We start from the raw sequence: 243793 nt of genomic DNA on the forward strand, positions 1-243793 counted from the left end.
TCGTTTTCCCGGTGACATTTTGCTTCGGTACGTTCTATTAAACAACCATAAACATCGAAAGCATGCAGGGACGAGGGTCTGGGTTGGAATCCTCATTTCTGTATTCTTTATTTTTTATATACATATTAAGTGATCAGGGTCACTAAAAGAAGATCATCAGCAGCATCATATCATTATAATTGTCTATTCTTTGTATCTTTTGTCAATTTTTCTCTATTTTATATATTTTAACACAACATTAATCTCAATGATTTCATTTTCCCCCTTTTTTTCTAATTTTTTGGTTCATTATTCTGACTTTTTTTGCTTAAGTATAAAAAAAATAAAAAAAATTATTTACATAATTTTGGTAGGTACCAGTTTGTGATATAATATAAAACTATATTTCACCTTTCCTCGATTTCGTTAAACTCTTATGTGTACGAGTAGGCGGGTTAATATAGATATGAATTTAACCAGATTGACAAAAGAATAAAGAAAGAAATAATTACTTGGTTCGAAACCTCGGTACATTTCTAGATTATAATTGTACACTACAAGTTTACATAATTAAAGGGGTATTAAAAGATGTCCACACTTCACTACTGTAACACAAGTTCCTAAATGCGCTACTACAAAATAAAGGAATTAAAAGGCGGAAAGAAAATATCGCAATATTTTAATATCTTGGGTATATGATTGGCCTATACTAAATCCATGTCTCGCGGATTAAAGAAGCTTTGTAACCTTGTAACCGCAAACCATATCACTCCTGTCCCCTGTCAGATGTTTCTAAAAATAATTTACATTATAAAAAGAACAAAATGATAATCATATTGGTCACACAAAGACGGGATAGAAGTCACGATTGATGAATTAATGAAATTCAGTTAATACATTTCCTTTTAATTCAGAAGTCAGACGATTTAACCAGCTGGTCACTTGATACGAACAATGACAGCCCGGTTTGTAAGACCAGCCATCATTGTTCACTATGTGTTGACCCGGAAATGCACCCACGATCATCTGATGCAAGCGTGTGTTTTTGTTCTGCCTTTGTTTGTGTGTCTATTTTGGTGACCTTAAATGACTTTGGGTCTGATGCAAGACTTTCGAACAAATAATGAGAAAATATTTGTTATACTAAAGCTTTAAAAATTAAAAAATATTTCATCAAAAATCTTAAGCTTCCAAAATCCATTTGTATATGGCAAGAATAAATAAACCATATATCCCTTCTTTGATAATAGTTACAAACTCAATTTTATAGATAAAGATTCTCTTTATATGAAATAGATTTTTAGAAATATGTAATAGAACACCTCTATCATATCATTTAAATGATTCGGCATGTGTTTCCAAGCCAGAAACATCTATCCTCTGGTGGTCTTGTTCGTGTGTTTTTTTTATTTTTTATTTTAGCATTTGTATGTTAGTGTGGAGTTTAGTGTGGCGTGTGAACTAGTTTTCATTACGATGAAGGGCAGCTGAAAAGTGTAGAATTTTCTCGCTTTTTTATTGGTGATCTTGTACTGTTTTCTGATTTTTGGTCGGGTTTTTGTCTCATTCATTTGATGTGTTTGAACTTTTGATTTTGCCATTTGATTGGGGACTGTCCTTCTTGAATTTTCCTTTGAGTTCAGTATTTTTGTGAATTTACTTTTTGAACGTTTCCCGTTTCCATTCTTTATTTATATATAAGGTCACGTTATTGACACATTAATATAAAAGACTGACTAAAGAGTTTAATCATCTTCCGTCGTCGTTCACTTGCGGTTCTTACCCATCCGGGCCGCCTTGTCACCCGATGAACTTCGCAGCACTAGTTATATCGTGTGTCATCAACGAGTAATTGACTGGTTTTCTATCGGGCCAAACTCGAGCGTTCATAACCTCTTTTTCTACCCAACAGTAATACTTTTTGTGTGTCCTTTACTTTAACCATGCTGCACAATTACTTGTCGAAAATACAGCATAGAACGAATCTCGACCATGCATATTAGACTGGGTGCTGCACAGTAGTAAATAATTTTAGAATGTCAATTTTAAGCCTCAATTCTTTATCAACGATGAGCAGTAGTTTTATTATGGTACTTTTTTTTCCAAAGTTTGGAAACTGATTTGCATCAATATACATAATTTTGTATCAATAGACAGTGACTCTGCTATATACCAGTTAATGCGTGTCTTAACTTCCCTTTTTTATTTCACTTTATATACTTGTTAGGTATGTAAGCGACTTTGTCGCTATGCCAAACAAAACATAACAGAATAAAATTGCAATTTTATAGCTGTTTTATCATCTGTAAATAAAATTTGAATCTAATATGTAAGATTTAAGTGAAATAGTATCAATATGAATATAAATTATGAAATAAAACTTTAGGATGACGTAAGATGCGTTGATGGCCAAACACTCATTCCCTTTTGAGTAAGCTGACCTTACTTTCACCTTGAAAGAAACTCCTCTCGAAATATCCATGCGCGTAGCTACGTTTACGTCAAAACGCCCGGGCGTACACTTGAATTTTGAAAATAAAACAAATAATCGACATAGAATAAGAAAAACTGGTCAAAAGCACATCACCCTTGTGCTTCTTTTTTCAATGGATTGTAATTTTGAATAAAAAGGAACTAAATTTAGTCAAATAGAGCATTTAATATATTTGTTCGAATCTTTTGTAAAAGTCTGAATCTACTATGAATTCTACGTACTTTTCTTATAGTTAAAGCAATTCACTATCTGCTCAGATTCGATATGCTGTTTGTATTTTTGTCGAGCTTGTGATTTATGTCCCAAAATCGAGACAAAGCGGCGTCAATATTTAGGTTCCGAATGTGGATAAAGTCTTTTGAATGGCTCTCCGTGAAATTTTACGAGAGTTGGACAGAAACTGTTCATGATCAAAAGAGTATTCAGAGCAATAATAATAATGCAAGTATACCTTTAATTTTCCAGCATTTTAAGGACAAAATGTGTTACTTTCTGTAATTAATAAGTAGTCGCAGTTTGGGCGTACATTTTGTACATTTCTTAATTACATTAACTACTTGTCGAACCTTCATCGAATTTTATGAAAATGCCGAAGAAGCTTTTTCTATGACTAATGTCTAAAGCTAAAATTCTGAAATCATTTGTTTTCGTTCATTTTTCTGTTCTTTTCTGATAGACCGATAGCCGGACCCTTCTTTACGCAATTAATTGTTTTACATGCTCAATTTATAAACCTTCATAGATTGTCGTGAAATATTCCAGATCAAGAAAAAAATATAAAAAGAAAATTTTGGATTTTTTTTAAATTCCTTTAAAGGAATGATAAATTGATTCACTTTTTGTGGGAAGAAATCCTAGGTGTTCCCGAACTTTTTTTATATTGCACCTCTTAGAATATTTTTTTTAGTGTTCATTAAAAGGTGCTTTTGTCGATTGAATGCTCACTCACGGCACCCTTTAAACTTATTTGAAAGTAATATTGGTTTTGACGTTTTCTCTAAAACCAATGACCATAAGCCCGGCTAGCTTCCAGTTTAACACGATGAATAAGTTAACATATTACAAAATTTAACCAAAACAAATTTACCATTCAGATTCAAAAGTATGTTGCTATCAATGATTTTTTACTGACAGGAATCATTATGGTATCTCATTCTCGATAGCTTTCGGGGGCTTAGTCCCTTTCGAAACAACTACCAGCATGTGCTTTAACATTGAGCGGGTGGCATCCCTCATATCCCTCGCCAAGGTTCGGGCGTACACATAAAAATGACCCAGCTACGCCACTGATATCATAAGGTATATGTACTTTTGACCAAAGTTTTCGGTAACTTTATGAGGTAATTGCACTATACAAGAAATTGAAGGATGAAGATTTTTCCGTTTTACTTTTAAATGACCTATGCGATTGTTTACCATTTGGTACACATATGGTCTAAATATCGCTGTGATATATTTTGTTTATCAGAACATAAGATTTTTGTAAATACTTATTATGTAAATTGGTAAATTATATGGCTGATTAAAACAATTCTCTTGTCATTAATATTTGGACAAACAGTTTATCAACTATGAGCAAATAAAGTGGTCTGATCGTTGGGTTTATTACTGATAAACATATGTTTTTGTATTCACATAACTTATTATATTCTAACAGGAAATTCGTTAAGGTATCATTAAAAGTCGAACAAAACACAATTGAAAGTTACTTAATTGAAATAAGATCGCTTTATTGACATGTGCATGTGTCACATGCTATGAAAACTAGGACGACTTCTTTGTCAAATGATAATAAGTAATTTTACAAAGTTACAACCTAATATATAGTTGTTAATTTATGTGCCATTTGGTCTCTTGTGGATAGTTGTCTCATTGGCAATCATACCACATCTTCTTTTTTTTATATTTTTTCATATTGCAAGGTATATTAACAACATTGTTGCAATGTAAAACAAAACCGAAAGTTTATAGCCGTTTTATCATCTGTAAGCTTTAAACAAAATTTGAATTAAAATGATATGTATACATATAGTATCAATATGTATATAAAAAATAAAATAAAACTTCGAGAAGGCGTAAAAGGCGTAGATATGACCAAATAATTTGTCTGATTGAATAAGCTGAACTTCCTTTCACCTTGAATAAAACTCCTCTCTTAATCATAAGGTAATACAAGTAGAACTTTTGAACCGAGTTTTCGGTAACTTTATAAGGTAATTGTAATACACAAAAAATTTGAGAATGGAAAAATGGCCTATGCGATTGTTTACAATTTGGTCCACATATGGTCTATTTATCGTTGTGATACTATACTTTGTTACATTTTTGTAATAACCTAATTATGTAAATTCGAAAATCATATGGCTAATTTAAAACAATCCTCTTGTGATACATGATTGGACATACAGTTATCAACTCTGAATGAAAAAATTGGGTGTATAATTCATAAGCAATTTTGTTTCGTGTCCAAATAACTTTTATATTTTACCAGGAAATTCGTGCACAACGCATATATTTGTTTCTTTTGCAGATTTTCACGTCGTTTAACAGAACCATCGAAATTTATATTGGCCTCTTTTTAGTTTTGCTATAAAGACTTAAAGGCATATTATCGACTTTCTCACAAACGCCAGACAAAACATATTAATTAGATTGAAATTGCAATTTTATAGACATTTTATCGCCTGTAAATAAAATTCGAATTTATTATGTATGATTAAAGTTGTATATTATCTGGGAACAGTATATCTATGTCAATATATATGTTCCTAATAGTATCAATATATATATAAACACCAAATATGAAATAAAACACCAGAATGACGTCAGATAAGTCGTTGTCCACATAATCTGTCCAATTGAAAAAGCTGACCTTACTTACTCCTTGAAAGCAACTCTTCTTCATTATAAATATCATAAGTTGGACCGAGTCTTCGACAACCGTACGAGTCAAGGTACATGTACATAAAATTGTATAATTAATGATGGGATTTTTCCCGTTTTTCTTTTAAATGGGCTATGCGATTGTATACAATTTAGTACACATATGATCAGTTTATCATTGTATTATACTTACTCTGTTTACTAGAACTTTATATTTTTGTAAATTAATTATGTAAATTGGTAAATTATATGGCTTATTTAAAACAATTCTCTCGTCGTTTATAATTGGACATACAGTTTATCAACTCTGAATGAATGATCAAATTGGTCTGAACTTTAGGTGTATAATTCATAAACATATTTTTTCATGTACATATAACTGAAATATTGTATTCTTACACTTGGTTTAAAAAGACCGTGCACAATTTTGAAGTATTCGCTCGCTTATATATAATATCTATTAAGTGCATTTTAAGAAGCATTTATACTTTACAGTTTGAAATTCATTTATTGTTTAATAAATTTGTTCTTCGTTTCGTTCGTACGTTAATTTGTTTACCAAAATCTCAATCATCACCAATCTAAGGTTTCAACGTCATTTTACAACTAGTTGTATACAGCTGCATGGTAACCACGGCCGTACATCTGAGTACAGAAAGATTTGGAAATATTTATTGTGTTCGTCAGACAAAACATAATTTATTTTTACTTATTACAAATCTTTGCACTTGAAAAGGTACACTTTCATTTCAAATTTCAAATGACATTTTGATAGTAATGCATGAACATTTCATGCTAATCATCGAATTTTGATTTGAAGAAAACATATTTAGTTTCTTTTAAGACATGGAAAAATTACCGATGCGAAAGGGTGGCGTGTCTTAACTTTAAAAGATAAGTTTTAAAGATATGAATTATATATAAAACGAAGCTAATTTATCCATTTCCAAAATTTGCATAATGTCATTTTCAGAAACCATTCGTCATAACTCGTTTTTTCCCAATTACAGATAGAAAGTGCTACGCCAAATATTTCCTATAGATCAAGAAACGTGTATTAGATACAGTGTTTTCTTCTGTAGGTTTCAACAAGAAATGACATGAAACATCTATAGACACAGTGTTTTTCTTTGTGGCTAATAAAGTTGTAATGACAGAAGCTGACAAAATTTTCAAAAGGATATCCATGTTTCATGCATAACAGCAGAGGCGTTATATATCACAGGGATTTCAAACTCATACGTCGAAGACAAACTGGCAACGCCATGCCAAATACGAAAAAAGACAAGTAACAAGTGACACCAGTCTATAAAAACAAAGATCGAACACTAAAAGCTAAGTATAACGAAAGTAAAATCACAAAAATACTGAACTCAGAGGAAAATCAATTCGGAAAGTCCATAATCACATGGCAAAATCAAATAACAAAACGCATCAAAAACGAATGGACAAGAACTGTCATATTCCTGACTTGGTACAGGCATTTTCAAATGTAGAAAATGGTGGATTGAACCTGGTTTTATAGCTAGCTAAACCTCTCACTTGTATGACAGTCGCATCAAATTCCATTATATAGTCACCGATGCGAGAACAAAACAAACAGACATAATAGGTAAAAATGTCAAAAATAGGGGTACAGCAGTCAACATTGTGTTATCATCTTAATCACTATAAAAACAACAAATGTAACGAAGAAGCACAAAAAGGCACACAAACAAATTAGCCGGTGTGTTCTCATGTGGTCCGGAATGGTAAATTATTCCATGATTTTGCTGTTGATGCAGTGGCATGCATGAAGCACATGTGAAAATATTTAATTGAATGGTTTTGGTAGGTATGTTACATAAAATAGAACTATGATGTAGGTAAATATATATATATATCTTTATAAGTCCCTTTAAAAGTTATTGATGTAGGTGTGAAATATATTTGTAAAAAAATATTGATTGAAAAAGTAGTTTAAATATATTATTAAAACACCTATTTAAAGAGTATATACATTCATTTATTTTATGAGAAAAAAAGTCATTCATGAACCTTGAAAAGAGTCACGATAAATGTATCTTATTTTGACTTCAGTTATTTTTTCTACTATTGCATTCATTTGTCCCTTTAAAGAACCGGAGTTTCCACCTTGCTTTTTTCAATTCTGATTGGCAAATCAGTTCTTATCACATTAAAACGTAAACGGACAGTAGATTAGTATATTTATTAAAATTTTACACAATTGGTGCACCTTAATAAGAGGAAACATTTAAGGTTATTACGGTTCATTCTCATTTATCCAACTTTTTAAAATTATAGGTAGTGCATGTCAAAAAAAAAATACGAATGAATCAATACTGAAAATATTCAATCAAAAAGGATTTTGGTAGATATATTTTATAAAATAGAACGATGATGTAGGTAAAAAATATCTTTATAAGTCCCTTTAAAATTATATGATGTAGGTGTCAAATATTTAAAAATAAAAAAAATATTGAAAAAGGAGTTTAAATATATATAATACTAACACCTATTAAAAGGTTTATACATTAATTTATTTGATGAGAAAAAAGTCATTCATGAACCTTCAAAAGAGTCACGATCAATTTATCTCTTTTTAACTTTAGTTAATTTTTCATGTCAACTTAATTATCTACTATTGCATTCGTTTGTCCCTTTAAAGAACCAGAGTTTATACCTAGCTTTTTTCAATTTTGATTGGCAAATCGTACCAAATTGAAACATAAAAATTTAACATAATTGATGCAGCTTTAAAAATGTTATAAACTCTTTTCCAATTTATCAAAATTTTGAATAATCTATATTTACAATTTGTCTCAATGCGAAGTATTTATTCTATAGGGGTCTTTGACCTTTACCGAAAATGAAATTACTATATAAAATGTTTAGCTATTTAATTGTATGTCCTCGTTAACCACTTAATATGATAAGCCTGAACTATACATATACTTTTTAAAAGGTCATCAACACACATTTTGTCTGTCTTTGTGAATATTTCATCCTGTATAATGAACTACAATCAGAGTTTTGCATAAAAGCTTTAAAAATCGTTTAGTTTAAGCGAATTTCTAAAACGAATTTCCTAAATATGTAAAAGGAAAGATACACAAATATACGGAAAGAATGATATACAGTATATATATATTCCAAGAGCACAAAAATTATGTAAAAAATGTGGAGTCCTAGATGATGAATTTCATTTCTTTTTGTATTGTGACATTAACATATCTTTGCGTTCTAATCTTTTTGCTTATCTAAAAGACTATGTACCATTATTTCAACATCTTGATGCATTCAATAAACTTAAACACATTCTAAACCCCATCCCTGAACTTGTGTGTCATATTGGAGTCTTTAGAACTGAGGGAGTCAGACCCGTGTCAGACAAGGTATGATGGTGTTTTTTACATACATTTATATATTGTATTGTATTATAATGTATTTCATTGTATTTCATTGTATTACATTGTATTGTATAAAATTATTGTTTGATTGTATTGCTTGACCCTTATGGGTGTAATTTTGCAATAAAGATTATATATATATTCGCAAAAATTAAAACCACTTTTATCAGCATCTTTCTTAGTGTAATTTTGGTATTGTTGCTTTTGAAAGCTTTAGTTTCAGATTTCCAAATTTTGGGCTCTCGTAAATACCATTGAAGACACATACATTTTGAAAGTGTGCACATTGTGCATAATTTTTTTAATTTTGATATCTTAATTTTGTATAATAGACGGCAAAGCATGCAAGTAGTGTTTAGTTCTATGCTTGGATGAATGGAAAATAAAAAGAGGAAGAAAATGAAGATACCGTGGTGGATATCAGAAACCATAAATCCAATACAAACAGCCAAAACCATGGGCAAAAGGATAAAAAAGAAAGTCAAATAACAGTACGTTTGTAGAAAGCCAAATATTGAGTAACACGAAACCAACCAAAACAAGTGAAAATAGTTTCTCCGGAAGCGTGAGCAGAGTGTGCTCCACATGTGGCATACATACGTAATTTTACTCATGCAAGTCAAAATTCGATAATAAGTCACCCGTAGTTTTGTCACCATAGGGAAAATAAGAACGGGATTGTGGATACAAGTGAACATATCCTTGGTTCTTTGTAAAATACAAGGTGGACTAAACATACGTTAATCTTTTGTTTTCTGGGAAGATTTGTGCTAAAGAAACAAAAGCTGGCAGATCAGGGGCGGATGCAGGAATTTTCGAAAGGGGGGTGCTAACCCAGGGCAAAGGGGGGTGCAGGGGGGGGGGGGGTGCAAACCATATGTCCCGATACAAATGCATTGATCGGCAAAAATAAAGGGGGGGTGCGCACCCCCGGAACCCCCCCCCCCTGGATCCGCCACTGCAGATAGGAAATCAGGCCTTGCGGTCATAAAACTTTCGAGTCAGTTTTTTGTACTCGTACTCGAAAATCAACCAATCAAATTTCTGAACTTCATGTTTCGAGCATGATTTTTGTGCTCCGAGCACTGAGCAAAGTTTTATGCCTTCAAGGCCAGAAAACGTACTTTTAATGCTATTCTCCATTTCTCTAATTTTTGTGCTATTTTCACATTTCCTGACCGGTGTGAGAAAAATATTTCTCCTCACTAGTGAAAAATCTGTTCTCGGCAAATGATTAGTCGAAATTTGATTATGACGTCAAAATGTTTTGTTTTCTTCTCAATTTTCCTATTGTGACGTCATGAAAAAAGGCGACCTTGCCTGATGACGTCGCGTATAAAGAGCACAATTTTCTGAAAATCTTTGAAAAAGAACAATAAAAAGCATTAGAGAAACAGATTCCGACACTATAACTCGTGTATTACGATATTTCTCAACTCTCGACAGTTAAATTTTATTATTTAAAGGGCTCGGCAAGCCTCGCGCTTTAAATAATAAAATTTAACTGTCTCGAGTGGAGAAATATCGTAATACACTTGTTGCAGTGTAAGAATCTATATCTCTCTGTAAAATAAGTATCATCCGACTTACATATAAAACACCTAGACTACACTTTCCGCTTTAGATCACCCCGGTTTTTGGTGGGGTTCGTGTTGCTCAGTACTTTGTTTTCCTATGTTGTGTTTTCTATGTGTATTGAGGCACGTCTCCGGGTGCGGGATTTTCCCGTTACGTTGAGGACCCATTGGTTGACTTCGGCTGTTTTCTCTGTTCTTTGGTAGGGGTATTGTCTTTTATCCGAAGTCCATTCTCAATTTCACTTAAATATCAGTAGAATCTAATGACACAAGACTGAAATTTAACCAAAAGAGACAAAACAGTCAAAAGTCAGGAGCATCTGGTCTTTTTTAAGTCTTGTACGTTTTTTTTTTAAATTTTAGTTCAATTATGTTTTGGAGTTTAGTGTCCAATTTCAAAGAACTAGAGTACATTTTGTTAAGGGGCCAGCTGAGGGCGGACTCCGGGTGCAGGATTTTCTCGCTGTGTTGAAGACCCATAGATGGCCTTCGACTGTTTTCTGCACTTTGGTCGGGTTGTTGTCTTTTTTCACATTTCCTATATCCATTCTCAATTTTATTTCTACAATGGTATTGAAATCTACAAGAAAGTATTATTTAAAACATCGTATTAACCGAAATTATAAATTTTCTTGTTATCTTAAACAATTCTCCTTTGGTTTATAATTTGACCTATAGTTTATAAAACATAATTGAAATATATTACATTATATTGTATAGTATACTAAGTGTTGGTCTGATCTTGGGGTGTGTAATTTGTATACAAGCTTTTTACGTATCTATGAAACAAGAATTAACTTACTTAATAAGAGTGCGATATTTTTTTAAATTTTTATTTTTTGAGGATCTCAATGAAGTTTTATGTTGCTAGGTTTCTGTTTCGTTTATTTACGCTTTAAATGTACTTTTATTCATACAACTATATTGAAGACCCTTTGGTGGTCTTGGGCTTTTCTTTCGTCGTATCTGCTCTTTGGTCGGGTCGTCTCTTTGACAAACTCCGTTTCCATTCTAAAATTGTACCATTGGATAATCTATTTATGTAGTTGCTGAGAAATTCGGATTATGATATACTAGTTATTAGTTTGTTAGATATCGCCCCCCCCCCCCCCCAAAAAAAAAAAAGAAGAAAAGAATTGTAGGTAAAGAAAATACTCATCGACAAGATAGGTACTTTATGCCTCAATTGCAAATATATAAGATCATTACAAATAAATCTTTTCTCCCTCATAACAAATAAATGATTGCTCCCTTACAACTGCAAAGAAGTAACCATGACCGTGCATTTGTATATACAAATATTTCAACATGCCTGACTATATTCATTAGACACACAGTTTAATTTATTTCAAGTTATTACAGTTGTTTGAACTTGTAGATAAACTTTCAGTTGAAATCTTTCATTTATATTTAAGCATGGAATTTCTTTCTATCATCGAATTTTAATTTGAACGAAAACAAATTAATATCTTTTAAGACCTGTGAAAATTACTTATGTGGAAAAGGAACCTATTTAACATGCAGAATATATGTTTTTCTTAATAAATTAAAAGACTTCATAGCATAAACCTAATAAACTGTCTTATAAATTGAAAATAACAGTTTATAAATTGTATGCGACCGAAACGTTTTTACTTCCATTTTCCTTCATCAAGAACTCTCAAAGCAACAACATATAGAGTCAAGAACATAATTGCTCATTAAAAAGGACTTGCGTACAAACCTTAAAGCCATATTCCTGGAGAAATTTGTAAAGGGATAATGATCCAAAACTACTCCATACACTTTGGCACACTGCATTATGTATTCTTGTGGTAGATAGGGGGGACATGTTTTTTTAAATAAAATGTTCGCTTTAAACTTTCTTATAAAATATAAGCGAAGTTTACTTTGTATCCATTGATAATTTTATGGAAAATAAACACGACATGGAGTTTCGAATATTCTTTTTTTTTATTGTGTGTGTTTTGAATAAAATCATTCTTGAATTTAGTAGATATAATATTGGTTGTAGCGAGAGTGAAACACCTTGTCCCCTTCTCTGGTGTCTAAAATCTTGATTTTTTAAAATTTTAAACAGAATTCACATATTATGCAACCACTTGGCATTTATATTAAGAGAATCGTTCTGAACTTTCATGAAATATTTAAGCAACCGACAATCAATATTAGGAGAAAGACCCAAACGTTTCGGCTATGCAAGTGTAGATTTGTCCAAAAGCGAAGTTGCCAATCGTTAACCTAATTTGTTCATAAACCAATATCTTTGGCAACGATATAAGCATCGATGACATAACACGGTAACATATAATCTGCCTGGATATGTTTTATAACTAGACTTAAGAACTTTACACTTTTAAAAGTTAGTGTACATGTAAACACTAAACCGATTGCAGGCTTATCCAACATAGTATGCTGTTATTGCGACTTACATGTTTCCTAATTATGATTTTCGTAAATTAATTCTTGTTAACAAAATTACGAAATAGAAAACAGAACATTCTTTTATTATTACAAAAAATAGAACGATGACCTCGTTCTGAACTGATAATTATGATTACTTGCAAATCCTTTTAAAAGAAATGTGTACGAGGAAATACGCTATAAACGTAAAAGATTTAGATTTGTCTTTAGAAATACTCTTTTTTAAAACCCGATGTCATGCATATCGTTGCAGCTTGTATGAGGTAGAAGACACAAGAAAACTTTAAAGAAAATCTACGATTTTGGCCATGTCAAAGACAATGACAAGCCGGGTCTTTCTTTTCTGTGTAATTCCTACGCGATCTTTTCCCCACTTTTGTTCTTATTTTGTCCTAATGCTCGGATACAAACATCAATATATAATCGTTCGTTCTTGGAAAAGACACAAAAGCATTAAATGGTACACATTCTACTGCGCTGGACACGGCTCTTGGCATTGCTTAGATGCAGGCTGCATTGAGGACACTTATCCGATTGAATCAGAAGCCTGTAATTCTGTGGTTAACTTTTGTTACTGCATACCATATTTGTTCTTCATTTATTGTTTAGTCCATAGATGAGGCCCCTCATGGGGGGGGGGGGTCCTAGTAATCACATAATCACCATTTTTTTGCCAATATAATCACATAATCATTAAATATTTGCTTATCTTTAGTAATCAAATAATCATAAACTAAAAATACAGTCCTAGGTAATCAAATAATCATGAAATATTTGGCTTAATAATCAAATAATCATTAAAAAAAACGGCCAAGTAATTACATAATCAAAAACCCCATGAGGGCCCTCATAGATTAGACCGTTAGTTTTCTCTTTTGTATCTTACGTTTATTTCGAGGCCTTTTATATAAATAGCTTGCTGAGTTGATCGGGTTTTAGTAATTGTTGAAGGTCTTACGGTGACGAATAGTTGCTAACTTCAACGATAGTTGGTCTCTGATGGAGAATAGTCTGACCACAACATCTTATCTTTATTTTGGAGTAGATGTTATCAGTACTGTAACCAAGAAAATAGGGTCTTTGGTGACTTTTACAGAAAAGAGGATAATAGACAAAAGGGCAGAATAAAGGGCCAAATAAAACAGGCAAAAAAGGTAAAAAAAAATGGCGGAGAATAAGTGGGTGCCGAAATATAAATGATCAAAAATAATTGGAAAAATAAATAGAGATCAGAGAAACGTGGACACGAAGGACTAGTATCCAGAACCTCATAAAAGAGAGAGATGATATCGGAACACTTTATATCACATGTAAATCTTAAATGACCGATTGCAGGACAACTGACAAAACAATGTCTTCGTTCAAGGTCTGTCTCATTACCAATATTCTATGTATATCACATGTAGTAAACCTTAAATGACCGATTACAGGACAAACAAGAAACTGTCTATCCTCAAGGTCATAGTCTCTATACAGGCTTACGAAAACTTAATAAAACATTGCAGTCACCCAGTACTAAATACGTACATATTTACGTGATATATTTCTCAATCTGTTATAAGTACTTAATTCCTTATTTTGATTACACTGGGTATTGCTTATGTGCTTATGATGAAATAGTTTCGTTTATTGGACCTTTAAATTTCACTTCAATCACCTCTATACGCGTCGATTTCGTCATTGAAATAAGGTTGGTGGTCCAAAACTAGAGGAGTCATGTATAAAAAATTAAACAAAAAATGTGAACAAATGTTGATGTTTCGAACATGAAAAATAATGAAATAACTGGGGAGAAAAAAGTTTGTTTTTTTGTCAATTAAATTGCGGGTTGTTTGTTTGTTGGAAAACGTTGGTTGGTTTGTCATACCGAACTCTGAGGAAAATTTAAAACGGAAAGTCTGTAAGGGAGCTACCATTTGATTTTTAGGGGGGGGGGGGGGGGGCTAGGATGAAATTTGAAAAAATAGGCAGGACAGGAGTTTTGAGTAAAAAAAAATGGCAGGATGAGACACTTGCAAAAAAAAAGTCAGGACGACAATTTAGGTAAAAAAAAGTCAGGATAAACAAAAAAAAAAGGCAGGATCGAACAGAGTGAAAAAATAAAAAGGCAGGACAGAGATTACAGCTAAAAAAAATGCAGGACAAAATTTTTCATCCTAGCCCCCCCATAAAAATCAAATGGTAGCTCCCTAATCAAATAACAAAACCAAAATCACAAACATAGGTAACAAAAACCAAAGCCAACACCTTTAACGGACATGTTTTATACAAAAACTTGATAATTCTGCAAACCCCGGCATACTTTTTGATGTATGGTGCCTGAACATGCCGGTTTCTTTCTCAGTTTAAAATTCTTTCATAATTCGACTGTTTGATACAGTTATCATCCGAATCACCATAAATTAAATAAAAACAATGTGACAATATTTACATGCGTGCGTGACAGGTATACACAAAAAGATGAACATCTGACATTGTCTCAGATTTCTCGATGTCTCGATAGAAACACGAGATGTTGAGCTGACAAAGCCTTAGACGAGTCGTTGAATTGGAACGCACAAAAGATCAATGGATTTTAATTGCCAAATCATTTTTGGCTACATACGCATCTTGAAATCTAAACTTTGATCCGATTTAGATAAGCAATTTGTAAATAGCGCATTTCATCTCGAAAAGCGGAGACACGTATGAATGTTTCCGCATTCAATAATGGTCGTCTGCAATTTTGTGATTTCTTTAACGATGGGCGGGAAAACTCACTGTTGCGAAAAAGAACAATCTTAATGTTCCTCTCAATTTAAGGATATTAAAAGATAAAATTGCATTGTTTCTGGTTAAATAGAGCAACAATCTAAAAATATTTAAAGCTTTTTTAAGTAATATCTATGATATGTTTTTAAAGAAAGCAATCCATTATATAGTATACTTAGAGATCAAGTATTTAATCCAAGAAAAGTGCTTTTCAATTTGAAATACCCGGAGACGTTTAAGTATTTCCGCGTTAAACAAGTGTTTGCCCTTTTGTGGTTTTCTTAAATGGTATAACCAAAAGATTATAGCTGCACGAGAAAATACCGTATAAATATACCGGTTGGTTTTCTAAATAGAAATACTTACAAGTTCCCTTATATTCTATTGAAATTGTGTTTTGTTTTAAAAATGCTAAATTTGCATTTTTAGTTTTTATTCATTGCCACTGGACGTTAAGCAACCGACAATCAACAAATAATTCCTTCATTTTTCTTTTAATGTTTGTTTCCAGGTGCTCTACTATCAAACATATTGTAATGTTTTGGTCAGGATATATTTTGTTCTTTAAATGTTAAAATTAATCGAATTACAAATGTAAATATACTTTTTTTTTGTTTCTAGATTGATTGAGAATTGGTACCAATTTAACAAAAATATAAAAACTTCAATCTTCAGTTCATCTGTTTTCACCTATGTTTTTATCGTCAAGTACTAGTGAAAATGTTTTATAAAAGTTTAACTCTCAATGGTTATTTTTGCATTAAGGTTCTTTCAAATTGAAACGAGGCAGGCGTTGATACACTAATTTTAAAATGAAAATATCTGGCGGCTTTCATTGGAAATGGAGTTACAAGCATTATTTTATCGAACCGTTATACGGGAATAACATCAAACACAGAATATATCAAATCGGTCCTTTTGACTCATACACGTGAACATCCCGACGGGAGTACAATAATCCCGTTTTCAGGAGTCTCCTCCCGTTCTCCCGTCAAGGAGAAAAAAATCCCGTTAATGAAATATTTCATGAGTTTCACAGTCCATCACATGTATCATGTCTTGGCATCCTTTTTTTTAATAGACCCACCACAGTGAATAAGTTTTTCTTTGCATATATTACATAATTCAATATGCATAGTTTAAGTTTAGAGGGTTTGTGGCTTTTAACAATAGAACAAACAACGGAACAAGACAACAACAATCTTTCCGGAAGTCATGACGCGGTCAATATTGTTTTGACGCTTGCATACAATCGTGTAGCCAGGCGATAAATCGGTCACCTAAATCTTTCATTCAAATTTTATGAGTCTACGCAAATACTTTAAGCAGCAATCGTATTTAAACAAGATATGTGTATAGTGTTCATAATCAACAAAATCCCTTTGAAGTGGTTTAATAAATTATAAGCATATTAACTTCAATTTAAGGCTTATCATTTTTTATTTAGAAAAAATAGACATTAGCTTCATTCAAAATAAAATGCACGTTTATATCCCAATGGATTTGATATCGAATATGGAATTAAAAAAACACAGTTAATCTGTATTTGACACGCCAAACAGATTAAGCAAACACATCTATATAAAGCAATGACGCATTATGGGGTTACATTTCAGACAAAGGTTAACCGAAAGAATCAAGTCGTTATATTTCGCTGGTCTTCGATGGCTTCATGAACAAGTAAGAAAGATCGATGACGGAGAGGGAGTGTATTATTCGGGTTATCTATATCAGATAGGACAGAAGCAATGAATATACTGAGTTTTTCGTTCAGCAGACGGTTGAAATTGCAGCCACTTCACTCCCTGAAATATGATCATACAACTGCAAAAAAAAGTAATGTTCACTTTAATCTACCAAATATGCCCTTTCTGACACCCTAACCGCTATTGTGTAAGTACCTACCAGCCGTTTACCGTCGTAGCTCTGATACAAACTATTTAACACATGTATCAGCGCCTGTTCTGTGAATTACTAAATAAATTTACAAGAACTAAATATGAGACTGCATGTTTTACATGGAGGGGATGTTTGTTGATATCTGTTAAAATACGACTAGAACAACAAGTGTATTTGTTTGTAAAGTGGTCAATAGAATTTAGGGTATCGAAGAGTCATCACCAGCGATCCGAAATTAAATGAACTAATTGCACCCTTTAAAGAAGATAATTCAATATCTAGGACATTGACCTGTTGCGACTTTTCCCATTCATAATTAAAGACCACAGACACTCGAGAATTTAAGGTTGTGGTCACATTACTTCTGAGCTGTTGGTTTCGTTTAAAACACTTTGTTCAAAGACGTTGCCCTCCCCACAACAATTGAGCCCTTTATTATTTATAATCAGTGAGTTTAAGATACCAGTCTTGATGAATGTAACAATGGTGTCTTTCAAAACAAATGTCAAATTCAAACAAAAATTTCTTATTTTCATTCCATCTCAGAACACTGACCGAGCTAATAGGTTAAATGCGTAGATGCGCACAATGTTCAGAATTTATAGAGCATGAACATGATCGTCTGATGTCACGCCATTCTAACGATTCAAAAGAAGATAGTCTATAATTAAAATTGAACACAAAAGTTAAATTTGATGCTTACATGTCATATCATAAACAACACCTGAGGTGTCGTTGATCTAATAAGGGAGCTACCATTTGATTTTTATGGGGGGCTAGGATGAAAAATTTTGTCCTGCATTTTTTTTAGCTGTAATCTCTGTCCTGCCTTTTTATTTTTCACTCTGTTCGGTTCTGCTTTTTTTTTTAGTTTATCCTGACTTTATATTACCTAAATTGTCCTGCAAGTGTCTCACCCTGCCTTTTTTTTTACTCAAAACTCCTGTCCTGCCTATTTTTTTCAAATTTCATCCTAGCCCCCCCCCCTAAAAATCAAATGGTAGCTCCCTAAATAACCCTAAACACAGAGAACCAGGGTTGTTAGTCATTCTTTGCCGAAAGAAAATGTTCAATGTTGGCCATTGCTACTTCTTTGCAGCTGTAATAGTAACCGTCCTAAAACATGTAAAATGTGGCTGTCTTGATATAGTCCTTATATTATTAAAAACTTTCATTACATAGTAGGCTGTGGTACTATGAATTAAAATAAAGATTGTAAGGCAGCAACCATTTGATTTTCTGGGGGGGGGGGGGGGGGGCTATGGTTTTTTTTTTCTGTACAAACTTTTTTTTTCGCGACAAGTCGAAAACAATTTTTTTCTTTCAATTTTAGCATTACATATAGTGGCAGCTGAGGGTGAAACAAACAATTTTTTTTTCTCAGAATCAAAAACAAATTATTTTTTTCTCCAAAAACTGGAAACAAACTTTTTTTTCCAAAAAAAACCAATAGCCCCCCCCCCCCCCCCCCCCCCCCCCAGAAAATCAAATGGTTGCTGCCTAAGTCTTGTTGAAAATGACCAAGTTTTTGAACTATGATTTAGGAGAATTTAATCCTAGTTCCTGCTCCCTGGACGAGTGGCTCAGAGTATAGAACTATATGCGCCGAGATAAAGAGAAAACTTTAAGTGTCATCGTAATGGCTCTAACCCGGGATCACTTCTAGGGACATTATTTTCATCTCATTTTGTAGTTCTTGTAACGAGGCTTGTTCTCGAAGTATAGGATGTCAGATTGTAAAGGGTTATGCGTGAGATTTGCTTATTCATGAAGAAAAATATTCATATTTCTTCTGAAGTGAAAATTCAAGATTATCAAGTTCAAAAGGTCAATTGCAATAAAAGAGTTAAATGACACCCCACGGACATGATAAATCATGGTACACTGGTATAATGACAACCTCCATGCCATATGACCTCTCTGAAAGTAGTTCATATTCTGTATATGTATATAAATTTACATACAATGTTAGAAGTCTTAAGACATCCTACGCCCATGACTTTTAAGGTCTTCTGAGCGTTTCAATTAACCTCAACTTGTCACTTATATGTTAAAATATCATAAGGTTACCACATGTCTTGAACAAACAGACCATAACTTTATCTTTAACTTATGTTTTCGGTCAAGATTTTCGTTAGTTTTTGTATCTATTCTATAAAGATATAAAAACCAGAACCAGGAGACCAATTAAACTAAAATAAAACACAGAACAAATTGTTGTTTGAGGTTGGCGACATTATGTCCAGTGACAAATGGTCAATACATGTCATGTTCAAAACGTCAAACAATATACTAGTCTACTTTATAGCATGTTTTAAGATCATGAACTAAATAAGGTATAGAGGGTATACATGTATATGAACAGCAACGCTTAGTATAACCAGTGATTTGGTAATGATATCTTTCTTAAATTGTCCGTTGGTAAACTTGGAAATAAAGGGTTTTTTTTATGTTTGTCTTGGTCATATTTCTCTTGGTGTGTGCTCTTACTTATTATACATCATGACTAGAACCGGGAACAAGATTAGGCTAATGCTTAATTCCATGTCGAAATCGTTAGTTTACAAACTTAAAGATTTTTCATCAGCACTTATAATTATATTAAAAAAAACTAAACAAAACAATTTTAGATGAGATTTAGTGCAAATAATCTTTTAGTAATACACACTTTTTTAATTAGAAATATTAGTATACTTCCCTTATTGAGGCAGCACCAGAGGAACACATTATTGTTCAAGATATATCATTAGTTTTTATTTGTTAGTTCAAACGGAAATACTTGGTAAATATATAAAAAAAAAAAGGAAATGTGTTATGATGGCCATTAGTTAGACACATATCCACCTGAGACCAACGGGCAAGGATTGAAACAACTTTAAGTCACCGCAATGTAGTTTTTGATCTCTGTAACATACTAGTACTGCATGCAGGTATATGCAATACCGCTAGCGAGTATTATTGTTCCTTCTTTTGAGAACACCAGTCTCCAGCAAACGGGGCTGATGCAGTACCGCTGTAAGGTAATATGATTCCTTCTTATGGAAACACCATATCAAGCAGAGACGTGTGATATGCAGCACCGGTCCGATATCCGATATTAATTTGCCTTCTTATGTTCTTCTGAAAACTCCAATATACAGCAGACGGACATCATGTAGTGAAGATATCAGGAAATAGGGTCAATTCTTGTAAACACGCGAAATATCCAGCAGACGGGCGTATTCAGTATATCCAGTACCGACCTCCTGACTGTGATAGTTTCTTGTCATGGGAATGCTTATATCCAGCAGACACGCCTTTATACAGTACCGATATCCGGTAATAGGGTACTTTTTATGGTAACACCAATAACGCGCATACAAAAATATATATATACTAGAACACACCCGTGATATCACGGGTCCGTGACTGAATTAAAGTATATAACTATGCGCAAGCCTTATTTTAGTATTAGTATTGTCATCTGATAAAGTCATGCCGATTATAAGATACACAGTTTTTCTCTGCTTTCAAGTCTTTCTGTTTGAACCCGTCGAACTGAAACAATAATATTAATTATTTGGAAAACAAAAGGTCCTGGAATGGAGTATTATTCAATCAACAGCATTGTCCTATATAAGTTATAAATAAAGTTGAATTCTTTGCTTCGCTGTTTTACGTCATGCCCACTAACAAATTGAAAACTGTACCTATACGCCTTATTTTTAGTCCAGATTTTTAGTATTCGTATTGTTATCCTAGAAAGCCTTACTGATTAAAATACTACAATAGGTAACAATTTGACAATTTAGTAGTGTCAACCCTGTGGTTATGACCCGTGTATATAGCATATTAATCCTGGATACAACGTTTGGTGGTGCGCCTGTCAGATGCGGAACGTACAGATAAGGTAATAGGTAACAGGTGAATATACTATTGGTATCGGTAGCGGACTCGACCCGGAACTTCTTAATTATTGGCAATATTAATTACGTGGAAAACAAAAGGGCCTGGAGTGGTGTAATTTTTAATCTACACCTTTGTACTATATTAGTTATATATAAAGTTGAATTCTGTGATTCGTCGTTTTTACGTGATGACGGCTGACAAATTGGACCTCGTAATTTTAGTATTATAGATGCAGCAGACGGTCCTTTGACGATCGAAGAAGATGTATTTTATTTAGGCCTTTAAATTTATCTTTCAAACATTTAATAAAGATATCAATTTCTTTAAATGTAATTTATGTATTTGATATGAATATACATAGTAAACAAATGACAAAGAATGAAAACACAATCAGAATTTTGAATTTAATCTTAAATGATAGCATGATGAATATATTGATACTAACTTTCATATTTCAAACATTCGTGTTTGTTGACAGTAAACATTAGAATTTGAATAAAACCGTCACATGTGAGTGGTCAGTATACTCCTCAAGATGTATATATGTAAAAAGATTTTAAATAATATTGTTTGGCATTTTAATAAAAGTGATGCATATATATAGGGGAATTAATGATTAAATGTAATACACCCGATCTACAAAAGTTTATATCGGAAAATACGTTTTACAATTATATCTGCTTTGATTAGAATCGTCCTGAATATACATGGGATAGTTGCCGGACTTAATTAAGAAACCAACAATCATTCGGTCATCCTATAGATTAAAAAATGGCAAAAATAAAATGGTCTTCGAATTTTTGAAATTTCAAATTTTGCACAGTGCTTAGTATTCACCATTCAACAATGACAAGATAAAATAACAAAAATACCGAACTCCATGGATAATTCTAAACGGAAAGTCCCTAAGCAAACAGCCAAATCAAAAGCTCAAGCACATCAAACGAATGGATAACAACTGTATATTCCTGACTTAATACAGGCATTTTCTTAAGACAGTTATTAAATAGTTTGGAATGACGTTTTTGATTAATAATTATGTGTCCAGAGGCAAATAGTTCAGAATGCCATTTCAGAACGACTTATAACGTTATGATTGATTTCAAATTAAAAACAACCCGAGAAAAGAGAATAATAGGATGCTGAAATAAAAGAATAATGGAAATGAAATTAAGAATATAGAAAATTAAATTGCCATAAAATAATACAGAAAACAAAACACCCTCCCAACACCTGCTTTTCTTATCATATGATCATATATAATGCAGCAGATTTTTACGATGGAGACAAAGAAAAACTATTTCAAATCCTCAACATATCTCTTTATTAAAGAACAAATTAATAAACTGTAAAATGTGAGTATTTCAGTAGATTGTGAATAAATATTTATCTGGCGAGACCTCACTAAAGGACTCTGATCTCTCTAGACTTGGGCCAAGGTGAAGACGGTAAATCATGAGATATAAATATATCGGTGTGTTACTGTATATCTATCTCTTATCAACAAGATACTAGCCGGGATAATTTACTATATACAAATAAACTTCAAAAACTTTAATTTAATATTTCATTGTCATGCAAGAACATATAATATTTCTGAAATGTAAATATATCAAAAAGTATGTCAGTCGTACACTTTTCGTGAACTTTTATCACGATATGACTTGGCTAGAAAGTATTTATACTAAAAAACGGTTACATTTTCTTTCCAACGAAGTTATTAATTGTTGTGTTAAAAGTCTAGTGGTAAATATTTCATGGCTGTTCATTGGCGAGAATGCTTTGGTACTACAACACGGCAACATTTGCTTTCTATTTTATTATTTAATTGTTGGTAGCTTAACCCCTAGTGCATGACAAATATGTCTTGCCTGTTCAATGGTGAGAAGGCTTTGATTCTTAAACTCGGTAACATTCGCTTTCTCACGAATTGATTGACTGTTGTTGACTTAAAGACAAGTGACAAACATTTCAAGCCTGTTCATTGGCAAAAAGGCCTTGTAACTACAGATTGGTGTTAGCCTAACGTCCATTGGCAGTATAACATACCATTTAAGGAACAAAACAATTACACGATTATTGCAATAGATAAGAAGGGATCGACTCGAAATGGAGGGGGAGGGGATTCGGACAGCTACTGGAAAAATGGGATTGGATGAGTGTATGTTTTACAATGACAGAATCCCCCCTTCTCTTAAAGCTGGCTACTTGTTCAAAACTATCAAAGGTTAGTATACATCCCGAATAGCCAAAAACAGCTACCAAGAAGGAGAGAAGTGATGGGATGAACAACTGTCTATACCCATTCAATCATTTTTTTAATGTGATGGAGCAACTAGTAAACCATTCTTTGTTTTAGTATTTGGAATCAACAGCGAGACAAAATTGTGAAAAGATCCTAAATATAGAAACATTATAATTTCGTACAAAAATAGTCTATATTTGTTTTTGACATAGCCTCAAGGTATATTGGTTATAAATATTGATAACTTGGTTATTCTTTTCTGCCAAAGGTCAAATAGAAAAAAAACCCTGACCGATTAATATAAAAAGTTGTTGAACTTTTTCCATAATTGGTGATAAAATTTTGGTATAACGTTTCATAATGAGCTGAACAACTCTAAAATTACACATACATTCACAGTTGGTAAGAGTAATACTACCAATTTCTGGCTTAATATTAGGTAATGCTACATTAAGTATATTTAGCCCCGAACGGAGTGTTATAATTAAATGCATAATAACCGGAATCAAAGGTCGAATAAAAGTCACTTGTTTTTATAATGGCCTATTTTAAATTTCATGCCTCTAACAAAGATTGCCGCGATATGGGAAGTACATGACACATCACATCTGTCCTCATTTTTTTGCTGTTTCAGCAAAATTTTGGTAAGACTTCAAACTCGACGATGACCTTCCTCCTTGCCGTGAACAAAACTTAGGCAGTAAACGCCTATAACCAGCGCTTCCTTTCGAAAAACAAGCAAACCTGAAATGTTACCCATAAACCTTATTCTTGATCGAATTAAACGTGAACAGCTATTATTAGTTATATGAACAAAAATAACCAAATTCGTGTTCCGGATGGTTTTTTTTTTGTATTCTGTTTGAGCTCGAGTCGACTTTTCAGACGAAGAAAGACAAGCACAGAGAAAATATGACTTAAGTTTGATGTCCCTTTACCTCTTTACCTTAAGATTGTATGAAGTGCTATAGTGTATGTGTGTTTTACCCAAGACTACCAACTATTTCTAAACATGCCGACGCAAAACATAGAAAAGCATAACTTTAGCCTTGCCAGTAATAAATTACCCGTACAGTCATGTAAATAAAAAGAGATCTGGGGTATACGTTAACGTGTCAAACCAATCAACAATAGAGGGTAGCATATACTAGACAGACGTCCAAATAATGTCAAGCGCCCAATTATATATCCAATGTCAAGTATGATACTCTGAAAACTCGAACTCCCAACTCGAAAATACGGTTCTTTTTCATTTAATCGGACGACAGAAATTGTTCCAGTTTACATTGAGACACGTGGCGAAAAGGTTCAAGGACAGTTAGTGGTCTGTAAAAGTAAAAAGATAAAAAGAATATTCAACAATGTGGGATTTATACTAGCTTAGCATGATCTAAACTAGTTTGGACACTGATACACTTAATCTTAAAGATATTATATACATGCGAATATCTGACTGCGAACAGTATTCCTAAATTCAATTCCCGTCTTGGTGACTTTATGCAAATAAGAGGATGATGGATGGCTTTTTAACGTCCACTGGTTAATTTGTAATCAGGACGAGACCATGTTAATGGGATTTGAATATGATCCCTGTTTTGTATATTAGGCCAACACACTGAGGTGGTTTTATGTGCTAAAGTTCACAAGGTTGTATAGTCTGTGTGAGGACATCCAACCTCACCTGGTCACATTATATTAACTCCGCGCCACCCTGTCGTTTCTCTTCTATAAATTATGTATTCTTATAGCAGGGAAACAGCAAAATATATTATTTCAAGTCTTTGATTTGATACTAACATGATACTAACATGATACTAACATGATACTAACATGACTACGGAAGCCGGTTAGTATCATGGTGGAGTTTCACTTTTAAGTCGTTATAACGACTTAGTCAGCTTGTTATTACGACATATGTCACTTGTTATAACGACTAAGCTTATCTATATCGTAAATACGACGTAGCTCACTTGTTTTAATAACTTAGCTAACTTGTTTTAATGACTTTACTAACTCGTTTAAACAACTTAGCTAAGTCGTTATAAAGAAGCTCTACAATGATACTAACCGGCTTCCGTATCATGTTAGTATCAAACCAAAGACTTGAAATAATATATTTTGATGACACTAACCAATTTTCGTAGAACCACGACTCAAATCGAGCTCACTAACATGAGCATTTTCAATACAACAAAGCAATAAATCAGTTGGGTAGGTTCAAAAGAACTATGGCAAAATAAAGTGTGCGCGAAAAAAACTTGGTTTACAATATATATTTCCGACAGGAATGAGAAATAATTGTACATACAGTATATGTTAGCTAAAATAATGAGCAATAGTATACCTTTTGTGAAAAAAATGAAAACCAACAGTTCCACTCAATTTATTATTAATTCTTTCTGCTTATTAATTATAGTTTATTAATCTATTCGTTCTTTTGCTCATTAAGATTCATTCATTTCAATTTCTTTAAAAAGCATGATTAATTGTCCTTCTATAATAACCACCACTGCATATGTCCCTTTCCCTTACTAAACAACAATTTATATAAATAATATATATTTCATATGATGGTTAAGAAAACAAGTTGGAATTCAATTTCAACTTCCATAAAATAGATATTGGAATTCACACATGTAGTTATTTTCCAATGTTTCATCCTGCAATCGTCCCTCCCGACCCTGCCCCCTCCCTAAATATCAAATGGACGCCCTCTTGTTAAATCTATTTTGAATAACACATATTGTTTAAACAGGACAACTTTTGCATGATCAGCGTTTTCCAGTACTTGTTGAAGGAATATTCAATTACATAAAGATGTCTATCAGATCTCCTTCACTTCAGTTTTAATTTGGCTTCAGGGCATCTTAAACATTCTCACACTAGATTAAAGCAAAAAGAAAAATATTGGCACGAGATCCCGCGATAAAATATAAATATTGTGTAATATGATACACAATTTTCTGGACTACTGGCCACATCCGGGTGGTTTTCAGCCATTATGGGATAATGTTACATTTGGTATGTCTGGTTCCGGACAAAATGTCAATAAACATTTTCCCTGTCTGATTTTGGACAAACGTGTATTGAATGAAGTGATAATTAGTACATAAATAATTGACGGGTTGTAATACATGTATTTTATGACATGTCAAATCAGAAATAGCATGTTAGGTGTCTACCTGTAATATTTATGTTTTATTTGACATGCTTGTTATTGATAACTTCCACCAAGGATCCAATAATAGTCATTTAGTCAAGAAACATGCACTCGTCTTGATTTTATTGCCGCATTCCTTTGAAATGTTTCATCAATACACCGAAAGACAGAAGACAGGTTGTATACGACTTAGAAGCACGTGAAACGAAAAAGAGGCTAACGATACCAAAGTGAGACTGGAAATCAATAAGAGACAAAGAGACCGATAAATTTCTGAAAATAACGAGAAATGACAAATTTAACAACAGTAGTCCACAAAAAAAATGAATGTTTATATCTTACAGTTCCCACACTCTATTATTCGAAATCTAATACATAAAATTTATACACACCCTTAGCATTTCAGAAATCGAATAAGACCTATTATTATTTCATAAAAGAGGGACGAAAGATACCAGAGGGACAGTCGAACTCAAAAATCGAAAATAAACTGACAACGCCATGGTTAAAAATGAAAAGGACAAACAGACAAACTGTAGTACACATGACACAACATAGAAAACTAAAGAATATACAACACGAACCCCACCAAAAACTAGGGGTGATCTCATGTGATCCGGAAGAGTAAGCAGATCCTGCTCCACATGTAGCCCCCGTCGTGTTGTTTATAAGATAACAAATCCGGTAAATAGCCTTATTATGCATGCTTTGGTTGTACGAAATTTATAAAGTGCTTATATAATTTTCAAGAGACAAAAAAAAAAGGAACAGCTTGCACAGTTTTCATTCTAAAATTTTAGAATTCGCGGGGATTATTTTGTCAGGTCAACAGTATTCGTTAATGAAGCATATGCTTTGATTGCAAAACTATAAACTTATCATGACATCAAATATGGTTCTGTTTATTTATGTTTGACATCAGTTATTGGTACTAATTTCCTAACCCGGAAAAGTCAGTTTTTCTGTCAGTATTATCGTAACGGATTGTTTGGAGCGGAGGCATTTATATAAACAATATTATCTGTTACAGTAGACATACGGAATAAAATGTGCGTAAATGATATACAAAAGAAAAACAGCAGGAAATACCTTTTAAATTCTTTTTAACTGGGATTGTTTATTTGGCAATATTTAAACATGGGTCCGTCTGTTGTTAACAGTTTCAACATGTGATTTGCAACAATGGTGCACCGATTGCATCTCTGACCTTTATATGACAATTTGATGACATTTTCGTGATAGAAATATTTTATTGTTTGTGTACAGTTAACATGTCAATGGTTTATAATTTAGAACGCTACGTAAGAGGATCTTGATGGGAGTACATCATCATTTGTTTCTTTTATTTTTTCGTAGACCATTTTGCTACATTCTTATTTATTTTGCCCATTGTTTGATATCCTATATTTTAGCGCCTAATTATTCTCTATTCCTTTTTTAGTGTTGTCTATTTTTCTCTATTTTTAACATCTGTCTGCTATTCTCTATTTGTAAACCCTACCAGACCCTTACTTAATGTTGTGCTTAAACGAGTGCATTTATAACTGTACTTTTACATACTATGTTCACAAACATTATAATGTATTTGAAAAGTCATTATATAGGAACAAAACTGAACAATAAAAAAAAAAACCCTTATTATGTTGGTTGCAGAATTAAGACAAAAGCTAAATATTGCATGGTTCAACTTAGATCTATGAGCCAATCGTCTGCCACGCCCATCTCTGTTTCTCTCTCTGCAGACGACAATTGCAGTCAGTGTTTAAATGGCGGACAAGACAATGATTTCCTATAGCTATAGACAGGGTCGCACTCAAGTCACCTTCGTGACTTTAAAGCATGTAAAATGTTTCAGTAATTTGTTGATGAACAAATACAATATGCTTGCAAAAAAGCATGTTTGTAAACAGGCTGTTATTCAAATAGGAGACTTTAATGGCCGTCCTCAAAATACAGATTAAATGATGCGACGAATTAACTCATCACAATGTTTAAAATTCCATTTAAACTGACAACCATTTAATGATGCAAGTCGTACCAATAATGATGTGATTTGATAAGAATGACAAATTGTTTAATGAATGGTTTGTAATTTAAAACGACTGGTGATTGATTATAACTCTTTCCGTAACAGCGTTTGACTCTAAATTTATATAAGCATGTGTGTTCTGGTACAAATTTATCCTTCGTAAAGAACAGTGAGCCAGAATCCCCTGCTATGGTTATATTTAACATGCTTTTAGAAAAGGATGTTAAATATGAGTTGTTCCCCTTTCTTGTGTGTAGAGAAGTCATGGCGTAAAGAAATGAAAATGGAGAAATTCTTTTTTAATGCCTAATTTTTAATATAATATCTATATATCACATCAATACAGACCCCAAAACAATCTTGAATCAGTCTGAAAAAAATGGATTTCATTAGACAAGTGCTAGTAGGGTGAGTTCGAATCAGGCTCATGATAGGTGCGTTCGACTCCAATCTTAAATAACTAGGATTGTCCGTTTTCCTGTCGAAATTCAAAGTTGGTGGTTTTCTCCGGACACTCCTGCTTGCTCCACCAATATTAACCGACTGCCATGGAATATAACAAGAGTGTTGAAAGTTGCATTATAGCGCCATTCAATCAATGTTACAGTGACCTATACTAGTATAATTAATCCACGACTTTTGGACTCTAGTGGATAATTGTCCCATTGATCATCATACCTCATCATATTCAAAGATGTTTAACTTGACCCCTGCATGTTTGGATTAGAAAGGTAGACAGTCACAAGATGTCATTCAAAATCTTACAAAAACGACTACTTGAGTCTCCGTTTCGTACAACAGTAACAGTTGAGCAGACCAAAAGAATAGTAACATATCTTCTACACCATATTAGTAAAAGAAAAGCAAGAAAATACTGATAAAAGCTGTATTGAAACTGGATCAAAATAAGAGAAGACAGAAGAATGAAATATAGTTGACTGATCGAAAAATTGTAAACTTAAATCAACGTATGCATATGAAAATAGTTTCCTAACCCAAATAGTCATGAGTTCAAGTATTCCCGTCGTATGGTTTCTGAGTGGTCAAGTGGGGAAAAAACAAGATCATATATAAAATAACTGATCTCAGGTTGTCTGTTTATGTTTTAAAAGCCTTAATTTACAATACGTGAAACCTAAAAATATTTCGGGGTATAAGTTGAGGTCATACAGCCAATTAACTGTTTAATATTCAGGGTCATTCCATAACACAGTAGGCAGTCCCGATCTTTCACTTGACTTACAAAACATCTAATAAATTTGACCAGTCAAATATCAAATTTCAAATAGTTTTTTCATCAGAAGGTTCAAATAATTCTCTCTAGTCATGTAGGGATATAATTAAATGTAATATTATCTATTTATAACTAGTGGCTTTGAGTCTTTGAAAGTGACAATGGTCACCTTTTGGGGTAAACAACGTAAACCACCCGTTAGTCTCTCTGGTTCAGTGTCCTTAATGGACACCCAACTGTGAATCAATCAATTCATTTCAGAAGCTTTAAACTACTTTTGCTGTTGTTAGTTATAATCATATGATAATTTGTATAATTTTACAATGTAAAATGACACAAAAACTAATAATTCATTAAATTAAAATCATGAAATATATCGCAAAACCTTTTCTTAATTATGGTCACTCCCTCCCTAGAACTAATAAAAATTTACTCTGAATTACTGCTACTGGGTCCAATCGATATGTACTAGTGGTGAATTCCCAGATAATATCATTAAAACTAAGTTTTCAGCAGACAATATCAAATGATGATGGCTTTGTCCTAATTTATGGTGTTTAAGGAGGTAGACCTAAGTTAAGGGAAATAACTCTTAAAATCATTAGTACGTTTGTGTCAACCATTTTCAAAAATATATTCTAAGCTTCTAGGTTACATAGATTATTTTCAATCTGTTTCAGGTGAATGCTTAAAATACATTGATGAACTTGACTTTTACAAACGCTTAACTGATTTAAAGTTATCTCCCTGAACCAAGGTCTACCCCCTTAAAGCAATCTTCATCGCACTTGACTATTACATGGCGGACAATATGCAAGTGTGTAGAGGAAGCCGTAGTACCCAGAGAGAGAACCATATACCTTCAGCCATCCCAGTCGACTGATGTAAAAAGGGAGATGGAGTATGATTGCCAAATGAGACAACTATCCACCAAAGTTTAAATGAAGTGGATGTAAGCATGTGTAGGCAAGCATTTAACAATGAGAAAAACTATACTGTATTTAGTCGGCTATAAAAGGCTCCGACATGCAAATTAGGAAACATACATTGAGAGAACTAACGGCTTAATTTATATTAAAAAAAAATTCTGAACAAATATCACAAAAATGTACCAACTACAACTAATGAACTGCAGGCTCCCAACGTATGGGACATACCGGTATACAATGTGGCGGGGTTAAACATATTTGAAGACACCAACCTCGCCGAACTGGGCCTTAGACGGTAAGGTTTCAACAACAACAACAACAAACCATTTTAAAAAATCAGTTGAAAGGGCTAATTAGCTCATCACATCGATACAAAGCTGAAAAACATCTGGCAAAAAACACAGACCGGACGTTGCAGAGTAGTTATGCATCTTTAAAACAAAAACAAAAACAGTACAGTCAGATCTGAGTGTACTCGCAGTTACTGACAGCCAGTTCAAAGCCAATAACAACTGACAAAAACTTTATGTATCTAGGACTAAAATGGATTTAGTGTAACTTGCATACGTCATTAACAGTCAGAAAGAACCTGACCTTGTTAAATGCCAAAATAGGTAACGACAGATTGACGTGTATAATTTAATGCTGACATTATCAATATGTAAACCAATAAAAACAATATTCAAATATCTAATAGTTTCCTGGTTCCAAATAGTATGTCCTGGGGAAAAAACGGTATTAAATACCCAAAAATATAGATAGTCTTAGAATGTTTTCAAGGTGAAGCTTCATTAAAACAGTAAAAGAAACTCAAAAATAATTTGGGCTATGTATTGAGGTCAACAAGTCACCTGTGTAATATTCAGGGTCATTCCAATACACAGTAGGCAGTCCCGATCTTTTACTTAGACTTACAAAACATCGAATAAATTTTACCAGTCAGATATCAAATTTCCAATATCGTTCCCATTAAAAGGATCAGATAATTATTTCTAGTTGTAGGGACATAATTATATGATAGATTATACAGTTACTACCAGTGGCTTTTTAATCTCTACAAGGGACAACGGTCATCTTTCAGTGTAAACAACCACCCTTAAGTCTCGCAGTTTCATTGTCCGGACAGGAAATCTAACTGAGAAGGAAAAAAATCTTTTTCTGTTGTTACTTTTAATTTTATAATGTGTTAATTGTACAAAGAAAATGACACAAAAACTAACAATGATTAAACAATTGAAATCATTAAAATCCCACAAAGCGTTTTGTTATGTATGGTACTTTCCCACAAAATACTTGAAATTTTACTCTGAATTACTTCTTCTAAGTTCTAACTACAACTGGTGAATCGACGAAATTATCAACAGTTTACTCAGCAGTCAATCATTAATGAATTTAATATTGCCTTTTACAAAACCCGGGATTGCCTTGGACTCCCTAATTAGAGGTATATATCCGAATCATTGCAAGAAACATAGATTTAACATGTTTAATGTTGTATGTTTGTTTTACAAGTAGAATAATTGAACAAAATTAAACAAAATTGAACCACTTTTTGATTTTTGTCCCTGTATATTCAGCTTTCGAAGCTTTTTTTCCTGTATATTCAGCTTTCGCAGCTTTTTTTCCTGTATATTCAGCTTTCGCAGCTTAAATATTATATGGAGAAAAAATTCGTTTATGGAGAGAACCATCGACCTTCACTAGGAAAACAATTGAAAAGATTGGAGTCAAACGCACCTTGAAACGAGTAGGTTCAGAAATGGCTGCCACAGAAAAAAATTATAATAGATAATAATTTTTCCTTTACTCTTATTTATTCAAAAGAGTAGCGATTATTAATGTTGCAATGTAGATGAAGGAATTGCGTCATATTTGCAACAGAAAAGATGGTCTTTGTATCGTTTACTCTTGTTAAAAAAAATTATTATTATGAAAATCTTCAAACTAAATCAGCACTTGCAAAACAATTATAAATTTTAATTTGAAATTTCTGAAAAAGTTCGTTTTTTTTTAGTTCATATTATTATAATCTCTAAGAATGTCAAGGATTTCCATGAGTTTGTCCATCTCGCCAGTCTGCTGGTAATGAGCTATCATATCCCTGTAATGTTCGAGTGTGTTTTGAGTCTCTTCTAAATGTTCCTTTTGTTTATTTGCTTTTATTTTCTTTGATTTGTATGCAATCTGGAGTTCTTTGATCATATCGTTTTGAACTTTATCAACTTTTTCCGACATGCTTCGAGCTGCGCGTTTAATCATGCTCATAGTATTGCGCATGCGCTGTTCTTTAGCTAGAGTCGCTCGCGTAATCATAGATGACGTAACTTCATTGAACGCCTCGTTTGCTTCGATATGTGAAAACTGCAATGATTCTTCAAAAACTACAACATCAGTTGGAATAAGTTTAGCTAGTTCTTTCTGCTCCTCCGTTGAATTCAAAATGATCGAAAATTCTTGCAACTCTGGTAAAATAGACCCATTTGTTCCGTCACATGATTCGTCGTCGTCAAGTGATTCACCGTTCACGTAGTTTACTTTCGGTTTACAACCCCCATCCTCAGGCAACGGAGAGTCAATGTCAGTGTTTTCAGCTTCGGGGCTCTTATTTTCTTTTACACAGGCAGAGCTTTGATCCTGTGTTTCTTTTAGTTCTGAATTTGGATGGTATTCGGGCGGTGATTCGACATTTTCAATGATTCCTGTCTCTTTTTGTAAATTTGGATTGCTAGTATCATTTGAAGGTTCTTTTATTGATTGTGGTAAAATATCACAGTTCGATGACGAACTTTCTTCTTCAAAGTGTTTGACTTTTGTTTCTTGTTGCGTGATTGTCCCGTTTCCGGTTGACAAGTTTAAATTTTTAACTACTTTGGAGCCAGAGATATCACTACTGACGTTGCTGTCTATGAATTTACTGGCAACTTCACTATCATTATTCGGCATCTTCAACTCATCTTGTGCGTTACTATCACATTTTGATTTTTTAGAAAATTTACAATACTTTAATAAGCGTTCTTGAAACAATGGCATCACTTGAAGCTGACTTCTTTTTAGTCCAATATTCAAAATAAAGGTATCGACTTTTTGCATTCCTAGACGCCCTGCCATTCGGAAGTTTGTTTTGGCTTCTTCCGGAAGTTTGTAAAATTCTGGCAAAATAACCAAATCCCCTTCTTCCTCTGAGCCATGGATTGGAACAGAAAACTTCATAGCCTTTGATCCATCCTCGGTCTCATATTCTTCGCATCGACCTTGCTCTGTTAACATTCGGATCATTCCGGCATTGTGAACCTGTCGGTGTTCATCCGTAATTCTATGCATTTCACTGAAAGTTTGCTTCATACTACCTGTAATGTAAGGCAAAGCCTCTGTTATCACCTGAAACTCATCATCCATACAACACGACCCGTCAATGTCAATATTTTTCAAGTCATTCTTTTCTAATAAAACTTTTGAAAATCGGTTCAGAATTATATTACCTCCCTTTGCCAGACTTTCGGAATGTTCTGGCTCCGTATCCTGTAAATCATCTTCGGTAACAACGTCTCTATGGTCACACTTTTCACATTTAAGTATTATACTTCCGGCTTGCCCTCTCTCTCCTTGATAAGGTGACAAACAATTGCGACAAAAAATTGATACCTTTTTACTCTCGGCTAACACCGTTTCTTCGTCAAGCTCAGAAATATCACATTCAGTGTCGAGATCCGCTAGAGCTTCTTCATCAACCTCTTCGTCATCGTCGTCTCTGTTAAAATTTCTTCTCAATTCTTCAATAAGATTTTCTAAATCGTCAGTAGCCATTTTGTATGTTTACAAGTATATCGATTGGACTTTAACCTTGTATTTAAAAATAAGTCTATTTACGGAAATACAAGCAATACTAAAGATTGTACGGTAGATTTAAGCAGTGTTTAAAAAAGATTGTCAGGGTTTTTTTTTACAGCGCATTAGTATATTCCTGGTTTTTTTTTAAAGTATAAAAATGTGAAAAAAAGATATATATATTTTCATCATATGAAATTAAATGTACGATTGCAAATAGGAAAACTTTTCAACAGGGACCATTTAATGTTTTTTTGATATTATTTCTTTTTAACTTTAAAAACCCTTTCAGTTTTGTTTCAATTTTTACTTATTAAAATGTCGATTGCGTCTTATTCAAGCCAACGCAATTGATTTATGTTACCCCCCCCCCCTTTTTGAATTTCTCTTTTAATTCGTTATCTCATTATCATAATGTGGAACCCTATTTACTAGTTCCAACTTCGATTTACAAATAAAAATTCAATTCTATGATATTAAACGTATTTTCATACTTAATCTAGTCAAATGACACATGTATACATATGTTCGAATAGTATTGCTAAGGAGAAAATATATTCATGAATGTAAACAAAAATGGATGCTTCATATTTCGTTCAGCATTTAGGGAAAAAAATTCCGATGTTGGCTTGCTGTGCAGATCTTAGTCGGCTTTATAAATGAACAACGAACAGTCACGGGGAAGCAAAAAACTATTCAGAAATAAAAATAAACCCGAAAATTTTACAATTTTATTAATAATGTAAAATTTAAAGTTTACATATGTTTATAATATGTAATATGTATTTTGTTTATTACATGTTGCACTTATGCTTTACTACAATAAAGAATTATGGTCAATATTACGATGTTCATTACTTTTTGTAAATACTCCCCCCCCCCAAAAAAAAAAGAAAAAGAAAGAGCTATGCCATCAAACCTATTGTTTATTTTCTCGTCCATGTGTTTCTGTGTGATAATTGTCTCTTTAGCAAACTTACAAAGGATTTGTAAACTATACAAATTATTGATCATCAGTGGCGGATCCAGCCCTCGAGATCCAGCCGTTTAAAAAGGGTGTTCCCAACCAAGGACAAAGGGGGGTTCCAACTATATGTCCCCATTCAAATGCATTGATCGGCCCAAAAAAAAGGGGGGGTTTCAACCCCCGGACCCCCCCCCCCTGGATCCGCCAATGATCATACACATTATATATACTCTTGTCTTGTCAACATAAAGTGTATAAGATTTTGCTTTCCTATCTTTATCAACTGCATTTTTCACTTTTTTTTAAATAACATTTTACTTTTTTGTGCAAAAATAGTAGACGGTAGGACACATTACGAAGGTCAAATTTTTATATTTATTTATTCGTTGGGGTTACATGTTTTTGGTAATTGTTGATGATTTTCAATTTGTCATTTTGTTTCAAAGCGTTTCTTAATGACCACCTGCTATAATTTTACCTTAAACATGTTTTCTTAATTTAACTCCTTTATAATTAAAAGCTTCTTAAATCTTAAGTGTTGAAAGGGTTGTCTGATGAAATTAGAACTATTTGTAATTCTCCCAAGAAAAGCGTCATGGAATATTTAATATTTAGGATAAGAAACCAAACAAAGCGCACGTCACTCAAATGTTTACAGGTGTGTCTCTATTTACCTGCTCACGTTAACTTGTTAACTACACAAACGATATACTACATAGGTAAATTTCATCAGCGACCAATCTGATTGGCTAAGGGATCCGTCACCCTCTAGTGAATTACTAAAGCTTTAGGATTGCAACATTCAGCTGTTTGACGATTTCGAGTTGGGCTTTGCCCCCTTTTCCTCACATTTCGTAAAAGTAGGACATCTTAAACAGTGTGGACATTAAAAACAAAACAACTGATTGAAAACAACTAAAATGAGGTGAGTGAAATTTTAGTCAAAAAATTTGGGGGCGACATAGTCGTCCATTGTTGACAATATTATGTGCCATAAATGTCTTTAATAAATTTTTATCGTGGTTTATAATTTCTTTCCATGATTATGTGATCTTTTCGTAGTTGGGTTAGCTTATTGAGGTTAAATGTCCGAAACATGGAGTTGTACGGGGGTCATAGTTGTTTACATTTGAGACTGTCTTTATATCATACGAGATTATCTTCTTTTCGACAGTTGTACTGGGAAAATTTAGGTCGAGTTTTTGACCATTGAACAAAATGAAACACTAACAATATTAAAAAACAATGAAACATTTAAAAATTGAAGTTAGACGGCAGAGAGACGAACCTAACTAATAAACTTATCAATATGTTTTCCCTTTCAAAGGAAGTTTGAGTATCTTAAACATATGTTAAATGACGTTTGACCAAAAATCACTTGTCATTTTCTACATAGTATCTATATATCTCAAACCTGTCAAATTGTCAACACGATATCTAAATTACACATATTTTGGAATTTGCAAGATTATAAAAACGTTTATCTATTTGTATTTTAATTTACATAATAAACAGCTCATTGCATATGTGTTAGTTTTAGCTGCACAGAAATTTTTGTTTTGCAAAGTTTCATACTTTTTCTAATTTCTTTTATTCATTCACTTTGATACATTACAAACCGACATAAAAAATCGCTCTTCCATAATATTTTCAAATACAAGACCATATATTTCGTTTTTTGCCAGTGTTATATTTTATAAATGCATGTAATTATATTGTAATCCATAAAAAAATAATTCCCTGACCTTGTGAAAACTTATGTTATCACAGACTAATATACATGTAACGAAATTTGCTCTCAAAAACACTAAACAATGGAAGAAACCGCTTGTATATATATATAAGAAACCACTTGTTTTACCTACAAATATACCTCTCAGAATATATGACAAAAACTTTTTTCTATTGTACATGCATCTTACAAGTACATGTAAATCTACTTGTCAATTATTGCACTGCACAACAACTTGTTGTGATTCTTAACAGTTCAAACGTAACCCACGACATTTTCTTTGATATATATATCGCAAATAATAGACAATGATAGAATTTGTAATTGAGTTTGGCATTGTAATATAATAATTGCATGATCGCCTACATCAAAGGCTTTAGCAGACGACAACTAAATGAAAGCACATATCGTTATATTCATGAATGAATCTTCCAAATAAATGCACGAGATAGGTGCCAGAAAATGCTTAGAGGACCAACGAAGACCAATATTAGTAAACAATTCATATTGATAAAAAGAAACGGTCACCTTCACGTGTATATTTTGTTACTCACAGAATGTAAACAATTTATGTATAAATCAATATTTAGTTTTTATAATTGATCTAAATTAAATCTTATTATGAAATTAAGATTAAATTTTAAATGCTTATGCTTTTTAAAATGTCGTTTGATTATTGTATTTCAATCTAGTTCATTTATTATTTTAGCATATTGATATGATTGAACAGAGGTACACACTTTTACCAGTTTTGAACTAAATATAATTGCTCAATAACCATGATAACCAAGGCAAATTACAATAATTATTTGTTTGTTGTGTTTTTTTAATTTTGAAAAAAAATCCAAAATTAACCAAACGGCTTTCAAATTGATTTCGTTTTCACAATTTAAGCGAATTGTATATCCTAAGGGCAGTTTTCATTGAAATTATTTTAGTTTACAGCTGTCAGACTGTCCAGAAAGACAATGTAACTTGAATCTCCTTGGGGTCGACGCAGACGATCATTTTAAATATTTTAAATATGTCCAAAACTTAATGCCCCCTATGACATTGAGCAGATTTGTTTCTAATCATAATTAACACATTCTAACAAAGAGAGATAATATCATACCTAGAGGAAAGATAATTACGTCATTGTCTTAATTAATTGAGCAATTACAAAAATTTGACATTTTATGATATTTCGTTTCCTCAATCTGGATTCTACATGTCATTTTTTGTAGATATTATTTTATCATTTTTGACAGAATTATTATTCTCGAGATATATTCTTTCTATTATTAAAATGCCAAAGTTAATTTCTGAAGTCATAATGATTACATAATGAGTAAAAGATAAAAGAAATCTTAATAAAAGTTACATAATAAAAAAAGATAAAGAAATTCTTTGTCTAGCACCCTATACATGTATTTGATATTGCCTAGAACATTCATGTACACTAACGAAATATTGGGTGGCACATACCAAAATAAAGTGTTTGTTTGAAACCGATGGAAACTTCAGATGGATTAAAATGCTTTTATCACAATTAATTCCCTTATAACCTTTGTTTATATAAGAATTTATGGCTAGGATAAGTTTATCCCTAAATCCTGTTTTGTTTTAAATACATACAATAAATGTACACTGAGCAATTTGGAAAACAACACGAATTGCATTATTAAAAATACCAAGTTTAAGAATATAAACATCCTCAAATTCTTCATTCATTTTCAGTTTTTAACTAGCTTAAAGCCTTTTCAATCAGCTTATTTGTTTACCTACATACGAAATTATTTACCTACATCAACCGTTTATGGTGTTGTACTGATCAAAGATAGATAACTCTTGTAACTCATCATCCACCTCCAAGATATATGATGTGTTAGTACACTCTAAATCTGTCATAGATAAACAGTTATATATGAAAATTGAAATTACCTAACGTATAAACACCTCTGTCAAATTATAAACAAAACCAGTCCCAAAAAATCCGGCAAGAATGCAAGGGTTTAATCGTATACATTCTAGTCAAATGCCCAATGTTTTTAAAATGAAACGCCCTTTTCAAGTTGATGTACCCGGAGCCCTGTAACTGCACTTTTATTACTCCTTTCTGCCCTTGTTTACCGTTTTTGATGCTCTTTTCCAAGTGCTAGTCCTTATTTTCAGACATTAATCTCAGGTGACCCATTATGCAGCCACGTATTTATTGTACAAACATGATATATTTGCCACTGGACGTTAAGCAGACACCGAAAATTGGTAATATTTATTACGCAACTGACATATTGCCTTCGTGATACTCGAGCCTATGACTTGGTTTATGCAATATTTTTTTTTAAAGAGAAATGGTCTTCGCCCATACATCTTTTTCCGTTGTGAAACGAACTCTATTGCATTAAAGCCGTTGAAGATATCTCCCGTTGAGATAGCTTAATGCGGGACTTAACACCCCAATAACAATACGTAATGTTTTTATTTTGGATTATAAAATGGGACAAATGACAGATATCTTCTTTTGTTGTTTGGAATAATCCCAAGATTATAATTTAAATGCTTGTATTTCGTAATAATTTAACATGACCTTTATGAGGTGTTAATTGAACTCACAAGATAAAACCGTATTTCTATTGTATGTATTCATTGTGTTGACAGTATATTTATCGTGTGTAAATTAGCTAACCATTGTTTTGAAGACTTCAAAAGATTTTTTTACTAAATAAACAGTTCTTATATCTTCATATCCATACGTGTTGTTCAACACCATTTCGACAAAACGTACTATAAAAATAATAAACTAGACGTTCATTTAAACAACATGTGTTTATTTAATGATGACAATTAATTAACCTGTAGAAAAGAAGGGGTTGTGGTGTCCCCCCCTAAAAATTCCAACAATATATCATGAGAAATAAGCACATATCAAAGCCAGTTAATAAAGTTTCCATCTAAATTAAAATGTGAGAATTTTATAACAGACCAAAACAAAGAATTTTTAAACATTCCATATTCAGCATTTTTTTTTACATATGTCGTACCGGAAAGGGGATTCGGTGGAACAATGGATGGTCTAAGTAGCCTCCTAACCTTGAGTCTATTTCGAAAAGGTGCGTTTGATGCCGATCTTAATACTATAAGGATTGCCAGTTTTCCTACCGAAGGTCGTTGGTTCTCTCTGGATTCCTCCAAAAATAAAAACATGACGTCACCACACAGCCAACCGTGCTGAAAGTGGCGTTAAATACCAAAAATCAATCATATTTTGGAGATAATAAAACATCTCTGCGTCCAGAAATAATTCTATTTTTCTTTAATTCTGTTTATTATATTCTATTTTTATTTATTTTTTTCAGTGTTGTTTGGATTTTTGGGAGTTGGGCTAGTTGGAGCAAACTCCGAGGCAACGACGATGATGATTGGGTGGATAGAATAAATCATTTATACACGGTGGTATTGCTTTGTGTCTTTGCTGTGTTTACAGGCGGCGGACAATATGTCGGTGACCCGATCCAATGTTGGTGTCCAGCACAATTCACGGGGGCGTATGTCTCGTATACGAAATCCTACTGTTGGATTAAAAACACGTACTATATTCCCATGAATAACGCCATCCCTACAGATCACATGGACCGTGAATCAGAAGAACTCGCCTATTACCAGTGGATACCTATCATCTTGGTCTTTATGGCATTCATGTTTAAATTTCCTTGCCTCGTTTGGAGAATGTTAAATGGATATTCTGGATTAAACGTTGAAAAAATCGTAAACATGGCCGTATCAACACAAACAAGTGATCCCAAGAAACGCGACGAATCCGTCAAGCACATCAGTATCTACATTGACCGTTGGTTGGAAACACACAGACCGTATTCGCATAATTTCATGGTCCGTGTTCAGCACAAAATGGCGCGATTTTGCTGCGTTTTCTGCAACAAGCGTGAAGGCACATTTTTAACCGGACTGTACATGTTTGTAAAGATCTTGTACTGCGTCAACATCATATGCCAGTTCTTCATCTTGAATGCCTTTATGGGTCACGATTTCTTTTCAGCTTACGGATTTGAAGTTATTAATGGTTTAGCAAATGATTGGGAAATCAAAGAATCATACAGATTCCCGCGTGTCACGCTTTGTGATTTCGATATTCGACAACTTGCAAATGTTCAACGATGGACAGTTCAGTGTGTATTGCCTATAAATCTATTCAACGAGAAAATTTTCATATTTTTATGGTTCTGGTTTGTTTGCATAGCCGTAGTTACCACTGGAAATTTCCTGTTCTGGGTTTGGCGAGTGGTTGTAAAACAAAACCGTGTCGCTTACGTCAAAAAGTTTTTGAAAGTCAATGACCAGCTTCATGGAGAAGACGAGAAAAAGTTATGCAGAAAGTTTGCCAACGATTATCTTAGAGATGATGGACTATTTGTGTTACGTATTGTAGCACGAAATACGAACTCTATACTACTGACAGATCTAGTCATGTGCCTATGGGGCATTTACAAAGACAAACCGGAAATAAGAAAAGAAAATGATTACAATGACACAAACCCATAGTGAAGTTTGTTAATTTAGCTAAACTACCGCCAAAAGTGGTCTTTCATCATGTCGCGTGACATTCCAGACTGTGCACACGTTACCATTCCTATGCAGATGACGCGTTATGCATTTTAACTTAGGTGCTAGTGTGACAAAGACTTAAATGCATTAATTTTTCATGTCTTATTTTTGTCAATGATTGCCAATTGTTACCATGGTGATGTGGACGTTATTGTTAGGTCTTTAATAGGACCGCTCACTGCCCATTTTTACAGGCATTTCATAGTGATAGTGAACCGTTTTACAAATGTACATTGTTGATTCGTGTTATATTGTTAATCGAAAAGAGTCAATATTTTTTTATAAATCTTTTGAATTTTAGATTTGAAATTCATTGGGCATTTTACATTGTATTTCGTACTGTTTTCGTGGCCAGTTGTTCATTAAAAAGTTTTGTATAGATGTTCAGTAATTTTATGTTTGAGACTACTTCATGACAACAAGAACGTTTAGTACAAGCATTGCTGACGTCATATATTTCTGTGATAAAACCTGTCGGTTGTGATCTTTTGAAGATATTTTCCCACCAACGAATTAACCAATCAAAATCGAATTACTTTGTTGTAAAATTATTGATTACATTTTTTATGAATAATTAGCATGTATATTTTTTGAGGATATTTTTTTAATAAAAGCGTAGATTTGCGGGTACATTTAGTATATAGTTATATATATAATATGTCTTCCATAGAGGCATTAACGAAATCGTTGTCTTCCATTTTGTAAAGTTTTTAAAATTTTATTTATAACCATTTGATATGTTGTAAATACATGAAAAGTACGTGTAGGTTAAGGTCACATAATTGCTTTTTGTCATTTGATGAAAACAGAGCTTAATGCTTTAATGTTACTACCAGATCTTTAAGCAGACTTCGTGTTTTTGTGAATTTGATAATGTTGTGTCCGGATTAATTTCATTTGTTAATCAATGTTCATTTCAGTAGCCACTAAGCCATTAAATGGCAACATTTATCAGAATGCATTTATTAATGTAAGCATGTTGTTTCCAATCGAGCCAAATTGAAAAAAAAGGAATAAGAAAGATCTTCCTTTTTGAATTTTTCGGTATATGCACACATCAACATTCAGTTTGCACAAAGTTATCGTCCCTTTCCGGAAGCGACTTTCAATGGACTTAACTAGTCAAATTTGTAACGAATGTATGTATAATTGTTTGCGATTGCTATGTTTTGCAGTTGTATGTGTAAATATACCTTAAGCAGATTAGTTGATTGTAAGTTTAGAATATATTATGATGCAGTATCTTAAAATTAATAAAATTTCTAAAGATCCAAAAGATATTTTTAGTGTCTGTTTTATCTGTAAAAGAGGGGGGAAAGATACCAAACTCGAAGATCGAAAATAAATTGACAACGCCATGGCTACTTACAAAGAAAAGACAAACACAAATAATACTACACAAGACACAGCATATAAAACTAAAGACTATGCAACACAAACCCCACTAAAAACTGGGAGTGTTCTCAGGTGCTCCAAAATGGTGAGCAGAATCTGATCCACATGTGGCACCCGTCGTGTTGCTCATGTTATTACAAACCCGGTACATAGTCTTAATTCGATAGGTCACATTAACATGATATGTAAGACAATTGGAGGATAAATATCAGTAGGTCTTTACAGATACTAGAATAGGGAAAGACTACCATTGGGGTAATCAATTATCTCAAGTGAGAGAAAATCTGACAATACGAATAAACAAAATAATAAAAAAACGGACAAAAAGACGACCAAGCCAACACAAAGTATACAAAGAAAATTTTAAACTAACGATTGAGCAACATGAAGCCCATTATCACCTATTGTAAACGCAATGGCTCTGGAAGGGTAAAGAATTCCATCTCTCGTGGCATCTGTCGCGATGCCCAAGCTATGTTTTTAAATCTTGTGCCAGGTTTAAAGCTTGTTATGTTCGAACTTCGAATATAGAATGAGAAAAAGCAAAAGTGCGAAAAATCCCAACGTACTTACCTAATTTTTTGTTCACATGCGAATGAAGAAAAAAAGTATGACACAGCGAGGTATTACAAAGCTTTTTATGAAGCTAAAACTTAGTTAATCGTTATTGCATACACAGACAACATTCCTTTACATATACAAATAGGATACTTATACCCTATTTGTATCATTGAAGGGTGAAATTTCACGGCAAATATAGTGTGACAAATCACTGCAAGTATACTGTTGAAGTGGACTAACTTCCTGCAAATAATGTTAAAAGGGATAACTCACTGCAAAAACGGTTAAATGGGGAATAAACAACGGCAAATAAGAGAAACGCTGAAGGGAGACTATCTTTCCTATATTTAAAGGAAGGTATATAGTTAAAAAAAAACCTCGAATACATCTTCATTTATACTCGAATGTCTTTATATTTATCCTTTACCCTCATATGCACAAACATGACAAAATAGTAAATGTAATCTTAAGTACTTTTGCGAGTTTGGCAGAGGCTTAATATTCATCGGAACATGAAAGAAAATAAAAATGAAATAAATTTTGAAACTGATTTGATTATCGATTCAGCTTTGATTGAAAACCCTATACAGAATCATTAGTATATGCACGTAAACCTTTTGAGTCTCTGCCAGGGAGACTTAAATCTAGAATTAAGAACTTATTGCAGTTTTAAAGTATTATATATGGTGTATACTCGTAATAAATTGTCCGTAAGGTTGTTTACAAATAGATAAATACTATAGGTCTATGTTTGTCCTGTTCGAGCTACTGATAAGCTTTTGAGGTCACGACCGTATACAATATATTAAATTTCTTGTCAGATCTAAGAGCGACGGATAAAAAAACTAACAACATTATATACATGTAGTACGTGCATGCATGATGCATTCGGGAAAAATATATATATTCAGGTCACGTAAACTAATATAAGCTGTTTATATCTTAGTCATTTTGTTTCTGATGGAAAGTTGTCAGGGGCCAATTAAGGAGTCTTGAAAGTGGACGTTATACCAGTAAACCGAATAAATACTACCTAGCGTAGCGAGAACAGAAACATTATGGGACTTATTTATGTTTAAAAGTTATATATGTTCCTGGGGAGTACCCTTTCCCATTGAATTCGTCACTGGTTGTCTCAAAGGGAATAATATTAATTCTTCATACATTTTAGAAATGGCAAGTATACCTTGATTTGTCGTTTTCAAGGAAATGCAAATCTACAGACATATTCTAGTTTTCATAGTTAATGTTTTTTCCCTCTATTTCATTTTTATTTTTGTACAATCCGTCTTGGACAACACTTTGTGTTGATTTGTTGTGAAAATGCCTCTTAACAGTTCGATAAATTGTATCAATGCTTCATCAAGTGCAATAATTAAACAATTATTTAATATTTATGACCGACCCTGAGACAAACTTGATAAAGAGTGAAGTCCAATTTTCTCTGTATATGTTTTCTGCCTCATATCTTGAATAACATCTACAAATTTATAATGAGGGTCGGTTAAAAAGAAAACTTTTCGACAAAAGAGATGATTTCAGCTTCCCATGCACTTGTGAACTTTCCATCTGAAATTTCTATGTAGCAAAATACCAGCAGCGCCTGCCTACGAAATGTATATATCTCCCAATGATACGATATTCCCGGGCCTGTATTTCCTTGATAGATGGTTGCTGCTCACAAGGAAGCTTTTAAATCAAGAGTTCCAAATGGTGAAGTTGAAATCATCCCTTCGTAAATTTTTACCGACACCATCACGAGTTAGTTGACTGTTATGGCCGGACTATCAGAGGATATCGGATATGTTCATTGTGTCGTAACTATACATGCCGTTCCCTTCTCACGTAGGTGACCTACTGAATTAGACTATTTACCGGGTTTGTAATAACATGAGCAACACGACGATGTGGAGAAGAATCTGCTTACCCTTCCTGCGCACGTGAGACCCCCCGTTTTTGGCGGGGTACGTGTTTGCTTAGTCTTTAGTTTTATATGTTGTGTTTTGTGTACTATTATTTGTCTGTTTTTTCATTTTCTGTTTTAACCATGACATTGTCTGTTTATTTTCTATCTATGAGTTTAACTGTCCCTCTGGTATCTTTCGCCCTTCTTTTATCCTCACTGAGAGTCAAAATCAGACGATTCTTGATAAAAAAAACCAAGCGGGATTCGAATTATAATATATATATATATATATATATATATATATAGTTGATATTTTGTTTTACATTGGCTACATACTACCACAATTTCGAGATAATATGCAGCATTAACTGGTACTATAACATTTATTTCTCCTTTTGCGACAATATATTGAAAAGTTCATCGAGACGAAAATTTGTGATATAAAACGCTTAAAGCCTATTAATATATGTTGTAAGAGCTTAACTATAGTGAAGAGACGAAAAGATTTATCAATGTGATCACGCTTAAGCCCGACAGACGCGAAATCAGATGGGGGAGGGGGCTGGCGCACATCCCTTGAAATAATGTAATTAATAGTTAATAATAAAGCCATTATATTTTATCAACATCAGGTTCTCTTATCCCTATATATCACAGAGGGCCCTCATGGGGTTTTTGATTATGTGATTACTTGACCGTTTTTTTAATGATTATTTGATTATTAAGCCAAATATTTCATGATTATTTGATTACCTAGGACTGTATTTTTAGTTTATGATTATTTGATTACTAAAGATAAGCAAATATTTAATGATTATGTAAGACAAGACAAGACAAGACAATATTTTATTTGAGTCTCACCTCTTCTAAAACATTTACATAATATTACAGTTTACATATTACAATATAAAACAAGAGCCACTCTAAAAAGAGTTATGAGAGACTATAAAAAAAAAATGGTATATACATTTACATATATATATATACATACATAAAACATAAAACAAATGAAAAGTATACAAATGTTAAGATTAACATAAAACAGTTTAAAAGTAAACAAATGTTAAGAATATAATAAACATTTTCTTTTCAGTAAAATATCATAGCAGATTTTGGCAGTGTAAAAATAAACATTTTCATCACTAAATAAAAGTACAAATTTATCATCATCTGACATACTATTAAAATCATGACAAAAAGAATTAGCATGACTAAACAACACAGCACGAAAATCTGCATATAGTGGACATTTCAAAATTACATGTTTCTCATCTTCTATGGTTTCATTACAACTAAAACATATTCGTTCATTAATAGGTAAGTTCTGATACCGGCCCGTCTCAATTTTTAGGGGCGCAACACCACAACGAAATTTTGCAAAAGCACTTCTATATTTCCCTGCAATAGTTTTACAGATGTAATTTTCTACCTTAAATTCTGTTTTAAATAATTTATAAATACGAAGTTTGGCATATTCATTCGAAACCAACTTATTATGCCATTCAGTTTTATATAAATCAATAGCTAAGCATTCTATATCCTTAATTACATTTTTAGTTAACAATATATCACAGTTACAATATGGTTCAAGATTATACTCTTTAAACTTAGTCATCACTCTGAAGCACCAATTTTTAATTGGCTTATTTCCATACTTATATGACCATTTAAATACTCTTTTGTTCAATCTATCATTGTCCATTTTACAAAATCTGGACCATAATCTAAAAACAGCTGTCCATTGCTTTACATTGCATGGAATCCAGCCCATATCACCATAGAGAGATAAGTTTGGTGTATACTTTCCTACACCCATAAAAAATCTCATCGCTCTGTTTTTAACAGCATTTATGCAAGAGAATTCTCTTGTTCCCCATATTGAAGCACCATAATCGATGACTGACCATACAAGTGTGTCAAAAAGCTTTGTATAAGTAGAGTAACAAAAACCACCATTTGATTTACATTTTGCGATCAATAACCCAAGAGCTCTACTTGCCGACTTGGCAATAGCTTTTGCCATTAAATCATAATTTAAAAATTCTGTAAGATGTAAACCAAGGTAAGTATATTGTATTACAGTTTCAATATTATCATTACCCAGCATAAATGTATAAATAGACCTTGGAAAAGAAGGTGGTCTAAAATGAATAATCTTAGATTTACTCAAATTAACACTAATATCATTTGTATGACACCACATATGTAAAACATTTAAGAGCATCTGTAAGTCTGATTCATTTTCAGCAAGTAAAACAATATCATCAGCATAGAGCAAAATACATATTTTCTCTTCCTCTATCGGAATACCAACATTTAAACTTTTAACCTCATTTACTAAATTATTAATAAAAATATTGAATAAAATGGGCGATAACACACACCCTTGTTTTAAACCACATTGAACATCAAACCATTGGGTTAGATTCCCATTAACTTTAACACATGACTGTACTTTATGATATAAAGATTTTAAAGCATTCAACATTTTACTACTAATTCCTATTGACTCAAGTTTACAAAATAATAAAAATCTGTTTACAGTATCATATGCTTTTTTGAAATCAATAAAAGCTGCAAAAGTTGACATTTTACACATTTATGTAATTATATTGGCAAAAAAATGGTGATTATGTGATTACTAGGACCCCCCCCCCCCCCCCCCCCATGAGGGGCCTCATCACAGGAATGATCCTTACATCAAATTCTGGATCCGAGCCTTCTTTTTCCACAGCCTCTTTGCACCTTTTGCAGATACAGAGAGTGATGTTTTCTTTTTCAATTTACATTTGATTCTGCCCTTTAAAATAGATCAAGACAAGTTTTTATGAAACATTTTAGTATTTATGAAACATTTATTTATTTATGAATCGTGAACATATGTACGAACTGAAATTTTTGAGTTTTGTTAACGCGCTTAACAAAACTCAAAATCAAAGGAATTAATAAAACCTTGTATTGCTGTTGTTGACCTCAAAGACATAGGGATGACTTCAATACGGAGGAAAAGCTATAGTCATCTCACTGCAATGTAAAGCTAGATTGATTTTTTTTTGTGTTCGATTGGTGCGTTGTGTGTCTTTTGTGTTTTGTGTTTGTCTTAAATCATTGCAACTGACGGAGCTTGAAAAGAAAGTTTTGTCTATTTAAAGTCCAGTGGCAAATATTTCATGCATATTAGTTAGATAACAAAATCGAATAAGTAGACAATACAAAGCGACTTGGCCTGGATGAAGAGAATTTCAATTTAAAAATCTATGTTTTACGAAAATATTTAAAACTGATTAAGGAGCACCAAGCGATTTTCCTCTAGACTTTTTCTTTTTTAGCATTTCTGAGTGGTCAGATAAAGATGTTAAAGAATAACTCGGTCTAAACTTATCTATGCCAATAAGAGGATGATCAATTCAAAAATGAATTTAAACTCGTCTTATTAAAAAGAACCATTCATGGTAAATTCATGGCTTTCAAATGTAAATTTATTCTAAATTTTATTTCCTGACTGCAGAAAATGGTTGGTCCTCGGACCTCGGATTAAATGAAACTTGGTATGTAAGTCATGAAGTACTGCAATAAAATTATAATATTTTCGTGGGACACACATATGTTGTACTCTTGATATGTTATTGACATTCCTTCGGGCGGTACAACTTCGTACTTTGTTATAACCTCTTTAATCCAGGACTTTTGTGCCCTTTGGCAAAGTCATTCTCTTCAAACAAGGTGGCAGACATGTTAAGACATTTTAATTTGGGGGTTCCAAAAGGTCAATCTTAAATTTTCGGACCATTCTGTGATTTTTTTTTCTTTCTTTCAAATACTAGTAATCAGATATACAAGTTATTTTGTTTTAATAGGTCGGCATATACAAATCTCATCTCAACTCAATATTCATAATAAACTATCAAAGTGTATTATCTTGACATATATGTACTTATTTGTTTAAAACATTTTGGAAGTTAGACAATTTGTGTGTCTTCTTTATTTTGAAAGTCTTATGGCTAGTAGGTTTTAGATGTGCTAAAAAGTACAAAAAGAACACACAACACATTTTTATGAAAATCAATACCGGTAGTTATGATTTTTAAGGCCGGGACATTAAAACTTAAGACATTGCGGAGATCTTAATTATCATATGATTAAAAATTAAAAATACTATACTGATTCTTAACTCAACATATACTTTTGCTCCATTATGTATTATTTCTATCAACATTTATAAGAAAAGATAAAAAATATAAAATGATTCTTTGAAAATTTAAAATGATTCTTTTAAAAAATACATAATAATTCTTAAAAAAATATACATAATGATTCTTTTAAACATATAAACTAATTCCTAAAATATTATAAACTGATTCCTAAAATATTATAAACTGGCGTACTTTACCAGATTAAATTATTGAACAGAAGTGATTTTGATTGAAAAACAAAAAAATGGCATCGAACTGTATCACATCTGTGCATTTTCTTCTGTGCATTTCCCCCTAGAGATAGGCATGTTTTGAAAATAAGACTTCAGGCAAAACAAGTATAAGCAGACATGACCTTAAGTCAATGTTAATGGAAATATGACAGAAGTCAACTTTAAAACCTAAGCCAAGGTAACTGTATATATTATAGGATATAAAGTACTAAATGGTGGCCCCATTGCCGGCAATGCTATTTTTAGCAATTATCTCCTTAAAAGGCGCTTTTGATAAACTAATTATTAAAAAACTGCTGTTGTCTAATTGAAGCTCGATATCTATTTGCGATTTTACCGCACTCAAATATATATGGTCCCATGGCTTTTCTTGGTGAATTTTGGGGTTTTTCACGATACCTGACGATTTCGCAGAAAAAATTCCCTAATTTTGAGCAACATAAAAAAATTATTTCCGGCCCTTCATACTATACATTTAAGGACAAATTTGTGTTTGCATCCAACTTCATTCATAATGCTTTCCAGAAGAAAAATATATAAAAGATATAACAACCAATCACAGAGAGCCATCTATTTTTATCTCTATGTCATGTTCCCTTCATAAAATGGCTGCGCCCATGTAATTTTATTTGGTACATTGTTACCATAAAGTATCCAGGATATTCAACGGTTATATGGGAAGCCGTTTTATTATTTTTTCTAACTTCAAGATATTTCATATAAATTAAAAGTATTGAAGTATCCACTCCAGCCACCTTTTCAAATGCAAAGCCTTGTCGCTGAATTAGCTGCCCTTTAATATTCACATTCACTCCCTGAACACAACATTTTGTTTTTATTTTTCGTGGTTACCTATAAAGCCGCTCTGTAACTTATCCAACAAGACGGGAGGTAACTCTTATTAAACGTCTTAGATTTAAGAAACGGTCATTATTCTACCTTTGACGGTAAGGACTATCGGAAGTTAAAATAATGAGGTAAAAATAGTATGAGAATGAATATATGCCCAAATCAGGTCTGGAACATTATGTACGGAAAACTCTTAAACAGGAAAGAAATGAATAAGGCCTATTCGTGAATGCCTAGATATTAAGAATCTTGCATTCATATATTTATTAGTGGCCAGAGATAAGTATTTATCGTTCATTTAAATTAAAAGTAAAAACGTGCAGTTTATTCATGAAGTGTCGAAATATTTGATAGATTATGAAATGATTCTGACTTTGGCGATCTTTAGTTTTGCGTTCATGTGACAAATTTGACAGATACATAATTATCAAAAATGAGGTGATAATTGACAATCTCCAGATAAATGTCAATTGGGTTATCGACCTTTGTTGACTCTCCACATGGGGTGTGAAATGACATCGCTAGTACATGTATGCACCTTGCTGTTGAATTGTGTGTACTATGACATGTAGAATAACGATAATCTTCATTATGCAGGTGTTAACAAATTATCTATCATGATAATCCAGATAACAAAGGTTCAAGTAAGTGGAAAGATCATCTTCTATATTTTGACATTGTCCATCGCTGACCCCTGCTACTCCTGTTCCCGACTCGCTTTTAGGACAACAGGGAACTAACTGGTTGAAGATTTCAAGAGGTTCAAGAAAGTGACATGACGATTCTAAACGTATTTCACACCCTCCATTCCAGTTAACAGAAATTGCATAATTGAACCTAAGAACTAAAGTCAAACAAAAGTCTAATTATTTTAGTCTTTGATAAAATGATAAATCCTCAAGACATTTGTACCAACAAAAGAAAAGACGTACAACAACAAGCACCTAGAACTACAACGCGCTTAATTATACCATTGAAAGTCTATTACCACACTGTAAATATCGTGCTTAGAATATAAAAACTTGTGATACATGTTTAGATCTAAACGTGTTTAGGGTTGTGTTTAATTTCTAAACACATTTTTCAGTAAGCACATATATTTAAACATGACATGAATTTAAACACGTTTAAAAATGAAAGTGTATAGAAATTAAACACATTTTTCTAAGCTAAACACGATTCTAAACACAATCCTAAACACATTGTACTGAGACACGTTTAGATCTAAACGTGTAAAAAAAAGTGCACAAAAGATGTGCTTAGAATTGTGTTTAGGATCTAAACACCATTTTTACAGTGCATGTTACATGTTTTACTTTAACTTATGTATGTTTTTTCGTGTCCCTTATTGTTTTAACCGATTGGTGATTAGCCATTTTTTTCTTGTTTGTAATTGTTTGATAATAATGAGTTTTTTTTTGTCTGTAATTATAAAAAAGAAGATGTGGTATGATTGCCAATGAGACAACTATCCACAAAAGACCAAAATGACACAGACATTAACAACTATAGGTCACCGTACGGCCTTCAACAATGAGCAAAGCCCATACCGCATAGTCAGCTATAATAGGCCCCGATAAGACAATGTAAAACAATTCAAACGAGAAAACTAACGGCCTTATTTATGTAAAAAAAATTGTTTGACATTTCTTCTATTCATTACAAATTTGCATAGGAAATATTGTAATGGATTAAGGACAATGAAAAGTCGTCGAATCGCACAAGACTTTAAAGTTAAAGTATATAGACTAGTGAATTTTCAATGGTGTTTCTTAACGCAGTATATCAGATATTGTGGAGTGGTAGCGGCTGACAAAATAAAGTTCGTCCTTCTATCATACAGCATAGCAAGTTGGTGGATAAATAGATACCAAAAATACATGTGACATTTTAACTCACAAATCGAAAATAAACTGACAACGTCATCCTCTCACTAAATATAAATCGCCAAGTTTCGTCAGGATGCACTGTAAAAAAAACATATATGTGTATGCATAATACTTATACACGTTTTGCTGCAATAAAATATTTGAATATTTTTATAATGTACCCGAATTATATGTCTCCTAATTAGGACAATGCCCTGCACGTATTGTATACAAGTTACATACTCTTATCTAGAAATTTAAATATCAAACATTTTAAAGACTTAGAAACAAAACACTGTCTGATATTTTGAGCGGAGTGTAAATAAAAAACAAATACCGATTGATGTTTTCGAAGTAATCTTCAATAAATTTGAAATAGATCTATGTATACTTCAAAAGGTCACAAGCAACGCGTCGGGTAGATAAACATTCACTGGGGTAAAGCTGATGACCGTAACTGCATTCACGGTCATCCCAAGATGTCGGACGAAAAATTAGGTCAATATTTTTATTGTCTGTTAAGGTGTTTCTACATTATTTTCTTTACAAAGCATACATTGGTTCGATGTAAATTTATAAAAGATTCACACGGAAGTCACAAATCTCTACCGAGGAACGTGTATAGAACGGGAAATTGGATTTGAAAAATTCGCTAAGATGACCGTAAATCATCTTTAAAATATTTTCAAGATGACCGTAACATATAATAAGGATGACCGTGATTGGTAAAATGATGACCGTAATTTCGAAAGGATGACCGTAATTTATAAAGGATGACCGTACCTTTCATAGTATAACCGTCATTTCTAAGAAATATCCGTATTTGTATTACCTTTTTTTGTATCAAATAATTAATCGTGTTGGTTGGTGTAAGACGAATTTATAAGACAACATTAGTTTAAACAATATTTATTCAGATAATTCATCATGATACGGTATTATACAAAGGAAATAATATTCAGGATTCAGAAGCAAGCCATTTGCTTTTACAAATCTGTCTCCTTTACAAAAATAATACACTTATTGAACAATACATAAATATAAATACTGGCATGCTCTGTAATAAATATATGAATATGAAAAAGGTGAAAGAAGAAGAAGAAGAAAAAATTTAATGAGAAAAAAAATAAAAAAAATAAACATGAATTATTGTAATGTATACAGTGTGAAATGCTTGGGTTCCTATTGAGTGATGAAGCATTAACATCAAGGGTTAAAACGTTTACTTTTAATAATATATTTCTGCACTAAACTAAATAAAAGACTATTTTGCTCATCTGAGAGTACCGTTGATCCAAAAAGCAAGATAACAGGAAGTGAGAATTTGTTTCTACATCACCACAACGACAATTTGGAGAGTCTACTAAGTTACGAAGGAATAGGTGAGAATTCAATGAGCTTGAATCCATTCTTAAGCGAGCATGAAGAATTTGACCAAAACGATGTCCTATATAATAATACGCTGGGATCTTACTATTTTAGGTACTAATTTGTTTTTTGAATAATGATAAAGATCCTCATTTTCTTATGTTTAAGTTAAGAGTGTTCCTGGCATAGTTTTGATGTTGCAGGGGTGAAATATTCAGAATATAAACGGGTCCGTTTGTTGACTTGTGAAATATTATTTCTCTGTCTTGTATTATGATCATGCCTACTGCCTACTGAATCAGGCAATAAGTCTCTTAAATACTCTGGTTTTTTATTATTCAAAATTTTGTGATAATGAGTTAGTCTGTGATTGCGTCGTCTTTCAGAAATTTTTTCCCATCGAGTTTCAACATATAAATTGTTTATACTGGTAAGTTTAGTACCCCCCGTGACGATACGCGCTGCGTCAAGCTGAATACTTTCAAGTTTAGCAATCAAATTCCGATTTTGAGAGTCCCAAACGACATCGGCATATTCAAGAATTGGGCGAACAAATGAGATGTAAATTTTTTCAAGTCAAAATCTATCAAGAACATTTTTCATTTTTCTCATTATATTTATTCTTTTGTAAGATTTAGAAACTATATATTCAATATGGTCGTCCCAGGATCTGTTGTTAGAAAAAAAGACATCTAGATGTTTGTGTTTACTTACTGTTTGTAGCTCTTGGGTTTTCATATTTAATGGAGGATGAAAGGGTCTATTTATTTATTTTTTAAATTATCATACTTTCAGTTTTTTGGGCATTAAAATTAACAAGCCATTTTTTTGACCAATTATAAATCTTATCTAGATCGTCATTTAAAATTTTAAATGTTTCTGTTGGAATGTCAACCATAATAAATAATGAAGTGTCATCTGCGAATAGCTTAATTTGAGCATGAATGTCTTCTCCAATATCGTTTATAAATATCAAAAAAAGGAGAGGGCCTAGAATGGACCCTTGTGGGACGCCTGCATTTACAGGTAACCATTCGGAACTTAAACCGTTAATATCCACCCGCTGGACTCTATTTGTAAGATAATTTTCAAACCACCTTAGTAAAGAACCCGGTATGCCCGCTTGTTGAAGTTTAAATAGCAGTCCCTTATGCCAGACTCGATCAAACGCTTTACTTATATCACAGAATACTACCCTTATTTCTTTACCGCTATCTAAAGCCTTCCCAAAATCATTCGAAATGTTAATTAATTGATTAACTGCTGAATCCCCTCGTGTAAAGCCCGACTGATTTTTCGTTAAAATATTATTGCGCATAAAGTGATTGTAAACATGTTTATATCACACATCGTTCCATACACTTTGATATTACACTCAACAAGGAAATAGGTCTATAGTTTTTAACGTCATTCGGTTTACTATTTTTATAAACTGGGGTAACATTTGCTCTTTTCCATTGATCTGGAAAAGTAGACGTACTTAACGATAAGTTAAATAGTTTACATAGTGGATACTTTAAAACAGAAGATGCTTCTTTTAACAATTTGGGACTTATGAGGTCTGGGCCAGAAGCTTTTGTGGGATTAACAATTTTCAATATATCTTCAACTTCAGTAACAGTAAGTTCTATATAACTAATGTCATCACTAATATTATGAAGTTCTTCAGGTAACACAGCACTTGAACATCAATATTTGACTGGGAAGAAAAAAATCGATTAAATTCATTTGCCTTTTCGATTTCACCAAATATTAAGTTGTTATTAACCATTAATTGGGTTACACTTGCGTCGTTTGTTTTTAATCCGGATATTTGTTTAACCGTTTTCCACCAGTTAGTAGTGGGCGGGTTACTGTTTATGATTTTTTTAAATTAAATTGTTGTTATAATCATCCTTCGATTTTCTTATTAAACTAGTAACTTTATTTCGTATTTTCTTAAATTTTGACCACTCCGATGGGTTATTATATTTTTTAGCCTTTCTGTGGATTCTATTTTTTTTCCTTATCTTTTTTTTTAACATCATTGGTTAGCCATGGAGGTTCATTTTTGCGAACAGTTATTATTTTATTTGGAATACATTTTTCAGCAGCTTCTATGATAGTTTTTGTTATTTCGGTTGTAAATTGTTCAACGTTATTTAAGTTAATTACGGAATCCCATTTTTTTCAGATAAAATGTTACGATATCTGTCATAATCGCCACGATCATATAGCCAAATTTTCCGCTTAAAAGTTTTTTGACGACATTTTGGAAAGTTCAAAAGACTAATTATAGGACAGTGAAAACGTATTTGGTCTAATAAAGGTGGCCCGACTCCACAGTAATTTATTATGTGAGCATCATTTGTTATAAAAGAAGTCTAACAATGATGACGACGATTCAGTAAAATAAGTAGGTTCATCTATCATTTGAGTAAGACTAAATTGGCTTAACAAAGGTGTAATTTTTTAAGACAACATTATCCTAAAGGTAGACAAAAATAAGAAGTGCTTCAAATACATGGTTTGTCATATGTAGCATCCAATTATACAAGCCAAATGGTTAAAAAGAACTAACCGAGCCCCTATTGAGACAAACTCAACAAAAAACAATGCATACAAATATGTATATTTCTTTCAATTGACGGTCATCCTTTTAAATTTAGTCATTCTTTATAAATTACGGTCATCCTTAACAATTTACGGTCATCTTTTAACCAATTACGGTCAGCCTTGTTATGAATCGCTAATCCTGTTACGGTCATCTCGATTACGATTTACGGTCATCCTCGCAAATTTTTCAAATCCAAATTACCGTTTTATACACGTTCCTCGGTAGAGATTTGTGACTTCCGTGTGCATCTTTTATATATTTGCATCGTATCAAAGTATGCTTTGTAAAGAAAATGATGTAGAAACACCTTAACAGACAATAAAAATACTGACCTAATTTTTCATCCGACATCTTGGGATGACCGTGAATGCAGTTACGGTCATCAGCTTTACCCCAGTGAACATTCAGAGTTGCGTACTTACATAAGTACATACATTCCTACCTATGACGAAGTATATACTTTAAGGAATGTTCTTACCCTTTTGCATGTAGCATGATTCTTTGTTCTTGATCTGTGTTGTATTATTTAAATTTTACATGATAATGCACCATGTTTAAAACTCATCAATCTACGAAAACTTGACTTCGATTGAACTTTTTGTTATAAACGACATACATATATGGGATACCGAGTGAACGCATACTCATAATCACAATTTTTGGTGCCGTAACCAGGTGAATATAAAACATATTCTACTTTGAAATGATAAATACAACGTGTGTTAATCTCAATACGAAAAACAACTCAAAATTTATTATTTTATTCAAACAATTATTTATTGTTTTTGGTGGACTCTTTCTCAGTTACAGCCGATTGCATTGATGGTGTAGGTAAATTGAGTATCTTTTTGTTAGCTTGCTTGTCAGCTGAACCGTTAAGGCATTATTACGTTGGTTAAACAATCGTCCTTTAAGAGTAGACTAGTCTGACAGATAACCAATCTATCTGTCTGTAGGACTAGGCTTCTTCGAAAGGAAAGAGTATATCTTACCTAGTAATGACTTCACGGTTCAGCTAACAAGCAAGCTAAATAAAGATAAAACCTTTACCTTCACCCTCAATGCAATCGGCTTTAACCAATACCAGGGCTTCAGTCCAAATACCTGACTGACTTCTTATACATTTGAATATTTAGTTTTCACTGCATGAGTGAATCAAGAGCTTGAAGACAGCAAGGTTTTGTCAGAACTGCAAAAAGATAATGTAGGAACAGGTAAATGACTTTATATCAAGAAATAAGCAGGTATTCCGGTTGCTACAACCAAACAGAATTACAAGTATTTAAACTGCAGACAACCCTAAAAATAAGACGCAGGAATGAAACTCCGATGCAACTGCGAGCCATATCTGTTCTCCGAAAGGATAAACCGTGATACTCATTTGTTACAACATCAAGGGGGAAAGCTTACGAAAATCTAACGAAGAAAAACATAAATCTAAAAAATAATTTTCAAATGAAAGTAACATCATACTGAACCAACTACGGTTTTTCAAGAAGCAATGTCGTAGTCAGGCACCAATGAAGGTGTCGTGACGCTACATCATGATTTGAAATAGGGGGAGGTTTTATAACTTCCCGGTTTTTATGTCATTTGGGTCTTTAGCGCAATTTTGTATTTTATTTTCAATGTTAGTACTAGGTGTAGGCAGTTCTATTATTTTGTACTTTTTCCTGATTTTTTATTTTTTTATATCCTTTCTTTTTTGTCGATAGTTCTATATTGTTAATAGTAAAACTAAAGTTGTGGTTGCTTTTCCGCATGGTTGACAGTTTTACTATTAGGATACTAGTTTCGGATAAATCTTTTCATATTAAAACTGACATTTTAACTATATTTTCTAGGTAAAAATGGTGATTTATAATGTATATCTAAAATAAAAAGTTTAACAAAATCCGAGACATCTTACAGGTGTACGTATTAGTAAATATTTATTGTTTTTGGTTGGTTTATTTTTAATTTTTGCGACATACGGTGATCCGTCTTCGTTTCTGTTATATATTATCTCCTTTTATCAGAAATACTAAATTAAGTACTCAAACACTGGTTACAAGAGGTACGTGTATATAATTTTCCTTTAGGAAACAAAAGATGTAATATTCAAATTTGTAATGAAAATGTTTGATATAATAAATTTAAAAGAGGTAACACAGGGGTTTCTTTCAAAATTTCAGACATGTTTTTATTTTGATATTAACTTTTTACATTAAATTCGTATTTTGTGTTTGATTTTAAGAAAGAATAATAGAGAAATAACAGTTAATCAAGATGACACCAATATATTGTTTTTAACGTGTACGATGTTCCAGGACACTTGCACTGGATGGACAACACAATACTAAGAAATAAGATGGATTATGGATTCAGCTACACTTTACAGCAATCCAGCAATGAATAAATACAAAATTAACACATTAGTGTCACATAGAAAAAAACAAGTTCGGACGTCAAAAGAAATTCCTGGATTGATAAGAAGTCAAACATACCAGCAAAGTTTTGAGTGTTTATAGAATCCCCCACTTGAACCTCTTTCTGACAGGTCAAGGGGTTTGTGTTGACAGTGGTGATAGGAATATCTGTCGCACACCTGTCTCATATGCTGCAGGTTAGGACATGTGTTACATGTAAACAAATTATGTGGACACTCTGGGTACTCCAGGCAATCATGGCCATGCACTTGATTTAGTCAACTTTTGATCGCTACATTTGAACTTTGATTGAAAACAGACAAGGGGTTCAAATGGGAAAAAAAACTGGAATTTTACACACACAAAAAAACCAGTTCGAATAGATTTTGTATATTTTAGTACATATATAGAACCAGGTTTAATTTTGATCGTTTTTTTTTTAGATTAGATTTTTTGTTATCATATAAGAGAAGTTTAAAGATGTAGGTCACGGTGATCTATAATTGTTAACTTCTATGTCATTTGGTTTCTGATGTAACGATGTTTCGATCATTGACAATCGAATCACATCTATGTACCAACATATTTTCATGCTTTGAATCATATTCAAAACAGTGTGGTTGTGGCCATTGGTTGATGACCTAAATTATCCCATTGACTGGGACAGATTATGTGAACGTTTGTCTGTAACGACGACTGCTCACTATGTACTTGTTAAAGACACTTAAACTTTTCATAGCACATCTAAAAAAAAAAAAATACGAATGATTTTAAGTCTGTTCGTTATAGTCCACCGACTCAATCACTGCATTACCAAATTCAACTTTTCATGTTATATAACTGAAATAATTTGTGAAAAAGACGTCTCTTTTGTTATATAAGCATACATAATACTTGACTTGACAGATACTTATCTTAAACAACAACACAATTAAACGCGTTTGAATACATATATACTTTATATAGTTATAATGGCAAGCACAAATAATTATGTATAACAAAAGATAATAACACAATATTGACCGCTGTACTCCTATTTTGGACAGTTTAACCTATTATGCCTGTTTGTTCACACATTGTTGTCAATATAATTAATTTTTATGCGACTTTCATAAAAATGAGAGGATTAGATAGCTAGTAAACCAGGCTCCATCTGATGAGTTAAGCCTTTTTCAACTGATTTTTATAGTTCGTTCTTATATTGTACTGTTAAACCACTGTCCCAGGTTAGGGGGGGGGGGGGGGGGTCCCGCTAACATGTTTAAATCCGCCACATTATTTATGTATGTGCCTTTCCCAAGTCAGGAGCCTGTAATTCAGTGGTTGTCGTTTGTTTATGTGTTACATATATGTTTTTCATTCATTTTTTTATGTAAATAAGGCCGTTAGTTTTCTCGTTTTAATTATTTTACATTGTCATATTGGGGCCTTTTATAGCTGACTATGTGGTATAGGCTTTGTTCATTGTTAAGGCCGTACGGTGACATATAGTTGTTAATTTCTGTGTTATTTTGGTCTTTTGTGGCCAGTTGTCTCATTGGCAATAATACCACATCTTCTTTTTTTATATTTATACACCATTTTCTACATAAGGAAATGCTGGTACCAAGCAGGGTTGGATCCAACCCAGGATAAAAAGGGGGGGTTCCAACCACATGTCCCCATTCAAATGCATTGATCGTCCAAAAAAGGGGGGTTCCAACCCCCGGATCGCCACCTGGATCCGCCACTGCCAAGTCAGGAACATGATTTTGATATGTTTTAGCTTATGATTTTGCCATTTAATAAAGATTTTTCCGTTTCGAATTTTCCTTGACGTTCGGTATTTTGTTATTTTACTTTTTATAATTAAGAATCCCGACCTCAACTAAAACAAATGATAAGAAGTGGTATTTACTTGGAGATAATCCTTGGTGTTCCTTATAAAGGAAGCTTATACGGAGAGAAGAAGAAGAAGGTATGCTTGTCAATTGGACTACTATCTTCAAGAGACTAAATGACTAAGATGTTATATAAAAAATCTTTTATGCAGGCCTCCTTTTTTATACATACTTCAAATTTGAACGATTTATGTTGACCAATAAACAAAAATTATTACTAGTATACTATAAAAATGACAAAGAAGAATTGATTTGCAATTTAACAAATTTATGATAAGTGGTTGTATAAATTCAATAACAATTACACTGCTATTAGTTAACAAACAATAAACAAATATTTATTGACATTATTTGTCATATAAATTATATGTTAGTTGTGACATTATGAACGTAAAGCATTTAGTACTAACGACTGTATTATATAAGAACATTTTTAACACTTCTCTTTAGTATATAGCCGGCAGTGGTTGTTGACATTCTTTTAGTTAGGATATGAAGTGACAGTAAAATTAAATTAGGTCAAAACCTACAAGAAGATGTAGTATGAGTGCAAACTTGCCGACTTTCCATCCGAGTTACAACTTGTAAAAGCGAACCATTGTATGTCAAAGTATTCCCTTCCACACGGTGCCTTGACTGACACCGAAAAGGAAGCTATATATATATAATAGGCCCCAAAAATGACAAATGTAAATCCATTCTAACAGAAAACCAACAGCCTAACATATATATAAAAATTATATACAAAATCGTGAAGAGTAAACCGTCGTTTTTATCCGAAATCTTTGTCTTCAAATTTCATAGAAACTAGATATTTTGCGAATTTTGTCCCCGAAGTTTAATGAAGATTGATATGAAGACCGCTAACCTGGAAATATATTACCATAGAACCAGAATGAATCCTAACTTTTATTTTTTCAAGGAAATTGAATTTTTGGCTTGTTTACATTTACCACATTTTGTTCTTGAAAATTTAAATTATTTCATTAAACATAATAATAAGAGGATTTATTTAGAATACTGATCTTGAAAAATGTGGAACCTATGACCAACGAGAGACAACTCAATTTTATTTTATACCAATATAGAAAATAATGCAGTCTAAGAACGATAACTCTACCAGAAAACCGAGGCAAACGATTTATTATTTTCCTATCAATGATGGCACATCTATGGGCGATAAAAATAACATAAGACAAGTTAATACAAGACTTAATATATTCAAATAAAAAAACCAATGGAGACCAAACCAAACAATTTAATTCAGATTATTGATGCTTTCTCCATATGTATGTTGTGTCCTTCGTGGATCTGAGATGAAAAATGAAAAATGAAAAAAATCCAAAAACTTATCATCTTCTTTTCATGGAAGAATCCATCATCTTTTACCATTATTACGGATATATGAATTAACCGTGTGGCATACTACATTTCAAGTTTATTATAAAGTTCAAGGAAAGCAAAAGGGCATTTAAACAAAATTAGAACGAATCGTTGTAATTTGTAACAGTTTTTGTTGGATTCTAGCGTCTTTATCATGTTTAATTTACACACGTTTTCATGCTACACGTTCAACACTACGGAAGCCTTTTAGAGCCATGCTAGTCTTCTTTTTACAGTTTGATATAACAAATTATTAATTTGATATAACAAATTATTAATTTGATATAACAAATTATTAATTTGATATAACAAATTATTAATTTGATATAACAAATGATCAATTTGATATAACAAATTATAAATTTGATATAACAAATTATAAATTTAATATAACAAATTATAAATTTGATATAACCGATTATAATTATTTGATATAACAATTTATTAATTTGATTTAACAAAATAGGAAATTTGATATGTCAAATTACTTATTGAAGGATTAGAGTTATCCCCTTTCTCTATTTGACATAAAGTATATACAATGTATTTATGAAACAATTAAACTGCTTAGAGATATAGACCTAAATGGTTTTTTTGCATTGCTCATGATTTGAATTCCTTCTTCTATATATACAACGTTATTTTGGTGTTCAGATTACACTTGTGTGGTCTATTTTAACAGAAATTGAAAGTCCACAATAATTCAAATCTCACGCATGTTTCTTTATTTTAAATAAAATACTCCAAACAAAAAATATATGTTGATTTTTTTTATTTAAGACAAATGCAGTGAAGAATGTGTCCATAGTATACGGATGCCCCATTCGCACTATTATTTTCTATGTTCAGTGGACCGTGCAGTTGGGGTCAAAACTTTAATAAGGCATTAAAATTTGAAAAAAATATATCAAAGGGAACATGTGTACTAAGTTTTAAGTTGATTGGATTGCAACTTCATCAAAAACTACCTTGGCCAAAATTTTAACTTGAAGCGGGACAGACGAACGTACGGTCGACGAACGAAATGACGAACAAACGGACGCACCTACAGAAAACCATATTGCCCCTAGGTGCGGCATAATAAATTAAAGATAAAACACGAAACAATATACATGATATATTTATATAACTTGATTATGACAACAGTTAAATCACCGGGTTTACAAAGTGAGACTGGAATAAGTTTTCTAAAGTTTAGCGAGGTTCTATCATGACATAAACTGGATTCTTTGGTCGGAGAATTCCTCCAGATGTGTTGTCCAGTTCTATTGGTATCTGTAAATAAAGAGCACATGTGTAAGAATGATATATATGGTAAAATTATATAAAAAAAATCAATCAAAAATGATAAGTCTTTGAAAATATTTGAAATGAGGTTCATCACGATTTAAACCTCTGTAAAGTTCATGATGCAGCGTCATCCTAGTCGCTCATTACGCACGCAATAATATTTTATCTTCATCTATTCTTAAAAAATCAGTAAAAACAGATAGTTTAGTTCAATAGTTATCAAAGGTACCAGGATTATTTATATTTAATACGCCAGGCGCGTGTTTCGTCTACATAAGACTCATCAGTGACGCTCAGATAAAAAAAAGTTGTAAAGCCAAACAAGTACAAAGTTGAATAGCATTGAGGACCCTAAATTCTCCCAAAATGTGCCAAATACGGCTAAGGTAATCTATACCTGGGATAAGAAAATCCTTAGTTTTTCGAAAAAATTTAAGTTTTGTAAACAGGAAATTTATAGAAATGAACTGTCAACAATAAATCATTTAAATGGCAAACCTTTGTATCAGGAGTCGGTTTTAACCGGAAGTGTTGTAATATTCGAGCCATCGCCATTTTTGTTTCTAGATGTGCCAGCCTCATTCCAATACAATTCCTAGGTCCATGGCCAAATGGCATGTATGAATAAGGATTTCGCTTTTCTTTGTTAACTGCTGAAAATCTAGAAAAAAAAATTTTGTTAAATTGTTTCAGGATTATAAGATTAGTGATAAAAGAAAAATCAGCTGTCACCATTAATGTAAAAGAAAGCATAGATTTGGTATGATTGCCAAAAAGAAAAATACCTAACAGAGTTCAAATGACGCACATGTAAACAATTATAAGAGATTATCGAAAGCCTTCAATAATGAGCAATATCAATACCGTATAATCAGTTACATGACAAAATGTTAAAAAAATCCGAGAAAACTGACAGCATCGGTTATTTATAACATAACACCAATTCATGAAAAAGAAACATAAAAGATATGAACCAACGAAAATCACTGAATTACAGGATTCTGATTACGGACATATGTCCATTACTAACAACAAAGCGTGCAAACTGAGTGTGCCAATGATTGTTTTCCTATTTTCTCTACCATGCCTTTAGAAATAGACTGGCGTTGAAACCATCGCTGAACAACCTACTATAGATAAATATATACATTGGTACAAACTCGTATCCAAATTACCTATGCTTATTTATGTTCGATATTTTAGATGAAAAACCAGTCTTGAACTCATTTACCGAGTTGCCTACCTTTCCGGGTTGAATGATTCTGGTTCCGGCCATAGTACAGGATCATAGTGCATAGCATATATAGGAACAGTGACTTCAACGCCATCTGGTATTCTGTAACCATTTACGGTTACCGATTTCATAGTCTTCCTGTTTGTTCTAAAATTAAACAATTTCATCAGGTCAACTCGATTATGTAATATTTTTTTGTGAATACAGAGAAAATTAGGGTATATGTCAATGAGACAGTAACCAAAAAAAAAACCATATACTAGTATAACAAAAAGATTTCTGGAGGTCAACACTATCAAAATATATGAACACTTAGTTCTCCACATTACAAAACACATACAGATTTGACATACAACATACAACAATCAATAAGCTCCTTACTCTTAATTTCACTACAAATTTTACTTGTATAATTACCATATAGATCTTGCACAACTTTTTGGAATTTTGGATCCTCAATGCTCTTCAACTTTGTACTTGTTTGGCTTTATAAATGTTTTGATATGAGCGTCACTGATGAGTCTTATGAAGACGAAACGCGTGTCTGGCGTACTAAATTATAATCCTGGTTCCTTTGAGAACTATTTACACCACTGGATCGATGTCACTGCTGGTGGACGTTTCGTCCCCGAGGGTATCACCAGTCCAGTAGTCAACACTTTAGCGATTAAGTGTTGACATGAAAATCAATAATGTGGTCATTTATAAATTTCCTGTTTACAAGACTTTAAATTTTTCGAAAAAAACTAAGGATTTTCTTATCCCAGGCAAAGATTACCTTAGTCGTATTTGGCACAACTATTTGAAATTTTGGATCCTCAATGCTCTTCAATTTGTACTTGTTTGGCTTTATAAATGTTTTGATATGAGCGTCACTGATTAGTCTTAGGAAGACGAAACGCGCGTCTGGCGTACTAAATTATAATCCTGGTTCCTTTGAGAACTACTGTATTTACATATGTATTGTATTATTGACAGTATGTTGTTTTTAGCTCTTGAAAATGCCCGCCATCTTTGTTTTAATGAGCAACCTTTCCGTATTTTATATTTTTATTTTCGTATTTTTTGCAAAACCATGATTTAAACGATACTGACTTTAAGTCTTAGAATAAAACTTGCACTAGTGCAAGTCATTGTTAGACAAGCAACGGTCAACAATAAGCTACACCTTACACATCATTTTGTGAACATAGTCAGTTTATTATTTTTTTGCTGTGAACACTTACCTAGTGCTGGGTGGATACATTCTCATAACCTCACAGAAAAACATATCAAGGTACGGTAACTTCAATATTTGTTCATAACGTGGGGAATCCTGTAACGCAAAGGATATGATTAAAGTGAGTTTCCTTTATTTTACACTCGTGTGTTGCTGGGATTTTATTAGTTTGAGGTTAAAAATAACCTCAATAATTATTTAAGAAAATCGTTTTGAAAATTAACAAATTCTAATTATCTAGGTAACTTCAGTAAAAACTTGCCAAATATACCAGGGTTGCGTTTAATATCGTAGCGGCTACATAGTGCTACTTAAATTTATGACTAGTATTGAACCTATAGCTAGCCTAGCTGCTACATATAAGATAAGATAAGATAAGATATTTTATTTTCCAATTATGGGCCCCAAAGGGCATAAACATTACAACATCAATAATTTTTTTTTCATAATACAATACAAACAATGAGATAAAAAAAAAAAAAAAGTTAAACGAGAACTTTTTAAGTTCTTAAAGAATACGTAGACAAAGAATCTATAGTATGTTTTTTTTTTTAATACTAATGCATTTTATTGCAAGTGTGGTTGATATAGATAACAAACAAGTAGCCCAAAAAGAAAAATAGATATCCACATATGTATAGTACACAAAAAGTTGGATCAATTAAATATATAATAATTAGCCAAAAAGAAAGTAGAAATTAAACATGTCCATGACTCATCCTGTGTCAGCAGCAAATAGGAAAGCATTATGGTTTCCTAAAGGCAGCTGACACCAGGGGGCGATACCTTATGGGCCATAGGCATGTAAAATGTGTGTAAATGTCTCTTTCCTACCTGTATCAAAAGCAAACAAGGAAGCATCATAGGTAACTTGAATGCAGTTGATACCAGGGGACGATGCCTCAAGGATATAAGAGAACATTTGAATAAATAATATATCTTAACAATTATTTTTTTTTTTTAATCGGCTAGTATGTTTGTGATATTCAGATGAATATAATTTTCTAAGTCCAATCAAATGTATATACACACATAGATTTCCTTTAACTAATCTTCACTAAGGAAGATGTTTGTATATAAAATTACATATTATTTTAAGTAACTCAACATTTTCTACACTAAATAACCAGATAATTTTGCTTTGACTGTTCATATGATTAAAATAAGAATTATATTGTGCAATACTAGCATATTGATAGCAGCCAGAATAGCTACTCGTTTAGTAGACTAAAATCTACGTAAAACTATGTAGCTGCTACTATGTTGAAAGGCTACACAGGACTACACATTTATACACAAGGCGTATATATAAGAGGACCCTCACGGGGATGTCCAAGTAATCACATTATCACAAAATTTGCCAATATAATCACGTAGTCATTAATTATATTTTTAAACATGATAATCAAATAATCAGATATACAGTCTTAGATTATCAATAAATCAAATACTCATCAAATGTTTGGTCTGGTATTCAAATAATCACTATAAAAACGGCTAAGTAATCGCATAATCAAAACCCACGAGGAGGCTCATATATAAGACTCATCAGTGGCGCTCGAGAAAAAAATAGTTGGATATCTAATTACCTTGCCTATTTCATGGTCGATTTCTTTGAATAATCTCTCCTGATAATCTTGATGAACCGCCATACGATATATGCTGAAAATTAATCCTGATGCAGTTGTGTCATAGCCATCAAGGAAAAAAATCAAGGAGTTCGCCAGGATTTCCGTTTCTGTTATACCTACATATAAAATATGTATCAAAGGTAGAACTCGAAATGATTTAGACGAAAAAGTGTAGATATTAAATGGATATGTGGTGTGATTGCAAATGAGAATTTTAATTTGAATATTTTTTTTAATCAAGGTGCAAAAGTTTACTTACTGAAATTTAACTTCATAGTTATTACATTTAGAGATAACAGTGTTGAATTTGAAGATTTGTGGTGCTCAATGTACGATTTGATGGTTGCAATTGAGTATACTGGTTGCCTAATGGGCCATTAAACAGATATTTGCGATCATCACATTAAACATTGATGCCCTCAAATCTTAAAACACTGTTATGCAAATTATAGTACAACTGAAAGAAAAGTTGATGTTCTTAAATTTATGGCATTATCCAATGATATAAATAGTTGATTTTCACAGAGTTAGCACCATTTAACTTTTTATATCTCTTGTGTGTGTTGCACGCGCGATAAAACATCGGTTATTCTAGCTATCACGAGCGCGTTATAACATCTGCTATTACAGCTATCAGGACAGTTGCCACAAGAGGAACATAATCTGCTTACTCTTCCAGAGCAACTGCCATCATCCCCGGCATTTGGTTACAATCATTTTGATTTTTTCTTTGTGATTTTGTCATGTTTTTTTGTTGTATTATTGATAGACCCATTTTTTTTTTAGAAAATCAGGCTACATCTTCAATGAAAACGGATAAGCATTGTAAATATTGGCTAAAATATAACAACATTGTCATTTTCGTCACGAGTATACAAAGGAACTGGTCAATTTATTAAGCAAACAATTGGAGGAATTACTCCACTATTTTATAGTCACGCTTTCGTTAGTTTGAAGTCATTTATTGTTTAGAATATTTCTGGATTGTCACCATGCTTTGAATCTATAAATACAGTTCTAACCTCGCTGCTTGTACATTTCAAGGGAACCATTCTTAATATCTGCATCCCTCTCTCCTTTATAATTATTTATCATCAGCTGTAAAAAGTCTGGCCTTGTCTGATAATAGACACATACCCGGTAAGTAAAATAAATAATTAATTAGTAAAACATCACCTTAGTACAACATAGTAATCAAATAGCTATGCTGGTGTTAATAATGGATTAATATGAACCCCAGACAACTGTTGATAAATAAGCAAACATATTTTTGAATGATGTTTATATGTACACTAAATCCCTTGGACTATATTGGATGTTTACTGATTGATATCTTAATCTCCCAGATTCAAGATTTTTTAATTAGTTGTTATTGGCTTATTTTCTTCTTGTTTGTTCTTATGATGTTTACTTTTTTTTCATGCAAGCAGAATTATACAACGGTTACAGCGCGGGGATCAGGATAAGCTAAGCCTTTTATCAATATTAACTGAGAACGAAAGTTGTTGCACGTGTGTCCGACTAGAAACAAAGGAGTCATTTTAAAAGAACATAACATCAACATGTCGACATTCGTGTCCACAATATGGTTGATATATTATCTGCAAAACCATAGCATCCAACCATCTCGACATTTTTCTGTACAATTGTTTTGCAGACATTTCACTGCATTTGTAACTATCATCGTCAGCACTTTTACTAATTTAAGACACTTTGACTGTATTGTTGCGTTCTAGTATGGTACTGATTCCAAGAGGAGATGTAATTAGCTCTCATTGTATGTAGTTAGTAAATCATGCAATGATCCACCTGAAATCAGTGGCATTGGTGAAGACAGAAAAGTGGAAGGGGGATAATGCCATATAATTTCTAAACGTCAGTAGAACAAGCAAAATAAAAACAACTTTCATAAAGTCTACTTAATAGTCTATTAGTTAGCCAATGTCCTCTTCCATTTGATTTTTTTTAATTTCAATAATTAGTTGGGCTTTTTTGGCAACAAGAGGATGGGCAATTGCCCCCATGACCCCGGCTTCGTCACCCCTACAAAGGTAGTATATCTTAAGATGCATAATTATTACCATTTTGTTATCTTTTCTTTTCTGTATTGCAGTTTTTGTAATATCCATGAAAAAATCTATCGCCTCACTTGGAAAAGGTCGAATTTCAAATCTGCTGAAAACGTGAAGTAGTTCTGGGAAGAATGCTGTGAGAAGAATTGAATGTTTTCATAAAGTAAATTATGATTTCCCGGAACTACTCGTTTAAATGAAATATTGTTATTGTATCTGTGTATATAAGTATACATGTACTGTCTAATATACTCATCAATAAATTCTTGTAATATATTTGAAATTTTATATTTGCGCCAAACTCGTGCTTCGTCTACAAAAGACTCATCAGTGACGTTCGAATCAAAACAAAGTTAAAGAGATGATTGAGGACCAAAAATTCCTATTTTTTTTCTCGAAAAAAAGGTATTCTATTCCTGAGGTAGAAAAGCCTTAGTATTTCAACAATTCAAAGTTTTATAAAGAGTTAACTTATGATTATGACCATATCAATGATAATGCATGTCGACACAAAGCTGACTACTGGGTTGGTAATACTCTCGAGGAATGAAAACTTAACCAGCAGTGGCATCGTTCCAGTGGTTGTAAATATACGCATTATAGATACCAGAATTGAAATTTTGTATTTGTATAATACATTCTTATTTCATGAAATGATATTAATTTTTTTTAATCAAAAGGAAGACAATATGATTTATTGAAACTTCCAATTAGATTTAATACACACTATACTATACGTATCAATGTGAAATCAAAAACATATAGCGTACCATCTCAAAGTAAAAGTTAAGATTGTTTGCGATATCCAGTTGAAAATCTACATCATGACACAGAACTGAAGAGGCTAAAGTCAAATCCTTACATTATAGACCCATGTAAGTAAACTGAAATAATCCTTACATGTTGACAGTATATACTTTCATCAGGGAAAATAGATTATACGTAACCCAACAACACAATAACATAAAGGCAACTATATTTGGCAACATGCAGTCTTTAAATCTAGCCTATACAAAACTCAACAAATATTAGGGTTCTGAATGATCTTTAAGCCTATACAAAATCCAACAAATATAAGGGTTCCGAATGATCTTTAAGCCTATGCAAAACTCAACAAATATAAGGGTTCCGAATGATCTTTAAGCCTATGCAAAACTCAACAAATATTAGGGTTCTGAATGATCTTTAAGCCTATACAAAATCCAACAAATATAAGGGTTCCGAATGATCTTTAAGCCTATGCAAAACCCAACAAATACAAGGGTTCTGAATGAGCTTTCAAACTTACCTTGTAGGAGAAATAGCGGACTCGAGAACTTCAAGCTTGTCATTTCTTTTGCCATTTTGATGAATTCATTATTTGGATTCTCTTGTGAGTCTACCTTAAGACCAAAGGCTGTTCCGCATATAACATCCATAGAAAATCCCTGACATATTCTGTAACAAAGATACTGAACATCGATAGAAATTGGTTTCAGTTATGTTACGAAATTATAAACATATTAATACAAAGCATACATTTAAAAATACAAAATCGGGTTAAATAAAGGCAACTGCAGTATACCGCAGTTCGAAAGTCATAAATCGATTGAGAGAAACCAAATCCGGGTTACAAACTAAAACCGAGGGAAACACATCAACTATAAGAGAAAAACAACGAAACAACAGAAACATTAAATTGCAACAAAAACCCAAACGACAATGTAACACACACACAGATATGGCGTCTATAGATGAAATCGAATTTGTGATAATTTCTGTTTACTATTTGCATTTGTTTTTTTAATTATAAAACTGCTATATTGCAGCACAATCTTAAAATTTGTTACTATTTTCACAATACAAATACACTGAATGAATCGTACTCACTGTTCCATGTTTACATGTTTGTTTCTCTGCGACTGTTTCTTCATTTGAGATATAAGCTGATCTGAACAATCTTCGATTGACGAGAACATCTGAAGACAATCAATGAGTCAACTGCATTCTGCGAGTGTGTTATAGTTAATGTTCCAACTTTATGTGAAGTTGACTTAAGATTGATTTATCTGTTCTTTTTATGCCCCACCTACGATAGTAGAGGGGCATTATGTTTTCTGGTCTGTGTGTCCGTTCGTTCGTCCGTCTGTCCGTCCGTCCGTCTGTCCCGCTTCAGGTTAAAGTTTTTGGTCAATGTAGTTTTTGATGAAGTTGAAGTCAAATCGACTTCAAACTTGGTACACATGTTCCCTATGATATGATCTTTCTAATTTAAATGCCAAATTAGAGTTTTTATCCTAATTTCACGGTCCACTGAACATGAAAAATGATAGTGCGAGTGGGGCATTCGTGTACTGAGGACACATTCTTGTTTATGTCCATTTTTGTGTTGACATGAATATCAATCATATGGTCTTTTTTATAAATTTCCTGTTTGTAAAAGTATGAATTATTCGAAATACTAAGTATTTTCTTATCCCAGGCATATATTACCTTAGTCGTATTTGGCACAAGGTTTTGGAATTTTGCGTCCTCAATCAATGCGCTTCAATTTTGAACTTGTTTGGCTTTCTATTTATGTTGATCTGAGCGTCACTGGGGAGTCTTGTGTAGATAAAACGCGCGTCTGGCGTATCAAATTATTAGATAGTTATAACCTTTGATAACTATTTGTCAATGGTATGTATCCTCTCTTATACACTATTGGCATCTACATTTTTGGTTTAGAGCGTTCCTGATGAAGTTACAACTACATGTAGATAATAAGCTTCGGACGATCCAAATTCATAAAATGTTAATCTTATATTGGAGTAAAATGAAAACATGCAATAATATTAAAATATTATAAATGTCAGATACATTCATAACTGGAATACCATTAAAAGAATAAGCTAGTTATACCTTTGTTAACTATGGTCATCGTACAGAAAAAATATGAACAGGAATAATTCAACATAAATGTTCAACATACTTATAACTTATATTTGTTGACAAGAGAAACGAAATGAATTGAATTGTACGTTTTATCATCCACTACAGGATGACAATTCCATGGTACACTTCAACCTATTGTAAAAGCAACAAACCTGTTTTAGCTTGGCTGGACTAAATGAAGGACTGAGTACATGACGCAAGAATTTCCAATGTTCTCCTTTCGCCAACGTTACTGCTGAATAGGCCATTTCTCCAGCGTAGGCTAGTTCCTGTGAATACAAATGATTAAGTACTGTCTAAAATGAGAATTCGTATTACATTCTACATCCGATACAAAAAGAAATTGTTACAGTAAATTGTCCGAAGTGGGTTCTAAATACTCACCTGATGTTCAGTAGCTGTCGCTTGTTGCTGTGGTTCATAAGTGTTTCTCGTTTGTCATTTGTTCTATTGACTAGACCGGTTTTCCTTTTGGAATGGTTTTACACTAGTTTTGAGGCCCTTTATAGATTGGTGTTCGGTGTGAGCCAAGACTTCGTGTTGAAGGTCGTACTTTGAGCTATAACAGTTTACTTTTGCCAATTGTGAATTGAGAGTTGTCTCCATCGCACTTAGATCTTTTCAGTCGGACGAAAACGAGAAACAAAAGATTACAGTACCACTTGAAACAGTCAAATCATGAATTTAACAGAAACTAGCGGCACAGTAATGAGAGTGACCCAGATGTTTAATTTAAATTCTGATGTACATGTAAATGCTTTGTTTGTGTATGAAATACTATTATACAAACAAGTTTACGCAGCTTTAATCTTTTATGAAAATGATTGCATAAGGAAAACATCCGATATTAATTTTCATCTTTTATTATTCATCTTTCGAAATCTATTTTTTCGAAATGATAACATACTGGTTAATTTACTTTATTTCGGCATTGACGAGACTATTATATTTACTCGACTTAACCGAAAATTCGATTCAACCGATCGAATCATCAGAGATATATGTATTTATGAAACGGGAATTTTACCGGGACCAAGAAATTACTTCGACTCATCAAAATTTTCGACACAACCGACTAAACGAGGTTCGACAGTATATGTGTTGTTTGTTTATAAGATATCATCTCGAATTTGTTCGACCAGAATGACACTAAAGCTAAATCGTGGATACTGATAAAACTTACTGGCCTATCAGAAAAATGTTTGAAGTCTTTGACCCATATTTCTTTGATCATATCTGGATCCGAGATGAGTATGGACGGAAAATGTCCAACGTAAGTCCTGCAAAACATAATGCAAGTTAATCATTTTTCTACTTGTAAAGGATATCAACTACTTAAATACTCATACAACCTTAAACATTGGATATATATCAACGTTGCGGTTGCCTTTTTTTAAAAGATAACTTTGTGAATAATAAATACTTTTCCAAGCGTTTTAGTAGCCAGTACTTCGGTACTGGCATGAAAATTTTTTAACGGATTTTTTTTTGTGTTATTAAAATTTGCTGTTACAAAAGGATAGAAATTATTATAAATTAAGGAATGTATCTCCCTCATGCAAAGCTCTGATTCCTTTCACGGATTTGGCTATACTTTTTGGACCTTTTGGATTATAGCTCTTCATCTTTTATATAAGCTTTGGATTTCAAATATTTTGGCCACGAGCATCACTGAAGAGACATGTATTGTCGAAATGCGCATCTGGTGCAAGAAAATTGATACCGTTAATTTTATTAATAAACTTGAACACTTCTACTTACTGCTTAGTTATGGATAACACAATTTTTTTTTTCATCTTTCAATTGTCCTTATTTTTTCATGGATTTTATGCTTTTGCGTTATTTTCTTTTAATCTTTTCTAATCTTTTTGTAAACTTTTTGTATTTAGTTTTGTAGTTTTCTTTGTTATGTGTCGTTTTTGATAGAAATAAGATGTAACATTTATTTACCCAACAACACGGCCATACTTTTTAACCAATTCTATATCTAAGCCATGAAATCCCTGTAAAAGAAACAATTTATGATTTATAATTATATTTCATATTATTTTATATTTATTTCCTTAGATCACACATAATTGACATGAGAAAGTACATACTTAAAAACAATTATGACACCATTGTAGGTACACACTAGTAAATTAATATAAGTCTTAAATTATCATTTTTATCTTAACACCTGAAATCTGAACAATGAACTTATTATTGCAGTATATTCAGTACAGTTCAGACAATTGGCTTGCACTATATTCAGTACTGTTCAGACAATTGGCTTGCGATATATTCAGTACTGTTCAGACAATTGGCTTGCGGTATATTCAGTACTGTTCAGACAATTCGCTGGGTTCAATTCAGTACTGTTCAGACAATTCGCTTGCGTTTGATTCAGTACTGTTCAGACAATTGTCTTGCGGTATATTCAGTACTGTGCAGACAATTGGCTTGCGGTATATTCAGTACTGTTCAGGCAATTGGCTTGCCGTATATTCAGTACTGTTCAGACAATTGGCTTGCGGTATATTCAGTACTGTGGAGACAATTGGCTTGCGGTATATTCAGTACTGTGCAGACAATTGGCTTGCGGTATATTCAGTACTGTTCAGACAATTGGCTTGCGGTATATTCAGTACTGTTCAGACAATTGGCTTGCGGTATATTCAGTACTGTGGAGACAATAATATTTCGGTCAAATCAATTATATCCAGTCAATTAGCTTGCGGTCAATCCAGAACTGTTCAGACATTTATGTTGCGGAAAATTCAGTTCTATTAAACAATTTACGTACGGTCAAAAAAGTCCTGTCAGACAATTTTCTTGCGGAACATTCAGTGCTTTTCAGTTAACTATATTGCAGAAAATTTTGTTTTGTCCAGAATATTCGCTTTCGGTCCATACAGTACTGTTTGCGTTTTACGCAGTTGCTTTGAACGTAAACTTACCTTCTTTATCATTTGTGGTAATATACCCAGAAATGGTATTGGACGAGGACCAGGAAAACCTCTTAGAACACTTGTTTTACATGCAGAATAACTGAAATGTAAAGATAACGGAACATAATAGTGATTTCAATGGGAACCTCAATGATTACACCGTTCACTGTTGATTATTGTCTAATCATACCGAAACCTAAAATATGAAAAAGTTATATTATGAAGAAAGATTTTTTTCCCATCAGTTTCCTTATATATGTTACAGTAAATCGTTGACTCTCTCTGCAAATTTGGTATTCCCCTTCGCACTCGAGTATAACGATCTCTGTTTTTTTTACGAGAAAAGTCGCACAGAGGCAACTGCATACGGAAAACATGTCCGCGAATTGTTGGCTTGAAGCTAACAAGTAAAAAAAATAATTTCTGCTAAATTTGAACAAATTATAGAATTTTCTTTAGATTTTTTTTTCATGTATATAAGTTTATGATAAAAACCAACCATTTAGTAATAAAACTAGAGGTTCTAAAGAGTCTGTGTCGCTCACCTTGGCCTATGTGAATATTAATCAAAGGACGCAGATGGATTCATGACAAAATTGTGTTTTGGTGATGGTGATGTGTTTGTATTGAACATTCTTGCTGATTACAATTATCTCTATCTATAATGAACTTGGCTCAGTAGTTTCAGTGGAAAATGTAAGTAAAAATTTAAAAATTTTATGAAAATTGTTAAAAATTAACCATAAAGGACAATAACTCCTCAGGGGGTCAATTGACCATTTTGGTGATGTTGACTTACTTTTAGGTCTTACTTTGCTGTACATTATTGCTGTTTACAGTTTATCTCTATCTATAATAATATTCAAGATGATAACAAAAAACGGCAAAATGTCCTTAAAATTACCAATTCATGGGCAGCAACTTAACAATGGGTTGTCCGATTCATCTGAAAATTTCAGTACAGATAGATCTTGACCTAAGATCTTGACCTGGTAAACAATTTAACCCCAATAAAGTTTGCTCTAAATGCTTTGGTTTTTGAGTTATAGGCCAGAAACTGCATTTTACCTTATGTTCTATTTTTAGCCGTGGCGGCCATCTTGCTTGTCACCGGACACATTTTTTAAATTAGATACCCCAAAGATGATTGTTGGCAAGTTTGGATTAATTTGGCAGAGTAGTTTCGGAGGAGAAGATTTACGAAAAATGGTTACAAATTTAATATAAAGGGCAATAACTCCTAAAGGGGTCAACTGATCATTTCGGTCATGTTGACTTATTTGTAAATCTTACTTCGCTGAACATCATTGCTGTTTATAGTAATCTCTATCTATAATAATATTCAAGATAATAACCCAAAACAACAAAATTTCCTAAAAATTACCAATTCAGGGGCAGCAACCCAACAACGGGTTGTCCAATTCATCTGAAAATTTCAGGGCAGATAAATCTTAACCTGATGAACAATTTACTCCTTGTCAGATTTGCTTTAAATGCTTTGGTTTCAGAAATATAAGCCTAAATCTACATTTTACCCCTATGTTCTATTTTTAGCCATTGTGGCCATCTTGGTTGGTTGGCCGGGTCACCGGACACACTTTTAAAACTAAACACCCCAATGATGATTGTGGCCAAGTTTGGATTAATTTGGTTAAATTTGACCAAGTAGTTCCAGAGGAGAAGATTTTTGTAAAAGTTAACAAACGACGCCGGACGACAACGGACGACGACGGACGCAAAGTGATGAGAAAAGCTCACTTGGCTGCGGGCCAGGTGATCTAAAAACATGTATATATCATGTGTTCTTAATTTGAAGTGCCACATGACTTTAATCTTACTGGTCAATGACATGCATAATGTTAGATGCACACTCTCGGAATTTCATGAATATTCTTTCTCCATCCAAATAACAATTTAAAAAAGTAAACCATAATAGGTCAATGTACGGCCTTCAACACGGAGCATTGGCTCACACCGAAAAACAAGCTATAAAGGGCCCCAAAATTACTAGTGTAAAACCATTCAAACGGGAAAAGTATGCATGATTGCCCTCTCGGTAATTGAAGAGTATTAACGCAACTTACATGAGCAGAAGTACTATTGTCAACACTATCATCAGCAGCCATGTATTTAAAAACGCTTCCATTTTGAAAAACTCTTCCATTTTGAAAAATATGTTTTTCTTTATCTTTTTTGTTTTGTACACAATATATATGTTGTATCTTTAATTACGGACATTACATATCAACTTTGCTAAGCTACCTTGTTTTGTTTATACACTAAATTGGCTGTGCAATTAGGTTGAAGAAGTCATTATCATCATTGTCACGTGATAAAATGTCGATCAACAAACAACCGCATTCCTGCAGCAATTGACTCCTTACAGAATATATTGTTAGTTGAGAGCATTGACCCCTAGTAAAGAATTCCACTTAAACCGCTGATATAAGGTTGTATTGTGTTGTACTTGTGTGAAAGTCAACCTTCTGATCAAGGTCCTAATCCTCGCCGCGATTCTTTCTGATATGAACAGCACAAATGAAAACGTTGTAGCGTCTTGTGTTATGAAGTCGTCGGAGATTTTGTGTCATGCATTAATACATCATGGTCCTTTTTTTACCGTTGAAATATGAAATAATACAGTTTTTTTAATTTAGAACATACATCTTCTTGTAAAGTCGTGTTTGAATGTCTTCCATGACACAAAAATAGATCCAAAAGTCATATTCCGTGTTTTGATTATGTTTTTTCAAAAAGATATGATAGATAATAAAAAGGTTGTAAATGTGACAACTTTCCATCGGAGACTAGAGCACTAAGATAAAAACATCCACAGGTCACCGTAAGGTCGTTAACCATGTGCAAACCCAATCTGTTATAGGAATCGGGGGATAAAATGTGGAAAAAATTAAAGTAGAAACTATAGCCATGTGTTAAGCTTATAAAAAGAAACACGAAACGAAAAAACAATTATAATATTTAACAAACCACACTCACTGGAATAAAGTATTCTGCCGAAGTTTATTATTATGCCATTTTACATGCCCGACACTAAAGATACTTAGATGGACTGTATCAGCACTAAGTAAAATAACTGTCCTTTCCTTGGCGAGCAATTATTGAAATACATGATATACTGTATTAATCAGATTTATCAAATTTCCAGTCTGCCTGATCAAATAGTAAGTAGCATACACATATTTCATAGAACGTTAACGGATTTAAAATTGAATGATTGGTAGATGGTTGGTATGTGATAAACAGTCACTATTGAATATTTTCTGAAAGCCCATACGATGCCTCATTGGTATTCAATGTCGTTAAACATCCAATAGAAGTATATCTGAACATCCGGAATGAAACGCACTCGTACTATGCATATTTTACAAATATAGAAGACACACGTTATAAGTAAATAACTCATTTTTTTTTATAAATTTTATATACCAAAAAAAAAAAAATCAGTTGTGCAATGACAATTCATTAGACAATATGAGCTCTTTGGTTTTTAGACCCATGCAATTGATGTGGTCCTGTTTTCATTTATTATCTTGCTGTTTGTGCAAACAATCAATTCGAAATAAGAATCTTTTACAAAAGATTTCAGTTTTCTTACTGTCAACTGCTTTTTCTTGGATATTGAAATATCATCTGCCCCGCAGAATTTTAAAATTTAGTGATTTTTTATAGCAAATTATGAGAAGACATAGGAAGATGTGGTATGAGTGTCAATGAGACAACTCTCCATCCAAATAAGAATATATAAAAGTAAACCATTATAGGTCAAGGTACGGCCTTCAACACGAAGCTTTGGTTCATACCGGACAGCGAGCTATAAATGACCCTGAAAAATTACTTATTAATGTGAAACCATTCAAAAGGGAAAACCAATTATATAAACAACCCACGTTATAGTTTCATCTTACAATAATACCGGTTTGTCATATTCCTCCTTAATTGGAAAATTCCGCTACCCTCTATCGAGGTGTGACGAATGGTTCCTACGGCTCTCCAATCATAGGACTAGTTAATCGATTTGCAGGATGATCTAAGACAAAAATAGTAGTCTCGGTGAAAGTAGAAGCATTTCACAAGGTTATTATTTATGGTTTAGCATAATGATCACACAGAACCAAATTCAGTACAATGATCGAAACATAATAGTGACTATCAATAAGAGCACCAATAGATCAGCCAGTTATTGAACCAATAAGAATGACAGAAGGCCAAGACATTGCATTATTAATTAAATATCATTATTTCAGTTATAACAGTACACTTGTCAACCATGTAGTGCTTTCCTAGATATATCAGGTCATAAATTCATGAGAATGATATGTAGTACCTACACAAAAGAAATTCATGTAAAGTCATACAACCGGACTGTTTGTGCTGACGATGCTATGGAATTAAAAGTTGTGCAAAATGGCTATGGCAAATTACTACCTGGAATAGAGAATCTGCCATATTTGGAATAATTCAACTTTTTATAAACGAGAACCGGATAACAGTTATTGAAGCGCTTCCAACCTCCTTTCAGCAACCTAAAAATAATAAATCATGTTTTTTTCGGACCAGTTTTACCTTTATAACGTTATAAAGGGACATAGGTTAAGAACGGTACAAGTAACGCAACCAAAACTCAGGCTTATTCTGTGTTTTGTGGTAATGAACATTGTGTAAAAGTTTCATAACATTTAGTTGAGGCAAACTAAAGTAAGAGAACTGAAACCAATTAAAGACGTTCATAAAACAATAGTTGCTTGTAGTGATCCTCCCCTACAATGTCCAGTTAGGCAACATGCTTAAAGAATAAACTAAAGCTTGTTTAACACTTTGGTTTATTGCAAACAATAAGAAGCTCTTAGAATGTTATCAACATCCACATATACAGCGATGATTATTACATTTTTATTCAGCAGATTACGTAATGATTACAGTATGATAAATGTAATCATACAGAAGGATTACAATCCTCTACCTTTTACAGTAAAATGAAAGTAATCTTTTTGGAAGATGACACTAATCAAACAGCTTTTACTAATAAAATTTATTTAGCTCAGTTACAATGGATGGTTACAGAATAGCAGAAAAAAATCATACTGCAAAAATTAAGGTAATTAAAGTGGTATTAATTACCGTACATGTTCTGAAATTCTAAAATATTACAGCACAATTACATTTAATGTGAACATGATAATATTAACAAAAGTATTTAAATAAAGAATCTGTGGAATAAAAGTATTCATACAGCATAACACTGCCATGGTTATAAAGTTTAGATTTCACCATTTCAGAATCTAATGCATTCTGGGTAATATTTCAGGTGCTTAATAATATTATTTTCTTGATCTTTTATGATATTATTAATTCACTATTAGAAATATCCTAATTACTATTTAATTTATAACCAGGAATGTGAAGAATGTTGGAAAATGCTTAATTCTTTTGCAAGTACTAATCATGCAAGAATATCACTAGATCTCTCAAAATGTAGACCACACTGCACACATGAATAAATGCAGTGGAAATAACATGTGACATCCGACTTTTTTAAGTGTTATTAAGTGCTTAAAAATTCCATTGAAAGTTCCTTATCTGATAACATATTGACTAAATTCAAGTGTTAACACATGAATTATACAACTTTTTCATGACCTTCATTTGTATTTTGTCACATGGAGTATCGTATTTTGCAGAACTTGAAATTGTAGACATTCAGAAAGTCACTTAATCAGCTTGGAATACCAAAATTTATTTACTATCACACTAAACTTTTCCCATTCAAAACCTGCTTCATTTCTCAATTTGTAAACAGACATGTTTTGATTTATGCCGCATTCTATAAAAATACAAAAATACTACAAAATACTAAATTCTTCGTGAAAGATTTTGGTATACAGACTTAAAATATTGATTTTAATTTTAAAAGTATTATTTTATTATTTAAAAAATATTTGGTACAAAGACTTATAAGATTTGGTATAAATACTTAAAAGATTTGGCATAACAATATAATATGGAGTTAAAAATAAAAAAGCTTGTACAGAATTTTCTAAAAAAATAATTGTACTGAAAACAAGAAAAACAAATTCAATAATATAAGAAGTTTAAAAATATGTATATAAGCAAATTCTAAAATTTTCAGATCTTGTCTAAAAGATTTTAAGGAAAAGAAGCAAGAGCAAATCAGATAAAAATGGATTTCAATAATTTGTAGAAAAATTAATTAATAAAACAGTGAAAACCATTTATGTATTAGTATAAATTGAAAACTATGAACAGTTATTAGAGAGGTAAAGTTAGGTTGAATTCAAATGTTTGAAATTATCCTTGGCAAAAATGATTCATTTAAAATTTTGCACCATACAACTGAATTAGAGTATTTATAGTGAAGTCCTAAAAATCATGGTGAAATATTGTAGTTTTTTAGTGCTTTTTTTTAATTTGTACTTATTTCAATTATCTCAAAGTTAAAAATTTTGCCAATTCAAAAATTAACAATATAAAACAATGAGTTGAATTTTGAAGATAAATGTCACTTTAACAGGCAGCTGTTTTCCAACATAAGTTTAACAATGGGGATTTGTGAGTTTCTCTCTTGAGTGTTGACTCCATTGAACATTCAGCTGTACAGTGTAAATTTTATAAAACTCTTATCAGCGAATTAAAAAATTCCTGGTTTTTGTTTTGCAACATCATAAAAGCCAAACTTGAAACAAAAGAATAATCAAGTATGTAGGCAGTTATATCAACTACCAGAAAAATGTCAACTATAAAAATGATTTTCACCGTCAATTCTTATGAGATTCAAAATGAAACAAGAGTAGCACATCCTAATATGCAATACAACAAGAAAATGAATATTCTTATCAAAAATGAATAAAATGATGATTACATTTTATGAATAAAATAGCATTATTATACAGCTAGATAAAATGAAAATTTGAATGGAATTGGTGATAAAAAATATCGGAAAAATATCCTACTTGATATATATCAATTTATATATACTGCATTATATTTTTTATGATTTGATCTTATTGAATACTGCAGATTTGCATTTTGTTCAGATTTTTACCCTAAAAATCATTAAATAAACTTATGTTAAAAACACCTCTAGTTCCTACCTTAAAAAGCATTTAAAATTATGCTCATACACATCACTTTGTTATTTTATTATGTTAATTTCAAATTCAAGGTAAAATATAACTGTGTGTAATTTTTTTTTTAAATTTTTTAAATAAAAAGAAGTACATACTAAATTTCTGAAATAAGTATAAAGGTGCATTCAAAAGTAGCAAAATCTGGCTAAAAAAGAATTGAACTAATATCATGAAAAAATTATTCTTGCTTCTTTATCAAAGTTTAATAACTCACTCGCAACCCAAAACCCCAATAAATAGAAAACTTTATATTAATTTAGACAAATTTACATAAAGACTAGAAAACAACAAAGAGAAAATTGGTAAAACAGACCACATGGAAACCAAACCACATGTTTGGAAAAGAAATTAAGTGTAGTCTTATAAATACTTATCAATAATATGTCTATTAATAATTAAAAATAAGTTTATCATTAAATTTTTTCAGTTTCTTTAAGCAATGCAAATAATCCTTAATTCAGGCTTAAAAAAAATGATACAACTGTTAGCAAAACATGGACCAAATGTTTATTGTTTTCTAAAATAATTCTTTTATATAGCAAAATTTTGGGTTAAAATCTGTTGTAATTATAAAAAAAATACCTATTCTAACACATTTCAAATATATTCAATCATTTTTTTTCCTTTTGATTTTAAAAAACATCTAACCATAACTTTGGTTAGACTGAAAATCTTGAAAGAGTAACAATTAAAACACAAAAGAATTTCATTTGTTCCTGTATATTATGGACCAGGAAATTCTTACCTCAAATATTTACAAACAAACATAACAAGCAGCAGGCATAATCTCATTCATGCATAAAATTTATTGTACTACAGTATAGTCAAAGTGAAACTTACACAAAGATCTGAATTGGAGGGTTTTATTTAAACATTTACACCCCCCTTTTTTCCAATGGCTTGTTAAATACATTGTTTTTTCCACAAATGACCAATAAGTTTCACTTTGAAATATTCTGTACCCTTATGTGAAAAAATAATTTAAATTTTAATACAATCTTTTTCAAATACTTCAGAAGGTGCATTTGTCTTTAAAAAAAACTTTAACAAATAACAAAAGTTTCATATTTTCTAACATTTTTTTTAACAGATGCTTCCATCTTTTAATAAGTGGAAAGCCTCTAAACCTTAACATAATCTCTTATTTAAAGGCTATTACAACAAAGAAGAATTTGATTATTTGCATATTTGTAAAAGTATCCATGAAAATATTGTACATTTTATACTTGTGTATACTAATATATATAAATCTACATAATAATAGTAATAAAAATATCAATTTTGTTTTACTCAAGTAATTTGCATATATGAATAAACATTAAGGCACATTTGCATACATGAATAAACACAAAGCACATGATTTCTTGCAGACACATACACATCATTAAACAGGTCTGGTTGTATTTCGAATATAGCAGAAACAAGATTATTTGTGATATAGTAGTGGGGAAATCTTATCATTTGAATGATGTAGCACTACACAGATATTTCACTTTTAGTTGGCTGACTCTATATGAGTGTGCTCCTACTTACAGGAGGCTTATACACAGAAGAATAAATCTGCACATTAAACTGATTAGAGAATACATTTTCAATGCTTCAATTAGATGAGTCCAGACCTGTTTAAAACAAAAATCTACAGTTGATTTTTCAAATCATTTATGACTATAATAAACAAAAGAATACTGTTATGTGGTAATTCAAAAAGCTAAATAATGATTAGCTATGAGTTTGTTAAAGGGCTCCTAACATCCCCAAACATTTGCTTGTACCCATGAAAATAGTGAAAAATGTTTTGCATCCCTCATAATTAAATCAAATGGATATTTCATTCCACTGGGAGGAAATATTGTGTCAAATAATAATCCCACATTTTTTTTTATAATTTTGAATGGTTTCAAAAATAAACTCTCTTTTTTGTTGTAAAATCAGGATGTGCTGTATTTTTTTTTTAATAATTTTTTTTTAAATGAGCCCTAACAAACCCATACACAAGATGAAAAAATTCACATTTTATGTGAAGGTTGAACTTTATACATTGAATTAGCACTATATATTAATTAAAGCAACACTGTTAATATATCTTTTAAATTGGTGGTAAGAAACAATATATGAATCAATCAATTAAATTTATTAAATTTTACAAAAAATATGCAAGAACAATAAATTCATTTTTGCAAAATTTTATAATTCTTCTCTAAAAATATCCAAACAGTACATAATCTATAACAATTTCATATAGTGAATATATCTAATCCTTTTATGTTTTTTAATCATTCTCATCATATTTAAAATAATGAATCTCTGATTTTGTGAAATCAATTAATATCTGCTTTAAACATCAGAAAAATAGCCAAAATTCCAAATATTCAAATAACAAAAATGAAAAAAAAAAATTAATTTTCTTTAAATAAAAAGTTCCATAACAGGAATAATTGCCAATTCAATAGTTCAGGTTATAAAAAACAATCTGTCTAAAATGGTCCCTTATAATTATGCAGAGGGATCACCTTTTTCTTTACATTGGATTTAATTAAAAAATACAAAACAAAAACTCTTAACTGGCACCAATATCACAGATGTCCTATTTAATAACCTCTCCAAAGGTCACAACTTTCAAACTATTCTTGTCTCTATGGCAACTTTTACTTCATTGGTCGGCTAGTATTTTCTACACATAAAACAATAAATCTATTTGAACAGCTGTATTCCTTCATATCGACCAGTTTGCCGTCCAACAATGAACTAGCGTATCCCATTGACCTTGGACTACTTGTGTGCCAGTGGTTACAGGTCATGTCATCTACTTTGTCGCCATTAGAAGTGGATCCATGCCATACTATTTTCTGTGGCCTGTAAAATAAGGGAAATTCTTTAATTGAAAAACTTGTTAAATGACAACTTATTGCACTTACATCATCAACAAAGGATGTTCTATATCTAATAAAACATGGAGTGTATGTGCATTACTTCAAATTTAAAACTTGCTATGTCAGTTGTATTTTGAATGACATCAGAGACTGAAAGAAAGTTATTTTAGTGTTCCTTGCTGGGAACTTTTTATTAAATCTTTTTCAAAGTAAGTCTACATATAGGTGTTATTTGTTTATAGTGAAACTTGAATCCTTAGAATAGTTATACATCATCCAAATCAAAATGAATGCCTTTCATACATGTCTAATTGGTCCCCTTAAATGGAAATAAGCTCTGAGAATAAACATTACTCTTTCATAACATGTTCTACATTCATTTTAAAATGAGCAGGCATTTTGTTTGTCAACATATAAATTCTTGCATACATGTGATGTAAGGCTATCTATAAAAATAAGGCCTAACAAAATTTAATTGACAATAAGAGCATGACATGAAAAAATTATTTTTTATTTTGTAATTTGTTAAACATGCCATTTGTTTGTATCCAGACTGTCCAGGTTAAATCGTGTTTAATTTACCACAAAGTGTCTAAATATGTATAAGGATGAAGTTTGTGCCTACATTAAACTTTTATGAAGCCCCCTGTACTTTCACAATATCTTACCATCTAGGACTTGTCATGATATCTTCTCCATCAAAGGAGTAAATATGTCTCTGTGTGTTGAAATATCCACCATGTCCATTCAAAAGTTGTTTCCAGGAGTTAAATAATATTTGATCCTGAAATTATAGCAAAAACGTGTTTAATTTACCACTTATAATAAGATTTTGGTCATTTTTACATCACATTTAGTTGTTTCAATGTAAGAGACATACTGGGAAATTAAATATAAAATCAGTAAGCCCCATCAATAAGTCAAAACCTACCTTGAAAACCAACCACCTCCCCTGTAAATACAGAATATATCAAATGCCTTCAATAGTCTATTTTCATTAATTTTGACTTTTAATTGCATAAATACATATATAATAATAAAACTTTATTTATCCTCTATGACCACACAAAATCTATTAGCTCTCTTTCAGGGGCTCAATCAAATATTGAAATTGAAATGACTTTTACAGAAATCCTGTAAAATTGTCAAAAATGGACGCAAATGAAGAAAAATGGTGTATTGTATACAAGCTGTTTCACTGTCTAATCATTAAATTCCCTTAGTCTTTCTGACCTTGTGAGGGCTTTATGGCCATTCAAGGTCGTATAAAACCCACATTGCCATAAACTTACCTTCATATTGACGATCGGTACAGACTTGTCAATATCGTAGTAAACAATAGATGTCAAGTCTTGTGTTTTTGTAGATAAGAAAGCACGATAAGTTCCCTTCTTTCCTGCATTCTTGGCCTGTTTGTAACATTTGGCATCTGCACCCCGGATTCCACCCATCCTTCCAGATAAAGGTGCGTTCAGGGCAAAAATATATAACTGAAAAAAATAATATATAATTACTCTTTTTTTTTCATAGGGTGAATTTTCCTTAATTTTTATTCACCTTGCACTCACTATTGTAATATACTTTGTTCAATATATATAACATGTATTCCTTCTTCAGCCTGTTTTCTTTTTTCTTTTTTCAAAATTTCTTTTTTTATAGGGTGATTTTTTTATTTTTTTTTATCCTTCACTCACTTCATATATTGCTTTGTGCTTAGAACATGGATGTATTCTTTCTTCATTTTCTTGAGCCCCGCTTTTTTTTCTTTTTTAACACAACATAAATGAAATTTGTTCTTGAAGGAATGAATGTCAGTCCTAGATTTATTTACTTATTCAATATGTATTTTTATGTTTGGTTGGTGAAAAATAAATTTGGGATGTTTTTTTGGTTATCAAAATGATCAATATCAAATGAAGAGGGTTGACTGACTTTTTTAAAAACTCCAATGAGCATGCATGCGCAGCTCCTCATGGTTTTTTTTTTTTATATGATTACTTGGTCGTTTTTAAAGACTACATATTTCAGGATTATATGATAATCTAGAACTGCATCTTTTATTTTTTGATGATCTTGTTTAAAATTAAAATAACGGTTATTTGATTATATTGGCAAAATGTGTGATTATGTGACTACATGGACACCCCCATGAGGGACCTCACCGGTTCAGCTTCTGCACATGTTTAGGTTTATGAGAAAGCAACCCACCAAGACAAAGATATGTACTTACTCTTGGCTGGTCACTTTGCATTTCACCTTCTGGCAGAACTATGATATTAGATGCTTCTTCTGTTGGCTGTAATACACAAATATTATATCTCATTACAATGCATTTAAAAACACAATTGAAAGTATAATTACAATGTATTTAAATACACCATTGAAAGATTATTATCGATTTTTGTTTCAGTTTGTCACAAACATGTTACACATCAACAGTTGCCAATTATTTATTTGTTTTTCAAATAAGCTTGAACCAGTCCCAATTGTCTGAAATATTGAATGTTATGCTTGAAGTAATAAACCTTAAAGAATGTTTTATCAACTAATGAAACTATGACTTTATCAATAAACAAAACATCTCAAACAATAAATATTACAGATCACAAAGTTCACAATATTTATATATTAAATTTATCAAAATTTGAACAATGTCAAGGCCTAATAAAAAGAAAGATTAACTACAAGAATCAAGACAGTATTCTAGAACTCTACATTTCTTGCCCTTTTTAGGAAATGATGCAAAGAAAAGTCAGTAAGGTCTTAAAACAAGAGAAAAGAAAGACTGTTTTAACAGGTCATCATTGATATCTTGAGACCAGAAAAAGTCATGAAGACAAAGATACTTCAGAATATATAAACTTTACTGACAGTTTGTAAGGGACGATATCAAAAGATCGATGTAGGATTAAAAACTTAAATCAAATAGTTGGTTAGGGGGGGGGTCAACATTGCTGCAAGTTTTGTTAATCTAAAATCGATTTTACATATATTCCTATTGGTCAATCAATTTTTCCAAAATTAAGTTAAGAGGGGGGGGGGGGGGGGGGGGGGGGGTGGGTCAGTGAATCAGTGAAAAAACTATGTGAATTAAGTTTTTTGTCCTTCATTGAACTTTTGATGTCGTCCCTAAGGGTGTGATTTTACAAATCATTTAAAAATCCCTTTTGTAATAAATACAGGCAACAGATGTATACCTGGGTTCAAAAGTCATGAATCGATTTAGAAACAATTGAACAACAGGAACACTTAAGTGCAACAAAAACAAACACCAACATACATAGAAACTAACTATTTGATAACATTTTAATGACTTGGTACAGGACATTTTAAGACACAATGGTGAGTTTAACCTGGTTTGAGGGTAAAACAACTTGAAATCCTTTTAATTGACCTTTTTAAATTACAATTCAATTATTGTTCAACAAACAGATAGATATTAAAACATCTAAGTGGTAATCTTTTATCCAGATTCTGGACAAAAACTTTTTTTTTAAGTGATAGGAATAAGAATTCTGCTGAAAATCAAGTTTAGGCCTCACTTGATTTTGAGATGAAGAACAGCAATAAAATACAGTGCCTTCGATTTTTGTTAAGTGTGTGAATAACTTTCAAAACTCTGTGTTTATCATGGCAGACATATTGAATTGGTGGAAGAAACCAGTCACTAAAGAGAACCATGAATCATCCAACAGGAAAACTTGCAAACCTAGTCCATTAAGGTGGTACCCACAACCTTCACGAAAATTAATTTGGATCGTTTAATTTTCATAAAATTTTGACAAATGTATAAAAATTTCAAAAAAATTGAACCAACCATTTAATCAGAAAAATTACACTGGTTATATAGTAGTTTGACAAAAACTTATTTTGATCATTGAGAAGTTTAATATTCCCTTAACAACACAATGTCATTAAAACGTTCTGCTGATTTTACAGAGTTGTCTCCCTGTAGTGTTAGGTACCACCTTAAGATCAGAGTCAAATGCAAATTGTCAAGAGCAAGATTTTTAAGGGGACCATACCTGATGAAGTACATGTATTATGAATAAGAGTCGTCCAGTCTATGCTTGGTGGAAAATAACAAATACTTATTCTTAAGCATTGAGGTTGACTCAACCAACGAAAGAACCTATAAAGGTGGGCAAGCAGCCACAAAAACACAAAATGGTGTAAGTTTTCCGCTTAATGAACAATAGAGAAAAAACAATAATTTCATGATTTATTTGCCTAACCTCCAGTAGCAAATATTTCAAGCATTTTGAAGTACAAATTCAAGAGAATAAAATGTGGCTGAATACAGTATAAAAGCTGCAAAGCAAAATTTATGATACAATGAATGGTTGAATGATTAAAAAAACCTTTTTCAGTTACATATTTAAACTAGCTATTAAAATTATTCTCAAGCAAGTGAGAATTTTTATTTAAAAAAAAATCATACTCTGTGAGTGAATTTTAATGATAAAGCTGGGCATTTTAAGCTCCAAACCAGTAAAACTAAGCAATACAGAAAAGCTGCCATGTAAAACCTAGATAATAATGAAGATAAAAATCAAACATTACAAAAGTTTTCTCAGTTCCAAAACTGTATCTGTTTTAAGATATAAGAATCACTTCTTTCAACTTATCGTCCCTTTTTACTCCTCTGAAAGTCGAATGAATTTTTTTTTTTCTTTAATATTTTAGTCTGATTTAATATTAAAAATTGTTAAAAGTATTTCATTTCTTTTCTAATTTTAAAAATTATATTAAAATTTCATTTGTAAATAATAAAAATAAAATTTCTCCACAATTAACTTAAAAAAATAAATTATAATTAAATTATCTCCATGAGTAAACAGATATTTCCTTTTCCACAAACAAATATGACTGAGGATGTTGCCAACAGCAAAATAAAACTAAAGTTGTCTCCCCTTTTTAGATTTGGCAGCTTTTCTATCAAAGATGTTGCATTAGTGAATTCAGCAGAATTTATAAAAATGTGATCTTTTATAAAAGCAAGTAAAAGTTACCAAGGGTCTCACACCAGCCTAAAAATCAAATAAAACACATTAACTTTTCTATGCTTTTAAGTCTACTACTGTATAGCATGTAATTTTCGCAGGGTGTAAATTTTCATTTATTTTCACGGATAGAACATAATCGCCAAAACAAATTCCGCCAATTTAAAAGTGCACATGCAGAGGTGTTGATAAAAGCTTTGAATCCGCCAAAATATTTCGAAAACCTTATTCAATGAAGATCGTGAAATTTTACACCTGCGAAAATAACCCCTCTATACGGTATACAGCATCACTGATTCGTTCCTTCCTTTTTCAGATTTTCCAAAAGGTAAAATTTTGGACAAATTCTGTTTGAACATTGAGTTTGACCATATTTATTGAAAAGTTTATTTAATCACAAATTAAAACTTTTTTTCCAATATGTTGGAAAATCTGAACTTTTTTTCACATTTCAGAAGGAAGTTCATTTTACAGTTTCCAGTTAAAAACATTGAAAACTTAACTTTTATACAAAGAAAACAAAATTTTCTCAAGTGAAAGAAGGCAATCCAAAGAACTTCATACAACAAGCACATATGTGTGTGCTTTTTGATTGATATTTGGTTTGTATAAATTTTAAGATTAAGGTGGTACCCAACACTTTCACTAAAATTAATTTGGCTCGTTTAATATTCATAAAATTTTGTCAAAGTATTTACTTTGACACTTTAACAAAAAATTAAAAATTAAAATTTTTTTGAACCAACTGTTTTGTCAGAAAAATTACACTGGTTATATAGCAAATTGACAAACACCAATTTTGATCATTGAGAAGCTTAACATTCTCTTTACAACACAATGTAATTAAAACGTTTAGCTGACTTTACAGAGTTATCTCCCTGTAGTGTTAGGTACAACCTTAAAATAATAATATGTATCTACTCCAATCACACTATCAAGCAAAAACTTCATTTGACTAAAATTTAACTAACAAAACTCGTCAATTCAAACTTGATATATATGGGAATCAAAACTAACACTGATTATGATTGGTGAATATTTAACTAAATTCAACCAATCAGAAAACTTGTTATATAATACTTACAGCAGGAGTAGTTATAGGAGGCAATGGCACTGTTTCACCAAGCTGGAAGACAAAAAATAAGAATTATAAGTAATTTCAAAATTTTATAAATTTCGGCTTTTAATATCAGTAGCTTGTTTGTTATTTGAAATAGTGTGCACATCTCTAAAAATCATACTACATTATTTGAATAAACTTTTTTGTGTGTTTTTATGTAATATAGATCTATTTGCTTTCTATAAAGAGTTGATTCAAGATAAGAGAGTAAATTTCCTGTAGGAATGAAAAAAAAAAGAAAAAAGGACATGCAAAAATAATTAAATTGTCAGGATTTCAACTTATTTTTTTTTAATTGGGAGAACAACTAAGAAAAGTTTTCACAAGAGATATTTGCAATAAAACTATTTTATGCATTTTCTTTATTATTTTACCTGATTTAGTAGACCTTAAACTAAAGAAAAGATTTGTCTACATGTAAAAATTTCCAAATTAAAGAAATACTCAGAATCGACTACAAGATCTTGAAAATTTACACCTTTGAAGAGTTTCCTAGAGGATGGAAGAAAGAATAAGAAAATAAGAAATGATCTAATAGTCAATAAAAATAGACAAAAGTGTTAGTATGTCCATTCGTGTATTAATCAGCCTTCAAAATGTGCAGGGTTAGGTAACATATCATTCAAGCAAAGCCAATACTATCATAATATCACAATGGCAGAATTTAGAAAAAAAACACTATTTGAATAAGTTCAAAATCTAGAAGTAGAATTATTCCTATATAAAGATTTTTTTGGCAAAAATACTCTCTCTCGGATAAATATTAACAACAATCAATTCAATTTTTAAAAATATTAGTCATTCTTTAGTTTTGACTTAACTTCTTTCAAATAGTTTTTTTTAAATTGCCTTTGTGATTTGATGATAAAATATGCTCAAATGAAAAGTTCATACAAGTTATGCAAATCAAAGCTCATTATCAAACAGGGTTTATTGACTAATATCGTCTTCTTAGTTTTCTAAATAATAAAAAAAAACAAGATACAGATCGCAATAATTGAAACAATGATTCTACTAAAACAAGTACACCAGCATAGGATTTAAATTGTGTAATTGTATTTTTATGGAAAGTTCAGAATAAAAATTTAATCAACTAGTTAAATTGGTATTATTTAATTTAAACCTGGAGACTTTGTTGAAAACAACAAAACTTTTATTAATGATATAATTTAACCAGTAACTTGGTATAACTTTATTACTCTTTAAAATGTACAAAAAATTAACATGATTAAAAATTTGGTATAATGTACATATTTGAGGAGGTGGAATATAATTTTACACATATTACTTACATTCCCATGTATACAACATATATATGTGAATACACAAAAAATGATACTTTTATTGATGGTAATGATAACAATATCAAAATGGAAGCAAAAATCAACATTTATTTTGAAGTTCCTTAGATTTTTCAGCTTAGGGATATCAATTGAACCATGTCTGAAAGATTGAAAAATATAGAAAAAATAAAAGTAAATCACTTAGAAAAGTAAAGAAAGGATTGAAAAAAAAAAAAAAAAAAAAATCCCCCCTCTATTGTTCATGTGGCAATTCAAAGTTGTAGTTTTCATCTCAGACATGACTCCTTTAAAGCAATGATAATAATAAAGGATTGGAAATGAAAAGTAAGCCAAACAATGAAAAAAATAGAAGCTAAAACGTGGCCATTGTTTTATACACAAGCAAATGCAAAACTCTTGTAGTCTAACACCGTCTGTGTGGTCACTCACCTTTATAAATTTTGTCTACAATTTCAAAGTCACGAAAAAATGAAGTTTATCAATAAAAACGTTTTTTAATATATTGAATTTGAAAACTGGATCGATCATTGACTGGTCACACATCGAAACATCTACAATATATTTTTTTCCTCTTGTTAACCCATAAATGTTCTCTATTATAACATTTTGCTAAAAAAATATTCGTAGTCCCCTGCCACCCCCCCCCCCCCCCAAACCAATCCACCCCTGTACCTACAAAACTAACCATTATTGTTGATTATTGCATCTATATGTGTTTGTAAAGTTTATTAATATGCAAGGCAGTGCTTATCAACTACTCAAATTGTCAACACAATCTAAAGTTTAATATGACTTCTAGAAAAGTTGCCTAAACTAAATTGTCTTCTAGAAAATTGCCTAGAATAAACATGTCTTACACAAACTGTCTAAAAACAAGATAGAATTTTCTGCAGGCTTCTATTCCAATTATGACACGAAGTTGCTATTTTCTTACAATTTATTAATGTTAGCATAGGCATACTGTACACCACTTATTAAAAGCTACCGCTGTAATTTTATAGAATTGAATTTGTCTATCTCACTTGAATTTAAAAAAAAAAAAAAACTATCAAATATTTCTTTTAATATGTTAGACAACAATTGTGCTTTGTTAAATTCAAGAAATATATTATATATCTACAAAGAGACCTATATATCAAATGTTTATATTTTAAATACAAGAAAGTGAGAAAAATCTGATCCAGTAATACATTGTTTCTTGATTTTTACTCTGAAGAGAGAGCTATCCAAAGGTTTCTAAAATGCATCTGAATCTAAGATATAGCAAACTAACTTATATTCTGGAATAGTTTTTAATAATAAGTCATTTCTTACAAACTGTTCAGCTATTTATTTTAGTTATCTTTAATTTTTGCATTCAAAAAATGGAAGACTCATGTTTGAAATATTCCTGAATTCTTCATATTAATTTTAAACTTGCAAAAAAATAACAACTTTAAGAGCAAAGTACACATTGAAATATTTTCGCTGTAATTTGTACTGGATCAGATTGTGTGTGAATCATGACATGTCTATGTTAGATATAACATAATGCATCTCATTAAAGAATAATTCAATAAATATACAAACAAAATGCCTACATGTATATTTTGTTATCATTTGTAATATGCTGGGCAAAAAGACTGAATACATAGAAACTTTGCACTCATCTCGACACATGACACTTACATGTACAAATACACACACGTTTTTGCATATTATCTAAAATTCCACACACTGATTTTTGCATTTTATCTAAAATTCCACACAAACATTTTTTCATATCTAAATTTTTACACACATATTTTTGCTCACACAAATCAACTTTTAAACAACAATATTACAGCATAAACCATACATGTGCTAAATTTTGACCCACCCAGTCTTTCAGGAAATATTCAGCCTTACCTCTATAACACGGAAACCTTTGTTGACACGTAGATAAACTGTCTCTTCTTCTATCAGATAACACATGGTTCCGACTGGAAGGTTTCTAGCCACTGACATCAACTCATTGTAATTCCTGTAGGTCACAGCACCCTATTTATATTAAAGATCAATTTAATCCATGTCATTAAAATGCAATAAATTTGAAACACATTGATTGCAACATATGAAAATTGCAGGAAAACTTTGTGCCATCTGCAACAACAGAAATGTACGACATTAATCAAAACTTATAAAAATGTATTACATTTGTCATTTCAGGGCCTTTTTAACTGAGTATGCCATGTGGGTTTTGCTCATTGTTGAAGGCTAAACAGTGAGATATAGTTGTTAACTTCTGTGTCATTTGGTCTGTTGTGAAGAGTTGTCTCATTGGCAACCACACCACATCTCCTTATCTTTATGTAAAGTGTACTGCATCTTTTGCGGCTTGAGGACAAGTTGTAATTTTTTGTTTATTTTTGATATCTTTCTTTTTGACTAAGTCTGCTTGGAGAAACCTATAGAAAACTAATACATGTACGTCATTTAACATTTAAATTTGTGTTTTTGATTTAATTAACCATTGATATCCACAAAAACTGGTACCCCCTAAATTGTAATGAATCTACAGTATAACTGCATCTCCTTTCACTTATATCTCTTAAAATAATTTAGAATATTTCTGGGGGGAAAAAATCCCTAAACAAGAGGCTGTCACAACGACAGCAAACCGGATTTATTTACATTTATTTGTGTCCTGGCAATATCACAAGAACCATTACTGATGAATGGTGAAAGTGAAAATCATCAATATCAAATTTGACCTCCATTTTGTCATCAGTATCAACATTTTGAAATAATAATATTTGAAAAGCTTAGATTGAATGGTTCATGAGTCAATGCAACAACGTGAATGGAAACGCCATTTTACAATCTTTCAAGAACCATAACTCCTGAACAGTAAAAGTCAAAATCGTCATTATGGAACTTGACCTCTATTTTGTCATCAGTAACAACATATTAAAATTTCAAAAGCTTTGGTGGAATGGTTCATGAGAAAATGCATGGACACGACGGGAAACACCATTTTTCAATCTTTCAAGAACCATAACTCATGAACGGTAAAAGTCAAAATCGTCATTATTGAACTTGACCTCCATTCTGTCATCAGTAACAACATATTAAAATTTGGGAAGCTTTAGTAGAACAGTTCATGAGTAAATGCACGGACACGACTGAAAACTCCATTTTTCAATCTTTCAAGAACCATAACTCCTGAACGGTAAAAGTCAAAATCGCCATTATTTAACTTGACCTCCATATAGTTGTCAGTAATAACATATTAAAATTTTAAAAGCTTTGGTTGACCGGTTAATGAGTTAATGCACGGACAACATTTGATTGCCACCTTTCAAGAACCATAACTCCTGAACGGTAAAAGTCAAAATCGCCATTATTGAACTTGACCTTCGTATAGTTGTCAGTAATAACATATTAAAATTTAAAAAGCTTTGGTTGAACGGTTCATGAGTTAATGCACGGACAACATTTGATTGCCGCCCGCCCACCCGCCCGCCGTACATCCCCAAATCAATAACCGACATTTTTGTCACAAAAATCCGGTTAAAAACTTACGCCTCCTCCACCTCCTCCTCCATTTGTACCAACACCTGAGGGTCCAGGTGGACCAGGAGGTCCTGGTGGTCCTCTGATGACTTCTCCCGTTCCAGCCTTTCCTGCGGGACCTGGTGGGCCTTGGAATCCAGGTAATCCCTATAAAATTGAAACATGCTTATATTTTAAGTGTAGATATACATAATTATGTACCTTATAGATTGTTGAGTTCAGTTTGTTGATTCTAATGACTTTCAGGTGTACAAATTCGCCACTTTAGAATCTAAAGGACTATGGGTAATTGCATTGTTCTTACACCAAAATGAAATTATGTTACTTCATTGGTTTTCTATAGAGCCTTTTTTGGAATTGTTCGTCTTTTCCTGGTCCTTTGTTTTTATCCATGACATTGTCAATTTAGCTTTAACTTACCAGTTTTGGATGCCCCCTCAGTTAATCTTCTATCTATTCTTTTTAATGTTGGACTGCTGGTGAATTTAACATGCCAATGTGTGAGCTCTCCGTTTTTGTAGGGTTCGTGTTGCTCAGTCTTTAGTTTTCTATATTGCGTTCTGTGGAATATTGTTTGTCTATTGGTCTTTTTCTTTTTAAGTCGTTGCGTTTTCTGTTTATTTTACACATATGAGTTTGAATGTCCATCTGGTAGCTTTCGCCCCTCTCTTAGTATGTATGTTTATACACAGTATTTAACTAGTAAGACAATAAAGCTTAAAATCAAATGATTAGATAACAGTCCAATTGTTACATACAGTGTACAAGCAAAATTTAAAATGCTATTCATTGCAGTAAGCAAGAATTTGATTCTTTTGAACAGGTCCTTATTTATAGTCTGATACTTACATTTCTGCCAGGTTCTCCTTGCTCTCCCCTTTGACCTGAAAAACAGTTTCCATAATAAATCAACTATTGACAGTCAACTACTCTATATTTTACAAACACTGTTGTTTATAAAAAAAAATAAATGGGGAATGTGTCCATGGAAGACACAAATGATGCCCCCGCTTACATATGACTTCATAAAGGGACATAACTCAAGAACAATAAAAGTGAAGCTACCCAAATTTGAACTTGATCTGTTTAGTGTTAAAAAGCATTGTATTTAAGCTTCATAACATTTGTTTGAGACAAACTTAAGTTAGAACACAGAAACAAATATTCACAATTTTTCCATTTGTAATAGGGCATAACTCTAGGAATGTAAAAGTGAAGCTATCAAAATTCACACTTGAATTGTGGTTTGTTGTAATAAGCATTGTATATAAGATTCCTTACATTTGGTTTGGTAGTAAACGGAAACAAAAAATTCAGCCATTTTTCATTTGTAAAGGGACATTACTCTAGAAAAGTAAAAGTTCAAACTTGATCTGTGTTTTGTGGTTTTAAGCATAGTGTTCAAGTTTCAAAACATTTGGTTGAGAAAAACTAAAGTTAGAGAATAACAAGAATGTGTCCCCAGTACACGGATGCCCCACTCACACTATCATTTTCTATGTTCAGTGGACGTGAAATTGGGGTCAAAACTCTTATTTGGCATTAAAATTAGAAAGACCATATCATAAGGAACATGTGTACTAAGTTTCAAGTTGATTGGACTTCAACTTCATCAAAATCTACCTTGACAAAAACTTTAACCTGAATCTGGATGAACGGACGCACAGACGAACGAACAGACAGACGGACCAACAGACGTACAGACCAGAAAACATAATGCCCCTCTACTATCATAGGTGGGGCATAAAAACCTCACATCTAGATGTACCGACGTACAAAGGTTGTGTATTGCCCCCTCCACTATGGCGCTGACATTAACAAAATTATCCTATATACAATTTTAGGTCAATGTCAGAACATTTTCCATTAAGGCAATATTTTCAGATAATAATACACATAATATTTTACGTTGAATAAGTTACCTACCTTGAGCCCCAATACCAGGTGTGCCAGGTATTCCAGGTAAACCTCTTTCTCCAAGATCTCCCTGAAATATAATACTATCATTTTAAATAGGTCTTTTTTTTATAACTTTTTTTTCAAGATTTCTTGTAAGAGAAAAATCAAAAGGTAGAAATGGATCTAAAGATATGAACAAATTCTTGTCCAACCTTGACCTTGAAGAAAGTTAACCTGATGATTTAACAGGATATGGAAATACAAAAATGCTTGTAGACCTTAACAACTCAATTTTCTGATTTAATTGGTAGCGATAAAGAAAACATTCAAACTGATAAAAAATATTCTGTGTCTAATTTCTCCTTTTTACTTCCTTTTCGGGTAGATAATACTTCAGCCAATGAAATGTCAGCTTTTAAGTTTTTGAAGGTGTGTATCCATTTGACAAGACCATAGGTCTTTAAAAAATAAAGTAAAATATAGTGATGTCAGATCCTTGCTAGCAAAGCTTGGACAAAGGATCTGTTTTTTTAATCCAATTGGGAATATTTTTACATCTATGTAAGTAAAGTAGTATCTTCCCTATAATATACTATGTAAATAAAGACCTTACCTTAGCTCCTTTCAGAATTTCTCCACTTCCACTAAATCCTAATCCTGGTGGTCCGGCTGGACCTACACTTCCAGAATCTCCCTTGTATCCACGGAGACCATTAAATCCTGGACGTCCACGATCACCCTTTCTTCCTCTTAGTCCTCTATATCCCTGTAACCATGGTAACATTCAGTAATTTCTTTTGTTTAATCAGTTTCATATTTTAATTTCGTTTAGATGGTTACATATTTTTTCTTATTACATCACTTAGGAATGTTGAGAATTGTCAAGTTTACATGATTACCAATTCTGGACACGTCAGAAATTAAAACTTTATATTTATTTCTAAGATTGTATGTAAAGTCTGATTTTATTAGTCAGTGACATTGAAACTTAACAGTATTAAACTGCTTCATGATGTCATAACTATAAATTCTTACACAAGTAAAATAGTCTTGAATAAAATTTTAGATTTGATAATTTTCGTTGATTTTGTTGGTACAAGTGAACCACAAATTTAAATTTTCAATAAGTTATCAAAGCCACTACATCAAATATTCACAAAAATGCCAGATTCCCTCAATCCATGAGAATTAGAACCCACGAAAATTAATGAATCCATAATAAATATAACCACTGTAATCTAAACATACAGGCAGTCCTGTCATTCCTATGTCTCCTTTTGGACCTCTAAATCCTCTCGGTCCAACTGGTCCTTGTGGGCCTTCTGGTCCCATTGGTCCTGGTTCTCCAGTATCTCCCTTCTCTCCCTATGGTTAGTATAAAAAAACATAGATTATTTATGGTTGCAAAGGTCTGCCTTATTGTTATAAAGATTAAGGTGGTACCTAACACTACAGGGAGATAACTCTGTAAAATCAGCTAAACATTTTAATCATGTATTGTTAAGGAAATATTAAGCTGCTCAATGATCAAAATTAGTGTTTGTCAAACTTCTGTATAACTTATGAAATTTTTCTGATTAAGTGTAGGGTTCAAGTTTTTTTGAAATTTTTATATTTTTGTCAAAGGGTCAAAGTTAATATTTTGTAAAAATTTTATGAAAATTAAACGAGCCAAATTAATTCTAGTCAATGTGTTTGGTACCACCTTAAATCAAACAAAATCATAATCAAACACTGCAATGGATGCATCTTAAAATGAATCAGCACCATTTATTAAATAAAAAATAATATATTATTGTAATTTATCAAAAAAGATGTTTATGGAAGGAAAAGGGTCCAAATTACACCAAATAATAAATAAAGAAATATTTTTTGTTTAAAAAAACCTAGGATCATTCTAAACGAAGACTAACAGCTAGCTAGCACTGCTGTTTGCTTTCATGATTTAAATATATCCAATCGTTTTAATCTATATGTAAAAAAAATCCTAATTGAACTGTAAACAATATCTCACATACTGGTACCCTTACCTTTTCACCTACACCACCAGTTACACCAGGAGGCAGGGTACCAATTGGGCCAGGTAATCCACGTTCTCCTTTTTCTCCATTGACACCAGGTGGTCCAGATGGTCCTTCAGGGCCAGCTTCACCATCTTTGCCATCTTTACCATCAGATCCCTAAGATAAATTCAAGGGTTGTATTACCAGTCATATAACAAACCTTCTATTATCTCATTGTATGATCGATTGATATTTGGTATTTAATGCCACTTTTAGCTTTATTGACTATTTTGTGGCCAGTTCTTATTGGTGGAGGAATTGTGATTATTTGGATCAAGAAATGATGCATGCAAAATTTAAAACACTGGTTTTTATTTTTTGCGAAAACTATCCTGTCCCAAATTTTGCAATAACAAAAATATTTGCTTTATTGGAATAAAATCAACTTTAACTCAATAAACACTAGTACTGTGAAAGAGCTTTTTAACAGTCTAAATGCATTGACCAGATAATAAATATGAATCTGGTCGCAGAAATTATTCTATTGTAATTATTTTATTATCTTACTCTTAGTCCAACCAGACCCTCTTCCCCTCGTAGTCCTTGTATTCCAGGCAGACCAGGGGATCCAGGTTCCCCTGGAATTCCTGGGACACCATCAATACCTCGTGGTCCGGCAGGTCCTGTAGCTCCATCATCTCCTTTGTCTCCCTGGAAAGTACAGAATAGAAAATATATATATATATAGAATTATTTTTTTATACTGAATTTATTAGCAAGAATTTCAAGCGAGTCTGTTTTGGGGGAATTGAAATAAAATGAAGAAGTAAGTAAAATTAATTTTACATCTAGAAAACATTGTGATAGTTATTCTGGTGTATGAATAAAGTCATGTGCATTTAAGTGCTGTCCATGACACATTATTATTCTGACTTGAAGCCGATTATTCTTTGCTCTTACAACTTAATGCTGCATACTTAGCCGAAAAGCAGCAAAAACTAATTCTAAAGTCTTTGGTTTAACCATTAAGGGAGCAACCATTTAACTTCAAGAGGGGGTTATTATACATTTATTTCCCGTGTCTGAGGGAGATATGAAGATTTGTTCACCCAAGAATATTCATATTTTACGAGGGCTTGCCCAAGGGAAATATGATTTTTGGAGGATGAGCAAATCTTCTTATCTTCCCAGGCAAAGGGAAATGAATGTTTTATTCTACTGCTTATGCTTTGTTTACTATCAGTACATTAAATATTATTTTGCATACACTTTTTTTCCTTTTCCACTTGTTTTTACAAGTTAAACTAAACACGACATGCACATTAATAGACAGTACGGATCAAAAGTCAAGTTATTGGTCTTTTTGTTTTATCGTCTGAAATAAATTTGAACATAATAATGACTTTTGCTATCGTTATTTTTAGAAGATTAAGAAGTTCAAAACGTTATGTACATTAACCGCCCTTAACGTCACAATCCCGACAATTTACAGAGGGGAATATGATCCTCATGATGTCAAATGGAATGGTCTCAACCAATCAAAATCTGATGAAATTGTTAAATTTAACATACAGCTGGTATAATATTTTTTGTCTCAGTCAAAGCGTGAATATTATTTTTAGCTTTTCAATGCTATATCAATCAATTTTTTTTTTTAAATTCAACGCAATTAGGTATGGGGAAAATCTGGATTTGGAATATCATTTTGGTCATCTGCTTGACCACAATATTTTTCTTTGATCAAATTGGGGGTCAGAATATTTTTTAGGAAAAAATCATAACCCAAACTAGTATCTCAATTGTTTGTAAAACAATTGAAAGGTCTTTCCTGTAAAAGTGATGTTTTCGTAATGTACTTTGTATGACCTTTCGTTTGATATACGACAAGCATACCTTCTGAAACTTTTCGCTTTTTACACTTAATGACCTCATCCGCCTACATTTTTGAGATCGGAAGTATGATATATGTAACACATGAATGAGCTTTCATTTGATATGCGACAACGCCATGTTCTAGAAAGTTTGATTTTTGCACTTAATAACCCCATCCAACTAGTTTTTGGAGGTCGGGAATTTGATATTTCAAATGTACACATCATGACCTTTCATTTGATATACAACAACCCTATCGTAAAAGAAAATTTATTTTTTGCACTTAATGACCCCATACAACCAATTTTTGGGGGACGTCAATTTTAAATTTGAAATGTATGCTTTATGTTCTTTCATTTGATATGCAACAAGCTTACCATCTGAGAAATTCGAAATTTTTGCACTAAATGACCCCACCCTTCCACCTGGGATGAAAAAGAGGTTTAAATTTTTCATTTTTAAGTAGATTTTATTGAGACCTTCAATTTGATATATCAGATGACCCAATTTGACAAAATGCCAAAAATGATGCAATATCAACGATATAAATAGAAGTTATGAAACTTACAAAGTCAATGCAAAACATGAAAATTTCAAAATGATTTTTTGGTGTTTTTTTCCATGGAATGTTTTTGGTATTTGGTCAAACATATAACTATGTTAACCTCTTCAATTTCTTAAACATTTTAAGTGGTAAGATGTTGTTGATTCAGAAATACATGCAGCGGCTCGCAAAATTTCAAACTGCATTATCTCTAAAACGACAATAGATATCTCAAATCTGTTAAATGGTAAATGATCTGCAGTTAAAGGACAACATTATAGAAAAAGCTTTGGGACAATTTCAAAGTTCACCAAGGTCACAATTAATCATCAAATATATGATGCAATACCAAACTTGAGAACCGTAAGTCGTTGAGACATGGGACTATCACCATTCAACTCAGGACCACTTGACCTTTCAAATATCACAAGGTCAAGGTCATAGTATAATGTGAAGGTCAAGGTGAAATTTCATCATGACCTGACATTGACCTCAAATTGACGGTCTTGAATTACTGATCATCTTTGCAGTTTATAGTAGGTTGCTAGTCACTCTCTGTGATAAATATTAGAGACCTCTGGTTAATTTCCCAATCAATCTATCATGAAGGGGAGATAAGTAATTTGGCTTTCATTAATAGTCTTTTTCAAAAATAATGAACGATTCTTTATATTGGTATGTAATCAATTTCAACATTTCAAATTTATGAAATTATATTCGTACATCAATATCTTTGATACACCAATAACAAAAACTGAAATATATTGAATTGCTACATTTTGTAATTATTCAAAATTAAATCAGAAACCTATTCTTAATTATAAAATAATGAACCTGTTAAAGAGAGACAATACTCGCATAACTTTTTTTCGAATCGGCACATAATACAAAGAAATGTCACTCTTGCATACAAACAGCACATCAATATAATTAATTAACTGTGCATTCGTGCTCCACCTTCAATGAAGATTCTAAATTATAAATATAACCAAAAGTTGTTAATCTAAAGGATAGTGAAGACTAATGAAAGCTAACCCACTGTAAACAATATTTCTTTGAAATTTTTTAAAACTTACTCAGAAAAATGCTCGAGCCACTTGACTTTCATTGCTCATAATTAACGTTTTTACACAATTTTTTAGTAAAATTATTTGCTTCTCGAAGTGTAAGGCGCAATATAAATCGTATGCTTGCATCATCTTACCCAAATACAGATTTAATTTTAAAAGTCCTGAACATCTAGACATTTGTTTGTTTATTTTTATCAATACCGGTTTGTAAGCAAATCACAAATACATGTTAACATCCGACTAAATACCTATATCCCCATATCGTCAGGTAAATATGCTACTTGGTATGGGGAAAATCTGGATTCAGAACATTATTTTGGTCATCAAATTGGGGATCAGAATATATTTTTTTAGGAAAAAACCATAACCCCTTACTTGAAGTTTAAATAAATGATAGTCCCCATAATTATGAAATAAATCCTTAGACATTCTATATATAATCTACCTTTACAGGTGGTCCTCTAACACCATCACCACCATCAATTTCTCCTGAACCACCATCTGTCTCAATAATTGTTTTACCGGGTGGCCCTGGGGGTCCGGCAGGTCCCTGGACACCAGGGGAACCAGTTGCTCCTGTTGGTCCTTGAATACTTTTGCCTGGTTCACCTGTGTCTCCCTGAAATCAGAAGAGAAAATTGTGTAAAAAAAAATGTAAACATGCAGATAACATAGTGGACAATTTTAGCAAGGAGATATATTTTTCACAATCAAGAACAAGAACAATGTAAAGTTTTAACCTTGCAAATATATCTATTGACCCTAGAAATTACAAAATTTAAAACTTTGCAAAAATAAACTACTTTACAGCATTTTATTATTAATGTTCCAAGGACATTGACACAACAAAATCCTTATGTACTACTCTTAGCATCTTTATTTGGCATATCTTTTTAATGTTGGTCGCAAACTGTAAGGTTTATAGGACAATAAAAAAAAATAAAAAAATATAAAGTATTTGATTTAATCAAATACCCAAGCGAGGATTGTGGGCAAGTTTGGTTCCATTAATTCACCTGGTAGCTTCAGAGGTAAATATTTTTGCAAAGTTACCAATATGTCAAGTGACAAGAATAGCTCACATGCCAGGTAGGCTTAAAAAAATAAATCAGGAAAATCAGCTCTGAAAATCCTTATCATAAAAAAGTCGAGATGTTGTTTGATTGCCAATGAGAATTACATCCACAAAAGTTAAAACAGAGTTACCTACCTTTGGTCCGTTCTGTCCATTCAGACCAGGGTCTCCCTGTCTGCCTGGTAGCCCTGGTTTTCCGGGGATTCCTGCTTCTCCAGGAGTGCCATGTATTCCGTCTTTACCAGAATCTCCCTACAAGTATAACTAGGTTTACAATTTGAAGCTCCAGGAGAAAATTTACTAGAATTAATTACTCAATACATTTACAAGTCAAATATATCAGCTCAAAAAATACATTATAGCTCAAAAGAAAATTGATTACATTAACAAGTTCAAGATTTGTTTTAAGACAATCATTTTTAGTTTCAAATTCCATGGAATAAAATGTTGATAGAATGTAATTAATTTACAAGATTTCAGATGGCTACAAAAAGTTTTCAATCAAAGATTTCTCAGGAAAACTGTGTTTAAATGGAATTAATCTCAAGTGTCTAAGAACACTTCTTGTTTGCCAAAAAATAATTTTAAATCTTAAATTCAAGCAGATATACCATAGAATGTTTTTTAATCATTTTTTGAATTCCATAACTCACTGTAATATTTTTAACCATTCCTATTTTTATTTATCAATTATGTAATTCATAAAGATTGTATGTGTCATTTTTTTTCTTTAAAAAGGGCGAAGATATGTTTCTCATGTGTCTAGCCAAGTCTGGTATATTGGGAGAGTTTTTTGTTTCCCATGTGTCTAGCCAAGTCTGGTATATTGGGAGAGTTTTTTGTTTCCCATGTGTCTAGCCAAGTCTGGTATATTGGGAGAGTTTTTTGTTTCCCATGTGTCTAGCCAAGTCTGGTATATTGGGAGAGTTTTTTGTTTCCCATGTGTCTAGCCAAGTCTGGTATATTGGGAGAGTTTTTTGTTTACCATGTGTCTAGCCAAGTCTGGTATATTGGGAGAGTTTTTTGTTTACCATGTGTCTAGCCAAGTCTGGTATATTGGGAGAGTTTTTTGTTTACCTTGGGTCCTGCAGGTCCTCTGATTCCAGGTTCTCCAATGGGCCCCTGTCTACCAATCTCACCAGGTATACCAGGTATACCTGCTGGACCCTGAATTCCCTGCTTTCCTGATGGTCCTTGTGGACCCTGTATACCGGGTAGACCGGGCTCACAACCACAATCTCCACCAGAGCCTTCCTACAAAACAAATCAAATTCACTGTAATTTAACATATAAGTATGACAATGCTAACTATAAAAGAAAATCCTATCTTATAACCTATATTGACAGTTGTCGAAAAATTTACTTTCCTCAATTCTAAATTTAAAACAAAGATTACCAGTACAAACCTACATGGTAAAATGGTTATTTTTCACATTGAGGAATTTTCTGGTCACAATTATACTTATTTACTAACAAAATCAAGAAGAAAAAGGGAGCAAAAAAATTAGGTTTAATTAGAGGCAATTATATATAATTTTCTATTCTTTGCCATTATCAAAAGCAGGCTATTCCTTTTTTCAGCTAAATCAACAAAATCTTGTCACTTTTTATAGTACATAATAAAGTACTATTCAATGAGTATGCATTACACTGACAAAATTGATTCCACAACACTTTAAATAAAAATACAAAATCTATCTTTTTTAAATGAAGGCAAATTCTAAAAGAACAAAAAAATCCACAGTGGGTTGACACAAAAATACCATAAACATTATAAATAATATGAGAACTTACAATATCAACAAGTCCAGTATCTCCTCTTCTTGGTCCATCATAACCTGATCCAGGAGGACCTGGTGGTCCAGGCAGACCCTGAGGTCCTACAGACCCATCATTTCCAGACAAACCCTGTATTCCCTGTGGACCAATAGGTCCAGACGCTCCAGGTTCTCCATTGATACCAGCTTGTCCTCTAGGTCCAGGTTCTCCAGAATCTCCCTGGATGGAAATAAATGTTTACATAATAGTCCTAAGAATGTTACCTTCCGAAATTAGTCTTATTACTGTAAATTCAGAAATTATAACGATGTTTTTATTACTGCGCAAAATGCGACGGGTTACAATAGCAATAATCAAAACTTGCATTTTGAATTTTTTTTCAATATCCCAAATTTTAATATCACATTTTAGTCTAAAATGACAAAATCGCAATTAAAATGCACACAATAATTTCTGAATTTACAGTATAAGGTTTGTACAAACATAAGCAACACAACAGGTGAAAGATATGGAGCTGGATCTGGCTACCCTTTCTGAGCACTTAGATAATCACCAGCTTTTTGTGGGGTTGTTGTAGCTTTAAGTCTTTAGTGTTCTATGTTGTTTTTTGCAGGTTTTGTGTGTTATTGTTTGTCGTTTTCTTTTTAAGGAGGTAGACCTAGGTTAAGGGAAATAACTCTTAAAATCATCAGTACGTTTGTGTCAACCATTTTCAAAAACATATTCTAAGCTTCTGGTGTAACACCACTAATTTGGGCCCGGCCAGAAAGCACATACCAGAAAGTAGAACATATTTAACACAAAATAGTTCCTACGCATGGACATAACTTTCATAATATTTAGAGTTATTTATTAATTTTGGTATCAAATGAAAGCTGCATGACTGGTGATCATTGTAGAACAATTTTTGACTGATAAATTTGAATAATAAAAAAATGGCATGAAATTTAAACAGGAGGGTACATTTTGCCTTTTTGTCAGATCGGAAGTACCTGTTTTGGTACATTCGAAGTTCCGGGAACCAGTTCTTTCTTATATGCAATGTAAGGTATGTTGATTTTTTCAGTACAGGACACCAGAAGGTGTTGCTTTGACATGCAATGATTGTCACTTTATTTGAACTTAAGATAAAAGAGCTGTGACCACTTGAAATTGAGGAATTTAACATAGAAAGCAATGGGGCCATTAATTAGTGGTGTACTTCCTTCTAGGTTACATAGATTATTTTTAATCTGTTTCAGGTAAATGCTTAAAAAACATTGATGAACTTGACTTTTACAAACGCTTAACTGATTTAATGAGTTATCTCCCTGAACCAAGGTCTACCCCCTTAAGCCACTTTTTTAGATTTCAGTACATGTGCCCCCATTTTTAATGAAATATGCAATCATTATCTTACATGTATGATTTTTTTCTCTCTTCTTTGTTTATTTGTTTCTTATGAGTTTGAATTTATATCTGGTCCTTCTGGTATCTTTCACCCCTCTTTCACTATACCTAGTTTCAATGAAATCTGCAATCATAATCTAACAAACAAACTATAAATTGACTTACTTTATCCCCTTTACCTCCTGAAGGTCCAACTGGTCCATCAAAACCTCTTGGTCCTTTTTCACCCTATAAAACATAAAAACAAATATTTTAGTAACTATTTAATTTGAACTACCCCTGGAACCTGTGAAATACCACTGATTGGTGTGCTTTATTATATAAAGGATAAATATGTTTTTAAAACATTGTTTTGAGACGTTTCGCATATAAAATAAAAAAATACCTATACAAATATTACATTTATCCCGGACTAATAATATATTTGACCTCATGTTTTTTTAACATTGAGACCTGTTAAATAGCAAAGGCGTTTATTTTTAAAGTCAGTGGTCATCCAGATTAAGCCTTTAGCAAGAAATTTCCTTTGTCATTTTGTTTTGTACATTTTGATTAAAAGAAAACATTCAGCATTTGACAAGTACTCTTGTTAAAGGCCATAATTAATGGCTAAGATTTAATTAAAAAAAAAATTAAAAAATTAAAAACAAAAAATAATATATCTGTAAGATTTAATTAAAAAAAAAAAAATATATCTTTAATCCTTAAATAAAAATTTCAAAGATATATCGAAGAAGCAAATCAAAATGTTTACACATAAAAATAAGACAAAAAGCAAAGAAGAAGATAAAAACTGAACCAAATATGTGTAAGCCATATTACCCTCAAAAGAGGGGTGTTCCTAACAGAGGAAGCTCATACGAAGAAAAGAAAGAAAAGAATTAAGCACCCATAAACCACTAAAAAAATGTTGCCCTTTACACAAAAACTTCAATACACATGTATTCCAGCTAAATAAATTATGTTATTCCTCAGCCCTAAGAAAGAAAAAATAACCCCTGGGAACAATACCTATGGTGTGCTGAAAACATCATTGCAATTCAGAAAAGTATGGTGCTGGGATCAGCTTTAAATTTTTAACCTTATAAAATATAATGGGGAAGCGCATGACCTAGTTTTAACTGGAAATATTTACCTCTACATTTAACACAGTGATATCCACAATATTAATTATTTTCACAGTAAATTGTAAAATAAAAAAGAAAAACACAAAAAACACAAAAACAAAAGAATCGAAGAAAATATAACAGAAACCAGTAAAATGTTGATGCTAGATATGAAAAATTCATTACTTCATTATTCTAAACAGGAAGAAGAACCATAGCCAAACTTGAGAAAAACAAGATTCAAAATAATACAAAGTTCAAGTTTCCAATCTTAAGACACAATTACAGTACAACATATATATATATCCAAGGTTCTGAATAGCAATTAGCACCATAAGCAAAACTGAAAAGGGGAGGTAACAATAAAAAATTGTGGTCTGGTTACCTGTTCAGTTCTATCCATTGTAAGCATATTTATAAAAATATACTTCATATATCTTAATAAAATGTTAGAATCAAAACTTTATATTATAGATAAAAAAAAAAGCTAGAAGAAATATGAATGAATAATGATTTCTATAAAAGCTGATTATTATTCCAAAACAGCTGAATATGGTTTTAAAATAATGGGGATTTAGAGGATAAAAGTGTTGTATTTGAAAATTTGCAGAAATCAACTGGTGATTTGATGGTAACAAATAAATTTGACTGGTGATCTTTTAACACAGTCAATTAAAAGATACACAAAACCATCAAATAAAAAGAGGCACACATTGCTTTGCTCATTTGGTGAAAAAATAGCAACTCTGCTAATCAGAAGTTTTATCGGCAATTAAAAACTATTCCTTTTGTTGCTTATCAATTTGCAATTACTAGTATATTTAACATAACTACTATAGTTTATGAAATGAAATTTATTAAAATGCATAAGTATTAAGTAAAAAATCAACATTTTCATGGCTATGGGCAATTACTCTAAAATTTCATTTTAAACTTAAAATCCTCTAAGGTAAACCAATAAATTTCCTTTCTTTTTTTTTATACAGGAATAAGATCGCATGGATTCACTTTTATTTGTGGAATACAAAATGTCATGTATTTCGCAGGTATAGGTATACTAAGAATTGAAATATTCATCAAATTATAAATTATCTATAGTCTGGAATGCAGCCATATCTGCCAACTGTCACTATTTGTGGGGGATTTCCCCCATGGAGGCTCCCAAATTGAAATTTTGAATGAGCAATTTTGTCCACAATTTTAAACAAAACAATTAATTTTACAATGACATGAGGCTTATAAAAGTATGAAGAAGCCAAAACACAACATTAAAATGTATTTGAAGGCCCCCTTGAAGGTTTTTCAGGACTATGACAGCCATCTTGCCAGAAAAAAACCCATAGGCATTTTGAAAAGTTGGCAGGCATGTGCAGCCCTAGGAAACACCACTGTATCAAATATCCAATATGCAACTTTTCCTCAATCCAGGAAACTGCACCAATGAAAATGAATGAATCCACATTATTTTGTTTTACAGTAGACTGGTTCCTTTTTACTTACAGGTAAACCAGGTTCTCCTTGAAGACCAGGAGCACCATCCTTTCCAGGTTTTCCAATCATTTCTGACATGTTTCCAGCAAAAACTCCAGGAGTTCCAGGTGTTCCAGGGAGTCCAGGAATACCTGGGGTACCAATAATTCCAGCATCTCCCTTATGACCAGCAGGACCCATTGGACCTACTACACCTTGTATTCCTTGTGGGCCCATGGGACCCACTGGACCAGGTGGGCCTGGCAGTCCAGGTTCTCCATCTCCATCTCCAGAACCTAAAGTTATCAAAATAAATAATTACATACAGAAATTATATGATTTTGTACCAAAGGAAAAGTATAAATACATTTGTGAGTATCAAATTTGTGTGATATTTACAGCAACTTTTTTTCTTATCATGCGCAAGTCAAAACTTTATAATTTAATAAACAATCAAAACAGATTTGATTGAATTGATTTTTGGGCTTTAACACCATTATTAACACTATTGGTCATATTTCAATGTCCAGTTTTATTCGTGGAGGAAGACAGAGCTCACAAAGAGAACAATAGCAGGGAAAATTAGCAATCATTTTCAATTCAGAATAAAATGGAACCCACCTGCCACATGTGGGATTCGAACTCACAACCTCAGTGGTAATAGGCTAGTAATGCAGGAAATAGCCACTCTGTCAATTAAGCCCTTACCAATTTGAAGATTGTTACAAATATATAGATTAGACCATTGGTTTTCCAAATTGAACTGTCTTATACTAGTCATTTTGGGGGCCTTCAATGCGTACTATTTGGTGTTATAGCCATGGCTCTGTGTTGAAGGCTGTACTATGACCTATGGTTGTTCACTTTAAAGTTTAACACATTATGACTTGAATGGAGGGTTGTCTGATTGGCACTTATACCACATCTTCTTATTTTTATGAATACTGTGAACCAACTTATTTTCGCGAATAATAAATTTCGCGTTTAGCCCTTTCTAGTTCACTTCGTGGCGATTTAATTTCACGATTATCTAATTCATTTGAGGTTGTTACATAAGGAAAGATCCAAGTTTTACATATTCGTGATGATTTATATTCGTGTAATTTTTCTGCTGGCGAAAGACGCGAAAATAAATCACTCGCGAAAATTAGTTGGTTTACTGTATATGTCCATAGGACACCTTGCATTATCGCCACTATCATATTTAAATGTTCAGCAAATTGAAATCTGGGCATATATCTGAAAATAGCAGAAAACATCCTAAGACCACCAATGGGTCTTAAAAACAACTGAAACGGGCCTAATATCAAAGTTTCTATACATCTGATAAATTCTACCTTCAATATTAAGTCCACCTGGACCTGGGATTCCTGGAGGTCCAGGAGGTCCCATTGGTCCGACAGGTCCTGCTACTCCATTACTTCCTGGTAGTCCATTTTCACCTTGTGGTCCAACTAAACCTCTTGGTCCCTCAGGTCCAACAACAGTGTCACCTTTTTCACCCTAAAAAATAAGTGGAAATTGATTAGTATGACATCTAGCCTCATTCCCTTTGAAAGAAAAACTTTCAATTTTGAAACAATTTCAACAAAGAAATGTAGAATTGCTCCCTCTTTAGAGAGTTTAATGGCAGCCTTGACAAAAAAGACAGGAGCAAAAAATGAAAAAAAACAGTTGAGGAAAAATAGACAATACAATGGAAAAACGAAAAGTAATATAAATTAGTTGAAGAAAAACTGACCATTAAATGGATAAAAACAAAGCAAATAAAACAAACAGAAAAAAAATGACTTAAAAAGACTTAATTGAATTTGTACCTTTACTCCATCAAGTCCAGGCAAACCATCTCTACCTGGGATACCTTCTCTTCCGTCGCTTCCATCACTACCATTTTCTCCACGTTCTCCTGTCTCCCCCTTTTCACCTTTCTGTCCTTGATCCATGTGCACTTGAGATAAAATGATGTCGACAATCTCCTGGGTGTTTACTGAAGCAGGCAAACCAGGGTCACCTTGAGGTCCAACTTGCCCAATTCCTGGCAATCCCTGATAAAATAATATTATCAATATCATATTTGTGAAATTTTTTGAGGAATAGAATAATATATACAGTGCCAAGGATAACTCAAATGCAAAGTTTGTTGTTCTAAGCATAACTGAGGGGGGATAGGACCTTTATCGAGATTCTGGGATCGGGTGTTTTTAAGCTCGGGATTTCGGGATTAACCCTTTCGGGATCAGGGAATTCTTTTTTGCGAATTTCGGACCTCAGGATTATGTGTTTTTAAGCCCAGGATTTCTGGATTTCGTTTTTTCAAGCCCGGGATTTCGGGATCAGGACCCCTCCTATCCCCCCTCATAACTACTTGTTATTTTCATATCATAGAAACTGTGGATTCATATATTTTTGTGAGTACCTATTTTCGTGTATTGCGGAAAACTTCCCTCTTGAGGATATATAATTTCATGGTTTTGTCAAAGTCTGCAAACAACTTCATAATTTTTTTTTAATTTGTTGAACATTTGAAACCTGTACCAAAGAAATTCACATAAATTAGTAACCCTTGAATAATAATAAATTTATAGATGTAACCGGAGAGCACGTATCTACTCTACAAATTCATATTGTCACCACCGGGATTCGAACCCCGGTCGTCTGCGTGACAGTCAGTGCGTTAACCCACTGAGCCAAAGAATCGATTCCCTAGCTCAGTTGATTAAGACTGATAATATATGTTCTACCTGTATTAAGGGGAAGCAACCCTGCTACACTATTCCTCCACTACAAGAGTCATCATATCTTAATATATGACTCTTAACAACACAAACCCTGGCTATACTCCAGATAACCATCGTGGATTTTTTAGTCGGGCGCCAAATGTAACCGGAGAGCATGTATCTACTCTACAAATTCATATCGTCACCACTGGGATTCGAACCCCGGTCGTCTGCATGACAGTCAGTGCGTTAACCCACTGAGCCAAAGAATCGATTCCGTAGCTCAGTTGATTAAGACTGGCTATATATGTTCTACCTGTATTAAGGGGAAACAACCCCGCTACATAGATAAACAGGAAGCTGGTGTTTGACTCAAAATATTTACTACGTTTTTTGTGTATAGTACATGTAATTGAATAAAAAAAATATTTCTGATTTTGATGGAGACACATACCCTATCCCCTGGGTCTCCCTTTGGACCTTGGATTCCAGCTGGACCTTCTGGACCATTATTTCCTGGGTCTCCTTGTTCTCCTTTCTGACCAGGGAATCCATCAATTCCAGTCTCTCCTTGTTCTCCTCTTGGACCAGTCTCTCCTCTTTCACCTAAAAAAACAGTATTCGTAAACAAAATTAATCAATTAACAAATAAATATTTTTAAAATCTGAATGTGTCTTTTTGTAAATAACATAGTTACACTTTTAAATAAATTTTCATTTAAGTGCTTTAAATGCATTTGTACTTTTCTTTTACCCAAGTTATGAGAGACAATTCTTACAAATAAATTGGAAGTTACTTTTAGCGTTCTAGTCTTTGCCTTAATTTTCTCTGTTCCAGAAGTCTCATGAGGACTCCAAACTAACATTCCACCCTTTTCAATCTTGTGCAGCTGTTCTGGTATAGTTCTGACTAGTTCGTCCATAATGGGTTCTTTCTTTCTCTCTGTTGTTCTTCTCATTGTAGTTTTTGATCATGCTCAAGCTCTTTTCACTTTTGGAGTCCATTGTAGTGCTACAATACTGTTGTTATCTCTTTCTCACCTAAATATGTGTCCTATCCATGTCCCCTCTCCTTCTAATTTCATAACTGATGTATCTGGTACTAAGGACTCTCATTTATTGTCTTGTTTGATGTTTTACTTGATATTTGTTTTTGTTCATTATTTTGTTCATTAATTAGGCCTTCAGTTTTCTTGTTTGAACTTATTTACATTTCTCATTATGTTTTTTTTTAAAGCTGATTATATGGTATGGGTTTTTTAAAGTTGACTAAATGGTATGGGTTTTTTGAAGATGACTATATGGTATTGGTTTTTGCTTTTTGTTGAAGGCCGTTACAGTGCCCTATAGTTGTTTATTTCTGTGTCATTTGGTCTCATGGAGAGTTGTTTCATTGGCAACCATACCATATCTTATTTTTAAATATACTAAATAGTGTATAGGTTTTCAAATACAAGCAGCAATGTTCTAGAAGGTACGGTCTGAACATCCACCATAATACAATCTAATGCTAACAGATAACCTACATTAGCATAAAGATGGTACATAGATAGTGATAGACTGTCAAAAAACATCAACATCTGCTTGTCTGATGACAGGGACATGTAGATGTCTAGGGGAGGGAAACCAACATTACTGAATGAAATGTAGACATATTTTAACACAGGATAACCCTCACTTACTGAATAATACTGATTTTCCTTATAAACTTGACTTTCATTGTCCCCCCTCTCCCTCCCTTCGCCCCAAAAAAATACAGTCTTGATCTTTGGTGCTATTGAAGGGTAATCAGCACTCCACATGTGGCACATGACCTGTTGCTCATGTTAGGACATATCTGGTGAGAAGTCTTATTCATTAGGTCATGGACCATTGCAATTATTTTGCTGTATTATCAATGTAGTGGTCTTATGCCTTACCTTTAGCACCCATCATGTCTTCCAGCATCTCTGGTGGTGGTGGTGTAAGTGATGGTGGAGGACCAGGGGGACCAACTGGACCAACTGGTCCCACATCTCCCTTTTCTCCCTTTTCTCCATCTTTGCCATCCTTTCCATCTTTGCCTGGTTCTCCAACATCTCCCTTTTCTCCTTTCTCTCCTGGTTTAGCTGTTGGTGGTGGCTGAAAGAAAGTTACGGAATGTATTACCAAACTGACAATGATATAATAACTGCATAATAAACAAAAAACTTATAAACATGGTGGATTTTTTTTTATGTTTTACCTAATTTCGTGGGTCGAACAGCTATAATATTTTCATGCATATTGGATTGAGCGAATAAGCAGCACTTTAAAGCTGCATTCAAGCCTGCATAGAATTGGTACTTTATTGAACTTTTAAAGCCTAGACTAAAAAAGTCATTTCTCATTGAAATTTTATTCAAATCATCCTTAATGACTTTCAAATGATTCTTTTTTTAACATTTGGCTGTAAAAAAAACCAAAGCAACATGTAAACATTTGTGACAAGGAGGGCAAATAAAACCAACTCTATAAACTTTAGGGACCAGGTGAGCCCAAAACAAAATTATTTTTAGACCAGGTGTGCTAAAACAACTAACTTGTAAAAAATCAAGTACATCTCCCCATCAGCAAAAAATGACTTAACACATTAGTCAAGATTTAAAGTGATAATAGTCAACAAAATATTCTTTATCTGAGACGCCCTTGTCATTCACTATCTAACCTATTGCTGTAAGGGAGATACAAATTAGACAGAGGCTTTGTAACGGTGAAAATGTCAACATTCTCATAATTGTCAAAAGTAACATATGTAGTACATGTATTAAAATAAGGAGATGTGGTTAGATTGCCAGTGATCCAGACAGCTATCTGTCAATGACCAAAATTTAAAAAGATACGGAACTACCGGTCACTGTTAAAAAAAAGCCACCAATGATGTGCAAGACCTATAACCTTATAGTTAGCTGTTAAAGACCCTGGCATGCTAGATACGAAACAATTCAAAACATTTTATCCTTTTTCCGACTGAAGAACGTTAGTTCACCCATGTTTTTACTAGGATTCTTCATGTAAATCACTATGATTTGTCTTCTATGTTTTTTGGGGGATTGCTGTTTAGTTTTTTTGTCTACTTTCTTCTTGACAGAGATGCCCCAGGATGTGTGTGCTTCTTTCACTTACTGTCAACCACTTATGTTCGCGGATACTTTATTTCGCGTTTTACACTTTGTAAACTATTTGGCGGCTATTTAATTTCGTGATTTTCTAATTTCTGGATATAGTTTAATAAGGAAAGATCTAAGTTTTACATATTCGCGTTAATTTTCTACTCGTGAAAGTCACGAAAATAAATTGCTCGCGAAAAATAAGTTGGTTTACAGTAATCTTTTTTATAGCCCCTATTAGCCTCTTCTCACTGTCTCGTTGACATATACACTATATCTCTATTGTTCAGTTTTATGAAGTTTAAATTCTCCCAAGTCTAATCATTTTACTATCCATATTCTCCCAATCTTACCAGAGTAATAACTGGTTTAAAACGATCTTCATCATCATCTTTATCTCCTGATCCTGATCCACTGTCCAAACTCTGAAAATATGAAGTTCAAGATTAGCATTAAAAAATGTATCAAGATCAAGATGTCAATAACTTTGAAGATTTTTCAACACCTGAATCTAAAAAAAAAAAAAAAATTAATAAATTTAAGCACAGTATAAATAATTTACACACAATAAAATGTCCTAGTATTTCTCACATTTCCTTATTTAGCATAATACCAAACACTTTGAAAAGTTATATATACTCAAACTCTACAAAGTTCGTACGTGAGCAGGGCTATATACAGGCTTGATATTCTAGTAACTCAGCTTATAAGATCTTACTGAACAAAGGCTTGATATTCTAGCTAACTCAGCTTATAAGATCTTACTGTACAAATCCTTGATATCATAAAGATAGGAAGAGGGAAGGATGAGGATAGTGTGCACACAGGCGCGGATCCAGAGGGGGGGTTCCGGGGGTTAGAACCCCCCCTTTTCTTTGGACGATCAATGCATTTGAATGGGGACATGTAATTGGAACCCCCCCTTTGACCTGGGTTAGGAACCCCCCCTTTTTAAAATGGGTGGATCCGCCCCTGGCACATAAAACGATTTACTCACAACATTCTGTGGCCTAAGTGTACATGTTAGAATATATGAACCTGTTTTGTTTGTTGTATTCTTATCTTTGTTTGTACATGTATCGAATTTGAGAGGCCTTGGGTGGTGATTATTTGTATCGAATTTAAGAGGCCTTGGGTGGTGATTATTTAAGTTTCAGCAAGTAACTTTAGTAGATTTTTCTGTAATAGAGGTGAAAATATAAATATCTGTAACAGCAATCTACAATCCTCGGCTGAATCCAATACTCTCCTGAGGAACTAAGGGAGCTACCATTTGATTTTTATGGGGGGGGGGGGGGGTTTGAGTAAAAAAAAAAGGCAGGATGAGACACTTGCAAAAAAAAAAAGTCAGGACGACAATTTAGGTAAAAAAAAAAGTCAGGAGAAACTAAAAAAAAAAGGCAGGACCGAACAGAGTGAAAAATAAAAAGGCAGGACATGCAGAGATTACAGCTAAAAAAAAATGCAGGACAAAATTTTTCATCCTAGCCCCCCCATAAAAATCAAATGGTAGCTCCCTAAATCGCCCAAATGAATAAGTGTGCAGTAAAAAGTAAACCCAAAATGTGTGATGATGACATCACAATATCTTTGTTTAACTTCCATCTGACATTGATGCATTTCTAACTTTCTGGATTTGATTTGATTTTTGTGTTTTTTACACCACTTTAAAGCACCGCATGTAGGTTATTTCGTGGCGGCCAGTTTTTATTGGTGTAGGAAGCCGGAGTACCCGGAGAAAACCCCTGACCTTCGATAGGAAAACTGACAATCCTTAGCCAATTAAGTTTGGAATTGAGTGCCCTGCACCAGCGGGGTTTGAACTCACAACCTCAGTGTTGACTGGCTAATGATAACAGTAGTAACTACTTAGACCACTCGGCCACCTTCCCCTTAACTTTCTGGACATATTGGACAATATATCAGCATACTTACCAAACAGTCTAATTCCTCAGCTTTTGCAGGATTTGTGTAATATTTCAGTTCTTGTATAACTCCCTGTAAATTACAAAAAAGAACTTATTGTTTATCATAAAATTAATAATGGGGAATTGTCAAAGAGACTTAACAGTACAACCCCACATAAGAGCAGACAACAGCCAAAGGCTACCAATGGGTTTATCATATACAGTTATCATATACAGAAAATATTCCTGTTGAACAATATTATGGTTAAAGGCTACATAGTCTATAGTCTCAAACATTTAAGAATGACATTAAATTCTGGTGTTTGATAAATGTAGTATTTTTCTCAAAAAGTATAGCACATAAGACTGAGTTACACAAATTTATAAAAATCTTTAAAAGTGCAAAGAAATAATATTTAATAAGATTTAAAATGACTTAACAAAGAGAACATGCATTGATGTTTTGGTATCTTTGATATACATTACAAGAAAATGTACCATAAATACTGAAATTCAGCTCGAAAAAGTTATACTCGTTATGACCTGAGATTTGATTCTTCAATGCAGGTCATGACCTGCATTTTCATCGTCACAGGTTGACAGGTATGCCGTTCCCTCATTTTTTCACAAATCGTAGATCAATCGCTCACAAAAATTGAATCATTGAATTCTATATTTTTTTCTTTCTGTGTTGCTTTAAACAATTCATATGATTGTCTTAACTTCTTCCAGAAGATACTTCACACATTCACTTCAATTAAGGTGGTACCTAACACTTCCACTAAAATTAATTTGGCTCGTTTAATTTTAATTAAATTTTGACAAAGTACTTACTTTGACCCTTTAACAAAAATATAAAAATTTCAAAAATTTTGAACCAATCGTTTTGTCAGAAAAAATACACTGGTTATATAGCAGTTTGACAAATACTTATTTTGATCATTGAGACGCTTAATATTCCCTTAAAGCACAACGTAATTAAAACGTTTAGCTGATTTTACAGAGTTATCTCCCTGTAGTGTTAGGTACCACCTTAAATAAAATAAGGGTCTGATTTGTGTACAAAACCAAATAAACCAAAACAAATATGACAGATAGCGACAAATGACAAATGACAACCACTGAACTATAGGTTCATATAAATTTGGGACAGGAAGATACAAAATGTGAAGTTTAAAAGTCTCAAAACTCAGGGATCTATTTCATTTGGCAGTTTGAGACACCTGTTGATTTGAAAATTAATATTTTTGATGTCACCGACCTCTAACCTACGAATTAAATCAAATTGCCTATCAAAAAGATGATCATGATAATAATCAAAGATAATCATCAATATTTTAGATCATAATTGTGATGATTTAATTGCTAACATATATCATTACATAGAGTCAGATCTAATTATCATATGTAAATGCATGTTAATAATATATTTGCTGTTGTCATACCGTATTTGTAGTATTATTTTTTGTTTAACAGTATCAGATTTGCAGTATTCTTAAATCTTAAAATTGTTTTGCATTTTGTTATAGGAACAAAAACAACAAAAAAATTAAAAAAAAAAAATTATTCAGAAAAGGAATATAAACATTAAAAAAAAACCAGAATAAAATGGGGAAATGTGTCATTATTGCACATAAATGATGCCCTGGCTTGCATATAAATCTATAAAGGGACATAACTCAAGAAAAATAAAAGTGACGCTACCCAAGTTCAATCTGGAATTGAGTTTTGTGATATCAGAATAAAAATTGTGTATAAGTTCATACCATTTAGTTGGGACAAACTTAATTTAGAGAATGAAAGCGAACAGAAGACAGATTCAACATTTTTTCTATTTGTAAAAAAGCAAAACTCTAGAAAAGTGAAAATGATGCTACCGAAATTCAATCTTGATCTCCATTTTGTGGTTATAAGCATTTTGTATAAGACATAGTCCATTATTTTTGATTGAGGCAAACTTACATTTGAGATCGGTAATTAATCTCCTGACATCAGAAGGGAAGTGCTGAAGGACGTACAGATGGACAAAGATAAAACCCTGATGCCACAGCTAGGACATAAAAACTGTGCTCAAATATAAAGTATAATAAATCACTGTGAACACAGAAGTGCTTACTAAGTACTGGGCTGCCATTGAGGAGGCCTAAGTAGGGTAGTAAGGCCCTTAACTGTCAAGCGTCAAAATTAATTAAAAATTTACCGTGATTTGTCAAAATATCCTTATTATGATTTGTCAGAGCTCTTAAATAATAAGGGTTACTGTTATTTTTGGAGAAAAAAAATAATGTGAGTCGTTAAAGTCGTACAATTTTTTTTTCGTCTAAAGGAAAATGCACATTTATCTTCATGCATCGATCAGCATTACCGCTAACATCATTTGGCAAACATTTTTACCGTTATTCGTCATGAAGGTTACCCCTGTTACCACCATTATTAAAAAGGAAACCTCTGAGCACCAGCACAGTGGCATTTAAACCAACAGTTGTAAATAACTCCATCATAGAATAACAAAATCACACAAAATTGTACTGTACATGTTAAAACAGAGTGCTTTCTAGGGTAACTATTGTATTTTTGATGTATAGCATAACTAGTTCATGCATAATTAAATTCAATTATCTTTTTATTAATTATTAACAACAATAAATAAAGACATAATTGGGTCAAATGTTGTCAGCAATTTCTGACATATGGTGAGATTTTATCAATTTTATCAAATATTGGAGGGTTCTAATTTTTGACCTTATAGCAGCTATTTTGTTCAAAAAGATATAAAATATCCTAATAACAATGAATAATATGATAATCAGGTTATAGACAAAAATGCCTCAGCAAAATCATTGGACCACCAAACAAGTACTCCACATTCTTAAGACATGCAGATTTTGTTAATTTCTAAATGTATGTCAGATTGTCATGTCAATGTATATTTGTTCCGCCTAACAGAAGTTTCAATGGAAACTTTGTTATAAACATTGTGATAATATCTATTCCTGTTGGAACAAATATTCTATACCATTTATTCCGTTAGGAACATATGCTGTAGTATTTATTCCTATGGAAATAATATTCCAGAATATATTTTCCTTTTGGAACTTATATTATGAAGGAACTAAATCTATTCCGTGACAGTCAGAGCTCAAAGTGAACATAACTTCTAGAACTCCTCTTGTACTTTAATGTCTTTGATCTAATTTCTTTCATCATTAAGAATTGAACATAACTGTTTATAAAAGGAAATTGTTTTGTCAATTCTTGTCACTCCCAGTTTTGGATGGGGTTGACATGTTGCTTAAGGTGGTACCTAACACTTTGACTAAAATTAATTTGGCTCGTTTAATTTTCTTTAAATTTTGACAAAGTATTTACTTTGACCTTTTGACAAAAATATAAAAATTTCAAAAAATTTTAACCAACCGTTTTATCAGAAAAATTACACTACTTATATAGCAGTTTGATGAACACTTTATATTTTGATCATTGAGAAGCTTGATATTCCCTTAACAACACAATGTAATCAAAACGTTTAGCTGATTTTACAAGAGTTATCTCCCTGTAGTGTTAGGTACCACCTTAATAGTATTTATTCTACTGTGTTGTGTTTTGTGTATTATTGTTTGTCTTTTATTCTTTTTTTTAAAGCCATGGCGTTGTCAGTTTATTTTTGAATATCCTCCTGGTATCTTTTGCCCCTCTTTTGTGGATAGCTGTACATGTCATATTGGCAATCAAACCACATCTTCTTTTAATGAAACAACCAATTTTTTTCTGTCTTCGTTAAATATCAAACAAATACTGCACTATATATTTTTAAAACAATCAAAGCTTTGAAGAAAGATTTACATCAACAAAGTAAACAGTTGCCAAATTAATTCCAGCATATTACAAAAAATCTTATATAAAATAAAATAAGTTTATTATAATATACAAAAATTGCCAAGAGGTTTATTTTCAATTTCATCAACAGAGATTCTAAAATGTGAAAACCAGGTTTTTCTGTATGTCATGGCATTTGACTGACTTTACATAAATAGCATCAACAACATTATTTATCTCACGATATTTTTATTTCTCATTCTGGTTTTTCTTCTGAAAAATTCTGGTTTTTCTTCTGAAAAACCGCAGCACTTATAAAAATCTCTTATCTACTTTAAATAGTAGAAAATACTTGTGGAGTGCACTTCTAAAATTGCACTTTTTCATCATTGATTTCATCAAGTTTAAAATAATTCTGTTGTAAAAAATTAAATCATTATTCAGTTATATCCTAAGATTTAAAATTCATCAAATTCCTAAGAATGTGATCATGCAGTTCAAAAACTAAGGTCACAATAACCAGAGTTACCATGTATCCAAAACATTATCTTTTAGTTAGGCCAATATGTTAAAATTATGTGTTAAACATTTAGAATTTACAAAACAAATATTGCAAAAAAGACAAAGCAGCTTCAAAATAACTGAAGAAAAATCATATTTAAGGAGAAATGACGTCCTATAAAGGAACATAACTGAAGAACGGTAAAAGTGTACCTAATTTGTACTTAATCTGTGTTTTGAGACCTTAATAAGCATTGTGTTTAAGTTTCATAACATTTGATTGAGGTAAACTTAATTTAGAGAAACATTATCTTTTAGTTAGGCCAACATGTTGAAATTTTATGTTAAACATAATAGAATTTACAAAACAAATGTTGCCAATAAGACAAAAAGGCTTCAGGAGAACTGAAGAAAATTTTAATTAAAGAGAAAAGATGTGTTTCTGGAAACTGAAAAGTGTGGTTTAAATATATTTTAGAGTAAAATAATTCATTACACTGGAAGGAATTCGCCGTTTCAGAATCTAATGCATTCTGGGTAATATTTCGAAATGAGTTGTAATTGGTTTAAAACATAATAGACAATAGAAATTCAACCAATGGGGTAATGTTATTTTCATTTTGGTGTACGAAAAATGAGCTTACCCATAGTCCTTTAGATTCTGAAAAGGCGAATTGATAGAATCAGATTTTGATTTTTTTTTGTGGTGGTTTGTATGGCTAATTTGTTCTTTTTTTTTTTTATGTGTAAGGTTGGTTTTCCAAATATAGAATGATTTCTAATCACCAAAAAATATGTTTAAATCCCTTTTTTTTATTCCTGTACCTCCAATGACCTCACTCATAGTGAATCTTAAAAATGTATAAATGAGGAATGTTTCCATGGGACACAATTGATGCCCCTGCTTGCATTTCATATAAAGTTATAAAGGGACATAACTGAAGAACGGTAAAAGAGACACTAACTGAATCTAATACGCTTTGTGTGTAATTTTCATAACATTTGGTTGAGGCAAATTTAAGTTAGAGAAGGGAAACTAAAAATTCAGCAACTTTTCCATTTGTAAAGGGGCATTCATTCTAGATCAGTGAAAGTGAAGCCAACGGAAACCAATTTTGGGACGTACGGACAGACGATGGTACAGATGGACAAGGGTAAAACTTAATGCCCCTCGACAATGCCCGCCTCTGGGGCATAAAAATAGACACAAAATCCTGAAGCTAAGAGTAAGAAGTAATTTCCAATTTTCTCCTAACAATAGCTAATGATATATAGCACATAAGTATAAAATAAGAAGATGTGGTATGATTGCCAATGAGACAAGTCTCCACAAGAGACCAAAATGACACATAATTTAACAACTATAGGTCACCATTGCCTTCAACAATGAGCACAATGAGCAAAGTCCATATTGCATTAAGTCAGCTATAAAAGGCCCTGAAGTGACAACTATAATGGCCTGATTTATACATGTACAAAAAAGCCTCTATGATAAAAAAAAATGTAAAATATAATTTTTTAAGTCTTTACAAAATTGAAAAAATCTGTCAAATATTCAATCAGATAAATTGCACTTTATAATCTATCCTAGTTAACAGACTGCATGTACCAGTATATCCAACTAGATTATCAAGGGTTAATGAAATGCAAAATATTTTCTCATATTCTATTTACAACACAAAAATGTTAACATTGGCCTAATGACGAGCAGACTATTGTATAAAGTAAAACCACTGGTGTATTAAGGTTATGTGAAATGTACAAATTTCCCATAATACAACACAACTTTTTTTTACACTTTGGCCTGATGAGCAGATACCTAACAAATTAGCATGTGAAAACATTACATTTAAGAATGCACAGTTAGCTTATTATATATTCGTTTAATTCTTCACCTAAAGTATGTTGATCAAGTGCCAAACATTAGGAAGTCTAGACAGATATAGGGGAGAGTGACATATTTTATGATGTCCCTTTTCCATATAGGGACACCATGACATAAATTAACATGTCCCTTTCTTGTTTTAGCAGCTGACCTATCATGTGACCTCTTAATTGAATATGAGCATTATACATGTATTTTTTTTGTTGTGTTTATATTTATTAGCTTTATGTGGGCGATTCTAAGATGGTAAATCAGGTCATGGAAAGTCTGAGAATGTTGATAAAAAATGTGTCAATGTTCAATTAGGAGAACATTAAATATAAGATTGTCAATCGTAATTTGTTTGTAAAGGGTGCACTTTATAAAACTGGGTAAAAGCACATTAGCTGCCCTAAAATCAAGACGAAATCTAATTCAAGCCCTGTGATTTGCTAAATTTACTATTGTATTCAGTATAGTCATAAAATTCTTTCTAAAACTTTTTCAAACCATGTTTTTTAAGCTTTTGTAAATGACATATTGCTGGAAACTGTCATGTCCATTTTTTTAGAGCCACAAAAAAAACCAACATTCTTCTTATGTTTCAAATAAACATTTTTTCTAGCATTCTTTACTTCTTTCATATTGAACGTTTCTAAGGTTTTTTTTTCTCCAAAAGTTAACAAATATGTATTAAAACTATTTATCTTTTGAGTTTAAAGATTTCATTTTTAAAGGGAGGTGAATGTGCTAGTCAGCATTCCAAATTGATGCAGAGTTATCTATCTTTGATAAATTTCCTCTTAAATACAATGGAGTTGTCGGTACATGTTTAATGTTTAATAAATAAATTACCTGATTAATTAAAAAGCTGTTTGTAATTTTAAACATTAAAAGGAAAGATGTGGTTTTATCTTGTCTTAATAAAAGAACACCACACTCATTGTTGTAACAATGCGCCATGAAGTGCTTGTTCAACTCTCCCTCCTCCCCAAACATAAATAAACATGGTTGACATAATATAAAGTAAGCAGTAACGTAAGGGGTACCACATTAAAGTTTCTTAAGTATCTTTGAATAATTTTAAATTTACCTCAAATGACGTATCCTCAAAATTTGGTCCACCTTGACCTATATATAAAGGTGATCCTGTACTAAACTGTAAGGGTTGACGATTTAAAACTTGTTGGCGCCCAACTTCTTCACAATTATCAAATAACGTTACGGTGTCACCTTGAACTTTGATGGCTAATTTCGTAAATGAATTTCTATCAATATTGTCCACGGTAAAATTTCCAATGGTCACTGAAATTTGACCATATTGATGATCTTCTTTATAATATAAAACTATGTTATGTTTACCATTACCGGCAGCAGTAATCCGAACACCAAAAGCTATCACAGTTTCATAAATATTTTTTACAGCGAATAAAATTCCATCTTTAGAAAATACTTTAACAGTAATTCCAATGGCAAAGTCATTTATTTTGCCGATTCTGTCTGTAAAATAGGTCTCGGCAGCTTTTCGTATATACGATGATTTGTCTAACTTAAAAGCTGGAAAACCTTCCAGTCCAACATCATACGTAACACCTTTGCTGGGATCCGGCAGGCCAATGGCTGCTAAAAGGTCAACCTCTGTTTCTGAAAAATAAAAAATTGGGTCTTATAAAAATGTCTAAAACAATGAAAATAAATTGATTGTACTGGTTGATGATTGATTGAATAGTGATTGATAATGACAAATACTCTTTCTGTACAAATAAGAGACAAAACAGAGTGATGTCCCTTTAGTTATGGTGGTAATGTGTATAAAATACATAGTATAAAGTAGATGTATGATAGAAGGCCAATACTGAATTAGGCCAAACATACTAGTATTTAGAAATGTCCAGTTCCTTGACCTTAATACAAGTGACATCATTTTTTTAAACATTGGACCATTATTTATATATTAATGACAGCGAAATGTGAATTTTATCTTTTTAGCTTTATTGTCAGCATTTTTTTTTTTTAAACGAACTGCGTTTATCCCATCCACACCCTCATGTTTAACCCATCCACACCCTCATGTTTATCCCATCCACACACTCATGTTTATCCCATCCACACCCTCATGTTTATCCCATCCACACCCTCATGTTTATCCCATCCACACCGTCATATTATCAAAGGCAATAAACATTTGTTTTAAGACAACAGGTCTTTATTAGTAATCAGATATAAAATGTCTACCTTTTACACTTAACCCTAAACAATCCTTCATCATAATCTGTATAAATTTACCAAAAAACTTGACAGATTTCAATAAAACTTTGGCAGTGATTAAAACAAAATAAGCATGCAATTGCCGTAGACAGCTGCAGTTGGTGGTCTTGAGACACTGCACAGGTTGATATGGGCATTCTTAAAATGTGGACCATTTTCCAAGTCAAACTGAAATTGAATCTTATGATTTAGTAAGTCATTTAGGGAACTAACTTATCAATAGTCCATATACTAACACCATAAATAATTCAAAGTCTTAATTTTCTTCTAATGATTTTATGTATATACATTTCAATAAATAAGAACACATTTTTGTAAACCTTAATAATTTCAAAACTTTAAATTCCATTCCAATTTATATTTCCATGTTTTACAATCTACCTTATCAAGAGTACCATCACATTGTTAGTGCATCTGTACATGCATGGTCAGATGCATTTTGAGCAAAAGTTAATGTTCTGCTGCACTACCATCCTTAAGATTTGCATAATGCACAATTTGATCTTTATCAAAACATTTCTTAAATGCAAAACATGTATGCACTAAAACAACTGCATGTTATATTTGCAAGATGTGCAACCGATTCTTGCATTCTTGAAATATGAGCAATTTCGTTAAAATGATACTGTTCATATTTGCACTCAAAAACTTTCAATGTTTTCGCTATGATTGAACCTTTCTCGGTCACATGATTAAATATGGATCATGTTTTCAAGCTCCCCTTGGATGGGAAAAGGCCGTGTTTTACTGTATCTAATTGTGATGAACTTTTTTTGGTATCGGGATTGTTCGCCCTAATAATATGTTCGCCCTGGGTACGTTCGCCCTGAGTTCGTTCGCCCAGAGAGTCCGTTCGCCCTACTAAAAAATATTGATATTCAGGGCATTGAAGTTGAAAAAACTTATTCAGATATTTCTATGGTATATATTCTTTAAATTTATGGAAACAGGGAAATATTTAAAAGTTTATGGCTTGTTTAGGATCGTTAATTGTTCAATGACAAAATAATTCGGATCACTGATTATTGTGATACTTGTCTTTTGATGGATTATTAATAAAAATCAAACGTTTTGTTTTGATAAAATGTTCAGCTTGAAATTAATAAACACAATGATGTACGAACTGTAAATCATGAAACGGATTTACAAGTTCATTATTATACTCCGAGACAGTCCTAGACTCAGTTATACTGCATACATTCATGATTGACTGAATACAAAGTACAATTATTTTGTTAACAAATATAATGATTTACATTGTATACCAATTCTACTCTGTAAATCAAAGAGAAAATGATAAAATGATTGCGGCAATATAAATATTCTGTCAAATTGTTAACAAACTTTAACATATTTTGTTCAAATACTTAAAATTATGCGACTTGACAACAAATAGAAAAAAATAAAATCTGGGCGAATGGACCCTGGGCGAACAGGTATCAGGGCGAACACGTAGTATGGCGAACGTGAATCAGGGCGAACGGACCCGGATTCACTTTTTTTGGAACCCCAAAGATTTTTTATGTAAAATACACGTCCCTTCAAAAACTTGAAGGCAGATATGATTCATTGACATGTAAAAATATTGTGAAACAGTCAGTGGTGGGATGGGAGCTTCAAAAGATCCTTATAAGCAACTCTGAATACAGGACTGGCATTTTAAGCATATTGTCTTTCAGAATCAGTCACCAACAGTAACAGTACTATAGCATGCCATTATCTGAACCCTTCAAATATTTCTTTTAAACCTATGATAGTTTTGTTACTTTTATATACATCTATTAATTATCATTCTTTAAATAATTCATAGAGAATCAATAGAACTCTTTTTAATTCCATTATCCTGGCACTGTGTGTGTGCTCCTTATTTAATCAGGAGGAAGATACAGATAAGTAGAAGGGGGTACAGGGTTAAGCCATTAACAGCCATGACAAAACCTACACTGATGCAGAAATAACCAGCCCCCACAAGAATGAGATTGACAGTTAGATGCAGCCATTAAATCCATCATGCTTACTGATAGTAAATCTATAATATGCACATAAACCATACTAAAAGTACTAAGACATAAACATTAATGTCTCTATAAAACAGAAGGTGGTAAAAAACTTTCACTGCATGGAAGATACTATCTTATAAATTTGCAGAAAAAAATCTGTCTGGCTTTGCAATTAAATTTTAATCAAATGGAAAACTTGTTACCAAATATAGTCAGATTGGATGACATTTTATATACCTAAAAGTTGTGTGATGTGTGAGTGTCATGAAACTGTTTTCTGACCAAGACTGTTAAGAGATTATTTTTTTAAGAAATGTTGTGTAAAAGAGATCGAGGCAAAGAAACATTCAAACTCATATGTCAAAAAAATGAAATGCATTATGCTAAAAAATATGTTACAATATCACAATAACATAAAATCTTTAAACATCCGGTTTATTTTTACTTTCTTTCAAAATTTAAGTATTATAGGCACTACACGGGTTACAAAACAAATGCAAAGTAAGTGATTTGGTTGCAAATTAAGTTATTAAGTCTAAGTTTTCACAATAGAAAATGAATTTCCAATTAAAAGATATTGATCACAACAACCAACCCAATTATTGAATGTATGACCTACATTTTAAATTTTGACTCTTTAAAAAAAATCAAAATTAATCCCACAATTGCATGATAACTCCTATTTGTGTGATCAGACCACTGTGTAAATTCATCAAACACGCAAGGTGTTAAAATTTAGAAACAATTATGAAAGTAAATCACCTTTCTGCTGAGAGTATGACTTTACACTCAAGTGGGACATAGTATTTAAAGCTGTCAAATTTGTCACTCTAACCCTGAAATTCAATCAAATTTAAATTGGTCCTTTTAAATTTGAAACAATCTATTCTCAAATGTGTGATTCATAAACTTAATCATTTGGCACTTCAAAATAATATGTTTAAAGCAAAAGAGAAAATACCATTTGGGACAATTATTTTCATTGAAACATGTGGTTTTTTTTTAGTAAATCAAAAAGGTGGATCTCGTGGAAAAAGCAACCTGCTTAGTAATAAAACAATAAACAAATGTAGGCAATACAAAAATATGGAGATTGCAAATGATGCAACTTATCAAAATGACATGGTGTAAGCAACAACAGGTCACCCTTAAAATCAATAAAGGGAGTCTCATTGGGGGGTTCTGATCCCAGATCCCCCTTACTGTTTTGTCAGATTCCAGTATTCTGCTTACACTATGTACGTAAGCAATTCTCATTTTTTTGTTATTTCCTGTGTCCCATCTATATACTTCATTTCCCGTTTTCACAGCACAATTATAAGTTTGACTTTCACATGTAACGCTTACAAAAAAAAAAGGCAATCCATAGTCAAACTTTAAGACCGGTTCCTCAATGAGACCCATCTCATAAAATCTTAATTTCAAGGCTCATTATCTTTATTTGGCAACTTTCTCTGTGTCTTTGACCGTTTTATTGCGTAATATTATGCATCCAGACGAAGTTAAAAAGATACAAAAATCTTATGTCATTTTTTACAAAACATAATATCTGTACTATTGAATGCTGTAATTATTCTAAAATATCAACAACATCATTCAAATACAAAAAACCTTTGAATTTAGAAAAGATCCATGTGCTGCAACTAACAATTAAACGTCTATATTTCAACAAAAACCACCTCTCCTTAAAATTCATTTATGATGCTAATTTAAAACCATATCTCCTTGAAATATACTTAGTATGCTGATTTAAATGACATTTGGTATGTCAACATGCACCTCGTTCACGTGGAGTCTAACCCACAAAAATGTCTTGTGTCATACAAATTATTCTGTCTGGGCATCAACTAGTGGAAAAGAATTTTGTCTTTTTATTAATGTAGTTGCAAAAAATCAGGAATTTTGTAACCACTAATAACTTCTCTTTTTTTTTGCATGTTTTGTAGTGCATTTCGTTTCAGATGGGAATTCAAGAATGACAATTTTAATAATATTTCTCTTTCAGACTTTCCCCCCTTTTTTTTTTTGGAAAAGAGGGTGGGGATAGTTATTTTGGCCTGCCATATTGAGCACAGAGATAGATAGAAATAGGCATATTTAGTGCATACCCTGAAGAGACCAAATGCAGCACAATACAACATGTCAGACTCATAAAAAGGGGGGAGGGACAGTTATAACTAGGCTTAAAACTAGAAGGAATGATATAGAAATATGAAGATGTGGTATGATTGCAAATGAGACAATTCTCAGTGAGAGATCAAATAAAATAGAAATTTAAAAAAACCATAGGTCATCATACAGCATTCAACAATGAGCAAAACTAATACCACATTGTCAGCTAAATATGTCTGTTCATTAGATTCAAATTAGTGACATATTATGTAATAAAGAACACAATATAGAATGTCATTGTTAATATAATCCTCTTGAAGTCTAAAAAATTTGTTTTATTTAACACATATCATCAAAGATCTAATATCAAAAACTTCTTTTCTATAGGAATCATGAAACTCTTAAGAAAGCTGCTTTAGTTCCTAAACAAAAGTTTCCACCCATATCATTAAATTTTTATATTTCCACCTGTCTGCAGGACTGATATTTTTGGGTAGCAGCCAAACCCTTACTGCATATACTATTGTAAAATTATATAACAATTTACAAAGACACTAAATCTAATTACAAAAACATTGCAAGTTTTTACATAAAAGTATACTGAACACTTGGAAAAACCCATAGAAAACCCACTTAATTGATGCAACGCAGAAACCTTCAAAATGCCAATCAAAGAAAAAAACAAACAATGTTGATATGATAAAATTAGGATATTTAGAACAGTTAAAACACCAGGTATAGATATACTCAGCACATGGAAAAACCCACAAAAACCTATTTAACTGATGCAGCTCAAAAACATTCAAAACGTCAATTAACGAAAAACACATAAACTTATAACTGATATGATGCAAACGAAAATTGAGAACATGTGATACATCGATTTCATGATCGAGTTTTAAAAATTTGAAAGATGTGGGTGTGCACCAAGAATGTGCACACTGAAGCATTTTCGTACCATTTGGTTTCACCCCAACTGCAAAAAAAGTTGATTCAGGGGCAATTAATCTTTTAATATACCCAGAAGGCGTTTAGGTTCAGAGATTTGTTGGTAGTGCTGGGCTGAGTGAGGTCCTCCTGAGAATAAGAAATTAGACAACATCATTTTGACACAAAATTGGCTGCAATTTAAATTTTTTATTTTGTTTTTAGAGAAGGTAAGCACCAGGTGTACATGTGTACCCCTGCCTAATCTGAAGCTGACAAGGTCACCCTTTGAGATATGCTGTTAGGTTTTGCAGCTAAAAACACCCTAATTACAATGGTTTGGGACCAGGCTGCACCGTTAGCCACTAGTCTGATGTCCCATACTAGTAAGTACTTGGAAAACTTTATTTAAACACAAAAGAGAAATGTTGGAAAAATGGTCTTCAGTCTGGAAGTTGGAAAAGAATGTGGTGCAGACTATGGAATACCGAAACACCACAAAATACTGTGTTAACAAGTGCCCCCATCTGACAATCATTCATATTTATTCAGTATAATTTTATTCCTCATCTGGAATCTCAATTACCGCCTTCCCTTAACTGATTACGATCTAATTGTTCAGACATGAAAAGCAAAGTGCACTGCCCTTAGACAATTCTCGGCAAGATACTGGAATTTCTAGAAAAAAATCTTATCAAAATTATGCAATCCTACTTTGAAAATCAAAACACCGCTAACCAATACCGTCAATAACATGCCTAGCAAAATAATAAATTTTAAGTGTAATTGATTTTTAATATATTTATAATCAAGAGCGCATGCATCTCCGTTTCTGCTATTAAAATTTTTTGCTCATTTTATATGACAACCTATCTGCATTGAGTTAACAAACCAAATTTCCCAGACATATCATTATTTCAAAGAGAAGTACTGTACTATGATAATGCTTTAATTATTACATGTAATATTTCACCATCATTATTAATGCAATTCGAAATTTCTTTGAAATATAATGCAACACAATTTTGCTAAGTGACCTTAAGTGACCTGATAGGTACTCATTTAGGGGGAAGATATGTGAATTCAATGAATTTGGGGTTTTTTTTTCATTCTTTTCTTACTTAGTATCTATTTACATATACAGTGAACATATTTATCAGAGCAACATAATGACAAAATATTTTAGTGAATTCTTAATTCAGAAATCTCTCAAATATCAGAGAAAATAATTTAATCAAATTGGGCCAACATATATTTTTGATTAATACCCGTCCTATTAAAGGATCCCTATTGGAAACCATAACTTTGGGATTCAAACCAATCTTTGAAAATATTTTAACCTTTTTTTTATTATTTTCAAAATCCCAAAATTCTCTTGACAAATACAAAACCATCATTTAGCTTATTTAAAGCCTCAGCCTCATGAACATAAACTAAAAGTGAATCTTAAACTTAAGGGGTTTAAAAAACACCTCAAATTCCAAAAAAATTAATTGTGAACAAATATTATGAAAGAATGTGAAACAAAAACAAATTCTTTAGTTAACCAAGCTGAGAATCTTTTACCCTCTTAAAACTCAAAAAAATGTTTTATGATTTTTCTCTTAAAGTTAACCTTATGGACCCCCTAGTCGTATAAATTTGGTTAATTGGTGCATCAAAGAAGACATAAGTACCCCCTCTTCAAAATGAAGACTTCTGTGTTTGTTTCAAGTACATTTACTTCCAATCCATGAATTGATGATTTACAACTAAGACAAAGTACTGTAGAGTGTTCATTTTTTTATATTTTTTTTGCGTAGTTTAAAATATTGTGATATATCTAGTGCAAAGTCAATTTACAGTATCTGACTTTCCTATTTTTCTTGCCCTTCATCCTGATCTTTCTTTATATCTAATTTACATGAAAGAATATTTTTGGGACTTTAACCAAATCATTTTTGTCAGAATCAATTTTTCGCAACTGAGAAAAAATTGTGTTTTCATGGATACGTGTACTACGTGTTTTCATGGATACGTGTACTACGTGTTTTCATGGATACGTGTACTACGTGTTTTCATGGATACATGTACTACGTGTTTTCATGGTTTTGACAGAGCCAACAGGGACTGTAACTTGAATACATAAATTTGGGGTTCCCTTTAACACACAAAATCCACAAAAATTGGTACCCCAGGAATAATAATGACTGCATATATGGTGTAAATATGTCCTTTGTGAAATTCCCCAATTTAAAGTAATACATAGGGTAGCTGTCCTGTAAGATGATTAGCCTGCTGTCATTTTTAAGGACCTTTCAAATTTGAACCCCCACTAAACTTCAAGGGCTTCTCAATCATTTGGACCCTGAGCAAAAATCACATTAAAAAAATAAAACTTCCTAGTTTTTTTGGGAGGGGATAACAAAATTGAAAAAGTGACTAAAAAAATTGAATTTTAAACTCTGCCTGCATTATCCATTAACATTCTCAGGATACCTTTAGTTTTCTTATCTGTATTTTTTTATCACTTTTTCTCCAAAATACATTTGTGTATTACCAATTTCTCCGTCAATTAAACTCAACCAGTATCACAGATAAAAAAAAATCCCCCTTTTGTTTCTTGTATTGTTTGATGAATTAGCTTACTGTATGAAGGATTAGCTGACTCCTAACAAATTATCTTTATGGATTAAAACTGTCCCATGATGCATTGCTAAGCTTTGACCCCTAAAATGTTGTGGTGACCTGAAGAAGTAATCATCATTCAACAAATTCCCACACTTTGTTCCCTATACATATATTGCATTCAAATAAGAAGTCAACACTGGTCAATTACAATTGCATAAAACATCAATTACACTTAGTTTAAATTTACCATTGAAAGTTAATCATGTAATTACATATCAACATACCAAGATAAACCTGTCTCGATGAGCTTTGAACCTCTAATTAAGATTGAACAATTCTTATTTATTTGTTAATTCAATGATTAAAAGATGTTATAAGTAGTGGTAGGTAAATTTAGAAATTAATGCGATGTTTTTATAATTGCAAAAACTGTGACAAGATTATAATCGCAATATTCAACTCGCATTTTGAACTTTTTTAATAAGAATTAAACAGGACTTTTCTCAATATCGCAATAATAAATGCACAAAATAATTTCTGAATTTACAGTATACAATTCCTTGGTTGTTTCAAGGTTTTTTTTTTAACATGCCTACAGCTTAGCATGAGAGGGGATAGGAGGGGTCCTGATCCCGAAATCCTGGGCTTAAAAACACGAAATCCCGGGGTCCAGAAATTCGAAAAAAAAAGAATTCCCGGAGTCCCGAAAGGGTCAATCCCGAAATTCAGAGCTTAAAAACACCCGATCCCGGAGTCCCGATAAAGGTCCTATCCCCCCCTTAGCATTCTCTCTACACAAGTCAATGAATTTTACCTAATAGACAATAGAGAATTAAGTAAACTTTGACAACTTTGGCAAAGAAAAGAAACCAAATAAATACAAATTTGTAACTTTCAATTGACATTTGAACACATAATAGTCAAGGAAAATTTATTTAGTGTTTAAAATCAAGGCCAGTATCATGTAGTACCTGCATTTCTGTGCACACACTAGGTACAACTGCACTCGAATATGTCACAACCACAGGTGAATAAAACATTCTGAAGTTAATTAATTACTATTCGTTTACATGGATTTTATGGAAATAAGATAATTACCTGAGTATCAAAAGATTTTCAAAGGAAATGCATCTTAGCGTAATCATCTTTAAGTATGTCTATAATTTAAAGTATATAAATATTGCAATGCAGTTTGTTTTAATCACAGCACTTAAAGAAGCCTGCTGCAGCATAAAGTGATTTGTGCAATTTTACATTATATATAAATGCACAATTTCTGCATATAACTTTACTTACAAGTTAAAGTATATACTTAGTGGTTGTGCAGTACTTTTTAAATAATTTCATTTCAGGAGAGTAAATAATGATCAATAATGCAAAATAATTTCAGAAAGAGGGTAACATATCTCAAAATATAAACATAAGCTGATCAATGTGATGGTATTTTACAACTCAGTACCGATATATTGAATTCATATGAATGACAAAGATTTCACAATTTGCATTTGATATTCTTGACTTTCCCTCGTCTAAACCTATCTAACCGATTATCTCCCTTACCAGTCACTATCTGTCTTACTTAGGATGCATGCAGTCACCTTGGTTAAGGAAGACAACTCTTTTCCTAACTGATTTATTATTTCCCTTCTCTGTCAATATCTGTCTTACTTAGAATGTAGACCTTGGTTAAGGGAGACAACTCTTTTCCTAACTGATTTATTATCTCCCTTCTCTGTCACTATCTGCCTTACTTAGGATGTAGACCTTGGTTAAGGGAGACAACTCTTTTCCTAACTGATTTATTATCTCCCTTCTTTGTCACTATCTGCGTAACTTAGAATGTAGACCTTGGCTAAGGGTGACAACTCTTTTCCTAACTGATTTATTATCTCCCTTCTCTGTCACCATCTACCTTACTAAGGATGTAAACCTTGGTTAAGGGAGACAACTCCTCTTGTAAATACTCCTTGAACTTGTAAAAGTACGGTTAGCAATATATGATATATCAATATGTTTTCCTTTGAAACATAAGAATAGTATGTATAAGTATGGTTGGATTAAACGTACCAATGACCCTTAAGAGTTTGGTTCCGTTACCGTGATCTACCTCCTTGATTCATGAAATATTTGATACATTTGATCCATTATTCTTAGACAGGAAAAGTGGTTATAATTAAACAAATATTAATTTCCATACTCTTATTTCCTTTCCTCCTTAAATTTTTCACCACATTTTAAGTCCCTTCTTCCTGTTTTTTTCGGATGCACTATTGACGAATCCCCTGTACATGATGGTTTGTATGGGGCTTAACAGAAGAGAATAATAGGGACGAAAAATAGAATACTGAATGAAAATAAATAAAGAGTAGACATAAATAGGCTATAAAATCATTTATCAAGGTATTAGAAATATAATGGAGTGTGAAACTTATATCAAAGTACAGAAAATAAGACAACTATATATAACTAAAAATAAAGTTAAGATAAATATGGCATATTTTTTTTTTTTATAGAAATGAAAACCCCGCAACTTAGACCCTCATGGTTCTATTATAAGAAAAATTATGTGTCTAAAAAGTTTCTTGGTGTAATATGAAAAGTATCCAAAATCTTACGTTTACAGTAGCAGTTTTAACAATATGGTACCCCGGGTTAAAACAAACATTCCTTGTACACTGTCAAAAACCCATTTTTGTTTAAATTGTCCGGCTTAAAGTATGTTCAACATTTTTTCATTACCCAACATTTTGTACCTTAAATGTAAACAATCTACAAACGTAATCTCTCCAGACTTAAAGACAATTTTTATTGGCCTACATGCGCAAATATAGGACTGTCTAGGTAAACAGCATTTTTCCTATTCAAACAATTAGTCTTTTTTTTTATTTGTAATTGTGACAGATATATTTGCATAACTGTGCAACGTAAACAAAAACCGTAAGTCATACATCACTATCTAAGTCTGGACCACCGAGAGGTCACAAAGTACAAATTGAATGACTACCGAAGTATGCGGTAACATTTGACAAAATCGTATTAATTCTCTCCTCACGAATTTTCAAGATTTTCACACCAGTATGCTGTACTACTTAAAATTTTTATCTCATTGAGAAATTTTGTCATGTCTAGGAGTTACGCTACTCCTATTAATATCGTCATTCAAATCTCATCATTTTTTTTTAATTTCGAATTCAACATGTAATAAGCTCTAGTCAAAATTTGAATCTTTAGATTACAACAAAAATGTCTGGCATTTTAAATTTACATCTCTTAATTAACCTAATTAATCAAAACATAAAAATATATATGATTTAGGAGTTAGAAGCTTGATGCATGAGTTATTTCCCTTTAAAATATTTGTTAAATTAGTTGAGTATAATAACATAATGTTAATTTATATAATATATTTCTTTTCTATTCTTTTATCTATGCATTTGTTTATTAAATTCAAATAAATACAAATCGTTTTATCTCTCATTCAAAATTAAAGTCAGTAAGTGAATTACTTCTAGGTAGGGGAGATAACCTCTTATTCAAAACTATAAATTCAAAATTTTAGGATATCTTTTCCTGAAATTTGTTTGAGGGGACATCTGTCCACTTTTGACAGCTTTTTTGAATAAATTTTTACTACAAAATCTTGATTCAAAATAGCCAGATGGTAATCATAAAGACATAACTATTAATGACCATACATGGGGTCTATAACAAAACATCTGCACGATTATGAATTATCCCCCCTGTCTTCACTCTTTAACTTCATCTGCTGAGCTTTTTCTACTGTTTAAGTGTCTTATGGCTTAAATATGCCAATTAATTCAATATGAAGTCTTTTTTGAGTGTAATCCTTCATATGAGGCTTTTGTTGAACAAAAATTTAACAAACTTGACTGTGAATTAAAATCTCTCTATTCTTTTTTCACAGACTTGTTACTATAAAATAATCTCTTCAGTAATAATATAATTCTAAATAAAACACAACAGCATCTCTCTATACAATTTTTCAAGTCATTATTTGAAATGGTCAGAGAAAATAAATAAAGGATAATTACAGGTTTTTCTTTTTCTTTCTTACACTTTACGGTATTTTTTTACACTAGCTTTTTCTGTTCATTTTATTGCATCTAAAACATCAGTGTTCTTTGGCAAAAACTTTAGGTAGCATATCAAAAAAATCATTTTAAATCCAATTTAAATCATAAAACCTTTAAATTTCAATATTTTAAATTCACAGCATTTAACAATTTAAGAGTCTGAAGCACTTCCTATTTTTTTCAATATTTATTCAAACAAACTTTACAAACATTATGATGTTTGACCCTAATATCAATTGATCTTTAAAGATCAGAATGTCCCAAGAATAATACGGATATGTAAATCTAGTGGGTGTTAAATGTCCATTCATGATCTAAAAAAAAACTCAGGTGATCTCACGATTTTAATAAATCCTCAGACGATATTTGGTTTAATGAACAATGCAGACTATCGAAATCTTACGAGGTCAGGTGACAAGAATGTTCAGATACTGTTGTCAAAGTGCTAGAGAAACAACACACTATTTACATCGACCGTACGATACTCGTATGGGTACCGTAATGGAGGTTATCCCCTAGGGATATTACTTATAACATTGAAAAAAGTATTATTGACATGGATAAACAAATGCTAAATATTATGTGATGATAAATCCCCTCTCAAAGTTCAAAACATTTTGGAAAGTATTTGGATATCTTTAGTGTTTTCATAATAATAATAATAATTTTATTTGCAAAATACACCCATATTGGTCAAGCAAACACAAATACAAACATATATAATACAGAAAGTGTTTTCAAACATTAATGTTTACTCCAATTCTCAAATATTGAGAAAGAGTAAAGTCTCTGAGTACAACTGTTACAACACCCACACTGTTAAAATTGAACTGTTTAAACCTACAGTAAAACAAGGGAAATAACTCCCTAGTAATATTCATAGAAAACACCATTTGTATTGTAAGTCAGAAACTGTTCTTGACCTATAGCGCCATGATGTTAAGCCTTAAGAATTCCCCATAAAATACAGCAAAAAACAGAAACTGTTCTTGACCTATAGCACCATGTTGTTAAGCCTTGAGAATTCCCCATAAAATACAGCAAAAACAGAAACTGTTCTTAACCTATAGCACCATGTTGTTAAGCCTTGAGAATTCCCCATAAAATACAGCAAAAACAGAAACTATTCTTGACCTATAGCACCATGTTGTTAAGCCTTGAGAATTCCCCATAAAATACAGCAAAAACAGAAACTGTTCTTGACGTATAACACCATGTTGTTAAGCCTTGAGAATTCCCCATAAAATACAGCAAAAACAGAAACTGTTCTTGACCTATAGCACCATGTTGTTAAGCCTTGAGAATTCCCCATAAAATACAGCAAAAAACAGAAACTGTTCTTGACCTATAACACCATGTTGTTAAGCCTTGAGAATTCCCCATAAAATACAGCAAAAACAGAAACTGTTCTTGACCTATAGTACCATGTTGTTAAACCTTGAGAATTCCCCATAAAATACAGCAAAAACAGAAACTATTCTTGACCTGTAAAAGCTTGGATTTCCCCATAAAATACAGCATATAACCTGATTAAACAGTGTTATACATATTACTTCTTGCACTTAAAAGATAAATGATTTTGTACCTATAAACAGGAGTATTATGTAATCAGCGTTTTTCACTTCTTCAAAGGAAATTTGTCTTGTAAATAAGTTTTACAAACAATGTAATGTTTTATTCTTACGAGGGTCTGAAACATTTTATGCATTGGTTGAGTTTTTTATACTTGAAATATGGATTTGTGATGCCTGTCACAATACCTTTAAACCTTTTGACACATCAAACAGATATCTTCCTCCTTTAAGTTCATTGAGAGGGGGGGGGGGATTATTCAAGAAAACCTTTTGATGCTTCAATCAGAAATCTTCCTCTTTTTAGTTCCACTGGGAGGGAGGGTGGTATTTATTAAAACCTTCTGTTGCTTCAAAAAGAAGTCTTCATCTTTCAAGTTTCATTGGGAAGGGAGGGGGGGGGGGGGGGTTGTTGTTTATGAAAACCAGAAATCTCCCTCTTTGAGGTTCACTGGGAAGGGAGAGGGGTTCTTGTTCATAAAAACCTTTTGATGCTTCAAACAGAAATCTCCCTTTCCAAGTTCACTGGGAGGGGGGTTATTCATGAAAACCTTTTAATGCTTCAAAAAGAAAATCACCCTCTTGTAAGTTCACTGGGAGGGGAGGATTATTCAATAAAACCTTTTGACACTTCAAACAGAAAGCCCCCTCTTTCAAGTTTCACTGGGAAGGGAGGGGTGTATTGTTGTTCAGGAAAACCTTTTGACTTCAAACAGCAATCTTCCCCTTTCAAGTTCACTGGTAGGGGAGGATTATTCAAGAAAGTCTTTGACGATTCAAACAAAATTCTTCCTCTTTCAAGTTCCACTGGGAAGGGAGGAGGTTGTTGTTCATGGAAACCTTTTGACTTCATACAGAAATCTTCCTCTTCCAAGTTCCACTGGGAAGGGAGGGGATTGTTGTTCATGGAAACCTTTTGACACTCCAAACAGAAATCTTTCTTTTTCAAGTTCCACTGGGAAGGGAGGAGGTTGTTGTTCATGGAAACCTTTTGACACTCCAAACAGAAATCTCTCTCTTTCAAGTTCACTGGGAAGGGAGGGGGGGGTTGTTGTTCATGGAAACCTTTTGACACTCCAAACAGAAATCTTTCTCTTTCAAGTTTCACTGGAAAGGAAGGGGGTTGTTGTTCATGGAAATCTTTTGACACTCCAAACAGAAATCTTCCTCTTTCAAGTTCCACTGGGAAGGGAAGGGGGTTGTTGTTCATGGAAATCTTTTGACACTCCAAACAGAAATCTTTCTCTTTCAAGTAATTGAAGTTCCACTGGGAAGGGAAGGGGGTTGTTGTTCATGGAAATCTGTTGACACTCCAAACAGAAATCTTTCTCTTTCAAGTTCCACTGGGAAGGGAAGGGGGTTGTTGTTCATGGAAACCTTTTGATCCTTCAAACAGATAAATTTCCCTTTTTCCAGATCCACATGTTAGGGGTAGGAAAATTATGAATGACAACAATTTTTCATTCTAAGCTTTGTACTAAGATACCAGGTACATATATTTTTGCTATGTCAGCACAAAATGATAATTTAATTATTCATACATGTATTTAATTTATTAAAACAACATTCATCATGACCTAGAATGTCTTTACTATGCATTTATAAGCATTGTTTTTTGTATTGCTGTGAAAAACAAACATAGAAAATACCATCTGAACAACTTATCTGATATAAGGAGGTAAAAACAGGAAGACACTTTTTGGGAGATTGTAAACTCCCATGCAGGTGACAGTACCAAAAGGGGATATTTGGAATTTTTGAACGAAAAGGAATCTCACTAAGAACTGGTGTGTTCCCAGTTCTGTCTTTAACCGCACACTCACTGTGTGGAACAAGGGTCATTGAAAATCATGTTTGATACTGTCAAGCATGATCGGCCACAGGCTTAGTTCTCACATTATAAGTTTAAGGAATTTCTTTCATCAGTTTTTAGATTGATACCTTAAGATACACTGCTTGTTTTAGACTGAAAGCTTGACTTCAATTGAATGAATTCAGACAGAGCATGTCTGTTCACCAACCTTGGAAGTCTTATAACTCTTATGGAATCAATGTAAATCTCTAGTAATTTAAGGGAATGCAGTCTCAATCCACCTTCTTCCCTTAATGAGGGAAAAATTAAAGTTCTAACCTGCTAAATACAGAATTATGACAAAATTGATATAAATAGACTCCTGCTGTTCCAGACAGTTCAACTTATCATTTCAGAATTAGAACAAATTGTCATAATACCGTAGCTAGCTGTGTGTAGTACGCAGTTATGTATAATAAGCACACCCTTTTCCTCCCTCCTAAATTGTCTAAGCCATATAGATTATTTGCATATTAGCTCAAAAGGACAAAATCTGAAAAGCATATCATTAATTTATTTAATGCAAAGGGCAGTAACTTGTTACCTAGTTTAAAACCTGGAGCATTGATTTCAGTTTGCTGTGTTAGTTGAATCTGCACAAAAAAGGCTATTTCGCAGCTAGTGCTCTGTTAATAATTTGGACAAAAAAATCCTTTTAAAAATCAGACAAAAAGTGCTTTATATCAATTTAATATTTAATATTTTGTTACTCTAAATATAAGTACACTTTTGTAAATTAAATTACATGCTGTGATACTGACACTATTTTTGAATATTTTTTTTTGGTTAAGAGACATTTTTTTGCTGTTTTTTAATTAATTTTAGCTATATCAAATTTAAGCCATTGTGAAGATATTTAAATATAATTTTTTCAGTGAGCCTGATTTAATTCTCTGCAAAAACAAACCCTCTTATATGGCAGTTATCAGACTAAATTACATCAGTAGCAGTTAATTATTTCAGAAATGATGTTTTTCTGAGTGTGCATATCACAGAAATCAGACCTTTTGGGTTTTGTTTCCTTCTTTTTTTCAGCTAGATGGTACAGATAATATGCCCCAAGTGGCCATTGTGAAAATTGACATGATCGAAAAGAAAAATATTTGTTCTTTATAAAAATTTCAAGTTCCTAAAATACCAGAAAATGGTATGGTTGAGTTTTGGTGCTTAATTCCAATTTTGGTGTAAGAAACCAGCGAGTCTGGTGAGAATCACCAACCTTCAGTAGGAAAACTGGCATCATACCTGCCAACTGTCACTATTTGTGGGGGATTTTCCCCATGAAGGCTCAAAAAAAATAATTTTGAAAGATCAATTTTGTCCATAATTTTTAACAAAACAATTAATTTTAAAATGGCCTTGTTAAAGTAAGGAGAAGCCAAAAAACAACTTTAAAATGTATTTGAAGGCCCCATAGAAGGTTTTGTAGGGCTACAATAGCCATCTTGCACGTAAAACCCCCATGGGCATTTTGAAAAGTTGGCAGGTATGTGGCATTATTATTATTATCCTTATCAATTAAGTTAAGAGTCGAACCAAGTAATGACATCTACATGTATGATAGGCAAAGTAGTTTTTCGCAATAGAAATTTTTGAAAAAATTTAATTCAGTCAAAAGACTTTCTGGTGTTACCGAAAATTTGAATTACTTCAGATCACCCGACTTTAACCTCAAAATAAATTGCTTTAAAGTGTTTACTTTGAATAATAAATAACCGATATTAAATTATTGCATTTTAATTGTAAATGCATGTAGCTGAGAGAACAGAATGTTGGGAGACCTAAAGTGCCCCCTACATAGAAACATGTACAATAAATTAAGATGTAGCCATAACTATGACATGTTTTATAGTGCACCTTTAATTACAACTGTTAATGAGCTTGTAGCGTACTTTTAAACGATGCACATGTAACATCGAAAATTGTACAACATTATTTGGTTATTGGTACATTAGGGATTGTCTAAAATTAAGAATGGAAATGGGGAATGTGCCAAAGAGACAACAAACCGACCATAGAAAAAAACAACAGCAGAAGGTCACCAACAGGTCTTCAATGTAGCGAAAAATTAAAATTAAAATAATACAAGACTAACAAAGGCCAGAGGCTCCTGACTTGGGACAGGCGCAAAAATGCGGCCGGGTTAAACATGTTTGTGAGATCTCAACCCTCCCCTATACCTCTAGCTTAATTCCAATTCTAGGCTATTACAGAGCAACTGTAGTCTGTGTACATATATAGTTATAGTATACAGATGAAGGCTGCATCCAACAAAATACAATCAAATCTAACACAATGTAAAAGGGCACCTCTATCAATGGAAAACCTGCCTTGTCAGTCATTATATAAAGGTAACAATTTTTGGTAATGGTGTAGCTTTAATAGTGTTCTATATGGATTAATATGTCAGTTGCAGCTTTCGGTTGAATTAGATAACTATAAACACACTTGCTGTAAATATTATTAACTGTACACTATAAGGAACAAGTGTTTTTATTGCTTAATTCTTAATCTCAAAGGAACAACACCTAAAATAGATTAGGGGAAAACAAATACATTTGCTTATAGCCACTCAAGAATATGTTTAACAAGTGTAAAATCTTAAGAATATGATTATGCAATATTTATAAACTCAAAGCGGTAATGAAAATTCCTGGTTACGATTACAGTAAACATTTAACATAGACCATCTCAACCTAAGAAACTTCTGTTTCCGTGAATGTCAATGTATGAAAACACTCAAGTGACACGAGCCTAATATAGATAAATACGGGTCATTGTCAATTTCTTCTCTAAATAACGTAATTGAATTTTATCAAAATACGAGTGAGCAAAAACTGGGAGGGACAGTCACAAGAATACCCCTCTGTATTATGATCTATAGGAGTGTTAAATGTTTATAACATATCTATTATCTAAGAGAACACATCTTCACAAATTCAAGGACATCTTGAATGTATTTAAAATTGTATTGAGGCCAAATAAAAAATATGCGTGGTTCGCAGTTATCCGTAACCTACCCCTCTTTTTAGTCTTAATAAAAGCCTACCCTATAAAATATTTTTTGGTAATTTTTCTGTTAAAAGTATCGGTCACTCAATATAAAAAAAATTAAAAAAAAAAAAAAAAAAAAAAATCCCTACCAACCAATAGCTACCCTAATTTTTTTTTTAGATGTAACTTGAAACACATATACTATTTATTTGGCCTTATCATGAGGTAATAGGGTCTACAGATGAAAGAATTTAAACAGTGCAGACAAACATTTCTGGGTGGAAGATGTTTGGTTAAAAAAACATTAATGTTTTGTATTTCTTTAAGTATTTAAAAGAATAACACAAATGGGGCAAATACTGTTTAGTGCATGTGAAGGGGAGACAGATTAGTCTATGAGAAATAAAATAAAAACACTGTAGAAATAAAAAAGAAGATGTGGTATGATTGCCAATGAGACAACTCTCCACAAGATTCAAGATTCAAGATTTATTGATAACGCTCAGACACATAAATGTGTAACATGAGGTCAAAGTATAATACATAAACAATTGAATGACGAAATGTGCATGCAGTACTATCTAAACACATAGAAATACAATTGTCGATATTTACACAAGAAACCAAATAACTCAGAAATTAACAGTGATTATAGATCACTGTACAGCCTACAACAATGAGCAAAGCCCAGGCATACTGCATTATTTAAGTCAGCTATAAAAGGCCCCCCCAAAAAGGTATGTTGAAAGGTACAGTTAATAATTTTTTAGCCCTAATTAAAAATTGGAAAGGGATGTACATTGTAAAATTCTTAACTTTACTACATAAATGGAACGATTTATGTCTCTTTTCTTCAGATCATATGTGTTTTTTTTGGATGTCACAAACATGTATATATGATTGACCTGATAGTCCCACCACGTTGACATCGTCTAAACCTAGGTTTAAACTTCATACAATATCTTCTGTCCAAAATTGCCCAGTTAAGGTGGTACCTAACACTTTAACTAAAATTAATTTGGCTCGTTTAATTTTCTTAAAATTTTGACAAATTATTTACTTTGACCCTTTGACAAAAATATAAAAATTTCAAAAAATTTGAACCAACCGTTTAATCAGAAAAATTACACTGGTTATATAGCAGTTTGACAAACACTTATTTTGATCATTGGGAAGCTTAATATTCCCATATGAACACAACGTAATTAAAACGTAATTAAAACGTTTAGCTGACTTTACAGAGTTATCTCCCTGTAGTGTACTGTATGATCATTCCTAAACATTTCTTTCAATACTAATTTCTTTGGAACACCTAAAGGACCATAGTTTGACAGATTTTACTAGATTTTGATTTTTGAAAAAAAGTGACACAGATATAATACTTTATATTCATTTGAAGAGTTGAATTACTGTGTAGAATGTAAATAGCTTTTTGTGAATGATACATTCTCTTTTAACAGGGAATAAACTCATTTATGAAATATGAAACTTAAAATTAAAAAAAAATTGTGAAATATAAGTAGTTCCAATTAGAAAACAAATGATTCATCATGTTCTCTGATTAGAATTTTTCATCCAATCAAAATGAAGAAAAACTGAACTAATTCAAATCTTAACATTCTTTAAAATATGTAGTTCCAAGTATAAAACAAATGATTCATGTTCTCTGATTGGAATTTTTCATCCAATCAAAATGAAGGAAAACTGAAATAATTTGAATTTCAATATTCTCTTGACAACCCTTAAAAATTCCAAAAGAGTGGGTCTCATTGGGGTCCAAGTATGAGGGGGGATTGGTCAATTTTTATGTGAAAAATTATTAAGCTTGCAAAAAGGAAATGTCAAGTCAGGCCGGCCATATTAAATCACAAACGTTATCATTACAATGATTATGTGGGATACCGGAATCTGACCAAACAATAAGCCGGATCTGGAATCAGATCCCCCAAAGAGAACAAGCCACAAACCACAACCACACATGACTATGAGTCCACACTTCAGTGAAAGTTTATGAACTTGATCCTAATTTATTTGAACAGCATTCAACAGACAAACATGTATTATAATTTAAAGAATTTTTACATACGAAAGCCAATCCCCTCAGACAACCAATTAATGAGCTAAACTTCCACATTTAAATTTGATTGAGAAATTCCTATGCAACTTAGAACATCTTTAACCACATGAAAAGCCGATTCATAATGTACACTGATTTTGCTCTTTTCAAATTTCAATAGCAGCTGTCACAACTTACTACATTTATAATATTAATGTGCACTTTTCCCAGTTTTGGGACTAATTTGAATTTCATTAATAATTACCAGACTAAATTTAACACTTAACACCATTTTTTGTCCTTAAATTACGCATAAATCATTTCTAAATACATACTGCACTTTTATGCAGATTTTTTTCAACTCCCCCGGGAGCCTCAATTTTTCCCATAAATCATAGCTACCCCAGACAGGATAATATATGCAGGTATTTTCTTATAAGGTAAACTAGGTACATACAACACTTTAAAGAGCCATATTCTGCATTAATAAAGAGTTTTGTTTAAAAATTGTGGTCTTAAGGCCAGGACAAGATGATTATTTGAATGTCATGACTCTTAACACTATACATCTGAAACCTTTTACATGTATGAGTCATGGTACAGCAGACACATTCTGGCCTAAAGCTGATATTGACCATTATATAGAAAGCTGAAAGTGGGAAAATGTACTTGATGGGGGTTTCATAGGGGGTAACTTGATCCCGGATACTTCTTATCATTGTAATAATAACACTTGTAAATTTAATGTGTCAAGTTTTTAAAAAATCGCCAAATCCAGCTTCAAGCTAATAAACCCAAGTTAGACCTTGATGGGTCAACAACTTATTTGGAAATTACTGATGTGACCAAGGAGGTGTGGGATATAACACAAGGAGGTGTGGGATAAAACACAAGGAGGTGTGGGATATAACACCAATGAGACAGCAACTCTATTATAATAACACATGCATTAATAAATATACTAAAAAACATGAAACAGACAGTAACCCAACATGAAATAAGGAATCTTAGAGGTCAAGAGATTTCACCAATAAAACAAGTTTTTTGAAGACCACAATTTGACATTCTGTGGTAAAGTGTGGGGGTTGGGGGTGATTTTTTTGCTGATTGACTATTCAATTTCATCTGTTGCTTAACTAATTCAGGTTACCAGTTATTTTTGTTTGTGGCTTTCATTTTTTTTTCACTTTTGTAAACAACAATTACTTGTATTTATTTTCAGCTTGTATTTGTCAAGATTATTTATTTTCAGTTCTTTAAGCAGGCCAGAATGTTCATTTTCAAAATCCTTCTGTGTTTCATAATATGTTCTCTTATATCGCAACTTTCGTGTGAAAATCTCAGAAGCTATAAATATCTCAGGAACAATATATGTCATGTGTTGTATCAATATTTTCTTGACTCATATATTTCAACCATTGAATTATTTTCAATGTCAATAAAAAACAAACAAGTCTGGCCTATCTAATAAAAGTTTGAATTCTTTCTAATATTGACATGGGTCCAGTTAATATACACAGAATAGTTTATCTTGTCTTTTAAATGGAAATTATGCAGAATGAGGAGCACAGTGCTTTTTTTATTCCCAGGAACTGAAGCGTGAAGACATAAATCGAAATTCCATCATAGCCGATTAAAACTTTGAAAAGACGTCTTTTCATATGGTTATCTTGTCTTTGTAATAAATATTTAAAATTTAAAGTTATGCAATAATGAGCAAAAAATACATAAAAATTAAATACTTTATAGAATAACTAACGGTTGAATTGTTGGAAATATAAATTGGAAAAAGTTAAAGGTTACAAGTGCCAAAATCTTCTCTGAAGGTGAACTGGTAAAAAATATGGCAGGGGTGTGGGTCATTTAGGTCAGGAATGAAATCAAATGATTCCTTTGAATCAAGGCAATAAAAAAGTAACTTTACAGAATTTTTTGGGGTTTGTTTTGTGTCCTTATGTGGCTGTATAAATGACGTTATCCTAATCTTATTTACACATTCATTCATCTATGGTAACCAATTACTATCAAATTTGGCAATAAGGTGAAAATACTATTATGAAGACTTTTTGTCTTTTTTTTAGGACTTTTATATCAAATGAGAAAATTAATATCATATAAAGAAGACAGTAAAATTATATAATATTTCTAAACCTAGAAAAAAAATTAATATTCAATTCATTTCTAAAGCACTTTTACTGTATTACTAAAGAGCTTTATTAAAACACTTGTAAGACCCAATGTTTCTTTAGTTCAAACACAGTAATTCAGATTTATTAATATTGAAAAACCAAGTATTTTTATCTTTTTATCTTTTGGATAAACTGTATCTTGGTCTACTTAACGAATTATTGTGTGAATAACGGAACCAGCACAAGATAAAAAGTCTTTTATTTATTTAGGAAGTTATAAGAATTTAAAATGTCTGATTTCAAGGACGGTGAATGAAACATTTTGTTTTGGTTCATTTTTTTAATATGATGATGGAAGGCTGTTTTAAAGCTGTGCATTATAACTCATCCAATTGGGCCTTAAATCTGAAGCCTTGTGCACGATAGGAGGTTAAAGAACTCTTGCAACAACTCTTGAAGGGTCAATAAATCACCATCACCCTGACCCGTCCCGGCCCAGTCCGGCCTGTTGCAAGACAACTTAACATTCCAACAAACTTACATTTTCCAGTGGCATTTGTTTGGCCTATTTTTAACCAGTATTGGGTCCATTGTTCGGTTAGTCTGTTAACCTCATAATGATATGCTCATAAGTTTTTTACACTATCACAAATATCTTTATGAATGACCTTATTATCAATACTCTTTAAATATTTATTCTAATTTGACCTAATTTCTTCATTTTCATTCATCTTGTTTTTATTAACACATATTTTATAGAACAGCTGGATCTTTAGTGCAACAGAAGTAGAAATAGGTGAATGCATTAAAAATCCAAAATATGTTAATGATCTTAAATTAGACTTCAAATGCATCAATATTGACCGAGATTGCAAATTATGTGAATGCAGTCTGTGAAATCAAATGCTTCTGTTTCTTGTGTTTCAAATGTGTGAAAACAGCTGTAACATTGTCACCCCCAGTCAAAAAGACATGTCTTGTATTATTTTAATTTTAGTTTCTTGTGTACAATTTGGAAATTAGTATGGCGTTCATTATCACTGGACTAGTATATATTTGTTTAGGGGCCAGCTGAAGGACGCCTCCGGGTGCGGGAATTTCTCGCTACATTGAAGACCTGTTGGTGACCCTCTGCTGTTGTTTTTTATTTGGTCGGGTTGTTGTCTCTTTGACACATTCCCCATTTCCATTCTCAATTTTATCTTGAACTTGCAGGAGGTGAAATTTCTTTTGCTACTTGATAGGAAGAATAATAATCAAATGTCTGTTCTTTGTGTCAGTCTCCAGAGGACAAAGAGGTCCCCCCCCCCCCCCCCACCCCTTAATATTTTCTGACAGTATATGTTTTTTTAGAATTTAACTCTTTTTTTTAGTCACCCGTGTCTTTCCTCAAATATGGAATCATGCTTCCTTAAAAGGGGTGTTCCACCCATATGTCCACATACAAAAGCATTTGTTGTCAAACAAAAAGGAGGGTTTCCAAGATCCAGAACCAACCCCTTGTATTGGCTGCTGTAATTATGCATATCAGGATAAGAAGATATTTATATGATATTGAGTAATACAATTATAATGAACCCAATGCCTTGTCAAAAGATTATGCTAAAACTATCAAAGTTACTTAATCTCTAAACAAAAACAAGATAATCTGATAAAAAATACTGCACCGAATCTGAACTTCTAAATGTAAATATTACAGGAATATTTAAACGCATTTCTCAAAATGGAGCAAACTGTAAGTAATTTGATAAAAAATACTGCACTCAATCTACACTTCTTAGTGTCAATATAACAGGAATTTTTAAACACATTACTCAAAATTTAGGAGAATTCTATCCTAACAGAAAACACACTGTAACATCAATAAAATGATACTAAAATAATCTAAAACTCCTAAATCTTCTCCATGAGAATACATAATTTTCTTCCCAATCGCCAAAGAACTGTTACATTCTTACAAATTTGTTTAATTAAGATACATTGTACCTTGGCGGGGATTTAGTAAGATCTGTCAAAATGTCTTTGAGTTATGTAGTTATGTCTCGTTACATTTATGTTTCAATGTAGTATTGTCGATTACATTTACATGTATGTTTGGATAATACTGATGGTATTGAATAATATTATATCAGTTATTTGAACAGGGGTGGGGTAATATGTAGATTATTTTGTTGTATCCTTTTCAAATAATGGCAGAAACTAAAATTTACAATGCAATAAATTTCATTCTATCTTTTTCTAAATCCATAAGGATTCTGGTTATTACCTCAAATTGCAGAATGCATTAGAAACATGTAACATTTGACATTTCATGAACTTTTTAAAATTATTTATCTGAAAACTTAAAATACTGCATGCATATTATCTGTTATAATGAAGAATTTAAAACTGACATGAACTTATAATGCTTTTTTCTTATTCATTCTGATATCATGTTATATTTGCTTCTGGATGTTAAATAAACACCCATCCATCTATCTTCTTTGATACTCATTAATTAATTATAAAAAGAGATGCAAGTCCGTAAGTTGTAATAAAACATTATGACACAATGATATCCATGCAAAATGCATAAAATAAATTTGAAACATACATGACTCAAATTGCACTAGGAATCTTCTGCATATTTTTTTCCTCATAAATCATGAACATTCTAATAGTTTTAAATAGATTTGTTTGTGATAATTATAAAAGTAAATGTTCCTTCAAACATGATAATCAGGGGCGGATGCAGGAATTTTCGAAAGGGGGGGTGCTAACCCAGGGCACCCAGGGCAAAGGGGGGGTGCAAAACATATGTCCCGATACAAATGCATTGATCGGCAAAAATAAAGGGGGGTGCGCACCCCCGGAACCCCCCCCCCCCCCTGGATCCGCCACTGATAATGTTTCGGCCCTTAATGCACAATGTTGAACTCTATATATAATACTTTAAATAATGACAAAAAAAACTTTCTTTAAAAAAAAAGCCTGATGTGCTTTTTACATTATAATTTAGTACTCCAATTAATAGCCAAGAACAAGGTTCAATATACTATGTGATAACTATATTTCCAGTCCAAATATCCATTCTATGTTTTATGCAATGCCAATGGGTATTTGCAACTTTTAGTCTAGACTTTAATTTTTCAGTTTAAATTAAGTAACACACTGCTTCTAATAGACAAAAGCAAGGAATCATATATTGCTACTTTATGCAAAAATAACTCCAGTCCAATTTTCCATCCTATGTTTTCTGCTATGCCAATAAGTATAAGCAATGTTTACAGTAGAATCCAATTCTTTATTTTACATTAACCAACACACTGCTTCTTATAGTCAAAACCAAGGAATATTATTACTACTTTATGAAATTATAACTCCAGTCCAAATTTCCATTCTATGTTTTCTGCTATGCCAAATTTAACTATAGTCTTCAATTTGTCAATACATTTATAGGCCATTAGTACCAGTTAAATAAAAATCACTTACCTTGTCCTGATATTCACTAAACCTCTCTAATAAAAACATCTTCACCAGCTCTGAGTGGCAGAAGTTCTTCTCAAGACATTTAGTCATGCAAGACTCTTAATTTTTTTTTGATTAATTAGTTATAAATCATTTACAAAAATCGTTGTTCAAAACAAGCAATGTATAAGGGGTGTAAAATCTCATGACAAATCAATCACGATTCTTTTTCAAGCTCCTTAAACTATCTCTGCATTAAAAGGAGTCATTTGAAATAAAAAAAAAAATCCCTTCCATTAATTTCTTTCATTCTACATAATAATATAACCTCAAAATGCCCTTCCAATAGTAGCCTCATATACACTCTTTTTTTCAAAGTAGGAAATAAAATAAAAACTTAATCCCCCTTCCATGACACATTACAATACTGACTTGGGTCAAGGATTTGGTTTTTTAGGGGGGGGGGGGTACCTTTCTGTATCCGTCCTTGCAATATCTTCTTGGAAATAACATTAAAGATTTTCAAATCAATAAATCAGAAATTACCAGGAAAGTTTTTTCTAATTATATATACCTCAATCATATTGTTAAAATTGAATAATACATGTATATGACTCCTTCTTTTTCAAGATTTGTAAGTACACAAATTATGCAATCGTTAACATTATAAATTTGTGTTTGTTGTGTAGCAAGTTTGTGTACTGTCAGTGCTGCGGAAACAGATGGTTTAAATCATCCAATTTCAAAGAAAGTCCATGATGAAGTTTAAGTAAATGAATCCCAAAATAGGACAAACTCTTGATGATGACATAATAAAGTAAATGATGTAAACAGAAAATAAACAAAAGATGAATTTTTTAGAGTCTTATGGCATCAATGAAAACAAGGAATGACATTTTGGAATGGAATGGAAAAGGGAAAATGAAATATAATATATATCATGGAAATCAAAACCAGTATAAGCAGGATAAAGTAACATGTCATATAAGACGGGCTGTAAATTTAAAGTCTGAAAGAAGAATGCATGGAATGGGAAAAAATAAATCATCGACAGTAGAAGTAGCATGAATAAATATATAGAATCTTAGAATAGAGAACTATGAATCTTATAAATGATGATGAAATGAACATTAAGTATTTTCTTTCTGATCACTAAAATGATGACTATATGATTATGATATATACTAATATCTATATTAAATTGTCTATGGTAAATATGACTTGACCAGCAAGACATATTTCCATTCTCAAATTTGTGATTCTAAGATATATCTGATTAAATTGACTAGACAGTATACAATACTTAATATATGAACTACTTATAGTGATTTTAATATGAAAATATATGACGAATGAAAATTAAACATGGATAGAAACAAGAGTCAGTATAATTTTAAGTAAATTGTCATTATAGAAAACATGGGATATGAACATAGAACGAAGTGCTGTTAAAACATTATTTTTCAATTTCTTAGGGTTTGAAAATTTTTTCAATTACATGTATAATACTTGACTTCAAAAAAATCTCAAAAACTCTTTGTAACATATATTCATAATTAGTATTTCAGTATTAAATAATTTAGTTAAGGTGACTAATTAAGTTATGTAAAATTATTTAATTATTATTGTTTAGACCATCCCATGTTTTAGTATATATCATTAAAATGTAGTAAAATGATTAATGAAATGAAAATTTTGAGGAACATGCTAAAAATCAAAACCAGTTAAAAATGATAGTGAAAACATCATCAAAAGCAGTAATGATATCAACAAAACTCTCAGCACCCATGCCATTAAAAGTTAATCCTCAAGAAAATCAAATAATCAAATATGTGATTAAAGGCAATAGTACAGTTAGATCAAAAAACAAATGTATTTGTGTATACACCAAAAGGCAAAAAACATAAGTAAAGGTATAATAAATAATTCATATAAACTGTCCAATGAAACAAAAACCAATATGTGGTTATACCAAAAAAATTGCAGAACCCATAAAAACACATGCCATAAAACAATAGAATGACCACCAGTGTAAGTAAAGTGCTGTATTCAAGAGGTGCTTTGGGTAGTGCGAAATGTTAAAATACCATTAATTGCAAAGTTAAGAGTTTAGTATTTTGGAACATATTAACAAAGATATAAAGAAGATACATATGATCTCAGCCAGTCAAGTCAGTATGACAGAAAAGCCAAAATGCTGCACCATAATAGGATATAAGTCATTCCAAATAAAGAGAAATAACTCATTCAAATAAGGGAGATTACTCGTGCTGATTCTTACCAACTGGCCCACAGAGGGCAATAGATTCATCAGAACCGTCCCGGCAATCCTTATTCTTATTGCATTTAAAGGACGGACTAATACATTGACCATCACCACAGCGAAATAATCCTTCTGGACATAATGTTTGAACAATACCTAAAATGGCATAAAAATATTGTAGATGGGAGATAACTCTGAAGAGAATTGTTCATGGGAGATAACTCCTAATTATATAAATATCATGTAGTTAAACTGAACACAGACATAAACTTTGAAAAGGATTCATTTTGTAAAAAAAATGATTAAACTTCAATGACCTTGAACATTGTTGTAAGGAAAACATTTACATTAAGGTCATATCTTTTTAACTCTTGCATGCATTTTCCTTTAAGATTCCTCAACCATACAAGATATTGAGGAAATTATTGGCAACAAATAAATAAACTATGAGTCAAAACATTTCTCAAAGTTTATATTCTTATTAAATAAACATTTTATTCATAGATGTCACAGGTCAAATATTTGTGATGTTGCTATAGCAACAACTTACAATTCAGTTCATCTGAGAGATCACCACAATCAAAATTGTCATTACATCTTGCTTCTTTTGGAATGCATTGCCGTCTGTTTAAACATTGCCACTCGTCTGTTTGGCAACCTGTAGTGTATTTAACAGGTAATTAACATAAAATATCATAACATAGATGACCTTTACATACTGCCAATGTAATCAATGATACTCATGCAAATGACCGACTCAGCCAGCCATATTTGGTTTGATTAACAGATAATTAACATAAATAGTGTTAACATTAAGACATTGGTCACCTTGTTTGCTGTTTATATTGTCCGACTTGCCAGTACATCATACTGCCAATGATATCACTCATTGACACTCATGCAAATGGCCGACTCTCTGAGGCAGCCATATTTGGTTTGATTAACAGATAATTAACATAAATAGTGTTAACATTAAGACATTGGTCACCTTGTTTGCTGTTATTGTCCGACTTGCCAGTACATCATACTGCCAATGATATCACTCATTGACACTCATGCAAATGGCCGACTCAGGCAGCCATATTTGGTTTGATTAACAGATAATTAACATAAATAGTGTTAACATTAAGATATTGGTCCCCGTGTTTGCTGTTATTGCCTGGCTTGCCAGCTAGTACTAGTACATCAGGAAAGTAAAATGAAGGGAAATTAAAAGTTAATTATCCCAATAATGTTAGTCTTATTTATTAGATTCTAATAGTCATGTGATATTATATAATCTGCCTACCAAAATTCAAACTGTCTTGTCTGAAAGTCAATACAAGTGTTGGTAAACTTTTATGTTTCACTGTTCAATTTATTGTAGGATTTTTTTTCTCCCTAACCTAACATAATCTGATAAATCAAGACCAAAATTACTGCACTGAGAAACTCCTATTCTAATCATTTCATCACAAAATGGAATAAATTAAGCATGACATTTATATAAATCTAATTCAATTTCGGAAAAGTGCAAAAATAGGGCAGACAACCAGATCTAGAACAGAAAAAAGAACGAAAAACAAAATCTTAAAAAACTCTGGCAAAGATGCATTTTCGGAGAAGTATTAAAAGCTGCATAATATTAACATTGTCTAATTCCTGACAAAAAAGCACGCTCTACGATCTTGGCAAGTTTGCCAACTCATGAATCCCCATTCATCATACAACTACCGATTATATCTTTATTATATCATTATGACCAAAAAATTACCGGATTATGACAGCCGGTGACAAAAATCATGTAATACTATAATGAGAGACACAGTTTTATATAATTATATTTAACAACTTTAGTTTAAAGTGTTGAAACATGTCAACTGTTTATAGCAAATCGTCTGGAAGAGGATTTCGTGTCCTGCCACAGAACTTAAAATCAACGATTTCTGTATGATTTAACAAGAAGAGAAATGGTTAAAAGTTCAACTGATTATAACCAAGCAAGCTAAAGATCAGGTTCATGTTGAACATGTGTGGCAGTCTTTAAATTGTCATTCCCACATTTGGTAAAAATTAATATAATTATCTAAGACATGACTGTTACACAGATTAGGGGTTGTGGATTATAACCAAGCAAGCTAAAGATCAGGTTCATGTCGAACATGTGTGGCAGTCTTTAAATTGTCATTCCCACATTTGGTAAAAATTAATATACTTATCTGAGACATGACTGTTACAAAGATTAGGGTTTGCAACAGTTCTGTAATTTTTTCAATTTTTTCAAGACAAAACTTCATTATATATTCTGTTTATTTTTCATCATTCCATTATTCTCATTATTCTCTCGTTTTTAATTTATTTCCCTTTTCTTGAATAGTTTGCCCATGTTCCACCATTCTTAACATCTTTGCACCCCATTATTCTCTATTCTTTTAAAGCACACTTTTCTCTCATTTTTTTTTCTTTTTGTGCCCATTTATAGTTTTATACGTACCATTAAAACCCCATCCAGACTCAACTATTCAGCAACAGATTTTAAATGGTTTAAATTATTAATTTTGCTCCAAATAAGTTAAAAGACAACGCTACGAAAATTTTTTTTATATCTTTTCATATCATTTATATCTTTCTTTTTTAAACTACAAAAAAAGTTCATCTTATACTTCAAGGGCAACAGAACTGAATGAGACAGATGATTAAAATCCTAAATGAATTAAATAAATTCCAACATTTTAAATAAATTCAAATTTCTTTTTACTTGACATATCTCATTGTGATTTTAAGTTTATATAAATATTTATATAACACAAGATTCTCATCATTGATCTATAGTTACACATCTCAATGAAAATAGTCAATTTTTAAGACATTAACCCCTGTTTTGTAAATAAGACCAGTCCATTTAAACCTCATTATAAAACTAGTAGCCTTAAATGACCTGGGGTCGATTAAGTCAAGTCATCTTCAAATTTCTTATTATAGCCTATTAAAATTCTATAGAAAAAGACATAGTTTCAATCTTAATCTTCGATGTCAATTTCAAAAGACACTGAATACTTTTCGTCACAATTGTGTCCATTTTAATGATGGCTTCTTTATGTTCATTTCAACTGGTCAAAATTACCTTCAACAAAGGCTGTAATTTAGCCACAATGTATAATTTTCCTAAATATGAGAACAGTGTGAAATGTGACCTTTTATTGCATTGACCTATGAACCGGAGGGCAGCTGTACTGACATGATTATTGCTGTGGTCTTTAATCTATGGTAAAATTCAATTAAGATTTAAGATCACATCTTTGTGGTTCAGAAGTTATGTGCCACTGCTTCTTCAAAGAATTTTAGTAAGATATCTCCATAAGTCAAAGCCCTTGGTTTTTTTCAATACAATTAATAAAATGTAAAAGTCTTTAAAAAAATAAGCTATATTTGAGCCTCATCCCTTTTGCAAAATGGTATTTGTACATCCTAATACCAGAAAAGCAGCATTGAGCCCTAGAAAAGAAACATACTTTTTCCAACATTTTTTCTATATCAATTTTAAACAGATTTTTGCACCTTGTGCTGTCAGTACCACTGTCCCAAGTAATGAGAGCAGGTTGCGCCCTCAAAAACATGTTTCAACCAATCCATTTTCTTTATTTGCCTGTCCTAAGCTATTTAGGAGAGTATAGTCCAGTGGTTATTGTTGGCTTAATTCTATTAGCCAAATTTGTTTTCATTTATTGTAAGCAAGCTATATATATAGGCTGTTGAAAGCTTCTTTTAAATTGCATGAAATTTCATCATCCCTGTGCCTTTTTATAGCTTACTATCATGGTTTATTAAGTCTCATTGTTGCAAGCAAAATGGTAACCTGAAATTATTTACATCCAGCAATGAGGGGGGATAGGAGGGGTCCTGATCCCGAAATCCTGGGCTTACCCTACTGAAAATTTAATTGGGATTCCATTGAGATTTCAGAGGAATTCAGTGGAATTCCACTGGTGCCATTGGAATTCCACTGGCATTCATTGGAATCATGAATTACAATGGAATTCCACTGTAAAAAAATATGCATCTTCTGGAATCTCAACAGAATTCCAATGAAATTCCGAAACAATGAAATTCCAATGGAAGAACAAGTAAGTTTCTGCATGATCATAATTTTATTTTTCTAGTGGAATTTCCACAAAATAATTGCAACTAAAAAAAATCATTCTGGTTATAAATTCAAATGTTCCTGGTAGTAACAAACTACCTACATGTACTGGCTACAATTTTTTATAAAAAAACTGCTGCAAAATTGTCCTTTACATGTAATTTCATTGGTTGGTTTGCTGTTAGGTTTCTGTCTTATTGATGTTAACCCATTTCCTACTTTCCTATTTTTTTACACATAAAAACAAATGCATTTGGTCTGTTTGTGATGCACAACAGTGCTAAGTAAGAATCATATATTAGGCTAGCTAACAAGAAATACTTCAATATCTATTGGGCAAGTAAATTATTTTCCAGACAAGTAAAATTTTAGGTTTCACTTGCCCGCGGACAAGTGCTCACAACAATTATTTCCACACCCCTGTTACTTCAATACATGTGATACACGATGTGTTTACAAATGTTGTGTAATCTTAAGTAATAAAGCAAAATTATGTCCATGAAAAAATATTTCCTTTTCATTCAACAACAGAAATTAGCTCAGATCCTTTTTCTTTTTTTCATACTACGCCAGAAGAGTGTTACATTTTGAGAGTCATACAAAATTTGGGACTAACTTTGAAGTTTTGTAACTTACTTTGAGCTAGAGATGTTTCTCAAGTTTCGTTTTTACAATCATGATAATGGTAAACTTAATTTCTTTCTTCTAAAGATGTAATTTCTGATTGTCTCTCCGAGTTCAAACATGTGCCTTTCTTAACCATCATACGGCACATAGAGGAACTTGGGAAAAAGCACAGATTTTAAATGACAATTCATTCATTCCCAAACATTGCAGACCAGTGTCAATAATTATCATCATTAATGAAATACGTTTACCTATTGTAAAACGCTTCAATGACTTTGACAAAAGATTGCAATGCAGACAAATGATTACAAGTGACTGGGAATAGAAAAAACGTCATAATTACGTCAGCAAAATGGTGTTTTTGACGCTAATAATACAAATGAAGATGGTTGATGTGAAGTAAAATAGCTGTCAAATAAAGCAGATTTGTTATCAGATAAGTAAATTATATATATTTTGATTATTTTTTTTGCTGAATAACTATTTGTTGAAGCATTATAATAATTATTGATAATTATAATAAATATGAAACACCAGAAAGTAGCCTTTACATTTTACAGTGTTGGTTTAATGGTGGTTTAATGATTTCCATTCAGGAATAACTGATAGATTTGTACAATATATTTTATTTCAAGGTTAACATAATTCATGCTTCAGCCATTCTTATGATTGTGTGTGGGTAAATTAAAAGGGGGAAAAGGGAGGGGGGTACATTATTTGAAATGTCATAAAAAGGCTGAATTAATATTCATGTTATTAATCTTTATACTCTATTCATTGTATTGATATTTTAATAAAAACAACATTTATCAAATTAAATTATTACATTGTATTATACCTGTTAGAAACTGTTTAATCTTGAGTGTTTATTTAAAACAAATATCAAGGACTTTTGATTCTTTGTGGTGTGATTTTTTGATTTTGCAGGGGGAAACTCAGATGCATTTATTGATTAAAAGATCTGTTCAACTGTGAAGAATTTCAAGCAGAACAACTTCACCAAGATGTTATTTAGCATTTCTAGTTGGAAGTCCTGATACAGCAATTTTAATTACAGACAGGAAGAGAAGTTTACTTATGATAATAACACAAAAATAAAAAATGGAAATTCAAGAAAATTTCATGAACTTTAGATGAACAGTTCATGAACTTCAAGTGGACAAACAATGTTCATGAATTAAATTACTGATGAACAGTTCATGAACACAGTAGTTCATGTGTTCATGAATGATTCATGAACTGGTATGGTTCATGGACAAATTCATGAATCATTCATAAAAAATTCATGAACTAAACATGAACAGGACATGAACTACAAATGGACAAGCGTGTTTTTGTTCATGAACTTTAATGAAATTTGGTCGGGATTTTCTTTGGACTTTCTAAGGATTTCATTGGGATACCAATGGATTTCCACTGGAATCTCGGTGTAAAACCACAGCAGATTCCACTGAAAAAACAGTGGAATCTGCTGTGGTTTTACACCGAGATTCCAGTGGAAATCCATTGGTATCGCAATGAAATCTGCTGTGGTTTTACACCGAGATTCTAGTGGAAATCCATTGGTATCCCAATGAAATCCTAAGAAAGTCCAAAGAAAATCCCGACCAAATTTCCCAATGTGAATCCAGTGGAAATTGCAGTGGATTTCCACTGGAAATCCCACTGGAAATCCCAATTAAATTTTCAGTAGGGTAAAAACACGAAATCCTGAAATATGGGGCTTAAAAAAACGAAATCCTGAGGTCCTGAAATTCAAATAAAGAAATTCCCGGATCCCGAAAGGGTCAATCCCGAAATCCTGAGCTTAAAAACACCCAATCCCGGAGTCCCGATAAAGGTCCTATCCCCCTCAGCAATCAATTTCACAAAAATCTTACCAGAAAAAATACTTGCAGGTCATGAATATTTCAGTAATTTTAAGACCAATTTCATTTATACAATTTTTTCATTTGTAAAAAGGTGTGCTTGAATGTGTCCTTTGATCTTCCATGGGTTAAGTTGTCCCTGATATTGACAATCATCCCTTTATCTTTATATTCAAAATATGTCTTGCATATAAGTTAATAATCTAAGCCATAAAAAGTGGTTGAATATGTATAGTTTTATTGGTAGCAGAATTTATATGTTTTTATTGTCCTAAATTCGTTTCTCAATACACCATGAAATTAGCACCAATTATATTAAATTGAAACATTTTTCCAGAACATTAATTTACCATAAATCATATTCAGTTTAATGTAATTCACATTTTCTAAATTTCTTGCATTCAAAATAAATGTAAGTTATATCAAAAAAAGATATTAAAACTTTTTCTCAATTTATTAAGGATTAAAAGTTAAGTAAGTTATCAAAGTTTAATATTAAGAGCTACTTTTAGTGGAAAAATAAACTACAAAAATTTAAGACTTCATTTCCCCTTTTTCACGGCACTATAATTTGACTTTCATGTGTCATGCTTACAAAAAATCAGCAATCCTTCGTCACACTTCGACCCCAATGAGACCCACTTCTAACTTTGTCATGAACGCAATGAATTGACCACATGCAGTCAAAGATGGTTGTTGCATTTAAAAAAAAATATATAAATTAAACTTTTAAAATACCCTGGCCAAAAAGGTTCTTTGGTATCAGAATTTTCCATATTCACAGCATCTCACGATATTGTATTTTTATGACTTGATATTTATCTTGATATATTAAAACAGTTATTTGAACTCGTCTAATTTGTTAAAACATGTGCAGCACTGGGATTGGCAAATATTCAAATTTTTGCAGTTTCAAAATTTAAATAATAAAATTCATGCCGATATCTTAATGAAACTGTGAGCATTTAATTTCCATATACTTCAAATTTTGCTGATAAAAACACATTTTTTGCATACAAAATTAATACTTAACATTTTTCTATTTCTTTCTTCTCATTCTGATATCTTATTATAATAATAGTACAAATCAATTTAAGTCTTCCAATTTTATTTCTTTTTCTAAAATAAACAGCTTGATTTTGAGCTTGCTGTTGGGTGAAATGGTCTGCAATAAATTCAGCAAAATTTCAAGAGCTGTAAGACCATGCTTAAAATTACCATTGAAATTTCATTTTCTCTCATTAACTTTTGACTGCCTTAATTGGTGTTTAACGCCACTTTCAGCACTATTGTACTGTTTTGTGGTGGTCAGTTTTTATTGGTGGAGGAAGCCTGCAGTCTCAGTGCCTGGGGATGGGACAGAGAACCACCCCAATTTGGTAGGAAAAATGACCATCTTAGTTAATTAAGATTGGAGTCGAACTCACCTACCATAAACTCACAATCATAGTGCTTACAGGCTAGAGATAATGAGTTTGAATACTTTAGACCACTGGGCTACTGAGGCCTCAAGACTGTCTTGTTTTTGCTTGTAAGTTAGAGCATGATATTTTGCTTTGCGTTAGAACTCATACTGAGATTTTGAAATTTAAAAAAACAGCAACAAGTACTTATTTACTTTGCGTCTTTTACATTTTATTATAATTAGTATACACTCAAACTCTTGGTCACTGGTTGAATTGGTGTTGACACAATCAATCAATTACTTTTATCATGACAAATGTATCATGTTCAAGATTATATTTCATAATTTGTCTGAACTCTAGCCCTTGAACAATCATCTACACTAAACAAGATGTATCAAATTCTCCCAACAGTCACCTTTTTTAAACCCCAGAGAAATGACAGATAAAGAAGCACATTTTTCAATGGAATCTACTAAAATAAAGTCTGCCTTTTCCATTATGTTTTAACTTAAACATGACCATTTATGAGAACAGAAACTATTGTAAATTAGTCATGATGGGCACAAAGTGCAGGATGTGTTGGGAACTGATTATCCTGCCAGGTCACATCAAGACTAACTAAACATTTGCCGCCTATCCTCCAAGTATGCTTTGTTTAGGACTGGTCTGAGCTTAGTAATGAATGACCAGATAAAATGATAGGTCGATCTTCTTTTAGAATTATATTGAGCCAAACAATTCCAGGACTGCATGGATTCCCCCAAAAAGATATAACATTGAGACAGAGTAAACTTTACATTCTCATTAAAAGTTACCGGACCACATTTTAGTATATGCTGCAACCCAAGAAGCAGTATCATATTCTCCTGTCTCATTTATAACAACTGTCAACACAGTATTATTGCAACTGAGAACTCATTACCATATGTTAAGATTTACTTTAAATTTAGAAAATATGTCATTTGTTACAAAAGTTATGCACAAAATGAGTTAATGTTAGGGTTCAAATTTCTAAAGAAAGTTTTAACAATGTACAAATGGGATGATAAGAAGTGTGATAAAATTCAGATATATTAAGTCACTGAGACCTGCCATCACGCCTGCCACAACAAAGTTCGTAACTTTAAATTCCAGAATGTTTTGCATCTTTTTGAATTAGCAAATCTGATTTAACGGTGTGCAGAAAAATGTAACACTTATATGAGATATGCAATTGCAAAAAAATATGAAAAATGAGTACAATTAAAATTTACATAAGAGTTTATAATTGATGCAATATATCTAATTTAATAACGTTTTTGGAACATTATTTATTATTTTTTTTAAATAACATGACATAATTTATGATCAATGCTTGGTGCATTTGTATTAATTGACAACAACAGTTGCAAGTTTCATATTTTTGCAATAATTATATCTAATTCAATAACATCTTAGACACATTAATCTAAAAAAGATATTTTTAAATAAGACATTATATATGATCATTCTGTAATCCAAATGGGGTTATTTCTGCTTGGTACATTTGCATTAAATTTAATGCATTGCTCCAATTGTGAGAATTCCATATTTTTTTCCAAATTAGAGTTAAATGCCAAATATTTAAAAGCATCAACAGAGTGTGATTCCATTTTTGATAGGTTTCTTTGAAATACTTGAGATATAAAAAAAAGTTGCATCAGTAACAGTAATCACATAATCAACTAATCAAATCAATTTTCATGTACCATTTCGAATGGTTGCATAACAATCATCAATATCTAATCAACTTAACAGCAGGGAAATCATCACCTTATAATGAGATTAGATATTGCATGAGATATCATCAGACACACGACATATCAAGCAGCCAAATGATACCAAATCATCACCTTGAAATGAGATTAGATATTGCATGAGATATCATCAGACACATGACATATCCAGCAGCCAAATGATACCAAATCATCACCTTATAATGAGATTAGATATTGCATGAGATATCATCAGACACACAACATATCAAGCAGCCAAATGATACCAAATCATCACCTTATAATGAGATTAGATATTGCATGAGATATCATCAGACACACGACATATCAAGCAGCCAAATGATACCAAATCATCATCTTATAATGAGATTAGATATTGCATGAGATATCATCAGACACACGACATATCAAGCAGCCAAATGATACAAAATCATCACCTTATAATGAGATTAGATATTGCATAAGATATCACCAGACACATGACACAGCCAGCAGCCAAATGATACCAAATCATCACCTTATAATGAGATTAGATATTGCATGAGATATCACCAGACACATGAAATATCCAGCAACCAAATGATACCAAATCATCACCTTATAATGAGATTAGATATTGCATGAGATATCATCAGACACATGACATATCAAGCATCCAAATGATACCAAATCATCACCTTATAATGAGATTAGATATTGCATGAGATATCATCAGACACATGACATAGCCAGCAGCCAAATGATACCAAATCATCACCTTATAATGAGATTAGATATTGCATGAGAGATCACCAGACACACGACATATCCAGCAGCCAAATGACACCAAATCATCACCTTATAATGAGATTAGATATTGCATGAGATATCATCAGAAACATGACATATCCAGCAACCAAATGATACCAAATCATCACCTTATAATGAGATTAGATATTGCATGAGATATCATCAGACACACGACATATCAAGCATCCAAATGATACCAAATCATCACCTTATAATGAGATTAGATATTGCATGAGATATCATCAGAAACATGACATAGCCAGTAGTCAAATGATACCAAATCATCACCTTATAATGAGATTAGATATTGCATGAGATATCATCAGAAACATGACATATCAAGCATCCAAATGATACCAAATCATCACCTTATAATGAGATTAGATATTGCATGAGATATCATCAGAAACATGACATAGCCAGCAGCCAAATGATACCAAATCATCACCTTACAATGAGATTATATATTGCATGAGATATCATCAGAAACATGACATTATTAAGCCAGCAGCTAGAAGATATCAAATCATCACCTTATATTGCGATAAGTATTTTTTAGAGGTACATATCATGATAGATACCTAATATATCAGTTAACATGACAATTATCTCAGCAACAAATTGTTAAGCACATGATCACCTTATTTTAAAATAAGTTATCACATTTGTAATCATCAGAAATTAAATATATATATATATATATCACATCTGCTACAAGTAATCACATGATCTCATGATACTTATGTAAGTTATCACATACATGTACTAATCCGATACTATGGTCAGTTATCTTATACAAATTTGCCACTTTTATTACAATTTGTAATCATGTGATCATCTAATACTGAGATTATAATCAAATAATCACATACATGTACTAATCCGATACTGTCTGATATCGGATATCAAGTTCAGTAGTCATATTTCCTATAACTGTTTTAAGGCCAGTTATCACATGATCATTTGATACTGAGACAAGTAATCACATTATCATCTGATACTATAGTAAACACATGATTAACTGATATTGAGACAAGTAATCACATGATTAACTGATACTGAAACAAGTAAAAACATGATCAAAGAGGGACGAAAGATACCAAAGGGACAGTCAAACTCATAAATCTAAAACAAACTGACAACGCCATGGATAAAAATGAAAAAGACAAACAGAAAAACAATAGTACACATGACACAACTCATAGAAAACTAAAGAATAAACAACACGAACCCCAACGATCAACTGATACTGAGACAAGTAATCACTTTGGTCAACTACTACTGAGATAAGTATTCACATGATCAATTGAGACAAGTATTCACAGGATCAACTGAACTGAGACATGTAATCACATCATCAACAGAAATCACATTATCTGCTGATTCTGAGACAAGTAATTGCATGATCAAATTATACAAAGAAAAGTAATCACATGAGCAACTGATACTGAGACAAGTAATCACATAATCAACTAATGCAGATATGTAATCACTAAATCATCAGAAAATGCCATCAACTACCAGTGATAAAGTCACATAAGCATGTACAGTTCTTGTCATATTGAATTTTGCATTAAATAAACTCATCATAGATACCAGGATTAAATATTGTATTTACGCCAGACTTGCGTTTTGTCTACAAAAAACTCATCAGTGACCCTTGAATCCAAAAAAATTGGAAAAAAGGCCAAATAAAGTACACAGTTGAAGAAAAAATAGTCTTTTGAAGTTTGACATACAATAATCAATTTAACCAGTACACTCCCCCATTCCCACCCCTATTCAATCTACCATCAACATATTATATCTTTACTTTGTACTGTTAAGCAAAATATCACAACACAATATTTATTCTATGAATGGAATATTAAACTTATCAACTGATTGATAAATTGTTTAATATTTATTCAAGGCATGAGATTAAAAGATTAGAATTATACAAATCACCTGTAATCTGAGGGTCTAAAGGAAACCTATAAATTGACACAGGGCTTATTTAAAGTTTTAAAATATTTTAAACTTTAGAACTACATATTTTATTCTAATAAAATATTTTTCTTAAAATGTCTTAGTTAAAAACTGTCATTAATATCAAAGTGATACTTGTAGGCATTTTACAATTAATGGCAGTGTAAAATGGGAGTTTTTTCTCCTTTTTTATTAGCAAAATGGTATATCAATCTTGATATCAAATCTATAGCCTGCCAGCATCCTTACATCTTGATATCACAGTAATTTCATAGATACCAATATCAAAATTTTGAACACAAGAAGCATGTTTCGTCTCCAAAAGATTCATCAGTGAAGTTGAATTTTGAATTTTTGAAATACTTAGGCTTTTATACCTCAGGAATAGGTAACCCTAATAGCTGTATTTGGCAAAACATTTAGGACTTGCTGGTCCACAATGCTCTTCAACTTCATACTTTATTTAGCCTTTTAATTTTTTTTTATTCGACCGTCACTGATGAGTCTTTTTGTAGATGTCTGGCTCAATTACAAAATTTTAATCCTGGTATCTATGATGAGTTTATCAAATACATGATTTGAGTGACTGCCACTGTTAATTCAAAGCATGACAACATGTACCTACATCAATGATTAACATTTTACTAAGGCTCTCCAACTGACCCCATACATGTAGTTAAATTCCAAAATCAACACCTTGCAGCTTAACTCTTAATCTGCACTGAAATACACAGATTAGAAGGAGGGGCAGACTGTATCTTTAATTTAATTAAACTTCAATCGTAAATCCATGGGATTATAGTTTTAAACAAATTCGGTTAAACTTTGAACATAGTAATAGCTTATATTCCACTTACATGGGATGGTAATCCTAACAAATTACGTAGTTAGCAAACTTATAACTGTTGTTTAAATTATAAACCTTTTGAGAACTAATTGACATGGATTTCATTGGTATAAGTGAACCTTATGTATTCTTGGTTTTATTTCGTTTTGGGATCCTTTATAGCTTGGCGTTTGGTGTGAGCCATGGCTACATGTTGACCTATATATAATGGTTTACTTTTACAAATTGTGACTTAGATGGAAGGTTGTCTCATTGAGACTTGTACCACATCTTCGTATATCATTTTAACAAAATATCCATACATTTTTAAACAACATTTACTTGTCGAGTAGCTGAGAATCAAATGAGATTTAAATACAACTTAAGAGGCACATCTTTTTTTTTATTAAATAACAGGAAAATTTTGAGTTTGACACACAGTATATAGAGAAATAGCTAACAGCCTATTCAGGGATGGATCCAGTCATTTTAAACTAGAGGCTCTAAAGAGCCTGTGTCGCTCACCTTGGTCTATGTGAATATTCAACAAAGGACACAGATGGATTCATGACAAAATTGTGTTTTGGTGATGGCGATGTGTTTGTAGATCTTACTTTACTGAACATTCTTGCTGCTTACAATTATCTCTATCTATAATGATTGGCCCAGTAGTTTCAGTGGAAAATGTTAGTAAAATTTACAAAGTTTATGAAAATTGTTAAAAATTGACTATGAAGGACAATAACTCTTTAGGGGGTCAATTGACCATTTCAATCATGTTCACTTATTTGTAAATCTTACTTTGCTGAACATTATTGCTGTTTACAGTTTATCTCTATCTATAATAATATTCAAGATAATAACCAAAAACAGCAAAATTTCCTTAAAATTACCAATTCAGGGGCAGCAACCCAACAACGGGTTGTCCGATTCATCTGAAAATTTCAGGGAAGATAGTTCTTGACCTGATAGATAATTTTACCCCTTCTCAGATTTGCTCTAAATGCTTTGGTTTTTGAGTTATAAGCCCAAAACTTCATTTTACCCCTATGTTCTATTTTTAGCCGTGGGGGCCATCTTGGTTGGATGGCCGGGTCATTGGACACATTTTTAAACTAGATACCCAAAAGATGATTGTGGCCAAGTTTGGATTAATTTGGCCCAGTAGTTTCAGAGAAGAGGATTTCTGTAAAAGATTACTAAGATTTACGAAAAATGGTTAAAAATTGACTATAAAGGGCAATTACTCCTAAAGGGGTCAACTGACCATTTCGGTCACGTTGACTTATTTGTAAATCTTACTTGTCTGAACATTATTGCTGTTTACAGTTTATCTTTATGTATACTAATATCTAAGATAATAAACAAAAACAGTAAAATTTCCATAAAATTACCAATTCAGGGGCAGCAACCCAACAACGGGTTGTCCGATTCATCTGAAAATTTCAGGGCAGATAGATCTTGACCTGATGAACAATTTAACCCCGTGTCAGATTTGCTCTAAATGCTTTGGTTTTTGAGTTATAAGCCAAAAACCACATTTTACCTCTATGTTCTATTTTTAGCCATGGCGGCCATCTTGGTTGGTTGACCGGTTCACCGGACACATTTTTTAAACTAGATACCCCAATGATGATTGTGGCCAAGTTTGGTTAAATTTGGCCCGGTAGTTTCAGAGGAGAAGATTTTTGTAAAAGTGAACGCCGGACGACGGACGCAGGACGACGACGGACGACGGACGCCAAGTGATGGGAAAAGCTCACATGGCCCTTCGGGCCAGGTGAGCTAAAAAAGGGGGTTCCCTACCCAGAGTAAAGTGGGGTTCCAACTTTATGCTCCCATTCAAATGCATTGATCGTCCAAAAATATGGGGTTCCAACTATATGCTCCCATTCAAATGCATTGATCGTCCAAAAATATGGGGTTCCAACTATATGCTCCCATTCAAATGCATTGATCGTCCAAAAATATGGGGTTCCAACTATATGCTCCCATTCAAATGCATTGATCGTCCAAAAATATGGGGTTCCAACTATATGCTCCCATTCAAATGCATTGATCGTCCAAAAAAAGGGGGGTTCCAACTATATGCTCCCATTCAAATGCATTGATCTTCCAATAAAAGGGGGGTTCCAACTATATGCTCCCATTCAAATGCATTGATCTTCCAATAAAAGGGGGGTTCCAACTATATGCTCCCATTCAAATGCATTGATCTTCCAATAAAAGTGGGGTTCCAACTATATGCTCCCATTCAAATGCATTGATCGTCCCAAAAAAGGGGGGTTCCAACCCCCAGCCCCTCCCCTCTCCCTGGATCTGCCACTGTGTTTGACTGTGTCATCTGTCTTTTAGATGTTTTCTACTAGTTATGCTATTGGATTACTGTCTCTAAAGGATATTATGCCAAAGACATTGACCTTTAAAATTCCAAATAAATAAGTTTTAATTATGGAATGTTTGCATCCACTTAGTATTTAAAATAAACAAAATCTGGCAAAAATCTAAATTTGTTACCTCTAACATTTGTTTCAAGCATTTTTAACAACTAAAAACCAATAAACAAACGGTTTGAATTTCTTTAAAGAAACCATAATTCAACAATCTTTCAATTTAGCACCTGTGTTATCATTCTTGTACTTTCTCTTCCACTTTGTTGTTATTTAGATGTATGGTCATTAGGCAGTTTGAAGTAAAAAAAAAAACAGAATGCATTGTAAATGAGAGAGAAAACATAACTTGACAAGTAGAATAATTACTTGGCACAATTGAATACTGACAGTTATGATTAACATGCAGCTCATCTTACTTTAGGAAAACATTCTTTTCAACAAAGAAAACACCATGATTACAAATTACCTCACAACCCTTGCCCTCTAATGTAAACTTGGGTACTTAATTATCACCAAACTTTTTCAGAAACTATTAAACCATCTTTTACTACTGTTTAAAGGAAAATTTTGAATTAAAAAAAAGAAGATATAGTTACAATGATTGCTAATTATAGACAACTGATCGCCACAAGAGACCAAATGATGGAATAAAACAAATTCTCCAATATACCTTATAACTTAAGTGTTACTGTATGGTGTTCAACAATGAGCCAACACACAACACAAAACGTAACCTATAAAAGTCCCAGAAATGACAAATAAAGTGTATTTTTCAAAAAAGTGTAATGATTTTAAACCAGCTGTAAATTCTTCCCTAACTTAAGGATGACCTATAAGAAGCAGATCCAAGGGGGAGGGGGATAGAAGGCATACACTCCCCTCTAGGATCAATAAAAAATATAACATAGCTCTCACAACTTATGATATTTTTGCAGAAAATTGTCAGATTTTTTTTTTTTATATATATTTGGTTTTTCTTCAATTTCAGCCCCCTCTTTTAAAATTCCTGAATCTATTCCAGTGTAGGTAGCTTATGTCTATATTATTTGGTCTCTGATTGATAATCCCCTCCTTAGGAATCAAAATTGTTACCACATCTTGAACTTATTCTTATATAACTCGATTCTCATCAGTATAACTGTCTTATGTAATATAGAAACAGTTTTCGTCAATTTCAATGAATTTGGTTTTAATAGCAGAACTTGAGTCTCTGTTTAATTCATTCTCATTTTTTTCCTCAGACTATCAAAACATCTTTTTCCTCTAAAATATGTATATGAAAATGATAAAAGAGATGTGGTATGCGATTGCCAATGAGACAACTATCCACCAGAGACCAAAAGAATGTACTCAAGGTCACCTTACGACCTTCAACAATATCATTAAAATGTGCATACTTTAAAGTAAGACATAATATTAACCAATCAAAAAGATCACTGCAGAAGTTATGCAAAACAAACAAATATGGCAGACAGCAACTAAAAAAGCTACTGTATCAAAAGTTCCTGATTTTGGACAGGCAAATAAATAATGAGGCTAAAGGTCTAACAATGTTTGTGAGCATTCAATCCTCCCTCTAACCTGGACAGCAATGATAACACAACATTAGAACAAAGTGTAAAATTCAAAGGCAACATCTTCAGGGCTAGCCATGCTCTATTTTTGCTACCACTGCCTCTTATTTTGAAGCCACTATAGCTATGCTACAGACCTGTGTAGCCAAGAATTTCCAAGGGGGGTAATTAGGACTGGACACCAACTTGACTTTAACAATCACAATTGGAACAGAACGTTGACTTTAACAGTGCTTATTTGTTTTCAAAGGGGGGGGGGGGGGGGGGGTATGCGACAGACTGGGTTTCAGGTTCAAACCAGTTAAAGGGATTTTCCAGTAAACAATTTAAGAAACATAACTTTGGAAGCTTGATGTTTTGGGCTCGTCAGCTATATCAAAAGGCTGGTACGTCAGTACGATGAGGTTCATTTACCAATAAGTAGCAAACAAAATTTAACAAAATAATTTTTGATTGTATGATTAAATGTTTTGCAGCTCTTCAGTCAGACTGTAAGACTAGTACATTACTGTGAGGTTCAATCCAGTTTAAGAAGAAGTATTTCCAGTAAACAATTTTATTTAACATATATAATTTTTGAAAGTTTGATATTTTGAGGCTCCGCAGCCAAACTGTGCATGAGACAGCTTCAATCCGGTAAGCAGCGATTTTCTTCTAGTAAACAATTTAACAAATATAATTCAAAGTGATTCCACTAATTATAATTACTATGAACCGAATGACTATTTTAGCCACAGTGGGAGTCCTTCTAGTTGACTCATCTTCATCAGTATAATAAAACAATTAATTATCCGTAATTATTAACGAGGCATCCTAATTAAAATGCGCCAGGCAACAGAACTGCATGTCATTGTGTGATAGTCCATTTATCTAAAGTCTACATGCCTTTATAATCCTCCCCCTGATTTGAACCATTTCTTAAATGGAGCGTAAAGGGGGGTATCTGCAAGGAAGAACACGAAATAAAATTGCCATATATCTATGAACGAACAATTTAAAATTTCTTGCACATTGATCTTTTTACATATTTACACACGAAACACAGCGAATAACGAACATTTTTTACAGCTGCACGTGAAATAAAAATGGCAAAACATGTTGCACGAAAATAACCCTTTACCACCCTCTCTTAAATGTCTAGGAAAATTGTCTCTATGGTCCTAAGATTAAACCATTTGTTTTCAAGAGGTTCAGAGGTTTGTGAGTAACAGCTGTCAAGAATGTATAGACCTTCAATATTCAATGTTCCACCTCAAAGTTCAGGTACATGTAGGTTCCACCTCAAAGTTCAGGTACATGTAGGTTCCACCTCAAAGTTCAGGTACAATTGTATGTTCCACCTCAAAGTTCAGGTACATGTATTGTAAGAAAAGTAACAGCAACTTGTAAGACTATAATTATACATGTAATTTGTCACCTGTTGTCTGTATTCAAGAATGTAAGGGTTGGGTACCAGATTAATAAAGACAGGTGAAAATAGACCTGGTTTCTGTTTCTCTCAGGTACCAGATTTATAAAGACAGGTAATATTATGGACATGGTTTCTGTTTCTCTCAGCAATAATACAACTGTATTACATGCAATTACAATATATATAGAACAAACAAGACAGAAAAAGAACAACAACAAAAAAACTTGTATTTTGGAACCATCAAAGAAAGGGGATGAAACCAAAATGCAAGGCCACTTAAGCAGCTGCTAAGAGAATTTAAAAAAAAAATTTGGCAAGTGATGACTGCATTTCAAAACCTTGAACAATTATAAAGATACAGAACAAATGGCAAAAAAACATGAACAAACATTCAATAAACTATAAGGATGAGTAAAAATATGACATTATATGCAGAACAGAATCTGTTTCTTATCAACAATTGATATAATGTGTTTACATTGTCTATAAAACATTGCCCCTCTGATGTCATACTAACAATAATCTATAGTAAACGTTAGGGTGAACTGACCAAGATCTTGGCAACCTTCTGTAAGGTCATTCCATGAGGGTCATTTCTACAGTAAAATCTAATAAATGATGCTTTGAATCCATGTAACACATTTAACTTGACGAAGTTAATGTAGCAGCCTTCATTAAGGTCATTTCTACAGTAAAATCTGATAAATTGAGCTTTAACCACACATTTAAACTTGACCAAGTTTCATAAGCAACCTTCATTAAGGTCATTTCTACAGTGAAATCTTATAAATTAAACTTTGAATCCTCACATTTAACTTGACCAAGTTTTTAAGCAGCCTCCAGTAAGGGCATTCAAAATCTACAGTGAAATCTTATAAATGATGCTGCTTTAAATCCACACACTTAAAACTTGACCAAGATTCTCATAGAGTGAAATCTTGTCAATGGTACTTAAACCATCATTTCTAAGATATATAGGCTGAGTTACAGAAAGGCGTTTTTTAAATGTTGTGTTTTATATGTTAGTCTTTCCGCTATTCTTGAGAAGATAGTTATTTGCTGTTGCGAGTAACTTTTAAAACTCACATCCTGTTAATAAGCATTGAGCCTTTTTCACACTTATTGAGAATTCACTGATATGAAACATGACGAAACAGACATTTTATTACTTGATAGAAATAGACATTTCTTGTAGGAGGACTTACTGTATGCATAATTAATCAAATACAACAAAAACCCAAATTTCTGAGATTTTTTCATGTAAAAAACGCATAAGCTGTCAGTTTGGTTAAATGTAATCATTACACATATTAACAAAAACCAGGTAATTATGCCTTTGATAATTAGGCAAGGTGTTATACACTCTGTATTACAGCTGATCAGGGAAACAGAAACCAGGTCTATTTAACCATTTGTCTATATAGATCGGGTAGATCTGTTACCCCACCCTTGTATCCTAGAATATAAAAGACAGGTTAGCACCTCCATCTGTATCCTGTTCACCTGTGTCCAAATGTTTCATGGGAATTGTTTCACACCGAAATAATACTGCAACCTATAATGTTTCTCCTGCTAAAATTGCTATAATATTTATAAACAATATTCAATGAGAGCTTCATGTAGCAGAAAATATTTTTTTCAGAGGATAGATAAAATGAACATATCCTGACCCTTCATTACCATACATTTACCAAATTTTTTTATATAGAAATTCCTGTTCTTGCATGATTCTGGTCCACCCTTCCGTTATACTTGAAATTTTGCAGTTAAACAATTCCAATAAAGCAGGTAAAAAGAATGTCACTTTGAATATATCAAACTGTTTTAACACTTTTATCAAGATCTATTAAACCAGATTTTTTGAAGGTAGACAATCGTACCTGACATAGATCACAGATATCAAATTCCACATCTCTTCACTGTATCTCCTTACCTCAGGCGTTATAACACCTGCTAATATTCATGTGTTTTAATCTTATATCATTTGCATTAAAATCTAATTTTTTCCATTCGTTCATGTTTTTCAACCCCCCATTCATCATTCTTTTAATCTGATCCTTTCAATTTGATCATGATTTTTTACCTCAAAATATTTCTGCATTCATTCATGATTATAACCTTCTATTCTTTCATGCCTTTTCTTTCTTTCCTTTACCATTAACTATCTTTTTTAATTTCTCTTTCCTACGAAGACTTAAAGATCAGAACCTGAGTACACAGGTAGACTTGGTTTAAGTGAAATAAATATTTAAACCAGTTTATACAATTTCCTTAAACAGTGAGTTTGCTTTTGGTGTTTAACACCATTTTCAGAACTCTTGGTTTCTTCATGGCAGACAAGGAAAAATTGGGTGTCCCGAGAGAAGAAAGACATTTGGCTGGAAAACTGACAATTCTAGTCAATTAAGGACCTCACTCAGACATGTGCAGGGTTCTGCAAACTTGTACCTCAGTGTTCATACAGCCTCGTAGTGAAACAGTAGATGAACTCATAACTAAGACAACTGGGCCAAAAAAGCCCCTCATTGGTGTGATGGCAAGCAGAATTAAAATAACATAAGCTTTTTTAAAACTAATGCTATATTTATGAAAATGACACCAAAGCAATTTCCATAAACACATGGTCAAAGAGTTATTTCCCTTTAGGCTTGTAATATCTCTATCTATAACTTTCCATTTTTATCTATCTTAAATTCCATCAGTTCAAAATGTTAATTATATACAATAATTATAGCTTATTCAGCATAAAATTATAATGGCATCCACACCTGTGATAAACATGCTTTAGTTACTTCATCAAATTTCACATCATTGTCAGTTTTTTTTTCTTCAACTGGAATTCTCAATTTATCTTAATTAAATCATAATTTGCTGCACCTCCAATTACAATTGCATATGATAAGCAATTAATAAAATGTGGTAAATAAAAACAAATAACCACAGAACGATTATGCAATTTTGCAGGGTTTTTTTTTTTTTTTTTGCCTCAAACTTATGACTACATTTCCATACCTCTCTTTTTGGTATTCTTTTTCCAATAAATAGGTTATTCAAGGGCTTGTTTTCAGATTCCTTCATATAATACTTGAATATTTGAATGCTTCCCTGTATTTATGAATAGTAATAAAGGTGGGCCAGACAAAGTGAGTGTATTCTCGTCCTTTGGTTTCTGGACATTGACTTAGAGTTCAAAACATCTTGTATTCAAAATCAAAATCTGGTACCACAAAAATCAATTTCAATGTCAATGGTTTTACCTGGACCCTCAGTAGTGGCTCTTTGGGGGGTAGGTAGGGAGATTCTTTTTTGACAATCAATGCATTTGAATGGGGACAAAAAGTTGGATCCCCTTTTAAAAATGGCTGAATTTGCCACTGACCTTTGAATTAAACAATGTTGAGCCCTTTGAGCAATACTTTTGACCTTGAAGAGGAATAAGTGATTGATTGACTTATTTTTAAATTTATTCAGTCATCATCCCAGGAGGAACTTGGTGATTGATTGACCTTAGGTGTTTTACTACTTAAAAGACCGCTCCACCAACATGACCAAGGAGCCCAGAGGAATAAGTGAAAGGTACATATAGTGATAACTTGCAGCTATTAAGTTTACTTGCATGCCAATGGTTTTTTTTTTTAAAGTAGACTTTTCAGCATTAAATTATAATAGTTTCTACACCTGCTTGTTATATAATAGACATGCTCCGACAATTACATCATCTTTCAAACATTTCACTTTTTACCGATCCATTGCAATTTGAAATCTGTAATTTTAATTATTACGATTCTAATACTGATAATTTCTATCACCATAAAATTGATACTTAAACAGATATGATATAATCATAAACTTTAATGGAATGTACCGAAACATGGAATGGATCCATGAACTGGATTGTATAATAATCTATTACTGGGGAAAACCAGAATATTTGCATAATTGATTTACCAATTGAAATCAGTTTAATCGTTACATAAACTATAATGATTCATGAACAAGTATTTTTTTAAATATTTAAGCAGGCTTGCAATTTATCAAAAACTTTGAAAAATTTAACAAGTGAAATTTAGGTGCACCATACTAATTGATCCTAGACCTTTCATTTTTCCTTTATAATGCATTATGCATAGACATATGGCATCCAGTGCTGACTGTATGGTTCTGAAAATCACTGCTCATGGGAAGGTGCGTTTGAGTCATTTGTAAATTTTCTGCCATAGATAAATCGTTTCCTCCTGCAACTTCTGTTCAAAAACTTGCTTCTATCATTAGCCATTGATTGGTTACAGGGTATAACTAGTAATCAAATAATCAATCAATAAAAAATAGATTTGACTAAAGAGCCATCATCTGGGGCTGAAATTAGAATATCAATTGTGTGATACTAATTAAAACTTTCAGGAGCACTTTCCCCTTCCCTTTTTTGCCCCTTATTGGAATTTTGGAATATCAATTTTGAGTGAGTCCAATATTGGAATATCAATTTTGAGTGAGTCCAATATTGGAATATCAATTTTAAGTCATTCCAATTAAAACTTATAGTAGCACCCTTTTTGCCCTTAGAATTTGTCAAGGTGAACCTCTGTGATTTAAAACCTTATTTTTTGTACAATTACATAATAAATGGACTGAAAATTTACAATCCCAATTTTAAAGCTATTATGATCTGAACGTACCATACAAAATGTCACAGTGACAAACACTTATGGAAATTAATATATATAACTTGACTTACATAATTTAAGACCTTCATTCTAAATATTAAAATATAGATAAGAAAAACTTGAGAAGTTACAAAAAGAACACCGAAAAAAAAAAATGAAGTATGCAATATAATCCCAAAGTACATAGCTTCAGACAATATATTTTGTTACACAAACATAAATATATCTCTGGTCTTAAGAAAGCATTGAACTTGATCGCCAGACGGAGATTTATTTTCGAGTGTCATAAATCACCTTATGTCCTTATGATTTCATAGTGATCTTTAAAGTCTATTAACACTCACAAATCTAAAACTATCTTAACGTCAAATCTCAAAATTCACGCTAATTGTCTTACGGAAATTAATTTTTATGAAAAGTCATATTTTTACCTTCTGATACATGAAACATAAGGGTATTATAATTTACAGATGAAAATAGTAGATACGATTGTTTACCGTAACTCTCCGTGAACATAATGCCCACCCCTACGCGATCATAAATATTTTTGACGATTATTGATAAGACAGTTAAGTGACAGGTAAACACTAACATATATATTTTTTCCCAGGTTTATCTTCATGGGACAAGCATAATCTTGGCATCAATTTTGAGGCTTTATGATCTTTCTTTTTTTTTACTTCAAATTTGTCTGAAATTTTAAAAAGGCTAAAAATACTGCTCACTATAATTATTAACTTTTTTTACTTCAAATTTGTCTGAAATTTTAAAAAGGCTAAAAATACTGCTCACTATAATTATTAACTTTCTTTTTTTTTTTTTTTTTTTTTTTAGCAAAGACCATCTGAGTCAAACAAGTATATATATATATATTTATTCCCAGGTTTATCTTCATGGGACAAGCATAATCTTGGCATCAATTTGCGAGGCTTTTGATCTCTTTTTTTTTTACTTCGTCTTAAATTTGAAAAAGGCAAAACATTACACAATACACACTAAAATAAACTTTTTTTCATTTTAAAACTTTAAGCAATGTCCTATATATATATATATTTTTTCCAAGGTTTATCTTCATGGGACAAGCATAATCTTGGCATCAATTTTGAGGCTTTATGATCTTTCTGTTTTTTTACTTCAAATTTGTCTGAAATTTTAAAAAGGCTAAAAATACTGCTCACTATAATTATTAACTTTCTTTTTTTTTGAAAATTTTAGCAAATAAAATTGAGAATGGAAATGGGGAATGTGTCAAAGAGACAACAACCCGACCATAGAAAAAACAACAGCAGAAGGTCACTAACCGGTCTTCAATGTAGCGAGACATTCCCGCACCCGGAGGCGTCCTTCAGCTGGCCCCTAAACAAATATATACTAGTTCAGTGATAATGAAGACCATCTGAGTCAAACACCTATATATATATATATATATATATATATATTTCCCAGGTTTAAATGATCTTTACGGGACAAGCATGATCTTGGTATCAATTTTGAGGCTTTTGATCTTTTTTTTTTTTACTTCGTTTTAAATTTGAATAAGCCAAACCAAGGATTTGTATTTTATACTGTACTATACAAACCCTTGGCCAAACTAAGACTAGTATGTGTTATATATAGTATTCTCAGAGCTAAAGGATACTACACAAAAACATTAACTCCTTTTACTTTTAAACTTTAAAAGCATTGTCCATCCCCGGCGAGAAGAAATTCATGACTTCATGAACTATCATGAATGGTTCGTGAATGTTCATGAATGGTACATGAAAATTCATAAATGATTCATAAATGAAGGTTCATGAATTTAATTCATGAACTGTTCATTAAAAGTATTTTATGAATGTTCATGAAGTTTTGATGAATCACTAGCTGCTCATAAAAATTCATGAAATGTTCATTAAAAGTATTTATGAATGTTCATGAAGTTTTGATGAATCACTAGCTGCTCATAAAAATTCATGAAATGTTCATTAAAAGTATTTATGAATGTTCATGAAGTTTTGATGAATCACTAGGTGTAACATTTATAACTGATACATCACACGTATAAATGAGTATCATAGGTACCGTTTCGACTGTTTAGAGTAGAACATTTTACCTAATTATTCGTGAAATATCATAAATGTATGGTGTTTTTATTTTTTTATTCCTGCAAAATAAAAAAATAAAATAAGATGAAATAGAAGTTGTAGCTGTATTTTAAGATAGATATTATATACAAAACTAAAATTTTTAAAGGAAAACGTATATTTTAATGAAAGTGAAATACATTTTCAAAACATTCTCAAACACCCATATTAAGGGGAAGTAACTCTTGTGATTTTAAATTTCTACAAACCGGTAAACCCCGCAAATCGGCTGTTTCCGTAGTCCAACGGTCGACCGATTTTGAGAAGTTCACTGAAATACCATAACAGGGACGAATCAACTTCGGGCCGATATTATATGGGACGAGATTGACACCTTGACTTAAACGCACTTGCAAATATGACGTAATATGATTACGCTGGATAACAAAAATGGAGAATCCAAACGCAGATGTTTTCAGATAAGTATTTGATTTAACATATAATGATTATGAAATACAATTTGTTGAGGCAATATAAAACATTTAGGATTTTAATCTGAGCAAAACATCAGAAAGTTTAGGCAGACAATAAATTAATGAAGAATGATAAATTGATATATTGTTGTCACATTCATAACAGACATATCGTAATCTGACATGTAAATGGTACATGGGTATATATGATAATCTGATATGTAGAAATTAAATTGTGTGAATAATATTCATCGTAAATTAACTTGGTGAAACGTTAATAATAATTTAAGTCGCCAGTTTCATCTTCAAGGGTTAAAGAGGGGGGGGGGGGGTACTAAATTTGAGTTTAACTTAAACTTCCAATGCAATTTAAGATGCATAATGCTGTTTCTATTGAATGTATTGCTTCATACAATCATTACCTCTTGAACAATTGATTCTTTGTGGATATTTTTGTACTTTTAGGGGATTAAATATGAGCTGCCAGCAATGATATGAAACAGATTTTATGCAGACTCCATTTTAATACCTTTATTCAGCAATTATTGTTGGAAATACAGAGACAGCAAGTTTTGAATTACAGAAAGGAAGAGAAGTTTATATATCACACATAATTTTTATATTAGTTAATCAGTTTGTGGATTTACCAGTGATAATTCCAGTGGAATCTACTGGAACAATTCATGAACAAGAAAGGTTCATGAACATTTAAGTGTTCATGAACTTCAATGTTCATGAACAATTTATGAACAAAGTTCATGAACAATTCATGAACAAGAAAGGGTTCATGATCATTGTTGTTCATGAACATTTAAATGCTCATGAACCTTTCTTGTTCATGAATTGTTCATGAACATTAAAGTTCATGAACATTACTGTCGATTTTCAGTTCATGAATTGCTCATCAAATGTTCATGAAGATATGATGAACTGTTCATGAAATCTGTTCATGAACAGTTCATGAAATGTTCATGCATATTCATGAATTATTCATTATCATCTCACAGGGGATATGACTGTATTTATGTTTTTTTTTTCTCATATTGTGTCAATGGCACTAAAATTAAGATATCAATTAATGATCATGTTTAAGACGTTTTGCATGTAAAGTAATGTTTATATCACTTTCAGCTTCACAACTAAGTGTATGTTGTGTAACACAGGTCAATAACAGCTACGGTAGTTATATATGCACAAAATTTACAATCTATAGAGTGTGCAAAATCGACAATCTAACTAAAGAGAGGTAGGAATTTACGTAACAGCTAGACCTTATTTTTTCAGCCTTAAATATGTCTACTTTTGCAAAAATATGCTTGCCCTTCATGACTAATATAATAATTTGTACTTCTTGAGACGAAGATACAGTTAGCATTCCTTTCTCTAGTTAACTACTAGATGACTAATGTCCTTCATCTCTTTTTCGTATTCGCCCATACTCATAGTTTTTTACAATCTATTCAAGATGACTTACTTTTAAGATATGTTGTGTCTGAGTGTCTTAAGCAGATTAATTTAACTGATAATTAGATGAACAAACAAACAACGATTGCTTCCCCCCCCCTTTTAAAACAAAAAAGGAAAATGCATTAAAAGCTTAAACCACATGTTCATTTAATAAATGCCAGGATCAGATCCAGGTCCAAGGAGACCTAACCCCAATTAACCCAATAGTGACCCAAATTTTTTTTTAATTTTTAATGTCCCGATTAGGGTCACTGAATACATTGTAAAACATATGGAATTGGTAAAATTTTGAAATTGAAAACAGGTTTTATTGTCACCAAATGGACAAATAAAAAAAAACATATGGTGGCAAATATTAACAACTATAAAGAACTCAATTAAACAGATGACATCAAAGAGATGCTGAGTTCCAAAGTGAAGTTTTCAATTTCTGTCATGTGCAGGAAGTTCGCTTTTCCCGTAGTTTTGTGATTACCTCTTCAGCGACACTTTAGCATTACATATGAACTAGTGTTAAGGTGACATAGTTCAAGAGGGGTATTACTTGATCAAAAGGTACTCAAACAAAGTACTGAATTAATCTGTTTATAAATGTCGCGACAGTTCAAGATGACCGAATTGCTGCTTACTGTCAAGTTGTCATAATAAAAACATTTCATTTTATTCTATATTATTTTATATTAACGCTTTGTATTTATTTACATATTCATATAAATACAAGACACCCTTTTTAATACTTTCATGTAGTACCTTTCTGTTCTATTTAAGATTCAACCTTAAAAAGTTTTATAATTATTTCACGCTTTTCAAAATTGTGTCAGTTGGATAAATTATGCTCTTTATAAATGGACAAGTCAATTACTTAATAAATAAATTAAATACTTTTAATTCAGAAGTTTAATATTATGGTGTTATTATTACCAATAATTAGCCACAAATATTTCTCTAATTACCGTAAAAAATTAGTGTGGTCAAGTCAATACAATAGGTTTTTGATAAATATGCAGATATAAAAACTGTCATGATCCCAATGCCATACAAAATGAATATTTATAAAATAATTTCTGATACCTTTGGCACTTCTAAAATTTAAGAAGGAAATGAAGAGTTTTGATTTCAAATCTAACATTAATTCTAAATCTTAAAATGCAATATCATTGTTTCTAAACTATTTGGACAATCAATGCATTTGAATGGGGACATATAGTTGGACCCCCCCCCCTTTTTCTTCTGGGTTAGGACCCCCCCCCTTTTTGAAAATTGTTGGATCGATCCAACCCTGTAAATAGTTATAAATGTTTCTTCAAAGCAACAAAAAATTCTTTGATCCATGTATAGAGCTTCCATAACTTAAAAAGAGACAAAATTTCAAATAAAACACTGGATGAATCAGAATGAGATGCTATGTACATAAATTAACCCACAAACACCCCTGGCATTATAAACAATAGCTGTTTATATCCCAATTAATGTCTCAACTTCCTGTTAAAAAGTTGCAGGTTGCATAATTATAATGCCATGTTCTGTTTAAATCAACAAATGCTATTTCTGGTGTTAACTGTTCAAGTCTGCCAACACAGCTATTCTTGTGCTTATTTTCTTTCACATGTTACAAAAAAAAAACGAGTTTAGAAATTGATGTCCGTTATATTTGTATTGCATATTAAAATGCAATAAGCCAATCTCCAGTTTTCGATAAGTAACACAAGTTGACCAGGGATTGAAGTCATAAAACTTTGCTCCGTGCTTGGGGCCCAAAAATCATGCTGTAAACATAAAATCCAACAATTTGATTGGTTGATTAAAATTTTGAGTATGAGTACAAAAACTGACTCAATAGTTTTATGACTTCAAGGTCAGAGATCCATTAGGGTAAATGACATCAGTGAACAATCAGGGGAAGTGAAGAATTGGGATACAGAAAATGTACATGATCATCCTTAAATCGATAGACCTTTAGTCAAAGCACTCAATGATATATGTGAATTATAGAGGTGAAAAATGAAATGTAAAAATTCATTATCTTGCAGAACCAGTGGCGGATCCAGAAATTTTCATAAGTGGGGGCCCACTGACTGACCTAAGAGCTCCAGTCACGCTTCAGTGATTCCCTATATAAGCAACCAATTTTTTTCCCAAAAAGGGGGGTCCCGGGACCCCTGGGCCCCCCCTAAATCCACCTCTGAGAACTTTGTTAGAACAGAAAAAGACCTGAATCAAAAGCTTCTGAATGGAAGGACTTACAACTCACAAGATAAAATAACTCATCAATGAAACCAAGGAGGTTATATTCTAATATAACCTCCTTGATGAAACAGACTTTAAATTTGATATAACCAGACATCTATTTCTCTTCACAAAACTCATCAGTGGCACTCAATACAAAAGTTGAAGAAAAGTGCATGCCAAAAATTCTGAAAATGTGTCTGCCAAATATGAAAAGTCATAATGCCTGAGGTAACCTTCATGTTTTGAATAATTGAAGAACATGAAACCTTATCTGAATGATATGACAATTAAAGGTTCATTACATCTTGAGAAACCTTTCATACTATCTATACATTTTGAGAATATCCCTATGCTAATTGCCTAGAACACTGACATTAGTATCTCAGGTATGCTTTGTGAAACATGTAATAAGTAATAGAAACTGAATGGTTTATGTGTTTTATGATTATGATTCCTAGAGTGCAGTTAAGGTCGAGTCATAGTGTAATTATTTTATAACTTGAACCACTGTGATAACTACTGGATACTGACTTGATCTCTGTATTTTATGATTGCTACTGTCCTGAATCACTGTTGGGTGGTTAGAGGCAGCATGTTATATCCTGATTGAGATCAACACAACACTATAACACTGATCCTACTTGTTTCCGGAAAAAGGCATACGCCTTTCGCCGGTGGCGAACGCCCGGTGCACTTGTTTCACAAAATTTTGGATGCCCGCGCAATAACGGCTTACGCCACCCTTGCCTATCTCAGAACTCAGGCGAAGCGGCGCATTTTCATTTCAAGATGGCGGAATGAGTGTCGAGGAATATAAGCATTGCATAGTGATTCAACACAAATAAAGATACACATTTTTTTAATTAAATTTACTTTAACTCTACCCTACCACTAGCTTTTGTAAGGTGGTTCCAGAAAATGATGCAGAAGAAGAAGAAATTCTGATGGGGGGTATATATTTACAACCCCCAACAATCAAATTGTTATCCTCTTAGGCACAGACCATTTGATTTTCTGGGGAGGTGGGATTTATATGTGTGCCAGGATTTTTTTTTCGGTCGCTTCGCGGGCCAGATTTTTTTTATCATGATAGTACAATGCTGGGAAATTTTGTTGGAAAAATTTCTTTTTTTTAATAGCAAACTTTCGAGCCAGATTATTTTTTTCAACATAGATGCTGACCAGAATTTTTTTTGGGACAAAAATCAGAGGCATATTTTGGATGGATAAAATGAGATACTGTAGCACTGTATTGATGTTTAATTAATTAATCTCGGTGTATCGATTATCGATAAAATATCAATGGCATTCCCCAGTTTATGGCTGCAACCGGTACAACTGTCGCCATGTTGGATGATATGCCGGTTTACTTGTTTTGAGTCAAAATACGGCGTACGCCGTTATCCGTTCGCCCTTCGCCTATCCTTTGTGAAACAAGTTGGACCAGTGTGGCTACTTCAGAATTGTTTTATGATTTGAAGAAAATTTTTAGGTATAAATTGCTTTCTATTTGTATGTTTTGACACAAAATGTTTGAGTAATGTGAAGTGCAATTCTTCCAGAAGGAATTTGTGAGATAGTGTATTAACTAAATAACAACCTCCAGAAATATTGTATTGACACTTGAACTAAATGGACAGTTTAAATATGCTTAACTTAAACTACCTTCTGGTATAAAGTTTTTTGCTGTGGTACTTGTTGGTGAGAAGAAATCTGGAAAGCGTTCAAGCTGTCTTCGTCTGAAAATTGCCTGTGATCTTTCTGCAAGTAGTTCCATATTTTTGTCGTCATGAATACACAGTCCACTTGTTTGAAAATTGTCACAGTTTAAGGCCGCTGGCAAAATATATCCCAGTTTCTCCATTAAATTTTTACATCCATTTTGTGCTTTCTCACACAATGAACGACATGGCTGAATAGGTTCTTCCAAAACCGTGCAAACTGGAACATACATTGAACACAAAAAAAGTCTCAAATGGGGACTACATTTTGCATCCAGAAAGGGAGATAACTGCTCAATCTCTGAACCAGCTACAACTTGTGACTGGTGGTGGAATACATTTGGCATTATCGTCTTATTATATGGTAAGTCTTTACACAAAGGTATTACGATTGGTTCACATCTACCATGCTGCTGAGCATGGATGTTCATTGTAAAAGTTGTGACAACAAGAACTGTCCAAAAATGGAACGCTTTGAGTTGAGATGGCATCATTTCTCCAGTCTGTTAAGGCAATCCACTAGCATTAGCTTAGTATCGCTCCTTCTTGTTGATGAAACTGTTTACAAAACATTTAAAAATACCATTGAAACACAACATTTTCTGATCTGATACTAATCTGATCTAAGTGTAAAACGAAAAAGAGATTGTATATTTTGGTGGAAATTGATTTAAAACCAAAAATACTGTGAAACAGAGAATTCATTCCAACTTACCTTGTTGACAATACTCTGGATTCCGTTTTTTTCTTAGGTACCAATTTTTCTTGATTGAGGAAAAAATTGTACTATAATTCATGAATACTTGATTTCATGATTTAGCCAAAGTCAGCATACAAGTCTATTGGAAATTTAAACTTTATTGAACACATAAACTCATATCCAAAAAATCCATCAATATTGGTACCCAAAGAAAAATATAGAATCCACAGTAAATGAAAAGTACATATGATTTATAATCAGAAAATGTATTTCAATGGTATTTTTAAAAGCAGTATAATGATGTTCACACAGAATTTAGGGTCCAACTGCAGCATATGACAAAATTTAAAATCATCCTTAAGACTCCAATAGCCATGTTAAAAATCCTTACATGTGTGTTGCTAATCTACGAAGTACAGCTTACTCCTACTAGTGTCCTAGTGTAATATCCAAGTGCCACCTCTTCAAGACAATTAAAACATATAGAAAATAATTTTGCCAGGCACTTCATTTATATTTATATTTGTAACAAATTATGACAGTTAAATTTAATTTTCAAGTGTGTTAGGTTGATCAAAAGACCTTCTTAACCTTTACCCTTAACAATTAAAATCGCTTCTTTAGAAAACAAACTGCTTTAACCATTTCAGCTTTAATATAATTACATGATAAGGAATTTCTAATTATCAAAACTACAATCAAATAATTATGGTTCTTGAAATAATAATTTGAAAATAAATCAAACCAATAGATAAGAGCATGATTCACTGGTCACTTTATTAAATCACTATTAAACATATTAGGCTTGAAATGGTTATCATTTGAAGCATGTCGAAGTCATTGTGACAAGGAAAATAACTCTTCAAAATGGACAACAACTTCTTTTAAACATGGGGAATTTCAAAGGAAACCATCAGACAAAAGAAGGTAATACCCGGAGAGAAATAACTCTTGGATGAACAGTGGAAGAAGAAAGGAAACATTTAAGGGAAGTAACTCTTGGATGAACAGTGGAAGAAGAAAGGAAACAATTTAAGGGAAGTAACTCTTGGATGAACAGAGGTAGAATCATCTGACTTAAGGAAGGCAACATCTCAGATGAAGTAATTTGTAGATGAACAGATGAAGAAACAAAAGAAGGAAACAACTGAAGGGAAGTAACTCTTTGATGAACAGACATAGAATCATCTAAGTGAAGGCAACAACTCAGATGAAGTAACTTGTGGATGAACAGAGAAAGAAACAAAAGACAGCAACAATTTAATTCAAGGGAATTAATTCTCTGATGAACAGAGTACATTTAGGTTACAACTAAGTAATTCTAGGTTCAATGTTAATCTTTTTGTTACATAACAACTATTTTTGACCGCAACTCTTTTCAAATAAAGTATGCTATACTTGGTTTTTTGAAAGGCTTTATAAGTTACATAATTTTTATGATATTAAATTTGTCACTGATCCATATTTTAACCAGACAGTCAAAAAAATAATATTCAATAACAGTGTCAAATAGACTATTTAATAAAATCTTATCTTTGTTACTTTCATTTTTTTTACTGGTGCAGAATTAAATCTTCAAGTAGTTTGCACTGGTCCAACAATAAAACAGATCTGGCATTATGCCAATGTACACACACACCCAGACTTAACATAATTTATGCAAATTAGATAACATCAGTGTCTATTATGTAATAGTACCTTTTTACAGTGGGGATATTTTAACTAAAAAATTTCAAACTGATGAAGCCCTCCTGTGACATTTTGTTGAATTTATAATTTAAAAAAGGTCTAGCAAAAGAAATCTGGGGGTCATGACACTTGATGAAGACCTAACAAATTTGCAAAAAGTGATGAAATTTTCTTTAGTGGTCCAAAAAGGTTGGTCCAAAGGTCCAATCAAAAAACACATTCCCATTAGTTTAGTTTAAATATATTTTATTTTCAAAAATGACAAATGGATTAGACACAAGTTTTTCCGCTTAGTAACGTCTTCTCCAAACATTTGTGGATTCAAATTTAACTCCATTACTTGAACACTAATATTTGAGGTTCACATGTACCTTTAATTTACAGCTGAAATAATCGAAAAACTAATTAGAAACCAACATTTAGTAATAGTGAATCCACAGTAATTTTTTCAAATGCTGCGGAAATGTGGATTCATTATTTTTCATTGGATATTAATTTTCTAGGGATTGATGGGTAGAGGTGAACTAAGAATTGTAAAACAAATTACTATTATTTTATAGGCTTTGAATGAGGAGATTGGCAAAACCGTGAAAACAAATATCCACAACAATGCAAATTTCCTCAATTCATTAAAAAATGCAATGCAGAAACAGATATGGGATGCTGGAAACAAGACAGATCCCACTATAGCAGATACTTTTATAAATCTCCAGACATCTGAAAATGTCTACTCCCCCCCCATGGAGCACCTCACGTAAATCCTTGACATGGGATGCAGATACATGTATTATTCATGTTACTTTTAAAATGTCAAACACTAACTACATTGATATTTGTATTTTATTCAAAACTAATTTTAAATGATATAACACATCCGAATTTCTAAACCTTGTGTAATCATTTTTTTTCTTTGGTCGTGTTTTAAACCTTGAAGGAAATCTTTTAACAAATCTATCTACACTAAATTAGCCTTTAGGACTGACACAAGTACCACAGTATTTGCGACCAAAAAGGCTTGAAAAATTTTAGTCAAGTAAAAGATTATTTTTTTTCGTCTTTTAAATGTTATCCTTTCATTCTGGATTTCAAATTATATATTCATGTACAATGTACATGAAAATATAATGTCCCAGTGTTAATTGCCAGGAGAAAAGAAGGTGGCCTAAAATGTTATTTTGGCGAAAAAGAAAATTGACCCTTGACTTAGTAGGGAAAACCCTTTTCAAAATGACTGGATTCACACCTGTCCTCTATAAACCCCCCACTTGAAAAATGTACCCTCTATTCCAGGCATCTTTAAAACATATCTGAAGTCAATATAAATTTTAGATTTAATTCTGTTTTTGATTGTTTTGAATTTCAATGATTTTTAAGTTTATCAGTAAAACATCATGTTTCTTGACAAGTGCTATCTTTGCCCCCATCCCTGCTGTATCTATAGGGAATCAATGGTTATCTTTAGTGCTGACAGCTTTATCAGACTTCTGTAACTGCTAGACTGAAAAGTTTCAATTCTGCTATCAATTAAAACAAATAAAAACCATTTCATTGCAGGCATAACAGATACAAGAAATTCCAGGTGTATAATTTTTTTTAAAGTTTATTTTGATGTTTTTAATGGCTTAGCTTCTGCACTTTTGAAATTGCAAATTCTTTTTATGTCAATTCCCAGTACAGCGCTCCTGGTTCTATTGCGAAAACAAAGGGAGTTAAACCTATTAGCACTGTGTGAGGAAATTACGCATTACCAGAATTATGCACCAACATGAGCAACAGTTACTTTTCACTGCATGCAACACTTTAAATATCCAAGATTTGTTCAAGATTAAATATCTCTGACAAATTTTAAGATAAACTAAAATACCTAAAACTAATGTTTCATATTCCTTTCATTTTATGTGTTTCAACTTAATTTATCTAGGTTTAATACTTTCTTTTTAATAAGAGGTGCTCCTAAGAAGGAGCATATGTAACAGTTACATGTACAGTTTAAGGTCAATTTCAAAATTTGAAGTGTTGGTGATCTCTGATGCTTCATAAGGTCAAATCAATAAACGGAATCTAGTTACAGTGACTATATAATATAAAAAATTATGAAGTGCAAGTGACCTCAGATGATTAAAGCAATTGCTACTCTTCATATCATCGTAGCAACACCAACACACTTCAGAACATATAGTGTCAGCACACATTGCCTTTACCATGATAAGAATCAGGGGCGGATCCAGCCATTTTAAAAAGGGGGGTTCCTAACCCAGGACAAAGGGGGGGTTCCAATTACATGTCCCCATTCAAATGCATTGATTGTCCAAAAAAAAGGGGGGGTTCAACCCCCAGAACCCCCCCTCTGGATCCGCGCCTGAGAATTACTGTAGCCAAATGTTAGTATAAAGCTTCAATATCATAGAATTCATGCACCCTAAATCCTTTCCCATTTTAAAACCATATTTTTGGATCATTTGCAATGTACCACATATATCTCTTTACTTTTATATTTCTGTATATTTGATAAAATATAAAAGCTTATAACTATCATAATTTGCACGATTATGAATGTTCCTACATATTTTAAACCACAATACAATACATTCAAATTTCAATCTTATTCTATCAGTTAAAAAATACAAAAATGTGGTATGATTCAATGTCAATGAAAAGCATTGCTCAGTTGCAAGATTGTCTAATTTGTCCCTCATATATTCACAGGTACTTCAGATAACAATGTTTGTATTTGCATGTGCAAAATGTATAATGGCCTTTAGGTAAATGATCAGGGACTTATGCCTTATCTTAGGATTTTGTTTGAGGGTGTTATGATGGTAATGTATTGACAGAGAAAACTATCTGTGTTATTTAGAAACAGTAGAGTAAACAATATTGGCTGAGGACTAAAATGAGTCCACAAACAGTGTTTGAAATTAGTAGGGGCCCATTCGCCAATGGCCCCTAAAATTTAGTGTGGGCTCCTAAAGTTTCAGCTTTTCTTGTATAGAACTATATATATATAAATTGGCTACAAAATTTAAGCTGTGGGCTATCATTGCCAAAACATTAATTTCAATCCCTGATAAAACTATAAGAGTTACACAGCAGTGAAGGGCCATCATAGGATTAATTGAATTCAAGACCCATGCATTCTCAGGGATACGTACATCAGACGTAAATCATTAATTACATTTTATTTTTTTTTGCCTCACATCTTCCAATCAGTGCTGAACAGAGAAGTAAAATACACCCCCCCTCCCCCCCCCCCCCCCTTTTTCTTTTTTTAGATATCACCAATAAAACTAAGTTACTCTTCATTTATTTTTAGGATTGTTATCTTTTGCCTTTGAGAAAATTAAGATTTTATTAAAGACAACTAAATGTATGTTATTTGTTGGAAAAGTTGCCAACAAAAAAACAATCAACGCCCAGACATTCAATTAAAATTCACATTCTGTATATGTTTGATGATACTGGTATCACTTGGGTATAAAGCTCTGCTATTTCCATTAACTTGGATTTTTGAATAACAAAAATGTCAACCAAGTGCAGACTGACAGAATAACCTATCTTTGAAATAGAACAAACATTTAAAAAAAAACTATTTTTGATTATGTAACGTATTTTCAAGAACATTCATTTCTCAAATTAGTTTTGTCCACTGTTTTACATTTTTTTCAAAAGGCAATATTTGTACATCTTCATCTTAACCTATACCTATTGACACCTACTGACCTTCCATTTCTTAGAAATAGTTAACTGACCTCAGATCTAGATCTGCTGGAAGTAAATAAGCAAAAAAGGGGAGATAATTCTAAATTAATTTAAATATTCATAATGGGAGATAACTCTCATTTAGCTGCTTGGATGATTGTAGCCATATTCCAGTCATTTCACACGCATTTAAAGGCCAAGCAAGTGAGAATTTGTGTGCCCATGCAGGTTTGAACTGTATGGATTAGCTATCCAATGGACTGAAGATGATGTGATGATTACTATAGTTGATCAAAGATATTCATGATCATGTTTGATTACATGTACATTTTACAGCTCATATGAAATTATGCAACTGTGTTGTTCCCCTGACAATGTATTGTGCTTAGATCCATTAATCCTCCAATCACTCTATTGTTGAGTAGACCAGCCAGAATATGAGCCAGGAACCCAACAAAAAAAAGCAACAGTAGAAATCACAAATTTATACAATTTATTATTTTTTCCTGTAATCAAGTCATTTGAAATTTACCATTACAACATATCCTTATTTAAACCTTGATCAGACACATAAAATCATTTGGTGTTGTTTTCATATATCATAACAGTTTTTAAGGGCAGTAGACAATGTAACAAGCAAGGTCATGAAACCTAATACTGCTCTCCACTTGTAAAGAATTGAAAATAATTAATAAGTGGAAAATACTTTGAGGAATAAAATGTTCCACCCATACTTATAACTACATGTACTGTTTTTATTCAGACTCTTAGTCATTATAATTAGTCAAAAACAAATGCTTATACATATGTACTGCCACTTTTTGTAGCTGAATTTTCTTTTTTTAAATAATGTGAAGTTTGCCATTCATCTTCCCACATTTTTATTGTTTTTGCATCTTAAAAAACATATACATGTGTTCTGCATCTTTCTATTTCCTATTTCAGTGGTTGATTCTTCTTCTTTTTTCAAATAATTGGAAATTTATTGTAATTACCCACATTTCTATTGGTTTTTTTTCATCTTCAAAAATGTATACATGTGTTCAGCATCTTTCTAATTTTCTATTTCTGTTGTTAATTTTTCTTTTTTTAAATAATTTGAAGTTTGCTTTTTATCTACCCACATTTTTTTTGTTTCTTCATCTTCAAAAAATGTTGTATTCTTATACACCCAAGAGGGTGTTAGCTCATGATTGGGTGTATCTTATTTAATCTACACATCACGTTATGGTACCAAAATAATGGCATTCAATAATTAAGAAGGGGGTATTTCAGAAATTTAACCTTTAATGCATGATAAATGCAAGAACATTTTCATTTGATTGCATTATAGTCTAAATTTAGAAATAATTGACATGTTGAGGTGTAAGTCTCCATTATTTTGCTATGGTATTCAAACTTTACATGTTGTGATGTGTGAGGGCTTTCTTTTTTCTGCCCACTTTCATTAAAATCATAACTTTGTCTCATAAATCTTTTCTAATCTTTCACAAATACTTGGTACTATTCTCACTCCCTCATATATGAATAGATCAAGACAGATTCCTGATCGCCCAAACACATTTGTACATGATAATTTATGGTTATCGTTATTTTTAAAAAATCAAAAACTTTATTTTTCAATTTCACTGGGTTCCCCTGTGAGATGATAATGAATAATTCATGAATATGCATGAACATTTCATGAACTGTTCATGAACAGATTTCATGAACAGTTCATCATATCTTCATGAACATTTGATGAGCAATTCATGAACTGAAAATCGACAGTAATGTTCATGAACAATTCATGAACAAGAAAGGTTCATGAGCATTTAAATGTTCATGAACAACAATGATCATGAACCCTTTCTTGTTCATGAATTGTTCATGAACTTTGTTCATAAATTGTTCATGAACATTGAAGTTCATGAACACTTAAATGTTCATGAACCTTTCTTGTTCATGAATTGTTCCAGTAGATTCCACTGGAATTATCACTGGTAAATCCACAAACTGATTAACTAATATAAAAATTATGTGTGATATATAAACTTCTCTTCCTTTCTGTAATTCAAAACTTGCTGTCTCTGTATTTCCAACAATAATTGCTGAATAAAGGTATTAAAATGGAGTCTGCATAAAATCTGTTTCATATCATTGCTGGCAGCTCATATTTAATCCCCTAAAAGTACAAAAATATCCACAAAGAATCAATTGTTCAAGAGGTAATGATTGTATGAAGCAATACATTCAATAGAAACAGCATTATGCATCTTAAATTGCATTGGAAGTTTAAGTTAAACTCAAATTTAGTACCCCCCCCCCCCCCCCCTCTTTAACCCTTGAAGATGAAACTGGCGACTTAAATTATTATTAACGTTTCACCAAGTTAATTTACGATGAATATTATTCACACAATTTAATTTCTACATATCAGATTATCATATATACCCATGTACCATTTACATGTCAGATTACGATATGTCTGTTATGAATGTGACAACAATATATCAATTTATCATTCTTCATTAATTTATTGTCTGCCTAAACTTTCTGATGTTTTGCTCAGATTAAAATCCTAAATGTTTTATATTGCCTCAACAAATTGTATTTCATAATCATTATATGTTAAATCAAATACTTATCTGAAAACATCTGCGTTTGGATTCTCCATTTTTGTTATCCAGCGTAATCATATGACGTCATATTTGCAAGTGCGTTTAAGTCAAGGTGTCAATCTCGTCCCATATAATATCGGCCCGAAGTTGATTCGTCCCTGTTATGGTATTTCAGTGAACTTCTCAAAATCGGTCGACCGTTGGACTACGGAAACAGCCGATTTGCGGGGTTTGCCGGTTTGTAGAAATTTAAAATCACAAGAGTTACTTCCCCTTAATATGGGTGTTTGAGAATGTTTTGAAAATGTATTTCACTTTCATTAAAATATACGTTTTCCTTTTAAAATTTTAGTTTTGTATATAATATCTATCTTAAAATACAGCTACAACTTCTATTTCATCTTATTTTATTTTTTTATTTTGCAGGAATAAAAAAATAAAAACACCATACATTTATGATATTTCACGAATAATTAGGTAAAATGTTCTACTCTGAACGGTCGAAACGGTACCTATGATACTCATTTATACGTGTGATGTAAGTTATAAATGTTACACCTAGTGATTCATCAAAACTTCATGAACATTCATAAATACTTTTAATGAACATTTCATGAATTTTTATGAGCAGCTAGTGATTCATCAAAACTTCATGAACATTCATAAAATACTTTTAATGAACAGTTCATGAATTAAATTCATGAACCTTCATTTATGAATTATTTATGAATTTTCATGTACCATTCATGAACATTCACGAACCATTCATAATAGTTCATGAAGTCATGAATTTCTTCTCGCCGGGGTTACTTTTATTCCTATGTTTTATTTAGAGTGAAGTTTAGTTTCTGCATTTAAAAATCTTTTCAACTAGCTAAATAGATCAAATTGTCAGGGAAGATAACTCTTTAAAAAAAATATGTTTTAAATTACCGGTTAAAAGAGAATCCAAGTTAATGGGAAAGCAAAACAATCAATCAGAGTCAAACTAATCAGGAAAAAAGGGGAAATATTATATACACTAATTTTACATACAATTTGATATACATTCCTGTATACCACCCTGGGAGGGAAAAAAGAGGCACTGTTCAATCTATTTGGAGCATTTGCACCACCCTTAAAACCAGTAAGTACTTTCATATCAAAGTATATTATAAGATTTACATCCCTAGGAAAAACTTTGGCTATGAGCCCATATAATTTTCATCCAAAATTTATATTGTCAGTATCTATTTCCAAATCACCAACCTTTCTATGCTAATTTAACCTGTCATTTTAGTTTTGATACAAGTCCATGACACTTCACACCTAATTGCTCTCCGACCCCTGTGGCCACAAACTGACCATCAAATGACAACTATAAACTGACCAGTACAATATATGTATCATTTGTCAAATCCAATTAACATACATCTTTAAACAAGATGAAAACACCAGATTATTTATATCTAAAATCTACATTAAACGCAGCTATGCGACCCCTGATCTTTTACCTTTCACTTTTTTCGTTAGATGTAAAACAGAATTCTTGAATCAGCAAATCTCATGCAAAATGTCTGATTTGTTGATTTTTAGTACAGAAAGGTTATGAAAAATTAAAACAAGTTCTGATTGCAAGAGGATGTGTGATATGATGGGTTGTTTAAGACTTTGCTTTAGCATACAATTTGACTGTATCATGGTTCTCTGTAATTTGACCTTTTTAAGAAGGGCCTTAAATATTGATCAGCTTTTACAAAGATAAATCAATGGTAAATAAGTTGATGAAGATATTAGAAGATTGTCCCCTTCGTACTAGAACCAATTCAATGCCTAATTTCAAGACTTACAGGTCATGCCATACCCAAATAAGTTGAATACACAATTAGGAAATGTATATTTTTAAATGCTTATTACCTGGCTATGAGCCAATCAAATTCCACAGTTGCATCATTCTGTTTTAATACTGCATATTTAAACAGTAATAAAACAAGTTCAGTATTATTCTACAATTCTAAAATAAACGATATCTACCTCAGCCTTTGCCCTCTGCCAATATTGCTTACTTTACTGTTTTCAAATAACCCAGATAGGTTTAACTCTGCCAATAAATTACCATCATAACACCCTCAAACAAAATCCTTAGATAAGGTACTAAGTCCCAGAGCATTTACCAAAGGGTCATAATATATTTTGCACATGCATATACAAATATTATATAAATGTTATCTGAAGCAAACACTAGGCCATCCAGAATAGGTTGCAATTGTGTAATTATTCACTTTTTGAATTTGTTGTATCAGAATTTTTGTGGGAAAAAAACATCGTCATTGAATATATATCATTTACTGTGGATTCTATATTATTTGTGGAATACTTAATTATTTTTGTGGATTTTGGTACAAATTTTTATTGAATTACAAATTTACATATTCCATCATGTACAAGTTTGCTATTGGGTTGTATGAAGCCTTAAATGACAAAACCAGCAAAAAATGCAAGATTTCCTCTATCCACAGAAAAATTACCCACTAAAATAAATTAATCCACACTGCACAGTAACTTGATACATCAAAGGAACTGCATTTAATTTTAGAATAGAAGAACAAAGGGGAATAATCTAAAAGTAGGGAGATGTGGTATGATTGCCAATGCGACAACAATCTGCATAAGACCAACAGCCATGGATGTTAACAAACTTATAATAGGTCATTGAACAGCCTTCAAAAATGAGCATAACTAAATGCATAACAATTCAAACAAGAAAACCGACTTATGTATTCTCGTTTCGAGTTCTGCGGTCTGTGTACATGTTTCCAATGCCTGTCAGAAAAAAACATGCATAAATGTACAAACCGACATGCAATTAGCAGTTTCATTGTTACCTAATTATCTTGTAATAATATTTCCGACAGGTTAGAGCTATTTATGACATTGTTCCCCTATTTATAATATATTTTATATTGTAAACATTGCCAAAATTTCCTTCATAGAGTACATATTTACATGAATATTAGAAATTTAAACATAAGTGTTATTTTAGCCGTAATAATCTTTATTTAGATCATAACAGCTAGGTTTAAAAATAATATTTAGATAACTAATAAAGTCTATTTTGATTTAAATTATCCATTAGTATCATTTATATACAACAGCTCTGATGTTGACAGTTACATTTCCGATTTAAAACACGATTGAAAACATGCGTTACAATACATAGAGTCAGGAAGAGATTTGTACCGATGATGTTCAAAAAATGTCATAAAAATGTGCATCTCTTAGTAACATCTACATGCAATCATGATTGCAAATCCTTGACCTCTGGAAAAATGCGCAAAACAATTACCATATATATGAGAAAGATGAGGCTCCTAAAAACTGTAGACAAAACATGTCTGAGTTTCAAAAATGATTTTTCACTGTGTTTTGTGAAAATTGGTAAAAAAGCAAAGTGAAACCTGCGTATGATAGTGGTGAGTGTGTCAACAAATCTTTGATAGTCTCAACTAAATTTATTCATAACATATTTTAGAACTGCTGTCAATATGATAAGAGCTTTGACATAAGTGTATAGATGTCTATTGTTCAGAACACCATACTAGTCTTCTCAATGTCTTTTCAGTTTTATGTGTCATTGCCCTTATTGGTTTGTAAATGTTTCATTGATTTATATATACATTAATCTCTTTTATTCATATATATGCTCAATAAATATGACAATTAACTTTTTACAGACAATTAATAATCTTCCTTCAGCATGTTCAGTTAGACAAATTTTAGATTTAGAATTAAATTACAAACTCTTGTTTGATGCTCAGAAATTAAATATATTAAATTGTTCGTAAATTTGAATTGTTAACCAATTACAAAGCACTTATTGTGTACTTTATAATAAAGTACAAACATTCAAATATAAATCCTTTATCGGGAAGATTTTGATTATGACCAATACAAATATATATAATTTGAAATAATTAGGGACTATTAGTATGTTATTATAGTACAAATGTGACCGGGACACAATAACCCGTTTGTTTGCTAAATCATTGCCCATCAAAATACACTTAGTTTAAATTTAGCATTGAAACCGGACTTTATCTGGTTTAAATCATGGGAAAATGATAAGTGAAGTATATTCCAGCACGATTTACCACTACGGTAGCCTCTATATTTTTTCTTAGAATTTTAAGCCTTAATAAGTTTACTGAGTAATCCAATTGATACATAAACATCTTCAAATGGGCCCTTGAACTAAGACCCCAAATATATATTTATGGTATAAAGAATGCACATATATTAAGTGGATTCAAAAATAGAATTTGTTTCCTCAGACATTACTTGAGAATGCATGATTTTGACCATCGATAGAATTCCCAAAAAACTACTTTTTAACTCTTGTAAATTTTGTAGAACATTTAAGTAAGATTTAAATTAGGACCAGACTTTAGTAATAACCTTCAATTTCCATAAAATATTGTGATTTCATAGCTCTAAATAAAAGCTTGATTCATAATTGTTCAAAAATTGCATTTCCTTCAAATTACATGTATTCTGTAATTCTTCTCCTTTTTACAGGTAAATTTAAACCGTTTGTAGATCAAAACTGACTGATGTTGGATATGAACCATTAAGGGTAAAACATTGTCGTTTAAAACAATTAACAAAAGTACAAAATATGACCTAGATTATTAAATATCATTCATAAATCTAGATAAATATTTACAAGTCATAATTCATTAGCTCTATGTTAACTTAAACAATTACAGTCACAAAATCTTTTGTAGAATTTACACCTGTTTTTTATCTATGTAAAAAAAATCTTCACCAGAAATAGACCAAATTTCACACTTGTAGTTCTAAAGTCAAAGGTCGGAGACACTCGTGTCAATCATTTAAGAACAAAAAGATTTAAGATTGTCAAATGTTACACACATAGATGTTTTTTCTTAACTATGACTTATTCAAAAGAGAATGTCAGGTAACTGTCAACAATGACAGCAAGCCAACACGAAAAAAATCACATGCAGATGTACTGACAGTAAATTGTATACTTTGTTTTACACCTGGGATGTTTATAAAGCTCTTATTTGTATTACATATATGTATGTATAGTGTAAAAGATTCTGGGCATTTTCTCAGCTTTGTCTTTTAGATCAAATGAAATTAGAATCTGAAGAAAAACTGCATGTAAAAAAACTCCAGTAAAATTAAACCATCTCTTTTAATTTTAAGGGTTCACCACCATGACTAGGCTGATATTTGACTTTGAGAAATATATTAACCCCATTGAGGACTAAAGGGATTATAATTTCAGTTCTAATAAAATCACTAAAAGTAGTATGAGAGATATATGTCACTTTCTAATTAATGCCTTAACTCTGAAATCAGTCCATTTGAAGAAAAAACAAAACAAAATATCGATCATAATTATAAATTTTGAACCAGTTTCATACCATAAAACTTCCACTTGCACTCAAATTATCATATCTGGTATTTTATCATTTAAGTTTAAAAATCACTAATTTGCAAAAAACAATTTCGTCCCATTAACATCTGATGATGTAGTATGATAAAACTAACATACATATTTTTGTCTGGGGTCCGCTTTAGTTCACGGTACGATTTTCATCTTATACATTATAGTTTACATGAATATTTAATTTATCTAACTACATGTTATATTTAAGTGATAGTTTTCTCTTATTTTTCCACTTGAAATTTTGGAATCACATGATGACATTTTAACAAGTAATCACTGTGAAAAACATTTTGCTGAATCTACTCAAGTTATGTTTGGCAATCTACTCCAAATTTAGCTCTACAATCGTCTCCAAAAGTTTTAAGTCAGGCAATCTGAACTACAAATGATTAAGCTTATGCCAATTGCCTGATTTTCTTTTAACTTAGTAGTCTTATTGCCCAAAGCTTTATATGCCTTCGTTTTGACTTTGGAAACTTAAATACACCAACATCAAGAGACCTACAAAATAACTTTGTGTAAGAAACCAAGCCTTAACATTTTCTATACCCTGTTTTCAGTGCATATTTAAACAAGTAACTTAAAGAAGTTACTTACAACACCATGAAGGCTAAGATTAATGCAGTACATATTCTCCACAAAGGCCCCAATGTATACCTGTCACTTCAAGGCTCTACGTACATAATTTTATTCTTCGTTTGGCCTAATTAATTACCCATAAGGCCACACAAATCTCCCAATGTGTAACTGTCACTACAAGGCTCCACATACATAATATTGTACGTTTGGCCTAATTAATTATCACTGTATGTTAGTTTTTACTAATTATTTTGTTTATTCTGGTAAACATTCCAATTTAGAAACAAACAAATGTCTAATTATTTTTCATTTTCTTTTAATTACGTCAATAATTTAGAACATATGTATTTGGCAATAAAATGTATTGCTTGCATTAGATGTACTCCCTGGCATGATTGAAAGGATAAATTTTGATTTCTCTTAATGTACATGTACTGAAACGCATGAGGTTCACCATTTTTTTAAGCAAAAATTTTAGATTTTAGTTTATAGATACTTGTTGGTTATTGGTCCATGCTAATTAAAATACTGAGCCAATATAATTATGGCCAGCATACATTTTTTTAAATGGTAAGCTTTTAAGTATTATAAGTACAATTTTTTTGTCAAACTATGCTTAAAGGTTCTATATTTCAAATCAGCATGTGTTTTGATTTTGGTTAACAGGCCCTCTTTATTCATTCAGGTTCATATGCCTATTATAATACTGAGACAACATAATTCTTGCCAATGAGGCATTTTTAAAGCTGTAAGCTTTTAAGCACAATGCTTTTTTGTCAAACTATCCTGAAGGCTCTATGTTTTTAAACAAGCAAAGTTTTGATTTGGGTTTACAGGCCCTTGTTAATTATTCAGATACATGCTTTTTAATATACCATACTGACCTAACAGAATTATTGCCTACATGCTTTTATTCAAATTGTAAGCTTTAAAGTGCCACTTTTTTGTCCAACTAACTTTTAAAGCTTTAAGTTTTAAACAAAATAAACAGAAATATCTTTGAGTTAAAAGGTCAAGTGAAAAATTCCTTGGTCTTGTCAATGACAGCTGACATCTCCGAACATATGCATATCGCTTTACAAAGAATGTAGACCATGGTTACTAGTTGTAACGCATTGACAATCTTAGTGGTACCCTCAATTCTGAACAGTACAGCCTTTGTTTTAAATTTCATCGATTGTTTGAATAAAAAGAGCAGTTTAATTTAAAAACTCAAGAGATTTAAAACAAGGTTAAAACTTGGGGTGCTCTGCAAGGGTAAGCAGATCCTCAGCGGCAACTGCACATGTGGCACAATTTAAGTATTGATTACAGGGTGTTTAAACCATTCTGATATTTATATATATATAGATATGTCCCCCTTCTTGGATGGTTTAGAAAGTATGCGAAACCTTTTAATTTGTCATTGTCAAGTAGTCTAGATCAAAGTAAAATACAATTTTAAAAATACTTAGGACTTTCTACCCTAAGAAAGGATTACTTTAGGTGTATTTAGCATAACCTTTCTGAATTTTGAGTCCTCAATGTTTTTCAACTTTGTTCTTTGTTTGGCCTGTTAGAACCTTTTTATTGGAGCAATATCACTGTTGAGTCTTGTACAGACAAAAAGGGAGTCTGGCATACAAAATTGTTTGGAAAAAGAATTTCACCTGGCCTTAAGGCCAATTAAATTCCTTCAATAAAAACTACTTGACATCACGGACAATGCCCTTCAATCATGAAGTCTTTGTCAATAATGACCGATTTTACCTAGTAGAAATGCAAATAAAATATTTGGATACCTAATACTATTTTAATGACATAGATTTCCACATTCTATTATTAAATAAATCATTCAAACTTTCTTTAAATATCTTAATCTTTATTTATTTATAGTAAAGTATATTTTATTATGTTATAACCCTATAATTTTGACAATTTCTTATTTAAAAATATTCACTACTCAGAGGGTCTACACCACTGACATAATTATGGAGCAATCATTTAACTTCAAGGGGGGCGGTTATGGTTTTTTGTCAGAACTTTTTTTTTCACACAAAACGGGAAAAAAAAATATTGTTTGTTAGTGCGCTATCAATAAGAAAAAAAAATCAAATTTCAACACTATTAAAGGTATGTAAAAAATCTGGATTCAGAAAAAAATTTTTGTCATCTGCTTGACCACAATATTTTTTTACCTCAAATTGTTTTTTTTTTTATTAGAATAAAACATACCCCCCCCCCCCCCCCCCCCCCCCCCCCCTTTGCAGTTAAATGGTTGCTACCTTACAGCTAGATGCTTAGAGATTAAAATGTACCATGAAATGATTTTAAAACCTTAGTTGCCACAACAGTTCCATTACAAACTGGCTTAGACTTGTACTTCAGACTATTTTCAAGTAGTCAATTAGCAGCTCAGACTGAACTAAGATTACATTATCACTGCAGAACAAATCAACCTCTATACCAGAAAATTAACCCTCTAATCCAGAAATTGCAAATGAAACAACAGGTCGCATATCAAAGGTGAAGGTCAAACTTTATGTGTAGAATTTTGAGAAAAGATTTCTGGATGTGAAGCATACTCCCCAGCAAAATGTTCTGAATCATGCAGTAACAGCCATTTAAAACAAAAAATAAGTACATTTCAGACTTAATAAATTTTAAATGATTGAAAAGTATGGAATACTGCTATTTTTACAGGTTTTTCTTATTTTTTTTCAAAACTCAGTGATATGTTTTTTTCTGACATTTAATAATGAACTGCATTAAAAAGGAGATTTGCTTAATTATAGGATAGATAAAGCCATTTTTTAAATTCATGTCATTTTTGCAATCTCTTGCATAGCTAGCTGCTGAATTCAAATACAATTCAACCAATTCAAACTAACAAATTTATATCTTTTATTATTACATGTAAATTAAGCTTATTTCCCTATAAGTCCCATCAAAATAATCCAGTCAAATATTTAGTGCTGTTGCCCTTATATTTATTGCTGTTACCCTATTCTTCCTCCATTAAGATGGTTACAAAGTTAACACGTAACTCAAACATATAAGACCCTAAGACATTTTGATGACTGCTTCCCTAACAACCATCTCTGGGTACCAGTTATGCTTACTATGAATGTCATGTGACCTCTAATAGTAAAAATTCTTTCTGTAGATGAATGTAGTATAAGAGATTGAAACAGTGGATTCATATAGCTGAGATACGTGGAGCGCATGTGGATTTAATGTCATGTCCACCTGGGACTAAACTAATCCGCCAACTCAAATTTAATTTAAAATATTGAATTTAAATGTTGAACAATGTTTCCTAGGTATAATGTACATGTAGCAGTAATATTGAATTCAAAGGCTGAATATTGTTTCCTAAGGATAAGGAGGCAGTACTTAAAATACTTAAAATCCCAAGAGTCCAAGTCAAAAAATTAGAACAATGTTAAAACTGATTGAACTATGCTCTTGAAATTATAGGACAGAAGTCTGCAGTGATTTTAGGGCATGCGGAAAGCACTGAAAACGTAATTTTGACTGAGCACTTTCAAAAGTAAACAAATATTGATGGGCAGCTTTGTCTAACCTATAGCCTTATGCATATGGGACAGCTAGGTATATGTAAAATTCATCTGAACTACAGCAAAGAAAGACTGAGACTTTCAACAACAAAACAATTATCATGACAAAGTTTATTATGTCATCAAGCCATTGAAATTTACAAATGGCAGCAAAATTCATAATAAAGCTATATTACATGTGGTCATGTATTTGTAACATAGAATCAAGGTTCTACTGTGCTATGATAGCTTTTGATTCCTGTTTATATACATGTAAAGGTTTCCCCCTTTTTTTTTTCTTTAAATTGTATTTGGATGGAGAGTTGTCTCATTGGCACTCATACCACATCTTCCTATATCTATAAACCTAAGAATTACAGCAATAATAAGTACAAAGTATACTATTTGTCTATCTATGTAAACAAACATACAATGTATTTATAATTAATAGCTTTAGATTAATATAACATACATCTTATCAACAATAATCTAAAGGTAAATTACTCTACACTTAACATCTGAGGTAATCTATACCTTTATAAAGACCACAAATCTTGGTGTGGTCAATGGGTTAAATAGCAAAGTAAGCATAAATAACCACAAATAATAACAAACTGTTTGATGTCTCAATATTTTCCTACGGCTCTTTCCAATTTTTAGAGTTATTTCCCCTTATTAAAGTTGGGGGTAAAATATATCTTTATAAAGACCACAAATCTTGGTGTGTTCAATTCACATTCAATGGCAAAGCAAGCATAACTAATCACTGTTATGATACTGTATCTTCAGAGGCTATAATGTGGGTAATTTGAGGAGCGTATTTCCCCTAATTAAGATCTGAGGTAATCTATATCTTTATAAAGTCCACAAATCATGGTTTGGTCAATGACTTTCAAAGGCAAAGCAAGCATAAATGATCACAAACTGTTTGAAATCTCAATATTTTTCTACGCTATTTGCAATTGTAAGAGTTGTTTCCCCTAATTCGGGTTAGATGTGATCAGTATATCGCTATAGGAACTGAAATTTTGGTGTGGCCAGTTATATTCAATGGTGAAATAAGCAAGCATAAATAATTATTATGTTTAAATACTACATTTTTGTATATCTCTAATTTCATTTGAATTGTAATTTTGAGTTTTTTCCCTTAGACTTGTTATTTATTTTGCAATATCTAAAAATTGCAAGTTTCAGTGGCATAACAACACTTATTGGTTTTATGATACTAAAACATTTCAATTTTTAGAGTAAATAAGACAAATCTTCCTTGAATCGTGACCTTTCATGTATTTCTATGCCTTCATAAAAAGACATTAAGGTGGTACCTAACACTACAGGGAGATAACTCTGTAAAGTTAGCTCAACGTTTTAATTACGTTGTGTTGTAAAGGGAATATTAAGCTTCTCAATGATCAAAATTGGTGTTTGTCAAACTGCTATATAACCAGTGTAATTTTTCTGACAAAACGGTTGGTTCAAAATTTTTGAAATTTTTATATTTTCGTTAAAGGGTCAAAGTAAATACTTTGACAAAATTTTATGAAAATTAAACGAGCCAAATTAATTCTAGTTAAAGTGTTGGGTACCACCTTAAGAGGTTCAAAAAGAAGTCTCTGAGTTGCTTCCCCTTATATTATATTAATTTTCAGTTTCACCAAACAATCTTTTCACCTAATAATCAAGCTACAGTTATGATTTGGAGATTGCTACAAATAACTCTTGCTGGTTTGGAAAGAATTCTTTGTGAACTAGATGAGGGTGGATCAAAAAGTATGTCACCCACACTCCCAGATTTCACAGGTATTCACTGTCAAATATCACAAACAAGCTTAAAAATAATCCTTAACTGAATCATACTGTTAATCTACAATACTTTAAAATTGTCTGGTATGTGTTTTACATGTACTATCGAAAATTTGTTACACCTTAAACCTCCGGAAACTTTTGTTATAAACATTTATGCTTTTATGTCTGTTCCTTATAACAATTAAAATATCGTAACATTTCTTGTAATGAAAAATAATATTTCATAATATTTCTTCCATTTGGAACCTAAGTATTATAAATGAACTCCTGTTGCATGTGACAGTACTACAGTCATATGAAAATGGAGGTCAAAAGAAAAAGAAGACTAACAAAGTCAGACATTTCATTCAAGAAATGGTAGCACCCCCGGATGGATTATAGTACATCATCTGTGTGAAAATCGTGAATATTTAGATGTAGATAAAACTGTTAAACACTTTCTTCACATAAAACCACTTGAATCTATTAAAAACGTCTTTGATGACTCAATTGTAAATTGTTTCAGACTTTCGGAATGTTTTCTTCAAAGTTTGAGCAAATGGACAAAATATTGACTAATCTTTTTAAATATTAGCAACACATTTTTCGGTCATGTGCAATGCAATAAAAGTGTAAAAACCTAAATAAATTGTCACACTTTTTAAACTTGGTCAAGTGGGCACCCTTAAAGTACAAACTTTTTGCAAGTGAAAAGTGCCTGAGAATTTTTTTTTCACAAACTTTGGTAAAAATAAAGTTTTGAGCAACCATAAAGTGCAAAAAATATTGTCTGAACATTTTTTCTTCATTATCTATATTTATTTTATATTGAGTTTTTATTACTTCCCAAGCACTGCTATGTACATAATAAAAGTATTTCTACAGAAGCAGAATAAAAGCAAATTTACATCAACTTACTATACATTGTATTGAAATATTGAAATGCTAAGCTGCAATTAAAAAATTGACAGCAAATCCGTGAAAAATTAAAAAAACAACAAAACATCTTCATTATACGTGTATAGAAGGTCAAGGGATTTTTTTTTAAATTTTGCACCCAAGATCTACATGAAATTTTTGCAATAATATTACACTGAAGAATTAGACTGACTTTCTAATCATGACATGATATTCTCATTATTAAATTATCACAGTTAAATTAAATACCGAAACTAGTTTAAACCAGTGAACTACAACCATGTTCAATTTTTAATATTAATCCATAAATTCTGTACCCTGTGCATAGCAGATATGTATGCTAAAATATTTAAATGAACCTGCGATTAAAAAATATGAAATAATAAACAAGGGTTTATCTTCCTATATCTGTTAAAACCAGGTGCTCCGCAGGGCGCAGCTTTATACGACCGCAGAGGTCGAACCCTGAACAGTTGGGGCAAGTATGGACAAAACATTCTAGCGTGATACAGCTCTGAATTTGGATTGTGATCAAATTTTTGACATTACATGGTTTTTTTTTTACACAAAACAAATGTCAAGATTTTACAAATTTTACAATTAAAGATTTCTTCTTCAAACTTTTTAAATCTAAAATGAAATAGTTGACACAGCATAGGTTTCTGACACAGAATGAATGTGGTCTAATGAACTTAAAAGTTTGTTTTTGCCTTTTAGCAATTCACTATGCTGTTGAATATTAATCCTCTCAAAAAAATGTTTGAAGAAATTTTCTTTTTATTTATGAAATCTGAAATGAGAAAAATTTAACCCCCCCCCCCTTTTTCACATCCCTGTTTCCCTTTTTCCAAAACTGATATCAATTCAAATTTCTAATGGAGTTTGCAACAATAACAACTCTTTTAAATACATCATAAAATATTAAAATGTAATATAAAGTGCTTGTTATCACTGAATGGTAAAGATTGGTTGGTAGTAAAAGTGAATATACATTGTTTATTGTATAAAACAATAAAAAAAACTTCATCAGCAACATTTTATATTGGCAAATTTCCAATGAAGTTATTTACATAAAGTTATTGGCAAATAAAAATAGAAAATGACATCATAGTCATGTCTGGCAAATGTCCAACATACATTATCTAAAAACATTTTAGATAAGATAAGGAAATAAGATGTAAAAAAACTGCTTGTTATCACTGAATGGTAAAGATTATTTTAATTTATCAGTTGGTAGTAAAAAGTGAATATACATTGTATATTGTATATAACAAAGATTTAAGTTGATTCTGGACAAAGAAAGAGAACTCCAATTAAAAAAAATCTTGCTATTGCACAATATTTTGCAATTAGATATTTCTTGCTTACTATTCTGGACAAAGAAAGATAACTCTAATTAAAAAAAAATTTGCTATTTCACAATATTGTGCAATTAGATATTTCTTGCCATTGTGCAATACTGTGCAATTGAAAAGACTTGCTATTGCACAATACTTAATATAATAATTTTAGATCCTGATTTGGACCAACTTGAAAACTGGGCCAATAATAAAAAATCTAAGTACATTTTTGGATTCAGCATATCAAAGAACCCCAAGATTTCAATTTTTGTTAAAATCAGACTAAGTTTAATTTTGGACCCTTTGGACTTTAGTGTAGACCAATTTGAAAACAGGACCAAAAATGAAGAATCTTCATACACAGTTAGATTTGGTATATCAAAGAACCCCATTTATTCAATTTTTGATGAAATCAAACAAAGTTTAATTTTGGACCCCGATTTGGACCAACTTGAAAACTGGGCCAATAATCAAGAATCTAAGTACATTTTTAGATTCAGCATATCAAAGAACCTAACTGATTCATTTTTTGTCAAAATCAAACTAAGTTTAATTTTGGACCCTTTGGACCTTAATGTAGACCAATTTGAAAACGGGACCAAAAGTTAAGAATCTACATACACAGTCATGACAATTAGATTCGGCATATCAAAGAACCCCAATTATTCAATTTTGATGAAATCAAACAAAGTTTAATTTTGGACCCTTTGGGCCCCTTATTCTGTTGGGACCAAAACTCCCAAAATCAATACCAACCTTCCTTTTATGGTCATAAACCTTGTGTTTAAATTTCATAGATTTCTATTTACTTATACTAACGTTATGGTGCGAAAACCAAGAAAAATGCTTATTTGGGTCCCTTTTTGGCCCCTAATTCCTAAACTGTTGGGACCTAAACTCCCAAAATCAATACCAACCTTCCTTTTGTAGTCATTAACATTGTGTTTAAATTTCATTGATTTCTATTTACTTAAACTAAAGTTATTGTGCGAAAACCAAGAATAATGCTTATTTGGGCCCTTTTTTGGCCCCTAATTCCTAAACTGTTGAAACCTAAACTCCCAAAATCAATCCCAACCGTTCTTTTGTGGTCATAAACCTTGTGTCAAAATTTCATAGATTTCTATTAACTTAAACTAAAGTTATAGTGCGAAAACCAAGAAAATGCTTATTTGGGCCCTTTTTGGCCCCTAATTCCTAAAATGTTGGGATAAAAACTCCCAAAATCAATACCAACCTTCCTTTTGTGGTCATAAACCTTGTGTTAAAATTTCATAGATTTCCATTCACTTTTACTAAAGTTAGAGTGCGAAAACTAAAAGTATTCGGACGCCGGACGACGACGACGACGACGACGACGACGCCGACGCCGACGCCAACGTGATAGCAATATACGACGAAAATTTTTTCAAATTTTGCGGTCGTATAAAAAGATATAGACTATTATCTCCAGTTGTTTTTATGAATGAGTTCCACCAGTTGACCTGAGGTCAATCTACGTAAAGATGTCCATAAACCATTGGTCCTTACTGTGACATGGCATAATAGCATTATATAGCCCCATGATATAGCAAAAGTAACAAATGCATGAATTCCAAAGTCACTGTATGGCTCACTGTGAACCTTCAACAATGAGCAAAACCCATACTAGTGCGGTGACAGAAGTGTAAAAAGTCGTCTAGATCGCGAGTTTAATCTCCCCAAATAACACACGGCTAAAAATGGTCTTAACTTAAAGACAAATATGTCTTCTTTAGTTTTTGCCCTGTCGTCAGAATTTTGTACGGTCACATTTTTCTAAAATGTCGTTTTTATGAATGGTAGTATATTGGAGAGTTTCAACCCCCCTTTTTCAAAATGAAAAAAATGTGTATGTTTGCTTACATTTAATTGAAATAGTTTTTCCTGAAGCTATTCTTATATGTCAAAATATTCTATTCGGTATTTTATTTCCTTCTAATCAATAAAATTTGCGAAGTTTAAACTATTTAAAATTGAGGTAATTTTAATTGCAAATTCAGACTCAAACTTTAGTTTCTTCTTCATAGTATTAATAAAAAATATCCCATAATATTTTAAGCATACAGTATTTAATAAAACTAATAAGTGATAAAATTTTCGGAACCGAAATATGAAAAAAACCTTAAGAAATCAATGGAAAAAGAATGGAGTAAAAATCTTCAATTTCAACACGGAACTCAATCACTTGCCTTCCGTCACATTTTGTGTATTAGTCAATAATTTGCTCTCAAATGATATATGATATAACTGCCTTTTTCGCTATTATATACACATATTTTCAACTAAAGTGTAATGATATATGCCACCTAATTTGTTTGTATATGTTTATATTCTATGTTTTTTCGTTATAAAACATCAAATACACTTTGTCAGAAAAGTCTTATTGTAAAATCAAAATAATTGACGGATAGTTTCAGTAAATATTCCGTGATATGCCAAATCCTTTGCAACTTGCTCCATTAAGTCCAAAGAAAAGACAAAAGTCTTTAAATTTTATGCAGTGCATAATATGCCCCAAAAAAAAACTCGATTGAAATTTTGAGTCAATTTACCAGTTTAGGGAAGTCGATTTGTGTATCTGCATTGCATAAACTATTGGATGAGGTGAACATCAAGATGTTTCATGCCATATCTGTTAATTTGAAGAACTCCGATAATTTAGTAGCAAAATAACTATTTATGATGCCATATAAGCTTCTAGTCAATTTAAAACTGACCTCAAAATCTCAATTTCAACTGTAATAGATACAAATAACGGACAGGTATTTCATTCCGCTGCAAGTTTACTTAGAAAAGACATCGAAACTCTAAAGAGACTACCCAACTTCGGATGAATTGTCTCTTCCTTCTTAATTCAGTCAATGCCTTCGTAGTTATTGCAATTCATTCTATGGTTACTCAATGAAACTGCATACAGCCAAGATTTTTCTCAGGAAATGGCACCAGAGAAATTGTGGAAATGCAATTGTTGAGGCAATCGTTTTTGTTTTACTCCTTTTCATTTAGGATTGGCTTTACAAATGTACCATGAGTTTGGTTCAAAACACCTTGTTAAAACATTGAGTGCCAAAGGATTTTATGCTTCTTAAAGTAAAGTGCGACGCTATCTAATGTGTTGCCAACCATGAAATTGAGCTAATTCAAGATAGTGTGTACGTCTCGTATAATGTTTCCCCAGCATCTTTGCAGACAAGCATATGGATGTCATCACACCTTCCTAAACCCCCTTTTAGATCTCTGTTAAATATTGGATGAATTGATAGCCTAGGGATGGTTTGAAGCTGGTATTTTTTAGGAACAAATGTCTTTGGACTTCCTACAATATCTTGTCTGTACTTGTAAAGAAAAACTCAAAATAAAGTGTTCGCTTTCAGCAGAACCTTTCATTTGCAGACCGGTTGCCATGAGTGAAATGTGTAGAAATATTAAAACACGTCTTGTGACGGTTGATGAAAATGAAGATGATGGAGATAATGGTTGATTTGGTATAAAGCTGGTTGCACCGGTACACATGGTTCAAGCCCCGAAGTAAGGGGAGTGTTGGCGTGCCCTTAAAAAAGTTACACCCCGCCATTATCTGTATGTGTCTGTTTCAAGTCACGAGACGCTACTGCAGTGTTTGTCGTTTGTTTCTCTATACTATATTTGTTTCTTTCTTATTTATTTTGTACATTAATCATGTTAATCAGGCAGTTAGATTTTTGTTTGTTTTACATTATTTATTTCGGGAATTAAAGACTATGCAGTATGAATTTTACTCATTGTTGAAGCCCGTACGGGACCTATAATGTCTCATTTGGAGAGTTGTCTCATATGCAATCATATGACATCTTCTTTTTTTTATATGGAATACTTTTGAAGTTTGTAGAAAGTTGCAAGGGAAAAAAGGGGGGATATAGTTACAAAACCTATAATGTAATAGATATTAACCAGAGTTAAATACACAATTACAAAAGACAATACTATGGTAGCAGTAATAATTGTGAAAAAAAACAAAAGCAACGAGTAGTCTATAAAAAAAACTTGAAGTATTCGCAAATTCAATATGAGTTCATATTTGACTGTAGTGTTCAATGGCTTTGGTTTGATACCTCACCCAATATGACAGTTTAAAAAATAATTTTAAAGTATTGTCCTGCATGACACTTGATTTTTACCTGAAATTGATATTTTTCATAAGGTTAAGGTACGTTGCTCTAAACATTTTATAGGTTAATTAAAAACTTGATTTTTGAAGTTTTATTTATAAAACGTCGTTTTAGGTATTTTTTTGATAAAAAAATCTCAATGATTTAGGTATATGTATAATAACAAACATTACTTAGACAAAACAGTATCATTTGTATTTAGGTAGAGTTTAGAAATAGAAAAAAAATGTCAAAATTGAAACCCTCCCAAATTTTCACAGATTTTTACATATGACCTTTGACCTCAATTTAAAAACAATGTGACCATATCAAGTCCTGACGACAGGCATATTATTATAGTACACGATTTCCTCTTTCCAATGATATATTATGTAGGTGTGTGTTCGGTGGGGAGATTAAATTCAAAAAAATCTGCCTTCAGTCACCGCACTATACTGCACATGTAGTTATAAGCCTAGAAGGCTCTAGATTATAGGAGTGCATATTTAACCAAATGTGAAACAGACAAATAAAGACACATCTTCTTATTTTCATACATAAAGAATGTACCTTGTTTTTCTATTATATTTTTGTCAAATAATCTGCAATTTTGGTGGCAGACCTTCATACATGTACATGTACATGGTAAAAAATGTATATTGTCAATCTTAGCTCTAAATTATAATATATTGCCTTAAGTCTAGACTGAAATAAGACAATACCAACAAGGCCATATAAAACAACATAATTTTTAAATAAACTATGCAATAAAATATTTTACAATGTTCTTAGAATTTTAAGAAACAATGTCAACTTTTTTCCCAGAAATAATTTATAACCTTCTGAAGTAGATTTTAAAACAACACTCAAATTTCAACTGCAATTCTGGTAGCACCATTTTGTTTTATAACTTTTTGCAATCTGCCATTCTTATATGAAAGAATGTCTGAATCACAAAAAGCGCCAGTACAGTTTATACGAATGATCATATTTTTTTTATTTTTTTTATTTTGCAAAATTTTGCACTCCAAATATATATATATATATCATTTAAACCATCAGCATTCATTGAGTCACCAGGACTATTTCACACGGTGAGCAAGAGTAATTTCAATTGAATCAACACATGCATTATAAACAATTATTAAACACTTTATCCATGTACATTTCTACTCATTCACATGAAAAGTACACAGGAACATGAAAGAAACATGTAAAGAAAATCTATTCAAAAGTGTAAAGGTATTTGCAAACTTCTGTTAAATAAACAGACCTAATGATTAAATTATAAAGTCAATTTGTTTTAAAGGATATTATAGTAGGAGTTAAAATAAATACAATGTTGAAAATTTACAAAATGTATCTTTTTAATACCTCATCTTTCCGGGAGGGCTCCTTAAGGGGGAGAAATGATAACATATGTTTAAAGTGCACACCTTAATTCTTCCCCCCATCCTTTCCAAAAAAAACACATCTAACTAGTATAGACAAATTGTATACAAAGATATACTTTTTTTGAAGAATAAGAATATTTATTATTCAAATCAAAAGGCCCTAATCTATCCTTTTAGAAGCAGCTTTGCATTTTTTTCTTTCTGCAATATTTCGTGAATTTATGAAAATCTATCTACTAATGTATAGACTGGTTACACCATCTGTTTCTAAACTTGACATTCTTTCACTTTCTACAAATCTTAAAATGATGGGTTAAATTAGAAGACTGACATATCAGATACAATGTATCTATGACTGGTAAATACAAAAATGTTACGATGTAAAGTTTCTCCAGAAAATATATTTGACAATACACATTTTCTGAGACACACTCTCTTATGATGGAGGTGCTCTAAATCTTCAATAGCAGGAGGAAAATACAGAAAAGAAAAAGAAGATGCTGTTATAGATTTTCACATATTAGTACAAGATGAACCTAATTTGTCAAATGTGCATTTTTTTATTATCTCCCCTTTATAAAATACCAAAAGAATTACAAATGGGATTACATCTACAGCGTTATATCTTTTGTTGTGTCCTGTCTGTTAAACAAAACGCTTACAGACATTTTATAACAGATAAAAGACTATAATTAATGTTCAACGGCAAAATATTCAAATGACAGATACATGTATCATACACCTATGATGATACAAGTACAATCTATTTATACCTGTACTGCATAAAAAGTTTTTTGTGGAATAATAAATAGACGATTTACAAAAATGATCATAAATTTTAAATGTATAGAAATTTGATAAGGTTTATGAAAAGAAATTGTCCCATTAAAAACAAGACTTAATAAAATAACCGCACATGTCTAGGTTTTTAAGACGTTCAGTTCTTTATCAAACTGGGGTAATTCCATAATGATATTTTGTTTGAACATGCATTTAACTGCACATGTGCAATGCAAACATAAGATTTTCCTCTTGTACTTGGAGTTAAAAACCTGTAATTTTCCACTCTTAATTTAATCGAGTGGCAAATCTTTCAAAAAGATACAAAGTACATGTATTGTACCTGTAAAATCAAAAGCTGTACGTTTTCTAGATATATATATGTTGTACATGCAACCACATGGTTCAAGCAGCGACATATAACAAATGTATTATATGTCACCCCCAAGGAAATATGTCTAACTATAATAGACTAATACATGTACCTTGGTGACAATGGTTTGGTTTTTTTTTTAGTTTAAACTTTATATGTTACCACAGTTTTTATGTTTTAAGATATGAGGGTCTGGATGGGGGGGGGGGGGGGGGGGGGTCTGTTATTCTGTAAACATTTAATTTTCACCCCTTTTTTCTCTAATCTTCAAAAAATAACCCCTTTTTTCTCTAATCTTCAAAAAATTAACCCCTTTTTTCTCTAATCTTCATTTTTTTGCCCGTTATTCTCTAATCTTCATTTTTAAGGGCATTATTCTTTAAATCATTTAGCCCCATCCAAACCCTCAGATATCAATGATTTAGTTTTTTATTTTAAAATTAGCAACCAACTTGCAGCAATATTTTATTCAAGTTTTTTAATACAGCTGGAAGATTCTGCATTCAAAATTGATAATTATTTATCCTATACTCCTTCAAATTTAATTCATCACATTTGAAAAAACAATTGTACAATAACATTTGTAGGTTGATAATTAGTACTTTACATACAGGTGCACACTGCATTGGACCTGATATACATATTATAAATACAAGTACATGTATCAGCGTAAATTTGCAGTGCATACATGTACAATTAACTAACATTTAATTATCTACATTAGAATTGCAGACACACGGAAAAAGAAACATACAATTAATTAAGCCCCAATTAATTCAAAGAATACATGTATGTCATTTTTGACCTTTTTTATAATGTACATTCAATTAACAATGATTAAAGATTTGTATACCAGTAAGAAATACAAATTCTTGATTCAATTTCATATAATCGTTTTTTAAAGATTTTTTTAAAGGGGGAGTGGGTATCAAAATATTAATATTTCTAAGTTAAAAGGTCAATATAAGGAATTCAAAATTATTTTCACCTATATATCTGAAAATAGAAAATCAGGGCAATAGAGGGCACCATGTACCTACTATATAACATATACATGTATATATTGTACCTACATAGTTAAAGTTTAGGTAATTAAAGAGACTACCTCAAGTATCTTGTTCAATACTATAAACAGGATCGTTTACATTATACATGTATAATGGGATAAAGGACAGTCCCCCCTTGAGGGTTCTAATAAATCTGATAACGTTATGACCGTGTTCATTTCATCCAATAATTACAGTAATTATATCTACAAGGGATTTAAAAGATTACCACCTTCGAGTCCACTATAAAGTATTAAATCGTATCCCCAATATCGCCAGGTCAAATGAGAATTAAACATGTTAAATGACAATTTTTATTTATTTACTAAGTCAGTTTTTAGGTTAAAATATTCTCAAACTGATAACATTACAAGCACACGAAAAAAGTAAATAAACTTAGTGAAAGTTGAATGATCAACCGACGTTTTTGTAATCAAGAAAAAATCTATTTCATACACACAAAGGTAAAAAACGTAGAAACTTACCTGACTGGGTATAAACTTGAACAAATATACAAACAAGAGGAAATATAACTTGGAAATGCCACATTTTGATCATAAATTGATTTCAACCACTTGTTTTAAAACTCTCTTTCACGTCTGTCAAAAATCCTCTCTGCTATGAAATTGGAATTCCAAAGTAAGAAACTTTTGTAAACAAAACTTATCACTCTTTTATAGTCATTGTTTACATCCCGAAATTCAAAACTTTTATGAAGAGGAACAACATGTGTGTTTACACAATTTCACTACACGTGCGTTTTTGATCCCGTCAAAATAACGGTGTTGACTCTTCAAGTTCCTAGCACGTGAAATCCAATACGAGAATACGACCATAGACAAATATTGTTATCAAAGGGGAGGCGACTCGATGACGTAATCTATCCATTCATAACTTCGAGGTGCACTAAACCTTTGTGGTTGTTCGACTCTCATATAACAGACCCAGACGGGTTCACTAGTGCGTGAAGTTGTTTAAAATTTTGTATATGAAAATGACCCTGCGAGATGTCATGTAAATAATGGGATGACTGTATCTACCTAACTATAGTCTACCGAAAATAATCAGATATATTTTTGTAAAATTGTAATGCTTCTTTTATTAATTACGGTTACAGATTTATCAATGATAATTTATTTGTTGATCCGGCTAGTCATTTACTTTAATATTGATACAAAAATGTTATAAATTAAGAAACTGTCCTTACATAGGTTTTCACAAAATACTTTTGTTCTTTGAGGTTCTTAGCTTCTTTTTATTTCTCATAGTCTATCTGTCATTTTTGTGGGATTTCTTCAAGTATGGCTCAACGATTTAAGATTGACAGCAATTTGACTAATTCATTTTCAGTCAATTTGACTAATTTGTGTTGTCACTCAGCATGTGGTGTTAAAAATACAAACAAAACAGCAGTTCATTTTTTTTTATTACACAGGATTTGACATATATAAAAAAAAACAACACACAAACAAGAGTTGTTCTTGTTGATTTTTCCATCACCCAGTATTTGGTATAAAAAAGTACAAAGAAGAGGAAACCTACAAAAACCTTCGATGCTGAAAGGAGTAATAATTAAAGTACGAACAAGTTATGATTACAGGCACTTCGTGATAACTTTAGTCCCCTTATTTTGCTTTTAGCTTTTCACGCGGTTCGCCAGTTGAAAAACTGCGATGGGATCATCGAAATATCGATCTGGTTAATATTATTTCTACGGCGTTGATCTTGCATCCTTTGCGGGGGTGGGGGTGAGGGGGAATATTTTTTCGTCTCAGTGTTCTAGCCTGACAAACATGTTTTTAAATATTTCAAAAACATACAGGAACCGTCCACTATTTGTTTTAACTTAATGTTGAAGTCAATGTTTTCCTAATTTTCAATAAAAACAATTAGTTTTCCTTCCCATTCTGAAATAAAAAAAATTAAAGACAGTCACATCAAAGCTTTTTTTTCTAAATAACCTATTTCCAATCAAACAATTTATCTGTTCTTAAACACCGTTTTCACAAAATTTACAATCAAATAATCAATGTATTTATTTTAAACACCCATTTCAAGAAATTTACGATAAAACAAGTTATTTGTTTTTATTATCACCCTTTTCCAAACACACTCAAAAGAGGAGTAGTCGTTGTCTTATTAAAAAAAAGAGGTGCAAACGGCCGCGTGAATTTGTAGATGTGTTGTTAATAAGTCAACTCACTGTCATACATAACCAGAATATAAGCAAATAATGGTCATTGAATGACCTTCAACAATGATCAAAACCATATTGTATAGTCAGCTACACGGATGCGGATCCAGGATATTGAAAAAATGGGTGAGGCCAAAGTAGGCAAACAACTGAATAAAGACTTGGGACCGTTGCATACAGAATGTGACAGGGTTAAACACATTTGTGAACGGTCAACACTCTTCCTAATCAGGACCACTGATGTAAAGATACACCATACGATCATTTGGAAAAGACTTGACACATTTGATCGGAACGAAGCAAAAAAAAAAACTAAGGTAAAAGGCAAACGACAAAAGACACAAAATAATGTTCGAAGGGTACTCGCAATTACTGAAAGGTAGTCAGTCAAAGCCAATATCTATGGTGGCCGGTTAAGGCCATTTCGTGATTTCGCGTTTTCGCGTTTTCGCCTTTCATATTCTATAGGGCGAAAACGCGAAGACGAAAACGCGAAAACGCGAAAAGGCGAAGTCGAAAACACGAAAGCGCGAAGTCAAAAAGTCGAAAACGCTAAAACGCGAAGTCGAAAACGCGAAACCGATTTTGCGTTTTCGACTTCGCCTTTTCGCGTTTTCGCTATTTACCCATTTCGCGTTTTTCGCGATTTCGCGATTTCGGCTTTTCGCGTTTTTACGATATACATGTTGTTATTGGAAACAAGTCTACAAAGTATAAGTCATTCAAATGATTGTCATATAAATTTCATATCTGTGACGCATTTTAAATATTTTCACAAATTAGACAATTTCTTAACATTCTTTGTTGACAATTACTGAACAAATTTAAAAACAGATGCATTTGTATAAAATGCCTTTGAATATACATTTTGCTGGAAGTTATAGTTTTGGACATTTTAAAATAAATGAAATTAATCATTATTATCGCCATGGTAACTTAAAATACATAATCTTTCATTTAATATCAACTAATGAATGTGTTATATTCTCCATTACTAAATATATAATCAGCAATTATACTGTAAAACAATTAAATTCAAGCCTTGCTATGCCGTGAGTGGGCGATAAATGGATTCGTCATTTGTTTACTTTCAAATCTTAAAATATACCCACAATTCGGGCATTCTGTCTGGAATCCCGTAATTTTGTCTCATCTGCGACAAAAGTGCATGACAGTCATTACAATTTGGCGGCGGCGCTTCTAACTATTCACACCAAGCTTTATTATTCAGAAGGTAGAATACATGGAGGCTTCATACCTTGTACATGTATACGTATGTCCTTTGTAACGATGCTGTTATATGTCTGTTGTCCTTGATCTCTTTTTCATTTGGTTCGTGGAATTGTTGTACGGTGTACATTTCTGTCAGCTAGCTATGATTGGTCCATGGAACGGTCGTTAGTACATGTCGGTCTGGCTTGGCTTATTTGACCTTGACTTCATTGTCATGAATCATTGACAATGTTTATGTATTTCTTGTCAATAAAAATATAGTATAGGGGGAGAGAGACATGTGTGCATGCTGAGGAATTCTCACTTTCGGTCAGGTGAGCTAAACATCGGATTACTTTTTCGTAAGGTTATCTGATAAGTATGAACAAAGTTTAAACCATGATTTATAAGATAGAATGTTTACTTTTTTAAAAGTGCTCTATATCATATTGTCATGTGAGGTATTGTTCGTCATCGATCATCGCGATACATTAAGTTAGTTGGTATTTTCATGTGCACTATATTTGCAGATCCAAGTTTAAATCAGAGAAGATGTAAAGTATTCGTCTAGAAACAGTAACCTAGCAACAAAAAGAATAAAGAAAATCATAGAGCAGGGTTTAAATAAGGGTCTTGCATTTCTGTATTTATTATTTTTTGTGCCATTTTTCTCATTCTTTCATATAAATTTTTCGGCCTGCTATTCTCTTTACTTTATATGTTTGCATGAACCATTATTCTGTTTGGCGTAATTTTCCAGTTCTTTTTTTTCTGCATATTTTCCCCATTATTTTACTATTCTACAAACCTTATCCCCCCCTCGTAGAGAGCAACATTCAGTTGTTTAAAAATAACTGAAGCCTGAAACTGTGAGAATATTAAACAATCTTAAAGAATGCATTCATTCGTATAAAGTTGGTTGAAAATTTGATGATGAGGAACACTTCTTCATTCATTCTCAAATTAGTAACAATATTCAAAATTCCCTCATTTATTAGATTCTGATTTATACCAGCTTAACTCCGACTTCAAAACTTAAAAAAAGTAGTTTAAAGCAATTTTTTTACATGTTGTAAGAACATATGGTTGGACCTTTTTGTCAGACCCTTGTAAGCGAAGCTTGAACAAAGGATTTGTATTTCAATCAAATTGAATCAATTTACTGCATATTTTATTAAGTCTGTATGTAGCATAACCTGCCAAGGTACGCTTTTATAATATAATTTATATACTAACAGTCAATCAGTCATCGGATAAAAAAAAACATTCGACAAAAATTTGACTGGTTAAAACTACTTTAAAGATGCAACCCTTAATCTTAAACTGTAGATTTAAAAAAAACGAACATTTAAGAATTGAATGCTCTTTTTGTAACTTCATTGGGGTGTAAAAGCGTTGACCGAAGTACATTTTGTATGTAAAATGTACGCACGGTCAACGCTTTTACAACCCTATGAAGTTACAAAAAGAAGCATTCAATACTTATAATTACATTTTTTAGCTATGATCATGAAAACACGAATTTTATGATTGTTTTATTTAATTCACCTGTGCACTTTATTGTGGGACCACGTGTTATCATGAATGAAAAGTTTTATTGAGTGATGCAATTGCTTCAGGATTAACACGTGATGTGCAGTTAGCCAATCAGAATAAAGTATTATGTTGAAACATACATCTAATGTAATTATTTATTTATACCATGAGTATACTATTTATTGGCAGTTGAATCGAACTTAAAGAAGATCTTTCAAATAATTATGAACAAAAAGAAGTCCTGTAATTTTTCTTTGAGGTCGACAGGTGAGGAAAATGGCAACCACCTGCGTTAATTGGGGGCTAGGATGAAAATTTTTGTCCTGCATTTTTTTTCAGCTGTAATCTCTGTCAAAACAGAGCATACAACGTTAAGACTGAGCAACAAGACCCCCACCAAAAGCTATAGGTGATATCAGATGCTCCGGAAGGATAAGCAGATCCTGCCCCACATGTGACACCCGTCGTGTTTTTCATGGTAGTACAAACCCGGTAATAAGTCGTATTCGGTAGTTCACATTCAGGAAAAGGGACAGAGAAAGTAGTTCCGACATTAGGAACATATCTGCTATCATCTGTGAAACGGATATTTCAATGATTACGATCAACCAACTCGTGATGGCGTCATGATGAAATTCATCAAATATATAAGGATTAAAATTTGGTACACCATGCTAAAGAGGGATGTTCAATTAGATGTATGACATGTATAATAACGTCTGCTTGTAAGGATGAAATTTAAATGTATGTTCCGACGTCTCGTGTAGGGCAAGTGTTACGGTCTCTGTGCAAAAGAAAGCAAACTACAGAAGAAAAATCTTAAAGAGAGACTCTTAAGGTGGTTGTTGCAAATCCTGCTCCAAAAATTGAACCTGTCGTGTTGTTCCCTAATCCAAAAGTAACACAGAAGCGGAAACATGACGGGATTGTGACAACACCAATCGGAAAGTTACACAAAGCGGAAAAATGACGGGAGTGTGACTTCATCGACAAAAAATTTACACACAAGCGGTAATATGACGGGAGTGAGACTACACCAAACGGAAAAGTTAACACAAGCGGGAACATGACAGGAGTGTTACTACACCAAACGGAAAGTTACATAGAAGCAGAAGACAAGACGGGAGTGTGACAACACCAAACGGAAAGTTACACACAAGCGAAAACATGACAGGAGTGTGACTACACCAAACGGAAAGTTGCAAACAAGCGAAAACATGACGGGAATGTGACTACACCAAACGGAAAATTACACACAAACGGAAACATGACGGGAGTGTGACTACACTAAACGGACAGTAACACAGAAGAAGAAAACACGACGGGTGTGTGACTACACCAAACGGAAAGTAACACACAAGCGGAAACATGACGGGAGTGAGACTTCACTAAACGAAAGGTAACACATAAGCGGAAAACATGACGGGACTGACAACACCTAACGAAAAGTTACAGACAAGCGGTCACAGGATTGTGACTACACCAAACTGAAAGTTGCACACAAGCGAAAACATGACGGGAATGTGACTACACCAAACGGAAAGTAACACACAAGCGGAAACATGACGGGAGTGAGACTTCACTAAACGGAAGGTAACACATAAGCGGAAAACATGACGGGACTGACAACACCTAACGAAAAGTTACACACAAGCGGTCACAGGATTGTGACTACACCAAACTGAAAGTTGCACACAAGCGAAAACATGACGGGAATGTGACTACACCAAACGAAAAATTACACACTAGCTAAAACATGACGGGAGTACGACTACACCAAACGAAAAGTTACACACAAGCGGAAACATGACGGGAGTGTGACTACATCAAACGGAAAGTAACACACAAGCGGAAACATGACGGGAGTCGGACTACACCAAACAGAAAGTTACACAGAAGCGGAAAACATTATGGGACTGACTACACCAAACGGAAAGTTAAACAAAAGCGGAAAACATGACCGGACTGACAACACCAAACGGAAAGTTACACAGAAGAGGAAACATGACGGGAATGTGACTACACCAAACGGAAAGTTAAACACAAGCGGGAATTTGACAGGAGTGTGAATATTCCAAACGGAAAGTTACACAGAAGCGGAGACATGACTGGAGTGTGACTACACCAAACAGAAAGTTACACAGAGGCGGAAACTTGACAGGAGTGTGGCTACACCAAACGAAACGTTACATAGAAGTGTAAACCTGACGGGAGTGTGACCACACAAAACCAAACGGAAAGTTACACACAAGCGGGAACATAACAGGAGTGTGACTTCACCAAACGAAAAGTTACACAGAAGCGGAAACTTGACAGGCCAAGGAGTGTGAATACACCAAACGGAAAGTTACACAGAAGCGGGAACATAACAGGAGTGTGACTACATCAAACGAAAAGTGTCACGCAAGCCGAAAATTGACAGGAGTGTGACTACACCAAACGGAAAGTTACATAGAAGCAGAAACTTGACAGGAGTGTGAATACACCAAACAGAAAGTTACACAGAAGCGGGAACTTGACAGGAGTGTGAATACACTAAACGGGAAGTTACACAGAAGCAGAAAACATTATGGGACTGACAACGCCAAACGGAAAGTTACACAGAAAAGGACATATGACGGGAGTGTGACTACACCAAACGAAAAATTACACACAAGCGGGAACTTGACAGGAGTGTGAATATACCAAACGAAACGTTACACAGAAGTGGAAACCTGACGGGAGTGTGACCACACAAAACCAAACGGAAAGTTACAAACAAGCGGGAACATGACAGAAGTGTGACTTCACCAAACGAAAAGTTACACAGAAGCGAAAACTTGACAGGCCAAGGAGTGTGAATACACTAAACGGAAAGTTACACAGAAGCGGGAACATAAGAGGAGTGTGACTACATCAAACGGAAAGTGTCACACAAGCGGAAACTTGACAGGAGTGTGACTACACCAAACGGAAAGTTACACAGAAGCGGAAAACATGACGGGACTGACAACACCAAACGGAAAGTTACACAGAAAAGGAAATATGACGGGAGTGTGACTACACCAAACAGAAAGTTACACACAAGCGGGAACTTGACAGGAGTGTGAATACACCAAACGGAAAGTTACACAGAAGCGGAGACATGACTGGAGTGTGACTACACCAAACAGAAAATTAAACAGAAGCGGAAACTTGACAGGAGTGTGACTACACAAAACGAAAAGTTACACACAAGCGGAAACATGACGGGAGTGTGACTACACCAAACGGAAAATTACACAGAATAGGAAAACATGACGGGAGTGTGACTACACCAAACGGAAAGTAACACACAACCGAAAACAAGACGGGAATGTGACTTCACCAGACGGAAAATTACACACAAACGGAAACATGACGGGAGTGTGACTACACCAAACGGAAAGTTACACAGAAGAAGAAAACATGACGGGAATGTGACTACACCAGACGGAAAATTACACACAAACGGAAACATGACGGGAGTGTGACTACACCAAACGGACAGTTACACAGAAGAAGAAAACACGACGGGTGTGTGACTACACCAGACAGAAAGTAACACACAAGCGGAAACATGATGGGAGTGAGACTACACTAAACGGAAGCTAACACATAAGCGGAAAACATGACGGGACTGACAACACCAAAACGAAAGGTTACACACAAGCGGAAGCATGACGGGAGTGTGACTACACCAAACAGAAACTTACACAGAAGAGGAAAACATGACGGGAGTGACAACACCTAACGAAAAGTTACACACAAGCGGTCACAGGAATGTGACTACACCAAACGGAAAATTTCACACTAGCTAAAACATGACGGGAGTGTGACTACACCAAACAAAAAGTTACACACATGCGGAAACATGACGGGAGTGTGACTACATCAAACGGAAAGTAACACACAAGCGGAAACATGACGGAAGTCGGACTACACCAAACAGAAAGTTACACAGAAGCGGAAAACATTATGGGACTGACTACACCAAACGGAAAGTTACACAGAAGCGGAAAACATGACGGGAGTGAAACTACACCAAACGGAAAGTTACACAGAAGCGGAAAACATGACGGGACTGACAACACCAAACGGAAAGTTACACAGAAAAGGAAATATGACGGGAGTGTGACTACACCAAACGGAAAGTTACACACAAGCGGGAACTTGACAGGAGTGTGACTACACCAAACGGAAAGTTACACAGAAGCGGGAACATAACAGGAGTGTGGCTACACCAAACAGAAAGTTACACAGAAGCGAAAATTTGACAGGAGTGTGAATACACTAAACGGAAAGATACACAGAAGCGGAAACATGACTGGAGTGTGACTACACCAAACGGAAAGTTACAGAGAAGCGGAAAACATTATGGGACTGACTACGCCAAACGGAAAGTTACACAGAAGCGGAAAAGATGACGGGATTGTTACTACAACAAACGGGAGGTTACACTAAAGCAGAAAAGATGACAGAATTGTGACTACACCAAACGGAAAGTTACACAGAAGAGGAAAACATGATAACATCTTATTTTATAGACAAAAGTTATAAATAGTTACGTTTATCGTTTTCATGCTTAGGTTCTTTATAGTTAACACAATCTTCGTCACAAGGCTAAACTTCAAAGTGAACTCTCGAGGTCTTACAAACTTATAATTGGCGACCTTTTACATTTCTAATGTTTACTCATTGTGTAGAAAAAAATGCAACCACCTTTTACATTAGAGTGACTATATTTCATATAATCCGTCGCTTTTAAATATATGAAAATTAGTAAAAACAAAGACATTTGATAGCATTCATTATGACTGATTTTATTTTTCTTCGGCCAGAAGCTAGAGTATACATATTCTTTTTATCTTCCCTCCATACGATATCAGCTGTTTGACCCAGTATGACATTTCTTATATATCAAGGTGTTTCTTATGTTACATCACAGGTATTTTGTGTATTGGAAGCTTTAATATGTACAACGCGTTCAGTTTGACGGTTAATTTGAATCAAAAACACCCTTGTAGATTTTCGAAAAAGAGAAAGCTAATGCCGCTACAAGGCAGCACTCGCAACCGCAAAGTGGAAAGGGATAAATATAAGTTGCAAAACTTGTTTCTTAATCCACTATGAATAAACATGTTTAAATAATTTGCATTAAGTGAACGAAAATGGAATGTCCCCAAAACTAAAGTAAATAAAAAAAACCACAAATTATGTCGTTCGTTTTATTTTATGAGATGTTTCTCATTTTGTCATCCTGGTACCTTTTGTAGGTCTGCTTTATCTTCTGGACCATCAGAAATCACCCCCGGTTTTTCTTTTCTTGGGATAGTGTTGTTCTTTAGTTTTCTATATTGTGTTTTGCGTACTGCTGTTTGTCGTTTTACCATTTTTGTTATTTTCCATGGGATTGTTCCATTTGTTTTCGACTTGTGAGTTTAAATAGCTATTTGATATCTCTTGCTTCTGTTTTGCCCATTGTTGAAGATCATACGGTGGCCTATTGAAGTTCACTTCCTTGACCTTTGTTTTTTTGTGGGTTATGGTCTATCCGTCCTCGTTTGAATATGTTGACGTGTTTGGTTAACTTTTTAAACGACCATTTCGGAACTTCCAGTGGTCAATATTACAAGACATGAAGTTATAACGAATGAAAATATGGCGAAGCTATTTCGTTCATGCAAACTGTCACAAGCATCGTTCTTTCAAATATTGATACAGACGGGACTGTATGAATTTGAAGAACTGCACGAGCAGTTGCATGTGTGCGTTACACACAAACAACATGTGAAATCTTGATGTGGATTACAGAAGTAGAGACGAAGGAGAAAAATAAGCACACTCTAAAAAAGAGAAAGGGCGCTTAGGTATAAATGATAAGAAACATAATTGGAAACAAATAAGAGAATACAGAAAAAATGCTTCAAATACAAATAAAGCTCCCGCAAATATTAACATCGATTTATAATTTGATATGAATACATACAAATATTGTATCCACGCTCCGCTAACAAGCGTATATAGATGGTGTGCTACTTGGTTAGTTTCTTGTGTACACCCTAAGTCTGAAAGTTGAACACTCAATCTAAACGAGCTGTCACTATAATACACTGCTCAGGTGTCTAGACTTATATCGGCCTTTACCTGCATATACATAAACATTTAGCACCTCTCGAAAGAATTTATCAAAATCTGTTCTTATTTTATGACAGAGTAGCAACGTTATTTCGACACATTTATTTTTAAACCACCAAGTACAACTTGACGGGCCCTAAAGAATACCGGTCACTAAGTTCATGGCAGAGTCATTAGTTGGTCCCTACGTTCAAGATTAAGTCACATATGTTCAAAATGGTGCCAACTCTTTGATAAATCAAGTTTCATGTACAACTTTAATTAAACGCGACTTAACAAAAATAAAGTATATATCAATTAATCTATAACCTGTTAAATTATATTTTTTATTTTTATATCTGTATGACTCGGAGGTGCAATTGGATGCTGAAGTACAACGGTCCCGCTAAATGCGATGGGCTCGCTGAAGTACGATGGTCCGTTCGCTGATGTGCGATGGTTTATATTACGCGTAATGGCTCATTCTAAAGATACGGATGTTTAATCGTTATGCCTATATATGATCAATAGATTTTTGTAACAGTTAGTTACACAAATTGCATTCTTTGTTGTTTATATACGTCCTAAGTTACAGTTGCATACCAAATGAGAGATCGTCTTTTTTGATTTTCTGCACGTGGACATATTTTTGCGTTAACATTTTATTTTTATTTGGTTCCTCTCATGAGTTTGAATACGAAGAGTCTGTCTGTAAACTCGTTCAGAAGATACCACGCTGCATCGTAGATAAACGAAAATTTTTTGTCCAGAAAAATCCAGACGATTAACTTTCCTCTCTCCACCAATCACTCCCAGTTTCCCGTAGTTTTATAACTATAAGTTCCTAAAAACCCCGTAAAAATCCTTCTAACAAACAATGAATTTCTACATCGGCATTTAAAGCAATGAAAATATAGTTATGTTGTCCATCGCACTCCAACGTTACGCACTTCGGCGTCAACAAGAAAGCGTCACAACGCCACCATCGCACTTCAGCGTGCTCCAAAATGTCCTTCAGCGCCAAACCTAGTCCAAATAATTATTTGATTTAAAAATTTGGCTTTGACGCCTTCCTACGGTGTCAAAGAAAAAATATAATAGCCTTTCAAGACTTCATAATTATTGGGACTACGCCAAACCATCACAAATCAGCGTGATCATCGTGGTTCAGAGTGCTACACATATAACTCAGATATGAGACATATATACATGTAATCTGCACAAGAAGGACCACTAAATATGGCATGGATAATATGGCATGGACAGAGGCGGATTTAGAGGGGGGCCCAGGGGGCCCGGGCCCCCCCTTTTTGGGAAAAAATTTGGTTGCTTATATGGGGAATCACTGAAGCGTGACTGGAGCGGGCCCCCTCTTAGGTCAGTCAGTGGGCCCCAACTTATGAAAAATTCTTGATCCGCCACTGATGGATCTTCTATATAGGTGCTCAAATGATGCTCTAAATTTACAATTCTGGCGAATAATATACCTACATAAAAAATGTGCAGCATGATTAATAATACCAAAACCTTTATGGACATGACCGATATAGAGCAGACGGTTTATATAATCACCATATGGTACATGTCTTAAAATTTCATACAACAAGGATGACAGACAAAATGTGTATACTATATATATATATATATATATATGAAAGTATGTAAAGATTTATGCTGCCATTTCTGACTTTGCACTGTCTGTCGTACGGGATAACAACACTGCCATACGCGTCCAATGTCTACAAATATGGCTTTAAGTACGCAACCATCTGACATAAAGTACCATTTCCTATGCTCTAATATCGGTCGCTGTATTTCCCATAACAATCTCAATGAACAGCGCACACAAAAAAAAAAAAAACAACGAAGAAGACAATAAGTTACAACAAAATAAACCTCAAAATATAATATGCATTAAAAAGAAAAATATACCAAGGAGACACTACAAAACTTTATAAACCAAACAACGCCAAAAAAGGAAAACAAAATAAGAGAAACAAACAATAATCTGATCATGCAGATTTTTTACTCTGCTTTAGATGGTTTTTATACTACCATAATGGTTAGCAGCGAATCCGGGATTGCACTCTTTCAAAATGTTATACTGGATGATTTTTTTTTCAAAGTAAATATGACCGTTTTGTCCTCAAGTATGTATAAAAATGATTCTTACAATTATCTCCCAAATAAAAACAATCCTATAAAAATAATATGTGGTTTGCTTGCAAATGACAGCTCTTCACAAAAAACCAAATAACAAAGAAGGTTTTAAAACTATAGGTCAATGTACGGCCTTCAATAATGAGCAAACCGATACAGCATTACGAGTTATAAAAGATCCCGGAATGACAAATAGAAAAACAATTTTGAAACGAGAAAATTAACGGCATGATGCATGTACAAAACAATAGACGGGGAAACAAATATGATATACAGCAACAAACGGCAACTACTAGTACATAATTATAGGTTCTTGACTCAGGACAGGTACTTACAGAATGTTGCGTGGTTAAGCAGATTTGCGGGCACCAAACCCTCCCTTAATCTAGATTTGTTATACGAGTAAACTTTGTCGAGACTTAGCAATTGCATTTTTATCAATGAATTTGTGTGTTTTTTCTTAAAATAAAATTTCTTATCCCAAATTTGTTGATAAAAAATATTTTAAAAGCTTGCTGTTTCTGCTAGCCAATAATTGACCATCAATATAGCTACAGTTATCTGTACTTAGCGAACTTGTAGTGTGCACATGTCTTATTGGCCCGTTCGCATTTTTTAAAAATAAATTAGATAATAAATATATCAAGAAAAAGAAAAAAAATCAAAAATAATTGCACTACTACATGTATGTATGGTAACAAACGAACAAAACACATTTAACTAATGATATATAGAGTAAAGAGTTGTCTCATTGACACTCGTACCACATCTTCTTATATCTATATATAAAAGAAAAGCTTTTATGAAACATGAGATTTATTTCAATTATATGTATAGTTCAGATATTAGATGGTTTCGAGTTTAATGGCATGGGACAATATTACATATCTCTTAGGACGAATACATGTTGATCTGATATGGATATGAACTCTGCGTTGTACTAGACCGTAACGCTGAGCAGGTTTTCGAACGCACTTGTTCCCATTAATGTACTGTGGATTCATGTATTTTCGTGGGTATCAATTTATGTGTATTGGTATAAACGTGCACTTTCGTGGATATTTAATTTCGTGGTTTTTGCAAAGTCTTTGCATATATTCCTTTAGGATATTTATAATTCGTTGAACATTTTAATTCGTGGTTCTCATGTACCCACGAAGTACACGAAATTGGTATCCAGCGAATATTAACGAATCCACAATAGTAATGCATGCATATATATGGGGAGATATTTCACAGTATCCAGATTCATTAAATTCTGACTCTAACAGTCTTTTCTTTAACTCTTAAATGACTAGACATAAGAAGATGTGGTATGAGTGCCAATGAGACAACATGAATAGACATAAGAAGATGTGGAATGAGTGCCAATGAGACAACACGAATAGACATAAGAAGGTGTGGTATGAGTGCCAATGAGACAACATGAATAGACATAAGAAGATGTGGAATGAGTGCCAATGAGACAACACGAATAGACATAAGAAGATGTGGTATGAGTGCCAATGAGACAACATGAATAGACATAAGAAGATGTGGTATGAGTGCCAATAAAACAGCACTATGATAACTCTCCATCCAAGTTACAATTTGTCAAAAAAGTATTTAATTAATTCCATTAATTTAAAGTAATTAATTAATGGAATTAATTACTTTTGGAGTGTCAAGAACTCGTTGGAAGTACTTGATAAATTGCATGCTTATATATTGGTGATTTTGAATCTGTTCAAAGTGTTGATTTTTCTACCCTATATACCACATTGGCTCATATTCTCATGAGGAAAAAAATGCACACATCTAATTAAATGGGCATTTAAAAAGTCAGAATGTGAATATATATGTTCAAACTCCTTTAGGTCATTTTTTAGCAGCAATAAACAAAATAACTATGTCAATTGGACATGCTTTGATACTATCTCTGCCCTTGAATTTTTACTAGATAACATTTTTGTTCGTTATGGAGATTCCGTTTATCGTCAGGTTATCGGAATTCCAATGGGGACTAACTGTGCACCACTTATTGCGGACCTGTATTTGTATTTCTATGAGTTGCAATTTATAACAAAAATCAGCAAAGAATCTGATACACAAATTTAATAATACTTTTAGATATTTGGATGATATATAATGACGACTTCAGTATGTATACTAAAGAAATTTATCCTGTTGAACTTACTTTAAATAAAGCTAATACTAACAATGACCACTGCCCTTTCCTCGATCTTGATATCTATTTCATTAACGGAAAGCTTAATACTATAAAATTTATGATTAAAGAGATGATTTTTCAATTCCTATCGTGAATTATTCATTTTAAGATGGTGACGTTCCCTTGTCACCGTTTTACGGTGTTTATATATATCTCAACTTGTACGATTCGCTCGTGTATGTAATAACGTTTTAGATTTTAACAATAGAAATTTATGTATTACTGAAAAATTATTACACCAGGGTTTTCGATATCACAAACTAGTCAAAACATTTACTTAATTTTATCACCGGTATAAGGACATCATTCGTAAATATAGCTCAACATGCAGACTTCTTATACGTTCAGGTATTTTACATCCAATCTTTTATGGAAATATTCTTTATAAAGCACAAAAATGTCAGTATTCACCTTAGAAGCTAACAAAACCTTTAAATAGGCTTATTAAGAAGGGATATAGTTACGATACTGTTGTCAGGTCATTAAAGATTGCATATTTTGGCTTTGATATTGATTCTTTGATATGTTTGCATCGGAACTAAACACATTTATTTAAACAAAAAAAAACAGTTGTTGGCATGACACGGGTTATGTTCTTCTCATATATGTTATGATGGTATGATAATAAACCCCTAACGGGAAGGATTGTGCCTGATATTCATATGATGAAGACATAATCTTTCAATCAGTTTAATTGAAGTCTGGAGCTGGCATGTCAGTTAACTGCTAGTAGTCTGTTGTTATTTATGTATTATTGTCATTTTGTTTATTTTCTTTGGTTACATCTTCTGACATCAGACTCGGACTTCTCTTGAACTGAATTTTAATGTACGTATTATAATGCGTTTACTTTTCTACATTGGCTAGATGTATAGGGGGAGGGTTGAGATCTCATAAACATTTTTAACTCCGCCGCATTTTTGCGCCTGTCCCAAGTCAGGAGCCTCTTGCCTTTGTTAGTCTTGTATTATTTTTAATCTTACTTTCTTGTGTACAATTTTGAGTTTAGTATGGCGTTCATTATCACTGAACAAGTATATATATTTGTTTAGGGACCAGCTTAAAGGACGCCTCCAGGTGCTGGAATTTCTCGCTGCATTGAAGACCTGCTGGTGACCTTCTGCTGTTGTCTCTTTGACACATTCCCCATTTCCATTCTTAATTTCATTATAGGTCAAATAAGATGGAGAATGAAAATGGGAATATGTCAGAGACAACCCGACCAAAGAGCAGATAACAGCCGAGGTCCACCAAGGGATCTTCAATGCAGCGAGAAAATCCCGCACCCGGAGGCAGGTGTCAGCTGTCCCCGAAATAAAATTGTATACTAGTTCAAAGTACGGCCTTTAACACGATACGGAGCCGTAGCTCACACCGAACAGCAAGATATAAAGGAAACAACGGACTCATCTATATAAAAAAACGATCATAGACCACATCAACAAACAACAACCACTGAACAACAGGTTCCTGAGTGACTTAGGACAGATGCACACAAATGTAGCGGGTTTATACGTTTTAACAGGCGTCAATCTTCACCCTAACCTAAAGTATTAGTGTAAAATTACAATACAGAAAGAAACACTAAAAAAATAAATCGAAACAACTTAACTCAATCAAAAACACAAACATGTAGAAATACAACGAACGAACAAATTTGATCTATGACACATGGAAGCTTGTTACAAAGAGATGCAACATCGCACAGTCGACTGTGTGGACCTTTATAGCAAAACCTACTGAAAACCCCGAATCCCCTTTTAGGTTTCCATGCAAAACAAATATTTTGAACCATGTAGTCTGAGAAAAAAACCTGCCCAACCATAGTGCTTGATAATAAAAGCAGTCTTCTAATTTAATCAGTCAACCATAACCTCCGAAATAACAGAACTTCTATCTAGGATGTTTTTTACTAATGTGCTTTGTCTACATGCCTTTTTAAAGGTGGTTCGTTGACCACATGGATTTATTTGTTTGTTTTTATAGTGATTAAGATTACAACACAATGTTGACTGCTACACCCCTATTTTTGACATTAGTACCTATTATGTATGTTTGTTTTGATCACACATCAGTGTCAATATAATGGAATTGTATGCGACTGTCATACAAGTGAGAGGTTTATCTAGTTATGAAACCAGGTTTAATTCACCATTTCTACATATGAAAATATCGGTATCAAGTCGGGAATACGTCAGTTGTTATCCATTTGTCTGATGAGTTTGAGCTTTTGATTTTGCCATTTGATCTCGTTTTGAATTTTCATCTGAGTTCGGTAATTTTTGTTATTTTACTGTTAAAATAAAGCAGCGTGTGCAATCTTAAAACAAAATAGCTATTAAATGCACTTCATGCACTGCAATTTTCAAGTTGTCATTCCTATCTGTATACGTTCTTATTCATCACCCTTGCCTACCATGACTTTTTTAACAACTGTAAAACTTATCTATATAGGAGAATCAGTTATTGATAATTAGCAATTGTAGACGTTGTAAAAACAAGATGTTGATGCTTTTAAAACTTAACCTGACATGTAAATATAAACATTCTAACGTGAAAATTTAATTAGCATGTACTGAGGCAGGGTCATGACCAGATAATGACCGGCTTAACGAAATATACGTGATATGTATCAAAATATTCTAAAACAGAGAAAACATATATCGTTACAATTTTGTTCCGATAACACGTGAACACCAATATACCAGTTTACATATTGTACATTCGTGAGCAATCGACTTTTCCCAATTTTTATATGCACCAAAAGCATGTTAACATGCATAACTATGACAGATGAAGAAATTTAAAGCGTTTGTTTTTCCAATTTTTATATGCGTAAGCTTTGCACCAAAAGCATGTTAAAAAGGCATGTGTACATGCATGCATGCATCCCTATGACTGATGTTGGAATTTAAAGAATTTGTTTTGGAAAAACGCTGTCTGCAACTTATCTATGTTAGTCGCGTTAGTATTTCATGTCGATTGTAGGAATCAAGCCATTTCCAATTGGTATTCATCTATAGTCTGTTACAAATAAAGGCAACAGTACAGTATACCACGCTGTTCGAACGTCATAAATCGATTGAGAGAAAACATATCCGGGTTACAAACTAAAGCTGAGGTATACACATCAACTATAAGAAGAAAACAACTATGCTGAGCCTGACTCAGCTAGTATAACCATGGGATTGTATCGCAATCTCGGCAAATTATAAAGAATAACAACTTGTGAGTGAAGCTTGTAGATTATAATTCCACCAGAAAGAATACAGGAGTTTACAGAGTGTGAAATGTTTGGTAAACTGAAAGAAATAAAAATACAATATTTTACAATATGTACGAAAGAAATATATGAATGTTCAATGCAATAATAATATCAAGTCAAAAACGAAAGTAGAATTCTCAGTTCAATTCATAGAAATAAACAATTACAGTTCGTATTGTTGAATAAACGTGGAATCCAAGTTAACGGAATTAACGGTATATATATTTAACAGTTTATAATTGATTTGAAACGTACTTGACGGTGATTTGTCACAATATCCGCAGGAGCAGTTTTGTCGTGGCATCCATTTGCAATAGACCGGTGAGGAAGAGAAAGTAAGCACTAGGAGGGTGTTCATGTTCCAAAACGTTGGAACCAATCAGATTATTATTTACTTTATAAGCGTTGGTTTGATTCGTTGGGGGTGTGTCTTATAAATGTATGACGAGTAGCCTCTGTATGAAGCATTGATCTCCTATGTGAAGGCATAGAAAGTGTACTATGGCGACCCGATGGCGGTAACAGAGAACAACAAAAACTATTTTGTAGGTTAATGCATGCAATACAACCTATCTGTCTGGTATTGGTAATACTTCTTTTTACACATTCATGTAAAACATACTCTTTTTTGTCAAATAACACTTGAAATTAAATGAAGTTGCGGTGCATCGAAGGATCCAGCCTTCGGGGGACCGACTCCTGTCGTCCTGGTCGAAGATCGTCAAATTATTTTGATGGCTACCGAAAAAATCTTCTTGTCATCTGTTTCACTAATAATATCTTAGAAATTAGGTGACTTACATGATGTCATTATACTCCTTCAAATGTCTTTAAATTTAAATGTCTTCTTATTTAAATTTTTCAAAGGCCTTCAAATGCGGAACTAAATTCAATGAAATGTTATGGGAGAGGGGTATCCAACCAGGTATCGGGATCGTTCGCCCTAGGTTCATTCGCACTGAGTTTCTTCTCCCTGATACAGAGATCTCCATGGATGAAAATTGAACGATGGAGGAACTTTCACAATCATAAAATGTATCTACACGGTACAGTGTAGCGCGATCGAAAGTATTTCATCCCTCCATATAAGGATAGGTGAACATGCTAATTCATTGCTTATTTAAATTATATTTATTTGAATTTTCATTATAAATACTATATATAGAAGTACATGTATATATTTTTTCAATAATTGCCGTTTGTAACCCTTCAAAGGCCAAGCCCTCATGCCCCCTCCATTTACCTTAGTCGAGCATGACCAATATAGCTATCACGAAGGTCCCCATGTAGTTTTCTTGCTACATTTGGTAATTGTTAAAAATCATGTGGAGCTTATTTTTCACGGACACTCAAATTCAGAAGTCATGAACCCATTACCGGTATGGCTGGTTTGCAGCAACGACAAAACGAGTAGTACGGGTAAAAGGGCCCGGTTATGTAAAAGGTTAAAAAGATTTGTAAAGCAAACGTTGTCAAATGAAAAGGTTTTTAATTACTTTATCTAGCAAATCCATGCTATGCAACATGCATCTTTCGAGTTTAAATAGAAACCGGAAATGCGGATATTTCAATTTGATTGTAAACTACAAAATGAATTTGGAACTACGATACAATATTTCTTTGCAGGAAATATTAAAGGGGCACTAGCTACGAGATATATAAAAAATCTAAAGTTTGATTTTTTTGGTTCAATCAATAATGAAAGTAAAATAGTGAAATAACAATTTGCTCTTTGCAGCCAAAAAAGGTTAAATTTTGTCAAATTACGCTAAGAAACATTGATAATTAGTAATTCACTTGCAAGTGAATGAGTCGACCTCTTTAAATCTGTATTCATGTGAACTTTAATTTAACCCCATGCTAGAGATTGACAACGCATGCATTGTACGTGTACTGGTTATTTAAAGAAAAAGAATGTCAACAATAAAAGTGAAACTACGGTAAATCATTTGATTATTAATTCGATGCACATAAAATCATTCTTATACGGTTAAAAGCAATGAGAACCATCTATTTTTAATCTATAAAATAAAATCAAACACGCCTATAAAAATCTAATTGCACGTGTTGTTTTAATCTTTTCATATCTTTATTTATGTTTACATCGCTTATATGGTCATATTAGGTCAAATCGATAGTTAATTAGATGGCGTCTGGACTAAAATACACACGAAACGAATCTAAATATTATCTACCCCATGCTCTGTTAACTGTTTATTTTAGACTTTTGATAGTTTGGATAAATGTTTTACATAGTTATAAATCAAATATGAGAATTTGAGTCAAATCGGTGACCATGAATTTGACAGCTAGTGCCCCTTTAAAAGTTTTTACTTTTTAACTTTTAAAGTAATTCTATATTATCGTTACAATACCGCAGTACTCGAGTTATTTGCAATGAAATAATAATTACTGTTTTACGTCTTATTTTGTACTTCTTAAAAAGGGGGATGCTGATAGCGTAACTAAGTCAAAATAAAAGCATGTGATAGTCCGTTCGCCCTATTTACATGTATGATATGTATATGATACATTAATGAACGAGATATATATATTTTATATCCATTAAAATTAAATACAGAATACTTGCTAAATTTATATAAATTAAATAAAATTCTTGGCTGCATTGTTACACTTTAATTTATAATTAAATTCTGAGAAACTTATTTCCTAGTAAGGTAATTGCATACAGATACAAACTTAGTCATCAATGAATTGTCATGTCATGGTTTCTTTTATACACATTAAACATGCCACCAAGGACCTATACATACAATTTATGTTATTAACACATCATGGACCATAATAAAACAGAAGACCTATGTAGCTATTATCAACACATCATGGGCTCTTAAACTACAATGAAACAGAAGACCATGGATCAATTAGACACACCATAATCTCTTTTATACATATAACCCATGAGACCATGGACTTATAATTAACACATCTATTAACACATGAGACCATAGACATAATTCATGTTATTAACACATCATGGACTCTTATACCACAATAAAGATAGACCCTGGACCAATTAGACTCAAAAACATGCCATGGTCTCATATTACGCATATTACACATGAGACCAAGGACCTATTCATGTACATGCTATATATCTGTCATAAGCATATCATTTAAACCACAAATAAACATAAGATCCTGGACCAAACAAAACTGTAAATGGCATGCCATGGTCTCATTAATGCATATTACACGTGAGACCTTGGACCTAAACATATCTCGGACTTTTAAACCACAAAGAAACATGAGACTAAGGACCAAATAGACAGTAAATAACATGCTATGGTCTCATTAATACATATTACACATGAGACCATGGACCTATAAATCTGTAAATAACACTTCATAGACTCTTATACCACAAAGAAACAAGACCATGGACCATTAGTCTGTTTTCCAATTCCTGTAATTAGAGACTACTTTTTTGGTTGCCTCCCTTAGGAGTATATTAATGTTTAATGGCAATGGAGATCTAGTAGAAAAAGCAAACATATCTGTGCATTTTGTGGGTAACCATTAAGTTTTTCGAATCATTTAAAAACATTTAACTTTGTGTTAAGCTAAATACTTTTGATAGATTTTAAATTTGTTAAAACGTTAATATATCACTTTCAACTTAAGCTGAGTGGTCAAATACCAGATTACGATTGACCAAGGGAAGTTATTTGTTTAAAAAGTGTGTAGTTACAGAATCAAATTGGTAATTGGTAAAGGAATTGTTTTACAGTAAAAAAATAATGATGTAAAACATGTAGTAGACTGTAAAAAATAAAAAATTATATCAATTATTTGAATGATAGCTAACAATAATTATTACGAAGGATACTATAATTATGATACAGTACACTTCAATTTATGATATGTAATAAGCAAGTCTTTACCTGTTTGATACATATATGTATTCATATATATTTAACATGCTTTATATGTTATAATATCATTTTACTTTTATTCCAGTCTGAAAATAATTATACAAGCTGCATCATTTTTCTAATTCTGTAAAGATTTCAGAGATGTCAATTTCCCAAGTGTTGAAAAGAAAACTGTAATGTTTTGTGTATTTAGTTCTTTAAGATTCTATTTTGACTTAAATTTAGTAACTTTACATAGTCAGTCAAGCCAATTAAAATGTTTTAGTCCTATATGTGTGTAAACTTTAATTTGTGCATATTTATTTACATATTATTTTTCATAAAATGGAAATAATAGATAAACAGTATCAATATAGAAGATCACATGAGCAGGGTTTCCGCTGGCGGTCGCCATTTTCGCAATTTGCGAAAAAATAATAATTGTGGCGATAAAAATTCGTCATTTGCGAAAGAATTTGGCGAAAGAAATATATAAAACGATTTATTTTCCTCCATCTTGTTTATTTACTTTTTTTCGAGTTTCTCGGACTTTACCCGATCAGACAATACTCGGAATTCACCTTGACCTCATTAAGATTTGGACAAAAAATCAATAATCAGCTGATTGCATTTTATAGCTATCGACAACAAAGGACTAATTAATAAAGGTGTTGATTGAATTGTTTGACAAAATGATATGGTTAAATGGCTTCCGCTAAATGTCACATACAGAATTTATTTACGACTTTGCGTGTTTGAAGCAAACTTTTGACGTCTACTCTCTTTTTAAAGATAGTTTAGAAAAGAAAGCTGTTGTTGTGATGAAAAATTTTCAAAAGCAAGAAAAATCTCCGATTCAAAACTTTAATTATCCCTTGACTTTATATAGGTAATTGATTAGGGAGACTACTTTAAAGTCGTTTGAGGGACACGTGTGTTTCAAGCATAGTTTAAGTCTCAACTTTTTCATTTACGATGGTCAAGAAAAGAAAGTAAATGTTTAGTGTTTATTCAGTAAATGTAAACTCTAAATTAAGTTTGACAGAATAATCATAGACACAATGGGGCAACATCACCTTATTTAAGGGGAAAAGGGGGGGGGGTAAGAAAAAAAGGTAAATTTTAAACGAAAAATATAGTTATGTTACTTGACGAAAAAAATAATAAAGTGGCGAAAAATATATTGTGTTGGCGAAAGAGGTGGCGAAACAAATAATTGACCCAGGGGAAACCCTGCACATGAGTAGTAGATAAATCATGGTGATGGTTATAGTATGAGAGAGAGAAAAATCTGTTGAGTTAGAGATTATATATTTAAAAAATTAAAGTTGTCTCTAGTTATCCTACATTATGCTACTTAGTACATGTAGTATATTCATAGTGTATTTTATATGGAATATTGATCACTGTTTAAATTTATTTTAAATGCTTTCAAAATTCAAAATAACTTAGAATGAAATTCAAAACAGTGTAGCTGTGGCCATTGATTGACACATTAAAATCATCCATTGACTGGGACAATTAAGGTGAACGTTTGTATGTAACGACCAATGCTCACTATGTACTTTTTAAAGACACTTAAACTATGGGGTCACCAAAGGTTTTCAACACCTAAATAAAGTAATTCGAAAAATTAATCAGAAATAACACGATATTTTGATTTATATCAATTATATAAATCAAAACACAAAGGTTATTCCTGATTAATTTTTCGAATTATTTTATAATTAAAGGCGTTAAGAAACCTTTGGTGACCCCACGGTTTAAATGTCTATCGTAGGTACGTCGTGAACAGTGGTCGTTACAGACAAACGTTCACGTAAATTGTCCCAGTCAATGGATGGTTTTAATGTGTCAATCAATGGCCACAGCTACACTGTTTTGAATTTCATTCTATTACAGGTATTTTACAGTTATTCAAATATTATTTTTATGCCCCATTTATGGGCATTATGTTTTCTGGTCTGTGCATCCGTCTGTTCGTTCGTTTGTCCATTCGTCTATCTGTCCCACTTCAGGTTAAAGTTTTTGGTAGAGGTAGTTTTTAATGAAGCTGAAGTCCAATCAACTTGAAACTTAGTATGCATGTTCCATTTGATATGATCTTTCTAATTTTAATGCCAAGTAAGAGATTATCCCCCATTTTCACGCTCCGCTGAACATAGTAAATGATAGTGCCCAGGGGCATCCGTGTACTGGGGACACATTCTTGTTTTTTATAAATGTAAAAAGTGTTTTTTTCTTATATAATTTTCCTTAGTATCGCTCTTGATTACTTGAATTTAGTATGTTATACTTTTAGGTGGAGAATTTCAAAGATGAATATCCAGAATATGCTATTATTTGTATGGCTGTTGTTAATAATGCCATTGTGCATGTTGTATCAACTGGTATGTATCTGTAATCATATATTTGAGACATTTTTTCTCTGATTAACTTTTATCATGCCATGTCTTAAACAAATATTACCACATGTATTATTACATTAAATGGACTTATTAACCATAGTAAAAGTAATCAACCCTGAAAAAATATTGATAGATTATTGAAGGGTCTCCAATTAAGAGTTTCTCTGCAAAAATCTCATGAAAGACAAACAAACATCCGCTTGTTAGAAAGATCTATTTTAGAGTTAAAATATGATAAATGAAATAGACATATATATGGTCAATTTTTAAATGTAATAATTTCAGTAGACCTGTGCTATTTCTTTGCTTTTCGAGTATTAACTTATTAAACTGAGATAGATTTAAACAGCAAATGTTGATATATTGAAAAGATATATATGTTTTTTGTATTATATTCAGGTTCAGTACAGATGAAGTTTATGTTGGTTCAAAATTAGCATGTGACAAAGACGTACAAAGATATACTTCTTGGCATGCAGTTTAATGGTAAACCTACAGAATATATAAAAAAGAAGATGTGGTATGATTGCCAATGAGACAACTATCCACAAAAGACCAAAATGACACAGACATTAACAATTATAGGTCACTGTACGGCCTTCAACAATGAGCAAAGCCCATACCCGCATAGTCAGCTATGAAAGGCCCCGATATGACAATGTAAAACAATTCAAACGAGAACACTAACTAATATGTTTATATTACATATCCTTCTTCATGCATATTTTTTTCCTTTTGTTCTGCTTCACATTTTTATTCTTCCACATAAGTTATGTTTCACTGTTCAACTACTGGACCCCTTTTAAGCAATTAGCTTTTACTGCATAATGTACACATGGGTACATGTTGCAATATCTCAAATATAGAAAAATAGATGTATTAATATTTATGGTTAGTGAAATGAGTCTTTTTAGTTGAAGGGAAAACCAAGTGGCATATTGTAATTAGAGCTGTTAAACCATAGTTTTATGATACTGATACAGTGCTTGTTTTTCAGAGGCAGACAAAACTCCAGATCAGGCTGCAGACAATAATATTGTATCAATACCATACTCTTCTGTGCTGGAAACTAACGTCTATGATTTGCATGTTGGCATCATGAGAACTCCGATATCCAAATCAGCTAAACCAATCACTTCTCAATCTAGTATGACACAATTTATTTTTATGTATTTTCTTTTTTTTAATATTAATAATGTATGGTTTTCATTGTTATATCCTTGTAACTTGAAAACATTTTTAAATAGCACATTTTTAATGGTTTACCATTATAACTTACATGACTTACTGATAGGATGTTATAACTTTCTATTTAACCTCGATAAAGGGGGATATGATGCAGCTTATTGGCTTGCCTGTTTTCATGACATTTTTTGCACTTGGTTGCAGTTTATATACATTCTAGGATTGAAAGCCTTTGGCTTAGAAAACATCAGCATAATGACCCATATCTTTTCCCTTTGGTATTTAATCCTTTGTAATGTTTTGCCTATATTTCTGATATTTGTTTAATTAAAATGTTTAATTAAAAGTCATCCAAACCCACCCAAGCAGAAAGTATTGATCTATTTTCTATATTAATATGCTCATATGCGCTGGTTATTTTAAAAGTATTTGTTTTGCTTTCCATATATATGTATGCTCATTAGCATTGATAATATTTTTTGAAAAGATCATGGAATACATATTATTGACATTGGTTTTATTTATATTGATGTTTTATATGATTACGGGATTTTTTATGGTGTTTCACCTCTTATTTTTTACGTGGCGAGGATCTTCAGCGGCCTCCACGTTTCACAGATTGTGATAGATTATGGACCATACACCGGATATTTAATACGTTGCTAAATATTAATCAGTTACAAGAAATGATCTGTAACAAGTATATTTATTTGTACTTGATTAGGGTTTATAACTTTCAGCTCGATTGTCTTGAACGTTTACAAGCTATTCTATTATTTTCCTTAACCATGATTCTCATTGGTTGTTTCCAACA

At 32.3% G+C, this 243793-nt stretch overlaps 3 protein-coding genes and 1 long non-coding RNA gene across 18 annotated transcripts; 2 read left to right on the forward strand and 2 right to left on the reverse strand.

Annotated features, from left to right (window-relative positions):
* The first annotated feature begins 35947 nt into the window (after positions 1-35947).
* Positions 35948-43304, forward strand: LOC139502482 (innexin unc-9-like). Its single transcript, XM_071291962.1, has 2 exons — positions 35948-36619; positions 40765-43304. The coding sequence occupies exons 1-2, from the start codon at positions 36615-36617 to the stop codon at positions 41963-41965; spliced, it is 1206 nt and encodes a 401-aa protein (XP_071148063.1). The 5' UTR covers positions 35948-36614; the 3' UTR covers positions 41966-43304.
* Positions 43305-63750: 20446 nt separating this feature from the next.
* On the reverse strand, positions 63751-78227 carry LOC139503757 (cytochrome P450 3A24-like). Its single transcript, XM_071293626.1, has 14 exons — positions 78042-78227; positions 75967-76057; positions 74978-75030; positions 74211-74307; positions 73180-73296; positions 71984-72072; positions 71403-71551; positions 70124-70248; positions 69065-69161; positions 68001-68158; positions 66419-66507; positions 65202-65339; positions 64457-64619; positions 63751-63943 (listed from the first exon to the last, which is right to left on the reverse strand). The coding sequence occupies exons 1-14, from the start codon at positions 78119-78121 to the stop codon at positions 63863-63865; spliced, it is 1527 nt and encodes a 508-aa protein (XP_071149727.1). The 5' UTR covers positions 78122-78227; the 3' UTR covers positions 63751-63862.
* A 2554-nt stretch (positions 78228-80781) lies between these two features.
* LOC139503756 (collagen alpha-1(I) chain-like) lies at positions 80782-217811 on the reverse strand. Of its 14 annotated transcripts, none has more exons than XM_071293610.1 (32): positions 187865-187957; positions 186718-187331; positions 155968-156075; positions 155436-155573; positions 126188-126738; positions 118942-119004; positions 117360-117431; positions 115798-115999; positions 114333-114484; positions 112979-113206; positions 112499-112664; positions 111192-111457; positions 108751-108813; positions 107212-107415; positions 106495-106671; positions 105553-105669; positions 104788-104961; positions 101424-101567; positions 100884-101033; positions 100102-100218; positions 99467-99619; positions 98881-98941; positions 97804-97838; positions 96964-97101; positions 95308-95439; positions 93850-93864; positions 92081-92122; positions 91006-91023; positions 88224-88289; positions 87286-87483; positions 86662-86777; positions 80782-85976 (listed from the first exon to the last, which is right to left on the reverse strand). In XM_071293610.1, exons 2-32 carry the CDS (start codon positions 187265-187267, stop codon positions 85769-85771), a joined length of 4824 nt encoding a protein of 1607 aa, XP_071149711.1. In that variant the 5' UTR covers positions 187268-187331; positions 187865-187957; the 3' UTR covers positions 80782-85768. The 14 variants fall into 14 exon arrangements, with proteins under 14 accessions (XP_071149711.1, XP_071149712.1, XP_071149720.1 ...); XM_071293611.1 differs by lacking the exon at positions 187865-187957 and adding an exon at positions 187784-187855; XM_071293619.1 differs by lacking the exons at positions 186718-187331; positions 187865-187957 and adding an exon at positions 217307-217797.
* Positions 217812-235915: 18104 nt separating this feature from the next.
* LOC139502483 (uncharacterized) lies at positions 235916-242928 on the forward strand. Of its 2 annotated transcripts, none has more exons than XR_011658860.1 (4): positions 235916-236097; positions 241689-241776; positions 242194-242280; positions 242792-242928. It is a non-coding gene; the product is annotated as an uncharacterized lncRNA (long non-coding RNA). The 2 variants fall into 2 exon arrangements; XR_011658859.1 differs by having other exon boundaries at positions 235925-236056.
* The last annotated feature ends 865 nt before the right edge of the window (positions 242929-243793 follow it).

This window comes from Mytilus edulis, chromosome 14 (assembly GCF_963676685.1).
Source record: "Mytilus edulis chromosome 14, xbMytEdul2.2, whole genome shotgun sequence".
In the NCBI taxonomy this organism is placed as follows: Eukaryota; Metazoa; Mollusca; class Bivalvia; order Mytilida; family Mytilidae; genus Mytilus; species Mytilus edulis.

What these genes read in the sequence shown, in the direction of transcription:
- LOC139503757 (XM_071293626.1), bottom strand. Translation starts at nt 78,121, where the DNA reads ATGGAAGAGTTTTTCAAAATGGAAGCGTTTTTAAATACATGGCTGCTG. An exon ending in TGAAATGTACAAGCAGCGAG is followed by an intron (nt 68,159 to 69,064) that starts GTTAGAACTGTA and finishes TTTTATATGTAG; the next exon opens with GTATAACAGAAACGGAAATC. An exon ending in ATGTATCCACCCAGCACTAG is followed by an intron (nt 65,340 to 66,418) that starts GTAAGTGTTCAC and finishes GTTTAATTTTAG; the next exon opens with AACAAACAGGAAGACTATGA.
- LOC139503756 (XM_071293610.1), bottom strand. Translation starts at nt 187,267, where the DNA reads ATGATGCCATCTCAACTCAAAGCGTTCCATTTTTGGACAGTTCTTGTT. An exon ending in AGGGTCTGGTTGGACTAAGA is followed by an intron (nt 101,034 to 101,423) that starts GTAAGATAATAA and finishes AATTTATCTTAG; the next exon opens with GGATCTGATGGTAAAGATGG. An exon ending in AAATTCTGAAAGGAGCTAAG is followed by an intron (nt 98,942 to 99,466) that starts GTAAGGTCTTTA and finishes ATTATATTTCAG; the next exon opens with GGAGATCTTGGAGAAAGAGG.